General features: G+C 46.9%; 2 protein-coding genes and 1 pseudogene across 11 annotated transcripts; 2 read left to right on the top strand and 1 right to left on the bottom strand.

The window, feature by feature from the left end:
- The first annotated feature begins 14,618 nt into the window (after positions 1–14,618).
- On the top strand, positions 14,619–24,543 carry NTSR2 (neurotensin receptor 2). The gene is made up of 4 exons (XM_012438852.2): positions 14,619–15,307; positions 20,567–20,840; positions 22,638–22,728; positions 23,998–24,543. Exons 1-4 carry the CDS (start codon positions 14,684–14,686, stop codon positions 24,194–24,196), a joined length of 1,188 nt encoding a protein of 395 aa, XP_012294275.2. The 5' UTR covers positions 14,619–14,683; the 3' UTR covers positions 24,197–24,543.
- An 11,848-nt stretch (positions 24,544–36,391) lies between these two features.
- Positions 36,392–199,430, bottom strand: GREB1 (growth regulating estrogen receptor binding 1). Of its 10 annotated transcripts, XM_064363866.1 has the most exons (33): positions 137,183–137,588; positions 121,613–121,857; positions 116,354–116,473; positions 112,281–112,457; positions 101,337–101,519; positions 99,406–99,549; positions 97,037–97,165; positions 92,851–92,964; positions 92,219–92,362; positions 89,215–89,400; positions 85,156–85,506; positions 83,236–83,364; positions 82,391–82,519; positions 81,217–81,414; positions 80,315–80,495; positions 78,576–78,771; positions 76,818–76,954; positions 67,975–68,314; positions 66,463–66,578; positions 63,973–64,172; positions 62,579–62,668; positions 60,070–60,704; positions 57,985–58,087; positions 53,664–53,822; positions 51,763–51,905; positions 48,732–48,893; positions 46,707–46,911; positions 45,463–45,637; positions 44,498–44,716; positions 43,148–43,283; positions 40,737–40,937; positions 39,864–40,002; positions 36,392–38,363 (listed from the first exon to the last, which is right to left on the bottom strand). In XM_064363866.1, exons 2-33 carry the CDS (start codon positions 121,767–121,769, stop codon positions 38,200–38,202), a joined length of 5,862 nt encoding a protein of 1,953 aa, XP_064219936.1. In that variant the 5' UTR covers positions 121,770–121,857; positions 137,183–137,588; the 3' UTR covers positions 36,392–38,199. The 10 variants fall into 10 exon arrangements, with proteins under 10 accessions (XP_064219936.1, XP_064219932.1, XP_064219928.1 ...); XM_064363862.1 differs by lacking the exons at positions 36,392–38,363; positions 39,864–40,002; positions 40,737–40,937; ... (14 more) ...; positions 78,576–78,771; positions 137,183–137,588 and adding exons at positions 191,104–191,219; positions 196,142–196,172 and having other exon boundaries at positions 79,786–80,495; positions 121,613–121,789; XM_064363858.1 differs by lacking the exons at positions 36,392–38,363; positions 39,864–40,002; positions 40,737–40,937; ... (14 more) ...; positions 78,576–78,771; positions 137,183–137,588 and adding an exon at positions 199,272–199,430 and having other exon boundaries at positions 79,786–80,495; positions 121,613–121,789.
- On the top strand, positions 145,572–146,027 carry LOC135269713 (coiled-coil-helix-coiled-coil-helix domain-containing protein 2-like; annotated as a pseudogene).
- Positions 199,431–203,945: the final 4,515 nt, after the last annotated feature.

Here is a 203,945-nt window from a genome sequence, read left to right as displayed (position 1 = left end):
CGGGTCTTGAAGAGGACAAATCTGAAAACAAGGAGAGCAGGAGAAAAGCATCCCCAGAGGAGTCACAGCAGGAGCTAAGGGTTAGAAGTGAGAAAATGCTGAGTGCTCTTGGAGGTTTGTAGATGACTCCCAGAGGCAGTCTGGTTGCCAGGAGATGGGGGTGTCCTGTGGACTCTTGACAGCCCCAGGGATTCAGGGAGATGTTTCAGAGGACGTTCAGCTTGGTCCTGGCCATGGAGGGAGAGCCAGCAGGAGGACAGCTGGAGGCATAAGTCAGGCTTCCTGCGTGGACTTCTCCGGGTGCTGGTCCTCCTCCTGTCCCTGCAGACTGCGATGCCGCGACGGCCTCCTGAGCTCTCCAGTGAGTGCTGCTCCCTAATTCTCCCTCTTCTCCCCAGGCAGGCTGTCTCTGTTGTTTTCATCACAGCTCCTCTTCCTCATTCCCTCCAGAGGGTACCCCTGCCCGGACAAAATCCATCTGGGATTGTGGTGGGAATGAAATGGGAAAGTAAATGAAAGGTAGCTGGCTGCTTCTGTCTAATGCAACAGGCATCCCATAATGACTCACTTCACGGCTTGAAGGCCAGTGCTTCCCCAGCATGGTGGATCTAGCAGGGACATAGTATACTCGATCCAGGCCTCTGCCATCCCAGGTCACTGTGCCATGACGTGGCCGTGGGGACACTGATGCTCCCAGCCTTCCTCACTGCAGGCGAGCTCAGAGAACACTGGGGAAAGACCAGCGCAGAGCTGATGCCCCCCACGCCCACAACCCGAAAGAGCTCCCATTGTGAGTGCCCCAAAATGTCCTTAAGTGTAAGGCAGAAAATAACAGCCCTTAAGACACTTCTACCGAGCTGGGGCACCGGGACTCCTACTATTTTTAATTCATCCTGTCGAGATATTTTAAGAACCTCATGACCAACGAGAGATAAGATGGTGAGAAATTATAACTGGTCATGTTCAGCATTTGGCAGGATCTGGTAGAAGCAGAACACGTGGGCAAGAAGGAGTTGCTCTGAACATAGGCACGGCCGGAGTCATTGCATTGATTAGGAAGGTGCAGTCCCAGGGGAGCCTCCCCTATAAACCAAGCCAGGGAAGGGGCTGCAGCTGGCTGTGTCTTGGCCTCAGTCCTCAGAGCTCCAGTCCCATGGCACATTTCACGGTCATGGCACAGTGACCTGGGATGGCAGAGGCCTGGATTGAGTACACTATGCCCCTGGTAGATCCACCATGCTGGAGAAGCACTGGCCTCACACCCCGATGGAGGAGACAGGTGGTCAGAGTGACACATGTCCCAGGGAAGGGACATTAGAATACTGTCATGTGAGCATGTCGGACATTGCCACTGCCATGTCAGGCTGCTGAAAGCCCCACTGGTCTACATAGTAAGCCAAGAAATGGGGCCATGATCATTGGAGGGGATCCCAACCCACGCCAGAGCCCACCAGAAGCTCGGCATCCTGGTTGAATCCCACATTCCAGATCAGACAGGCCTGGGATCCCCATCTGACTCTGCCCCGTAGAAGCTGTTATGACTTAGAGCAATTCACTCAACCTCTGAGAACCTTCATTTCTTTACCTAGGATAAACAAGGATAAAAAGAGTGTCTCCCCCAGAAGGTAGTTGTGGGGATACTTGAGGCCATGCATGGAAGTCCTTGACAACATCTGGCACATGTTAAACCCTTAGTGAGTGACAGCAGCTATTCAACCCCACAGTCACTTTGGGGAGGCACAGACAGCCCCACTCTACAGACGGAGACATCGAGCCTCTGCTTTATCTGGGGCAGCCATCAGCTATAGACCCTCCAACTTCTCCTCCAATAGAGCTCCCGAATCCTCCATTGCTCCTCGAGTGACCTCTGCCAGGACCAAGCTGAGTGTCCCTGAAACATTTCTCTGGAACCCACAGCTGTCAAGAATCCACAGGTCGCCCCCGTCCCCTGGCGACCAGGCTGCCTCTGGGAGTCATCTATAAACCTCCAAGAGCACTGGGTATTTCCTCACTTCTAACCCTTAGCTCCTGCTGTGACTCCCGGGATGCTTTTCTCCTGCTCTCTTTTCAAGTTTTCAGACTTGTCCTCTTCAAGACCCAGGCCAAATCCCCCCTTCTCCATGAAGTCCTCTCGGACCTCTCCACCCATAATGATTTCTCCTTCCTTTGACCTTTGAGGGAAAGGGTGAGAGGCCAGGACTGATGTCTCTGAGCTCCTTCTCTGTGCCAAGTACTTTGTTCACACATAGCATCTCTAATCTCACAGTGTTCTTCATGGTTAGGTGGTATCACCTCTCAGAGGAGGAAGCTGAGACCTAGGAAGTGTCACTTGGCCAGGAAGGGGAACTGAGGCAGCGGTCTCATCATCCACTCCCCTTACTGGACACTTAGAATGTCCAGGGAGGGTTAGTGCCTGTGAGTTTCTTTCTCATCATCCTAACAACCACAGGGGCCCCCTGGGGACAGGGTCCAGGACTTAGTCATTTTTATCATTATTAAAAGATAAACTGAGGTACAGTGCAATTATGAAAGGTTTATTCGAATAAATAGCAGTTCAGGAATCAAGAAACACCAAACTGAAAGTGATTCCAGGCTCCACCAGGGGAGCCCAAGGGGAGGGCTTTTATACGGTGAATGCAGAAGTAAAGCAAAGAGAATATTTCACGTGTTACAGTTATAAAGTTGACTTATTTGGCCTATCTCACTGGAATGTCCCTAGTTGTATAAGTTAGTTGGCCACTTCTGATTGGTTGAGCTTAAGTTCTTTTTTTTTTTTAATATAAGTATTTACAAGAAATAACCCAAATTAAGTTTTGCTTATATTTTCAAACAAGGTCAAGGTCACCTCCGTGGCTTAGCTGGTTTTGTCTGCTCTGGGATTCTTCAGGCCTGGTCTCTATTTTAGTATTAATTAACTTGAGTAGCACCAATAGCACCTCATGCCATGGAATGTGCCCATCATGGGGAAAAAAAGGTCACATCCTGTCATGGTTTTTAAATTAACACACTTTTTAATTTTTAGAGCAATTTCAGGTCCATGAAAAATTGACCGGTGAGCACAGAGAGTTCCCATACACCTTCTGTTCCCACACATGCACATCCGCCCCGCCCCACCCCACTATCATCGTGCCCATCCAGAGCTGTACGTTTGTTCCAATCAGTGAGCCTACGCCGACATCGTTATCACCCAAACTCCACAGTTTACATTAGGGTCCATGCTTGGCATTGTACATTCTGTGGGCTTTGACAAATGTATAATGACATGTATCCACCATTATAGGGTCATACCGTAGTTTCACTGTCCTAAAATCCTCCACGTTCCACCTATCCATCCCTCCCTTCCCCTAAGCCTTGGCAACCATGGATCCTTCTACTATCACCATAGTTTTGCCTTTTCCAGAATATCATACAGTTGAAATCACACAGTATGTAACCTTTACAAATTGACCTATTTCACTTAATAATATGCATTCACAATTTCTTCATGTGTTTTTCTGGCTTGAGAGCTCATTTGGTTTTAGCACTGAATACTACTCCATTTTCTGGATACACCACAACTTATTTATCCATTCACCTACTGAAGGACATCTTGGTTGCTGTCAAGTTAGAGTTTTTAAGAATAAAACTGTTATAAACATTCATGTGCAGGTTTTTCTGTGCATATAAGTTTTCAATTCATTTAGTTAAGTACCAAGGGACATGATTGCTGGATCGTATGGTAAGAGTGTACACTGTTTTGTAACAAACCACCAAACTATCTCCCAACATGGCTGTATCATTTTGTATTCCCGTCAGCCATGAACGAGAATTCCTCTTGCTCTACAGCCTCACCAGCATTTGGTTATTGGTGTTCTGGATTTTGGCCGTTCTAAATGGTGTACAGCATGTCTCAGTGTTGTTTTAATTTGCATCTGCCTGGTGACATATGATGTGGAGCATCTTTTCACATGCTTATATGCCATCCATACATCTTCTTCAGTGAGGTGTCTGTTAAGATCTTTGATCTGTTTTCTAATTGGTTATTTTCTTACTGCTGAGTTTTAAGAGTTCTTTGTATGTTATGGGTAATAGTCCTTTATCAGATGTGACTTTGCAAATCTTTTCTCCTAGACTATGACTTGTCTTATTTTCCTGACAGTGCCTCACAGAGTCACTGCTTCTACAGAGCAGAAAATTTGTATTTTAATAAAGCCCAGTCCATCCTTTCTTTCTTTCTTTCATGGAGTGTGCCTTTGATGTTGCACCTGAAAAGTCATCACCAAACGAAAGGTCATCTAGATTTTCTCCTCTTTTCCAAGAGTTTAATATTTCTGCATTTACATTTAGGTCTGTGATCCTTTTGTGCTCGTTTTTGTTCACTGATTGGTTTTGTCTCTTCTCTGTCAATATCACACTGTCTTGATTGCCATACCTTCACAGTAAGTCTTGAAGTCAAGTAGTGTCAGTCCTCTAACTTTGTTCTCCTCCTTCAGTATTGCACTAGGTATTCAATATTGCATTGGACTTTTGGCCTCTCCATATATATTTTAGAATTAGTTTTTTAATATCCACAAAATAACCTGCTGGGCTTGGATTTTTATTGGTAATTGCATTAAATCTATAGACAAGTTGAGAAGAGCTGACATTTTGACAATATTGAATCTTCTTTTCCATGAACGTGGAATATCTCTTCATTTATTTATTTCTTCATTTACTTCTTTGGTCAGAGTTTTGTAGTTTTCCTCATATAGAATTTGGACATATGCTGTTAGGTTGATACCTAAGTATTTCACTTTGTGGGGGGAGGAATCCTAATTTAAATGATAATGTGTTTTTAATTTTTAATTCTACCTGTTTGTTGCTGGAATATAGGAAAACAATTAACTTTTATATATTAATGTTGTATCTTGAAACCTTGTTATAATCACTTATTTATTCCAGGAGGGGAGTTTTTTTTTTTTTTTTTTTGTCAATTCCTTTGAGTGTTCTACATAGATGAGCATGCCATCTATGGACATCTGTTCTTGTTTGCGTCTACTTCTTCTATATTAAATTCCTCAGCATATATATATATATATATATATATATATATATATATATTTTGAGATAGAGTCTCGCTCTGTCACTCAGGCTGGAGTACAGTGGTATGATCTTGGCTCACTGCAACCTCTGCCTCCAGGGTTCAAGTGATTCTCCTGCCTCAGTCTCTGGAGTAGCTGGGATTACAGGTACGTGTCACCATGCCCAGCTAATTTTTGTATTTTTAGTAGAGACAGGGTTTCACCTTCTTGGCCAGGCTGGTCTTGAACTCCTGACCTTGTGATCCACCAGCTTCAGGCTCCCAAAGTGCCAGGATTACAGGCATGAACCACTGCACCTGGCCAAATTCCTTAGCATATTAATGATGGGTTTTATAAATGTCTAGTCTGAGAATTCCAACATCCCTGCTGTATCTGAGTCTGGGTCTGATACTTGTTCATTCTCTTCAAACTGTGCTTTTTTGCTTTTTAGTGTGCCTTTTGATTTTTTTTGTTGTTGCAAGGTAGACATGGTATACTAGGTAAAAAGAATCGGGGGTAGACAGTTCTTTAGTAATGTAGTGATAAAGTGTGGGGGGAGAGAAAGCAATTTACAGTCCCATGATTAGATCTCAGGCTTTTAAGGATGATGAACATCATAGTGCTTCTCAGTTCTCTCTATCCCTCTTAAGGTGGAACAGGATGGCTACAGTGGTTTGGAGTTGGGTATTTCCCTTCCTCTGGTCAGTTAGACTCATAAAACCCCAGCAGGTCAGGCCTTGGTAAAATAACTTCTTAGAGGGCATGTCTTGTTAAGAACAGGGTGCTCTGGCATATTTCCAGATGGTTCCCTTCCCCTCCCCCTGCCAGAGCATGAGGGGCTTTTTCTCTGATACTCACTTTGAGAGTCCAGTTGAGATCCTGGAGGTAAAACTCACCGAAGCATGTGCCCACCCTCCATTGTGACTAGTTCCCCTGGAGATTTTAACTCTCAGACTCTTTCATACTGAGCCTCTAGCAATCAAAATTTAGGTTCTCCTACCTGCGCACTGGTTCCTGTGGAGGTTTCCACTTACGGGTTTTGGCTCCGGAAAGGTATGATTCTTATATGTGCCCATTGGTCTCTCCAGCTTTGGGGGCAGCAGTTTGCCCTGTGACCTTGCTTCTCTGCCAGATCTAAGAACTGTTGATTTTTCAGTTTGTTCAGCTTTTAAATTGTTGTTAGGAAAGAATGATTACTTCTAAGCTCCTATGTGCCTGATGGAAAACTGAAGTTTTCCAGGTTCAAAATTGCTAGTAGTTATAATTTATAAAGCAATAATAGGCTATGTTATGGGCACAGGGGCTAGACATTGTCCACTCCCATGGAATATATTGCTAGATCATTTTCCTTTGCAAGCAAAAGTATCAAAATGCCTGCTTGTCTCAGTATTTTCTTGTGGGAAATGGATAGGGAGAGGGACAGTGTTTCATTCAAATCCTGACTATTCCACAGTGTGCCCCAGGTCATGGGACTGTGCATCTAGAAAACAAGGGGCAAACCAGAGAGCCAGGCTGTAAAAGTAGACAATGAGGAAAACATTCAGGTGGCCTGAGTAATTTTGTGGGAATTAGAACATGCTCTTACTTTAGTGAGGGATATTTTGGGAAAAATAAGTGACTTTTTCACCAGTTTCATCTTACCTATTTCAATTGATCAGGATCATTCAAATATCTACACATTTATACTCATACATACATTCACATGCACACATGATCACACACAGCCATGATCACACACTCATACACACCATTGATCATACACATAGTCATACATACCTAAGATTACACACAGCCATGATCACATACATACACAACCACAAACACTCATGATCACACACACAAACACACTTATGATCACACATACCCATGATCACATATACATATACATCTATGATCATACATACCCATGATCATACACACACCCAGTATCACACAGACACCCACACACACACCTATGATCACACACATCCATGTTCATACAACAACCACACACATATATCTATAATCTCACACACACATTCATGATCACACACACACACACCCATGCACATACATTAGATTAGTCCAGGGTCCCAGCAGAAACAGATGGGATGCTTGAGCCAGGTGCTTGAGGTTTAATAATGAGACTGTTTACAAGGATGTGAACAGGGTTGAGAAAGACCAGCAGGGTGGAGGGTCGGGGGTGACATGACCTGGGCCTGCAAGAGGAGGGGCCATTGCCACCCTGGGGTAGAGAAAAAAGGAGGTGGAACAATGACCTGAGCCCAGGTCGGGGAGGCAAGAGAACACTCCTCAGGTTACACACATCCTGGCCTCCAGAACCTGTGACTACGTTACCTCACGTGGGTGGTGTTACATCTTCCACCACATGCCATGGCAAAGGAGAATTCATTTGGCAGATGGTGTTAAGGTTGCTGGTCAGCTGCTCTTAAAATAGGAAGATAGTTCTGGATTATCCTTAAACAGTAACCAAACAAATTACCCTAGCCTCTCTTCTCCTACCTGTCTTCACTACCACAGAGCTTGACGCACACCTGGCATCTCTCACTCGCATCCCAGCCTCTCTCCTTGCTGTGTTTACCTTGGTGGGCTCAATACAATCATGAGGGTTCTTAAAAGAGGAAGAGAGAGGCAGAAGAGAGCCCAGAGATGCTGCGTGAGAGGGACTCAACCTGATGCTGCTGGCTGTGAAGATGGAGGAGGTGCCTCGAGCCAAGGAATGCAGGTGGCCTCTAGGAGCAGAGAAGGCAAGAAATGGATTCTCCCCTAGAGCTTCCAGAAGGCAATGCATCCTTCCAGCATCTGAGCTTTAGCCCAGTGAAACCTGGGTTGCACTTCTACCCTACTCAACTATCAGGTGATAAGTGTGTATTGTTTTAAGCCACTAAGTTTGCAGCAATTTTGCTACAGCAGCCCTAGAAAACTAATGCACCAAGAGAGTGGCTGGAGGAGAGGATCACCCTGCAGCCTTTGGGCGTCAAGGGTGTTGGCTGACCCATGGCAATCAGCATGGAGGGACCCAGTCAGAGGAGCAAACACTGGAACTCTGTCTCTTCTCACTAACCTTCAACTACCAGCCAAGCTCAGTGGAGGCCAGAGCTTATCAAGAAAGGCAAAAATCAAGGGACAATCTCTCTCTCTCTCTCTCTCTCTCTCTCTCTGTCTCTCTCTCTTTCTCTCTCTCAGACACCCACATACACACACACACACACACACACACACACACTCACGTCTCTTGTTCCCATGAAGGTAAACGCTGCTTCTCTCAGTCAGAAAATCCTTCTGTGACTCAATCCTGGAGTGAGGAAAAGAGGGAGTGAACTCTGCGTTTTTCAATATTCTCTCCAGTCCACATGTTGGCATGAGGACCAAAAGCTGCACAGGGATTAGAAGTTGTCATAGGCAGTTCAGGCTGCCATAATAGAAATTTATTTTCTCACTGCTCTAGAGGCTGGAAGTTCAGGGGTAAGGTGCTAGCAGGTGGGGTGCTGGTGAGGGCCCTTTTCCTGGGGCTGACTCCTCAGTATGTCCTCACATGAAGAAGAGGGGAGGAGGGAGGGAGAGAATGCTCTCTGGTGTCTCCTTTTTAAGAAGAGTAATCCTGTGGGATCAGGGCCCCACCCTTACAACATCATTTAACCTTAATTACTCCCTTACTCCAAATACAGTCACATTGGGAGTCTGGGCTTTAATGTACGAATTTGGGGGACACAATCCATAGAACAGGTCCTTTTAATGAAAGCTGACATGTTAAAATACAATAAGGCCAGGACCCAGAGCACATAAAGCAAATAGGAAACCCAGGGTCATGGCCCCAACCCCTGGCCAGCCAGAAAGCCTTAATACTTGACGCTGTTGCCCAGACAGCCCCAAATAGAGCAGCTCTCCATCCCTTGACTCAGAACGGCTGCTCTCCATAACTTCCCACACCTGTTAGAGTTGTCCAGCACTGAGTAGCTCTAATCGCTCTCTGCTGAATTAGAAATAGAGGAAGGTAGCTGTCTGCTCAGCAGTTGGACAGGAAAGCCAAGATTTTGACTCTACATACAAAGTGGCAAATATCAAGAATCAGTCTTCCAATACAGGCTGAAATCAGTGCAACACAAATGATGTTTTATTCTTATTCAGAGGCAACGTTAGGCTCTGACAAGTATTGTGGAAGCAAGAGCCAGGCCACAGCATCTGTGCGTGGATATACTCTCTGTGAAGGGCTTCAAGTTCCTGTGACCATGAATGAGATTTACAAACAGGGAGCATGGCAGTCATTGTGCCCTGATCCCCTGGTGAAGACAGAAATTCTCAGCCTTCTGCACATGCTGCTTAGGGGACTCCCTGTGCTGAATTCCTTCACTTCCACATTCACTACGTTTCCCAGTCCTCCCCTGACCTGGCCGGAGAGGAGCACTTGCAGAAGATACAAAGAAAATTCTGCTCTTTCTACATGATAGAGAATGCTTACCTAGAGCTGCCCCAAGAAGGTGTCAATACCTGTCTTGTCTTTGATGCTCCCTTCTGGAAAACGGAGCCACCCCCAACAGTGCTGCACATAAGACCAGAGACTATCCCCTTTATCTTTGGGTTCTCCTCCTGTGTAGGCATTAAAGGTGTGACTCCCTGAAGTAACAGCCAAGGAGCTTCAGTCCCTGTGATTGTTTTTTTTTTTTTTTTTTTTGAGACAGAGTCTCGCTCTGTTACCCAGGCTGGAGTGCAGCGATGTGATCTTGGCTCACCAAAACCTCCACCTCCTGGATTCAAGTGATTCTTGTGCCTCAGTCTCCTGAGTAGCTGGGATAACAGGTGTGCGCCACCATGCCTGGCTAATTTTTGCAGTTTTCAGCAGAGGCAAAGTTTTGCCATATAGGCCAGCCTGGTCTTGAACTCCTGACCTCAGGTGATCCACCTGGCTCAGCCTGCCAATGTGCTGGGATTACAGCAGTCACTGTGATTCTTATCTGCTCAGTGCTCTAACTCAATGAGGCATGAAAAACAGGTAGTAGTCTTATCACCCCTCCTTTTCAGATGAGTAAACCGAGGCTGAGAAAAGCTGCATGACTTACACAAGCCTTAAGATGAAGGAACAGCAGAGCCAAGACTTGTCCGTGACTCTTCTGACTGCAAGCCCAGTATCATCCCCACTGAGAGCGTGGGAGGCTAAGCACTTGGGGAATTCTTCCAAAGAGAAGCAGAAACCTACGTTTTCCCTACAGGCCTTATTGAGCTACATGAAACCCATTGACATAGTCTGGCTGTGTCTTCACCCACATCTTATCTTGAATTATAGCTCCTATAATTCCCATGTGTTGTGGGAGAGACCTGGTGGGAGATAATTGAATCATGGGGGTGGTTTCTCCCATACTGTTCTCATGGTAGTGAGTAAGTCTCGAGAGCTCTGATAGTTTTATAAGGGGTTTCCCCTTTCGCTTGGCTCTCGTTCTCTCTTGTCTGCCACCATGTAAGCCTCTTCCACCACAATTGTGAGGTCTCCCCAGCCATGTGGAACTGTGAGTCCATTAAACCTCTTTTCTTTATAAATTACACAGTCTCAGGTATGTCTGTATTAGCAGCAAGAAAACAAACTAATACACCCATTAAAAAGTTAAGAATGTATTGGTTTGGGAGGCCGAGGCGGGTGGATCACGAGGTCAAGAGATCGAGACCATCTTGGTCAACATGGTGAAACCCCGTCTCTACTAAAGATACAAAAATTAGCTGGGCATGGTGGCGCGTGCCTGTAATCCCTGCTACTCAGGAGGCTGAGGCAGGAGAATTGCCTGAACCCAGGAGGCGGAGGTTGCGGTGAGCCGAGATCATGCCATTGCACTCCAACCTGGGTAACAAGAGTGAATCTCCGTCTCAAAAAAAAAAAAAAAAAATGTATTGGTACTGGTTATTTGGTTCAAAAAATTTGTTTAACATTCATCCATATGGAATCCTTAAACTTGATGTGAAAACAAGTTTAATCTCACAGTTTTCAAATTTTTTTAGTTTTAGTTTTTAGCTTTACTTTTAACACTGTAAATATTGGTAGATATAACCCCCATAAACAAAAGTTCTTTTGAGTCCTCAGTCATTTTTAAGAGTGTAAAAGGGTCCTGAGACAAAAATACTATACTTTTAAAAATTAAAACTGAGAAAAAATTTAAATATATAATTTTTAATTCATTAAAACATAATATACCCATTACATGCTAACGAACCCATTTTTATTAAAAATAACCACCTTTCCAAGTTAAAAAAAAATAGCATCGTATTGCTTCTTTTTTTTGGCGGGGGTGGGGGGTTGGTGTCTCGTTCTGTTGCCCAGGCTAGAATGCAACAGCACGGTCTTAGCTCACTACAACCTACACTTCCTGGGTTCAAGTGATTCTTCTGCCTCGGCCTCCCAAGTAGCTGGGATTACAGGCACCCGCCACCACACCCGGCTAATTTTTGTATTTTTTAGTAGAGACGGGGTTTCACCATGTTGGCCTAGCTGGTCTCAAACTCCTGACCTTGTGACCCGCCCATGTTGGCCTCCCAAAGTGCTAGGATTACAGGCGTGAGTCACCACATCCAGCCTTGCTTCATATTTTTGCAAATCTCATTAATGTCTGGCTAAACTAAAGACAACTGATCCCCTGCTTCTGCATTCAATCTGTTCTAATATTTTGCTTTGGTTGACATATATGAGGAAAAGTCAGCTTGTATGTGAAGAAAAGTCAATTTCACATAGACATATAATTGAAAAAGAGGGGGGATAATTGAATAATCTTTCAGATAATTGTGGATATTCTTCTTTGATATTACACCAAATTGTGGCTTCTTAAAGGTTGTTACAATATAGAAACTAAAACTATACTGATGAATTTTTCACTATCAGTTACATTAAAATCCATTGGTCTACTTTCCATTTTGAATGGATCTTTTACTTGTGCACAATTTTATACCCTTATGGATTGGTTATTTGTAAAATACTGGTTCATCTGGTAGCCATGCAGATCATCCAACTGCATTGGATACATTTCATTATTCAAAAATCACATTCTTTAATATCACCGTTGATACCATTAGTAAAGTCTTTGGAAGTTGGGAAATTGTCAAGTTCCTAATGGCAGATACAATGGTCCAAAATTCTAATTTTTTTGCAAGCTCAAATGTTATAAATTTATTTACCAAAATATGTTCTGTTTCCCTGAGTGCCAGGCTTACTTCATTTTAAAGAAAGTAGCTGCCAAATACCCAGGTCTAAGTAACCATAGTTTGGCAGCCATACTTTCAAGTAAAAATAGTATTCCAAGGAAAAAGCAGCAAGTTCATCTTGTGACTCAGACAAGTGCAAATGCTTTCCTTTGAAATGACCACTGTACTTCAATATGCAGCAGAAGTGATTTATGCATGTGAGGAAGAAAAAGCATAAATGTTAACCCTTAGGATACCAGAGTAAATATGACATTTAACTTTGAGTTTCTGGCACAAAAGCAAAAGGAGAGAAGCATGATATACTCCATTACTTAGAGTAACAGAAAGGAGGAAGCAGACAGGAAAGGCAAATATTGCTTGATATTAAAGAACTTATTCTGAAATAATTTCTCAACCCCAAACGTCGTATATTATACACGAACTTCTCTGCTGCCTGCTCACATGGGCTTCTCTCTCTCCTGTGAGGGGTCTTTGGGCGGAACACAATCAAAGCTGAAATGGGGACAGAGCTGGGCAGTGGTTGTGACAAACATTTTTAATTTTGTCCCAGATTTCACACCATATACTGAGACTTCTGTATAGAAAGAACAGTTAGATCTGTAGCAATTTATTAACTCATTAAAAGCTTTTAAAGCTGTGAAATGCTGTATAAAATTATTCTAAGAGATGATTTCAGAGAAACGAGCACTGTGTGTCACCACAGCTTCTCTGCTGCCTGGCAATTTCATCATCCCTCCTGTTGTTTTAGTGCCTTGATTCATCTCTTAATTTCCTTGAGATCACAAGAAATTAAGTGGGCCTTTCTTTTAAAATTAAAACTTCAGGGCTAGGCATAGTGGCTCACACCTGTAATCCCAGCACTTGGGAGGCTGAGGCAGGTGGATTGCTTGAGGCCAGGAGTTTGAGACCAGCCTGGCCAACATGGTGAAACCCTGTCTCTACCAAAAATACAAAAAAAAAAAAAATAGCCGGTCATAGTGGTACACACCTGTAATCCCAGCTACTCGAGTGGCTGAGACACAAGAATCACTTGAACCCTCAAGGCAGAGGTTGCAGTAAATGGAAATTGTGCCACTGCACTCCAGCCTGGGCAACAGAGTGAGACTCTGTCTCAAAATAAATAATAAATACAATTAAAACTTCAAAATACCATTTAGGAAGGAGTTGTAAACCATTTTAAAAAATCACACATCCTTACAAAGAAAGCCCTCTTCCTTTCTTTGTTCTTCAATTGCAAAACACATTAGATTAAATACATGTCTATCTGCTTCTGCTCAATTTACTTTCCTTGTGGGATGTTCTCATTTGTAGTTACAACTGGCTACATAATTTGCAAGACTCTATACAAAATGAAATCACAGAGTTCCTTGTTCAAAAATTACGAAGAATTCTCAGATGACATTTGACTCAGGACAAGGCCCTTTCAAGCATCGGACCCCGTGCAAAAACACAGTCACATGCCAACGAATCCAGCCCTGGTTGTCAGTGATTCTTGTCATTCAATAAATGCTTATAATTTCAATAAATTTATTGTGCAGAGGAAAAGTATATTTACATAATCTCAATTTCAATGTAGATATGATTATATACCCACATGGAAGAGTAAACTGATTGTCGCTGGGCCATAACAACTTTGCTGAAGACAAAAGTCAGGATCACTGGGTTCTAATTTCAATTCTGCCCCTCAGTAAATCCCAGGGGTTCTTGGATGCGATGAGAAGGCCTCTGGGATTTTCAGCTCTGAAGTTCTGGTGTTCTGCATGAATTTAGAAAAGTGAAAGGTTTTAAAACACGCTAAAAACACTTCTCACTTCATCCTCTAGTTCCATGAGGATGCCATTCTCAAAGGACTGGGAAAGTGTGGCACCATGAAGGTGTATTCTCAGTGACAAAGGCGCTTCCTGGGGCTCTTAGGGTGGCATTGGAACAGCCCTTTAGCAAGAACCGTAACATTCACAAAACGCTGAAGTGCTGGGAAAGTCTTTCCCAAGTCCTTTCCTGGGCTGCACACACACACAGCAACCCAAGAGCCAAGGCGCAAGACGAAAGCATCATGTCTATTTCCGTTGCAGGTAGAGACTTCCACACACATTCGCTCATTTCATCTTCCCAGAAATTCTGCAGTGTCACTAATAAGGTTGCAAAACCAGGTTCAAAGAGGTTAAAACACTTGCCCAAGATCACAAAGTTGGGAATTGGTGGAGTCCGGCCCAACTCGTGACTATCAGCCCCCAAAGGAGCCCCCTTTCCACCAGCACGCGCTTCCTTGAGTTGAACTGAAGGGAGACGTGTGACCGACGCTAACGGGCTGGCACTCGCGGTCCCACGTTGGCTCAGGGACACCCTTTCGGGGGGGTGTCCTCCCAGTTCTGGAGGTTCCCAGAGAAGAGGAGGTGCTCGCTAACCAGGCTGCTCGCCCAGACTCCGGGCAGTGAGAGGGAGGGAGCGCCGGCCGCGGGAGCAGGATGGAGACCAGCAGCCTGCGGCCCCCGCGGCCCAGCCCCAACCCGGGGCTGAGTCTGGACGCCCGGCTGGGCGTGGACACGCGCCTCTGGGCCAAGGTGCTGTTCACCGCGCTCTACGCGCTCATCTGGGCGCTGGGCGCGGCGGGCAATGCGCTGTCCGTGCACGTGGTGCTGAAGGCGCGGGCCGGCCGCGCGGGGCGCCTGCGCTACCACGTGCTCAGCCTGGCGCTCTCGGGCCTGCTGCTGCTGCTGGTCGGCGTGCCAGTCGAGCTCTACAGCTTCGTGTGGTTCCACTACCCCTGGGTCTTTGGCGACCTGGGCTGCCGCGGCTACTACTTCGTGCGCGAGCTGTGCGCCTACACCACGGTGCTGAGCGTGGCCGGCCTGAGCGCCGAGCGCTGCCTGGCCGTGTGCCAGCCCCTGCGCGCCCGCAGCCTGCTGACGCCGCGCCGGACCCGGCGGCTGGTGGCGCTCTTGTGGGCCGCCTCGCTAGGCCTCGCCCTGCCCATGGCCGTCATCATGGGGCAGAAGCACGAGCTGGAGACGGCGAGCGGGGAGCCGGAGCCCGCCTCGCGTGTGTGCACCGTGGTGGTGAGCCGCACCGCGCTCCAAGTCTTCATCCAGGTAAGAGTTGGGGGCGGGCGCTGGGAGGAGGGTACTTCCCCGGGAGCAGACATTTTCGACTCATGCTCGCCACCACCCAGAAAGTTGGGTCTCGTTTCTCCGTCCCATTTTACTAGACGGAGAGAGGCGTGGCCAGAGTGAAGCAATGAGAGAACTTCAGATTTGAATTTAAAATTAACTCCAAAGTCAGTGTTCCCACTCTTGCGAGAGTGGTGCTCAGACGTTACTGGGCGTAAAGTCGCCTGCGGAGGCTATGAAAATACCGAGTCCATGACCCACCCGGGTTTCTGCCTCAGTAGCCGAAGTTTGTGTTCAAACGAGCCCCCAGACGGCTCTGCAGAGGACCTCCCAGGAGGTAGGGTGGGGACGGGAAGGCACTCATGGCCTCTTCCAGAGGCCTGATCAGGCTTCTAACCTCATTTCCCGTTTCCTTCTCTGGGGCAGCCTGGCTTCCCCCAGGCCACTTGTCCCCCGACACCTCTTGCTCCCCCTTTCCCGGAACTCCCCACCATGCCCTTAGAAGCCCTCTGGCTTCTAAGTCAAAAGCTCATTCTGCTGCTTTTGATTCCAACCCTTCTTATTCCCTAAAGTGCAGCTCTGCTCTCACCTCCTCCCCAGTTCCAAGGCTCTCTCCCGTCTTCCGAGTTCTCTCAGCATGTGATGCCTTTGCAGCACTTCACAATGCATTTTCTGAAAGTGATGTTCACCTTTCTGAGTTCTGGCTCCATTTCCGCATTGTTCTACAAGTCAGTGTCCTCTGGTCGCTCGCTCTGGTGACATTAGACTGTGATCTCATGTGTCCAGCACACTGGGAAAGTGGGAAAGGCTGAGAAAGCACAGGGCCCCCCCGCCAACACACACACACCCCGGCACCCAGGCCCTGCTGGGCCTCCAGGAAACCTAAGGGAACAAATCAGGATGGAACCAGGACCCCTTCTCTGCACACTGGCACAGGAGGGTTTGTGGGAGAGTTTACTATGCGAATTCATCAGAGCACACAGAGGGTGTGGAGGCTGCTTAGGGGACTCAAGAGCGCAAGTGCCACATCCCCAGTGAGGCTCCTTCTCATGTAAAGCTGCCTCCTGCAGATGGAAGCCCAGTGTGCCCACACAATCAAAGAGCCCTCTCTACAGTCCCCTCTCTCCCTGTACTCTCTCCTCATTCCTGAAGGCCCCACCTTTGTTTGTGTCTGCTCATCCATCCCCTGGGCAGGGGTAGAGGACCAAAGGGCCTCAGGGAAGGTGTTTACTCAGCAACCTGCTTTTCATTCATGACCAGGAGGAACCTACAGAGCAGGCAATGCCTTAAGGTTTCATGGGTGTTCAGTGGAGCCGCTTTGTCCCCATTCATTCTCAACATTATGGAGTGGAGAGGGACTCTCCATGGCCAGAATCCTTCCAGATCTTGAGCATGCCCCCGAGTCCCACCCCTGGAATCCACAAAGGCCACTGAGTCATCTTCAGAAGTGTGCCTCTGGAGTGGCTGTCCTGGCATCAGGGCCTTCTCTCCACTGAACTTGTCACCTCTTATTTCTTTAAACAATATCTTCCTCTCCTACTTCCTTTCTGGCAGGCTCAGCCCAGAGACCCCTCGCCCATCACATGGAATCTGCCATAAGCAACTGTCTGTAGTGATTTTCCCATGGGTCTGGGGCTCCAGTGGGCACCTAGAAGCAAACACAGGTCTCCTGAGGGTGTGGGGTATGGTGGGTGGCATCTGGCTTGGAGAGAAGGATGAAGGGACCAAACGCCTGAGGAAGGTGTACTTATTTGTTTGCTTATTTTACATGGAAATTGGCATTTAAAAGTTTATAAGCCTCGGTGCAGTAGCTCAAACCTACAATCTCAGCACTTTGGGAGGCTAAGGCGGGAGGATCACTTCAGGCCAGGAGTTCGAGACCAGCCTGGGCAACATAGTGAGATTCTGTCTCTACTAAAAATAAAAAAAGTTAGCTGGGTGTGGTGGTGTGCCTGTAGTCCTAGCTGTTGAGGAGTCTGAGATGGGAAGATCCCTTGAGTCCAGGAGTTTAAGGTTGCATTGAGTCATGATTGCACCACTGCACTCCAGCTGGGGTGACAGCAAGACCCTGTCTCAAAAAATAAAAATTCAAAATTCAAAGTTCATAGTCAGTTTCTGAAATGAAAAAATCTAGCCATTGTGAAAGGGGAAAAAAGAGACTAGAGAAGGGTACAGTCAGAACTCTATGTTGCAAATGATGGAAACAGAACTGGAGGCAGCTTCAGCCAAAATAAAAAATTGAAGCAAGGATGTCGGGGCAGCCCTGAGACTTCAGGTCAGAATTAGAGGCTCAGGGCTCCCAGGAGCCCCTCTCTCTCCTGCTCTTCCCAGACTCAGAAAGAGGCCTCTGAGTGTCTGTGGGTTGGGTTCACATGCCTAGGTTTGTCCACAGGGCAAGAACGTGGCTGCTGGCATCCTCTGTGATAATTCTATGAGATCATGTGGAATTGCCCAGAATATTGCAGGTCCTCAACAAATGTTCACCTTCTTCCCTTTCCTGCCTTTTCTTCCCACCTAAGGATTTAACTCCAGCTCTCCCTTCCCAGCCTAGTACAGTGCCTGGCTCACAGGAAGTGGAATCGGGGCCTTCCCACCTATCCTCTCTTCTCTCCCTCACCGCCTGCTCTGCTCTCCTCCAGCCTCCTGAGTAGCTGGGACTACAGACGCGTGCCACCACGCCAGGCTAAGTTTTTGTATTTTTAGTAGAGACGGGGTTTTACCATGTAAGCCATGATGGTCTCGATCTCCTGACCTCATGATCCGCCCGCCTTGGCCTACTTTTTAGTCAGTTATATATGTTCATTTTTTAAAAATTTGAACTAGTTGCTGTTTAACCGTGAGTAAGCAAAGGGGTGTGAGAGCATGGTAGGCACGAGGAACCCCACAGCGGCTGTCCCTGTGGCCTCCGGGGCAGCAGCTGGGAGGAGCCCAGACTGGAGTGCAATAGCACAGTTACAACTTAACTGCAACCTCTGCCTCCTGGGCTCAAGTGATCCTCCCACCTCAGGGTGGGAGTACGAAAAACTGTAGCTTTCCCAGAAAGATTTTAAGACTCCCAAAGATTAATTACTAACGTATTAAATATAATTTTACTTTTGATCTTTGTCTTGACTGGCATTAAAGCCACAATTTGATAGCAATTAAGTATGTCATCACTGGTATAAACCTGTTTGGCTCCTCAGCAAACTAAATTCGTGGTCATAGTGTTTTATTTTTCCCTCAGTGTTGCTGTTTTGTGAGCAAGCATTAAGATAAAAAGGCATGAATGATAACTCCATAAAAAGGCACAGCACTCAATTCAGATAGCTCATATTGATTTAAGGTGGTATTAAATATCGTTCAGTTAGTCCAGGCACAGTGGCTCACACCTGTAATCCCAGCACTTTGGGAAGCCGAGGTGAGCAGATTGCTTGAGCTCAAGAGTTCAAGACCAGCCAGGGCAGCATAGTGAGACCCCCATCTCTACAAAAAAATAGCCAAGAGTGGTGGCACATGCGTGTAGTCCCAGCTATTCGGGAGGCTCAGGTGGGAGGATCACTTGAGCCCAGGAGGCAGAGGTTGCAGTAAGTTATGACTCCACTACCGCACTGCAATCTGGGTGACAGAGAGAGACCTTGCCACAAAAACAACAACAACAAAAAAAAACTCAGTTTAAAAAAAAAAATGTTTGCTAAGGAAAAGGTGGAAGAGAGCCTTAGAACTGATGAGGAGAAACCCTGGAACACATAGATTTTGAATTTTTAAAAGTAAACATTTAAAACACAGGGTATTCTATAAATTCATTTTTCTAAGTCAAATAATATCAAATGATGATAACCCAAGATGTGTGATGGAAAACAGCAATCCCCTGTCGTACTCCACACTCTGATTCATTTCTCTAGTTCTCTAGTTGAGAGGCAAATGCCATGCATTCTTGTCTCTTGCCGTCTTTGCCTCCATATTTCTAAAGAGCACACTAGCCTTGTTTCTTAGTTTTAAATTGTACCCACTGTCTTCTACCCATAGAAAATGAGCATTTCACTCTCCTACACTCTGATTCCTGCCCTCTGCCACCACCACCCCAAAACACATTACCCTCATCGTCCTTCCAATATAATTCTATCACTGTGTTGGGTTAAATTTATGTTCAGTATTTATGTAAACATTCTTCACAGATGACACGTGTTGCATTTTCTTTCCAATCCAAGGACTTTTGTTTTCTTTGAAGTTAATAATGTATGGTGTTTTTTTTTCATTTGCATAGTTTTCTATGTGCCTATTTGTAGTTCATTTTCAGCTTCTCTATCACAAGCATAAATGCCCTTTCAGTATGTTCAGATCCATCAGATAACCTACCAGTTTCATCTTTTTTTAGTTCTCCCTGGAGCTCTCTGCTCCAGTCCCACTGGTTGCTCTCTAGTGCACAGGGGGACCACCGGAAAGTCTCATCTGCACAGGGACCCCCTGGTAGCTCCCTTCCATCTGCACAGGGGCCCCCTGGGAGCTCCCTTCCATCACTCAGTGGGTCCTCTGTGGGATGCCCCATTTTGAATGACAGGTCTTCCTCTTTATTGGCTTATAACCTTATTTGTCTAGAACATATGTTCTTGTAATTTTCTGAGACCTGAGGAAAGGTTCATAGAGGGTAAAAAAATTTGAGAATTTGCATGTCAAAAATTGTTTTCTTTTATCTTCACATTTGTCATAATATGGCTGGGTGTAAAATTCTAAGATGGAAGTCATTTTTCTCACAAGTTATAAAGCACTACTCATGATTTTCCAGCTTCCACCATTGCTTTTAAGAAGTAAATCTCATTCTGGTTTTCCATCCTATCTATGTAACCTGTTTTATCTGTTTTTAAGCTTTCAAGGTCTTCTCTTTCCACCCATGGTACTAAATGTCATAAAAATGAGACTTGCTGTGAGTCTATTTCCATCCATTCTTCTGGGCACCCACGCAGCCTTTCAGTCTCAATGCTCAGATTCCTCAACTTTGGAAAAACTGTCTTGAGTGCATCTCTAAATAAAATTACTCCCCTCTGTTTTCTCCATTTTTTTTTCTTTCTGGAACTCCTATTATGAACATCCTAAACTAATTCCAAATTTTCTTTTCTCTCTCCTCACTTTTTGAGAATTTTCTCAACCTTCTAATCCTTCCGCCGCCTCTCCTGCTGGCACAGATTCTGGGCCCGGGGCACAGCCTGATGGCAAGGGTCGCAGGGCCTTGGCGCTGCCCCACAGCCCTTGGCATTACCTCCACAGGTGAATGTGCTGGTGTCCTTCGTGCTCCCCTTGGCACTAACTGCTTTCCTGAACGGGGTCACGGTGAACCACCTGCTGGCCCTCTGCTCCCAAGTGCCGTCCACCTCTGCCCTGGGTAGCTCCACCCCCAGCCGCCTGGAGCTGCTGAGTGAGGAGGGTCTCCTCAGCTTCATCGTATGGAAGAAGACCTTTTTCCAGGGGGGCCAGGTCAGCCTGGTGAGACACAAAGACGTGAGTCGGATCCGCAGCCTCCAGCGCAGCGTCCAGGTTCTCAGTTAAGTCCTCTGTAACATCATCCCAGGAGAAAGGGGCCCAAGTTCCAGGGCTGCCTCCACCAATCCCTGGCCAGGTGACCTCAGCCAATCACTACCTCTCTCAAGGCTTTCTTTATCTTATGCCTCAGGGGAACCAACAGATTTCCTGTAGGGTTCAGTGGGATAATTAAAGGAAAGAATAGGAATTCTGTACATGAAGTCTCTGATCTGCTCCAGGGAGTAGCACACACAGGCAAACAGAGACTGGACCACTTTCAGTAAGTCTGACTGTGTGGATGAACACAAGGAGCAGTCATAGTTAAAGACTGCGGCTGTGAATTGTGGACTCTCGGATGGGCTTGGTCCCTAAATCCAGTTACCTTCAAACTCCACTTTCCCTCCTCCAAAACTGATCCATTTGCTTTCTTGTTTTCGTAAGTATCTGGAAAAATTTGGCCTTATGAGAGACACTCCAAAAGGCACAGGAAAGCAGAGGTCTCTCCAAGCACCCACCATAACCCAGGCACTAGCTAGTGTATGGAAGGATCAAGTACAAGACAGGGTGTCTGCTGTCATCAATGTCACAGTCTTGTATATGGACAGAGATGCAAGAGCTAAGTGCAATGTGCTAAGTAACACAAAGTCAGAACATCAACGTGTCAGACTTCATTTGATGGACAATGGTCAGTCATTGAAAAAGCTGATGTCCTCGAATGAGTGGAGATTTGCTTTTGAGAACTATTGTACTCAGCTCTTTGGAAAATGGGCTGAACAGTTCCTCTCAAACTTCAGTATGCGTAAGAATGATCTGGAGAGTTGTAAAATGCAAGCTGTGGGGCCCAAGATTCTGCACTTCTACCAGGCTTCTCATTTATGTTGACAATGCTCAGTGGTCCAGGGGCTCCCCTGGCCTAGATGACAGCTTTGCCAGTCGAAGCAGACTAGAAGCAGGAGAGGGAAGGGGTGGGCAGTTGGGAGACTTGTCCTAGTTCAGTACAGAGGAAGTAAGAGCCTCTTAGGGAGGTAGCAGTGAGACAGGGAAAACACACACAGGAGAGATGCTGAGGAGGAACTCTTTAATAGACTGGATACAGAGAGGAACAGAAAAATAGGAGTCTCTGCTTATAGCTTGAGTGCCAGATAAATGGCAGTGCTGTAAATTAACCAAAGAAAGGACTAAACGAGCGAGAAGCTTTCAGACAAGAAAGACACAAAATGTTTTTTTTTCTAGATGGAGTTTTGCTCAATGGTGTGGTCTCAGCTCACTGCAACCTCTTGCTTCCAGGTTCAAGCGATTCTCCTGCCTCAGCCTCCCAAGTAGCTGGGATTACAGGCACCCGCCACCATGCCCAGCTAATTTTCGTCCTGTTAGCCAGGCTGGTCTCAAACTCCTGACCTTGAGTGATCCACCTGCCTCGGCTTCCCAAAGTGCTGGGATTCTAGGCATGAGCCACCATGCCTGGCCCAAGAAAGACACAAGTTCTGTTGTACACACAGATAGATAACCAGGTAGGGAAATCTCACCCTGAGTTGGGAATATATTCTGGTGGCCAAGAGGAGGTCCTAGAAGCATGCTGTGTCCAGGTCATGGTCAGAGTGGACATTCACCCAGAGGACAGGATAATGCGAGGTTTGAGAAGAGATTCAGGTAGGGATATATCAGATAACCTCAAAGCCTCCTTCCAACACTTGACTCCAGGACCAAGTTAGAGGGAAGTGCTGCTGTTCCTTAGGCATTATCTTCCCTTGGCAATGTCGTAACCGAGAATGTGTTTGCTTTCTCCTGGTGCTCTCTCTCCCTCCCCAATGCTCTGCAGGAGCCATCGTGGCTGTGTATGTCATCTGCTGGCTGCCGTACCACGCCCGCAGGCTCATGTTCTGCTATGTCCCTGATGACGGGTGGACTGAGTGAGTGTGGCAGAAGGGCCCTAGCACACAGGGAGGGGGCCCATTGGGCTGAACCTGGGGTCTCCATTGCTCTCCAGAGGGACCCTTCATTGCTGGGTCCTCTGGAACTCTGGACTACATGCCACCTGGTTCCAAGCAGGCTGTTCCTCAAAATCTCCCAGCTGGGATGGGGAACCGGGCACTGTCCCTGACCTGGTAAGGCCATGGGCTTAAGAGGCCTGGGGGATTCTGACGACAGGAGAAAGAGAAGCCTACAGGCTGGGAAGGGGGAGCACGGGCTATGCTTCTGAGGCTTCCTCTCTCTCTCCTTCCTCTCCTATTACAAGGAGAGTGTGAGGAATACACAAAGCTGCGACTCCATGAGCTAACAAAAGCCCCCTCAGCAGAGACCAAGACATGCACCCCCTTTTATGACACAGTTGGAGAAGACAAGAGAATTCCTAACCTGCCTTTTGGAAATCACTGTGCCCCAATCGTAAGTGGGAGTCAAACATCCAAAATAGTGGTCCCAGGAAGCCTCCGCAGAAAGAGCCATGTGACAGATGCCTCCTCCTCAGGTGCCACTGGTGCCCCTTACACTCTGCGGGCAACACGAACTCCTGCCAGGTGCTTCCTGCTACAGAGAACCTGCAGCAAGGAATGCGGCTCCTCAGAAGGACCTGCGGCTCTTAGCGCAGCCACATCTCCTGACCACATGCAGCAACCCTGGGCACCTGGGGACAGATGGCCCGTCAGTCAGCAATGTCACCTTACCATGAGGTGACGGGGAACCACAGCCAGGGATGGCAGATCATAGAGGCTGGGTGGAGGACATCAGCCGCTGGTGAGGAAACACTTGTGGAATTCACATTGTGCTTCCTGGCCGGGTGCGGTGGCTCACACCTGTGAGCCAGCAGTTTGGGAGGCCGAGGTGGGTGGATCAACTGAAGTCAGGAGTTCGAGACCAGCCTGGCCAGCATGGTGAAACGCCGTTTTATCTACTAAAAATATAAAAATTAGCTGGGCACGGTGGTGCGCACCTGTAGTCCCAGCTACTTGGGACTGTAGGCAGGAGAACTGCTTGAGCTCAGAAGGTAGAGGTTGCCGTGAGCCACGCCACTGCACTCCAGCCTGGGCAACATAGCAAGACTCCATCTCAAAACAAAACATAACAAAACAAAACATTGTGCTTCCTGATAGCAGAAAATAGGAGAGGCATTCTCCAGCAGGAAGCGGGGACGCTGCGAGGGGGTGACAGGTCCTCTAACAGCTTCCGGGTTTCTCTTGCAGCCGACTCTACAGTTTCTACCACTACTTCTACATGGTGACCAACACACTTTTCTACATCAGCTCAGCTGTGACTCCTCTCCTCTATAACGCTGTGTCCTCCTCCTTCAGAAAACTCTTCCTGGAAGCCCTCAGCTCCCTGTGTGGAGAGCACCACCCCAGGGAGTGGTTACCCCCCCGAAGCCCCAGAGTCCCACCCTAATGGATACAGCTTCAGGCTTTGGGGATCCCCCAAAAACCCCGACCTGGATGTAATACAAGAATGAAGAGAACAAGCAGAATGACCAGCTGCTCAGTCACCTAGCAGAGCAGGCAAGCAACCTTATCACTAACCATTCAAGCTTCGCAGCCAGAGCAACTTCTGTCAACCCCAGGTCTGCTGAGAACCGTCAACTGCAGGCAAGCCACGTGACCCCTCCTAGCCTCAGGCTCCCTCATCTGTGTAGTGGAGATAAAAGAACAGCATCCATCTCTTAGTGCTGTCTGAGACTAAAGTGCTTAGCACAGAGCCTGGTGCATAGCAGATGCTCAATAAATTTTTGCTGGCACAATTTCTGTTGTTATTGTTGTTGCATGGCTTACTGCTGCTTTCCTGCTGTCCTGAAAGCCCACGACACTTTCTGTAGTTTTATACTCAGGTGTCCTATGAATTTCCCCAAATGACAAATCCACAGAGCCTGAGCTGTAGTAAGATTCTCCATTCTCTCCCAGGCAGGGAGCAGCTGTTGACCCTGACCCACTGTGAGAGGTGAGACTGACCTCACCTGGTCCTGCTGCCGGTGATGGTGCAATCTCCGTTCAAGCCTCGGCTTCAGAGCCCCTGGGTCAAGGCTGTGGCTGTGGCATCCTTACACCCCAGCCAAAGCTCCAGAGAGATCTGGGAAGCAGGAAAGGCAAGAATCCCAGTCCAAACGCAGATGAGATGGCCTGGGAAGCATGCTTGGCGAGGTCCGGGGCGTGGGGCAGGAGAGTTGGTTCCACTGGCCTCATCACTGGGAACAGGCGACTCCTGGGCAGGTTCAACTCCCTGAGTCTGCATCACCTGTGAAACTGGTGGGGGCAAAAAACTCTTAAGCTATTTAAAAACAGTAATTCAAGTCAGCAAAAATGGATCTGAATTTGAAGCAATTTTTAATCTTCATTTATCTCTCTTGTGGTGTGTGTGTGTGTCTACAGAAATGGTAATGTGCTTGATATGGGATATTCTCTGAAGCCCCTGCTAAGGGTGTTACATAATACGTGGCATACATCCCATGTCACTTTTCTAAAATATGGAAAACCCAAATTGAAAAATACATCTGGCGCCAAGGGTTTCAGATAAGGGATTGCGGATCTGTAGCACATAATACTAAGCTCATAATAATTAAATAAGATAAAGAATGTTAAGCTCCTACCACAGTGCCTGGCATACAGTAAATGCTCAATAAATGCTAGTTGTCCTCATTGTCATCATCATCATCCTAGGCCCCAAACCGGGTAAAACCTGGTAGTGTTCCTTAGAGAAGATTATATGAATGCGGCACACTTCTTCTGCTACATGTTAGCAAAGTACAGTAAGACACAAGAGAAAATGTAAAGAAGAGATTGAGAAACATAGATGAGCCACTTTATAGATTATCCAAAATTTTCATGCAAATCATTAGGCAAAACACCAGGACCCCAAAGGCCAAGAGACACAAAAGGAAACATGTTCAGCCTCAATAGTTCCTGGAGAAATGTCAACCCAATCAAAAATACGCCACATTTTATGGGTAATATGTTAACAAAAAAAGTCAATGACCAGAACAAATACTGCTGCCAGTAACTGGGTGACATGAGTGTGCTCTTGTCTTAGACGGAAAGGAAATTGAATAACCTTCTTGGAAAGCAAATTGGCAATATATTTTGAAAGCCATAAAATGCTCAGAAACATAGACCCTGAAGTTCAATTTCTGGATATTTACTTTGAGATAATTTGCTAAAGAAGAAAAGGACTCTCTGTGTGCACACAGAGTCATTGCAACACTCTTCATTCGGGCGTTTGCAAGCACTGGTCCAACAACATAAATCTCTTATGCTGCCTAATCTTCACAGCAGCCCCCATGGTAAAAACTGTTCTTACCATCACCATTTCACCTCTGGGGCAATGGAAGCAAAGCCAAGCTGAGCAAGGTTCTTCTGCTACTTGGTAACTTGAAGAGTGGAGCTGAAGCTTGGGAATTGGGAGCTGGTGCTCAGCATCTTTATCATGCTGCTGCCCAGGACATGGATGGCAAAAGATGCCAACAGGCCCGGGGCCGTGGCTCATGCCTGAAGTCTCAGCACTTTGGGAGGATGAAGCAGGCAGATCACTTGAGGCCAGGAGTTTGAGACCAGCCTGGGCAGCATGGCAAGATCCTGCCTCTATAAAAAATACAAAAAATTAGCCAGGCGTGGTGATGCACACCTGTAGTCCCAGCTACTCAGTAGGCTGAGGTGGGAGAATCTCCTGAGCCTGGGAAGTTGAGACTGCAGCGAGCTGTGATTTCAGCACTGCACTCCAGCCTGGGTGACAGAGCGAGATCCTACCTCAAAAAAAAAATAGAAGACAAGAGATTCAAGGACCAACATTATGAAACTGAGCAAATCACAATGCCCTTGGTCAACCAAATCCTATTTATTAGGCCACCCTGAACAAATATAAATTATACGGCTTATTTAGCAACATAAGCATATTCTGATTATATGACTAAGAAAGACAAGACAAATTGTGTATTATGTACAAATCACACAGATAAAAGGTCAGAATGAAGCACTTAAAAATAAAAGTAGGGGCTTTGCTAAAGAGGTATGAGTGACCCCAGAACGGTGCTGGTGTCTGTCCTCCTCATCCCACCATGCCGGCACAATAATTTGGGGCACACAGCAGCTGCAGAAATGTATAGAGAAAAAAAGAACTGCAAAGCCAGTTTTCTTGCATGTGTTGACATAATATTGTTTGCATAATCTTGAGGTAACACATTGCAGATAGGAATTTAGTTCCCCTCAATGTTGCCCCGGGTGGTGGCACTAAGCCTTGATTAAAGAGCCAGCAGCCTGGGGTCAGCCCGGCCAGGGGATGAATCCAGCCTCTGTTGCTTATTAGCTGGGTACTTAAGCAAATCCCTTCACTTCCTTGGGCCTTGTTTCCACTTCTGTAAATAGACAGCATCACAACTACCTGCTGGGTTTTAAGAATCAAATGCCATCCTGAAGAAAATCCTTAGGGTATTACCTAACAACCAAAACAACTCAATAAATAGTAGCTGTCAAAATTATGGAAATGGGGAAGGTATTAGTGATTGCCAAGTGTCTATGATGTGGGGAGGGGGCCCTGGAGGGAGGCGGGTGTTGCTTTCAACATGTGATATGACGGATTTTTAGAGTGATGGAATCATACTGTATCTTAAACCTATCAATGTCAAATGCGAGTAAGGTGCACAGAATCTTGTATTCTTCCTTAAAACTGCATGGGAATCTATAATTAACTCAAAATTGTAAAAAGGGAGAAAGAAGAGGATCACTCATCGTCCCACCATGCTGATAACCACTATTAAATTTTTGGTTTACATATTCTGGGGCAAAAACACACACACACAAAAACAGTAGCTGTCATGAGTATAAAGGGACTCTCTGGGCTCCTGAATGCAGATTATGATTATAATTCTATATTCAAAATTTGTTAATTGTGTATTTCTTTGTGTGGTTGGTTTGGCTGCATGCCTGCTTGTTGCTTGCCTTGCCTTGCCTTGGTAAGATCAAGAGAGAGACCCCAAAAGTGCTGATTTTATCAGGCTTCTGTCTTTGAGCCATGACTTCATCAGTATCAGAATCCTAGGAGGCTTTCGCTAAACTTTGAAAGGTGAAGAACGCACTGCGCACCTGCGTTAGTTTCTTACAGCTGCCATAACAAAGTCACACGAACTGCGCGTCTTTAAACAACAGAAATGTATTCTCTCACAATCCCGGAGCCTTCTGAAATCCAGGTGGTGGCGGGCACACTCACTGTAAGACTCTAGGGGAGGAAACTTCCTTGCTTCTTCCAGCTTCCCATGGTTCTCAGCAAGCCTTGGCATTCCTTGGCTTATAAATTTATGGCTCTAATCTCTGTCTCTCTTGTCACATGATAGTGAGCCTCCATGTCTCTCTCTCCCGGTCTTAGAAGGACACTAGTCATACTGGATTATGACCATGTGGGACCTCTTCACTCCACTATGACTTCATCTTAGCTAGTTGCATCAGTAATTATAACAGTAATGACCCTATTTCCAAATAAAGTCCCATTCTGAGGTACTTGGGCTTAAGACTTCTACATATCCGTTTTCAGGACACGATTCAACCTGTAACACCACCCAAACTCCCCTCCTCAGCAGGCTGGACTCCCACCCCTGGGAAAGACCCTTTGATAGAGCAAGAACTAGAGTTAGAGTAGCCCATGGTCTCAAGTGAGAAAAACGAGTCCTTGCCAAAGTTTTAGAAAGAAAAGAGGAGGAAAACTGGGACAGTATATTTGGCAAACGACAAATGCAGTCATAGAAGAAGTCTTGTTTCTTCTCTAGACGTGAAGGCCTTTAACAATCTGCACTGGCCTTTCCAACTGTTTTGTTCATTAAAATGCTAATTCCCTCTGGGCTGGGAAATCTGCCCAAGCAAGGAGACTGAAAAAGAAATGAAAGTTGTCAACACTGGATGCACCCTTAGTTCCCAGTCTTCCCTTCAACAAAAGCTGTCTGCAGAATCTTAAGCCAGACCTAGGAGGTTTCACGCCATTTCTTAAATTAAAAGTGATTTCTAAACCTTAATACTGGGCTGTCGCAGACTCTGGATGGCACATCATGTGGTTTATTTCATGAATGCCCACAGTCAGGAGTACCTCCAGGCAACCCAAGAACTGGGTTTCCCAGTGAGAGGATATTGGAGCTGGACTTTGATTGTACACAGAGCCAAGAGTGCCTTCTAATATATGGCATTCAGTGGCAGTAAATTGCTCAGGACAGGAAGCAGCTGTGATGTTAGTAGAAATATTATTACACATGCAGGCATGAATCTAGGTTTGTTCTATCACTTAATAGCTGTGTCACCTTAGATGAGTCACTTTACCTCTTGGAGCCCCAGTGTCTTCTTCCATAAGATGGTCCCAATAACATCCACCCCAGAGTATTACGTTGATTAAACAAAATAATGAATATGTAGTCATCTAGTAAAATGCCTGGCACAGAGTGGGTGCTCACAAATGCTTGCTACTCACTATGCTCATTTTGTAGTGAACACACTCTCTGGGGAGCTGGGTGACTTGGCCAAGGAACAGAAGCATGAACCCAAGTCTCCTGATTTGAAATGCCAAGTGCTCTCCACTGCGACGTCCAGTCATGGGAACGCCAGCTCCTACATAATAAACGTTGCTTCTTGCAGCGTGATTTCTCCTCTGTTATTGTAGCAGCTCTTAATTTGCTGAAAGCATCCAGGTGATTTTTTTCTTTGGGAACTATCTCTGACCTTGACTACTAGGCAAATCAGAAAAGCATCTCTGAGCCCAGATGGCAAGGAACAGAGAAAACAGGTCTAAAGCCAGGCCTCGCAGGCACTATATTAGTGGTGCATAGTCACATATTCATGAAGACACATTAAACACTGACCTACAGCCCCAGCCCACTGTGAACCCTTGGAGTTAGGTTGGGTTTTGCTGATCGGTTTGGGTCACTACTTGAGTTTTGAGGGCTTTCTATTTGGTTGAACTTGAGACTATAAAGCAGAGTCCTGGGGTAAGTGAGGGTCTCAACTCTGAATATTCTTGAAAAGATTCTTGCAGGTCTTGGAGTGCCCCCTAAATGAAGAAATAGGAGGTTTCACAGTTGACTGTGTGTGGACTGTTAGCGGCACGTGAATGGGGTTTCCTGTTCAAAATGACATCTGGCTAAAAGTCCCTGGCACAGCCTTTCCATTAGAACAACCGTAAACATACAATGGAGAATGAGCCCATGACATTACGAAAAGCAAGGAATGGAAGTGAAAAATCCCATAACTTCTAGTAACTATCAAACTGCTGGAATTTTCAACCAGTGGTTAAAAAAAATGCTCTATTCCTCAAAACAGCAAACCTCTAGGCTCAAAACAAGTTGGAATTTGCTTAGCGTCCCACTGTCAGAAGTGTAGATGAAGGCTTTTAAGTGGTTGGAAACCTGCACCCTCGTTTTATACCTCCCCATCAGTTCCCTCTTCTACATCAGTTTAGAAAGAACCTGGTAATACTGACATCAATCCACCAGCTGACGTACATAACACTGACAGGATCCAAATGTCCGGATTTGGATCCTGTCTAGAGATAGGCTCAGGGGCGCTGCATCCTAACCAGCCCTGATCCCTGGCGCAGAGAAGGAAAATCCACCAACTCCAAAACAGTTAGGAAGCAAGGCCAAGGGCACACCTTCCCAACTGAAAAAATGGAATTTGGCTGGATTTGTCTTCATTCCATGAAGAAAGGTAAAGACACATACACACACAGAGAGGACCAATTAAGGGTGAGGAATTCTGCAGGGTAAGCTGTGCAATAGGTCAGGAGCGCACCTGGCAATGGATGTACTATCCCAGACAATGATTTCTTCCCTTCATGGCTTGCAAGAAAGTGTGGCTCCTTGGCATCGCATGCAAAAGGCCATGAGGGAGAGGACAAGTTGTGACAAAAGGGAGCATGGCAATGCTCTGCAGGCAGTAGAGAGGGGATGACAGCGTAGGAATTCAATCTGTGGTTCGGTGACACACTTGAGAAGCCCTTCTGGAAGAGAGTGGAAAAGCATGAGGAGATGAAGAAGGGACAAGCCCTGATGGCAGACAGGAGACACAGAGCGGCAGATCACTAGAGCTGACGGGAAGGGGTGGGAGTTCCAGGGGAAAAAAATGCCACCAAACAGGAGGGATTTACTGAAAAGTGTTAACCAGAGGAGTGACGCAATCAATCACTGAAACAGAGAAGGGACATATCAAACCTCTGTGTGTGTGACATTTGGGTAGTGGGGAATTTCCTGTTTAAGAAAAAGTATACAATTTACACATAAGTCCTCTTTGCTTACAAAGAAGTAAACCATCTGGAAGGGCAGAGAGGAAAAAGTGGAAGCCTCCTCAACACGCCCCACTCCCTGTCCCTTCCCCAGCATGGCCATTGTCAAGTTTGGTGTTTATTATTCCAGTTGTATGCAAAAATGCAAGTATAAGTTTTGCCTATGTATTTTTAAATGTAAACTAAACTTCCTGTTTCTTTCGCTGATCAACGTCTCCATGTCAGTATACATAAACCTGCCTTGTTATTTCTCACTTTTGTGCCTAGAACACTCTTCTAGAAAATCAAGTCTGCCCAGGAGGAGCTAGCACGATTTAGAAAGTGTGTGCCCACATCACCACTGGACTATAGAAGAGTAAGGACAGAAGCAGGGAAGAGGGGTTAGAGAGATGAGATTTCTCAAAGAACAAAACATAGGACTATGATTTGATCCAGCCATCCTATTACTGAGTATCTACCCAAAAGGAAAGAAATCATAATATCCAAAAGATAGCTGCACTCCTATGTTTACTGCAGCGCTATTCATCATAGCAAAGTTATGGCATCAACCTAAATGTCCATCAACAGAGGACTAAAGAAACTATGGTATGCATATACCATGGAATACTACTTACCCATGAAGAAGAACGAAATTGTGTCTTTTGCAGCAACACGGATGGACTGGAGGCCAGTATCCTGAGAAATAACTCAGAAACAGAAAGTCAAATAGCACATGTTCTTCCTTCTAAGTGGGAACTAAACAGTGGGCACAGGTGGGCATACAGAATGGGCTACAAGATGTGGGAAGGGGGGTAGGACTGAAAGATTACCTGTTGGATACAATGTTCACTCTTCAGGTGATGGGTTCACTACAAGCCCAGACTTCACCACTATACAAGGTATGCATATGAGAAACCTGCATTGTACCTCCTAAATCCTCAAAAATAAAATTTTAAAAATAAATTTAAAAATTTTTTAAAGTTTTTGGGAAGACCTAGAAAAATGAGAAGACAGAGATATTAAACTTAAAAAAAGAAATAAAGATAGCAAAGGGATTCTTAAAATTTTAACACGAATATGTAATGTTTAAATTTATGCCAGAAAACTTGAAGGTTTTTATTAAATATTTTCCCAGAATGTACATTTTAGAATGTTGGATAAAATCTAAATATACAAATAACTGTGAAATAAACTGTACAACACGCTCCATGTTTATTGCAGCACTATTCACAAGAGCCAAGATTTGGAAGCAACCTAAGTGTCTGTGAACAGACGAATGGAAAAAGAAAATAGGCTACATATACACAATATAGTACTCTTCAGCCATGAAAAAAGAATGAGGTCCTGTCATCTGCAGCAACATAGCTGGAGCTGGAGGTCATTATGTTACGTGAAATAAGCCAGGCACAGGACAAACTGAATGTTCTCACTTATTTGTGGGAGCGAAGAAAATTAAAACAATTGAACTCATAGAGCTAGAGAGTAGAATGATGGTTAGCAAAGGCTGGGAACAGTAGTTGGGGGAAGGGGCAGTAGGGATGTGTAATGGGTACAAAAATTAGAGAATAAGATCCAGCATTTAAACTGACACAAGAACACAAAATCAAACACCACATGTTCTCACTCATAGGCGGGTGTTGAACAAGGAGAACACATGGACACAGGGAGGGGAGCACTATACACGGGGGTCTGTTGGGGGGAGGGGGGATAGTGGGGGGGGTGGGGAGTTGGGGAGGGATAGCATGGGGAGAAATGCCAGATATAGGTGAAGGGGAGGGAGGCAGCAAATCATACTGCCACGTATGCACCTATGCAACAACCTTGCATGTTTTTCACATGTACCCCAAAACCTAAAATGCAATTAAAAAAAAAAAAAAAAAGATCCAGCATTTGATAGCACAAGATGACTACAGTCAATAATTAATTGAGCATTTAAAAATAAGTGTATACTTGTTTATAACATATAGAAACAGTAAATGCTTGAGGTGATGGATACCCCATTACCCTGATGTGATTATTATACATTTTGTGCCTATATCAAAAGATCTCATGTACTCCATAAATATATATACCTATGTGCCCACAAAAGTTAAAAATAAGTAAATTATACAAGTAGTTAAAAAAATTATTCCTTAAAGGAAAAAATAGAAACTAGAGCCATAATTGTTTTGAATGTATTTATTATTTTTAAAGTTTTATTATTTTTTATTGTGCTTTAGGTTCTGGGGTACATGTGCAGATCATGCGGGGTTGTTGCATAGGTACATGCATGGCAAGGTGCTTTGCTGCCTTCATCCCCCGTCACCTATATCTGGCATTTCTCCCCATGTTATCCCTCCCCAACCTCCCCACCCCCTGCTGTCCCTCCACTAGCCCCTCTTTATTATTCTTCACTGGTTTGGGATTAGTGACATTTCTGGCCCTGCAGAAGTACAGATGTCTATACTTTCCAATGCTCTGGAAGTTTTATTTTATGGTGGTGAACTATTCCGAAAATTTTACTATTATTGACATTTAGCATATTCACAATGTTGTGTAACAATCACTACTTAGTTAGTAGCGATAACTAGATAGTTCCAGAACATTTTCTGATTTTCTGAAATTATCTGTGTAACACAGAAGTCTCTCTCCTTTGAAGGTAACTTTATGTCAAACACGTTACCATGCCCATCAAATACCATTTCTATTGGTGTCCTTCCTCTGTTTCTGAGAGAGATGGCGTGGTCTCCATTTATGACTACAGAATTTACGCATTTTTCTTATATATATATTTTTTATGGAGATGGGGTCTTGCCATGCTGCCCAGACTGGTCTCTAACCCCTGAGCTCAGGCAGTCTTCCCACCTCGGCCTCCCAAAGTGCTGGGATTACAGGCATTGCGCCACCATGCCTGGCCCTCTTCTCATATTTCTAGCAGCTCCCACTTTATATATTTCATAGCATGTGCACATGTCTACAGCGGTTTGTGATCAAAATATTAAATTCTATTCTGATTAGCTTTCTTAACCCAATCTGAGCACCTCAATCTATTATTAGGTAAACTTAATCCACTTATATTTGACTGTTGATATGTTTGAGTGTTTCCCCCCTCCAAATCTCATGTTGAAATGTGATCCCCAGTGTTGGAGGTGGGGCCTGGTGGGAGGTGTTTATGTCATAAGGCAGATTCCATGGTGCTTGGATTGCTTGGTGCTGTGCTCAGGATGAGTGAGTTCTCCCTCTGAGTTCACGTGAGATCCGGTTGTTTAAAAGCGCAGCACCTCCCCACCTCTCTCTTGCTCCTGCTCTCACATGATGTGTCTGCTCCCCTTCACCTTCCACCATAATTGGAAGCCTCCTGAAGCCTTCCCAGGAGCAGATGCCAGCACCATGCTTCCTATACAGCCTGCAGAACTGTGAGCAAATTAAACCTCTTATGAATTACCCAGTCTCAGGTGCTCCTTTATGGTAACACGCAAATGGACACACACAACTGCCATCAATTTTGTTCCTTATTTACCAAGATTTCCTGTTGCTCTCCCCATCCCCAACTGTTCTTCTCTTACGTTGGACTTCATTGATTTGGTCACTGCTGTCTTCTCTTTAATGTTTTAGATGTTGGACATCTTTCCTTTTCTCCCAGTGGTCACCCTAAATGTTTCACATGCATATTTAAGTGTTCCTTTTCTAGTGGCATATTAGTCTTAATTACCCAGCAAATCAAGAATTTCAGTCCATTTCCCTATTTTCTCAGTTTCTCCATCACCAATCACTCCCACCCCTGCTCCCATGTTGAGATCATTGAGGGTATGAGAGATACACTCATTCACTGAGTGGGCATTTAATGAGCACATACCACGAGCTGGGCAAATTCAAAGCTCTGGGCGTGCACCACTGAATGTGTCTAACAGAATTCCTACCTTCATGGGAGGAGACAAAAATAACAAAAATGTATTCTATGTTAGTAGTTCCCTCATCTGGGATGGCCTCATTGGGAAGGTGACTTTGAGTAGCAAGGGAACATCAGAGTGTGGGAGGGATCCAAGGGACTAGAGGGATGAGCACTCCTGGCATGAGGGGCAGCAGGTCTGAGTGGGCACTGGCCTGGCAGGGGTCCAGGGAGCTGATGGGCAGTGAGCAAGGGGGCCACTGGCCTTGGCCATGGTCACATGCTTAGCCCAGGTCAGTGGAGTATGGGAAACGTGGTGGGGAGCGCTGCAGGGAATCAACCAGGCTCCTGGCTCCAAACCACACCCCGTTAATCATCTGAGCAAATGCCCCAGGTCCCCTTCTGCCTTCTGCAACCACTGTGAAGCTCAAAGTGTCCCCAAACCATCTTCCCTTTGTGGCAGGGGTTGCCAGGGCTTGGCACCGATCGCCATTCCTTTCTGCAGCCTCTTACAGACCTCCAGGCTGCAGCTTCCAGTTCTATTGTCTTGAGCTTGTCTATCTGGCTATTTCACTTGCCTACTGAGGTTTTTAGTTTTCATTTCCAAGATCTGTAATTGCTTTGTGTGTTTCTGGAAGCATTGGCATCTTACTTCTTTCTGATTTTAATTACACTTGCTTCATAGGATTGTTTGCTTTACTGACTCTGCACAGAGGTTACCACCTTTTCTTCGCGATATTGTTTCCTACATTTTTTCTGAGTCTTAGTTGTGTGTGTATTTCTGTGCTAAGGAGCTCCTATTTGCTTGTTTCTTCTGTTTACCATAAACAGCCTCAAACGTTTATGAGAATTAGGGCATGCCAAGGAGAGAGGAGTGTCAATGGCTGGTCTTCACAAAGGGCTGGCTCCCCCATGTCCTCCTCCTACTTAGGTTCCATACTTTCCTTGGCCATGGTCAGATGCTTAGCCCAGGTCAGTGGAGTATGGGCAGCGTGGTGGGGAGCGCTGCAGGGAATCAACCGCACTCACTGCTGCAAACCACTTCCCCTGTTAATCATCTGGACAGATGCCCCAGGTCCCCTTCCGCCCTTTGCAGCCACCATGAAGCTCAGAGTGTCCCCAAACCATCTTCCCTTGGTGGTAGGCCACTCTGCACATTCTGAGCTGGTTTCCTCCATATGTGTTCTCCTGTATGTCCAATGCAGTCTACATTTTTAATCATCAGGAATTCTGCAACATGTTAATATACTCCGCTTTTATGGCTTTATCCTTATTTCTTTTCCAAAACTATCCATTTGAAGCCGGTAGTCCCCAGAGGTGACCAGCCGCGCTACCTGCTCTCAAAACAATGGTAAGAATACCCACCAACAAAACAATATGTGCATTATAAGTTTTATTTATAAGACTGGAACAGACAAGAATATTAGTCTGAGGTTTTTTCCAATTTAAATTAATAAAACGGGAGAATGACACAGAAGCTGCTATTTACAAAAAACAAGTATGACTAAAGAAGGTCAGTTTTTATTCCGAAATAGGAATAATGACATATACAAAGTGATCATTTTATAAACATTGATCTAAATGTTTAATACTCGTGGACTTTTTTTTCTTAGGGAAAAAAAGATTGACATTAACTCTTTGGCATCATCTTTTAAAATCATTTCTTCTTGGATTGTTATCCATCAGAGTGCTTATATGTGTCTAGGATAGATGTCTTAAGAATGCATTCTGAGGCCAGGAGCAGTGGCTTATGCCTGTAATCACAGCACTTTGGGAGGCCGAGGTGGGCGGATCATTTGAGGCTAGGAGTTCAAGACCAGCCAGGCCAACATGACGAAACCCCATCTCTACTAAAAACAAAATTTAAAAAATTAGCCGGGCGTGGTGACAGACACCTGTAATCCCAGTTCCTCGGGAGACTGAAGTTGGAGAATCACTTGAACCCAGAAGGCAGAGGTTGCAGTGAGCTGGGATTGCACTCCAGCCTGGGCAGCAAGAGCAAAACTCCATCTCAAAAAAGAGAATACATTCTGATGGTTAAACTGAACTGTCTAAACTTTTCCTTCGTTATGTGCCACTTCAAACCGTAGAGTCCAGAAACCAGGAGTCTGAACTGTGCTTCTCGCTCTTTCCAGCTGTGAGAATTTGGACAGGCGCACTCTTTGCATCTCAACCTTCTCGTCTTTCAAAGGGGAAGAATAATTCCAATCACACAAGAAAGGATTAAACAAGATGAATAAGATGATCACTTTTCAGGCGCCTGGGCAATGGGTGGCCCTCTCCCCTGTGGCTTTAAAAACCATTCTGTCAGGCTGCGAAGGGTGAGCCCTAGGAAATATCTCTCCCTGCCTTCTTCTCTCTTCTGTTCCCACCTCCTCTCTAGTCAAAAGAGATTCTTCCCGGAGGAACCAAACATCAGTAAGAGAAAACGAGCTACTTCAGGAACTGAAAGCTAAACTCTAGTAAATTACAGTCGTACGTCTAGTTCTCATCAACTATTTTATCTATCACTTTGGTTGTTTTCATTCTTTGTTTCAAGTAAGCGACGTAGTCCTCTTCCCTTTGTAAGGCAATTTTAGGTCAACCTCTGTCAGCCTCATTTCCTCCCTTCAAAAAAAAAAAAACCCTTTTAGTTTTTAAAAAAAAGGTTCTTTACATTTTTGCCCTTTCTAAGAGGTAGGGTATTTACCCTATATTATTTTAATAGGATCATATTTGCTCTGAAGTAAATCCATTTGTTACCTTATTAAATGTGATGCCTTTGGGCTAGCTTCTGAAATGGCAAACTTATAGGCAATTAAATAATTCGTATTAATACGATCTACTTATTTTTTCTTGTCTCCAGCCTTTACAGTTAAAATGTTCCTTTGGAATACTGCTGTGTAGGAGGTTACAGGGAAACCTACATGGCTGAAATCCCATCTACTGAAATACTGGCACTGCTACAAAATAACCCAAGATTCCTTAAACTAAGAGAAAAATCAGGTTCTTCCGTGGAAGCAAACGAATGGCAGGACAGGGAGCAAGTCTTTGTTCTTCGTGAAATGGACTTCAGAACAGCCCAGGGCAAGGGGCTGGCCCAGACCTGGGGAGTCTCAGCTTTTCATCCCCACCCACTGCAGAGTCCTCCTCCTGGCTCCCAGGACCACAGCCTCAGGGGCCCATGTGCACTTTGAGGGGCTGCACCGTGGACAGTCCCTGGGGTCCGTTCCAGTCAAACACTCCACAGATCCAGGCCTCCGTTTAGCCTCAACAGCTTGAGGGCTCTGAGCACTCATCTCTTCCAGAAAACTCGCTGCTGTCTTCCTCAGATGTGTCGTCCGGTCAGAAAAAAGAGCGGCCGGTCTTCCCTGGCATTGGCCGTCTGGAACTCGTCGCGCAGCCGGAACTGCCACTCGTCCTCAAGCTCCAGGCGGACGACCGTCTGGCGCAGGGAGCTCCGGTCCTGACAGATGACACACAAGGTCGCACCTGCATGGACAACGCCAGAGGTGTGGGAAGGGAAAAGGTGAGTTGATCCAGATGAAAGCGGCTGCCGGGATTCTACTTGCAATGACAAGCCAGGGCGCTGCTGGGAAGGGCAGAGGCGGCGGCGGGTCAGCCTCTTGCTCTTTCAGGATGATGTACAATCTTAGCAAGACAGGAGTGTGGCTGGGAATGTGGCAGGTTTGCGGGGGAGAAACGCGGTGGCAGAAGGAAAGCTGGGCAGGGACTGAGCCGAGGTGCGGGTGGAAGGAGAGAGGCGGGTTGGGTCACAAACCAAGCATCCTCAGCCCCAGTCGGTAGCCCACGTACCCCACCCTACCTACCGCACTCCGCAGCTTCATCCCCCTCTTCTGCCACCCATGCAGGCCCAAGGTACCCCTCTAACCCCGTCCCCCTGCCCCACCCCATCCCACATGCCAGCTGCAGGAATTCTCCTTCCTCTCTACTCCCAGCACACAGGGACACCTCAGCCGGGTCTCCCTCACACTTTCCCTCTCTGCTCCCTCCCCAGCTTTAGATGAAAAGTTTCCCCCAGGCAGAGACTGCTGTAGAAACCTCTCAATCTTTCCCAAGGCATTAGATGCTGCTGGTGCTCATTCAGTGCCTGCTAGAGTGGAAGGTCAGAGCCAAGGACCACCAAGGAAAGGGAAGGTCAGCTAGGGATCTGAGCAGGACTGGAAATGCAGACTGGAAATTGTGTTTTCAAGTCAGGCAGAACAAGTGCTTGTCATTCTCGACCAGCTGGCGCAGAAAGGAGGAAGACTGGAGCAAAAGTCAAGGTGTTGCCGGACCTCCCAGGACGAGGAGGAAGCCTCCTCCACCAGGAGGAAGAGCGTCAGCAACGACTGAGACGCTGGTGTGAAGGATTCGGGTTGGAAAAGAACACAAATGGCTGGGCGCGGTGGCTCACGCCTGCATTCCCAACACTTTGGGAGGCTGAGGCGGGTGGATCACCTGAGGTTGGGAGTTTGAGACCAGCCTGGCCAACATGGTGAAACCCAGTCTCTACTAAAACTAAAAAAATTAGCTGGGCATGGTGGCAGGCATCTGTAATCCCAGCTACTCAGGAGGCTAAGGCATGAGAATCACTTGAACCCCGGAGGCAAAGGATGCAGTGAGCCAAGATGGCGCCACTGCACTCCAGCCTGGGCGACAAGAGTGAAACTCCAAAAAGAAAGAAGAAAAGAGAAAAGAAAAGAAAGAAAAGAAAAGAGAAAAGAGAAAGGAAAGGAAAGGGAATAGGAAAACACAAATATTAAAAAATGTCTGTAATTCATCTAAAGAAAGGGGGACTTGTCTCTACCCAAACACGTACAGGGAAAGAGAGCTTCTGGGGATCCAATCCCAGCTCTCTTGAACTTCCCTGGGTGGTTGAGGCAGTCACTTCCCTCTCTGATCCTCAGTTTACCCAGGGCAAATAAGGACTAGGACCAGAGTCCCCTCCTCAGGGTACCTGGTGATGACAGCCATTGAGTACGAAGTTACCTTTCAGAAAATGAAACTTTTTCAAAAAGCTAGCTCCCACGAAAGAGTCACAGAGGTACAGCAGCAGTCCGCTGAACAGCAAGTCGGAGCAGCTGATGTTTAAAGAGTGGGGCCTGGAGCTCACATAGCAAACAGAAATCTGAAAAAGAAATCCAAGAGAAAGCAGCGTTTTCTATGAAATGCTCAGTAACGTTATACCACAGTTTGCTTCTAGTAAATACAAACTGCTTGGTTCAGCTCAAAATTTTGGGGGACCAGAGACAATATTTTCATGTCATTTCCAAATCTATATCTGAAAAATCAATTATAGAAGTTTTATCCAGATTTATCTAGTCATGAGTTCATCTGAGAATCAGAATATTTGGGCCAGGCCTGGTGGCTCACACCTGTAATCCCAGTACTTTGAGAGGCCGAGGTGGGCGGATCACCTGAGGTCAGGAGGTTGAGACCAGCTTGGCCAACATGGTGAAACCCCATCTCTACTAAAAATACAAAAATTAGCCAGGTATAGTGACACGCGACTGTAATCCCAGTTACTCGGGAGGCTGAGGCAGAGAAACGCTTGAACCTGGGAGGTGGAGGCTGCAGTGAGCCAAGATCATGCCACTGCACTCCAGCCTGGGCGACAAGAGCAAAACTCCATCTCAAAAATAATAATAAATGTTTGGGCCTCAGAATTTGGTTGGCTTCCTATCTTCTTGTGTTTGGGCAAAGCATCTCAGCTCTCTCAGCTGAATGGCAAAAGCTATAAAGTGAGGTCAACTCTGAGACAAAGGAGTTGAGGACTTAGGATTCAGTCCCCAATTCCAGCCCATCGGTTCTAGAGATTTCTCTGACTTTTAGGGATTTGACAGCACCCCGTCTGAAAGTCACCTGAGATCCCAGGTTAAGGTAGCAGTCGACGGACAGCACGGGGTGGTCACGGTTCTTCAGGGAGAGCGGGAAGAAACGGTGGCTGTGGTGCTGCAGGAATTTCTCCAGCAGGAGCTGGGCGGGTGCCGCGAGGAATGTGTGCTTGCTGTCCGGGGCGCAGATGTACTGGGCCGGCACGACCGCCGCGGAGTTATCGGACACCTGTGCGGGAAGGAGGGTGTCAGGCCACTCCCAACCGCCCTGAGGGGAGAGGACCTTCTCTCGGCTTCTGGGCTGCATGGGGCAGCCCAGGCATGGCACCTCGTGTTGCTCAGGGGAATGAACTCAGAACACATCCTTCAGGAATAAATTTCTCTGTTGAGAAATATTAGGTTTTACTAAAGGGAAACATGAAAGAGACCTGTGAAAATGAATCAACCCGGTCAGTAAGAATTATAGACACTAATCATTCCATGCAGGAAACAAGATGTCTGGTCTAGAGAAAACAAGAGAACCCGTGGGCCTGGGGACTCAAGCCTCTGGGAGTGGCCAGCTCCCCACCAAAGATCCTGTCCACGTCCCACCCAGCCCTGGGCTCTTCCCACCCCCAGCGGCATCCTCCCACCTCTTGCTTCATCACCAAAACGTTTATATCTACGTAAAACAGACGCTCGCTGGCTTCCCTCCTGTGAGTCCCAGAGGAAAGTCTGGAACTTTTGCATGGCTGGGAAGGCCTGCCTAATCCGCCACCCCCTTCCCCTTCCTCCACACCAACCTCCTCGCTCCTACCCTCCTGCACCTTCACCTGCTGAAGGCATCCTGCCCATGCCCCTGCCCCTGCCGCTGCCCCTGTCCCTGCCCCCACCCATGCCCATGCCCCTGTCCGTGCCCCTGCCCCACCCATGCCCCTGCCCATGTCCCTGCACCTGCCCATGTCCCTGCCCCTGCCTCACCCCTGCCCCTGAGCCAGCCCCTGCCGCTGCCCCCACCCATGCCCATGCCCCTGCCCCTGCCATGCCCACCTCTTTCCCTGCCCCTGCCTATGACCTTGCCCCTGCCTCTGCCCCAGCCCTTCCCCTGCCCCTGCCTCTGCCCCTGCCCGTGCCCCAGCCTGGGCATGTGGCTCCATCTCTTCCTCTAGGTCTCTGCTTTAACATCACTTCCCCGGAGACTCCCACAGGCTCAGGTCTCCCCACCACACACACTTCACCTTTGTGGTGCTTCTCACGATGGTCCTTAACTAGCTATTTGTCTAAATCTGCCCCAGCTGCTGGGCTGTGGACTCCTGAGCATGGGGATTGGGTGCCCAGTAAATATTTAATGAATAAATGAAAACAATGCAGTGATTTCAATCACACGAAAGATTATACGATGTGACTAGCTTCCTAATGTGTGACCAACACGCAATCAAACCTAATAGAAAAATCAGACTATGTTCAAATAATAAAGATAAAATACTTAAGAGTTTAAAAATGGCACTGAGGGACGTAAAAGAAAAGGTAGTTTTAAAGGCACATCTAGCCCTTTGGTGGAGACATGGTAAAAGTGTCTGTTCTCCTCTGATTAAACAACAAACCTCACACAACTTTAAGATGTCAATGATGGTGGGGGTGGGGGCCTTTTATTTAAGGGTCTTGCTACTTTGCAAGAGAAATGAGGATAGGCCCTGCACTCCCAGAAAAGGCGCAATCCCTGCCTTTGGGGGTCAGGAGATAGACCTGGTGTCCCAATCCAGACCCAGCCCACCTCAGCATAGGTACTTCCACCAAAAGTTTACAGAAACGAGGACGGATAGAGGCTGGGAAAGGCAGCTGGTGGCATTAGGGCAGGATCAAGACAGACAGAAGTGACAGAGAAAGGGGTTCTGGCCCACGGGACTGGGGAGACCTTCAGGCAGAGACACCCCTGCTGCACTGTTTCCTGGAAGACACGGAGCTATCAAGACTGCTGTGATTTTCCATCTGAATTCCTCAGGCCCGCTCAGCTAGAACAGACATAATCATACCAGGTCTCTCCCCACGCCGAGGCTGCCCGTGGACAGACACTATGGCTATCGAGCCAGCCTGCAGAGCCATTCAAATAGCTGTGCAGCCAGGTACCATCCCAGGGCCCCAGGGAAGAGTGTGGCCTGAGACCTCACCCAGCTGGGGCGATGAGAACACACAGATAGGCGTGGTTGTAGTCTTGCAGCAAGCGGAATCTTGCAGAATACTGGTTAGTATCAGAGGTAGAAGAGAAACCCCACGGAGCCTGTCACTTCCCAGGGATCAATGCCAATTAGAAACCTTTACTGACCCTACCCAGTGAGTCAGGAAAGCCACTTCCACAGGCTTGAAAGAGACAGCCTCCCCCGATGGCTCCCACCCTCAGTTTGCACGCCAGGGCAGCCCAGGCGGTGGCTGCAGAGGCCTGCCCAGTAGCGAGGAGCTCACCTTGGACGTGATGTGGAAGGACCTGTGCCCGCCCACCGCGATCTGCTTCTTCATCACGCTGAAACGGTTGAACCGGCAGAGCAGGAGGCCGGCGCTGTGCACGCGCAGGTTGAAGTCTACGTCATCACACGTGAACCTACTCAGGGCCAGAGGAGGGGTGGTCTGAGGGGGTGCAGCTCACACCCTCTGCCACGACCCCCAGCACCTAGAGTGTGGGCCCCATCGTAGGGGGCTATGAAGGTGGAGTGGGCTTCATTCCTGCCTCCAGACCTTCCTCTGGGGGGAACAGAAGGCAAAACAAACAAGGAAACCCCCAGGACGAACAGGGACATCTCTGCACCAGGAAAGGCACTGTGTACCTAAGGCTTAAGCCGTACAAGGACTGCCTGTGATGACCAGAGGCCAGGGGCCAAGTGCACGTGAGAAACGTTACCAACACAACCTCATGCATCGGTTAAAAAGAAAGCAACAACAAAAAACCTCCCAGGGTAAAAACAGGAGCCGCTTTATTTTTTTTAGACAGTCTTACTCTGTAGCCCAGGTTAGGGTGCAGTGGTATGATCTCAGCTCACTGCAATCTCCACCTCCTGGGTCCCAGTTCAAGTGATTCTCTTGCCTCAGCCTCCTGAGTAGCTGGGATTACAGGCACGTGCCACCAAGCCCAGCTACTTTTTGTATTTTTAGTAGAGACAGGGTTTCACCATGTGGGCCAGGCTGGTATCGAACTCCTGACCTCGTGATCCACCTGCCTCAGCTTCTCAAAGTGCTGAGATTACAGACATGAGCCACTGCACCCAGCCCATGAGCCGCTTTTTAAAGCTAAGGAGAGTAGGGATCAGAGGCGGCCGGCCTGTCTGTGCCACAAAGATGAAACACAGCAGAATCCAGGTTCCCAGAGGGCCAGTCAGTCTGGCTCCAAAACGGACACCCTTCCAGGGGCTATTGCAGGCTGTGGCCCACTGCCCAGCGTAGAAAGGCACTCCATGAACACTGAGCAATTGAATCCTCTAGAGATGTGACTAGGTATGTACAGAAACCTTTGGAAATTATCATTTCCTTCAGTGCTAAAGCTCCTAAACAGCCATGTATTTGGAGAAGGAACCAAAAAGGCAAGAAAACACACAGTCCAATTTAACTCCCTAAATAAAGCATCGTGAGAATCGCTGAATGAAGCTGAATGATCTGCAAATACTCAAAATTATTCAGCACTAAAAAAACTGGGACAACTGAGAGCAGGGCCAGGCCAGTGCTCACAGCCCGGACACCTGGTGCGGCCTGAGGCTGCCGTCACTCATGGCTCTGCCCCTCCATTCAGGCCACCGCCTCCTCGCCCCGGGCACAGGAGCTCACCGGTTCTGGTTGTACTGCACGTTCTGGGTCAGGTCCACATTGAGGATAATGAAGTCGTGCACGTGGCAGCGGGCGAAGGGCTCCCGTACCTCGCTGGCCCGGGTCTTGCTGGACCACTTCCGCAGCCCCAGCAGGGCGTAGTGCGTGATGTTCGGGGATGCCTCGATGTGCTGCATGATGTGCTTCAAAGACACATTCCTTTCTGACCAAGAGAACTCCCTGCTCAAAAGAGGGAGAGTGCGTCCAGAGGCCGGCACGCGAGCAGCAGGAAGGCCCTTGGGACCAGGCGGCGTGGCACCGGCTCTCAGACTGCCAAGAACACCGGGACGAGCTGGGTGCCCCACACAGTCCCCCTGCCTGGGGGCCAGGCACCCTGCTGGGTGCTCCCCATGGGCTCTCATTTCGTCTATGTGTTGAACACAGGTGTAGACCATGATTTAGTCAATTCTAACAACAAACCCATCGCATAGGTATTAATCGCAGGCGAGGAAACCAGAACCCAAATGATTTAGCCATTTGCCTGAAGTCATACAGCAAATAAAAATAAAGCCAGGAGTCAGCAGGCAGGCTACTGAGGAGGCGTGGGGCTAGAGGCAGCAGGGAGTGCATTTCTGGGGGCAGTAACCCCCTTCTTGAGATCCCTTTCTTGATCTCAGAGTTGGTTAAATGAATGTGCTCAGTTTGGGAAAATTCCTGCATGTGTATTACACTTTCTTTTTTGTCTATATATTATACTGAATGGATAGTGTGTTTTTCTACATTATACTTCAATAACAATTTTTTAAAACTAAAAGCAAGCCAGGATTGGCACGTTTACCACGCGGTTCTGGCAACCACAACCACCCCTTCTAATATGAGAGGCCCTCCAGTCTTCCAGGGGTGGGGAGCGTTCCCCATACAAAGAGGGCACACCTGCTCGTCATCATTCACAGGGGAACAGGCAGTGGTGCTCTTGGCCACCTCACCTGCTTCTCTCCCCGGCACAGTCGACGTCCACCGCATTCCACATCACGCAGGAGTCATCAGAGATCACGATGAAAGGCCAGATGTCCTGCGGCTTGATCCCCAGCTCCTCCTGCCGGTTCCGCTCAAGCTCCAGGTTATGGTAGGACAGCTCCTTGATGAGGAAGTGGGCGGCTCCTGCAGAGGGCGAAGTGAAGAGACTTAGGGCTGTCCTGCACCCACACCCACATCGGACAGACCCCATGCACATCTGCCGTCAAGGCCGCTCCGACAAACCAGCTCCGACCTTCCTGATGTCATCACCTGTCACAAACCACGGGCCATGGACTAGCAAGAGAAAACTACAGGGAGGAAAACACTCTCTCCAGGTGAAACACACATTTGCTTTCTTATGCTTTCTTCTCTAACCATTGAAAATATCAATTTGGCTGGGCGCAGTGGCTCATGCCTGTAATCCCAGCACTTTGGGGGGCCGGAGGCAGCAGATCACCTGAGGTCAGGAGTTCAAGACCATCATGGCCAACATTGTATAAGATATAAAAAGTGCTTCTCATTTTTCTTCTTCTAAGCCCAGGAAAAGAACAACTTTCTTCTTCCTTCTCCTGCTTCCTGTAGCACAGAGTTCCCTGCTTCCCCAGCCCAGCTTCAGGCTAGCATACCTCCTATTAAACTTAATTCATTTTGGTTGTAACCGTGAGAAGCACCCATGGTCCGGCCCAGTACCCTCCATGCATCCCTGTATAAAAGAGCCACTCTGGCTGGGAGTGGTGGCTCACACCTTAATCCCAGCACTTGGGAGGATGAGGCAGGCAGATCACGAAGTCAGGCGACCAAGACCATCCTGGCTAACGTGGTGAAACCCTGTCTCTATAAAAATACAAAAATTAGCTGGGCGTGATGGCTGGTGCCTGTAATCCCAGCTACTTGGGAGGCTGAGGTGGGAGAATCACTTGAACCCGTGAGGCGGAGGTTGCAGTGAGCCGAGATCATGCCATTGCACTCCAGCCTGGGTGACAGAGTGCAACTCCATCTCAAAAAAAGAGAAAATATAAATTAAATGGATAACCAAACACTGAAGGTGGGGGTGGGAAAGACTGCATAAAAAAGTCAAACAAAATCAAAACAAATTTAAAAGTCCAAAAGTAAAAGGCTTGATGTCACATGTTTAACTTTCGTCTCTAGAATACCCTCTCAAGCGTTCATTCACAGGCGTCTGACTGAGCAGATGACGTTAAAGGACACCCACCAACTCCAGCGCTGTTGAAGACGCTGGGGAGCACCAGCATGATGTGGTTGGGCCAGTACTTCTTGTAAATTGCCATCTCGTACTCCTTGACGACCAGTACGTGCAAATGGCTGGCACCGTCCATTGCATGGTACAGATTAAAGAGCCCGTGTTCGTGACGGCCAGTGGTTGGAGTGAACGTCGGACTTTTTATATATTCATGGCTCTGCAAAATACAGGTATCATGAGGTAGACTGTTTGTAAACGTGATCGCAATTATTCCCTTGACATGTGACTTTCCAGCAACTTCCATCAAAGAATGATGACCCTTTTCATACTTACAATTTTCAGCCTTACAATTTGCTTTTAACAGTAAAAGGCAGAAAAAAATGACCTTGTGCCAATCCTGGGCATAGCCTCAAAGGACTTACACATCCCGCTCCCTCTCAGAACTTTCCCACGCACAAGCCCGGGCTAGCCTGCTGGACGATGAGACCACATGGAGCAGAGCTGAACAGCCCAGCTGAGGCCACTCTACACCAGCCAGCTCCCAGACAAGCTGCCAGCTCATTATCCACACGAGTGAGTCAGTACAACGGAGCCCAGAAAACCATCCATCTGAACCAAGCCCTAACTGCTAGCCCACAGATCCCAAAGCTAATGCTTATTTGGGAATGGTTTGTTAGGCAATGGCAACTAAATGGCATATAGCAATTCGCCAAATTCATTACCCTCTCATATTAGAATCGAATATTGTGCCCAGAGTACACATTATTCATGTACGTCTTTAATTTTCTATACACTATGAACACACAACAACCCCCAATCACTGCCCCGTAGATCTTAGCTACCCACTTGGGTTGTTATATCTTTTATGTAAATAACTGTTTTCTTCAACTCCTTCCTTAATAATAAGTTCATCTGGCAGAGCTAGGCCATCTGCTCCCTCTAAATTCCTCAAAGCACCTCCCACAGCACTGTGCATGCAGCTGGTGCTCATGGCCAGCTCCACCAGGAAGGCTGGAAGGTGAGCGGAGTGGTAGAGAAATCCCAGCTCTCCTATTTCATCCATAGAATTTCACAACAACTCCCAACCCCAGCCCATGGGGTAGGAGGTACCTTACAATGAAGGCCTCTTGGGTACATTACACATATCTTCATTGCTTAATAACAGGCTGCTGGGTCTGAAAGGCCAGGTGCAAGTCCACAGGTGCCTGGCACTCTGGAGAAGGAAAAGCGGCCTTTCCACATAGCCTGCATTGAGTGGGGCTGGCTAAAGGGCAGCCAGCTGACTCTGAGATGACCAGGTGAGCACTGTCGGTTAAACCAACAGCTCTACAAGGAGCATCTCGACAAGAATGGTCAGAGACAATGGAGTATTCCGAACAATCTCTTCGAAAGATAAAGGAAACGTGCCCTTTAGAGAGATACACTGAAATATCTACATCTAGAAATATCTCTAGATGTAGATATCGTATCTCTAGATAGATGACATGATTTGAGGTCTGGGATTTACTTCCAAACAAAACAGGAAGGGAGAAGAGGAGAGCAAGACAGACGAAACAAGGCTAGCCATGAGTTAGCAACTGCTAGAGTTGGCAATGGGCCCTAGGGATCGCTGTACTGTTCTATCTGCCTAAACCTACACCAAATGTTACCCAGAAGAGCACTCAAGAAAAGAGGGAGCGGGTGAAATCTACCCAGCTCCTGTTATCTTCCAGGCACGGAGCTAGTACCTTTCATCAGTCATTCCAAATAGTTCTCACCACAAGCTTTTGCAAGCTACTACTGTCCGGCATTACAATGAGGAAACCAAGGCTCAGAGATACTAAGTGACATGTTCAAATAACTCAACTAGTAAGTGTTGGAGCAAGGCTGAGGCTTGAACCGGGTGACTCCAGAGCCCGTGTGCGCCACCAGCCTCTCCACGTTCAGTCACTGTACCAGTGTCTGCGCTCCCTCGTCAGGCAGCTCTGTCTCCAGGCCCCAGCTTAGTCCCCATTTGAAGCCACTTGGATCTGCCCCACTGGGTCTCTGAGCCAGTACCTTGTCTGTCACGAGGGGCAGTCGCATGCTCTCCAGCTGGCCTCCAGGTTGGCTGAAGACAAAGTGGTGTTCCTTGGACTTGGGGATGATGAAGTGCAGCTGGATCTCCTCTCCTAGCATGGAGTAAGAGAAGGCAAAGGCGTGCAGGGTGGACTCATACAGCTGGGGTGCGGGGGGAAAGGACAGAGCTTGCCATCAGAGTCCGGCCTGCTTCCCAGAAGACCCCAGGCCCACCCTGCTGTGACGACATGCAGCTCACGATCACCTCTGCCCTACAGCACAAGAAACCCACAGGGTGGCTCCAGTGCCAGGTGCAGACACCCAGGGCTGGTGATGGGGCAAGCACGCCCGAGGGCACACACCCACAGCGAGAGCCTGCTCCTGTCCTCAGTCCGAATGGGGCCTCACCCAGCTGTGCCACGCAGGCACCAAGCTTTCTGGTCCCCCTGGCTTTGAGCCAGAGTCCTGTTCTGGGTCACAAACTATAGCATTCGTGCCACAGAGCTCATTTTTAATTCTAATAAATGTATTTTTTCATCATGGTTATGTGCCAGCACATATTAACACGAACTGCATACACTTGGACACTTCCAGAACACTGATCACCAGTACCATTCTGTCCTGTGTGCTGCCATGCACAATCCTACAAAGCAGTACTGTCATCATCCCCATTTTACAGATGTGGAAACTGACATTTCGAGATCTTGGGCTCACTCCTGTCCCCAAGTCTGGCTGTGACCTTAGTGTGTCCTCCAGCCTCCACTTCCCCGAGGCCCCACACGCTGCATCTGTGCACATGCTGCTCTCAGGTGTGACCTCCAGCCCAGCTTTGTCATTGGCATCTTCTTAGGCTCCCTCCTCCAGCCTGTGGCCCTCCCTACTGACATCCCCTCTTAGCATGTGCTATGTATCCCAGGGTCCGCAGGGGAGGAGGCGGACCAGCACACACTGCCTTAATCTCTGCCACAACTCTACTAGAGCCACAAAGCACTTTCTTCGGGAGCAGAGATGAGGGAGAAAGAGGTTTTGATGGGGTGGGGGAGGCGGTTAAGGAGGATACAACTGAGGCAGTTTCATTAACAAGGTCGAGGAGCCTTGGGAGGCAAAGGAAAAGAAAACAGAACAAGCAGATGCACAGCCACATGGAGACGGCACCCTGCCGGCTGGTCTCAGGCCCCCTCACCGTCCCAGGCACACTCTTCCTTCCACTGTGACCCGCAGACCTGCACACCCCTCAGAACACAGGCCAGGTGCAGCCCAGCCGGCCAGAGCACAGGCTGCCTCTCCTCCGTCTCTCGCTCTGGTGTCTGTTGATGCAGCCCAAGGGCCTGATGCCACCACTCACTCCTGACACTTATGGGGTGACTGGGGACTGACAGTCAACGTCTCCTCCAGCCTCCACTTCCCTGTTCCTTACATTTCAAAATCGAGAACATGTGTTTTCGCATGTTTTCGTTTGCCTTGAAAGTAAAACTACACGTCCAAGAAACAAAACGTTAGGAGAGTTTATCTGGAACAAATGGGATTACTGATTACTGATTATTTTGACCCTTAAAAAACTGTTCCTATGTTCTTTCTTTCATCTACAGTACAACTGCATACTCTGCACACTCAAACAGTTAGTGCTGCGGCCCTGGCAGCCAAGCTCAAGGTCAGGCAGACGGGCTGTTTCTTCATTCCATGTGGTTCAGGGAAAAAAAATAAAAAATAAAAAAAAAGACAGGGGCTGTTTCCCTCTGCAAAAGGGATGGAAAGAGAGGCCAGTGCTCTGGCCTCAGGCCTTTCTGGAAGCAGCCCAGGACATCAGCTACCCTACACACCTCTGCTCCACAGCCAGGCATGACTAGCTCCCACCAACTCTGGCTGTCTCCCTCCACCCCTCTCTCCCTTGCTTGGGTCTGAAATGAAAGGAAATATTCAATGTAAAATTCTCTCCCCTGTTTATAAATAACCAGCCTCACAGGCCTTCCGGACACCTCCATGGGGCTAAGAGACCAGTCTAAATGCAGCCCTGCTCACACTGGGCTCCACCTGGGGTTCCTGCTGAAAGAGTCCTTGTCCCTCCCCACAGTGCCCACCAGGCATTTTGTGGTCTGGCCTCTGCCTGCCCTTGCAGATTCCTGGCCAAGTGTACCTACCCCAAAGTCTAGGTTCCAGAAATACCCAACCCATGTCACTTCCCATCCCCTGGAAACCCCACCTCCCTCTTCCATGCACGCTGCCCCTCTCCCTTCATCTTATAAATTCTTGGCCCCTTGGCAAATTCTTATTCATTCTTCCAAATCTTCTCTCTTCCACTACCCACCCAAACAGGATCCTCATTTATAAAATAGGAACAATGAGATTTTAGTGTGAAGTAAATAGGACACTAGACAGGACCGTTCTTATCTGGCACACCTTGAGTGACTTGCAGGTGTGGCTTCAGGTGACCAGCCAGGGCCTGAGGCAGCCAGAGCCCTGGGTCAGGAGCCTTATCCATTTCTATGTGTCCAGGATAAATATTTTCTATTACATAAAAGGTTGGGAGAAACTGATATGTAACAAATGCCTAGGCACATTGCCGGTATGCAGTAGGTGCTCAATAAATGCAAATTCCTCCCCTTATCAATGGATTTCTGTGCCTCAACCATAGTACTCTTTTTTTGCCTGCTACACGTCATTATGTTTGCTTATGTACAAATCTCCCTCCTAGACCGAGTGTGGAGAATGGGGACAGAGTCGATTCAGCCCTGCACCCCCAGTGCCTGGTACAGAATAAGCACCCGGTGAGCATCTGCTGCATTGGACTAACTTCTGAAATCGCTGGAACCTAAAGATGACAACCACCTCCACAGTTGGGGAACTTGGCCACTGATAAACACACAACCCCAGGAGAACTGTAGTTCTCTAGTTCCAGCAATAATTTCACAGACAATTGAAGGGAAGTGAGGATGCAAGTAGATCAGGAGGCTAGGGCTTCCAGAACTCTCTATCTCCCACTCTGGAATGGGAGCCAAGGTGAAACGCCTGGTGGGGGGCTGCTGGGGCCTACCTGGTAGCGGGGGTGGAAGCCCATGTACTGGTGGCACTGCTCGCAGTGGTGGTATGTGTTGTAAGCTGCGTACTTGGACAGTCTCATCCGTGCCGTCTGACGCCGCACATAAAAGTCCTCTGGCTTCCGGGACATCCCTCTGTCTGCACCAAAATCCCCAGCATTAAAAACCAGCAGGGAGCAAAGCAAATACTATCCCCTGCCGGCTCAAACAGAAACCAAAATGCTCAAAATGAGCAGACGATAGGATTCTGTGTGGTTGGTGAGGACCGCCTCTCACCTCCCCAGGCCCTGACGTGACAGCTGGTCAAAGGAGATAACAAAGTGTCAGTGGGATGAACTAACAAAAGCAGTGTCCATATGTCTTACTGTGTACCCGAAAACATTTCGTCAGCACCTATGTAAGGATGTACTACACAACCATTTAAATTGATTGCCAACTTAACATGCCAGTACTGAATGCAGATGAACTGCCCCTTGTTTTTCTTTTTTCTGTTTCTTGGAGACAGAGTCTTGCTCTGTCACCCAGGCTGGAGTACAGTGGCAGGATCTCAGCTCACTGCAACCACCACCTCCCAGGTTCAAGTGATTCTCTTGCCTCCCAAGTAGCTGGGATTACAGGTGCCTGCCACTACACCCGGGTAATTTTTGCATTTTTTTAGTAGAGATAGGGTTTTGCCATGTTGGCCAGGCTGGTCTCGAACTCCTGACCTCATGTGGTCCGCCCACCTCAGTCTCCCAAAGTGCTGGGATTACAGGTGTGAGCCACCATGCCTGGCCCCCTTGTTTTTCAAATGACCTGGCAGATTTTAACACTCAGCCTTCATTAGAGACTGGCCTACAAGAAGGATGCTCTCAGAGGATAAATTGTTAAACTTAGCTTACTATAACTTTTTTTTTAATAACCTTTTAACTCTTTGACTCTTTTGTAATAACACTTAAACACATTGTACAACTGAACAAAAATGTTTTCTTTCTTGATATCCTTATTCTACGGGCTTAATATTTTAAATGCAAGAGATCTGTTCTGAGAGCGAGGAAGATAAAGTTGTTGGTTTAAAATGGAGACTGGTGGGTCGTTGATATCGTTTGTCTGCATCGTCACCCAAATCTGCCTTGAATTGTAGCTCCCCTAATTCCCACGTGTTGTGGGAGGGACCTGGTGGGAGATAACTGAATCGTGGGGGCAGTTTCCCCAGTACTGTTCTTGTGCTAGTGGTTTTATAAGGGGTTTCCCCTTGTGCTTGGTTCTCATTCTCTCCTGCCTGCCACCATGTAAGACATGCCTTTCACCTTCTGCGATGACTGTGAGGCCTCCCCAGCCACGTGGAACTGTGAGTCCCTTAACTGTCTTTTTCTTTATAAATTACCCAGTCTCGGGTATGTCTTTATCAGCAGCGCGAAAACGAACTAATATAGTCGTTTCCTTTCTCGTGGCATTTACCAAACTTTTCTAGTCTAAGTTTATAATCGCACTGGCCCCGGCACACTGCAGGTCACAACACCATGGATGTTGGGGACCCCTAAAGGGGAGGGAAAAATCAAGACACTGAGGGAGGAGAGCAAACACGTGTACTCGTTTCGACAATTCCAAATTAATAAGTAAACATACACCGTCTTTTATTGTCTATTAACCAGAGCCTTCAGAATGTTCCGATGGTGACAAATCAGCAAGGGTGTTGTCATCGTCACTTAGCACTTCCTGAGCAACACGCCTTCGATTCGCGGGTTTCACATTCCTCCCTTCCTTTCACAGGGAGGGGGGGACTTCAGTTCTGTACTAGGTATTGCTGGTTAATTCATCACCACCTGATTTCATGCCTAATAAAATCCAGCTCATCCCTTTAAGAGGCTGTGCCCATGTGCTTCGGAAGAAGGTGAAACGAGATTCGAAGTCTGACCTTCACTCTTTATACTCTGATGGTGCGAACAAATCAGGCTGGCATCGTCATACTTCGGGTCGTGAATGATGTAGTCAAAGGACAACTTCTTGAACAGCTCCAGGTCTGGCCAGGGGTCACTGAGCTGGAGATAATGCCAGTCAGATTCTTCTCTGAGGTCTACAAGGTTGGTAGAAACACAGATGTGACAAAATAGGAAGTGAAAATGATTTACAGTCACACATCACTCAACAACACAGAATACGTTCTGAGAAATGTGACATCAGGCGATTTTGTCATTGTGTGAACATCCTAGAACACGTCTACACGGCACGGCCTGTGACACACTAGGATATGTGGTGTAGCCTACTGGTCCGAGGCTACAAACCTGTGAGCATGGGTGTCCAATCTTCTGGCTTCCCTGGGCCACATTGGAAGAAGAATTGTCTTGGGCCACACATAAAATACACTAACAGTAACGATAGCTATCGAGCTTAAAAAAAAAAATCACACATAAAAAAATCTCGTAATGTTTTCAGAAAGTTTACGGATTTATGTTGGGCAGCATTCAAAGCTGTCCTGGGCCACATGCAGCCTGTGGGTTGGACAAGCTTGCCACATAGCACGTTACTGCACTGAATACTGCAGGTAATTGTAACACAATGTGAAGAATTTGTGTATTTCGGCCAGGCACCATGGCTCACGCCTGTAATTCCCAGCACTTTGGAAGGCCGAGGTGCATGAATCACCTAGGGTCAGGAGTTCAAGACCAGTCTGGCCAACATGGTGAAACGCTGTCTCTACTAAAAATACTAAAATTAGTCAGGCGTGGGGGCGGGTGTCTGTAATCCCAGCTACTTGGGAGGCTGAGGCAGGAGAATCACTTGAACACAAGAGGCAAAGGTTTCAGTGACCCGAGATCACACCATGGCACTCCAGCTTGGGCAACAAGAGCAAAACTCCATCTCAAAAAAAAAAAAAAAAAAAAAAAAAAGAATTTGTGCATCTAAACATAGAAAAGGCATGGGGAAAATATGGTATAAAAAACTGAAAACGGTGCACCGTTCAGGGCAGCCACCACGCATGGAGCTTGCGGGACTGGCAGTTGTTCTGGGTGAGTCCGTGAGTAAGCAATGAGCTAATGGGAAGGCCTAGGACGTGACCGTGCACTACTGCAGACCTTAAAACACTCTCCTCTTAGGCTACACTCAATTTATAAAAGATCGTTTTCTTTCTTCAATAATAAGTTAACTTTAGCTTACTGTAACTTTTTAATTTTATAACCTTAACTCTTTTGTAATAACACTTCACTTAAACACAATGTACAACTGAACAAAAATGTTTTTTCTTGATATCCTTACTCTATGAGCTTAATATTTTAATTTTTCTACTTTCATTTTTTAAACTTTATTTTATTTCTTGAGACAGAGTCTCACTCTGTCACCCAGGCTGGAGTGGAGTGGCACCATCTTGGCTCACTGCAACTTCCACCACCCGGGTTCAAGGGACTCTTTTGCCTCAGGCTCTGGAGTAGCTGAAATTACAGGTGCATGCCACCACATGTGGCTAATTTTTCTATTTTTAGTAGAGACAGGATTTCACCAGATGTGCCAGTATGGTCTCAAACTCCTGACCTCAAGTGATCCGCCTGCCTTGGCCACCCAAAGTGCTGGGATTACAAGCATGAGCCATCATGTCCAGCCCAACTTTTAAAACTTTTTGTTAAAAACTAAGACAGACAGACACACACAGACACAGACTCTCGCCCAGCCTTTACAGGGTCAGGATCACCAATATCACTGTCTTCCACTTCCGCATCTTGTCCCACTAGAAGGTCTTTAGGGGCAGTAAAACTCACGGAGCTGTCATCTCCTGTGATAACAATGCCTTCTTCTGAAATGTCTCCTGAAGGACCTGCCCGAGGATGCTCTATAGATAACTGTTTTTTAATAAGTAGAAGGAGTATACTATAATAAAAGTATGGTAAATACATAAACCAGTAACCGTTGTTTATAATTACTAAGTGCTATGTACTGTATATAACTATGTGCTAGACTTTTTATAGTACTGGCAATGCAGTAGGTTTACACCAGAATCGCAACGAACACTTGAGTAATGCCTGTTGCTACAGCATCACGATGACTACGATATCACTAGGTGATGGGAACTTTTCAGTTCCCCTAGAATCTCGTGGGCCCCTCGTCACAGATGCAGTCTGTTGACCAAAACCTTATTATGTGGCACATGACTACATTTTAAATGTGCACAAGAATGAGGCTTGGAGTGGAATTGTTATTGAGTCTGTGGGTTGCTGGGAAACCCCATTGTATCTGCAAGGCTCTTGACATATATTCTGTTTTCAGGATTGTTCTAACGAGGCGAGAATGGGCATTCAGAGCTATCTCCATCCACAGGAACAGCCTTGTACTCTGTTTGCTGTAAGAATGGGTTTGCTCTCCTGTCCCTAAGTCTGACTTCCACTCCGGCCAGTCCCGACCCAGCGGACCTCAGCTCTGTGCTTCACCCCAGCACCATCCCCCAAGGTGACCACACTGGTGGCCAATGCCAGCAGAACCTGCACAGCTTCCCTTCTTGCCTCTATCTAAATGCCCCCAGCCAACATGGCTCAGCTTCTGTCACTCCACCTATAGAAAGCCTCTTGAGTGCTCCAGCCCTGGGGCTTCTCCCTTCTGATGCCAACAACACTCATGGCCCAAACCACGTTTTTCCATTTGCCATGCCTCATCTCACATGGCGATTACTGTAGTCTATGGTGCTTACTAAATGCCTGTAAGCTAAAAGGTAGAAAAATCCAGTTGGCCCAACGCAAATGATAAAACATTGATTATATTAAATACATGTCCTACTATATTACACACATGGGCAGAGTGCCTGTCCATAGGAAGGCAGGAGAGAAATGCCTGATGAGTATTTAATAGGTCTTGGCCAGGTGTGGTGGCTCACACGTGTCATCTCAGAACTTTGGGAGGCCGAGGCAGGCAGATCACTTGAAGTCAGGAGTTCGAGACCAGCCTGGCCAACATGGTGAAACCCGTCTATACTAAAATATAAAAATTAGCCGGGCATGGTGGCACATGGCTATAACCCCAGCTACTTCAGAGGCTGAGGCAAGAGAATCACTTGAACCTAGGAGATGGAGGCGGCAGAGAGCTGAGATGGCACTACTGTACTCCAGCCTGGGTGACAGAGCTAGACTCTGTCTTAAAAAAAAAAGGGGGGGAGGGGTCTTTGTGCTCTGTGTGTATCACATTTAATCCCCATAAAACCCTATAAAACAGAAATTATCCCTATTCAACAAACGAGCACACTGAGGTGACAAGAGTATTTAAGAGAGTGGACTTTAATACTGAACAAATGGGTATCAAATCCTGTCTTTATCACTGATATGTCCAAGAAAGCAAGGAGACAAATTCAACAGGGCTGCAGATTTCATCTGAAATGTGGTTCCAAACTGTGGGGAACCCTTGGAAAACCCAGAGCCAGGCTGGAGAGCCTCTTTCCCAGGAGGGAAGGTCAAGGGCTGGACGGACCTCCTTGGCTCCAAATTTTCTCCAAGTCAAAACCAAAGCAGAGCCGAGAGCGTCTCACCAAGTGCCCTTCAGACACTGGCACAGCTGGCTGGCAACCTCTCCACAGCACAGACAGGACTTAGTCTGACAAGCTCTCTCTCCCAGCGCAGCAGATTCATTGACCAGACCAAGTTTATGAGCCACTGGGAGGAGGGACGAGGAGGAAACAGAGGAGGTATTTTATATGAGCACAAAAGGGGTGCTCAAAAAGAGGCTGACCTCAATCAAAATAAACTCTGTTCTGGAAATAAGAACAGGATTTCCCCCACATTTCACGTATTCCTATTTTGCCCCAAGACACTGCCCTCCCTGCTCGGCTGCCTGAGTGAGAAACGTCCCCCGAGAGGTAAGTCTGCTTTGCAGAGGCAGCAGTCAAATCTAGTTCATCCAGCCCTGCCACCACCCACCAGGTTCCCAAGCATGTGTTTTATCAGGAAAATGGAACATCTATCTCACACTGGGCCTAGGAAATTAACACGGTAATTCATGCAAAGTATCTAGCTCAGAGCTCCACATGTGGAAGGTAGTCAGTAAACACTTTAGTATTTGTAACTGTATCCCTACAGCAAAGGCCTGAAACTGAGAAAAATGATGACAAGAAAAAGATAAATAGCACCCCCTACAAGGCCCTTGGGATGAGTCTGATCATGAATCTGAGAATTCCATCTAGAAAGTGGAAGATAAAATTAAAGTCACTTGAGAAAGTGATGAAGGTGATTCCAAGCCCACGTAACCCCAATTGGATAACTCACTGGTATTGATCTCCTCCTCGTCATAGACATCCACTTCTGTGAGCCGAACAAGCATCCTGGACAGGACACTGAGGAACTGCAGGTAGGCACCTGTCTTCCCGATCTGTAAAGGTATAGATAGGAGTCAGAGCCCACAGTGAAGACACCGCATCCACGTGCCAGGCACCGGCTGAGCACCTTGGCATGCCTCCTGCCATCTGCCTCACTTAAAGATCCTGTCTTTAAAATGAGAGCCCCATGGATACAAAGACATTTGAAGGGAACAAGTGTGGCAGGTGGACAAATGGACTCCCTGGAGCATGAGGCTTTCCTGCTTAAATATCGTCGCAAATGCATCTCTAGATTGTAACTAGCCACATTTTTAAGCTGTTAGAAATAGGACTTTATCACAACCTGTTTTTGAAGAAAGCCTGCTTCAAAAACATAGGATACTATAAAACATAATGTCTTATGAGTCTTGCAAATTGCTTGTCTTAATATGTCTGTACAGGATAGCAACATTCATTGTATAAGACAAAAAAAAAGTGCTTCTCATTTTTCTCCTAAATCCAGGAAAAGAACAACTTTCTTCTTCCTTCTCCTGCTTCCTGTAGTACAGAGTTCCCTGCTTCCCCAGCCCAGCTTCAGGCTAGCATACTTCCTATTAATCTTAGTTCATTTTGGTTACAACTGATTAAGAAGCACCCATGGTCTGGCCCAGGACCCTCCCTGCACCCCTGTATAAAAGAGCCACTCCAGCCAGGAGCGGTGGCTCATGCCTATAATCCCAGCTCTTTGGGAGGCTAAGGCGGCGGATCATGAGGTCAAGAGATCAAGACCATCCCGGCCGACACGGTGAAACCCCATCTCTACTAAAAATACAAAAATTAGCCAAGCATGGTGGCACATGCCTGTAGTCCCAGCTACTCTGGAGGCTGAGGCAGGAGAATCACTTGAACCTGGGAGGTAGAGGTTGCAGTGAGCTGAGATCGCACCACTGCACTCCAGCTTGGGCAACAGAGCGAGACTCCATCTCAAAAATAATAATAAATGAAAATTAAAATAAATAAAAAAGCCACTCTAGGGATGCGCTTTCCAAGCACTGAACCCAACGCGTGGTTCATGCTAGAACTCAGCAAATACTGAAGAATGGAAATAACTTTACAAAGGAAAATATGACATCCAACCACAGAGAAAACACCTGCAATACAGATAACAGACAAAGGCTAAAAATATGTAATAGCTAAAGCACTTCTACAAATAAACAAGAAAAAGTCAAATGGCCTAAAGGAAAAACAAATCAGAAAAAACGGAAAAGCACTGAAATAGAAGTATCAATGACCAGCAAAAATATAAGAATATGTCGATCTTACTAATAAAATGTATTATTTTTCACCTATTAAACAGACAACGATTTTAAATTGATAATATCCAATAGTTTGAGGGCATGGAAGAAGGGAGATTCCTTGGTAAGAAACATTTTCTTTCATCCTTTTTAAATCAGAAAGAGTAATATTGTTCATTCTACAAGTTTAAGAAACAAATGGATATTGAACCGCATCCCAACCCCAAAGCCCAGCTCTGTTCCAAAGAGCGGCTCCCTGTCTCTAGCCCTCCTCCTCCCCACAGGCTCACGCCCAGGAGATTCTGCCATTGAGAGGTGAAATAGACTTTTGTTGTTAGGGAAACACCATGAGTTGGAGGAGGGCCTAGACGGGGAAACAGAATCGCCAGTTCTCCGTTAATCGTCCACCAAAACCTTCCGGCAGAGAACCGAGAGTTTTGTTTCTATTTGTTAGAGAACACGTGCAGCACACGGGAGGCTGAGTGAGATGGCGTGGGGATGAGGAACCGGCGTCTGATGCACCCGGAGAGGTCTCCCGTCCGCCCCCAACATCACACGGAGGAGGAACGGAAGCCACCAGCCCTGAGCGGCAGATGCGTCCTGCCCTCCTTCCCCGGTCCAGCCCAGGACATCAGAGATTCCACCAGGGGAAGGGTGAAAAGTGAAGATGTGGAGGTGGTCACCCCCGGGCCTGCCCTCCGGGTGGGAGTGTGAGGACACCCCGAGGCCGGGGCTGTGCCGGGGCAGCCAGCGACACCCACCTGAGGGGGGCCGCTGAGCAGCAGCCTGCGGGGGTGGAAGCCATCCACGCGGCCCTCGGCCCGGTTGCCGTAGTCCATGTGGCTGGGCCGGGGCACCGTCCACTGCCGGTAGTAGAGGGACTGCTCGGTGGATGTCATGGTCTTGCTGAGCAGCGGGCGGAAGGAGCTGGCCCACATGACCGAGGGGGAGGGCAGGAGGGAGGCGGCCTTGGGCAGGCCGCTGCTGTCGGTGGACACGACCATGTCATACACAAGCTTGGGCAAGAAGACGATGGGCGGCTGGCGGCAGGCCTTGGTCAGGGAGCACTGGGAGGCCTGCAGGACCAACGTGCCGGTGGCGGGCGCCACTGGTGAGGAGGACGAGCCGGAGGAGGAGGAGGACAGCTGGGAGCACGATGAGGTGACGGACACCTGGACGCTCCTCTGGCCGGTCCTGAGGCTGCAGTCAGGCTGGGGGGTCAGCCCGGGACTGTGCCTGCTGATGGCCGACGGTGGCCCCTGACTGGCCCGGGGCCTCTGTTTCTCACCAGGGGCTCTGCCCTCCTCCGAGGGGCTGCAGGGCTGGGGCGACCTGGCATGCTCTCCCTGGGGAAGCCCCGTGGGCTGGGCCAAGGACTCACCGCCCAGCGCTGAGCCTGAGGAGAGATGAACCTACTCAGGGATGTCCCAGGAGTGACCCGTCCCAGGAACAACCCATCCCCAGAATGACCCATCTCAGGAGTGATCCATCCCAGGAGCAACCTGTCTCAGGAGTGACCTGTCCCAGGAGTGACTTGTCCAAGGAGTGACCTGACCCAGGAGTGAACTAACTCAGGAGTGACCTGTCCGAGGAGTGGCTTGTCCAAGGAGTGACCCATCTCAGGAGTGACCTGTCCCAGGAGTGACTTGTCCCAGGGGCAACTCGTCCCAGGAGTGACCTGTCCTAGGAGTGACCCATCCCAGGAGTGACCTGTCTCAGGAGTGACCTGTCCAAGGAGTGACTTGTCTGAGGAGTGACCCATCCCAGGAGTGACCTATCCGAGGAGTGACTTGTCCGAGGAGTGACCCATCCCAGGAGTGACCTGTCTCAAGAGTGACTTGTCCCAGGAGTGACTCGTCCCAGAGGCAACTTGTCCCAGGAGTGACCTGTCCCAGGAGTGACCTGTCCTAGGAGTGATTTGTCCCAGGAACGACCCATCCCAGGAATGATTTATCCCAGGAGTGACCCATTCCAGGAGTGACCTGTCCCAGAACTTGCCGGGAGCTCCTGTTTCTGCCCCAGGCCCCCAGACCCAGTGGCTGCAGCTCTGGCTTTTCTGACTGAGCTCCAGCCTAAGAGGCAGGGCTTCTTTCAGTCCCAGAGCTCTGGGCTGAGGGTGAAGAGTGCTCAGGGCTGACTTCATCAGGGGCACCTGGGAGGGAGACGCCAACCCCCTTGTGCACAGGCACGTGAGGTGAGGGGAAAAGAAGGGTGGCCCCAAATGCCTCCTGGCCAGTCTCCTGGTGGGCTCTGACCTCTCCCCATCCCCAACTACACAGCAGCGACTCTCAGCCACTTCCCCAGCCGCAGCTAGGCACCCCCACCCAACTGGGGCCTGCGGCCACCACGCCCCTCCCTGCACCCAGGCCCTATGTGTCAGGCCCCTGAGCCTCTCGACCCTCAAGGCTTCCTCCATTCCAACACCTCCTGCAAGTCTGGCTGAGGGTCAGCTGTTTTCTCAAACCTGTGGTGGCCTCACCTGCTCTGAAATCTGCCCTCTGCCTTGGGACAAAATTACAGACTTCTTCACATGTGGAACCATAACACATAACACATGTGTGTGAAAAACGGCTACGAAATAACACGTCTTTTATGAGAATGATGAGTTAGCTTCCTGTGGCTGGTCTACATCTCATTTATCCTTCAGTGCCAATCCAGATATCAGCAGGCCCTCATAATGCTTTCACTGGGAAGACAGGGGATACTCTTTGATGTTTATGGTCCTGACTGCTCTGGAGGAGACGGGGGGGCCCTCAGGGCAGAGACCGTGTGGAGCCTGCACTGCCCACCCGCTGCGGCTCTGGCTACAGGGAGGGCTCGTGAGCTTGCGCTGCCTTTTGCTGCTCTTCCCCTGGTGAAGTCTCCGTGTCTACTTCTCTCCACCAGAACACCCTGGGCTCAGCTCCTCTCCCCACAAGGCACAGGGTTTTCCCAAAGCGACAGCGGCAGGGAGAGCACCCAGGGACCCGCCCCTAACACAGCCAGGACTCTGCCTGAGACCCCAGCCACAGTGAGGGGCAGAGTCCACGGTCTTCCCCTGAGGACAGGGGCAGCGGAACCCTACAGGCTTGCTCAGAGACTTCAAGTTCTCCAATCCCAAGTTCACCAGAACATTTACTCTAGAGAGTACAGTGCTTCAAAGATTTCCTTCTTCCCCATTCTGATGGGAAATAAAGGATCAGCAAATACCCCTACATACATTTCTTTTCGTTCTCTGAAACCTCAAAAACCAGTCCGCTGGTCTGGTCCTTCCTGCGTGGGAAGACTCACCGGATGCCTTGGAGGAGAGGGACGAGGATGCTGAGTCGTGGGAGTGGGACCTCTCCCTTTTCACAGGGCTTCTCTTCTCCGAGGTGGAGCCTGTTTCAAAACACACACGTCGAGAATGCCCCGAAATCACTATCCCCAACATTTGCCCAGCACTTCACAGTGTGTAAAGTGCGTTCCCATGCATCCTCTCTCCTCATTCATTCACTCATTCACTGCCGTCTTCCAGGCCCCCACCATGGACAGGGCTCTGAGGAGACAAGAGTGGGTGGCCGGGGTGCAGGGAGGCGTTCTGGGTGTCGCGAATGCTCCTGCCCACGAGGCACAGCTGCAAGCTGGTGGAGGACATGCAGAGAGGGGTCAGGGAGCCCAGGGGAAAAGCAGGGCCTCTCCTGGAAGAGGGGGCATCTGGGCCTCGTTGTGAAGGGCCACAGCACTTTCCAGGTGAAGCAGAGAAGGGAAAACTGCAAGCAGCGGGAAGGGTAGCCGTGCAGCGCAGAGGCCAGGAGGGCAGAGCACAGCCCGGGCACCGTGAGTTTAATGCAGGCTGGTGCCCAGTGCAGTGGGAGCTGTGGGTATAGAGGAGCAGATGGTGAAACTGAAGAAGGGGGTTCCTGAGACACCAGGGAGCGTGGAGACATGCAGCAGACACCCACAAGTGGAAGAATTAAATCAGGGTCTCTGCTGTGCTTGGAAAAGATGGCTACAGGCGGGCAGGCCTTTCCATCTGCATGTTACAGATGAGCGAGCTGAGGCTAGGAGAGGTCCCACAGTCCAGACAGAGGAGGGAGCCCACAGACCCAGGCTGGGGCCCACACCCACCTCCTTCCACTCCACCACACTCCACAAACGCTCTCTAGTTTTTGTATGATTGTCTGCGTCTTTCTCATCACATTGTTGACTATAGTCAATGCCTTGCAATGTTATCATTTATGTGTCCTATTAAAAAGATGGCGTCAGATTTGAAGAGTCTGCAAATGAGCCTGTTTTCATAAATCTCAATAATGGACAGCATGCTGCAGAGTTGATTCACACAGGTCGGAATTCCACCAGTGAGTGCAACGAGAACAATAAGAAAGCTTGAACTTCAACTCTAAGAAATCTTAATTTTTCTTCCTATTAAGAATTCTAGAACTAGGAAGAACCTCTGGGAATTTCCACCTTCTCACACCACCGAAAGAGATGGGGAGAAAATACGCAAAGTCTGAATTCAATGAGAGCTTTGCCATTCCAGCCCACACTGGAGACCTCTCATCCAGAGCTGCTGTCCAGCAGACAGGTCCCAGGACCCGCTGAACTGGAGACAGCTGTCTCCATGAGCACAGGCAGCCTCAAAGCTCAGAAGCCAAGAAAGATGTGCAGATGGGGACACCTAGGCTGAGGGAGCCACCCCTCACCTTCTGTCCCCAGCTCCTCATCCTCGTTGTCTGTGCTGCTCAGCTTCTCTGCATCACTCTCCAAGGCCTCGTTCCTAGCCCCCTTCTCCAAGGGAACCTCGTTGCTCACAAAGTAGGCAGCCAGGCCCAGCTCCTGCTCCAAGGCTGTTCTCACCAAGCAGGAGGAGTTTATCAATCGCAGGTCACAGTACCTCAAAGACCTAGCAAGACACAGAAAAAGGCGTCTGTTGAGGGCCTTCCACAAACGGGGTTCTGTTCCCACTGCTGTAGGCAGCACTGATCGGGACCACAACCCGCCTTCCCGGTGAGGACCCAAGGACTCGTACACGTGGAAGAGCCACAGTGTTACCGCAAGCTTGCAGCAACAAACTCAGTATAACCATGAATATTTTGGGGCACCCACTATGGATTTAGCCCTGTGCTGCACTAACTTTTGGGTCAGAAAAAAAAGGGGCTTGAACCTGAGCTCTGCTACTTCCTAGCGACAGAAGCTGTGACAAGCTGCACAATTTCTCTGAGGCTCTGATTTTTTCATCTGCAAGATGGGAATGAATATTAATAACCATCTAAGTGCACCGTGATAAAGATTAAATGTAATCAGTGGGCATTTAATTATTCAATCCAAGTGAACACATGCCAGGGTACTAGATGCCAGAAATATGATGGCAATCAAGTCAGACACCAACAAGCAATGCTACCCGTGAGCAGCCGAGACTCGGCGGCAGAAACACAACCAAAGCAAAGGGCTTAGGGAGGGGTTTGTGAGGGTTCCAGTGGGGCTCTGAAATGACCTGCTCATGCGACCTCAAGCAAATGATCATTCACTGACCCAATCATAAAACAGGATGGAAATACTACTGCTGTGAGGAGTAAGCTTTATATGAAAAGTCTATCACGGGCCGGGCATGGTGGCTCACACCTGTAATCCCAGCACTTTGGGAGGCTGAGGCGGGCAGATTACCTGATGTCAGGAGTTTGAGACCAGCCTGGCCAACACAGGGAAACCCTGTCTTACTAAAAATACAAAAATTAGCTAGGCGTGGAGGCACATGTCTGTAATCCCAGCTACTTGGGAGGCTGAGGCAGGAGAATTGCTTAAACCAGGGAGTTGGAGGTTGCAGTGAGCCAAGATCGCACCACTGCACTCCAGCCTGGCAGAGCAAGACTCTGTCTCAAGGGAAAAAAAACAACAAAAGTCTATCATGATGCCTAGTACAAAGAAGGTGCTCAGCAAACGCCTGCTAAAATTTCAAATAGATTAATACATTGTCTCAGTCCTTAAGGAGTTGAAGAAGAATTCATCCACATGAAATAGCAACAACCAAGTTCAGATGTTCTGGAGACCCCTTCCCCTGGCCCATGAGTATGCAGCACGCACAGGGCCATTTGCTAAAGTGTGGGGCGGTCCCAGGGGAAGAAGCCAGACCTTCTTCTGCTGCCTCAGCCTCCCAAATAGCTGGGATTACAGGCGTGTGCCACCACATCTGGCTAATCTTTGTATTTTTAGTAGAGATGAGGTTTCACCGTGTTGGCCAGGCTGATCTCGAACTCCTGGCTTCAAGTGTCGGCCAGACTGGCTTAATCTCGGCAAGCCTCAATTTCTTCATCCGTAAAATGGAACTACTGAAATAGTACCTTTCCCCCAGGATTAAGGTGAGAGTAAAATGAAATAAAACATAAAAGAAGAATCTAGGACAGTGCCCAGAACGTAACAGGAACTCCACTGATGTTGGCTTTTGTTATCTTGTTACACAAGGACAGGTGTGCAAAGGCCCTGTGGCAGGCCGTCTGCTCTTCTCCATGGTAGGAAGTCTCTAAAAGCCAACCCGTCACTACCAATCCAAGAAACTGCCTTACAGGACGCCCAGTGACCTGAGTCTCGAGTGTCTGCGTGTCTTTGTGATGGCCTAGAGACCCCCACCTCCAGGGGACACTGAGTGGACGTGTGACTGAGACTTTCCAGGCTGTAATGGCTTCAGAGGGACACGCCCCTTAAGACAGTCCACTCTGTGCTGGAAGAACCAGCTCTTCCCAAGCAGCGTCAGCTGCCCCCTTCCCAGAACGCCTCCTAAGCAGGGAGGGCCCAGGCATTGCAGCAGCCTAGGTACCAGCGGAAACTGCAGCTCCAAGCCCTGGAGAGGACGCGATACTGTCCCAAGCGGAACTGCCGTCCCCAACGCATGCAGGGCGCCTCATGGGGAGAAACTGAACTCAGGAGGCATTAAATCCTGGCTCCAGCTGCCTCCACCACAGAGCCCAGCAACAGCCCTCACCACAAGCCCAAACAGTGCCTTTCTGAGCATCAGGAAAAGCTGCATGGGCCTTAGACGCCTGCTGGGAAAGCCCCAGCGAAGGCCCCACCCACAGTACCTGTCAATGCCAGTGGGCTGCCTCCCAGCGGGGCCCAGCAGCCCAGCCTGACATGCTCCCTTGAGGGGGTCCAGGCAGCCAGCTCCTCAGAGACCCCGGGGGCATAACCCCTCTACTCACCTTGGCAAGGACTCCCCGTGCGGGTCCATCCCACTGAAGATCAGGATGCAAGGCAGACCCTCCAACTCCAAGTAAGTCTGGGGTCTCCACTCCACATCCTCGATGTTCTGCCACATCTGCAAACAATGAAAAAGAAATAAAGCCACAGACACCTCCCTTCCCAAGCAGCCCAGCTCAGGGGAACCCTGATGGCCTCCCACCAATTCAAAGTCCTGAACTACATCCTCTGACCAAAAGGAAACTGATTTAGACTGGAAATAAGCACACCATCGCTTGGCCACTGTGTTCTCAGTCATCTAGAACATGTAGACTAGCCACCCAGAACATGTTCAAGACACCTGTCAGCCGATAGGCTCCGTGAAAGAAAGTCTATGTTGTCAGCTGCTGTTTATATCTTTTTTTTATTTGAGACAGAGTCTCGCTTGGTTGTCCAGGCTGGAGTGCAGTGGTGCGATCTCAGCTCACTGCAATCTCTGCTTCCCAGGTTCAAGAAATTCTCCTGCCTCAGCCTCCTGAGTAGCTGGGATTACAGGCATGTGCCACTGCATCTAGCTAATTTTTGTATTTTCAATAGAGACAGGGGTTTCACTATGTTGGCCAGGCTGGTCTTGAACTCCTGACCTCGTGATTCGCCCACCTCGGCCTCCCAAAGTGCTGAGATTACAGGTGTGAGCCACCGCACCCGGCCAGCTGTCCCTTATGTCTTTCTGTGCTCTCTCCTGACAGTGTCCTCCCTTTCATTGCTGTTTTCCACTCATGTGTTCTTTCCCCAGCCCTCTCGCATTTGCTGTCACCTGCAGGTTGAGTGACAACCTACTGTGGGCCAGGTGCTGTGCTAGGCTTTGGAGGCTGAGTTCTGTGGGGATGGCCCTTGCCCCCCACCGTCTGGGGGAGGGGCCAGATGACAAGCAGGGGGCATGGCATTGCCCTGTGTGTGGTGGAGGGGTCCAGGTTCTCACACCTGGAACCCGGTACTTCATGGGCTGAGGCAGGAGGATTGTTTGAACTCAGGAGTTTGGATCAGCCTGGGCAACATATTGAGACCTTGTCTCTCCTAAAAATTAGCCAAGTGTGGTAGCACACGCCTGTAGTTCCAGCTACCCAGGAGCCTGAGGTGGGAGGATCCCTGGAGCCCAGGAGGTCTAGGCTGCAGTGAGCTGTGATCATGCCACCACACTCCAGCCTGGGCCACAGAGTGAAACCCTGTCTCAAAGGGGGAAAATAAAGAAGCATCAGCTAAACAAAGAAGAGGGGAAATGGTTGCTCAGGAAAAAGAAAGCAGGCTGCTGCCCAGAGGTCTGAAGTCATAAGGCAGTGCTGCAGGGGTGCCGGGGTGCTGCCGGGGAGGAAGGCAGGGAAGCACAGCGAGGAGGCTGGGGGTGGCTGGGTCTAGGGAAGCCATGCTGGCCACGCCGGAGGGTTTGTTGCCACTCCCTGCCTCTGATGAGCACTCCCACCCTGCTTTCCCAGGTACCCCCAACCCCTCTACCCATCCCTGTGCACAGCACCTACCCTGAGCTGCTTCACAAAGTGCTTCCCCACGGTGACGCCCGAGCTGGGGCTGCCCAGGATGATCTCAAAATGCTCCTCCAGCGCCAGTCGGGCCCGCACGTGGGCCAGCCGCTCATAGGCCACGGCCGCCAGGGGCGAACAGGGTACCCGCAGCAGGACCATGAGCCCGTGGCCGCAGGGGCACTGCTTCGGGGAGTTGAGGAGGTTCTGCGTGATCTCCAGCGTCTCCACTGACGTGTAGTTCTTCATCTGCGGGAGGCCGCTCACGGCCATCAGGGCGGCCGCGTAGTGCTGCACAAGAACAAAGGTCCTGATCACCGCGCTGTGCAGGCGGGGGAACCTGCAAGGAACACAGAGAGACCATGCCCGTGACGGCCGCACCTGCCGGCCTGCTGCTGCCAAGTCACCCACGACATCCATCACTCTGGCACAGGCAGCTCCCACGCTATACACAGTTGTGTGGCCTCTAGAAGCCTCAGATTGTGGGAACCTGAGTGAGAAGCCTTCCTTAAAAACCAAATGATACAATCCTTTGTTTTTTCCAGCAGGGAAACAAAAACATAGGTTTGTTGTTGTTATTGTTTTTATGTTTTTCAGCATTTGGCACTTAGTAGCTGCTCGATAAATATCTGTCCAATGAATGAGCAGATGAATGAATGATATAAATCCCTATTTTGTCTCTGTCAGCACAATGTGTAATTCTCTGAGGAGGTGGCTAATTTGCCCCAAGTTCCTACAAGAAACAGGAGAACCATCAGCAATCAATATGGAAATGCAGCTCCCAGAGGCCCCGGTTCTAAAGGTACATCTCTGTGTTCACATCAGTCACAGTGAATCATTAGAGATACAACTAAACGTATTTTAATTTGACAGACGAATTACAAATCAGAACTTATCCAGCCAAATCAAGAATCCCAGTTTTTGCTTCAGAAAGTGTGGTTACTGTATATGTCCCTACACAAAGGTGGTGGCTGCTCCCGCAACCACCTGCTCTCCCAGAGTGGCTCTGACCGGTTAGGGTCAAACAGACCCCAGGGCACCAGTGAAAAACTCAGGCCCCTGCAGATGACGGTGTTTCTCAACAGGAATCAATAAATTTGTATCCAGTTTACGCACAATGTTCTGAGTTTACTGAGCGGGAATGAGTCTCCCTGACTCTAGCTTTTTGAAGCAAAGGTAAGGTAGTTTCTCGACCCACAAAAGTGGGTTCCATACCACGGCCATGCCACCCTGTGAGTTCTATCAGGGCAGCCAGCTCGCCTTCCTGCAGCACCTCTGATAGCATTTCTGACATCGTGATGACATCCCTGCCCCTTCTTCCTGACCATCCTCCTCCTTTTCTTCATGCTTCCTTCGGCACTACATCCGCTTTGCAGGTCACATAAGCTGGAAGCTGGCCTGGCAAGCTTGCATTACCAATGCTGTCTCAGGAAGAATAACTGGTTCACAGACTCTGGCGTGAAGGGAACGCAGCAGCCAAGGGATTGCTCTACTTATCCCTGGTGCACCAGTCAAATAATGCCCAGGAAATGGATCACCTGAGGTCAGGAGTTCGAGGCCACGCTGGCCAACGTGACAAAACCCTGCCTCTACTAAAAATACAAAAATTAGCTGGGTGTGGTGGCACACACCTGTAATCCCAGCTACTTGGGAGGTGAGGCAGGAGAATCACTTGAACCCAGGAGGCAGAGGTTGCAGCAAGCTGAGATCACACCACTGTACTCCAGCCTGGGCAACAGAGCAAGACTGCACCTCAAAATAAATAATAAATAATGCCTAGGAAGAAAGAAAGAAAGTGCAGTATGGAAAATGGCCTCTGCTCAAAGGACAGAGACTTCTGCTTCTGGCAAGATGGAGCAGAAGGGATCAGATTTATCCTCCCATCTGAAACAACTGAAAAACTGAAAACATAAATGAAACAACTGCATTTCAATACATGGGCCATCAGGTAGTGAAAGACAGTGATTCTAATGATGTGAAATAAATTAAGTGAGCCCCCCAGCTTCTGCCTACAGTTTCTGGGATGCACTCAGGAAGAGGGAAGCCAGGCAAAGCTCAGTGTTCTCCTGAGTTGAGGGAAAGTATTGGATTCCAGGAAAACCAAGTCTAGAGATCATAGGGCAAAGTACCAAAGAGGAGAGATCTGCAGAGGTCCCCCTAAAGTCTTCAGCTGATATGATCAGTGCACAAATGTAAGGAAACAACCCACAGCCAAAACAAGAATCCTTTGGTTGCAAAAGAATTAAAAGGAACAATGTCTTGAGCTCATATAGGGCTGGGAATAGCTCCTGTTTCAACAACCAATATGGAACACCTTGGAGTCATGGAACATTGTAGAGTACTTACTCAAAGAATTTTGTCTCAGTAATGGGCAAAGTTAGTGCTACATTAAATCTGGTCCTCCCTAACAAAGTTTAAAAGCAAGACCTGGAAGGATTCAACTGTGTCCAAGTAACTTAGTTGTATCCCAGAAAAAAACTCAGTACTTACAGACATACAAATATATCTAGTGCCCAAGAAGGCAAAATTCACAATGCCTGGCATCCTCTCAAAAATTACCAGACATGTAAATAAGCAGGTAAGTATGATCCATAATAAAGAGGGGGGAAAGACAATCGATCAATAGAAACTGATCCAGGAATGACACAGATGACAGAATTCATAGGCGGCAAAATTAAAACAATTATTGTAACTATATTCTGTACATTTAAAAATCTAGAGGAAAGACTGAACTTGTTGAGTAGAGATATAAAAAAACACAAATCAAATTCTAGAGATGAAATCTTCAATGTCATAGACAGAAAATAAACTAGACCCTGAATTCTCATGGGAGCTATGATCTTTGTATGTGACCTTGCCCTGCCAGCCACAACAGTTCTGTTCAGGTATGGAAACCCACCTCAGACTGAGCCAGTCTTCTCTTGGGATTTTTCAAAGTATAGGAAAGAATAAGTCTGCCTCTGGAAGCTAGAGACTGTGAGGCTTAGCATCAAGCAGTGGTAATGTTTCAGTGCACGAGGAAGCCACTGTGCACTGAGATACAACAAAGCCATCATACAGATACCAAAGACAACATGGTCTTGACAGTGTCTGAATACTTAAATTGTTAGGTATCTCTGCTGTTCTTTGGGCATTTATTCAACCTTTCCTATTAATTTATGAGTCAATACATCCCTCTTTTTTTCTTAAAAGAGTTCGAGTTTCTGTTACTGGCAACAAAGAGTCCTGGTTAATAAACACAGTAACTGTGTATCATCAATGTGTATGTACATCAATGCATGTGACACCTGAAATTGTCTTCTCTTAATATCTTGTCATAAAACTGTGCTTTTGTAAAATACATATATAATGAAATTGGCAGCATATTAGATAATGTAGAAAATAAGATTAATAAACTTGAAAACACCACAATAGAAACTAAAATGTCCCAGCACTTCAGGATGCCAAGGCAGGAGAATCACTTGAGGCAAGGAATTCAAGACCAGCCTTGGCAATATCGCAAGAAAAACTTTTAAAAATTGGCCAGGCATGGTGGCATGCACCTGCAGTCCCAGCTATTTGGGAAGCTGAGATGGGGGGATGGCTTGAGCCCAGGAGTTTGCGGTTACAATGAGCTATGATCATGCCACTGCACTTTAGCCTGGGCAACAGCCCTAGAAAAATTCAGTCTCTAAAAATAATAACAGGCCAGGTGCAGTGGCTCAAGCCTATAACCCCAGCACTTTGGGAGGCTGAGACAGGCGGATCACAAGGTCAAGAGATCGAGGCCATCCTGGCCAACATGGTGAAACCCTATCTCTACTAAATACACAAAAATTAGCTGGGCATGTTGGCACATGCCTGTAATCCCAACTACTCGGGAGGCTGAGGCAGGAGAATCACTTGAACCTGGGAGGTGGAGGTTGCCATGAGCCGAGTTCGTGCCACTGCACTCCAGCCTGGTGACAGAGCAAGATTCCATCTCAAAATAATAATAATAATAATAATAAAGAAGCTAAAATCAAACAGAGGGAAAATAATAAATAGAGAATCAGGGAGCTAAGGAATAACTTCAAGACGCCTGAGATGTGTATAATTGGATTAATTTAAAGGGGGAGAGAGTGGAAAGCATTAAAAATATTGGAAGAACTATGGCTAAAATATTTTCATATCTGATGAAAATTCAATTAATTCCAGCGTAAGAAACATGATGAAAACTACAAGGTATATCTACACAAATTGCTTAAAATTCAATAAACTTTTAAAAATTTAAATGCAACCAGTAAGGTGGTCAAGGAGACATTATATAGAAAGATACAAAGGTGAGGACAGCAGATTTCTTGTTTGAAACAATGCAATTCAGAAGACAGTGAAGCAACATCTTTAATGTACTCAAAGGGGAAAAAATGTCAACCTATGATTTTATATCTAGGGAAATATCTTTTAAAATGAGGCAAAATAAAGACTTTTTTAGATACACAAAAGCTGAAAAATTTCATCATCAATAAGAAATGTGAAAGAAAGTCCTTCGCATATAAGAAAAATGATACCAGATGGAAATCTGGATTATGCAATGTAACGAAGAGTGCTGGAAATAGTAACTACATTTGTAAATATAAAAAGTGTTTTATCTTATTTAAATAGCTTTTATAAGATGATTGACTGTCTAAAGCAAAAATACTGTGGAGTTTATAACATATCGAAGTAAAACGTATGACAACAAAAATACAAAGTCTAGGCAGGGAAAAATGAAAGTATACTATTATGAAATTTTATACATAAAGTGGTATATCATTTGAAAGTAGACTGTGACAAGTTAAAAATATATACTATAAGGCAACCACTAAAAATCACAACAAAGAGTTATACCTGAGAGAAAGATGCACAAAAAGAAAGGGAAAGAAAGAGATCATTAAAAAAACAGATGAGACAAACTACAGGATGGCAGATTTAAACCCAGCTGCATCAATAACCACGTTAAGTGTAAATAGTCTAAATATTCAATTAAAAGGCAGAGATTGTCACATTTGATAAAAAAGCAAGTCTCAACTATAAGCTGCCTATAAGAAACCAAATTTAAACACAAAAAGAGAAACATGCTCAAGGTAAAAGGATAAAAAATTATAATCTCTAGTAACACTACTCAAAAGATAACTAGAATAACTATATTAATATCAGAAAAATAGATTATAGCACTACAAATAATATTCTTTGGGCCACTTGAAAATAATAAAGGAGTCAACTTATCAAGAGACCAAAGATGATACACAAATGGCAGATAAACATAGGAAAAGATAGATGTTCAACATCGTAAGTCATTGGAAAAATTAAAATCATGAGCTACCACTTCATACCTATTAAAATGAATAAAATTAGAAACACTGACCATCAGATGCTGACAAAGATGTAAAGCAACTGAAATTCTGATGGGAATGTAAAATGAACTACAGTTGACCCTTGAATATCACAAGTTTGAACTTCAAGGGTCCACTTATATGTGGATTTTTAACCAAATGCAAATCAAAAGTACAATATTTTCTAGATGTGAACCCCATGTACAAGGAAAGCTGACTTTCGCTTACATGTGGATTCCAGGGGACTAACCATGGGACTTGAGTATTCATGGATTTTTGTATGGCAGCGACAATTCTGGAATTAACCCCCCACGTATACCAAGAGACAGCTACACTTTGGAAAACAATTTGGCAGCTTGTTAACAAGTTAAACACACACCTATCGAATAACCCAGGCATTTCACAACTAGGTGTTTACCCATGAAGAGTTAAAGTATATGTCTATACGAAGCTTTGTACATGAATGTTCATAGCAGCTTTATCTGTAATAGCCAAAACTGAAAAACAACCTAAATTATGCCTCTTAACCAGTAAACGAACTAGTATGACCATAATATTCTGTTCTAGAATACCAGCAGCAAAAAAGAACAAACTATTGATACATAAAAGAACATGAATGAATTTCAACATAATTATACATAGTGAAAGAAGTCAGGCCAAAAACAGAGTGCATATTGTATAATTCCATTTATATAAAACTCTAGAGAATGCAAACTACTCTACAGTGAGAAAGGAACAGGAGGAAGGAATTACAAAGGGGCAGGAGGAAACTTTTTTTCATTATTTTGTGGTGACCATTTTACCAGTCTATATGTGTATCAAAATGTAAACTGAATACTTTAAATATGTACGGTCTACTGACTGTCAGTTAATTCCCCATTAAAGCTGCTGTGGAAAAAAAAAATAAGGACAAGCATTGTAAGCAGGAACTAGTGCCCAGCTCCAGACAGCACCCCTTAGGTCAGACACATCAATGTACCCCAGCTGTGGCTTCACAGAGAACTATGCTCACCCCTAAGCCTCTGTGGTGGGTCCTAAAGGAAATAAGTTCCATAGACAATATATTAGAATAAAAATCGGAGTTGTCAAAGGTCTAGATCTTCTGTTTTTAAGTCACAGTAGGTTTGTGTCCAATTGGCAGCCCTACAAGCAGTTTTCCCAGCTGTGTGCTGGCCTTTATGACACGTGAAGGACTAACAGTCTGGCCACACACATGGTGGCAAGCGGCAGTAACCCCATGTTCTAACCTTTATCTCCTGTGCAAATTGCAAGTTTCAAGAGAGTTTTCCAGACAAATGATCCTAGCAAAGGCAGTGTGGTATGGTGGAAAGACATCAAACCTGTCTACAGTCCATGTTGCCACCAATAGGCTGCATGAACTCAGGCAAAACTCTCACAATCTGGGCTTCAGTTCCCACAATTATCAAATGAGGTGGTTGGGCCAAATAATTCCTAGAAGTTCCTATGATTCTCCATACTTCAACATTCCAGGGTTTGATACTGTCTTCTCACCCAGTGAGACATGAGATTTAATCTCTATGTAATACCTCTAGTTTAACAGAGCAGGAAAGAGAAAGGAGGATGATGATGGTGAACAGTGGTGGAGGTGGTGGTGGTAACAGCCAACAGGAGCATGTAACATGTGCCAGGCTCTATTTCCAATGCTTTACTTGTATGAATCCATGTAATCCTTATAGTATCTCTATGATGTAGGTGTTACCTTCCCCAAAGAAAATCAAGAAACTTTCTCCAAGTCTCACAGCTGGTTAATGGCTGATTCAGGATTCAAACCCAGGAAGGATGATTTTGGAGCCTGGGCTCCCAGCATGCAAGTGTTACGGAATGTGCATATATACATTATCTCATGAAACTGTAAGAAGCCACTAGGAAGGCGGATTTGTTCTACGGGCGAGGGTACAGAAGTTGAGGCAGGTTAGATGATTTACCAAGGTTAAAACTAATAGAGGGTAAACCAAGATATACCGGCATGGTGGGCACAGCCTATCCTTTACCAGCTGTGAGACTTTGGTCAGTATGGCTTGGTGGCTGCATGGTTTTGGAGCCAAGCAAGCAGAGTTGGGGTTCAGTTTCACTATAAACCCCCCATGTGACCTTGGATAAGTGGCCTAATTTCTCTAAGTCTCTGTTTCTTCATCTGAAAAAGGGGGACAGTATTTCCTATCTCACTGTGTCACTGTGAGGATTATTTCAGAAAACAGAGTACGAAGCCCAGTGTCTACAACATACTAAACACACCACCTGTGTTCACTGCCTGAGGAGAGGCAGAGGAAGGGCAAAGCCTGGTTTTCTTGCCTCAACCTGAAATCTTGGAGGGCTTCTTCATGCAGCAAGTTGATGAGAGCTCAGCTGCCGATCCATGAGTTGGAGAACTAACCTGATCAATTTCTATCACTGTCACAGGACTGAACAGTATCTAAGAGATTCAGTTTCTCCAGGAGTGTCCTGGGAAAATCTAATCCCATGAGCTACTGGACACATCTCTAGCCTTCTGGAGAATTATAGCATGCATGGATGTGTTGAAGGCTCCAAGAACTCTCATGGAAAAGAAATCCTTTTCTTAAATGTTTCTCAGACACATCTGGCCATGGAACCCCTTTACACTTAGCAACTGTGAGCATCCAGCCAAAGCAGTACACCTTGGAACACATAGCTTGAGAAGGATATGTCTACTTTCATCCCTTTGTCTGCAAATGAGAAGAATGAGGTTCAATAAGGGGAGCAGGCAGAGGCCAGCTCATGCTGACAGTCAGTGGCATTTTGTTCAATGGCATTTTGCTTTGCATTAGATCATCTATAAAACATGGTCTTGTTTTACCATGAATAGACCATGTGGATCCTGGCAATCACTTAGCCTGTCTGAGCCCCAGTTTCATCTGTAAAATGAGGTCTGTTGCGACAGGGTTGAAAGGGCTGGCTGTGCAGTCAGATTGACTCTGGGTTCTCACCCAGTTCTGTCACTTGCTAGACATGTGGCCTGAGAAAGCTATGGGGCCTCTCCAAGCCTCAGTTTCTTCATTTGTAAAATATGGATAATAGTAACAAGTGGCTCAGAGTGGCAGTGAGGATCAAATCAGATACTGAAAGTAAAGTCCATGAAAGCGTGAATGGCACAAAATAAACATTCGATAAATGATATGCATCAGAAACAAAAAGAAAGCCAACTGTGATCATCGCTGCAGCTTCTCTTAAAGCTTTTGTTATCTTCCTCCCATTTGCCCACCCTCCATTGGCTCAAAAACGTGATTCCACATTCCAGCATATTTCTGCTTATTGTCATCTCTAAAATTTTCTAGAGCAACAGCATGACGAAGGTATCACTGACCCAAAGGGATTCAAATATTTCTTCCAAATACAGGGGAAGAAAAAAGACAGGGTACATTTAATGGAGAAACTGAGTTACCCTTCCTGGAATTCCCTGGCTGGCTAAACACACCTAACTTGCCTTTAAGCCACTGAGCACTTCTGGCAAATTAGAAGAGAGACAAATACCTTTTTCCTAATGCAGTGACCATGGCCTCAAAGGAGCTATCGTATCTGAGCAAGGGAAGGCTGTGTCCAGAAAGGGTGGATTCAATAAACTCGGACAGCCCGAAGTACTTCTTATTTTCATGATATAACTCCACTCCCTAAAAGAGAGAAAAGCATTGATCACTCAAACACTGCATTTGCAGGGATGGTCAGAGGTTCATGTGCGAGGCCTGTGGATGACCCGTGTTGGCAACTTCATCTAAATCATGCCTACTGTGCAGTCCCTTGGATGGCATTTCATAAACTTCTTCCATCTGCAGAAGCAGAGCAAAGAATGCCCCATACTTTAAAGATGGTGTATTCCCATCACTCAGGTGTTTTCCCTTCATTTGATCCCAATGTCTTTACCAAGAATAAAATCAGTCTTACCTTTTTAACGTACAAATTTCTTTGTTAAAACTGCTTCTTTCTATAATCTTAAACTGGTTTGAGGAATAGGAAAATCAACTATCTTGCATTCAGTTGCTACTAAAAATCAATAGACGAAGAAGACATTTATCTAGCCAATTTTACTCACACAGACATAAAATACAAAGTTGGTGGAGTTTGTTGAAAATATAAAGTCATGAAAACCCTACCCCTAAACGGCACAGTGGTTAAGGGCCGAGCCATGGAGCCAGTGGCCTGGGTCATATCCCACCTCCACGACTTTCTAGCTGCCTGGCCTGAGGCAAGTGGCCAACTCTCTGGGTCTCATGTTCCCCATCCGTAGATGAGAACTCATCCTAGCACCTGCCTCCAGCATGAGTTCACAGCAGGAAGCACTTTGGGCAGGGCCTCCCTGGCTCATGGTAAGAGCCTTACCAGCAATGGCTATCGCCACCACGAATTCTCAGTCCACAGGACGGAAGCCAGGTATTTTTTTAGTTCTTCAGAGGACTGAGAGGCACACCAAATAAGTCTCATCTTTTACATTTACTTATTCCTGTGTAACTAACTACAAACCACCTGGAATTCTCAAATTACGAGACTTTGGTCAGTATGGCTTGGTGGCTACGTGGTTTTGGCGCCAAGCAAGCATGGTTGGGGTCCAGTTTCACTATAAACTCCCCATGTGACCTTGGACAAGTGGCCTAACTTCTCTAAGTCTCAGTTTCTTCATCTGAAAAAGGGGGACAACGGTGTTTCCTATTTCACTGTGTCACTGTGAGGATTATTTTAGGTAACAAATAATTATTACTGAGCCCAGGATTGTTTCAGTCTTCTATTTTGATGAGAAAATGCCAGGTGATAAGCTAAAAACTCACTGAGTTTTGAGGGTATGTGTTTAGTTTGAGGAAGGAGAATCTGAATCTCACTACATAAGGATGCAGGGATGGGGAAAACAGGAACCTTCCTAGGGCTTCCAGAGACTTGAGTTTGGCTCTGTATGGAGCCCAAAGCCCCCAGTCCTTAAGGGCTCTACCTTCAATATCTCCAAACAAATGCCACAGAACAAACATTCCGAATCTTGCTCAGAAAGCTGCAGCCACCAGAGAAAATGTCAAACAAACTGCATTACATCTTCCAAGATGAGGAAGCCAACTGGCGCACTGCAGGAAGGTTTCCAAAAAGACCAAGAAGGGTCTACACATAACCCTGGGTTGAATCAAAGATAAGATCCAAGGAGCTGGAACCCATTATCCTCCAACACGCTGGTCAAAGCTTTTACTAAATGTAATTTCTGCCACCCAAGTGTCATTGCTATATACAAGGGCCTGGCAGCCCCGTGGCACTCACGTTGCTGCAGGAGGCCGGCCAGTGGATCTCATTGTAGGGGCTGATGAGCGTGTGCTGTGTCTGCAGTGCGTACGGGAAGGAGGTCACGTGAAGTGTCACAATGTTGGCGGCCTCCTTCACCTCCCTGCAGTTGAGCAATCGGTCCACCAATCCCACCGAAGGGTCACTTTGAGAATAGAGGTTATGAACAGCGCTACTGAGGGAGGAAAAGACACAATAAGTGGAATTACTATATTTTGTTCTAATTTTCCAAGGATGAAGCAGTTGAATAAATTTATAACTAACCCCCGGCTTTGCCAACAGTTGAAGATTATGGCTCCACCCATGACTAGGAATAGAGAAAAAATGGTTGGAGTTCAGGTAGCTGTCAGGGACTCTCCTGAGACTCATTACTTAGGAAAAATGTGCCTGCGGGGGACAGTAGTCAGAGGATTTCTTACAAGACACACACTCCTTCTACCCCATCAGACAGTGATGTGTCCCCGGGAACATTCCAGGGATCATCTGTTCCTCTTTGGCCCCATCTGATTGTGTACTTACCTCCTTACAGAGTCCTTCTGACCTTGAAATGATCCAGAAAAGATATAGAGTCAATTCTATAGTCAGTTTAAAAGGCAGCACAGAGGGACTGGGAAGCATTTTGGACAAGGGTCTAGGAGCCAGGCCCAGCTCTGCACTTCTTGGTGTGACAAACACCTCTGCGTTCTCTCCTGTAAGTCTAGGGGAGTTTTTAAAAAATCAGTGCTTAACCCTTTGGATGGCAGGAGGCCACTCTGAGGAACTTACCCCCAAAATGAATATTCACAATATAGCTCTTTCTACAATTTGGGAATATTCCAATTTCCCCAAACCCATACATGGATTCTAGATGCTAAATCCTTTACGAGGTGATCCTTCAGGTCCTGACAAGCCCTAACTAACTGTCTGTGGATCCGTGACCATCAAAGTCTTTCTCCACGACCTGGCCCAGGAGCCTCGTTCCTTCCTCATCTGTATCATTGGAAATGTCTGAACACACAACCCCTAGGTCAGTCTCACGGAAGTGACCAGTCCTGGTACCTAATACCTGATACCTAATTTAAACTTCAGTCTTTAATTGTGACAATCTCATTTAATTTTGAATTGCACATCCATCTGTGTTTCTGAGATGGTGGATTCCTCTGCTAATTTCCTGCCTCCAAGTCTGTTGCAATCCTGCCAGACTCTCGGCTTGGCCCATCTGAAATTCATCTGGGTTTATGTTCATTTTAGCTGAGTAAAATCACTCCTTAAGAAGGGCAGGCATCAATGGTGACCCATGGTACTGGAGCCCATGGAGCCTCTTTCAGGGAAGGACTAGGCTGAGCTACTCCTGCTAGGACCCTCCGCACCCCACACCTGCATGGCTCCTTGCGGTGAGTGAACTATGAAAGAAACACATCAGGCATCAGGCTGTGAGTCGGGGGCCTCGGCTCTGCCACTGACACCCTCCCACTCCACCCTGCCCTGTGACCCTGGGAGACACGCTTCCCTTCTCCAGCCCTTAGATTCCACCATGGTAAATTTCAGAGGCCGCACCAGATAATCCGCGAGACAACTTCCACCGCAGAATTGTGGAAAACATGCATGGCATCTGCTCACAAACCAAACCCAAACCTCATCCATCTTCTCAGGATCTGTACCCTCAGCCCCAGTGAACATCCACATAAACACTTCAAAGAAGGAAAACGTCAGCCCGTCACATGTCAAGTCTGTCTAACCTCACAAGATCCCAGTGCGCGTGGTCATGGATCAGGACAAAAAGTGTGTGCGGGTTCTGGAAGGAGTTTTGCAGAAAAGCCTTAAATTTTGTCTGTGCCTCCGCGTCTAGCTTCAGAACATACTGTTCCACCCTCTGCTTGGTCATGTGCTCTTTTTCCAGGCCAAGCTCCAGTAAAACTCCTGCAACACAATGAAATACATCAGTAACTCCCAACATGCTCACTGGTTTTCATTCACTCAACAGACACCTGCTAAGCAACTCCTATACAGCAGGTGCTGAGCTAGACCCAGGGATGCGTGAATAGGAAAAAGTAGGGAAAAACTCCCACGTGGGTTACAGCTGCGTAACTGTCCTGCACAGGGCTGGGGCACAGGCAAGCGGTACTGCAGCCTGGCTGTGTGTACAGCAGCCCTCTCTAGGAGCACCAGCTTCAGGAAGCAGCTGATCCCAACCCTGGTAAGATAGAGGGAACTGAACGGTCACACCAGCAGCAAAATCCCTCTCTTGGCCTGAATGCCACAGGGCTATATATTATGCCACTAAAGAGTAAGTCATTTCAGTGAAGACACTGGACATCTGTGTACTCTGTGGTTAAATACGATATCCTTGAAAGTACAAGGAAAATCCATTCAGTGAAGCCAGACAGCAACACATGGTGAGCTCACCAGCCTGAGTGGGACGTCGTGAAAGTTCAAGTTTTGGCTCTACCTTCAACAGATCCTAAAATCTGGGGCAAGTCACTGTCTCTGAACATCAGTTTCACAATCTATAAAACAAGAGCAACGATAATTGCCCCATCCACTCGATAGCAAAGAACGGTGTCAACATCCAAACACGGATTTAGGCAGATCAAAGCTTCTCCACACAGGTCACATGACTTGTCCCCAAAAGGCCCCATACCTGAGTGCCACACGTGGAACAGAGTCTGCTGGTAGGTCACTTCTGAGGGTGGAATGCAAATTAGAAAGTCCACCTTCTCAAAGGATCCCAAGTCCAGATTTTGGGTGCTGGAATCCGCAATGGAACACACGTGGGAGAGGAGCTTCTGTGCCACTGCCAACTGGAAGGGCCGGATGCTGTGTGGCTCCAAGTGGTAACCTGGAACCAGAGCCCCAGAATGCCAGGTGAGCCCCAGGGCACATGGCTACCGTCCAGGCCCTTGGCCAGAGAATCAGACAGTGAGACCGGTCCAGGGGAGACAGCCCCATGCACAGAGCGACAAGGGAAGGGGAAACAACTCACGTTTATCGTTTATCAAGTCCCTGCTCTCAGCTAAGCAGTGGCGGGTGGGTGGGTAGCAGTTATGTTATGAATCATTCTTCACTTAATAATAAAAACAAGAACCCACCACTTGGGGACCACAGAGGAGGCAGTGGCCTATCCTGCTTAGCAAGGACAACGAGCCCATCCCAGGGGAGGTGACGCTGACACTGGACTTTGGAAGAGGACTGCGAGCTCTCCAGAAAAGGAAACTAACACGACAGTCATTTAGGAACTCCACAGGAATAAAAAACATCAGCAACAGACTTGGAGGCAGGAAATTAGCAGAGGAATCCACCATCTCAGAAACACAGATGTGCAATTCAAGATTAAATGAGATTGTCACAATTAAAGACTGAAGTTTAAATTAGGTATCAGGTCTACTGTGACACTAAAGAGATGTCCTGTCTTGTGGGTGTGCCTCCGACATTGCTACCTCCAACCTGAGTCCCTGGATGCTGCCTCCCAGGTCAGACCCAGGCCCTCTCCAATGCTCTCTCATCGCTCACCGAGCACACATGAGCCCTCTGTCCCCTCAGCATCCACTGAGCACACCTGTGCACCTACCCCTCACTGTGCACACCTGTTCATCTGCCCCTCACTGTGCACACCTGCACCCCTGCCCCTCTCACTGTGCACACCTGTGACCCCGCCCCTCACAATATACACCTGTGCCCCGGCCCCTCTCACTGTACACACCTGCATCCCCACCCCCGCTCACTGTACACACTGGTGCCCACTGCCCCCCTCAATGTGCACATCTGCGCCCACTGCCCCTTCCCCCCACCCTGAGAGGCTCCTTTTCACCACTCACTTGTGCACACTGGTGTCCCGCTGACCTCCAGGGATGCTGCTTTAGTGACAGAAGAGGCAGTGAGTGAGGAAGAAATATGGCCTTGATTTTCCTGGTGAAATTTGTCCAGCAAAATGTCAATGTCACCCTCTGCCCAAGACAGAATAAACAAATGGGTTTTCCGTGTCAGTGAAATTTAGCAAAAGTCTACAGAGCAGTTAGTGTCGGGTACGGTCCTGAGGCCTGGAGTCATGGAGGTAAAGAGGACGTGGCCTGTCCTGTCAAGGGGCCTCAGTCTAGTGGGGATGAAGACACACTGTCAGAGTGAGTCCTCCCAACACAGCAGGTGCTAGGGCAGAAGGAGGAACAGCATGTTAATGGATGGAGGGGAAGGTCCCAAGCCCATCTGAAAAACGAAGGGTCTGAGAAGCTTTCTGGGGGTACGTGGGATGAGTCTTGAGGGGTAGGGAGCTAGGCAAACACTGGAGAAGGATGCTCACCGCCCAGAGCACGAGGGATGAGGAACTCTCCAGGAAGAAGGAGAGAGAGGGAAGAGAGGCCACCAAGGCTGGAGAGGTGCAGAGGAACGGGCACAAGGGCCTTGTGCACCCCACGGAGACAGAACCCACATGGTGCCCTCCCCACTCAGGAGAACTCTACAGCCTGAGCAGGAAGAGATGACCAGCCAGAACCCACAGCTGTCACTCAAGAAAAGAAAGGGACAGAAATGCCAGTGCACAGAATGAGGGGCACTGTAAGTGGAGATCAGTCTCAGGGGGTCACAGGCAGGGGGCAGAGGTGACCTCCCCCGGCACTGATTTGTCCCATTAATCTCTGCGTGTGCACCTGTCCCATGACAAGCCTACCTGGACAGAGGGTGCTGAAGAAGGCCCCCAGAGAGTCCACCTTCCCCGTAACCAGCTCATAATTGACTTCCTTCTGGTACTCTGCTGGGGTGAGAAGGCTCTCAGAAAGAATCCGGGCTTGGTATTTTCCTGGAAAACAAACAGCTTTCACTGTGCCTATTGTATCTTCCCCGCTGACTGGCCATGTGACCCTGGACTAGTCCCTTAACCCTTCTAGACTCACATTTCACATCTGGAATCTGTGGCTGACAGCAGGATCTACCTCCCAGGCCTGCTGTCAGGCGACACATGGCAATGGTGCCTGATGCATGGCAGAGGCTCAGGGTCTATAACTGAATGTACCACTCACATCAAGGTAAAAAATTTACATAAAAACACAGACTAGGTTTAAGATTAAAGAATGCTGGTCAGGTGTGGTGGCTCACACCTGTAATCTCAACACTGTGGGAGGCCAAGGTGGGCGGATAATCTGAGGTCAGGAGTTTGAGACCAGCCTGGGCAACATGGCAAAACCCTGTCTTATAAAGTACAAAAATGTGAGCTGGGTGTGGTGGTGTACACCTGTAATATCCCAGCTACTCCAGATGGAGGTTGAGGCCGCAGAATCACTTGAGCCCAGGAGCTCAAGACTGCAATGAGCAAGATCTTGCCACTGGACTGCAGCCCAGGAGACAGAGCAAGACCCTGTCTTAAGAAAAAGTGCATTAAATTGTGCATTTTTAGGTAAATTTTACAAGGTACAAAAAATTCCAGTTGAAGATGCACAGCACCTGGGAAGATTTAAGCAGGACAAGAAAGCCCCGCATTTGGCGTCTGTCTCCCCCACCTAAAGAACACTCCGGGCAGGCAGAGACTGCTGTGCTCCCTGTGGGCCCCAGCCCTGCACACGTGGGGCTTCAATGGGTGTTTTTAGAATTAAATCAATTGGCTAGGCACAGTGGCTCACACCTGTAATCCCAGCACTTTGGGAGGCCTAGGCAGGCGGATCACTTGAGTTCAGGAGTTCAAGACCAGCCTGGGCGACCTAGTGAAACCCCATCGATACCAAAAAATTAGCTGGGTGTGGGGCACGTGCCTGTAATCCCAGCTACTTGGGAGGCTGAGGTAGGAGAATCTCTTGAACCCAGGAGGCAGAGGTTGCAATGAGCCAAGATCACACCACTGCACTCCAGCCTGGGCAACACAGTGAGACCCTGTCTCAAAAAACAATTAATTGGCTCCTGAAGACAACACAAGGTCATTGTTTTTGGGGTTTTTTTGTTGTTGTTGTTGTTTTTTGAGACAGTCTTGCTCTGTCACCCAGGCTGGAGTGCAGTGGCGTGATCTCGGCTCATTGCAACCTCTGCCTCCTGGGTACAAGTGATTCTCCTGCCAGGGCCTCCCAAGTAGCTGGGACTACAGGCGCATGCCACCATGCCCAGCTATTTTTTTTGTATTTTTAGTAAAAACGGTTTTTCACTGTGTTAGCAGGATGGTCTGGATCTCCTGACCTCATGATCCGCCCGCCCCAGCCTCCCAAAGTTCTGGGATTACAGGTGTGAGCCACCACACCCGGCTGGTCATTGTTTTTTTTGTTTTGTTTTGTTTTGTTTTTTAATCTCCAATAGATGAGTAAAGAAACAGGGCCAGAGTTCTGGTGTGAGTGATCACCCACGGTGGTGGAGCCAGGTTTTCAACAGGATCTTTTCACACTCCCAAGCTGACCCCAGGGCTAACCTCACCAGCCACTCAGAGCAGGGATGAGCTTGTAACTAAGCCATTATTCAAGGCTGCCTTCCGAAGCCAGCTACTGAGAACAAGCCGCAGGTGTTAACTGCTGCTGCAAACCCAGGCCCGGGACAGAAAGAGAGAACCACCAAAGTGGGGACCGGGAACGCCGTTCAGGGGGCTTCTCGCAGCCGCGCGGCCCAGCGCGCTCACCAGTGACGGCGATGCAGGAGTCGATGGCCGCGCTGCGGCAGGCGCAGATGATGACCACGTAGTTGGTCTTGGCGAGCTTGCCCTCGACCAGCAGCCGGAACATCTCGGAGAGGCCCTCGGCCAGGGAGTAGGCACACTCGATGACGTGCACGCTGTCGTTGCAGGAGCTGGCGGCCAGGCTGGCCAGCCAGGGCAGCTGCGCGGAGGTCACGGGTGCCGCGGGGCTGGGCGCGGGCGGGAAGGGCTGCGGCGGCGCCTGCTGGTACTGCCGGATCTCGGTCAGGTGCGACTCGCGCCAGGAGCGCAGGAAGATCTGCTCCAGGTCCTCCATCAAGGGCACCTGGTCCGCGGCTGCAACACAACGCGGGCGGAGGGCCTGCCACAAATGCCAGCGGCATCGGGGACGCGCGGGTGCAGCGACGTGAACGTACCCACCTAAGTTATTGCTGTGAAATCCTATCACATTCGGCTGGAGCACGTGACGAGGGCATAAAATCCGCCATAATCTCACTGGCCTAACAGAGCCACACTATTTATGTGTATCTCTCAGTCTTTTTTTTTTTTTCCCATATGCAAGTTTTTTTTAAATTATAAGATGATTTGTAAATTTATTTTTAAGATTAAGCATCGTCTTTGAAAATCCAGAAACACAGTCCTTGCTCACCCTTCGGCCACATACGCCTAAAACGGTTAAAAGTCATTCCTCAATTTTCAAGACAAGGTAGGAAAAATGAATATGTTCTCAAGCTGCAGTTCAACTTGTCTGTCCTCTTTTCCAAAAAAAATCTTACTTTGCTACCAAGCCACTCACCAACTCTAAGGAAAGACAATTTTTCAAAAAGCCAACAAAACCCAGAAAAAGGTAATAGGTATCAACCTAAAATTATCACCCAAAACACTCCTGTTGAAAAAAAAAAAAAAAAGGTAGGAAGCCAAATTCCCATAGCTTGTTTGAGAAGGTCTTTAAAAAGAATCAGAAAGTTAGGACTGGAACTACAGGGGTACAGACAGGTTACACTGTCATTATGCACACACACAGCGGCAAATGTGTAGAACATTCAGCCTGGGAACATATTAGGCTTTCTCCTATTCCAGGAGAGGGAATCAAAACCTGTGTTGCTGGAATTAATATTAAAATTGTCCTTAAAAACAGCCATATGATTGTCGGTGTAAACTTTGGGTCTTGCATTCTTTCCTTAACCGTGACCCTGTCATCGGTTTCAGTGCCATTTCCAGCCATCATAGAGTGCGTTATTGTGTCCATACTGTCCCATCATATGTAAGCGCCACTGTTTACTCAGCAAGGTCTCCACTGTGCATTCTCTTATTTCTTCTAAATATTCACCTTTATAAATACCTCTGCAATGCACATCTTGATGTATGGAACATTACTTCCATTGCCTGAATTCTCAAAAGTAGATTTACAGAACCAGCTAATACATATCAGCTTGCTTCCAAATGGCCTGAACATATCAGTTTACCACATCAACGGTGCTTTGACAAGCGATGGTTTTATTGTACCTAAGCACCACTGGGTACCATCACTGGGGTTATTAATTCAGAAAAAGATTACTTGATTTGTGATTTGCATGTCTTTGATGATGAGTGGGACTGAATACTTTTCAGTATTTGTTTCCTTCTGGCGTTTTCTCTTTTACCAATTGTCTGGTTTATACATCCGGATTTCACATTTGATGAGCTGGAGGAAGGCGCGCCAGGCTTCTGTTTAGCAGGCAGGTTCCAGCTCAGCTCTGTCCACACCAGCTGTGCGGCCCTGACCTATCTCATACGGTTTCCTGATGTATAACATGGGGTTCGTGCCACCTGCTCTGTGGGTCATGCCAGAATTTGATTAAATTAGCTTATATCTCCGTCTTTGATTGGATGAATTTATCAGAATTCACTACTTGAATTAGCTAATCAAATTACAATTTAATTAGATTAGCCGTCACCTCTCTCTCATCTTTAAAAACTTTCCTTTGAGTACACATCTCCTTCCAGAACTACCTGGAAAGTTCCAGAACTTTCCCCACCTGGAGCCGTCTGCACGTGCCATACTGTCTCCTCACCTCCAATCTCTCTAACCCACTCCAATATAACTGTTATCCCAATCTTCTCGTACATCATCGCCAAGGCTGCCAACTGCTTCCCATGGCGAAACCCAGTGGTCAGGGTCCAGTCTTCCCTCCGCTAAACTCCCAGCCACACTGGCACGGTTGATCAGTCCCTCTCCTTGGGAATGCTTTTTTCACTGCTTCGTATCAACATGCACCTATTCCCTCAACATAGGTTTGCAGACTGTCAACTTGAGCTGCGGATGCTGGGGGACATCTGGAAAAGGACTCGCTGACCATGCCTGGCCTCATGGCGCTTACACCCTAACTGGGGGACACACACTTAAAGGGAACAATCACAGAGCGTAATTCCTGGTGCCCTAAAGATAAAGGGAACAGGATAGGGGCCTGGAGGGCGGAAGCTGTCTTACACACAGTAACAATAGCGCCTTGCTGGGAAGATGACGGGTGACCCTAAACCTGAAGGACATGAGGGAGCAAGCCATACATGTCTTCGGCAAGAGCACATCACAGGGAAGGAACAGCAAGTGTGGGATGCCCAGGTGGGACAAGATTGCTGAGGGGGACAGTGGGCTGGGACAGAGCCAGCAGGTGGGACCAGGAGGCAGGCAGGGAAAGGGGTGGAGTGAGCACCTGATGAGAAACCACAGCAGGGCTCTGGGCAGGGGAGAGATGCAACCGGATTCCCAGTTTTCAGGGATGTGGGGAACAGGGCAAGAATGCTGCCCCGGTGAGGGGACAGCCACAGAGAAGGTGGGCGAGGCTGGATTCCAGATGAAGCCGTGCTTACTGCCGGACTGGTGGTGACTATGAGAAAGAGGGACGATGGTGGGTTTCCCAGATTCTCCACCAGCCTTTCCTGCCTTCCCTCCGGTTCCATCTCAGTCGCCTCCTCTGGATCTCTGAAGGTAGGAAGTCCCCAGGCTCAAACCTTGGCACTTTCCTCTCCCTGTAGCCACCCACAGCTGGTCTTGTGGCTTTAATATACGTCATCTGTAAGCCAATGTGTCTTAAATGTATACCGATAGCTTCAACCTCCCCTGGGATCAAGGCCTGCCCATGCAAATGACACAGGCCACTTGCTGTCTCATGGGCATCTCAAACTCATGCCAAGATAGAACTCAGGTTCATTGCCACCATTCACCTGGCTGCTTGGGCTGAAACCCAGGCCACATCTGCTCCCACCCCCTTCAAAGGGATTTCCAGCCACCCTTATCTTCAGAATAGCCCCTCTAGTTCACTGCTGCCGCCCTCAACGACCCAAGCCACTGTGTGCCTTTAACAGGCAACTGACTGTTTCTCCGTTTCTGCCACTGCATCTGCACCATTTGACTCCACACAGCAGCCAAGGTGGCCTTTCTAAAGTGAAAATCAGATTGCCTCCATCCCCTGCCTAAAAAGATTCCAGTGGCTTCTCAGTATGTCTACCATAGAATCACACTCAGCTGGAGCCTGCCCCTCTCTGACCACACCTCTCACTCACACTCTGCTGCAGCTGCTCCTCCACATCTCACAGCCCTCACCTGGCCTCTCTCCCTCCTCCACCTGTCCTCATGCTTCAGATCATCATAACGCTGACTCCTGCTCAGGGGTCCGGGTCTCTACTCACAGAGGCCTTTCTTGATAACCCTAAACTGACCCCACACAGACACACTAATGCATGCGCCCACTTTTACCCGCCCATTTTCCACTGGTTTATTGTGTCTCTCTCCCACTAAACTAGAATCGCCTCAAGGGCAGGGTCTTTGCTCAATTCCCTGCTATATCCCTGTGCCTAGAACGGCAGATAGAGTTCTGGAAATGTCTCCATTAACTTCAACCTACTATCAGCCCCTCAGTGTGGGGATGCCCACAGTGACCTCATGACGTCCCCCCAGTGGACCCATAAGGACTTCCCCTGTACTTCATTTCCAGAAGCCCATGTCAGCCCCCACAAGGGCCTAGGCCAGGTCTGTGCTGGGGCCGGGAGGTGGAGGTGACTCACCCAGCTGGACCAGGTAGTAGACGGTCAGCAGGAGCTGCATCTCCTCGGAGATGGGCTGGATGCTGGAGGCGCCGTACTGCTCGTATGCTCGCGAGATGGACTGGGAATTCTGGTAGCACGTGTACAGGAGGGGGCTGACCACGACATCATTCAGGTTCCCACAGAGGTAAGGGAAGTTCCCATGGCCTGTGGAGGAACAGCAGCTACTTGGCAACCCGTCTTGTGCAGTTTATGGCCCCACACATGTGGGTCCTCTGGGGTGAAGATGCTGAAGGAGACAGGTGAGCTGTGCCGAGTGCCTGGAGTGACCCCGTCCTGGGAAGCCTTGCTCATCGCGTGCACCTGCTCACCCTCCTGGCACCCAGGATGAGGAGTCACCTTTTCTAACCAATGGGGCTGTGGCATTTGCTGGTTCATTTTGTCTAATCCTCTTATTTTTTCCAAGTGAGGGAGCTGAAGCCCAGGACTTGCCCAGAGCCAAGCAGCCGCCACCTGTCACTCCTCCAGCACTGCTGATGGAACTCATCATGGGCAGAGTACCTTCCGGAGCTTCGCTGGGTGCTGCCTGCCAGCCCTTGCCTTGCTGACTCCAAGCAAGGAGGGTCCTGCCCTGCATCCTCCCAGGCTCTCTGACAAAGTGAGCTGGGAAAATATATCATAGTAGAGACCAGGAGACTGAGTCATTCTCTTTTGTTTCTGTTTTGTTTGTTTGAGACAGCGTCTTGCTGTCCCTAGGCTGGAGTGCAGTGGCACAATCTTGGCTCGCTGAAACCTCCACCTCTCAAGTTCAAGTGATCCTCCCACCTCAACCTCCCAAGTAGCTGGGATTACAGGTGCATACCACCACACCCAGCTAATTTTTGTATTTTTAGTAGAGGCGGGGTTTCATCATGTTGCCCAGGCTGGTCTCTGACTCCTGACCTCAGGTGATCCACCTGCCTCAGCCTCTCAAAGTGCTGGGATTACAGGCATGAGCCACCGTGCCCGGCCTGTTAGAAGATTCATTCTGAGGTCAGCCCTTAGAGGTGGAATCGCCCAGGCCAGGGTCACATCTCTTTCCATCATTCTGTAGCTACATGATACTAAGCAAAATGCTTAACTGCCCCAAACCTCTGTCTCTGCATCTGTAAAACCAGGTGAAGCTGTCAAATCTTCTTGGGGCTGCTGAGCTCCCAAAGGTGGCACGTGTGTGTTTGGTGGGAGGAGCGTGTATCTTGCATGCTGGGTACTCCATTTAGTCACCAAAAACACATTTTCTGGCTTCGGCTGTGTGCTACGTGCAGGCATCCCGCTAGGCTCAGGGAGTAAAGCTGGTGCCTGGGACACAGGTCATGATTTCAAAGACATTGCTTCTCAAGGGCTTGTCAAGCACTGCTGGCCCCACCCAGAGCTTCTGATGCAGAACTCGGGCCTGATTCTGAATCTGGGATTGGCCCGTGAATTCATGCCTCTCATACGCTCCGGGGCAATGCAGGTGCTGCTGGACCAGGAACTACCATTTGGGTACCACCACTTACAAATATTACAGATGGCAAGAGGCTAGGTAAAGAGTTACTATAAAAGCAAGCACGTGACATTTGTCATAAAAGAGGAACATAGAAGTGACAAGGGGGGGTGGAGGAAAGGGACTCTTAAGACAGCTTCATGGAGAAGGCATAGGCGCAGTCTTAAAGCCTCGGCAGGGCTTGGACACATGGCTGTGGGGAACAGGAATCAGGGAGGCAAGCGCTTTACAACGAGGGGTGCAACGTAAACAGAGGCAGTGGAGGGAACGGAGCACACCTGAGAATTAAGAGGACCGTCTCTGTTCTGGATCGTTAGTGTGAGACCTAGACCGGCCAGGCTTTCATTTCTGAGGCTCCTGGCTCAAAGCTGCTGCATGTGAAGCCCTGCCTGCACCGCCACGCCTTGCGCCCTGTCCCAGCTCTGTTGCCTGAGCACCATGTTCTTGGGGCCTACCACAGACACATGATGGCCACATGAAAAATACACGCGACACGACTGAAAGAATGCTGCCCTTCATTTTAGGTAGACCGTGGAGCCCCGTGGAAGTGCCTCGGTCACTGCCCCTGTGTCATGTTAAAGTCAAAACTCAGAGTTGCACTCTGCTTCCTGAATACTCTGCCCATTCTTCGTGTTTTTTTTAGGAAAAAAGACATGTTCTTTATTATGTCTTAATTATCAGTAGGCTGCTTCTCCCACTTTCCTAAAATCCTCCCTCCTCTAACCAACAAGCATGATACCAAATACAATAATAACGTATTTAGGAGGGGCGTGCGTGCACCGTGTGTGCGTGGTGTGTGCGTGCCATGCCCACGTGGGTATGTATGAGTGTGTGTCACCATGTGCCAGCCGTTCTGGTACCTGCAATCACCAGTCAAGACCTGCTGAATCCCCCAGGGTTTCCCATTACAAGGTCTCCAGATTCGTCAAAGGGATTTCTTCAGCTGAGCCAAAAGTCTCCCCCTACGTAGCATACATTAGCCCACTGCACTGAACAGACGAAATCTAATTTTACCTGATGCTTCTACAGGGGTGACCATGGCTATCTTTGGCCAAAGTAGATTTCTTAGTCAAAAAATACTAGTGGCATGGGTGACAACAGGACAACCCACCAGAGCAGGGCTCCTACAGCAAGGGAGTGATTTGCTTTTTCCTAATCCTGGGCACTCAGCACAGGCCTGGGACCAGGGCAGAAGCTGAGTGAAGGACTTCACAGCAGGGAATCGTGTGTATGTATATAAGCGTGTGTTGCCATGTGCCAGCTGTTCTGGTTTCACCTGGACCACTGTGGAAAGCTGTGACGAGCACCATCATTCCTGGCATCTGATCGGGGGCTGAACTAGTGACTGGCTCTGCCCTGTTCTTTCCTTGCCCTGGAGAGCATTTTAGGTTTGTCTCAGGAGGGTGCCCCGGAGTCGGCCCCGGATGAGGTCTCGCACTTGCCCATTTCTCGTCCCTTCCTTTAGGCTCTCCCATCCCCACGACTCACAGCTGTACTTGCCTTTAAATATCACTGGCTTGGCCTTGCATATTTTCAGCAAGTTGTCAGGAACAGACACGGGTTCTCCAGAGGTCACCACTGGAAAGGTGACTGAAGCTGGTCCCACCAAGCCAACCTGGGGCACGCAAGACATGCCTGCGCTCTCTAGGAACACCCAAGAACGTTAGTAAAGACATCAGACAAGGCATCCGCCTCTCACACACCTGACATCAGGCCGGCCAGCAAACGTGCCACCCCCCAACCAACGTCCTCGATTACAGGAGCACCAAACTCTTAGAGTCACAGATGCCTAAGGTCAAGGGCACCTTTAAGTTCATTCAGTCCATCCTTCCCCCAGTGGTTCAGTCTCTTCTTCAATATCCCTGCCAAGTGATAGACAGCCTCTTTTAAAATTTCTCAACACTCAGAGAACTCACTACCATACAGGGATCCTACACCGTATAAAGCAATTCTAACATGTGAGAGAGAGATCTTTTGTTACACCAAATGCTGCCTCCTTAGAATTCCCTCGCCAGTATACACATTTACACACGTGCACATGCACACATGCACACATACATACACACACAACTGGCAGCAGCACCACCACCAGTACCCAAGTCTGGAATTCTGGGCGAGGCTGCATCACTTACCATAGTTAGCTCTGTTCCCACCACCGTGGGGGTAGCCACCATCTGGAGCTGATGGAGATTCTGGAGACCACCCTTTGTGGCGTTTTTTGGGGGGCCCGGAGTTTGACAAGATACCTAGACAATATTCAGAGTGTGGGTTAGGCTATCACCAGGAAAGAGCTCCAATAAATCTTTCCGTTGGTTTGGAGAACAATGATCTGTTTTATTTTGGTTTTTTTCTAATCACAGTTTCACATGGGTTTTAAGGACCTAGCAAAATATCTAGGCATAAGGAAATGTTGATTTTTGTAAATGTTTCATTCCAAAGTTGTGTGTGTGTCTCAACTTTCTCTGAGTCTGAGCACCTTCGTCTTTAAAATGGGACACTAAACCCTACTCCGAAAGGTGGTTCGATCAGAATTAAAGAGAATGTATGCAGAGCACTTTGTGCAATGACCCCATATGGTAGCCAGAATTCCCCACATCATCATCTTCACCACCATCATTGCTGTTACCGACATATTCCAGTCCACTTCTGAAGGGCTGGAAGAGAGAAATGCGTTTCCGCACAGGCGACAGCAGGATTCGATCCACCACCACAGCTCCACCGCTTGGGGGCAGTACTGATCTGCCTGTGCTCCCCTCCCTGACCCAGCCTGGAAAGCTAATTTCAGACTCAAAAAAATCAAGTACAGAGGCTGGCACCCACTGCAATGAGTTATCCCCATCCACTCTAGATAACAGCTCATGACTCAAGCTATCTTGGTGAATGGTCTGAAACACCAAGAATTGGTTTTCAGAGTTTCTTGATTAACCAGATACAAAATTTCCCCTACATGTAGAGATTCACGTCTCAACCTCCGCTGCACATTTAACTAACCCGGGAAACTTTTAAAACTCTGGATGCAGCCCCGCCCCAGGTAAACCAGAAGCCCATCATGGGAGCAGGACCCAGGCATCCCAATACCTCAGAGCTTCCCCGTGATTCTAATGCATGACCCGGGTGGAGAAGCACCAATCAGAGCAACGATTCTGCAGGTGTGACCCGAGGAGCTGCACAGAACCCACACGGGCCTGTTAAACCTGTGCGTCCCTGGGCCCCGCCTTGACCTCCAGAATCACATCTCTGGAAACGACAGTAAGAAAACACCATCCTTTATAAGCCAGCTTGGTGATTCCTTTTTTTTATGAGATGGAGTCTCGCTCTTGTTGCCCAGGCTGGAGTGCAATGGTGCAATCTCAGCTCACTGCAACCTCCGCCTCGCAAGTTCAAGCGATTCTGCCTCAGCATCCCGACTAGCTGGGATTAGCGGCATGCACCACCATGCCCAGCTAATTTTGTATTTTTAGTAGAGATGGGATTTTACCACGTTGGTCAGGCTGGTCTCGAACTTCTGACCTCAGGTGATCCGCCTGCCTCAGCCTCCCAAAGTGCTGGTATTATAGGTGTGAGCCACCACACCTGGCCAGCCTGGTAATTCTTAAGCACACTGCAGGGTGAGAATCATTGCTTTACAGTCTCTTAAGAGTAATCCAAAAAATATTTTCACCTCATCAGACTGACTCAAAGTAAATAAAAAGTTAAAAGCAGAAAGTACTTTGTTTACAAAGAGCTTTCAAACCCGTGGGCTCCTTTCACCCTCCCAACAACCACTGAGGCAGCTGATGTTTTCCTCATCCTGGCTGCAGAGATGAGGCCTTTGACTCTGCAAACATCTGTCCCCAGTTGCACTGGGAGGCCCCCCACAGGGGCTAAGCAGCCAGCTCCTCTAAAAACTCTGCTGATTGTCCAGAGCGAACAGGGCTTGAAACCAGGTCTCGGTAAGGATGGAAGAGACGCAGGTATTTTCTCACTTTGGGAAGCTAATTCTATAAATAGCTCTAAGTAGACCCTAAGCCCATGAGCTTCTCCCAGATGACGTCACCAGGAGCTGCTCCCATGGTACCAATGTGGATCAACTATTTCTGAAAATGTCTCTTGGGAAGGTACTAGTGGCATTTGTGGGAGACGATTCATTATGTAGCCTGCTTGGTGCAGGACGTTCTGCAGCCTGCCCACTCTGTCCCAGCACCAAATGCCAGTAAGACCCTGTGTCTGGGACAACAAATCCATCCTTTACCAGAGCGTTTCCCACCCCGCCCCCAGGGGGCAGCACTTCTCCATTGCAAACCAGTGACTGGCCTGAGCGACAGACCTCAAGGCTTCAGTAAACTCCAAGTGGTATGAGATACAGTTTCTTAAAAATTGATTTGGAGCTCTCTCCTCAGAACAGATGAGAAGGCCCAGGAACTCCAACACTTCAGCTGTGCTCCACACAACTCAACCCAGCTAGCGTCATGCCCACTAGCTGGGCTTCCCAGCAGCTGGTACTGGGGCTCTGAGATGCACATGACCACAGCGCTGGCCCCCCGACAGCCACACGTGACTGTGGGACAGAGCCTGGGATGGCTGAGAGCCCCATGCGCTCACAGGGAGCCCTCCTGCACGGAGGTGACACCTATCTGAGGTGTCCCCTGAGCTAACCTCAGATAGGCTGTTTAATAGGTGGGTGTAGAGAGCAGCCCAGAGCCGGGAAGCAGGCACAGGGCATGGAGACAGGAGACGGGCCATGGGGATGGGAGCTGAGCTGCCCAGAGCAGCCAAAACAGCAGGGAATGAGGTTCGGCAGGTGGGCCGGGCTCAGATTCTGGAAAGGCTTGCGTGCTTCCCTGGGCAATCTGGAGGAGCTCCATCTCCCACACCCCTCTGCGGAGCATGGCAAGGAAAATGCAGTCAGTCCACACAGGAGGCTTCCTAGGGCCACCTTCACAGGGTCCTGGGCTGAGGGAGGCCCTCGTCTCCCTGCTGTTCAGCGTGGAGGCTGGGGGTCCACAGACCTCAGCCCAGAAGGGAGGCAACAGCAGCCTAGTATCCCCAGCCCCGGGGGCCAGCTCTGCAGCCACAGGGCTGTCCTCAAGGCAGCACCCAGCAGAGAAGCATCAGTCCCTGGAAGAAAGCAGAAGGCTGCCTGCGGCTTGGCTGCTATGGAGGATGAGACTCGGCTACTGCCTGGGACTCGGCTGCTGCAGGTTCAGGCTCCAGGACGGAGGCGCTGGTTGGAAATATATTCGCTCCTTCAGTGAAGAATGAGACAATTCACGAGATTTTCACCAGGGAGGTTCTCCACCAGCACGTGGAGTGGGAGCATGGAGACTGGATTCTAGGCCTGGCCCTGCCTCTCTGGACCTCTGTCTCCTCCCCTGTAAAACAGCGCTGGCCTAGATGGTTTCTAAGGGCTCCTCCAGTTTGATGTCATGGATCCTCAAATCCAATTTGGTGGAGTGCATAACAGAGGAAGGAAAGGTGAGAATGGCTTATGAAGTGGCTCCAGTTGAGCATGGTGGGAAGAGCACTGGACTGCGAGTCCACGAGCAGGTCCCCAGGTTGCTCCACCCATTGACAGCTTCCTCAAACTCTCCTCCGGCAGGAGGTCTGCTCAGCCCCTCTCATCCGTATCCTCACCTCCTCATCCCTTTTTGCTCTCTTTCTCCCATTCCACCTCTACATGATGATTCCCCAACTTCTAAGTTGCAGCTCAGTTATCGCCTCCTCCAGGAAGCCTTACCTGAACAGACCAGCCTCAGTGATGATGCTGATTTGGATGAGAACAGGAACAGCTGGTATTAATTAGTGAGCTGCCAGATGTGCTCTGACATTTCATACAGCACCTCATCCCTCTCAACCCCTGGAGCAGAATTCTCATCTCCAGATGAAAAAACATTTATTGAGACTTGGCCAAGCTCCCCTGACTAACAAGAGACAGCGGTAGGTTTTGAATTCATATTTATCGGATTCGGAAGCCCATGTTCTTCTCCAGCAACACACCACCCAATATTGCTCCAAAATTCTACCGTCCTCCAGCTGCGCAGCCCAAAGGACAGGTCACCTGCCATCACCACAGGTGTCTCACTGCTCCTTGGCACACATGACATCTCCCAAGTGTCACTCATACAGCACCAGGGCCTGGGCCCAGACCCACAGACTCAGGAGGCACCAGGCCCAGACCCACGGACTCAGGAGGCACCTGTGGTCCCGGCCTGACTCTCATGGAAGCAACACCAGACTCGAGGAGGCTCAGCGGCCCTAGCCCAGCAGCTCCCATGCCCCCTCTGGTGTTGGCCCAGAGAAGAGCAGGATCCCCAGGATGGCCAGGACAGGCAGCGCTACCTAAAGCCGACGGACGCGGCAGGGTCAACAGGTTATTCTTTGCCAGCTGTTGGCGCTTCGGGGAATCTTTGCCGTTGAAAACAGCCGGACCCATTGCTGCACTTAGTGAGGAGTGATCAGAAGCTGGTCCTGAAAGCAGATAGAAGGCAAAGAGGAGAGTCAGTTCACAAGAATGCCCTGGGTGTCAGACAAGGAGGAAATCATTTTCCTTGCAGTTTCACAAACTCGCTTTTCCCCAGCAAGTCTCATCGGGAGGTCAGAATTCCCAACAGTGATTCTGCTGCACTGAGAAGACACATGCAGACACACACGCACACACACATGCACACACGCACTCCTGCACACACACTCCTGCATACACACAAGCACACACATGCACAAACATGTACACACACACCTATATACATGCACACATAGGAACATGCACCCTCCTGCTTACACCTCATTGGACACACAGCCTGAGTGAAAGAAGGACTGGGGGACTTTCTGAATTCCAGGACCACACCTGAAACTTCTGCTTCCTTCTACTTTCTCTCTCAGGACCTCGGTTGATATGGTTTGGCTGTGTCCCCACCCAAATCCCACTTGGAATTGTAGCTCCCATAATCCCCCTGTGTCGTGAGAGGGACCTCATGGGAGGTAACAGAATCATGGGGGTAGTTTCCCCCATACTGTTCTCATGATAGTGAATAAGTCTCACGAGATCTGATGGTTTTACAAAGGTCAGTTCCCCTGCACAGGCTCTCTCGCCTGCCGCCATGTAAGACGTGCCTTTGCTCCTCCTTTGCCTTTTGCCATGATTGTGAGGCCTCCACAGCCATGTAGAACTGTGAGTCCGTTAAACCACTTTCCTTTATAAATTGGCCAGTCTCGGGTATGTCTTCACAGCAGTATGAAAATGGACTAATATATCTGGAGTCTAGGAGAGCAGTCGGGTTTGCAGCTACCTGGGTGCAGACTGTTCATAGGGCCCAGGGCTTCCAGGTCTGAGGGTAATTCCGGGGGCAATCCTGGCTTCTAGTCTCCTGGGGCTGACCGAACTGCTTAGGTTGCCCATGTCAACCAGAATGGTCTGGAAAGAGCTCAGGTCAGGAGTAGCACTGAATATTTCCTGTGGGTTTAGGAGGGTGGCTCTGAAGCCAGATGACATGTGTCTGAGCCCAGTTCCACCACTTCCCAGCTGTGCAACTCTGGACACTTACTTAACCGCCTATGCCTCAGTGTTCTCAACTAGAAAACGGGGGTGGTCATTGTAACAACTGAGAGAATGACATGAGTTAGCAGAAAAAAGTGCTGAGAATGGTGCCTGGCGTGTAGCACGCTTTGAGTACTTGCTCATGCTACCATCTTATTTAATTCTTACAATTGCCCTGCAAATTAGACAAAAGAGACTTTCCAACTTTACAGATGAGGAAATGGACGTTCGGAGGGCTTGAGTTGCCCCAAATCACTCAGCTGAAAGGTGGCAGCACTGGAGCTTACACCCAGGCACCCGGACAGCAAAAAACAGCAGGCTCTTCAGTCCATGATGGCAGAGGCACAGGGGGCCTGGGCATGGGGAAGCAGTGAGGAGCTCTGGGCCTCTGGAGGAGAGTACGTCCCAGACCCGTGCCCAGGCGACAGACGGGCCAGGTAGGTACAAGGGCACTGGCTCCCTCTCAGGGCCAATGCACCTCTACAGACCCTCTGGGCAGGAGACATGAAAACAACCAGTGACCTTCCTGAGGCTCGGGAAGGCTGGTGTCTACTGTGATGACAATCACCATGCTTAGTAAGTCTGTGCACCACGGCAAGATGCCAAGCATGTGAATCAGAAACACCGAACGTCACCTCTTGCCTCCACCTTCTCCTGCCCACGAGGTCATAGGCAAGCACCCAGCCTCAATGAGCCTCACCTTCCCAATCAGTAAAATGCAGAAACTGATGCCTGCTCACAGCGTGGTTGTTGAGCTTCAAGGTGATCACAAAGCAGGGGCGAGCCAAGCATAGGATGAATGGCGGTGGCAATCTGGGCTTTTCCGCCCCTTCTAGCAATTCATTCAAACCCTGACTCAGCACCTTCACATAGAGAGCTCTATGCTGTGTGGGGGGCTGGGGGTTGCTGCAGAGGGATCCTGCATGTGTCCCCACCAGGTGATCCCACTTTGTATCAAACAGGAAGAAAGAAAAGCTCTGAAATGAAATGAAAAACCTAGCATTCTTTGTTGAAAAGTATTACAAATTCAAGATAAAATGTAAAGGCGTTATAGAAAAAGATAGCAGCCCCCTGACCGATTGTGAAGAATGCTTGACTACATAGTCACCTGGACACATCGGAGGCATGCCAGGTCTGTGGTTCTAGCAGCTCTGGCGTGTCTCCGCTGCCTCACCTGCCTGCTGCGCTCCCATCAGGATGCCAGGGTTCATCCCCGGAGTGGGCTCGCTGGGGAAGGAAGCCAGAGGCCCCGCGCTCTCCAGAGCTGGGAAGAGGGAACCGGAACAAGTACTGGCGGGGATCTGCCGGCTTCTGAACTCTAAGGGGGCAAGATGCACACGTGAAAACCAAATCGCTCTCTCCAACAGTTACGAAAGCAGGTTCTGGAGTAGAATGTGTGCTACAGAGAGTGAGCTATGTAGACAGCCACACAAGCTGCCACCACATCCTGGTCTTTGCTTCAGCGTGAAGTCAGGCGGGTGGAGGTAGGGCGGGGGGTGCAACCCTCTACCTGTGACTCCAGGTCAAGGCCAGCGGAGGGGGTCAGGGGTGCAACCCTCTACCTGTGACTCCAGGTCGAGGGGCAGCTCTGGTTGTCAAGAGTGGGAGCAATGCTGAGTATTTAAAAGAAAGGTACGGATTATACAAATAAGTCATCTTATGGCTACCCCTAAAGTCCAGGGAAAGAAGAGAGTGTCACTTGAAGATAAAGAAATGATACCATCTTCCACCCTAAGACCTCCTCATGGAAAGGCCAACCTCCGAAAACTGGGGGTTGTGGGGGAACCGGTGAGGTGCTTGGACCCAGCCAGTGATCAAAGACAGTGAACTGGTCCCACACGGGGCAGAACCACCACATCCTCAGGGCCTGAGAAATGACTGGTGAGTAGCAGGAGCTCAGGAAGCATTTACCGAACAAAGCAAGAAAAGCGGAGAGGAAGGAGGAGCGGGGTGTAAGGGGGCGTGGCCAGAGCAGCCCAGCCCAAGGCCTCCTCCTTCCACTCCCAGGACCTGGCCAGGAGAGTCCAGAGGATGAGATGGGAACAAACGCAGATAAAGGAGGGACACCTCACACCCCAGATGTGCCCTCCACCGGCAGCAGGCCACTGAGGATCCAGCCTCCTCCTCACCCCCAGAGCTGACTGTGGCTGTGAGAGCCGTGGCTGAGACAAAGAAGGGTTGGAGGGTTGCTGCCGACATTTCAGAAAGCTGCAGCCTTCTCCCTTCTTTGGAGACCAGCAACATGAAGCTGGGCTTTCTGGCCACAGTTCAGGGTCCAGGGGCTTGGTGGGGCATTGTTCAAGCTAAGCGGTCTGAAGTCAGGTTCTCAGCCTTGGAGTTCTTTGTGCTGGGGGCTGCCCTGTGCACTGCAGAATGTTCAGCTGCACACTGGTCCCTACCCCAGATGCTGGTGGCACCATCCAGTCATGACAATCAAACTTGTCACCAGTCACGGCCAGATGTTCCCCAGGAGAAAAAAGTCACCCATGGTTGGGAACTACTTGGATGAACCACTCAATTCGGGGAGATGCAAACCAGTGCCCCAAATACTTGCCATAGGAGGCCACGCACAGTCTGGCCCTCTGTCAACTTTTTTTTTTTTTTTTTTTTTGAGATGGAGTCGTGCTCTGCTGCCCAGGCTAGAGTGCACTGGTACTATCTCAGCTCACTGCAACCTCTACCTCCCAGGTTCAAGTAATTCTCCTGCCTCAGCCTCCTGAATAGCTGGGATTACAGACGTGCGCCATCACGCCTGGCTAATTTTTACATTTTTAGTAGAGATGGGTTTTCACCATGTTGTCCAGGCTGGTCTCAAACTCCTGACCTCAAGTGATCTGCTCACCTCCCAAAGTGCTGGGATTACAGGTGTTAGCCACCACGACTGGCCCTCTGTTGACTTTTAAACATCCTATTCAATTAGACTGTCACTGTCAACCAGCTTAACACTCGTAATACAAAGGAGCATTTTCCATTTCATGAGTCTGGCCTTTTGCCTGCAATCTGTGCTGCTGTGCAGGGGTCTCTCCCCAACATCCCGCCGACAGGCCCCACGGCCCTCTGGGGGGCGCAGCATTCCCACACCTCCTCCACAGCCAACATGCTCACCTGAGCCTTTCCAACAGATTAAAGATCCTTTGGTTAGAGTCCCTTGCGCATTACGGACCAGGTAATACTTCAAGTGTTTCTGCTTCTTGGGTTGAGTGGTCAGTTTCAGATTTATATGATTGGAGAATTCCGTGAAGTAACAGAAGCCCTTCTTTCCACAGCCAACACAATTCCCAGAGAAACCTGGAGAAGGAAGCAAACCGTAAACACCGCCAACTCATTTCCAAAGTCCTTTTCAAATAAGACATAGTTCATCGAAACTCTGAAGGTTCGCTTCCTGTGCCACCAGGCAGAAAACTCCACAAGGCAAGTGCCCCACCCTCTCAGCCTGGCCCAGAGGTTAAGACCGCTTTGACTCGAATAAAGGAGGACCAAGAAGATTTAGTGATAGAGATGGGCCCAGGCAAGCTTAGAAGATTTAACGTGCTTGAGGGTCTACTTAAACACCTACATAGAGAGCAACTTTGCAAGACGAGTTTGGGAGACGTCCCATTCCACTGTCTACACGCATCGGGCACCTGAAATGACGCCACAGGTTCTTATTTCTTCTGGGAGGGCCAGTCACAGACTCCCAAAGCAATTTGACTAGTGAGATGGGCTACGCTGGGTGACCTCTTAAGAGTCCAAAATTCCATCCTAGTATGGAGTTGATCCCATGAGTTGCTGAAAAGAAATCAGGAGAGGTCCGCAATGCCTGGCCGGCACGCTGGCAAGTACATTCGGTTGCTTAGCAGCCGGTGGATGGAGATGCTCTGCTAGAATGCGGCTATCGTGCTGCTGCTGGCCTCCACACCAGGCCTACAACTGCCCTTCTGGGAGGTGACGGAGGCTCCATCAGCTGTGAGGCTCTAAGCAGGCCTCCTATGCAGTAGCAATGACAAAACCACCTCCTGGGAGCTACTAAAATCCAGAGAATGTGCTTGAAAAGACCTTCACACACTGGAAAGCCTATTCAAACCACAGGCATTGGGAGTGATGGTTAAGATGAGAAATGTGAAGACTTGGCTTCTGCCCTGGCTGACTGCTCTTGTTTAAACCATCTTAAGATGGCCTTGCTTCACCCACTGGTATGTCTGGTTTCTATGGGTCCAAGGTCCTTCGGCCTGGGAGATCTGGAAGCTAAGACTCATGTATCATATTCTCTGGTTGATAAGTCTACAAAGGTCATCGTGCCTTAGGCCATGTGGGCCACCTGGCTCTGTGTTAACTCTGCTCTAAAACAGTCTCTCTAAGGCCTCTGGCTAGCGCTCAAAACAACTCCAGTTAGTGAAGGTTAAAAACATCTCCACAGATAAATAAAACATCTATATTACAGAAGCCCACTGGACTCTCGGATCTATTTTGAGTACATTTAGTCTTCCTCAAAAGACGTTAGAAATAAGGACAGACTGCTTGGCCTCACCATAGGACAGTTACAGGATAATGGACCCTCCGTACCAGCACAAACAGTAAGGTACCGAGAGACGTGAAACACTGTCCTCTAGACACGCTCGCTTTCCGTGGGACAGGCAGGGAACTAACGTGCACAGGGAACCAGAGCCACTCCTGCCATTCATCTCAATCCACAAGTGACACAGGAGCCAGTCACTCTGGAGGGCAAATTCTTCTTTGTGAAATCAGAGGACCAGAGAGGCCAACTATTCTAATCCATAGGTACAGAAAGTGTGGCATTCGACTCTAGCCTGAGAATGACGTTCTCACTCACAGGCCTGGCATCGGAGGCTGCCCCGATGCCCCCAGCCTTCATCTCCAGCTTTATTCCTGTCCCTCCTCTAATATGCTAATTCCCAGCTGGACTCCCCTGCCTCTCAACCCAGCCCGCTCCCACTGCCCTGCACCCAGAGGCTCATCCTCTCCTCTGCGGGTCCCACCTGTGCACCTCCAGCCCTCACTCAATATCCTGTTCTGATGCCCACCCCAAGGGCCTTCTGTGACCTAAAGGCTGGCTCACACTTTCTTCCAGACTCTAGGCTCTTCCTGTAGCTCAGGGGCCTCTGAACATCCTCCTTAGTGCTTGAAATTCGTGTCTTTTTTCCATCGTCATTCCTCTAGGTTCACAGCATGATCGCACCTGTGGGCTGTGTGTGTGCAAGTGTACGTGTACTGACTCATGCCCAGCATGTGGCGGGCAGCCAGTTAATACTGAGAGGGAAGAAAGGAGAGAGGAAATGGGGTAACTGTAAGCAGCATCCTGTTAGGGTTTCTGCAAGCGCTCTGAGGAATAACCTCGTGCTTTTGTTCATTCATTCGCTTCCAACTTAGGGACACCTGAGATAACCCCAGCTCAACTGCTGCCTAAGAACAAGGCCAGAAGAAACCTTCAGAGGCCCCTGGAAGGGCATCTAAGCCTGGATGTTAAGAAGATGGATGAACAGGAAACAGAACCACAAGACACTAAGAGCCACTTGCCAAGGCCGGGCTGTCATCCCTCTCCAGAGACAGCAAGGCAGGTTACAGGCCTCTGTCCCATGAGAAACACGGGCGGGGACCGTCGCTGTGCTGCAGAGGCTGTCTCCTCCGCTGGGATGGGAAGCACAGAAGACAGGGAGCCCTTTGTGGTTCAGAAATGAGGGTGGACACCCTGGGTCTCGCTGATACAGGAAACATTTAGGGACCCAGGAAGCAAACTGCTTTTCCGCTTTGGCAAAAATGTTCTGGTCAGGAGACCCAGCTGCTCTTCTGAGAGGTGTCTTGGAGAGACAGCCACAGAGGCCAACCAAGAAAACCACAGACAAGCTTCCGAACTGGCCCTGGGGAAATGCCAACTCTTTCAGAAAGTATTGGAAAGGCAACAAAGTTTTCATGAGAAAGAGGAAAATAATGTGCCGTTCTCTTCAGAAATCGACCTTAGAACCTGGAAGCCTAGAAAGTTTTCTTTATATGATAGGCTTAGAGAGCACCGGGATCCTTCCTGAAATCACAAATCCCTGCCGGCTGTGGATATCCAGAGTCGAAATTCTTGCTTCAGTGTCCTCGCCTCGGGAAACAGTCCATCGTAAACACAACTCCTGTCACCACGCGTGGCCACACCCTGTGATTTTCCCGTGGGTCTAGTTTAGCAGCTGCAGGTAGCATTTGTTTAATAAGCACGTCCTGGGCAGATATGTGTGCTGGCCACCAAGCAAGGCTCGCTCCTTCTGCTGAAAGGACAGCTACGACCACTACCCTCACCCCGGCAGGGGAGTGTACAGAAGCCTGGATATCCGAGGGGTCTGAGTTCAATCCTAACTACAGTTAGATGATGTGGGGCAGGTAACTAACACCTCTGAGCTTTGCTTTTCTCAACTGTCAACAAGCCAACAACAGCTAACGTTCACAGCACACCTACCACGGGCCAGCCACTGTGCCAGGCACATTATAAACGTTCTCATTTAAACCTCATGATGCCTGACACAACAATCAGTAGCAGTGTCCCAGTTTACAGGTGAAAGTATTGAGGCAGAGAGAGAAACAGAAACTCATCCATGGTACAGGGGGACCCAGCCATGGTTACAGGGTGGAAAGTGCTAGAGTTAGGACTGAACCCATCTCCTCCCCAAAACCCACCTTGTAGGAGCACTACGGGGGTTAAGTACCCACGAGATGTTTAACATGTCAAGGGTACTCTGCAAGCATCCCTCCTTCCCCTCCCCTGGACTAAATTGTATTAGGAAGGAGAGCACAGTGGGAGTGGGGGTCAGGACACTCACGTGTGGCCCTATGAGGGCAACTATATAATCCCCCACAACAATGTGAGATGTGAGGGAAGCAGCTCCATTTCTCTGCGTTTCCATCCTAGGAGGGCAACTATGTAGCCCCCCACAACAGTGTGAGACATGGGGGAAGCAGCTCCATCTCTCTGGGTTTCCATTGTCCAACCATCAAAGGGAAGGCTAGGACTAAATGGGTCCTATGCCTCCTTCTAGGACCAAAGTGACGTGATTCTTCTTGGAAGCAGCCATAGGTGGCTTCCTTCAGACTCAGTAGTGTCTGAGCACTTGGCTCATAGCAGGCTGGAGGTGACCCAGGTTTACTAATGGGGCCACTCCCTCTGGAGAGAGGGTCCTCTCACCCAACCTCAGGAATGCCTCTAGAAGCCCACCTGCACCTGACCTTCCTTCCTGAACCACAGGAGATCTGGATTACAGCCACTGCACCAGACCTGGGAGCCACAAACCAGCCCCCTGGGCCTGAGGCCTCCATCCCGTGCCTTCCCAGGAGAGTGGATGCTCAGAAGGGCCTCGATCTAGTCCACTATCCCCACACAGAGGACCACTTAGCCCAAGTCAACAACCCTCTATGAAAAAATCCAAATCCAAATCTGACAAATACTTTTATGCACAAATATGTTTAGAAAAAAAAATCTGATAGGAAATGAACCAGGTGCTCTGGGCAAAACATAGATTAAAAATACATGGTTCATTCATTGGGTATTGTTTTTGGTTTAAAAATAAAAAATTGGTCCCTGACTGTTAGGAAGAAGGAACAGACACAATTAAATAATCCCAGGATTGAGGCAGAAGTACCAATGGCAACCACAGCAGTTCCTCAAATTTGGGCAGAATTTTCGAGTTTATAAAGATCATCACATAAAGAGCTGAGTCATCCTCAAAACTGCAGTCAGGTACAGCATATATCATTATCCCCTGTATAGATGGCACACCTATAGCCCCCAAGGCAGGAAAAGCTTCTCTACCAAGATGGGACTGGCTGTTCCAGCACAATGTGCTACGGGGAAGAATGGAGAAACAGCAGGAGTAATTTAGGAAGGCAATTCCAGGAAGACATCCCGGCAAGTGGGATTTAAATTGGGCCTGAACAGCAACTCTGTGTTCCTTCCAAATAATGAGGCTTGGAAGACCATGAGCTCAGACAAGCACACACCATCCCCAGCGACTAATGACTGCCCTCCTCGTCCCTGAAAATAAACAGTGACTTGGGATGAAAATAAAATCACCTTTAGCTCATTGTATCATATTAATTGGGAAAAAAAAAAAAAAACAGAATCTAGCATGGATCTACTGTGAATACCAGCTGGTAAACATTATTTTATATCCCCACCTGGATGGAGACTGAAAAAGACCATGGGCAAAGAAAAACAGGGTATTATATATGCGTGTGTGTGCGTGCACACCCAGAGCCCCTGCCTTGGTATTACATATATATGTGTGCCCGGAGCCCCTGCCTTGGTATTACATGTATATATATGTGCCCAGAGCCCCTGCCTTGGTATTTTATTTATATTTTTATATATAGATATAGATATACAGATATGTGCCCAGAGCCCCTGCCTTGGTATTATACACACATATATATATGTGCCCAGAGCCCCTGCCTTAGTATTATACACATATATATATGCGCCCAGAGCCCCTGCCTTGGTATTTTATATATATATATATGTGCCCAGAGCCCCCGCCTTGGTATTTTATATATATATATATATGTGCCCAGAGCCCCCGCCTTGATATTTTATTTATATTTTTATATATAGATATAGATATACAGATATGTGCCCAGAGCCCCTGCCTTGGTATTATACACACATATATATATGTGCCCAGAGCCCCTGCCTTAGTATTATACACATATATATATGCGCCCAGAGCCCCTGCCTTGGTATTTTATATATATATATATATATATGTGCCCAGAGGCCCTGCCTTGGTATTATACACATATATATATATATGCGCCCAGAGCCCCTGCCTTGGTATTTTATATATACATATATGTGCCCAGAGCCCCTGCCTTGGTATTATACACACATATATATATGCGCCCAGAGCCCCTGCCTTGGTATTTTTTATATATATATATGTGCCCAGAGCCCCTGCCTTGGTATTTTATATATATATATATATATGCGCCCAGAGCCCCTGCCTTGGTATTTTATATATACATATATGTGCCCAGAGCCCCTGCCTTGGTATTTTACATATGTATGTGCCCAGAGCCCCTGCCTTGGTATTTTATATATACATATATGTGCCCAGAGCCCCTGCCTTGGTATTTTATATATACATATATGTGCCCAGAGCCCCTGCCTTGGTATTTTACATATGTATGTGCCCAGAGCCCCTGCCTTGGTATTTTATATATACATATATGTGCCCAGAGCCCCTGCCTTGGTATTTTATATATACATATATGTGCCCAGAGCCCCTGCCTTGGTATTTTATATATGTATGTGCCCAGAGCCCCTGCCTTGGTATTTTATACATATATGTGCCCAGAGCCCCTGCCTTGGTATTTTATACATATATGTGCCCAGAGCCCCTGCCTTGGTATTTTATATATGTATGTGCCCAGAGCCCCTGCCTTGGTATTTTATATATGTATGTGCCCAGAGCCCTGCCTTGGTATTTTATATATATATGCGCCCAGAGCCCCTGCCTTGGTATTTTATATATACATATATGTGCCCAGAGCCCCTGCCTTGGTATTTTATATATGTATGTGCCCAGAGCCCCTGCCTTGGTATTTTATATATACATATATGTGCCCAGAGCCCCTGCCTTGGTATTTTATATATACATATATGTGCCCAGAGCCCCGCCTTGGTATTTTATATATGTATGTGCCCAGAGCCCCTGCCTTGGTATTTTGGCCACATCCCAGCTCAAGTGTAGAAATGACCTCCTTGTGTCAGTGAAGCCTGAGGAGCTGTATCAGGATTCCAGATCAAACAGGAAGTGGGGTGGGGGTCCCAGGTGTCCCCAAGGAGAATGGAGTGTTCAGGGGTGGTAAATAGTATGATGTTGGGAGGTTTGAAACACGTAACTCTCAGGCCATCGTACTCCTCTAGAATCCTGCAGTAAGTTCATAACTAGTTCTTCTGCCTCAGTTTCTCCCTTTGCATAAAAATTGTGTGTCTGACTTCTAAGAAACCTCCCTAAAACACAATTTAAAATACAGTCATCTAAATTTAACATTTAACACTCTAAATTTCCTTAAAAATACATCAATTATGAGGGCAAAACTAGGAGGAAGGACCCACACATTGAGAAACATTTAAGAGACACAGCAACCAAATGCTTCAAGAAGAACCCTCTCTGGATCTTGATACAAACGCAACAATTGCTTTAAAAAAAAAAAGCATATAATTTGAACACACTGAATATTTGATCATATTACATAGCTGTTAGGTCTTATAGATATGATAATGGTATTCGATTTCTAATGAAAAGCCATTATCTTTCTTTTTTTAAATGGAGTTCCACTCTTGTTGTCCAGACTGGAGTACAATGGCTTGATCTCAGCTCACTGCAACTTCTACCTCCCGGGTTCAAGTGATTCTGCTGTCTCAGCCTCCTGAGTAGCTGGGATTATAGGTGCCCGCCACCACACCCAGCTACTTTTTGCATTTTTAGTAGAGATGGGATTTCACCATGTTGGCCAGGCTGGTCTCAAACTCCTGACCTCAGGCGATCCGCCCGCCTCAGCTTCCCAAAGTGCTAAGATTTCAGGCATGAGCCACTGTGCCTGGCCCCATTATCTTTTAGAGATATGTGCTGAAATATTTAGAGATACATGCTGAAATATTTACAGATGAAATGATACAATGTCTGGGATTTGTTTCAAAATAATCCCAGAAAGGGAGAAGAAGGGGACATTATCAGTGAAACAAGATTGGCCATGTGTTGGTAACGTTAAAGAAGGCTAGATCACCTCATTTCATGAGACTCTGTACTTCTGTAGTTTGAAAATAGCTCCTTGGGTAATGCATCCTTTTCCAAGCAGAACCCAACAGGGCAGCCCACCTTGCCACACTCTCTGCCAGCCTCTGCTCCAGCCACAGAGCACTCTAGCCACCTCTGCAGTGCGCCATGCTGTCATGCACAGGGAGTTCCCTCTGCTGAGATGCCCTTCATCCTCCAGGACCTGGGCACCAGGGCCAGACCATCAGGGTTCAAATGGCTGGGTGGTCCTGAGCAAGTCAGTTAGGCTCTCTGTGCCTTCATTTCTATATGTAACTCTAGATAATAATAGACCCACCACATTGGCTATTTTAACTCATTTCGTGCAGTTTCTGGCACATGACAAACGCTCAAAAAGTGCCGACTGCTATTAGTGCTTGGTTTCTGTTGTTGTTATGCTCCAATTTGCAAAATTCCACTCATTAAAGGGCCCAACTCAGATGCCACATCCTCCCATTCCCCTCCTCACTGGGAGTCAGTGTGCCCCTCCGCATCCCCAGAGCACCCTACCCTCTCTGCTAGACCAGGTTGCACAAGGATGCACTGTAAGATTTATTGACAGTCATTTGTTGTGGACTTCTAGGCTGAGTCTTGGTGTGCCTGCATCCCCCACCCTTCCCCCAGACATAACTGAAGGGCCAGGTTTCCATTTCATATTATATGTTCAATAAATGCATGCTGAATTATTTGCCTGCTGAATGAACAAAGGACTCGTTTACTCCCATCTAAGAAAGAACAATCTAGCGGGATATGTTTTCCTTTTTTATGTCTGAGTTGTCAACCAATTTAGATAAATCACCGGGCAATAAACTGAAACACACACCTAGATTTTAATCTTTCAACTTTTTCAGATAAAATCCCTGAGTTGATTAAAAGTCCCTAAAAAAGTCTCCTCACACTGCTGCTTCCTGAAAGGTATTCCCCAGCCTGTGTTTTATAGATCACTAAAAAGCACTGAACCTGCCATTGCAGGGCTGGAGGGGACCCCCTTGTCCTGTGCAGTCATCAGATTTAATTGCAGGAAACCTAAATGGTGTTAAGCATGCAAGCTGAGAGCATAAAGTTATTTTAAAAGAAGAAAGCCGATGGTATTACCAACCAGGCCTCGTTACCCATTTCAGATGGCTTTTGGCAAGCAATTAACAAAGCTCCTACTTCCTCTCCTCGATGAGCTGGTGCTGTTACTGGGCTGGTGATGAAGGAACTGAAAGATCCTCCTCTCTGAGGGCCAAGAGGCAGAGCCTCCTTGATTTACTACCCAGGCAATTCATTTACAGTCACAAAGTGGAATCCAGATGAATCCTCAGCCACCACCAGATCAAACACTAAGGCGGCCACCCAGCACCGCCTCCCCGGACTCACTTTCATCCTGGGCGACTGTCATAAGCATTCAGTCTGTCATTGAATCATTCCATCGGCTTCTTTGCCAGAGTGGATTTTCTGGATGATTCTGTTTTAGAGAACTAGTTATAACAAGTCCATGGGCCTGCCTTAAGAGAGTTGGCTAAAAGGTTTTCTCTCCTTCATCATTGTCTCGTGGTGCTGTCCCTCCAGTGGGCATTCACTGCCCTGTGTCGGGGTTCACACACCTGTGTGTCCCCAGCTCCCTTGTGGCAGGAGCCATTTCGTTTTCTTCTCCCCACGCTCTCCTCTCTCCATCCTTCATCCTTTGCACAGCGCCTCAGACACAGTGTGCTCAGTAACTACCCACTGGAGTGAATTTATCCACCCAGCTTTTGGGGCCATATCAAGCGCAAAACTGGAGGCTTCCATGTCTAAACCCATGGAAAATATGTAAGAGATTGTGGGGTTTTTCAGTCTAGAAGTTTTCCCCATAAATTCTCACAATCAAGCTTGCTTCTACATGAAGACTGTTCCTGAGGCTACAGCTGAAGTGCATCATTACCAATCCCGCCTCCTGCCCAGATTTCCTCCAAAGAAGATGCCAGGCCAGGTCAGGGAGCGGACCCACAGTCATGGGATGGGAACAGACCGCCAAAGGGCCAGCCACATGTGGTAGTGACCTCCCACTTCATGAATGAGGACACAGAAGCCCAGGGGGCCACACAGGGACCTGTGGCCAGATGCAGGACAGGAACCCAGGTCCCTGGGCTCTCGCTCCACACCTCGAGTGTCCCTAGATTTTGCTCCACAATGGGGGAGCCTGCTGCAGGAGGGCCTGGCACACAGTAAGAGCTCAATTACATCATATAAGCAAAGGCAGCCAGGCTTGGCAAGGCCTGGCCTCAGCTCTGCACTTAGGGCCTTAGTGGTCCAGTGGTTGTTAGAAAGATCAAAGGTTAGTGGTGCTGATGGTTGGAAGGAAAAGCAGCAGCTCCCCCATACTGACCTTGACCATAACATGGTCAAGACCACGTGGGACAGTACCGGGTAGAATCTGGAGCCAGGAAGACTTGAGTTTGAATCCTGGCTCTGTCCTCTTTACTCATGCACCCGTGGGCAAGTTAACAGATCCAAGCCCACCGGTGAAACTGGGGTAATAAAGACCACCTCTTGGCTGGGCACAGTGGCTCATGCTTATAATCCCAGCACTTTGGGAGGTCAAGGTGGGCAGATCACTTGAGGACAGGAGTTTGAGATCAGACTGGCCAATATGGTGAAACCCCACTCTACTAAAAATACAAAAATTAGCCAGGTGTGGTGGTGTGCACCTGTAATCCCAGCTATTTGGGAGGCTGAGGCATGAGAATCACTTGAACCCTGGAGGTGGAGGTCACAGTGAGCTGAGATAGTGCCACTGTACTCCAGCCTGAGTGATAGAGTAAGACTCCTTCTCAAAATAAATAAACAAACAGACCACGTCTTGAGAGATGAGTGGTAAACCAAAGGGGAGAACAGATCCAGGATGCCCGGCAGTCATTCAGGACAGCAAGGTTCTGGAGGCAGGAACACACTTGGCCTCGTTCTCCCCTGCCTCCATCGGCTGTTTCTGAGACTGTCTAGGACAAGGTTTGTCACCCATTCCTGACACAAGCAGGCACTTAGGGAGGTTTGAAGAATAAATGTATGAAAAATGAATACTAAATGCTGAGCTTTCTACAGGGAAGCAGTCACACTGTAAATGCATCTCTTTTGCATTCCATTCTACAAAGAGATTTTCTACCAAAAAACATAAACAGAGCTGCAGGCTATGCCTGGGGTCCCAAAGGTGGTCCCTCTGTTGCCACCACCCCCTGCCATGACCTCCCTTGACCCTGCTCTACCTCTGTGCAGGAGCCACAAAGGAGGACAAAGCAGAACTTACCAAGAAGAGCATTGTGGCCGTTGTCATCTGGCAAGAACCTCTTATCAACGGCGCACACCAGGAGATGGTCCGGCAGGCTGGGGGACTTGGCCCCCACGAGGAGAAAGCCCGCAGGGACGTCAATGGGCTCGTTGGAAATGGAGACGAGGCGCAGGTCCTTCCCGGCCTGGCAGAACCCTAAGGAGGAGTGGACAGGGCTCACATGCTGCCCAGGGCTTCCAGAAGCGGGGCCCAGGGGCAAAGGGAGCAAACATTCTGGGTGTGCTCAGGAGAAACCCTCACCTCTGGGTGTGCTTAACCTCAAAATTAAATCCTGAGAGATAAAACTGTAATCATACTTGGCTGGGCGTGGTGGCGCACACCTGTGATCCCAACACTTTGGGAAGCCGAGGAGGGTGGATCACTTGAGGTCAGGAGTTCAAGACCAGCCTGGTCAACGTGGTGAAACCCCGTTTCTACTAAAAATATAAAAATTAGCTAGGCGTGGTGGTGCAGTCCCAGCTACCTGTGAGGCTGAAGCACAAGAATCGCTTGAACCCGGGAGGCGGAGGTGGCAGTGAGCTGAGATTGTGCTGCTGCACTCCAGCCTGGGCAACAGAGTGAGACTCCATCTCAAAAAAAAAAAAAAACTATAATCATAGTTACCCACAACACACAGATCACACATTATTTGTCTATCAGTGTCATCACGTGATCCACATTAATGTGCAAATGAAGCTTAACAGGAATAAATTTTAAACACACGATGGCAAATTGAAACGTAAACAAGATAAATCCTTAAGAAACTGAGGGTCTCCTGATGTTTCTTACATGCTGCATTTTATGGGGATGAGAAAGAAGCCAACATGAAAAATGAAGAGTGAGAATGTGATGGCACTGGTTTCCTCTAGGGGGTTGTGGGGAGGACTGGCATCCAGGACACAGACACGGAGCAGCCTGGGAGCACGGAGACTCTCACATTCCATGCCCTTTGGAACCTTTTGCATTTTAGAGCTTGTAAATATATTTCCTATTCAAATATATGTTTCTACAAATATCTGGGGGAAAAGGAAAAAGAGAGAATCAGCTGAGATTAAAATGGATAAGGCCTTTCCAGGGTCTTGTCCCAGGTAAGGGCACACCCAGCCCCATCTCCTGGGCTTCCTGTAGCTTTAGCTCCCAACTGAGACCAGAGAGGGAGCCCTGATAAGCTCAGGCCTTCCAGCAGAGCTCTACAGTACGTCATTGAAGACTTTCCTCCTGCGTATGGGGCTTCCCTGTTCACCACACATTTGCTCCATGGTTTCCCATGTGCCCCTGGGTGGGGGCAGAAGGCAACACACATGGGGCCAAGACGCTGACAGGTGTGGGGCCAGCACCACCACACGCCAGGCACCAGTGAGGCAGGCTCTGCAAAGCTCTCATCTCACCACCTGCAGCAAAGTGTGGCTGTTCCCATTTTGAAGATATGGAAACCAAGCTCAGAGAGGTTGAGTGATTTGCTGCAAGCTACAGAGAGGTGGACCAGGAGGGAAGGCCAAGTTGACTCCCAGGTTTGGGGCATGACAGGCTTTGGCTGTGTCCCCACTCAAATCTCATCTTAAATTATAACTCCCACAATTCCCACAGATTGTGGGAGGGACCCAGTGGGAGGTAACTGAATCATGGGGGCGGGTCTTTACCATGCTATTTCTCGTGACAGTGACTACGTCTCATGAGATCTGATGGTTTTCAAAAGGGGAGTTTCCCCGCCCAAGCTCTCGTCTTGTCTGCTGCCATGTGAGATGTGCCCTTCACCTTCCACCATGATTGTGAGGCCTCCCCGCCCATGTGGAACTGTAAGAAACCACTTTCTTTGGTAAATTGCCCAGTCTTGGGTAAGTCTTTATCAGCAGTGTGAAAATGGACTAATACAGGGTAGTTCCCTGCACTGGCTTGGGGAAGGGAAGCCAATTCCCTGAGGTCGAGGTCAAGCCCCAGAGGTCCCCTAACTCTCTGGCCTGGGTCCCTCCCAGCCCGGTGTGGTCCATGCCTTCTGAAAAGCTGGAGGGATACAGGCCATGAGTAGTCACAGTGGTTACCATATTTATTTGGAAATTCTGTGAAAACTGCTATAATGACTATTGGAGAGTTTACCTCTTAACTTTTTTTTTAAAAGAAATAGGATCTTGCTATGTTGCCCAGGCTGGCCTCGAAGTCTGGGCTCAAGCAATCCTGCTGCCTCAGCCTCCTGGTAGCTGGGATTTGACTACTTGTGCCACCATGCCTGGCTGAAGAGTTCTCCTCTTACCATTTAATTCAGTGTCCTTTTAAACACTTGGACACTGAGAGTCCTGTCTCACTAGGAACCACCATGTTGACTTGCCCTTGCCTGGAAGAGCAGCCCAGTGAGGGCCGGGTCCCTCCCATGCCAGTCATCATGCTCAGGGCCAAGTCCAGGCCCCAAGGCAGGGCACGTGGGCCTTCACACCAAGTCTCCTCACTCCTCCAAGCCTGGCTCTGCCACACCTCAGGCACCTACCTAAATAATCTGTTAGCAATTCCCTCCAACGAGCTGTAATCTCACCCGACTAAGCCTTTGCACATGCTGCTCCCTCTGTCTGAAACTTCCCAGCTTCCTCCAACCCCTCCACAGTCTCCTGGCTAACTCGTACTAATCCAACAAAATCCAAAGGGCTACCTCCTCTAGGAAGCCTTCCCAAAACTCTCTACCTGCATATGGCCTCTCCTCTGCTCCATGCAGCCCTGCTTGTCCCCACCTGTGTGCAAAATATCCGCTTCCCTGTATAGCGCCCATCAAGCAGGGAGCTCTCATCCTGTTTAATCCAGATGTTCAGAGCAAAGACTTCAATAATTACTTCAATTACTGCTTAATGTAATAATAACCAGTTAGTTATCTTAAATAACTAAGGACTGAGGACAATGCTTGGACATAGTAGGCATTCCAAAAATATTTGCGTAGGGGGTACCACAGTGTCACATGTAGGCCATTTACAAATAAGGAAACTGAGGCTTAGAGAGATGCAATGATTGGCCCACAGCTATTCAGCTATCCACTAAGTAGCATGGTCTCCATGTGCCCAGACCTGTCTGATGCCCAAGCTGATGTTCTCACCACTAACTAGCCTCTCCCCTTGACTGGCATGGCATCAGGATAGATGAACTCACTAGCAAAGAGGTTGTGTGGCTCGTGGGTGGCAGAGCCAGGGGCGTGCACCAAACCCTAAGCGCACAGCACGAGCTCTCGGCACAGGACTAAGCTGCCACCCACCCAGCGTCTCCAGGCCTCAGTTCCTCAACAGTGAAACTGTACCATTACTGACTGCACAGGGACCCTGAGAGTATGTGTATCTGCCTGTTCAACAGGGACATACTGATAAGTAAGAAAGATTACTCCAGCCAGGCGAGGTGGCTCACACCTATAATCCCAGCACTTTGGGAGGCCGAGGCTGGTGGATCACCTGAGTTCAGGAATTTGAGACCGGCCTGGCCAACATGGTAAAACCCCATCTCTACTAAAAATACAAGAATCCGCCAGGCATGGTGGCAGGTGCCTATAATCCCAGCTACTCGGGAGGCTGAGACAGGAGAATCGCCTGAACTCGGGAGGCAGAGGTTGCAGTGGAGCCAAGATCACACCACTGCACTCCAACCTGGGTGACAGAGTGAGACTCTGTTAAAAAATAAATTAATTAATTAAAATAAAATAGGAAGAAAGATTCTCTCTCCTAATCATTTCTGAGTTCAATATGCTGTGCAAACAGGCCTGAGTAGGGAAAATGTATTCTCATTTCCAAGCAACCAACACAGAAAAATGAATGTCTGGCTCCCAAGCCACTGGTCAAGTTGAGGCTGTCCAAAGAGTGGCACAGAGGCCACCTTAGCATCCCAGCATGGGGTCTTCAGAGCTCCTGGTTCACCAGGGCAGGCTGGGCCAGCACCTGCTGGGGCCCATGGGCACAGCTCACACCTCAGGTCACAGGAAGGGCAAAGAGGACCCCTGCAGCACACAGTCACAGGCCCAGCCACTGGCCTGGCCACTGCCTCTGGGCAGCATAGCGGGCACTGCCCAGCCAGGGGCTGGCAGAGCTTACCGTCTGTTGTGCAGCATCCTTCAGGCGGAGGGTGCAGCTGGAAGGGGTTTGGGAGGCTGTTTGGTTCCAGCCCTCCTTCTCCCTCTTCTTCCTCTTCCTCGTTGTCCACTCGGTTACCACCTAGATGGGGAAGCAGAGAGATGAGCAAGGCAGCCGCCGTCTGGGCTCAGAGCTTCCTCTAGGCCTTTCCTCTGCCTGGATTCTCAGGATCAACAAGCCCAGGGCCTATGGGACTAATCCAGAATGGGTTCCACTCATTCTTAACAAGCACTCAGCAAGTCTAGCTAGTTCTGAATTAACTTATCCTTACAAACACTCTGGAAGTCGAGTTTTATCAACCTTCTTTACCAGAGGGAAAAGCTGAGACTTGTTCAGGTTGGATGACTCGGCCAAGGTCACACTGCACACAGGCCTTGGCCTCATGACTCCAAATTCAGGTTCGCTTCTCTACCACCTGCTACAGCTGCGCATATACTAAGAGGTTTAATACGTACAGAACTGGCTGACAAGGACTGAGCTCAATGCCTGGACACAATAGCATTCCAAAAACATCTGTGTAGGGGGTACCACAGTGTCACATGTAGACCATTTTACAAATAAGGAAACAGAGGTTCACAGAGATCCAGTGATTGGCCCACAGTTATTCAACTACGTGCTAAGTCACATGGCCTGTATGTGCCCAGACGTGTCTGATGCCCAAGCTGATGTTCTTGCCCCTAAACTGCCCTGCTTCGTTTGGGGTAGTATGAACTGCTTTGCACAATACAAGACCGCAGTCAAACTGCACATTAATTATCTCCAAGGGAAGAACACAGGTACACATTACTGGACACACACACACACACACACACACACACGTAGCCATTCTAGAACAGGGTCAGGTACGGTATGGATGTAGGAAACTTTTTTTAAGTGAGACAACATTTCAGAAGGAATGGTCACTGTGGAACGGCTCAGGAGAGCCCAGAAGTGGCCATGGATACCCCGTCGCCCCCTCGGCACACACTCTGTCCCTACAAGGAAATGAACGTCTCTCAGCTCCAGCAGGTAGGCTCTCCGCCCTCACTCATTCCTGTATTCCAGGTACCCCACAGGGAGGCTAAGTATGATGTGTGTCGGGCAGCCCAGTGGCTCTGGGTGCACAGAGTCGCACCTCAGTCACCAAGCACTGCTGGAGAAGGCGGGACCTCAGGCTGTTGAAGTTCAGTCCTGCCAACTTCTTGTAAGTTACACATTTGGGGTAAAAGTCTCTTTCAACTTCTCTTATCTTTAAATGTCATTTAATAAACAGCATATAGATTTCTTCAGGCAACAGGGTCATTAAGAACATCCTTAAACACACTGGGCTAGGATACAGGCACTCTTTGCTTTTTTTTTTTTTTTTTTTTGAGATGGAGTTTCACTCTTGTCACCCAGGCTGGAGTGCAATGGTGCGATCTTAGCTCACTGCAACCTCCCCCTCCTGGGTTCAGGCAATTATCCTGCCTTAGCCTCCCAAGTAACTGGGGTTATAGGCACCCACCACCACGTCCAATTAATTTTTGTATTTTTAGTAGAGATGGGTTTTCACCATGTTGGCCAGGCTGGTCTCAAACTCTTGACATCAGGTGATCCGGCTCAGCCTCCCAAAGTGCTGGGATTACAGGTGTGAGCCACCACACCCGGCCTGCTTCGTATTTGTCTTCTCCTCCAGTGTTGGTTTATTTGCTGTTGTGTCTCAAACTCTCACTTAATTTGGCTCTGACACCGTCCATCCATCCAGTGGGCTAAGTGGCCTAGGTTAACAATGAAATTATGTGTAGTAGAAAGAAACTGGACTGGAAACGAGGGAGCTCAGGCTTCAGTACCAGCGTGGGCCACTGCCTATATGGATGCAGGAACGTTACTTAACCTCTCTGTGTGTCTGATCCTGCACCTTTAAAATGAAGTGATTAATCCAGAGGAACCCTAAGGTCACCTGGAGTTGTGATGGTCTATGTGGAAAAACATGGCCCTCAGAGCTGCACGGAATGTTCCAGATGTGATTTAAATGGTAGAGCGTACTGGAAACATCGCCTCACAGTGGCTACCATTTCAAAGGGGCTTGTGGGACCAGAGGCAGAAGAAGTTGAACACTTCCAACAGGTGGGAACCGTGACTTTGGGAAGGTCACGGCCAGAAGTGACTCGAGAATTCCCTATCTCTCAGTTTTCCTGGGCTTAGAGGACACAGGTGGTAGGAAGGCTGTGAAGAGGTTACCCGGAGGTGGGGCGGCAGGGAGATACATTCCTAAGCCTGCTTTGAATGCTTTCTTCTTGCCCTTAAATACAGCAGGCGTGGTTTTAGCAGAAAGTGTAGAGAGTCATGCCCAGACCCCAGGCGCCGGCAATGCGTTACAGGTCCCCACGTCGGGGGCACAGAAGACTCTGTCGGCAAAATCGACTCTGGTCTCTAAGCCAGACGCCAACTATCAGTGAAAAAGGGAGACAAAATCCCAGGAAAATTAAAACCAGCAGCCCCCAAGGCCCGCACGTCTGGAGCTGAGGACACACCTGGGAATAGCTGCATGTGATTCTGCTAAGTTCTAAGAACAGGAATTCAGACTCTCCGAAGGCATGAAAGAAGAGGATCGTCAGCCTCAAAAGGTCAAAGAAGAGCTCAAAATCTATAAGTAAGAAAGCAGGATTAAAGGTTAAAGGTCTCCATCAGATATGCCAGGGGCTGTGACGGAATATCCCCCAGCAACAGGCTCGAGGGGACATTCCTGCCCAGGAGCAGACTAAACCAGACGTGTTTGGGAAACACGTCTAAACCAGCTGGATTGGGAGCTTAGAATCCTAATAACAAGACACAGAAACTCAGGAGCCCTTTCCTCCATTCCTACAAGGCTACTGCTTTTGATACTGACATGCAATTATGTTTTCTTTCCATGAGCAGAAACTCTATGGCATTCTAAGAGGGTGGGACTATAGGATTTTACCTGTGTCCCGTTTAATGAACAAATACTTATCCCAAAATGCTGGAGCAGTGTTTGTTTTGTTGATCTTTCTTCTTTAAAAAGAATCAAGAATGTATGAAGGGTTTTTCCCCTAGAAGGTGGTAGGTTAAGAGCCCTAATTCAAAGGACAAAGTAATAAGACCCCTGCTAAATCCCCCTCGCAAATACATAAAATGTCAACAGATCCAGGGGTGTTCCATATACCAGCACCCCAGTCATAAAAACCATCTTTAATGTCATTGTCTGAGGAAGGCCAGCAATGAGATAAGAAACCCCGACAAACAGATAAAACAAGATATGGCCTGGATAAGCCTGTCTGTGCCACGTTTGCCTGTGCAGAAAGCAGGGGCTCTAGCGGAGTGCTTGGTTTATGGTAACACTTAGCAAACCAAAAAGAGTCTGTCTCTTCCCACCAGCCCCCCTCAGCCCCCTTGTTTTCCTGTACTAGAAAACCAAACTCTCAGAGAACTTCTCTCTTCTGTTCGTCGGACAAATGGGAAAATCATAGGGCTTGTTCCAGTTTTCTTACCAACGTGAAGCTGGACAAGCCAATGAGAGCTGGCAGGGAACTTTTGACCCCAGCACCAGAGGAGTGAGGGTCTAAGCCCCAGAGCTGTCCCTGGACAGTACCACATGTCCATCAGCAGACAACGGCACCCTGAGCTGTCGGAATGTCAGGCATAGCCTCCCAGTTAGAGATGGGCAGAAAGCATCTGTCAAGATCTTTAAACAGGAGGGAAAGTTGATTTGGGATCCTCAAAGGGCTTTCTACTCCTCTCTCCCACTGTAGGCAGCCCCAAGTCTACTCAACCCCTTGTCTGTCCCCTTTTTATCTCAGAGCTTGGCCAAAGCAGAGTATGCAACCGCTGTTCAGCCACTCAAGCGTCCAGGAGCCAACCTTCCATCTTCCCAAATCACAGATTCAATTACTTCACCTCAGGAGGTGAAAGCACTTTGCGGATTTTAAGGTATCGATTAAATAAACGTTACCATCAATATCACGATTATTAATCCATCATTAGCCACAAAGCTTTTCAATACTATAGAAGCAGAGGATGACCAGGTAATTCATATTCCACCAAAGACTTTCAACTGGCCAAAAACAGTCCATCAAATACCCTCCAGCCATTCCTCAGCTCCCCATAAAGTCACAAGCACGTCTCCCATGGCAGAAAACAGCAGTGCTTTTGATGTGAACACCAGAGAATTCGTGGTTTTCCTAATGCATGGTTTTGACCACAGTCTGGTTTCTCTCAGAGCCAGGTCCGGTTCCTTCAGGGGTTTAGAAGGGCCATTTGCAAGGTTAATTTTGCGAGGATGTTTTAAATAAGGACACAGAAATGCTTCCCTGCTAGAATAAGGAACTCGATCTCGCACAAGCTCAGTGCGGGGCGGGGGGCGGGGGGTGGGGAGAACGGATGGCGGGACCTTGAAGACAAGCAGACAAGCACCTCCTTGTTTCTTTCCAGGTGCAATTCTCTCCAACCCAACCATCCCCTTCCACATACACACTCACGCACGGCAAGACCATCCTAGCACAAGGCCTGGCTGAGTGCTTTCTCCTTTAATTGTAGTTAATTAATTTTCATTTTAAAGCATAGCCCCTTTTTATTTCAACAGCTAATTGAAGTCTTCGGGTAACTTCAAGTCAAAGACATCAACTTAAAAAAAGAACTTCCATAACAGAGTTATCTCATACTACGGATCGCTGAAGGATTACTTCTGGCATGAAAACACATGGCTATTAAAAAAAAATCATTTCATTCTCTGCGTAATTAAGTAAACTCTAAAAAGTCATCCCCATACCCGAAGAGAATTTAATTGCTCATTCTTGGCATATATTAAATTTATAAGGGTCTGCTTTTGGGTTTTAAAAGTTTCCAAGAGCTCCCATACCATTACTTTGCAAAGATATAGCCACGAATCACAGGATGAAGAGAAGGAATATATTGCTGAGGGTCAAAAGCGTGTTAAAATTTGCTTTTCCAAGTGAAAATGTCAAACCTTCTAATAAGAGTATAAGTAACAACCGATTGAGAACACTTTGTCCTCTTCCTTTCTCCTACTGATTCAATGAATAATTTCATTTCTTGCAACTTTATGGCTGAAACTTATTTACATTTTAGCCAAAGTAAGAACTTGTGCACAATTTTTTTTCTAATAATTCTTTTCTGCTAGATTCAATGTTTTTTACATAAAGAAAAGAGTTTCAAGTTCTGGTGCGAACATTAACTGCGCACAATAAAAGAAATGTACAAATAAAAGCAATGTGCGTCTCCTACCTTCTAGCGCGGCAAGCTGCTGCTCAGCTTCCAGGTACAGCTGGGAGAAGATGGGCCTGGGCACCAGGGTGTTGGACCGCAGGGATGCCTCAATGGAATTGTGCAGGACCTCTTCAAAGCGTGTCGTCTTCAGCTGTCCAGCGTAAGAATTTCCCATCTTCAAGAGGATGGAGTCTTCTGTTTAAAATGGCATCTCAGATTCAGTGCAAAAGCCTGGCTCCACACAAGGTTAGAAGGTGAAACCGCTGCAACGAGGAAGAGCCGTGTGACCTCCGCTCAGCAGAGACAAGAGAGCGGCCGTCCTCAGCTGCAGCTACTGCCAGGCAATTACAGGAAGTTATATAAGTAACAGCTTTCTCTAATTTAGCACTCAGCAGAGCCCGACACCTTTTAGAGTGTTTCACTAGGAGCTGCCTCTTGCCATCCCCAGGTTTCACAGGACTCCCACTTTTCCCAGAGATGCGGTCCTGCCCCTGAGATTTCCCAGACGGATGACGTTTCATTTTCCATGACCTGCAGACAAACGGCCCTTCGACACTCTTGTAAGTGACAGCGACTGAGCAATCTACCACAACCAGTCCCCAGATTTGAGGATTAGAGGAGCCAGCCTCCCAGCAACCCACCCCCAACCCCCACCCCTGCCTTCCCAGAAGATAAGCTAGCAGGTCTCCCATCATTGCCTTTGCTGGTAAAAGGCTGATTAGTCTCATTCTTCCTTTAAAATGTTTTTTAATCTACTAAATGTTTCCATGATTCAAGTAATACAGAATTACATCTGGAAAACCTGGAAATCACAGTGGAGTGAGAAAATGAAGAAAATCACTGATACTTCTATCCCCCAAGAGATTTATTTTCTATCCCCCTAAAAATTAGAGAACCACTGTGATTTTTTTTTCTATAGCAGCTTGAGATATAATTCATATACCTTACCACTTAGACAACTCAATGGTTTTTTGTATATTCAGTGTTATGCAACTATCCTACGATCAATTTTAGAATGCTTTCATCACCGGGAAAGGAGACCCCAGATCCATCACTCTGCAACCCTCCAAGCCCTCCAGCTGGAAGCAACAATTAATTTATTTTCTGTTTCTATAGATCTGCTCATCCTGGGCACTTTGTATAAATGAAATCATTCGGTATGAGGTCTTTTGTGACTGGCTTCTATCTAACATTAGCACAATATTTCTAAGATTCCTCTGTGTTTTGCATGAATCAATACTTGGTTCCCACTGATGTATTTTGATGTATTGTTTTAGACTTCTTTTCAGAACTTGTGGGTGGGAAGGGATGGGAGAGTGTATTCACATGATTATAATCATTTTATAATACACATTTTTATTATTTTTTTTCCTTGACGTAGGCATTTTGCTCAACCCTCTTGCAAATGTTTTTTGAATAATTTTAATGGCCGTTTCCATCAAATGAAAATGCTGATATTTGTTCAGACATTTTTCTCTGATCATACATATGATTAAATTTCTATTTTCAGTCCTTCCCAAGAACAGGCATTTAAATGTGTGTATGTCTCTGATGTTTTTCATTTATTTTGTATTTCATTACATTTAGCTATTTTTGTTTTATTTCCTTTTGCTTTAATTTGTTGTGCTTTTTCTAAACTTTTCAAAATAGCTACTTTATTATCATCTTTATTTTTCACCTTCATTGACAACAAAGACATTCAAGGCTATACATTATCCTCTGGGCACCTCTTTTGCTATGGTACAAGGTTTAGTATGAAGTGTTCTCCTTTTCATTTCTTTCTAGACAGTTTATAATTTCCCTCTGATTCCCTCTTTGATCCATGAATTATACAGGAGTGTGTGTTTAATTAGTAAACAGTCAAGATGGTAGCTGGGGGGAGGGGAGTTCAGCTTCATATAATTTACCAGTTTTTAAAAGATTATAATCAAGACTGTGGTCTTTAGAGACTCTACTTTTGAAAACTTGTTAAGGGTTTCTTTCTGCCATAGTCCTGCTGGAGTTTTACAGATACGAGAAAAGACATTCGTTAACTCTTCAAGGGATGACAGGAAATCGATCAGATTATTCAACTGTTCTATATCCTTGTATGTCTCTTGTCTACCATCCTGTTCATCTTTAAAGAGCATTCAACTTACAAAATGGCACGACGCACTGGCACTGAAGTGACCACAGAATGGCAGTTTCCTGCCTTCATCTACAATGACTGCACACATGTCAGTTATGCGACTGGCTTCACCAGCCAGGCGAGATCTCCCACCAACTCCAACTCGGAACATATGTAATAAATTCCCCTGGTCCTTGTTCTGTTGGTGGGAGAGTAGCTTCAAGATGTCATCCTTGGTGCCCTGCAAGAGCTGTTTTCCCTCTGGAAGGTATAATAACTGGTATAGTCACGTTGATTTCCTGCCCCTATTGTAAGGAAGATTCAGCCTTTCCTCTTCCAACTAAAAGTAAATGGAAAGCATTAACCACTTCCTGCTTGTGGCAATAATTCCTGACCACAGGGCCCCTTGGTCAGCCTCTGCTTATAGCCTGGGGAAATGAGCTGGGGGAGGATTGCTTAGGGAATTAGCCCCAACAAAAAGAAAGTGCTCCTGAAAGGGAGGTCAGCTGCTGCGGGAGTAACCTAACAGGAGAGAGAAGGGAAGAGGCTGTGGGTCCTCTAGTCTGCTCTTTTGACTTCGGGGTTACCAGCCACATCTGGGGACACCTGCATTATTCTCAACTCAGGGTGTTGTGTTTAAAGCTGCCGCCAACTAACACCCCAAATACCGTCTATTTCCACAGCATCTTTGTCTACAGAGCTTAAGGCACACAGGAAGCAGCTTTAAGTCAGACTTATTTTATATGGAGCCCCTGCAGAATCACGTCCTCTGACAGAAAGAACACGTCGGGGCATCCAGACCATCCCTGCCCAAGGTCCTGTTCAGCTCACCTGACAGCTGATTGGCACCCGGAAGATGCCAGCAGCGAAGGGACGTCTAGGCCTGATGTGGACAGGGCAATAAAGGGGAAGGAGGAAAAGTAATATTCACTGTCCAGCCACTGCATGCAAGGCACTGGGCAGGTTCATGCTTCACACACATGGTGGCCATGGGAGAGGAATGATGAAGCCCATTTTATAAATGATACATTTGAATCTAGAGATGCATAGCCTGCAGAAACGCTTGCTGAAAAAAAAGTAGAATGGAGGAAAGATGGAGAAAGACAGAAGTAAAAACAACAACAACAACATGGCATAGCAAAGTGGGGTTTTTGGTTGTTTGTTTTTTTAAACAGGATCTCACTTTGTTGCCCAGGCTGGAGTGAGTGCAGTGGCATGATCTCGGCTCTGCAACCTCTGATCCTCCCACCTCAGCCTCCCAAGTAGCTGGCACCACAGATACATGTCATCACGTCCAGCTAATTTTCACAGTCTTTGTAGAGACAGGGTTTCATGATGTTGCCCAGGCTGTTCTCAAACTCCTGGGCTCAAGAGAACTCCCAAAGCGCTGGGACCACAGGCGTGAGTGAGCCATCATGCCCGGTCAGTAAAGTTTTCACGCTCACAAAATTAAAACTTTATAGCCCTAGCAAACATCAAAGTTTTAATGTCTGTAAGCAAAGAGTGAAAGAGAAAATACCACTCCCTATCTAATGATGAGTTTACATCACAACAATAAGTATATGCCACTAAAGAAGCATGCGGAGTCATTGCAACAGTATTAAAACCCACGGCTCTTTTTGTTATTCCATTGTGACCACAACCTAATAGTGTGGGGACTCCCTAGATAGCATGGCAGTGCTCTACCTTACAGACAGGCCCTGACTGCTGGGTGAGGAAGGTTTGGGCCAGACCAGGCCTGCCGTGGAGGTACATCTGGAGTTCTTTAACGCACTGGAATCCTGCATTTGACCAGTGAAGACCTAAAGACCCAGACAGAGAAGAGTCTAGTTCAGGGTCAAACACTAAAGCTTCAGTTCTTCCAAATGCCACATGGGGTGGAGACAACACCTACAAAAGGCCTCCTTGGGCTGGTCCTTCTTTCCCTGGCCTGGCCCTGACCACTCGCTCTCTGTCCATGGTCTCTTTGCTAGACCCCTGCTGCAGTTATACGAGTCTGCAAACTGCCTGTGGGATTTCTTCCATACCCGAACACATCACATCCACTGCCCGCATTCCAAGGCCTGGACCAGTTTCTCTCAAGGCTGGTGTGTGATGCTCTGAACACACCAGAATCTGAAGCAGTGCCCATCAGGGCAGTGATGATGGTCGAACCACAGCCTTTACCTTAATGCACCAAAGCCTGGCTGAACTAGTCTGTAAAGAGAATGCACAACCCCACACAAAAGTGATTTAATCACTAGGCCTTTGTGTCCTCATCTGTAAAATGGTCACTTAAAAAAACTGATTGCTCATTATGGAGAGTAAGAGAGGCAGAGTGTAGTCAGTACATGATCATTAATTTCTAATTAAATCTGAGTATTCACAGGAAAAGAATTTCAGGTAAATGACAAGTGACAAAAAATTACTATTGTCCATAAGTGCTACAACTTAAAAGTGGGGAGAAATCAGTGAGAATTTGGGTTGTCGATGGGGCTGGTCCTGGAAGCAGGGCAATAGGGATGAGTAGAATATTTTCGGAAAAAAAATAAGAACAGCATTTGAGGAATGGGCAGGAAAGTGCAAAGGCATGAAAACTCCAAGGAAGCAGACATACTCTACAAAAAGAAATAAGTGGCCAGGTGCGGTGGCTCACGCCTGTAATCCTGGCACTTTGAGAGGCCGCGGCAGGTAGATCACGAGGTCAGGAGTTTGAGACGAGCCTAACCAACATAGTGAAACCCTGTCTCTACTAAAAATACAAAAATTAGCTGGGCGTGGTGGTGCACACCTGTAATCCCAACTACTCAGGAGGATGAGGCAGGAGAATTGCTTGAACCCAGGAGGTGGAGGTTGCAGTGAGCCAAGATCACGCCACTGCACTCCAGCCTGGGTGACAATGTGACTCCATCTCAAAAAATAAAAAAAAGGAATCATCTGCCTAAGAGTAAATTGTTTACAAGATGACGCAGTGATAGAACGACAAAAACAAACTAAGGGCAAAAATTAGACATTGTATAGGAACAGACACTCCCTGGAGCCTCCCTGGAGTCACAGAACTAGGAATTGACGATAGTAAAGGTAATGTTTTAGGCAGGTCAATCAAACAGAAATGACTGGGATAAAACTGGAGGGAAGACCTCCAGGCAGAAGGCCAGGTGAACACTCTTTCAATAGGACCTTTGATATCTGTTTAAGAGTGAAGCACAAAAAGTTGCTTGGAAACTCTGTACATGGAGATGCAACTGGTTGCCTGGTGGGCTTCATGGGAGGTGATCAGATGTGGGTTTGTTTCACCAAATCAACCTCGAACATAGCTCCATCTCAGCTCAAATCCCAGAACCAGTACCTAACTTCCACTGGCCCTTCTGAATCCAGATGCACCCATGGGCTTGACCAGATGAAGCCAACTGACCCAGGTCAGTCTGAAGTGGCAATGGTGAGCTATCTCAGCATGCGATGGCTGGGCCATGGACCTGAGCTATTCTCTTCCCATGGCACTGCTAAATTTAACTGTGACCTTTAGAGGACTCGGGGAGAATGAGAATTTTTAGGATGAGTTAAAGTTCCATCAGAATATGTGCAGGGCAGAAGCTTCAAGGAAGATAAGGAACTATTAGAGGCAGGAACAAAGAGAGAAGAGGCTTCTGGTGAAATGAGACTAATGGAGAACAGGCATCTTCTCTAATCCCTTCAAACCTCACTAAAAGGACAGTGAAGGAATGTGCAGGTATAAACACACAAAGACAAAGAAACAGGAGAGAAAATCACAGCAGACAAGACATGCCAACAAAAGCAGATTCAAAGCAGAGAAGAAGAAGGGCTAGACTTGGAAAAAGTCAGAACTGAAGCTCAGTCCTGAATTGGGTGAGGCATCCTGAGAAGCAAACCAATTCAAATGCACAGAACCCAGAGAAGGCTTAGGACCAGAGAAGGCTTAGGAATTCCAGGTGAAAAGTAGGGCTGAAGAACAGGGGCGGCGGGGCAGGGTGGGTGGCCAGGAGGGACTCCCTCTCCCTCCCCAAGTAGCCCCTTCTCCTTCTCTGCAGAAGTCTGGAAGTGTACTCAGGACAAATTAAACCAAAGAGGATCTAGACCCTTGGACATAGCTGGCAACAAGTGTGAGAAGCAGGGGTGAAAACGGGAACTGACTCAAACGATGCAATGTCCCTTCTCTCATTCCTTTTCTCCCGTTTGGCTCCCCCAAAATGCAATCAGGCTTAAGGAGAGACAGATATTGAAAATTGAGGGTGCTCTCAATATAACAGATTCATATCTAATCACCTGTGAGGCCCAGCAGTCAACCAGCAACTTTTTTTTTTTTTTTTTTTTTTGAGACAGAGTTTTGCTCTTGTTTCCCAGGCTGGAGTGCAATGGCATGATCTCAGCTCACTGCAACTTTTGCCTGCCAGGTTTAAGTGATTCTCTTGCCTCATTCCCCGAATAGCTGGGATTACAGGTACCTGCCACCTTGCCCGGCTAATTTTTGTATTTTTAGCAGAGACGGGGTTTCACCACGTTGTTCAGGCTGGTCTCAAACTCCTGACCTCAGGTGATCCACTTGCCTCAGTTTCCAAAAGTGTTGGGATTACAGGCATGAGCCACCGCACCTGGCCAACCAGCAACTTTCTTTGCTTAACTTAAAAACAGGGAGACATCCAAAGATCATCAGCATCACAAGGCTTTTGAGAAAATCCTTAAACATAAAAGATAGACATTATCTTGCAGTAAAACAAACAAACAAAAAAAGGTAGACATTAAAAGAAACAGAGAGACAAAAGAGAGGCAAGAAAAACCACAAAGAAAACACATCTGCCACAGCTAATATCTTCAGAGGGATAACATATCCATAAAACAAGAACAGAATGCTACAAAAAGTAAACATGCAGAAAACAAGAAGGAATTCTTAAAAACTGTTTAAATGATAACAGAAATTTAAACTTCAGTAGAAGGGCTACAAGGCAAAGTTGAAGAATGGAAAGAATGGAAAAAAGTAGAAAATTGAAATGATTGTGTTATTGCATAACAGGACAATTATAGTACTAAGCTGAAATTTTTTTGGTACTTTCAAAGTCATTTTCCTACCATATTATTTCCAAAATGAGAGAAAAATAGCTATTCTTGGCCACACTGAAGGCTACTCTGAAACTTTTCATTAATGTGGCTCCTATTTATATATTTAATCATTCTCTTTTTTTCATCTTAAAGTAAGAAAATTAAGATGTTAGCTAGGAAAGGACTTTAACAGATACTGAATACCCACAAAGAGAAAACATTTTAATGTTTCCTCTTAATGTCTTTATTCTATTAGAAAATAAACTCTTTGGGGGTTCAGAGGGGGGAAAAGACAACTGGAAGATCAATCCATGAGGCCCAGAAGGAGTTCTAGAAGAATAAAAAAAAGAAAAAGGAGAAAATGATATTCCCAAATAATATTTTTCAGAGCTGAAAAACATATATTTCCAGATTTAAAGGACCCATCAAGAGCCGAGCACAACAGATGAAAAGGGTGTACGTGAAGGCATCTTCCATGAAATTTTAGAACCCTGGAGATAAACAGAGGTAAAGAAACAACAGGTCACATTCAGGGGCTTAAAATAATCAGGATGACTTTGGATCTCTCAGCAGCAATACTGGACACTAGGAAATAATGAAATAATGCCCTGAAATTTTTGAGGGAAAATTATTTCCTACCTAGAATTCTATACCCAACCAAAATGATAAAGTGAGAGTAGAGTAAAACCATTTTCAGAAATGCACAATCTCAAAACAATTTATCTCCCAAGTTCACTTTCTCAAGAAGCTACTCGGGAGTGGTGCAAATTAAGTTTTGTGAAGCCAGGGGGCCAGGATGGGGGATCCAACAGAGGAGAGAAGGAGAGGGGAACTCACAAGGTGATGATGAGAACAGCTAAACGAGCCACACTGGAACAGGGACAGATGGCTCCAGGAAGGAGGTCTCCAAGAAGAAAACAGGGTAACAGATTTGATTATCCAGTGTATTCAATTATATTGAAAGGAGTTTTCAAGTTCTATCAGAATATGGGGATGTATTATTGACAGGTTCATAAGAATTTAAACCAAAAAAGAGAATTAGTAGCTGCAGGAAAAATAAGATGTACAATGACTGAAATTTTAGTTACGTACACTGTAAGTCTATGGTGAGTGCTGATTCAATTAAAGTTTTGATGTAACTATTTTGGAAGAATGAGAAAGGGAAGGGCATATGTATGTGTACATATCTGGATATGTGCATGTGTGTGCACATGCGTTTAGGTATATGCATGTGTGTGCACATGTCTGGGTGTGTGCATGTGTGTGTACATGTGTTTAGGTATATGCACATGTGTGTACACGTCTGGCTGTGTGCATGTGAGAATGTGTGTTTTTTTTGTTTTTGGAGACAGGGTCTTGCTCTGTTGCCCAGCTGTAGTGCAGTGGTGCAGTCAGAGCTCACTATAGCCTCAAACTCCTGGGCTCAAGCAATCCTCCCACCTCAGCCTCCTGAGTAGCTGGGACTACAGGAACATGCCACCATATCCTGATAACTTTTTTTTTTTTGGTAAAGACAGGGGTCTTGCTAGGTTGCCCAGGCTGGTCTCAAACTCCTGGGCTCCAGCAATTCTACTGTCTCAGCCTCCCAAAGCACTTAGATTACAGGAGTGAGCCACTGCACCTGGCTAAGAGTATGTTCTTGAGATAGAGGGAAAGAGGTGTAAATAAGAAAGTTCAATTCTCATGTTCCACAGTAAGAATGAAAAGATGGCCTCGACACAAACAGTAAATTGCAACGCCAGTTGTTATTTGCAAATAAAGAGGTAATTTCAGCGGGAAAAAAAAAGTAAAGAATTTAGAAATGGTTGCCTCTAGGAAGCAGGAATTGGGCTAGAAATAGGTTTTTCATTTTCATTTTTCATTTTAACTTTTTAGACTCTGCACATATCTATATGTATTGAAAAAGGATGATTACATTTAAAAAATAAATGAAAGGCAGGCAAGAACAGAATACAGGCATTACAAGGAATCTCAGTAGAAGAGCAACTGAGGATCGTGGTAGTCTACAGACCAGTATCAAAGGGAGGACACCTGTGAAGAATTATCTCATTTAATCCTGGTAACAACCCGGTCTGAAAGTTACTTCTCTCCCCACTTTTATCCTATATGAAGAAACTAAGAAAGTAAGACTTGGAAAGCTTGGACCTGTCTGAAGACACGCAGCTAATACCTGGTCTGGAATTAAAAGCCGGTCTCCAAAGAATCTCTTCCATGAAAAGTAGTGTTAAGAAATTTAAACTAACACCTGTAATCCCAATGCTTTGGGAGGCCGAGGCAGGCAGATCACTTAAGGTGAGGAGTTCGACACCAGCCTGGCCAACGTGGTGAAACCCCATCTCTACTAAAAATACAAAAAAACAGCCAGGCGTGGTGGCATGCCTGTAATCCTAGCTACACCTGAGGCTGAGGTAGGAGACTCACTTGATCCTGGGAGGCAGAGGTTGCAGTGAGCCAAGATCGAGCCATTGCACTCCAGCCTGGGTGACAGAGCGAGCAGCTGTTTCAAAAAAAAGTTTAAACTAGCAGAATGTAAAATTCTCAGACATCCACATTTTCGGAGTTATAAATCTGTATTATCATTACCTTCTGGTGCCTTTTCTAGTAGTGGCAAGACACTTCCTGATTTTATAGAAAGTTAAGGTATTCCTCTAAAGTTCTAAAGGACAGCATTGGAGACCCAGCCTAAAAAGGCCAAGCCTGCCTTCACCTGACAAGTGAGACGTCCTCCTGGGCAGAGCAGGGCCTTCATCATCCTGGGAGCCAAGAAAGTCCTGCAATAATTTCCGGAACAGACTCTACCTGTTCCTCCAGAAGCACAAGAGAAAGCTTGTAAGGCTTCTACGTTACAGCACTGTATCCCAAGCAAGCGCATAAAAAATATCAGAACTTCAGTGTATATACAATTTATCTATTCACTTCAATTAGTTATGTATTTTATAATGCAAATAATATATACTGTGGTCCATGCATGTATAAACCACATATAATCATATAAAAACATGTGGTCCATGTTCTTATAAATCTGTAAGGACATATGTTAAATACATATATATTATGTAGGTGTGAATTAATTTATTGAAAGAGGGAGTATGAATGGAAGAATAAGAAAACCAATATTTCTTTCCTATGTACTAGGTGCCAGGAAATTTTCTTCCAACAGCCCAATGAAATAAGTATTACCGTCTTGGTTTTGCGGAGGAAGGGATGGGGCAGGGGATATGAAAGCATTCTTCGTCTTCACATCTTTATTATTTTCTTTAGGAACGCAAACCCCAAACATTTCAAGTAATAGCCGCCATCTGTCAGGACCACTTTGTGCAGAGATTTTTCTTGTTTTCCATTTGTAATTTTACCTCCTCTTCAGCACAGTCCTAAAACTCAGGTAACGTGGTTCTCATTTTATACATTAGGAAACTGAGGCTGGGTGACATTCAAGTAACGTCACACATTTGGAACAATTTTAGAATGTCCACTGATGGCCCTCAGTATGCTTCATTGAAAGCAAAGATTCATTGAAAAGATTAATCCCTTTTCCTTCAGAAAAGGATGCATTTTTTAAAAATTGCTTGTTTAAAGTGGTGTTCACTTGTCCAGCCTTGCTCAAAACGTCGGGTTAGAAAAAGGATTGCCTTGGGTTGTTCCGTAATGGTGCTCTGCCAAAAGGGACACTGCCTTGACAAGAGAATAAACACTCAGCCTCATCTAAAAAGACATATTTCTAGCCAGACAAAACCGAGAGCATTCTAAGAATGTGGCCTCCTCCTGTCCCCTGCGTGGAGGTGAGCGGGCAGGCGGAGGGGCGGGCAGGTGGAGGGAAGGACAGACGGGCGGTCAGCGTTTGTTCCTCCACCTGCACCCTCAGCACCCGTGGGCCCTTCCCTGGGGATGAGAGCAGGAGCCTCTGGCTCCTGCCCATTCCAAGAAAAGCATTCTTGCCCTGGCCTCTCCTTAGAGTGACCCCTCCCCTCCTCTTCCCTCCTTAGAACAGAACATCCAAAGGTTGGACCACAGGTAAAAAACGTATTTCTCTTAAAAGACTCTCAGACTAGAAGGGTTAGGCCTCCAACCAAAACCAGGGTCCACATGATCTCCCTGCTCCTCTCTGAGGTCCCTTCACTCCACCTTTCACCAGTCAAGCAATGAGGCACCTCTGTCTAAATGCAGCCTCCATCTGTCAACAGCAGCGCTGTTCCGGGACTCACCTCCTAAGATAGTGCTCGGGTCTGGGTGCTCCTAGGTGCTGCACACTCATCATTTTGCTCAGAAAAATAAAGCCATGTACGTTGGCTTGTACATTAGACATTCTAAAACTGTTCCAAATGTGTGACCTTGGACAAGTCACTTGAATGTCACCCAGCCTCAGTTTCCTAATGTGTAAAATGAGAACCATGTCACCCGAGTTTCGCAGCCTCCCTGTGCTACGCACTCCTCAGACCCAGCTCCTCCCCACTCCCCAGCCCATTCACAGACAGGCATCAACACCCATCTCTTCACACCGCCCAGCAGCACACATCAGGGGTTCAAACCCTGCGTACGTACATGGCCACTGAGGCCCACGAGGTGCTGAGAACACAGTGCTCTTCGGGTCCCAGTTGCAACATCCAGTTAGATCAAAACCAGCAGGACTCAGAGAAAGTCTAGCAGGTCCCTTCAAGTTATAAGATAACAAACCTCTCATTATCATTGGACTTCATCAACATCAAAAAATTCTCAAAGTTGGGCTTTGCAAAGTGTTCATAATCTGTCTGCTATAGTGGTAAAAGCATGCACTTTTCAATAACACCACCAGGGGCTTGATTCATAGTTATGCTGCTCTCAAGCTGTGTGACCTTGGGCAAGTTACCTAACCTCTCTGAATCTCCATTTCCTCTTCTACAAAATGGAGCTACTAAGAACCACCTACAGGGCTGTGGTGAGGACTAAATTAACATGTAGGGCAGTTGGCACAAAACAGATGTTAATAAGTTCCAGTTTTGTCTCTAAAATTGGAATTAACTGCCCACTGAAGAAATAGGCTGAGGTCCTGTCTGAAAGCATTCGGATCAGAATTTAAAGCCCCACGTGCACCAAATGAACAGGGGCCAGAGGAGAGCTTTCCCTATGGGTATCGAAGTACAAGATGAGCACGTTTGTTCTTTCTTCATGGACGTACTGCTGCTCCGTCGCCCGTGTCTGTTCCCTCTTTGGTTGACGTTTAAGCCAAAACCAACTGCTCCCTTTTCTGCCCTCCCCCGGCCCCAGCACTTTGTTCATACTGTACCTTCACTGGGCTCTAATTCTAATTTTTTTAATTCTAATTTCTAAATGTTAACCAGAGACTCAAGTCTTAATCTTGGCTAATTTTATTCACTGTCACAGAACAGTTTCCCGAATGGAATTACTTAAACTTCTGGCTTCCTTAGGAGTACGCCTATTGAAATTGACTCTCTGAGTAGATATTACATCATTTAGACTCTTATCCCCACTTCTGCTAGCTTCCCAACTAAACTCTGACAGCAGGGACTATTCCAGTCACCTCTTTACTTCCCACGGTGCCCGGGACACTGCAGGTCCCCAGAAAACAACCCCTAAAAAGGGAGCGTAGAAGAGGAAGACCATGTGTTTAAGGTTACAGCTAGGACTGTAAAGAAACAGGCTTGAGGTCCTGTCTGAAAGCATTCAGATTAGAATTTAAAGCCCCAGGTGCACCAAATAAACGCATCTGAGGCTTTAATTTAGGCCCCGGGATGCCCCCTGTTAGAATTCCAGAAAACTAATCAGCCCACTCCCGCTGCCCCAGGTATTACCTGAACTCACTTCGTTGTTTTCTGCTCCAAACAAAGCCAGAAGGGCCAGAGGAGAGCTTTTCCTATGAGCATCAAAGGACAAGATGTGCGCGTCTGTTCTTCTTGGTGAGCACACTGCCTCTCCGACGCTCTGCCGCCCGTGTCTGTTCCCTCTTCAGTTTACATTTAAGCCAAAATTAAGGGCTCCTCCTTCTGCCCTCCCCCCGCTCCAGCCCTTTGCTCATACTGTACCTTCATTGGGCTCTGGGTTTGTTCTCCCTGAGGCCACAGACAGTGTGTCAGTGTCTAGTCTCCTCCAGGGACTGAGTTGCTAAATGCAGTGAGGAAGCTCACCCATCTCCCCTCTTCCCCTTATTCCTCCCAGAGCCCAGAACAGCTTCTTACAGGAGAGCGGATCTGTAAGGGAGTGGCCGTTGACTCTGCCAGTGATCCTAGGCTGCTGGAGATCCCGCTCCACCACCACCCAGGCCACTCCCGGATCCAAGAGCACATGCAGCTGGGGCCTTCAGGGTCTCGGGACTCAAGGACAGAGAGCCAGGTCTGCCCCAAGCCACACATTGACAGCTTCTAGCCTGTTCTATGCCTGTCCTATGAGAAGCAAAGAACTTTCCTCTTCTAGAATCCTGATTTTGCCTTAAACAAAGGTAAATGCTTACATAATCTAAATTGGATCCTTGGCAGAAATATTTAATTCCCACTTGGAGCTAAGGGTGAAACTGAAATAGACACAGCTCCTGCCCTGAAGAACCTCACAGAGATACAGGAAGTGCAGGTCAGTGGGTAACAATGCGAAGTAGAAGAGATGCAGGCAAGAAGGCCTGGAGGGAAACACAGAAGGGAATGGAAAATTCTACCAGGAGTGTCAGCGGGCCTTATGGAAGGCTCAATCGTCAAAGATGATTACAGGTTTGCTGGCTGAAAAGAAGGGGCATTCCAGGCAGAAGGTATACAAGGCACCGGCCTGACCCAGGGCTTCGACACCTATTGTGTGCCTGGGTAACACAGGTCCTTGCAGAATGACGTGTACGCGGGGACAGCGGGTAGGAGGGCAACGAGGGGCCCGTTCAGCCTAAACCCTGCTAAGGTGTTTGAAATTAACCCTGTCAACCCACCAAAGGAGTTAAGCAGGGCTGATGAGGCTGTGTTTGGGAGATCCCTGCGGCTTCCTAAGGAAGACTTCTAGGAGGATACTGCAATAGACTAGGACTCAAAGAGGACTGAAGCCTGCATCTGTGCAGGGTGGGCAGCAGGAGGAGCCTGGCTGACCTCAGGCTTTGGAAAGAGGCGGAGGCGTGGTGGTCTCGCTGTAATAGAGAAGAGTAGTACATGGGGGTCTGAAGAGAGAGCTGCAAGGTCATGGCCTCCCCTCGCCTGCCATCCACTCACTCGAGGATGCCCACAGAGCCCGCCTGTGCACAAAGCCTCACACAGTGTGACACACTCTCCTCCAGAAGGAACCATGGCAGTGAAGGGAGAGCCATGCTCTGGAGTCAAGTCTACAAGAGCGAAACCCCAACCCTGGCTTCCTGCCCGGCCTCCCTTTCCCTTCCCTTTTTGCCTCACTGCCTCCATTCTGAATCACATCCAAAACACATCATAAGCCCTCCAACGTGGGGTTCCATCTCCTTCGGGGAGATGGCCTTCTCCTAGAATCCTGCCAACCTGGCCCTTCAGGGCCACTACCCTGGCCAGCCACAGGGACATGACCCCACCCCCATCTCACCAGAACACCCCAAATTCCAGACACCACTGACCCATGCTCCTTCCCCTTCCAACTTCCCTACAACCAAATTCTAACTGGAAGAACTCCCCCGTCAACACACAAGTATGGCGACTTACTTCCGGTGAGTCCAAAGTTTGAGAAAACAAGACTAGAAAAAAGCCATACCCTCAGGACTGCGTTCTCAAGCTGTCTCATTTCCAAAGCCCTGGAAGAATGGGAATGGTGGGCAATAGTCAGCCCCCAATATATGACATGGCAATAAACACATTGAGTCTGCAGGAAGGATCCTATAAACTCTTTGACGGTCCTCCTGGCAGGAAACAAACATCATTCTCATGTAGATTTCTCCGATTTTCCCAAGAGGAACTCATAAACTCCGCAGGTGTCACTCACTGAAGGGAGAAAAGTCGGGCCGACTGGTGTCTAATCTGCTTGTCTCTCCAACTCAGCCACAGCCCAGCCTCGAGCTGCTCTGACATCTGTGCACAGAATGTCAGAGAATGTTTCTTTGGAAAACATCTTGAAGTGCTCTCAAATACAACTACAAAGCCATCAGCTATGTCCCCTCCAATTGCAGTAAGAACTGAATGGAAGAGAAGGACCTTCCGAATAAAGCCAGGGAAGCAGAAACCTGAAAAACTTCCCTCCGGAACCAACCAGGCCAGGCCCAAGAAGGGTTTTGAATCACCTTAGCCTATCATTCTTAAGAACACAAACTAATTATCTGCAACTCCTTTTGATACCATTTCAAACAATGAAAATAAGGACACCCATTGGTTAAGTGGACTTGCCTGGGTTTACCGCTCCCTGCACCTTATCAAAGGCCAGTGCTTTGCTATTATTCTGCTAAACACAGGCTCCAGCTGTCTTCATAAGTCAACACAAACCAGTCCAACCCCCAAAGCAGGTGCTCGCTTGCAAAGTCAAATAAACGGTACCTTACAAAAAGCTGGTCAATCAGGCACTCCACAGACCAACCAGCCAAGAGCAGCCTAAGCCCAGCAGAGGTGGAAAGCGCGCAGGAACTCCGGCCTCCTGGGCTTTGCCTTTGATCTGAGCCTGGGGACGGAGAAGGATGCGTGGGGCGCGTAACGCCCTGCTGTGCAGAGCCTGGCTCGGGTCGGCCTGACACCCGGCAGGGAGAGGCAGCCAAGCCAGCCAGGGGAATGGTTTCAGAGCTAGTATCTGCTCCCAGAGCTACAACAACAACCAAAAAAAAATGAGCAGTAGCCCTTCCAACTGGAGCTTCATCTGCCTGGTGCCTGCTGGGTCAGATGGCAAATGCCACCGTTTCATGTCTTCTTAGCCATGAAGTGTTCTCTTGGGTCACAGTGCTCTCCACACAGGTACATACCAATCTGTCTAACCACCAGCAGTTAAACTGATTCTTTTTAAACTACATGGAAGCTTGTGTCCTTGGAGTGGAGCCACAGTACGCTGTGCAGAGAACAAAGGGTCAGGAGAAGAACGTGGGCTTGCAGTGGAAGACAGTCAGCTGGCAGCCTGGCTTGCCTCCGAAGGACTACAGGTAGCGCTGACCCAAGCCACGTAAGTAAAAGCACGTGCCCCTTAAAATAACTCTGCTGTGAATACCACGGAACATACCCCAACAACAAAGACTCCCTTGAGAGTCCCAGGATGACCTATTCTTATACTTCTTTCATTTTAACCATTGCTACTGCTATAGAAATCTTCAAGAAAACATCAGCTGGCTGGGCACAATGGTTCACACCTGTAATCCCAGCACCGTGGGAGGCTGAGGTGAGAGGATTGCTTGAGCCCAGGAAACCAGCCTGGGCAACATAATGAGACCACATCTTTACAAAAAATAAAAATTAGCTGGGTGTGGTGGTGCATGCCTGAAGTCCCAGCTGCTTAAAAGGTTGAGGTGGGAAGATTGTTTGAGCCCAGGAAGCAGAGGTTGCAGTGAGCTGTGATGGTGCCACTGCACTCCAGCCTGGAAGACAGAGAGAGACCCTGTCATAAAAGAAAAGAAAAAAGGGAAGAGAAAGAGAAAAAGAAAGAGAGAGAGAGGAACAGGAGGGAGGGAAGGAGGAAGGAGGGAGGGAGGGGGGAGGGAAGGAAGGAAGGAAGAGGAGGAGGGAGGGAAGAAGGAAATAAAGAGGGAGGGAGGGGGAAGGAAGGAAAGAAAGGAAGGAAGGAGGAGGAGCAGGAGAAGGAAGGAAGGAAGGGAGGGAGGGAGGGAAGAAACATGAGCTCCTGTCCGAAGCTCTCTTTACATCCCTGTTGCAATTGACTATTACAAATCCAGGACTCCTGATCAAATTCCAATTCAAAGAGGAAAGAAAATAAATCATGAGAGCCCTCTCCAATTGCGCTAATACCTTTAACTCTGCTTTTTCTCTTCTTGCTAGGATCACTGACTTCCTGCAAGAGTGACTTCAATATGACCCAGGGGGTTCAAGGTCATTTATCTTTTGTGACAAAGGCCAAAGAGGTGGATTACTCCTGTTGGTGCCCCAGTCAACGAGGAGAGTTCCCAGCTATTCCTGGGCTCAGTCCCCAAAAGTATCAGGAGCTAAAGCATAGAACCTGTGTGATGGGCTTGTTCGTTCCCAGGCTGGGCAGGGCCTCCCTAGAAAGGGCCGTGGAGACCCCACCCATCCCTGCACCTTCATCGCCAGGCAGGGGTGGCACCCCAGGAGGTTCTGCCAGAGCAAGAATCTGCAGCTCTGAAATGCTCATCAGGGAGGCACACTGGGCTGTGTATATGGAGTGCCCCGTGCCTTCTGCTGCTCAGGGCATCCTGTGTAACGGTGGGAAACTAGAAACTAAGGAAATACCCAACAAGAAATGCATGCTTAACACAGCACGCAATATCCACAGGCATAAAAGCTATGTGCATGAAGAGTTTGTAAATGACGCAGACATGCTTAGGATCTAACACTCAGCAAGATACATTTACTGTACAGAAAGATAGGTAGATCCCGCAGATAATTTTAAGTTCTTAAATACGATATATATATTAAAATACATATGTGTTAAAATAGAATATATTATTTATTATATTTTTAGAGAAGCAGAGAAAGAGTTTAAGCAGTCGAGTTTTTTAAGATGGTGAGCTCTGGACCCAGGTTTGGGTTTGAATCTTCACTTACTGGATATTAGACCTTGAGCAAGCTATTTAACCTTTATATGCCTCCGTTTCCCCAACCTGAAAAATGAGAAAAGGACTTGCTTCTTAGAGTTGTGTGGATTTAATAATTACTCTGTATAGGGTGCTTAGACTGGTGCCTGGCACATATATAATAGTACACACACCAGGATAACAGTAACAATTATTACCACTACTAACCTTGAAACCTGTAAATAAATTAATTAAATGTGTAAAAGGGACTGAAAGAAAATATCGGCTGGGCATGGTGGCTCACGCCTGTTATCCCAGCACTTTAGGAGGCCAAGGCAGGCAAATCGCCTGAGGTTAGGAGTTCGGGACCAGCCTGACCAACATGGTGAACCCCCATCTCTACTAAAAAAAATATGAAAATTAGCCAGGCATGGTGGCAGGCACCTGTAATCTCAGTTACTTGGGAGGATGAGGCAGGAGAATCTCTTGAACCCCGGAGGAGGAGGTTGCAGCGAGCCATGATACCACCACTGCACTCCAGCCTGGGAGACAGGACGGCAATTCCATCTCAAAAACAAAGAAAAGAAAATATCTATGGTACTTGCCTCTAAGTAAAAGAATTCAAGGTTTTTTTAAAATAAATGCTTCTTTTATCTGTGTCGTAAATTGCTAACTTTTAAAACTGATATAACTTATTATTATAAGGAGAAAATTAGCAAAGTTTGCCTTCATGAACCAACTATGCTTTCCCATTACCGTCAAAAATAGGCTTTTCACGTGAAAATAGCACTGAGGCACCTAAACAGGAGAGATCTCACCTCCAGCGTTAACTCCGTCTGCTGTGCGGCTCTCTTCTCAGTTTAAATCTGCAATTCTTTGCTCAATGCCAGTATATCTGCTTGCCACAAATCTCTTTGTTCTGTTCCATACAGAATGTTCCTCTACCCCTGGCCAAATCCTCTTCACATTAAACACGACAATCCTAGCCACAGTTTGGCATTTTTTGGCGTTTTCTCTTTTTAGCCACAAAGGCTAGAAGTGATTACTTTCAAAAAGCAGAAAAGTCTCTACCTATCCAACAAAATGCTCTGGAAACCATGATAACCACCATTAATAAATAAATATGGCTTGGCTTTTACGAAACGTTTCCCTGAGAGGTTTCCAGATGACTAGAGAAGACAAAGCTTTACTGGGACAAACTGTGTGGGGTTGGTGCTGCCTGGCTGCTGACTGCCTGAGGCACAAGCAGCATCTCTGGGTCCTGTCACACCTCTGACTCTTTGCATGTGCTGGGTTCCTCCTGCCTGGAAAGCCCTTCCTCCTCATTCATCACATGAACTCCTACTCATCCCCCAAGACCCAGTGCAAGCATCCCGTTTATTGTGTGGTGGTCCTGGCCTCCCGAAACTGAGCTGGACATTCTCTTGGTGTCCCTACCACTCCTGCGTAGGCTCCAGGCTTGTGGGGGTCTCCCAGGACCATGGTTATCTGTGTGCTTCCCTCTCTCCCCCGCTGCCTGGAGTCCCCAATCACAGTGCCTGGGAAACAGAAGGTATCTGATAAGTCTATTTGCAGGGTGGTGTTTGCATTTTACAGGAAAAAAAAAGAGTTCAGAGTAGCAAGAAGAAAGAAGATGAACGCTTCCGACATCCACATCCAGGCAAAATGTAGACAGCCTAGAGTCTACATTTAGTGGACACAGCCAGGAAGTGGGGAAGATAAAACAAACAATGTAGGTGGGGCTAATGCAACCTTTTTATATACTGTTGAAAACCCAAGGACCCCAAGCCCTCCCATCTAGTTAAAGATTTTCCTCAGCTTCTCCCCTTGAATCACCGAATCCTATACTCTCAGACATAGAAGTAATCAAAGAACTCAATCAATGTATTTCAATCAACAAACACCTTGTTTCTCTTTTATTTATTTATGAGACAGAGTCTCATTCTGTCACCAGGCTGGAGTGCAGTGGTGGAATCTTGGCTCACTGCCTCTCGGGTTCAAGTGATTCTTCTGCCTCAGCCTCCCAAGTAGCTGGGACTACAGGCACGCACCACTATGCGCAGCTAATTTTTGTATTTTTAGTAGAGACGGAGTTTCATTATGTTGGCCAGGATGGTCTTGATCTCTTGATCTCGTGATCTGCCCGCCTCAGCCTCCAAGAGTGCTGGGATTACAGGCGCGAGCAACCACGCCCAGCCTATCTTTTAAGTGTCATTCTGTGTGCTAGGCACTGGAAACTCAAAGAATAGAGGAAAAGTCCTTTCCTTGTAAAAATGCCATTTAATGGAAACAGAAATTTAGATTATGGTGTGAGAATTAACTTCCTTTTTTTTTTTTTTTGAGACGGAGTTTCGCTCTTGTTACCCAGGCTAGAATGCAATAGCGTGATCTCGGCTCACCGAAACCTCTGCCTCCTGGGTTCAGGCAATTCTCCTGCCTCAGCCTCCCGAGTAGCTGGGATTACAGGCACGTGCCACCATGCCCAGCTAATTTTTTGTATTTTTAGTAGAGACGGGGTTTCACCAATATGGTAACTGACCCTTCCTGAGATGATCTTCAAAAGATACTGAGTTTAAAAAGTAAATAAATAAATAAATAAGTGGGGTGAGGTATTTTAAGCCACAGTGATGAAAAAATGGAAAGGAGGCCATTAGCTAACGAGAGGTTCAGGTTTCATAAACTTCCAGAAGCCAGACTAGAGAGGGAATGTGAGCTGACACGGGAGAAGGGCGCGTACCTGGGGGAACCAACTGGCCCTGAGAAAATCCAGACACAGACATGCCAGACAAGTGCTAGGAGGAGCGACACTGGGACCAGGTGACTTCTGTGAAATGCCGTCTACAGAGCAGCTGGCCCCTCCACCTCCCAAGGGACAGATGCAGATCCCCCAGGAGCCAGGCGTTCACCCCCAGGCAAAAAATACAGAAAGCTCTTCTGATAGAAAATGAAACCAACAAGAACTAGAGCCACTCACACACAGTCTGGCACTTAGAGGCCTCCAGAATGCCAGCCAATTCAGTCCTGAGCACCCCAAAAGCAACACCTGCCAGACACCAGTGCCACCTGTGGACACGACACTCCCCGTCGACCTTCTCTGCCTTATTCTTAAACACGCAGGAAAATCCAAGGGTCACGTGGCACTTAAGAAAACATGAAAACAACATCTGGGAGAAGAAACAGAAGAAAAGACACCAAAGCAATCAGAGAAAAACCAGGGATATGTGAAGAAGAAACACTCCCCACCGCCCCAATTACTATCCTCAGGAAGATCGAGGACCACACTCTGTTTCCCAACCGACTCAAAAACCACACAAGAGGAGCCTTCACAGGTGAGCCTGTTGATCTGGCCTTACTGTTGAGGGACCCCTGGGTAAACTGAAGAGTTTTGCAGAAAGGCTGGAGGTAGGAAAACCACACACTTCTCACTTCAGCACACAGGGTCAGCAAGAGTTGCAGTTATGTTCCCATAGACAGTGAGTTCAGCTATAACGCTTGCTTTCAAACTGCAAATCTGTACAGACAGATTGATTACAGAACAGTTTGAATACCTTGCGAGTTTTGTGTGTGCTTGGTGATCTCCTCTGCAAGAAACACAAAAGTAAATTCAGAAAAATGGTACCCAACTGAACCCAGCTGCTTGGAAATACACAAAAGGCACACACACCAGTCAAGCACCTACCAGCTACCTCCAGTCACCACGCGTGTTAAAAGCCATGTCCTTCCACACATGATGTCAGAACTTTCCATAGGACTCCAGGTCTCTGTCCTTCCTCCACTTCACAGGCTCTCACGAGCCACAACCCTGCCACTGAAAAAACTTTATTTCATTTGCCTTTGCACTTGGAGGGAAAATTCCATCTCTCCTGCAGTATTCATGTATCTCCTAGCCATTCAGCATTTATAAAATGCTGCTGCCCTTTTTGTTAGTTTCATCTTTTTAAAAAATGTGTCATTGATGAAGTTTTTGAGAGCTGTTCTCCTAACCCTGTATTTGTCATAAACCCTGTGGTTTTTATTGCCCAACCTTGAATGGTGCAATAATTTTTAGGAACACATATATCATGTTATAGTAGAAATGTTTATACATTTACATTTCTGCCTGCAAGCTACAAATTTTCAGGAGTTCTCCTAGGAGAGAACATGGCAGGAGTGCATGGTGTACTGATTCTGGTTTAGAAAATATGGTCCCCACAACTGAATTTCACACCAGTCACCCCTACTTCATTATTTCTGGCTACCCCAAAACATTCATCACCTGCTTGGCTTTCTCCCTGCACTGACTAAGCTAGAGTCAATTGTTGAGTTTTGTGGCAAGAAATCTGTGTATCATCCATTTTGTCCTCCATTAAGTATAAAACTAAATTCAAGCATAAATAATGAAACTTTGTTCCTGGCTTCCATGTACAGAGTCTCAGGGACGCTGTGGAGTTGGGTGTGCCTGGTCCGGTCCCCGCCCCCTCACCCCGGGAGCTGTGTGACCTTGGACAGCCTCCCTCACTCTCTGGGCTCCAGTCTCCTCAGCCATAAGCAGAGATAAGAGTGCTGACTTCAAAGCTGGATTTGTGAGGATTAAATGAGATAACGGAGTAAAGTACTTAGCACAGTGGCCGACACTTCAGTGTTTTCCCATTTATCTTTTTTTTTCAAGATGAGTAATCTCTTTTCTGATCATAAACATAATCCTCCATCTGTCTTGTCTTATTTACCTACATTGAAATTGCATCCCAATCCCCGTCTCTATTTGAATGTGGAGCTTACAAATTGCAAATATGAATAATTGGGATGTGCAAAATCCCTTCACTTGTGGCACCAAGTCTTTTGTCTCATGTTGAGCAGTCTCTCTTCTTGCATTTCTCTCCCATTAGTTTGGAGTTGTCATTCATTCCTTCATTTATTCATTCACTCAACAAACATTTATAGGTGCCTGGTATCTACTAGCTATGTGAATGACTTAACTTCCCAGAGCCTCAGTTTTCTTGGCAAAATGAGGATAATAATACCTCTATCACAAGGTTGTTGGAAGGCTTTCCATGACACCAGGGGCATAAAGCACCTTTGACACCATCTGCCTTATGGCAGGTGCTCAACAAAGGATACCTTTGACCGGTATCGCAACGATGATAATGAATATCCCTAATGGGGCTTAAACCTGGATAACATAAACACTCTTTCGACTGCGCTAGTATGGACAAGCACACACATCGCTGGGAAGATCTGCAAGCCTCCCTCCTCCCACAGACCCAAATATGCTGGAGCAAATGTTTCACTGGCTACAGAACAGTGATTCTGATTACAACCCGCAGATCTGAAAAGGCACCAAGCTTGTTTATGTATGATTCATCATTGTCTGCTGTGGCAATCAGAAGTATTTTGGTTGTTTCTAGGTCAGAATGACCCAGTTGCCACACTTTTTTTCACTGCTAAAGTTCGTAATGAACCTTTAAACAAAAACCAAAGGCGTAAGGAAAGATAACTACTTCGTGGCTTTTGCTCAAAGTGAGGGCGTTATCAGCTCTGCCCTTCAGAAGCAAGCCCTGATCAAGGAAACCATTCACACGTGATATTTTTTATTTTATTGGACACAATTGAACTCAGGTATAACAGGTATAATTGTCATGAACCCCTGCTCCCCGCCGCCCCTCGCTGCTGCAAGACCGGAGCTCCTAGCAAGTTATCTTTCCATCTGTTTCCCCAGCACCTACCAGAAATAAGGACCATGACAGTGTTTATTGATGAAATGCTCCTATATGTGGGTTGATTTTCAAGCAGTAAGAAGAGAGAATTAATGACCCCAAATATCTGATCTTTGCTAAACTCTTCAAGAATAAATAAACATTTCCCACTGTATTCTTGCCAATGTTGACTCCTTAGCAAAGATAATTTCAACATATTTAATATGGCATATTCAAATCACAGAAAGTATGAAATAAATAGAAAGCAGAGAAAAGCATATATAAAGAGAGAAAGTGGTATCATTCACATTCTTAACACCTAATGTAATCGTAATTTTATTAAATTTGTAGAAAAAAGACCGGGAGGAGATACATAAAAATGTTAACAGCAGGCATTTTAAAAACAAGAATTTGGCCGGGCACGGTGGCTCACGCCTGTAATCACAGCACTTGTGGGGGCCGAGGCGGGTGGGTTACTTCAGGTGAGAAGATCAAGACCAGCCTGGCCAACATGGCAAAACCCCATCTTTTAAAAATACAAAAATTTGGAGCAGCCCTATAGCCAGGATGCCACGTGGAAGCTGAAGCCACACCTCCCGCATGGCCCCTCCGGCCAGCCGGGCCCCTCAGATGAGAGCTGTGCCCAGGCCAGCACCAGCCACTCAGCCACCAGCAGCAGCACCCCTCTCTGCAGTTGGCTCTCCTGCTGCTGCGCCCCGGCAGCCAGGTCTGCTGTCCCAGATGGCAACCACTGCAGCTGGTGTGGCTGTGGGCTCTGCTGTGGGGCACACACTGGGCCACGCCGTTACTGGGGGCTTCAGTGGAGGAAATGATCCTGAGCCTGTGATGCCTGACATCACTTACCAGGAGCCTCAGGGAACCCAGCCGGCACAGCAGCAGCAGCCTTGCTTCTATGAGATCAAACAGCTCTTGGAGTGTGCCCAGAACCAGGGTGACATCAAGCTCTGTGAGGGTTTCAGTGAGGTGCTAAAACAGTGCCGACATGCAAACGGACTGGCCTAATCGAGAAGTTCAAACTGCAGAAATGGAAAACCAGCTCTCATAACCAAGTTAACTTAATATAAAAATTTAATTAATAGTGAAGGTATAAAGTGTAGCCATCAGTTAAACCTCTCCTGTCATTCCTAGCTTCCTTGCTTCAGAATTGAAATGGAAGGGGGTGTTCCTACTCTGTAGAATTTGGAGCTGGTCAAATGTTTGTGAGGCCTCCTTAAAGTAGCTGTTATGATTTTATTCTTTGTGAGTTAATTAGAATAAAGTGATTTTCTTCCAAAAAAAAAAAAAAATACAAAAATTTGCTGGGCATGGTGGCAGGCGTCTGTAATCCCAGCTACTTGGGAGGCTGAGGCAGGAGAATTGCTTGAACCCAGGAGGCAGAAGTTACAGTGAGCCAAGATGGCACCACTGCACTCCACCCTGGGTGACAGAGCAAGACTCTATCTCAAATAATAATAATAATAATAGTAATAAATTTAATTAAATTTAAAAATAAAAAGAATTATAGGCAAAATTTTTTCTTTCTAATCTTCTGTATTTTCTAATTTTTTTACAAATGATCACATGTAATTTTTATAAACAGCTTTTTGTGGATAAATTATAATCATGAAATTCCATCAAGCTTGAGTCTCTGTGTAGGCTGCACAACATGGAACAGATGAAAGGACCCGTATCCTGGAGTTGCACCAACCTATCTGCCAATCACCAGCAGGCAAGTCACTTCACCTCCATACAATTAGTGGTCTGAACTAAACCAGCCCTTCGGCGGCCTAGGCTCTAGCTCAACATCTGCTTGTACGCTTCAAGCAACTACATTCCCACAGTAAACTGGGAACCTACTGGGAGCTGAATGGAAGCAAATGTCCCCAGGCCTGGGTGGCAGTGTCTGAGCTGACCTCCAGTGCAGGGACTGAGGCCACTCAGGAAGCAGCCAGGGCATCTGCCCACACCCTCCCCATGGGCCCACCTATCTAGGGAACTCCTTCTCCCTGGAGCAAGGCTAGTTTTGGGGGGCCAATGGAGTTATGGACTGGGATGGGCGGCCCTGTGCAAAGGGCTTCTCTGGCCCGAGAGAGCCGGGATGGCTTCTGCTCCACAAACACCAACCTTCCCCACCCTTCTGGGCCAGTCTCAGATTCCGTTTCCACCAGGCAGCTTTCCCACATTGGCCCAACCCTCACTCTAATCCCTTTTTAAAAATTGTGTTATTAAATTTAAGTAGATACAAAAGAATATTGGTATTTATGTTGCAAAGACGGATGAACACCACGCACCACTTGTAGGTTCTGAACAAGCGCATCATGGTCGTCGTCTTTGAAGTCCCCTTCTCGTCCTCCATCCCTGCCCCGCTATAACTCACATTCTGAATTTTATGTTTATTTTGCCCTGGCTCTTCATGATTTTAACAAAATGATCGATTTAATTGTAACTTAACTTTTTTTTTTTTTTTTTTTTATGGAGTCTCGCTTTGTCACCAGGCTGGAGTGCAGTGGCGCAATCTCAGCTCATTGCAACCTCTGCCTCCCGGGTTCAAGTGATTCCCCTGCCTCAGCCTCCTGGTAACTTACTTTTAACCTAAATTTTAACAGAAATTTTGCTCTTTTTTTTTTTTTTTTTTTTTTCCTATTTGGCAAAGACCAACTTTAGTGTGCATAAGAATCACCTAGGGCCAGGTGCAGTGGCTCGAACCTGTAATCCCAACACTTTGGGAGGGCAAGGTGCATGGATCACTTGAGCCCAGGAGTTTGAGAGCAGCCTGGGCAACATGGTAAAACCCCATCTCTACAATAAAATACAAAAATTAGCCGGGTGTGGTGGCTTGCACCTGTGGTCCCAGCTACTAGGGAGACTGAGGCAGGAGGATGGTTTAAGCCCAGGAGGTCAAGATTGCAATGAGCCAAGATGGTGCCCCTGCCCTCCATCCAGCCTAGACAACAGAGCAAGATTCTGTCTCAAAAAAAAGAAAATCACCTAAGGGTCTTATTAAAATGCAGATTCTGTTTCAGTAGGTCTGACCTAGAGCCCAGAAATTTAGCATTTCTGACAAGCCAATTTAACTTAATTTTCATTCAACTTTTAACCTAAGAAACATACTGTTTCATTTTACATTTAGTTTAGTTTAGTTTTACATTTTCCCAGCTGTCTATGAATGGGCTCATGCTGTCTGAATTTTCTAAGACTTGCTTTTCTGCCCCATACAATGTTTCTGAAGTTCATCTACAATGTTGCCTGTACCTGTGAGTCATTCACATTCAGTGCTGTGTAGCATCTTATGAGACAAACATACCACTTTCTCTTTCCAATCTACATGTCTATTTGAGTTATTTCTAGTGTTCAGTAGGGTACACATATAACTTGTTATCAATCAACATTACCATTTGTCTCCTGTTACACACACAGGTCACAAAGCTGCCAGGTAACTCCAGGGATTCACACTGTGGACGACATAAATCGCTCCCCTAGAGCAAGCAGGTGGTACCCACTTACGCTCCCATTACCAGGTAAGTAAGTAAGTGTTCTGGCTGCTCCGCAACCTCATCCACCCTTGTCATTGTCAGACCTGTGAAATTTTGACAGTCTGGTTCATGTAAAAAGGTATCTCACTGTGGTTTTATTTTTCACTTCCCTGTTACTAGTGAAGTTGAGCGTCTTGTCATATGGGTATTTACTATCTGTTTCTTGTTTCTTTTCAGTTCCTAAGCTAGCACCTCAGTTTATCTTACCAAACCTAAAGAAACTTCTGTGAATGTTCATACCTTGTTCTTAATTTGTTTTAGTCCCTGCCTTACAATATATACCAATGTGTCTTTTTACTGCTTTATAGGTTATTTTCTCTCATGGGGATTGCGGGTATTCTTCCATCTTTACAGACTTAATACAGATTTGTCAATTTCACTACTTTAAATATTCTTTATTCTTCCCATTATTTTCAAATGAGGCAGATTCTCTGAATCCTGGTAGATGGGAACTTTCAAAGTCACTGTGGGCAAAAAAAAAAAAAAAAAAAAAAAAATGTATATAAACTAGGATAAAATAAAGTCTTCTATTTTTTGAAGATAGTAACTGCTGCAATGCAAATCTGCACTTTGAGTAATAAAAGTCACATTTTAATAATGTAGAGAACTGCCAAAGCCTGTCGAAAAAATTGCCATGGGCTCATTCTTTATTCAACATAATTGATGAATGACTTCTAAAAAATGTTGTCTGGTTATTCTTTTAGAACAAGCATCTATACACAGCAAAAAAAAAAAAAAAAAAAAAAAAAAAGGTAAAATTTGACAAATATACATTATTTCACAAGAGTATTGGTATTAAGGAGTTTGCCCAGGGAATACAGACTTGGTACCAGGTAATGCTTATAGACAAAGCATAACTTGGTAAAGGACTTTATAGAATATTATACCTGGGAGGCTGAGGCAGGAGGATTGCTTGAGCCTGGGAGTTCAAGGCTGCAGAACTATAATCATGACTGTGAATAGCCACTGCACTCCAGCCAGGGCAACATAGTGAGATTCTATCTCAAAAAAAAAAAAAAAAATTGTATAACCATAGATTTTACAACTGAAAGGGGACTCAAAACTCTCACCTAGTCCAACCCTCTGACTTATAATAAGAAATTGTTATATCATTTTAAAGACAAGGAATAGAAGAACATTTGTTCTAAGTAAATAATTCTGCTACTTTCAACTAGGGTATTTGCACTGCATAAATTCTTGCCTTGTACGGATATATTTGAAGATCTTGCCTTGTACGGATATATTTGAAGCCACGAACGAGCTTTCACATAAATGTGGATTTAGAGTAGATATGCAGTGATAGAAAAGTCATCATTCTTCTGTTTCACCAGTGACCCTTAGATTTTTGTGATCTGTTCCTCAGACAGTCACAAACCTATGAATTCAGAGCCCTTTCCTAGTGTGAACAGCTGGAACGAGGAAGGTCTGACATAATCCCTGGTGTACTGTTCTCAGGATGTTTTGTGTTTGGTGGAATTCAGTTTTACAGCCTGAAAAAGGCTGATTCTGAGATCTTGTGTGTTTATTCTGTAGTTATTTGATTGTCAGTGCAGAAAGAAGATAAGCCTTCAAAAAAGTTAAAGGGAAAGGAAATTAAGGACTTAGGGATATTGAGAAGCCTTAAAGCAGTTTGAGGATCTGTATCAGCAGAATGACAAATGTGGCTGACTTTGTTAGACTGTTTTTGGGATTACGGTCAGGTGTTGCACCCTCCCAGACCTCCTGCACTCTTCCTTTGGAGCACCTGTCACACCAGCTCTTCATGCTTCAGTGTCTGTCTTCCCACAGGACCTTGAACTCCATGAGGGCTAAGACCACATCTGTTTTACTACAGAATCTCTGGAGCCTAGGCAGTGCCTGGCTGTCTCATTGAATAGCTCCTGGTTAAATGAATGAGTGCAGTCTTGCTACTTGGAGAGGCTGGCCTTCAGAAAAGGCTGTCTAGGGGACAGGTTGTCCAGTCAATCCACCAGATGCCCAGGTCCCACTCTGGGATCAAGCTTCCCCACAAAGCATTTTTAGACTGAACAGCTTGGTCCCTCGTGGGGTCATCTTTCCACAGTGGCACTGAAATACTATAACCTTGGCTATTTTCTAAAACCATTACAGTAAACAGCCACCATATGGAAGTGGCTTTGGCATTTCCTAAAAAGTCCACTGTACCATTTATATAAGGTCCCACAACAAAAGTTACTTTGAGAATTTAATGCTGTGATAAAACATACTTTCCCTCGAAGAACTGATGTGCTTCTTTCCTTCTAATAATATGACTAGTAGCACTTATCACTTCCCCATTTTGTTTTGACCACAGGATAGCAATAGGTGCATTCAAAAAATAAGCAATGACCACTTCAGGGAAAGCCAAAAACTATTCAGGACAAAAAACGAATAGTAGTACACTACATGGCTCCGCTGTCAAAGTGTTTACATGACTATAGTGATGTACACATTGAACTGGGCTATCAAAATCATAAATAACTGTAGTGGAAGCATGGAGGGCAGGATGTGGGTGTCTGTGTGTGGAGGATGAGGCAGGTGTGAAAGACAGCAACATCTTATCTTCCATACTAGGAAGTTTAAGAATATTACCTAAAAATCAAGAAGTAGCAAGACATGTTATTTAGAAATATCAAGATAATTACCAAAAGAATCAGTTAAAAGGATTGGAACTGAGAGCAGTGGCTCATGCCTGTAACCCCAGCACTTTGGGAGGCTGAGGTGGGTGGATCGCTTGAGGTCAGGAGTTTGAAACCAGCCTGGCCAACATGAGGAAATCATGTCTCTACTAAAAAAATAGAAAAAAAATGGCCAGACATGGTGGTGGGTGCCTATAATCCGTGCTACTCGGGAGGCTGATGCAGGAGAATCACTTGAACCTGAGAGGCGAGGGTTACAGTGAGCTTAGATGGCACCACTGCATTCCAGCCTGGGTGAGGGTGAGACTCTCTCTCAAAAAACAAACAAACAAAAAAAGATTGAAAGTTGCTGCTCCCAGAGAATAAGATAAGGGAAGCAGGCATGAGTAGCTGTAGAGAATAAGACCACAATTAGTATTGAATACATAATGCTATTTAAGCTTCACTAAAATTCTCGTGTTTTGCTAATGAGAAAACTGAGGTTTATAGATATTAAGTAACCAAGATCACATTGCTAGTAAGTAGTTAAGCTGAGATTTTAATCCAGCTTTACTGAAATCCAAAGCTCATAATCTTTCTACTACGTTCTGCTCCCTCTCTTATTCTCCTCTAAGAGGACTAGTGATATAAAGAAAGCTTAGAGCCATATAGTCTCATAAAGTGCCGTATGGTGTAAAAAAGAAAGAAATGTGGCAAAGATGAATGCAGAAGAGTGAAGGACAATGTTTAAGACCATTCATAAAACCAGGGCTCTATCCGTCATTAACCTGCGTGAACCCAAGCCCTCTATGGATTTTTCTTGCACTAGAACAAGCTAAGTTGGCATTGATAAATGAGAGTCTTCAATAAAAAACCCTGCCAAATGTCTGATGCTTCTTTGCCAAGCTGAAATACACTTTAGAAGCACCACCCACAGATGACAGCAGTCACTCTCTGGGCAAAGTGAAACTCAGAAGGCATTTGACTCTATGCACCCCGAAGCTTTACAACAAAGGATCCATCAGGGCACCACAGAACATGGGGAAAGCAATGAGGCTGAGAGTCCAGGCAGGAGGCGAGTTTGTGGCAGGATGGAGCCAGGGCCAGGAGACTCTAGGTGCGTCATTCAGAACCAGGCATATGAAGTTCTGAACCCCCACCTCACACTACATCCTGCCATGCTGGTCTGTCTCTGGGTAGGGCAGTCCTGGTCTGCAGAGTGTCATTTTACACCCCGCAGTTGGTGCTTCCCTGCCACCAGGAGTGGCAGAATTTCTGTGTGAGTATAGCCTCCCATGTCTTGGCCAAGTGAGGCCCAAGTCAATCTACTGAGTAGGTCATTCCAAAAGGAAACAGGCAAAAGGAAAGTGGAAAGAGAATGTGCCCTGGATGCCTTTTTTTTTTTTCTTGAGACAGAGTCTCGCTCTGTCACCCAGGCTGGAGTGCAGTGGTGCAGTTTCAGCTCACAGCAAACCTCCACCTCCTGGGTTCAAGCGATCCTCCTGCCTCAGCCTCCCAGTAGCTGGGACTACAGGCACAAGTCACCACGCCTGGTTAATTTTTATATTTTTAGTAGAGATGGAGTTTCACCATGTTGGCCAGGCTGGTCTCAAACTCCTGACCTCAAGTGATCCACCCACCTTGGCCTCCCAAAGTGCTGGGATTACAGGCGTGAGCCACTGCGGCTGGCCCAGATGCCTTTATAAAGAACCCATTAAACATGTTTAAATCGATTGGCTCCTGCCAGTATGAGTTCAGGGAGGTACCTCACATATCAATAATCATATTTGGCTGCACATAATAGAAACCCAACCATAGCGGCTTAACCCAGGAGGGGTCTGTCCTTCCCATGTAACAGGAAGTCTGCAATGACCTCAAGATCAAAGCTCCTTCTGCCATTTGGAAGGCAGCAACTGTAGCTCACGTTCCAGACCAGAAGGGAGAAACACGAGGGATGAAAAGAACATGGCTGCTCTACCAGGAAGACAACAGCTTTCTAGGAGACCCACCCAATAGGAGTCTGCTTACAAAACATTGGTCAGAACTTAGTTTTTTGGCTACCTTAGCTCCAAAGGACCCTAGGAAGTCAAGCTTTTGACCGGGTACTCTGCTATCCCTCACAAAATCAGGGTTCTGCTAGTTAGGAAGGCGGGGCGATGAACAGGGCTGTCGGCCACAAAGGCTCCAGCATCCATGCAACCAGTGATGAGAAGATGACTGATGTGTTTTGGAAAGCACAGTATGAAAAGTAACGAAAGAACAAAACAGAGCAAGGCCAACTATGTCCCAGACAATAAGGTCATGCTGACCTTTTGAGAAGAAGAGGATGTTCAGACAGGACGTGGTACTGCAAGGCAAACACAAAAATACCAAAGTGCTATTTTACAATCCTGCAGAGGTGGCTGTTCCCACCTAAGTATGGCACACAGATTGCCCTTAAAGGATACTCTTGCCAGGATTTCACATGCCACTTCACTTCATCCTCAAACAGTCCTTGACTCTTGGCTCTGTCCTCAAGAGTCATGGACACTTCCCCTCCATCGGTAATGCCACCCAACCTCATGGCTGTCAATTAGCAAACGCACTGCAACCTGTTTAGCATTACAACCTGTCTCCTGGGCCTGGCCATGAGGAGTCCCAGCTCACCTCCTTCAGACCCTGGAACAAGCTCTTTCCTCTTCACCAAGCCTTATCAATAATGTCCAACTTGTCTTCTGCAACTAATACCTTCTACTGAGAAGAGGGAGGAAAAAGATGAATTTTATATTGAAGTGTTTAATCATTTCATTATGAGGAAAACAAATTTGCACTGACAAATTTAAATGCGATGTGTACTGGCTGTGCATGTGTGTATGTGTGTGTGTGTGTGTGTGTGCATTTCTTCAGACATGATAAACTGTGATCCCTTTCTTGTGAATAAAGAGTCCTTGGGCTGAGCCTGAATGAGCCTGAGAGAAGGCCTGTCCCAGTATGGATTCACAGGTACCATCCTGTCAGAAAGCAGTTCCATTCTGTGCCAGACACTTTGAACCAATCTACAGAGGAGAGACGTTGGTAACCGATGGAGACCTCCATATCATGAGCTGCATAGGCTGCGAACACAGAAAGCCAGGAGCAAAGAAGCTAAAGCCTCCCATGGCCTGTCTGTGGTCACCTGGAAAAGGAAACAGGAAGGAGACTGATCAGAAAGACTGAAAACCAGGGTTGTTTGCAGGTCCTCCTGTCTTTCTGGTTTTCATTTGAATGACCACATTAAGACTTCCGCTCGGAATACCAGACATCTATTCAAAATATATCTTAGAACTCAAGGACACTTAAGAGCTCTGCAAATCTCTGTGTCAAGGACAGGATGCCCATTTACTGCATCCAAGGAAAGACACACGTTACAGAAGCTGTACCAATCAACAGATTGTTGTGGACCATCTACTGTGGTATCCCAAGACCAATAGCAATCAGATTCCAAAACAAAAGTGACATTAAAACAAAGAATCCAATGAACATGACATTTTTCTCTTTTTTTAACTTTTATTTTAGCTTTAGGGTACATGTGCAGGTTTGTTATTTGTGTAAGCTCACGTCATGGAGTTTTGCACAGATCATTTCATTACCCAGGTACGAAGCCTAGTACCCAACAGTTACTTTTTTCTGCTCCTTTCCCTCCTCCCACCCTCCACCCTCAAGCAGGCCCCAGTGTCTACTGTTCCCCTCTCTGTGTCCATTGGTTCTTATCATTCAGCCCCACTTATAAGTGAGAACATGCAGTATTTGGTTTTCTGTTCCTGTGTTAGTAAGCTAAGGATGATGGCCTCCAGCTCCATCCATGTTCCCGCTAAAGACATGATCTCATTCTTTTTTATGGCTGCAGAGTATTCCATGGTGTATCTGTACCACACTGTCTTCATCCAGTCTACCATTGATGGGCATCTAGGTCGATTTCACATCTTTGCTATTGTGAATAGTGCTGCAAGAAGATGATACTTTTCTAACTGGAAGATGTCAAACAAGATACATAGGATGGATGACAGGCACTTTGGGAATCCTGGTGTAATATGCTGAAAACAACAGAATCTTCATTTCATGCCTGCACAGGCAAAGGGGATCTATGTATTAGACATCACATGGCACTGCTGTCTCCGAGTCTGCACAGCTAAGCTGCTCCCCAGCGGGAGCCTCCCCAGGTCACTCTGCTTGCATCATTCTGTGCCCCATCAGAGGTGCTGTTTTATCAGACAAAGGGGATGTGTCTATGGACTTCAACTCCCTAAAGTGGGAATCAAACTGCACCTGTCGGGGTGTAAGAACCACATGTTCAGTGGCTGTCCCCTTCAAAGCCAAAAACTCCAGGAGGACAGGGACCATGATTTCTTGGTTCCTGCTGTAAGTCCTGCACCAGTGTTCAGGGTCCAGTACAAAAACCAGTACTCAGGTGACAGTTGTGACAGACCCAGCTGAGTTCAACTTCCTAAGCCTCTTTCAAATATAGAGGCTTAAAAACCATTAGCTGCAAAAAGACCCTACTTTAACCCATTTATGCTGGAGGTTGCAATTTTTTGAATTGCAGACGTGTGAAAAATCAGACCTTGGCAATGACCTTGAGCAGGATGTAAATAATTCTCACATACTTAGTGTTTAGTGTTCCTATAACAGAACACGAGGTATAAATGGGTTTAATTGTTCTCCTGGGACTCATTCATATTTAGAATTAAAGTTAACACCTAAAAAATATCTAGTTAAAAACATTGTAATGCAGATAACATGTGCAAATGTGCAGAACCCTGGGACTTGGGAGTTGTGCAGAGAGCCAGACGAAGCCAGCCAGACAGATGCCCCTGCGGGGTGATCTGTGCTCCTCTCTCTCTTCCAGGCAGAAAGCAGAGACTTACTGCAGACCACTCCGTATTTTGAGTTTAAAGAGCCGAGATTAACCACACCCAGAGGGAGAAAAGCAGAGATTATAACGCGTAGACCACAGATCGCTGCAGGGCATATGTGGGAACAGGGCCAGGTGCAATGGGGTGCATTGGACAAAGATGAAGAGCATCAGTGCCGCCCACTAAAGTCTTCTGTGGCAATAACTCCCGGTGTGGTGAAAACTGGCTCAGAATATCTCCAAATACAGCACAAAGTAGCAAACAGGAAATGATACGTATTATTGGCATTTTGCAAGATTTTCAAGTAGATTTATTTACATGTTGAAATTCACTTTGAATCAGAATGAGTTCTTTGATGACAAAGCAAAGGCTCCATAGCTGATGTTTTGAACCTCATATATGACAGAGAACTGTCACTGGGGTTAAGGAACACAAGATGAGTGGAAGTGAAAGAGCTGAGTTTATAGCAAGGCAGCTTTCCAAATCAAAGGAAGTTGCAAAGTTGAAAAACAATTCATCTACGTGGGACACAAATTGTTTTATCCTTTAAAATTTTTAGAAATTTTTAGAAATTCACATATGCCAATTTTTTGAATATCCTTGAATATCAATCACTTCTATTATGTTCTGTTCTGTTCTGTTCTGTTCTGTTTTTGAACTCCTTGAATATCAATCACTTCTGTTCTAAGAGACAAGACTAGGCCAGGCATAATGGCTCATGCCTGTACTCTCAGCACTTTGGGAGACCAAGGTAGGCCAATTGCTTGAGCCCAGGAGTCAAGACCAGCCTGGGCAACATGGTGACACCCCATCTCTACTAAAAATAAAAAAATTAGCTGGGTGTGGTAGCACATGCCTGTGGTCCCAGCTATTCAGGAGGCTGAGGCGGGAGGCATCACCTGAGCCCAGGGAGGTCGGGGCCAAAGTGAGCTGTGGTCATGCCACACCACTCCAGCCTGGGCAACAGAGTAAGACCCTGACTCAAAAAAAAAGAACAAGAACAAGAACAAAAAGGAACAGAGAAAAGACCAGCATAAATGCACCCCTCGCTGGGTGAGTGCTGAGTCACCTACACATGCCTGGCTCAGGTTCTGATAGACCATGGAGCTCCCAGAGCAGAGGGCATAATAATTCAAGCACTACCCACAGTGGGATCCCAGATGCCCCCTGCTAACTGTGTGACCTTGAAAACATTACTTAATCCCTCTGCACCTCAGCTGCCTCATCTGTAAGATGAAGAGAATGGTAGTACCTACCCACGGCAAGCAGGATAATGGCTCCCCAAATACGGCCACACCCTAAGGCCGGGAACCTGTGAATAGGTGACCTTACACGGGAAATGGCACTTTGCAGATGTGATTCAGGTTCCACACTTTGAGATGTGGAGATAAATGCTGGATTATCTGGGGGGCACAATCTGATCACATGAGTCTAAAAAGAAAGAGACTTTGCCATTTGTAATCAGAGATAATATGAGAAGGAGGAAAAGGAAAGTGGAGGGTGCAGAAAGAATTCAAAGCATGAGACAGACTTGTCCAACCCTGTTGGCTTTGAAGATAGAAGAAAGGAAGCTCCAGCCAAGAAATGTGAGCGGCCTCTAGAAGCTAGGAATGACCAACAACTGATAACCATTCCCTACAGGGAACTGAATTATGCCAACAACCCAAATAAGCAACGAAACAGATTCCTCCTGGAGCCACAGGAAAGGAATGCCGCCTTGCCGACACCTTGAATTTAGCCCAGTGAGACCAAAATCAATCTTCTGGCCTCAGAACTGGAAGACAGATAAGAAATGTGTGCAGTTGTAAGCCAATAGATCTATGATAATTTGTTACAGCTGCAACAGGAAGCTAATACTCCATCTCACAGGGTTGTTGTAATGACGAAATGAGTTTAATCTATAAAAAGAGCTTAAAACAGGGCTGGGTATTACGGTAAGCTCTTAATCATTTAACTTTTTTGGTGGCGGGGGACAGGGTCTTGCTCTGTTGCCCAGGTTGGGGTGCCATGGTACAATCACGGCTCACTGCAGCCTCGACCTCCTGGGCTCAAGCAATCCTCCCATCTCAGCCTCTTGAGTAATCGAGACCACAAACCCGAGGCACCATGCCTGGCTAATTTTTGTATTTTCTGTAGAGATGGAGTTTCGCCATGTTGCCCAGGCTGATCTTAAACTCCTGAGCTCAAGCAATCCACCCCCTCGGCCTCCCAAAGTGCTGGGATTATAGGCGTGAGCCAACACACCTGGCCTCATTTAATTTTTTAATGGTGAACAAGAGAAGTACACTTCATGTTCTCACAGAACTGCAGTCTTGAGGGTGAGAGGCTAAATAGTTAAACAAGTAATCAGGCCAGGTGCAGTGGCTCACGCCTGTAATCCTAGCACGCTGGAAGGCCAAGGTGGGTGGATCACCTGAGGTCAGGAGTTCGAGACCAGCCTGGCAAGATGGTGAAAACCCCCCCTCTCTACTAAAAAATATAAAAATTAGCCAGATGTGATGGCCGGTGCTTGTAATCCCAGCTACTCGGGAGGCTGAGGCAGGAGAATCACTTGAACCCAGGAAGAGGAGGTTACAGTGAGCTGCAATCGCACCATTGCACTCCTGCCTGAGACAGAGCAAAACTCTGTCTCAAGAGAAAAAACAAATAATCATAAGATGTGAAAAGGCTAAGATCAGGAAAATACAGGACAATCAGAGAATACCTGGAGGGCTTACTAACTTTTAGAGACCTAATAAAGACCCTCAAAGATGGCCATTTCCTATGTTCAAAATTCCAGCCTTTAATAATCCATCAAGCAGTAATGTCCAGATAGCCCTCGCTGCCATCAATGGAGGTAACTATGTCTATGTAAATTTTATTAAACTACTAGTCTGATTAAAAGAGAAAGTAAATAATTGGTACCTTTCTGCCAAAACAATTTTTAGAAGATATCTGTCAAGAAGAAAGATAAGACTTTTGAGGAGATTTTTTCATTAAAAAGGTCATATGCTTTTTTTTTTTTTTTTTTGCATTTCACTTTTACTGCCCTATCTACTGCTCTATAGACCTGGAGAACCTGCCCAAGTTCTATTCAAACTGACAACAAAATATCATCAGAATCTAATGTAAATTGTCTTAGCAGGTTTGAGGCTTGATTAAAGGACACGCTGCAAACGCATCCAGAGACCAGGACTGGATGGAGATCGGTCTGCGTTAGCCAGGCTCATGCCACACCCCACCCCCTGCCCTCTGCCAACTACAGCAGCAGCAGCCCTGTACACAGATAAAGCCTCATCTTGTTCGGCACCCTGACCCTCAGTTTCTGGAACTCAACACTCAGTGTCTGAGATATGACAAGCTCCGGAGAGAAGAATAGCAACTTTTTCCTACTGAAAAGAAAGGAAAACATAGTCACCTTATCCAAACAGCCCAAATGTACCTTTAAATGAGCAAGACTACTTTCTCCTTTACACTAATTTTTTAAATGTGTTCATCTTCAACTTTCAATGATTGCAAAGTCATAAATTTCACCCAAACAGATCTCCATGTTCCTCCTGACCTTGACATCAGACAACTGGAATGAGGCCTCAGTTTCCTCAGCAGGTTGTCCACTCTGTTGCAGGCCATAAAATAAAACCATTGTCTATAATTTAACATGCACATTCCATTTTGTTAGTTATTGGATCCTTTATTCCTCTGCTCCTGAAGAAAAAGCACTAAATTACCCTTTCTAGCAAAATGCCCACAGTCAAGGGGAAACAAAAAATAAACCCGCTCCTTGAAACACACCCTGTATTGTGAAGTTACCAGCATCTTTAAATTTCTGCTAAAGATGCTTCACTACTAGTTGTTAAATGTAATAAACAAGAATTACATTAGCACATTTAAAACAAAAGATCCTAAGTCTGGGCTGGAGTAAGGCTAACATATAAAACAAGACAGGTATGTGGGAAGACTCCTTGAACAGCTGCAGGAAGCCAGCCCATAGTGGGCAGCTATAAAACACCAAGCACTTGACTTCACCCTTCAATAACTGAGCTGGTCCAGTGGCTATCATTGCTGCCTCTTTGACAGATAACGAAACAGGCTGGCCACACAGACAGGAAGTGACGGTAGAATCAAAGGTTTCATTGACTCCAAATTTTGGCATACCAGCTACACCATCAATATATGACAACAAGTCACAACACGGGAATATTAAGGAACAGTCATGTAAAACAGCCTATTTTCCAAATGCCCAAAAGGTTCTCATAAAATGCTATGACAGATATCTTATAAGAGTTTTAGGGAGCCAGGATCCTTTGAGAGTTTCCAAAATGAGAAACAAGTGGGAAGATATTTGCAAATATAATAAAGAAGTTTCGAGAAAAGTGATTCACCCACTTGAACAAAATTAGTTACAATTTATCCCAGAAAAAAAAATTGTTAATACATAGATTTCTGTTAACAGGAATATATCTTGGGCAAAGAACATACTTTTAAAAATGGACCAGCCAACTGGCTGCCATCTTTACCAAGGCATAGCTAAGGTTCCTTGCTGTGCAACAGGCACTTGCTGCTGTGGTTTGACAAGAGATTTGTGTGACCGTAGCCACAGAGCCCTCTGGAGGACAGAGGGACCCATCCCACCCAGCATGTTTATTGAGCATTTGCAGGACTCACCAGGAACTGATACTCTGCTCTCCCTCGCCACCCTGAGGAGAGTGCCATGATGGGGACTGCTCCACAGCTAAGGCTCAGAAACCCAGCCAGGCCACCCCCATGAGAATCAACACTAGAATCCAGGTTTGTCTGAGCCTTGAGCTCAAACCCACTACACAGGGAAAACCGCCCAGAGGAACAAGTGACCAGTCCTAAAAGCTACATATCAGGGCAAAGTGGCTGGGGTGTGACAGATCCCAGGTACTGGGAGAAGACAGGAAGCCATGGCCACAGGAGCCATGGAGGCTGGGGAAGAGGGTAAGACAGGCTCTAGAAGGTGGTCCCCAGAGCCTCACGCTGTCCACTCTGAAGGCACAGGGGCGGGATAGAGACCACTATGTCCACACTACATGGACTGTGTGTCTGTATGACAACCCACAACGGGTGGAGAATGCCATGAAGCCCCTTACTCCATTCAAACTCTCCCAACTATCCCCCCTTTCTCCTCAAAAATTCTGCTCCGAGAAAAATGCACGTTTGATCATTATCCTCTCGGAGAATGAATCAGCAGAGACAGTCGAATCATAACCATGAAGCCAACAGAATCCAAGATGAATCATGCTTCTCTTGTCATGAAATGAATCATCCAGTCACCATGTTTCCAGCCTCCTTTGTGTTACCCAGATGCAAGGAAGTCATTTGGGGAGATGCTTAGGTCCAGCTGGGGAGGTGAGGTCAAGGCCATGGATCGGAAAATGTCAAGTGTCAGGGTTGTCCCAGGAACTAAGATTCTAACCAGGGTGAAATGAACCACAGATCAAACACAAGAGGATGTGGCTACCACCTCAGGGGAAAAAGAATAAGCCCATAGAATAAGCTTCCCTGGAGAGACCTTTCCACATCGAAGCAAAAGCCCCTGGTCTTCCCCACCCCTGAAGACCTTCTTCTATGTCACTGCCTGTCAGTCTTAAGCATCTTCAAATCAAGAAGGTAGGACCAGGCACAGTGGCTCATGCCTGTAATACGAGCACTTTGGGAGGCCAAGGTGGGCGGGTCACCTGAGATCAAGAGTTCGAGACCAGTCTGGCCAACATGTTGAAACCTCGTCTCTATTAGAAACACAAAAAAAATTAGCCAGACATAGCAGCAGTGCCTGTAATCTCAGCTACTCGGGAGGCTGAGGCAGGAGAATTGCTTGAACCCAGGAAGCAGAGGTTGCAGTGAGCCGAGATCACACCCCTACACTCCAGCCTGGGCAACAGAGCAAGACTCCATCTCACAAAAAGAGAAAAAAAAAAAGTAACTGTCATAAATCGAACTGTGTCCCCCACAGTTCCTATGTGGAATTTCTAACCCCCAGTGCCTCTGACTGTGACCTTATTTGGAAACAGGGTCCTTGCATAAGGAATTAGTTAAAATGAGGTCACAATGGAGTTGGATGGGCCCCTCATCCAATATGACTGGTGTCCTTATAAAGGGGGAAATTTGGACACAGACACACTCACGCCATGTGAATACCGGAGTTCTGCTGCCACAAGCCAAGAAAGTCCCAGAAGGCAGGAGAGATGCCTGGCTCACCTCCTTCCCTACGGCCTGCAGAGGAGAGCAGGGCCCTGCTGAAGCCCTGATCTCTGACTTCTGGCCTCCAGGGAACTGTGAGACAATAAATGTCTGCTGTTTAAGCCACCCAGTCTGTGGGACTTTGTCACAGCAGCCCTAGCAAGCTCATACACTGAGTTAACCCTGTCTTCACCAAGAGGACTTTCCAGATCCAACCAACACGGGTACTTCCCTGCCCAGGCGCCTGTTCAGATGAGAGAATCTTCATCCCTATAGGGTAGGAAGGAGGAAGTTTGATGGGATGACTCAAAAGGAATAATCATGCCACATCCCTCTGTTGTCAGTTTTGAACCCAGAGATCCAGAGCAGAACAGGAAGTACTGGACACACAGGACCAAGTCCTACAATCTCCTGTGCCAAGGATCCAGAGACACCTTCCACCCTGGCATACTCCCAGCCTCAGTCTGCACCCGGGCACCACTCAGCCCACAACCGCCGCTGTTCTGAGTGATGAGGAATGTCCCACACCCCTCTCAGCAAAATCCTGCACGTGAGGTGACGTCAGGAGCTCTCTGTTCCTTGGCACAGAATGCAGTCAAATGAAAACACATGGGCTCCCACTCACTCGCAAGCATCTCCATTGAGCACTTAACAGTTGTCTCTCTGGCCAACTGGCAAGCCCTGGAGAATCGGGTCAGGGCCTAATTCATCAGTCAGTTTCCATGACGTCTGACACCATGGGCACCAAACAATTCGCAAGCCCTGCTCGACATGAATCTGACCTCAATCATGCAGAGTGGGCACCCACCAAGCTGCCATCTGATGGCTCTGTGAAGGTGTGGTGCTCCCAGGGCCTGGGGCAGCCCAGGTTTCGAGTCACAGGGACTCGCACAAACACCTCTTGAGACATACCTGGGCCACACCCTGCAGCCTGGGAAAGGTACCCAGACCCTGCACTTGGACCATCACTCTATACTCACAACACTGCAAGGAGACAAGATCAGCACATCTGGGGGAAAGGCCAGACAGTAAGTAGCTGAATGGGAGGAACAGCCCAGGTGCTGTTGGAATGTACGGGAAGGGACAGAGACAAGACTTGGAGAGGTTGGGAAGCTGAGCCCCAGTGTCCTAACGCTTCTCTTTGCAGGGCCCCTAAGCTCCAATCAGGAGGCATGTCCTTGTGAGGCCTTCCTCCAAAATCACTCCGGCTCCAATGTCTCATAGCCAAGACCTTGTTTCCACAGCTAACATCAATCTACCTTCAGATCAAGCCCCTTCCTCTTTTTTTTTTTTTTTAAGCCGATAGCACCTGGTCTCCTGGGCAGTCTCCCAACTGAGAACTGACCAGGCCAACCCTGCTAAGCTTCTGAGATCAGGCACATTCAGGGTGGTCCAGCCATAGACCCCTTTCTCTTTGTAAGGAAAGGCACTTGAGCCAGCTGGGAGGGAGGTGGTCACAAAAGGCAGCCCAAAGACAGGTGCCTGGGCTGGGGCGGAAGGAGCCGGACAGGAGCAGCACCTTCAAGCAGCAACTGTGCAGCACCGCCTCGGACGAGGCACACAGGCTGGTACTGCTGGAGGGCAAAAAGCAGGGAGGCTGGGGACAACGAGGAAGAGGGCCAACCTGGCCTTAGAGGGGCCACAGGATACAACCCCAGCCTACACCCAAAACCTCATTCATACAAGTGACCCTAGGGCCACTGCTCACACCAGGGAACCTTCCTGACACACCGGCAGAGAGAGCCACTGGAATAATAAGCAGTGGTCACATCACCCATGTCCCAGATTAAGGAGCTTGGACTGGATCCTAACCTCTGCTCTGTTCCGGCAAGGGCTACCCCAAGGCAATGCTCCCCGCCTCACAGCCCTCACCACCCACTGCCCATGGAGGAGAAAGGTCTGTCTCAGTAGAGACGGAAGCTGCTCCTCTTTCCTCCACTAGGTAGAATAAATCAAGTGAGAGCCCGTTAGCACAGAGACTTTGTCCCTCTTCCTTGTGTGTGGCAGCTTCCTAGGTAACTTCAGTGCAGATCTTTCCCTTAGATGGACGGCCCCAAGGTCCATCCTGCGGGGAGGAGTCAGGAGTTGGGGCGGGGAGCTTGGGCAAGGCCGTTTGGCCCTCATGCCTCAACTGCATGGGTCCACAGCCTTAGTAAGGTGAGATTCTGGCCTCCATCTGCCTGACTCCTATGTCGACTACAGCTGGGATTTGGGGTGGGGAAAGGGAGAGTCACTTATTAGCTCCCAAGGCCAAAGGGAAACACTGCAGGGTTTGAAGCCCCTGATGTGAGCAAACATGTTCTAGAAGACATTCGAGGATGTGCTGGTGGGAATCTGGTTGGCGCAGAGACCTAGCAGAAGCCAGTTATGACAGTCCAGCCGGGACGGCACCAGAGCAATCAGGGCAAGACAGAAGAGAATAGATTGTCCTCAAACACACACACACACAGACACACACAGACACACCCACACACATACACATACACAGACAAAGACACACACACCAGGAAAATCTACAGCACTTGCTCATTACCTGGTTGTGGAGGCAATGAAAGATTCCCAAGTCTCAGTAGATGGCATCAAAGACTTCTGGAGAAGCTGGACTAAGGAGGAAAAGCTGGGTTCATTTTGGAGGTGATGCTCTGGTGGGGACCCCCCGCAAGCAGTGGGATGTCCAAGTCTAAAGATCGGGTACGAGACACAGCCAGCACTTGTTCCTGTGGTTCACGTGACATCCACCGGGTCCCGCCACAGAGGCCATCTACACATTTTCACTTTCAATGGCCAGATTCTGGATTTGCCAAGCCAGTTTGAAAATAAACCACGGAGCTCTAATGAGCTTTTCTCTGGTTGTGTTCTTTGCCATGCCCGAAGTGCTGTCTGGCCTGGCTAAATGCGCCACACGGGCCTCTAAGCACAAAGCCTGGAATAGGTGAAAGAATTTACTCTGCCCCTAGGAGTCTGAAGTGTTTCACAAAACCCTACTAGGCTGAATTAAGAAGAATGTCGGAGGATTTAGCCTTTGCTCTCAGAGAAATATGCTGTCACCTCCTGTTCCCAGAGGAGGGGCTGATGAAGGATCACTCTGGCCTGAGAACATCTGCTCTGCCCTTTTAGGCAGCATTCCTCCTGGGAGACACAGGAGGGGATGGGGATGTGGCCACCTTGAAGCCACCAGGTCAGTGCCCCTGCCCTCCCCCAACACTCAGGCTCCCATGGAGAGCCTCACATCTCACAGGGCTTCCAGCAGAGGAAGCAGCCAGATGGTGCCAGAGAAAACCTTGGAGGGGCAGAAACACAATGGAAAAAGAGGGGGAGGTTGCCTCACTCACATTTACGTTATTTAAGACTTTTAAAAAACACAACATCCACCACCTAATTTCTTCTTGGAGAGTCTCAGGTTTGCAGATAATGACATCTTCGTTCATTCATTCTTTCCTACTTAGCTCATTTTCCTCTCACTACCCCTAGACTCTGTTCTTTGAGTGCATCATCTGTATCCAATTCAAGCTCTGTCCCCTCTGCACTGGCTACAATTCCTGGTATGTTGTACTGTTCAGAGAACACCTAATGAAAGACTGAATTACTGAGTGGGTGCACGGACGGATGGATAGTGGAGGAAGAGATGGGAAGATGGATACATGTGTGGGTGGATGGGTGGGTGGGTGGGTGGATGGATGGATGGATATATCGGTAGAGGAGGAAGAGATGGGAAAATGGATACAGGCATGGATGGATGGATTCAACTAATAGCTCTTAAGTGTCCACTCTGTGCTAGGTACTGGGGATACAGAGATGGCTGATGCCTGCTCTCAACTTCAGAGGGACTCATGACCTAGTAGGGGTAAATGCCTAAGCCAATACATGATAAATCCTAAAACAAAGAGGAGAGAGCAATGGACTGAACACAGAGGGGTTATACAGATTGAGCCCCAGAAGATGCAAAGGGTTTCTTGGCACTAGGTTCAGCATGTACCTTCCCAAACCTGCAGTAGCATTCCTTTGGCCCAGCTGAAACCTCAAAAGTTCATTCCAGTTCCTTCCCTCTGAAGAGCCTTCTGTAATCAACACCCCTCCCCTCTGGCTTAACAAACATTGCTGAGGGTCATCCCCCTCCCCATAGTACATGCATCTCAGGACACCAATCTGGCATCTGATCGTGGAAACATGGTGGGGCATGGCAGTGGATGTTGGCAAAGGAGTGTAGTGGGAAGGGTGTGGGACCTGGAGTCAGAGTCTCCAACTGGTGAATCCCAAGTTCTATAATGTAAAAGCAAACTTGGGAACGTAACTGATCTTCTCTGACTCTCACTTTTTCTATATTTACCTGGGTAACATGGTAATACGTACAGAGCAGTGTTGTTTAAAAGACTGAATGAGAACTGTAGGTAAGTAAGCCCAGTACCATATCTGGCACACACATTTGCCCTCAATGTTAATCGCCTATTTCCTGCTTCCTGGGATTTGGAGACACCATTTCTTTTCCGTTGCCTTCTGTCATGTAGATTCGACTCTATCCCATCTGCTCCAGTCTCCCAATCAAAAATATTTCTTCCTCCACCCATCCCCACTCTCTCTGCACTGATCTAGCTTCTACTCTGTTGGAGTGAGTAGGAGATTAATCTTCATCCTCCCCTCTTACGATGTGAGCTCCTAAGGGCAGAGGTCAGGACTTATTCAGCTCTACAACCCCTAAGCCTAGCTAGTACCTGTCACAGATTATTATTCAGGAAATTGTTGGCTAAAAGAACCACAGGTTATGTTGGTGATACCAGTATTCCTACAGCCCATGTGAGTGCATCCTACCAAGCCAGGATGTCCAGCCAATATGTCAGTATCGGTACCAAGAAGGACCAGGCATGGAGGAACACATCCTACATACTGGGGGCTAAAGAAATGTGAATTATTACAAGGAAGTCACTGTTCTCTTTTTTTAAAAGCAAGACTGAAAACCATCAATTAACTAGAATGATCAGGAAATTCGGTGTTGCTGCTAATTTAAGTTTCTGGCAAGTCAAAATAATTCTCCAAGCCAGGACTATAGAATTTCAGAAAAGGGAGAAAATTCTACCAGCTAAGGAGACCGAGGAAGGCTTCCTGAAAGAAGTAGCCCTTGTAGGATGACTAAGAGGTTCCCTATGAACCCCGTACTGGGCAACACTAAAAGAATCTAATTTGTGGCAAAGATCTTGAGTGTTGCTCCTGGACAAATTAAGTACCATGACCCTGAGCTGCTTAAAACTCCCTTCCCTGAGATGCCCATCCTTTGACTCTGGGATTGAAATTCCATGAGGGTGACAGACAGGCCCTTACTGTTCCCACACAAGGACAAGGAAGAGACGCCCACGCGCCTCTGTCAGAGATAAGAGCTGCAAGTCCCTAACAGACTTCCAGGACAGCTGAAAACCGTCCTCATGTGGGAAAATAAAGAGGACAGACAGATTCGATTCATCCTCAGGGCGTTCTGGAACCATAGCCAGCCTGTTACGCAGTCTTCTTTATGAATACAAATAGGAAAACAACCAGACCCAATTAAGTCCATTTTTTTTAAGCTTTGCACTTCAGCTCCAGAACAGAGAATTTCCATCTTTATCAAAATCTCCATTCCCGGGAGGACGGTGTGTTGAAAGAATCCATAACTCTTTCTCTCCAGCCCACAGGTTCCTTCCCCTCACTGCCCCAGCAACTTAAGGAAGGTCATCTTGACCTGATTATCTTTGTCTATAAGTCTTAAGCCATATTCGCCTAAGTAAAACATAAAATTAGGTAAGCTGCATAAGATGTCTCCTAAGTCTCATTCTTTCCATAGGATTTGTCAGATCTCACGAGGGTCACTGACCAGATGTCATGTACCGGGCACAGTGAGCCTTCCAGCAGCTGTGTGAGATAAAAGGTCTCATGCCCTTTGTCACACTGGGAAAGTGAGGCTTAGTGGTTGATTTGAGCAACCGGCTCCTGTACTAGCCGGCAAGCTGTGGGGCACACAGCCCAACTCAGGGAATTGCTCCCGGACTAAAAACCATCAATTAACTAGAATGATCAGGAAATTGGGTGTTGCTGCTAATTTAAGTTTCTGGCAAGTCAAAATAATTCTCCAAGCCAGGACTATAGCATTTCAAAAAAGGGAGAAAATTCTACCAGCTAAGGAGATCAGGTCACCAAGCCTTCTTTTTTTTCTCTCTTTGAGACAGAGTCTTTCTCTGTTGCCCAGGCTGGAGTGCCATGGCGCAATCTTGGCTCACTGCAACCTCCGCCTCCCTGGTTCAGGCGATTCTCCTGCCTCAGCCTCCCAAGTAGCTGGGATTACAGGCGCGCACCACCATGCCTGGCTAACCGAAACTTCCACCAAAACAGAGTAATCTTCAGCAATCCTTGTCTAAAAACACACAAGTCATTGTTTTCTAAAGCTTTAGGAAACACACACGTTTCCCTTTGCTTTAATGTTGCTGGGGAAATCCTTGCAGGAATCGCACTTGTTGCATTCATCACTAAATACCCAGGGCATAGCACACAGTAAGCACTAAGTAAATGTTTGTTAAGAGAATTTTTACTTAATAGAAAGTACTTAGCTTTTTTTAAAAAAAAATTTCTACTTCAGCCCCATAAGAATTATAATTTCTTTTTTCAGGTTTTACTAAATTAAAGGATGATTCCCAAGACACAACTTGCTCCCCAGGTCAACTTTTTAAAATGAAAATAAAAGAATTTGAAGACAGCTTAGCTAGAGGTGATAGTGGCACAACATTGTGAATGTACTAAACACCACTAAATTGTTCACTTTACAAGGGTTAATTTTATGTTGTGTGAATTCCATGTCGATTACTCTAATGTGTTTCCAGCACTGTTTCTGAATATAACTCCATTGCCGGTGCCATGGGAATTCCACCCGTTGCAGGATAGAAATTGCCAAGTAACAGAAAGCAATGAGACTGGACCAAGATTTTTTTAGCAACACAGAGAGCAAAGTAACAGTCAGGGAGAAAGGGGTGGTGGGTGGTAATAACAGTCACACCCACCAAGGTCTCCTCCACAGACCAGCACTGGGCCAGGCATCTGAGGTGTATCATCTCACTGAATCCCCACATCAATTCTAGAGGCAGGACCCCGTTCTCTCTGGTTCACGGTTGAGATTAGGTGTCTAAAATACAGGGCACACATGCTGAGTGTCTGCTTTGAGCCATATGAATGCCCACTGTGAGCCAGTCGTGGTGGCTCACACCTGTAATTCCAGCACTTTGGGAGGCTGAGGTGGGTGGATCACCTGAGGTCAGGAGTTCAAGACCAGCCTGGCCAACATGGCAAAACCTCATCTCTACTAAAAATACAAAAATTAGCCAGACATGGTGGTACGTGCCTGTAATCCCGGCTACTTGGGAGGCTGAGGCAGGAGAATTGCTTGAACCAGGGAGGTAGAGGTTGCAGTGAGCCAAGATTGCGCCATGGCACTCCAGCCTGGGCAACAAAGAAAGACTCTGTCTCAAAAAGGAAAAAAAAAGTCCACTGTGTAGTATAGAGGAGCCCCATTCCCCTAAGCTCAGGGTCTCAGCAGCAGGCAAATTCATGGATGAGGATGAGAAGCAGTGAGACGTGACTGCTTCTCTCCTGTGCAGACGCCCCTCCTCCCACCAGGTCACCTTCAGAGGGCATGCTGCTTCCTCATCGGGAGACATCCAGGTTCTCCAAAATGGAGTTCCTGTGACATTCTCCACCCACCCCTAACATCCTCGGTTCCACCAGCCTTTCCCTGACCTCACTGTCCCATGTTGTCTTCATTGGCCCAAAGTTACCCTACCTAGAATGCCATCCCCTGCTCTGTTCTTACTCCCCCATTCACTCTCAGGGATGTGGAACCAAAATTGTCTTTCTTCCTAGTTCTGCCTTTACGGCTATGCAGTCTGAGGAAAAATGTAACCTCTCTTGAGTCCCAGCTCTCCAGCCATAAAATAAGGATGATTGTGTAGCACCTGAAAAGCTAAGACCCCTAGAAAAATGCTTTACTGGATGACAGATAGAGTGATCTTTTCCTCCAAGTCTAGCTCCCCATGGCCATTCGCCAGGAAAAAGCTTCACTCTCTAAAGACTGCTGGGAGGAAGTGAGCGTGACACCCCATGCCTGACCTCGCACTGGCCCTGCAGAAGCCAACGTGAAGGGTTTGTGCTGGCCAAAGCTGGGCAATTTGAGCACCAAAACAAATAATTACTTCACCAAATTAAGTATGTTGACTGTTTTTAAAAATCAATATATTCATAATCAGCCAGGCATGGTGGCTCAAGCCTGTAATCCCAGCACTTCGGGAGGCAGAGAGGGATGGATCACCTGAGGTCAGGAGTTCGAGACCAGCCGGGCCAACCTGGCAACACCCCGTCTCTACCAAAATTATAAAAAATAGCTGGGCGTAGTGAAGAGCCCCTGTAATCCCAGCTAACTGGGAGGCTGAGGCAGGAGAATTGCTTGAACCCAGGAGGCAGAGGTAGCAGTGAGCCGAGATTGCACCACTACACTCCAGCCTGGGTGACAGAGCAAGACTCATCTCAAAGAAAAAAATCCATATGTTCAGAATAATATTGAAAAAAGGAAAAGAAACTAACACTGGGTCAGCTTTGGAGGATGCTAGAAAACCAACTTTATAAAAGAATTCTAGCGAATATATGAAGACGGAATTGTAAATTAGGGTATCATCATTTTACAGCTCCTAATGAAATCAGGTATCTTAGCAGTGACTGTCAATGGTGACTAAATCCAATGATGAAAGATTGAAGGGAAAATTTTAAGATGGATAGATCAGGCTGACAATTATTGGAACTACTAATAGGGAGACACGCGAATTGCATCCTGCTGTGATGCAACATAAAGTACACACCATCACTCTGGCATCTTCTCGCCCGATATTGAACCTGAATCTGATCCAGTCCCTACATCAAACTACCAAGTTACTGGATATACAGGGACAAAGATACACATTAAAAACAGCACAGTGATGCAATCAGCAAAGTCAAATAAGCAAGGAAGTCCAAGAGACCAGTGACCGGTGTTTCCAACAAATAAATGGCAAGAAAAAACGTTATAGACCAAAAGAAACCTAACAGACATATCAATATAAAGCAATGCATGGGCTTTTTTTTGGATCCTGATTCTAGCAAACAGACCAACTGCAAAAACATGTTAATGAAATCAGGGGAAACTGAATAGTCTTAGCCCACTGGAGCTACTCTCACAAAATATCTTAGACCAGCTAATTTATAAACAACAGAAATTCATTTCCCATGTTCTGGAGGCTGGGAAGTCCAAGAGCATGGCACCAGCAGACTCAGTGTCTGCTGAGGGCTCCGTCTCTGCTTCAAAGATAGTGCCTTCTCACAGCATCTCACATGGTGGAAGGGGCAAACAGCCTCCCTCACAACCTCTTTTCCAAGGTGCCAATCCCATTCATGCGGGCAGAGCCTTCATGGTCTAACCCCCTCCTAAAGGCACACCTCTTAATACTATCACACTGGGGATTAGGTTATAAATTTTAGGAAGACACCAAAATTCTAACCATAGCAAACATTAACTGAATAATTGGTATAATAAGGAATTACTGCTAATGTTTTTAAGGTGTGGTAATGGTATTGTGGTAACATTTTTTTTAAGAGAATATCTTTAGAGATACACACAAAAGCATTTTGGACAAAAGGATGTACCTGGAATTTGCTTCAAATAATCTAACAAAGAAAAAAAATGTGTGCAGTGTGTAACAAAACAAAATCGCCCACATGTTGCTAATTTATTTTAACTTTGGAAATGCATATATCAGGGCTCATTAAAATATTCTCTTTTCTTTTGTGTATGTTTAAAATTTTCCATGATAAATGCCTTAAAAAGGAGAAAAAAGTGAATTTGGTCCTGCAACTTTTGGACTTAGGGGGAATTCTGATAGAAAGAAAAACTTGGATTCACCTTTAGGGCAGAGATGTCTTCGTGTTTTGGAAGATGACCTCAGTGGACACTTTGGGTAGGCAGTGGCAATGGTGGGGATTCTGGCAAACAGTGATTTGAAATGCTATGGATCTAGAAAGAAAAATCTTCAACACGGTGCAAGCCAAATCTCTAAAGTTTATGTTGGCTTTAAAAGGATGTTTTTTCTATTTCGTTTCATTCTAAATATGAGCATAGACCATGCTGTCCTGGAAAATGACTGTTCTTGGGAGGATTATGTACGTTCTTGTTCAAGCAGTAAGCCATGTAAAAGGGGAGTGGCCAGGCAAAGATATCAAGGAGGCAAAACAAACCTTCACCACGCTGGGGGAAGGCCAGAAAGGAGCCCTGCCTGAGGCTGCCAAAGCCTGTGCAAAGCCCATTCTGCTGAAGACCCACGCAGGGTGCTGTTCTTTGCTGGAAAATGAAAGTTCTGGGAAATATTCCAGCGCCAGTCTCGTGTGTCCCAGACGCATGGGATGGTGAGGGTGGCTGCAGGGCAAGGCCAACCCCCCTGGATGTGAAATGTGGAGGTTTTTCCTGAAGGAAACAGAAATTCCAGCTGCCATAACCCCTGGAGAAGGAAGATCTAGGGATAGAAATTGGACCAGGAAGCAGGCCTGTGGCATGGGACTGGGGCCACTGTGGGGAGAGGCTGAAGGTCTGGAAGAGCTCAGTGTCTGTCTGTCTGTCTGTCTGTCTGTGTTTCTCCTTCTCTCTCTCAGAAGAAGAAAAAGAAAGCAGACCTCTACCACAGGAGAAATGGACTAGAAGCTGTCTAGAAGTGTCTGAAAATAATATATCTAGTACATGGCTTTATGTTTCTTTGCACTATAATTCCCTCCTGGGATAATGTCCTCAATATATTACTGTAAAGCAATGCAGCCTATGTTTAGATGAGTTAATGGAGAGAATTAAAGAAAGGCCCCGAATCCTCAGTTAAAATAATTCAGGAAAGGAAAAGGCCACCTTCTTCTCACTCACCCCAAAACCTGTGTGGTGACAGCAGCAACAGCCCCCCGTGAGTCCTGTGGTCTCGGGACTCCAGGGCAGAGCAGGGACCAGAGAGGGACAGATTCAGTGTGAACACAGCTGATGGGGGCACCAGGCAGCCAGCTCCACCCAGAGCCTCTAAGGGCCGGAAGGACTCTGAGAAGCAGGAGGCTCGTGCCTGGACAGGCAGCCACTGCATGCAGGAGACTCCCTTTTTGGTCAGAATAAACCCATCTGATAGAACTGCATGGGCTGGGCAAGGTCTCTGAACTAATTGAACACAGTGTGCAGTATGCATGTTCACTCTTGGTTTCTTGATACCAAATATAAAGCCCTGATCTAGTGCCCGCGCCAGAGTAGGCAGTCACTACAGGGCCAGTTTTGATGCTACTATTATTATGTTGCCGTTGTTTTTTTGTTGTTGTTTTGGGATGGTTTTTTGTTTGTTTGTTTGTTTGTTTTGGAGTCTCGCTCTGTCGCTCAGGCTGGAGTGCAGTGGTGCAATCTCGGCTCACTGTAACCTCTGCCTCCTGGGTTCAAGCGATTCTCCCGTCTCAGCCTCCCGAGTAGCTGCAATTACAGGCACCCACCACCACGCCTGGCTTGTTTTTGTATTTTTAGTAGAGATGGGGTTTCGCCATGTTGGCCAAGCTGGTCTCAAACTCCTGACCTCAGGTGATCTGCCCGCCTCGGCCTCCCACAGTGCTGGGATTATGGGCGTGCAACACCTGTTGTTGTTACGATGATTAATCACGAGAAAATATCAACGCTTGTGATATCACCTACCAAGAAAACAAGTATATACAGAAGGATTATTTCTTTTTAAATTTCTTTGTATCATAAGTTATTGCTTATTGTGTAATTTTGTATCAAAATCAGCAATATTCTTTCATTGCTTCCCGCAAAATATAAAGGGATGTAAGGCATGTTGTATTTAAGACAATGGCTACCATGGGCGGATCCCTGATCCTGAAAGTTCTGAAAACAAAGTGCAAATCCACAGTACCGTGCACTCTACCACTGCACACCGCAGGGTGTGTGGAGTGTTAGGGGCTGGGGGTTGGCTCCTCCCCGGGATGGAGGGTCCAGAGCTTGGGGTGCCACGCTGCTCCGCTGCTCCGGGTCTGGTTGTTCTGCCAGCTCCCGAGCTTCCCTGAGCTTCCATGATCTCATCCCCAGCACACATCACATTTCAGCACAATGAACTCTCAAGACATGAATGAAGGGGAGACAAGACTAGATGATCATTTCTAACTACGCTGGGGAAATTCACCTCCGATTCCTAACCAATTCCAAAGGCAGATGATCTCGTAGAAAACAATAAATACGCCAGCTAAACTCCACTGCTTTCCCCTGGCCACCAAGGTTTCTCATTACCTAACGAACAAAACTCCCACTGGTCTGGATGTGCTAAGGTCTGCCAAGGAGATCATGGGAAGAGAACCTCTGATTCCTGGGCCTCAGGCGCTCTCACCATTAGCTTCCCTGAGGAAAAGGTGTCACTGGTTCCTTTCAGGCTATGACCACAAGCCCAGTCCCCAGATAAACCATCCAGCCTGGCTCAGCTGCAAAGTAACTACCTGTTGACACATAACCAAACCATGCTTCTCAAGGACAGGAAATAATCCCAGCATCTGTACTCAACCAAGAACACACGAGATGATTTGCTGTGGCTGGAAACATTACTCCCAGGCCACAGAGAATGTGAGGCCCCGTAGGCACAGGGACCATGTGCCTTTGGCTCACAGGTCTGTTTTTGGTGCCTGACATACTGCAGGTGCTCAATAAATATTTGTTGTAGCAATAAACAAACACAGCAGGCTCTGATACCCAGCCCTGTCACTTCTTCACTGTAGAACCATTCATAAATTGCTCTGCCTCTCTGCAGCCTATATCACCACTGAGAGTTTGCTGATGTTAAACATTATCCTTTTTCCTGATTTAACATTTATTTACAGAATGCCTTACTACTGCTTTGCTTCCAATGTCTGTTAACAAGTTAGTTCAAACTCTCTTTCTTGCGTTTTATTTGAGACAGGGTCTCTCTCTCTTGCCCAGGCTGGAGTTCAGTGATGTGATCACAGCTCACTGCACCCTCGATCTAGGCTCAAGCAATCCTTCCACCTCAGCCTCCCCAGTAGCTGGGACTACAAGTGTGCATCACCACACCTGGCTAATTTTTTATTTTTTATTTCTATTTTTTGTAAAGATCAGGTATCCCTATGTGGCCCAGGCTGGTCTCAAACTCCTGACCTCAGGTGATCCTCCTGCCTTGACTTCCCAAAGCATGGGATTACAGGCATGAGCCACTGAACACTTTCATTGTTTTTTATGATTTACTGATTTGTTATTATTGAATTCCTCACATCACTGAGGATGTGAGACAAACTCTCAGGAAGGGATAGAAGAGCTGAAGAGAACTGCTTGTGTGAAAGACTTTAATCCTGTCCAGGGTGGCCAGGGACAGAGTAAGGACAAGTGGCTGGAGAGACAGGAAGGAGCTGCCAGGCACCATGACAGAATGTGCTCTCCACCCCAACAGCATGCCAAGTATTAGGAGAGATTTTTAGCAAAGGAGAAGCATGATCAAATACGGGCTGGGTGACTGACTCACACTTCCTTCGCTGCAGTCTCCATCTCTGTAGAATGTGATCACACCGGTCGGGTGTGATGACTCATGCCTGTAATCCCAGCACTTTGGGAGGCCAAGGCAGGCAGATCACTTGGGGTCAGGAGTTCAAGACCAGCCTGGCCAACACAGTGAAACCCCATCTCTACTAAAAATACAAAAATTAGCCAGGCATGGTTGCGTGCTCCTGTAGTCCCAGCTACTCAGGAGGCTGAGGCAGGAGAATCACTTGAACTCAGGAGGCAAAGGCTGCAGTGAGCTGAGATGGTATCTGCACTCCAGCCTGGGTGACAGAGTGAGACTCCATTTCAAAAAAAATAAAAATAAAAATAATGTGATCACACCTATTTTGCAAGGCAGTTGTTGCTCAGAGCCAATAGGTTAGCCCAAAGTGTTGTGTCTGGCACAAGGAAGGCCTTCATGAATAGTGTAGAAACGAAAACCAAAAAGTAATGTCAAATTATTCATAATGACCAACAAGTGGAAATGACCCAAACATCTATCAATCAATGTTTGGATAAACAAAACGTGAGCTATCCATACCATGGAAGGTTATTCAGCCATTAAAAGGAATAAAGAGCTATTACATGCTATAACATGGATGAAACTTGGAAACATTATACTTGGTGAAAGAAGCCACACACGAATGTGCAAAATGTCCAAAACAAGCAAAATCTATAGAGACAGAAAGTAGATTTGTGGTTTGCAAACAAGGAAGGAATGGAGACTACCCGCTCATAGACACAGGGTTTCTTTCTGAGTAATGGAAATACTTTGGAATTCACGGAGGTGGTGACATAACTTTGTAAATCTACTAAAAATCACTTTAATATAGTAAGTTTTATGTTATGTGAATTATATCTCTATTAAAAACTGCTTTAAAATTTTGCTTTAAAAATCTCCATCCAGTTTCACTTTTCATGGTTTCAGTTTTCCAAGATCTGAAAATATTAAATAAAAAATTCCAAAAATAAACAAGTCATAAATTTCAAATTGCATGCCATTCTTAGTAGCACGATGAAATCCCCCACCTTCCCCCTCCATCCCACCCAGGACGTAAATCTTTGTCCAGAGTGTCCACACTGTGGACACCACCCACCCATTACCGCTAGTCACTTATGACCCATCTCGGTACTTACATCAACAGATCACAAGAAGCAGGGTGAGTACAGTGCAGTGAGAGAGAGGAGAGAAACCACATTCACTTAACGTTTATTACAGTATAGTGCTGTAATTGTTCTATTTTATATTTAGTAATTATTGTTCATTTTTTACTGAGCCTAATTTATAACTTAAACTTTATCACAGTGTGCGCGTATAGGAAGAAACACAATATATATATAGTTCAGTCCTATCCATGGTTTCAGGCATCCATAGGAATCTTAGAACATATATCCCATGGATAAGGGGGAACTACTGTAATGTTGAATACTGTGAAAAACTTGTTAAAGTCAGAATAGGTAATATGCAATAAACAGAAAGGTTATCTTGCTCTGCTAATCTTAAGATAACCAGACATGAGCAATCTCAACAGCAATCAAAGCTCAAATCATCATGCCACACTGACAAAGTGGCCAAAATTAAGAAACCCAACAATATTTAGTGTTGGCAAAAATGTGAGGGAAGAAGCACTCATCCACCACTACTGGGCATGTAAATGAGTCTGGCCACGCTAGTGAGCAATTTGGCAATGCCTACTCAAAGTGAAAGTGCACACACTATGTAACCCAGCAATTCCGCTCCTAGAAACTCCCCTACTGGACATGAAGAGATACAAAAGGTTGATTAGAGAGCAACATTCATCATAATATTATAAAAAAGGAAACAATGAAAATGTCTACCGTTAGAGGGAGAAAGAAAAAATAGGGATATATTCACACTACCAAATACCAATGATCAGCTACAATGAACTACATCTATCAATAATGTGAATGCGAACAATGCCATTTACAACCCTGAAAATGTAAGCACGCAAAGTGACAGATACAGATGTATGTAATAAACGTGTGAAAATCTGGGCAGAAACAAGACACACCACACTCGTGATAATTGTCCCTCTTGGATGACGGAGGAGAAAAGGGGATTTCCTTTCATCAGGAATGTTTCTTTCTTTTACTGTCTGGGGCCATGTATAACAGCCAAGCAAGGTGGGGCAATCACATGAGAGTGGCTTCTGCTAGCCCCACACGACTAGGACATTGGTCTTCTCATTCTCTGAAAGTCACTCTTACCAGGCATCTCTGCAGTAGCCTCCCTTTCTCCTTTCTAATACGAGCCACAAAGCTGCACAGCTGCACAGCAACAACACAGCCTGAAGGCCGGAGGGGCTTCGTATGAATTTCAATTCCACCCCTTCCTGTCTGTGTGGTCTGGTCACTGAGGCTTTCTAAGCCCCCACTCCTCAACTATGAGACAGTAACAAAACTCACCTCCTGGACTTGTTAACACAATTAAATTATGTAATCCTTCAACCTGTGATGTCACTATATGAAGTGCTCCAGCTAAAATAACACATAAAATAGATGTAGACACATATAAAGTACTTAGGACAACATTTAAGGTCAATAAATATTTTCATAATATTTGTATATAAAATAGATAATAAAGATAAAATAGTTTATCTTGTTCCTTGCAAGTTAAACTGTCTTGTAAATAGTTATTTGCTCCTTTAATAGTTTATCCCCAAATAAAGATAAACTATTAAAGGAGCAAATAGATGACTGAGGAAAGCCCGAAAGTGCACTGGTTCTGTAAACTTAAAAGGAAATCCAGCCAGACACAGTGGCTCACGCCTGTAATCCCAGCACTTTGGGAGACCAAGGCAGACGGATCACTTGAGCCCAGAAGTTCGAGACCAATCTGGGCAACATGGCGAGACCCTGTTTCCACAAAAAAAAATACAAAAATTAGCCAGGTGTGGTGGTGCATGCTACTGAGGAGGCAGAGGTGGGAGGATTGCTTGAGCCAGGGAGGTCAAGGCTGCAGTGAGCTGTGACCACACCACTGCACTCCAGTTAGGCAACAAAGTGAGACTCTGTCTCAAAAAAAAAGGTGCGAGCCAGCGCAGTGACTCATATCTGCAATCCCAGCACTTTGGGAGGCCGAGGCAGGCAGATCACCTGAGGTCAAGAGTGTGAGAACAGCCTGGCCAACATGGTGAAACCCCGTTCCTACTAATAATACAAAAATTAGCCAGGTGTGGTGGCACATGCCTATAATCCCAGCTACTTGGGAGGCCGAGGAAGGAGAATTGCTTGAACCCAGGAGGCAGAGGTTGCAGTAAGCCAAGATTAAGCCACTGCACTCTGGCCTGGGCAACAAGATCGAAACTCCATCTCAAAAAAAAAAGAGGAAATCCCAGCTCTAATAAGTAAAAAATCAGTTCAGCACAAACATAAATAAAAAGAGAACTCTAAGTATGATGCTTGAATATTAACAAAATATAGCAAGGACCTCACAGGAAGTAGGTACTTCACGTGTGTTTGAGGTTGGACACATCTTGAATGGTCTTCCTAAAAGATACAACACAAAATAGCATACAAAAGCAGCACCTTGGCTGGGTGGTGCAGTGGCTCACCCCTGTAATCCCAGCACTTTGGGAGGCCAAGGCAGGCGGATCACCTAAGGTCAGGAGTTCGAGACCAGCCAGTCCAACAAAGTAAAACCCCGTCTCTACTAAAAATACAAAAATTAGCCAGGCATGGTGGCACGCGCCTGTAGTTCCAGCTACTTGGGAGGCTGAGGCAAGAGAATCACTTGAACCTGGGAGGTGGAAGTTACAGTGAGCCGAGATGGTACCACTACACTCCAGCCTGGGTAGCAGAGTGAGACTCTGTCTCAAAATAATAAAAATAAAAAGCAGCACCTTCTGTTTTAATGAGCTGGGTCATGGTAATTTGGAGAGCGACAGCAAACATGTCTAAAACATTTCAGGATCAAGAATGCAAGATCAAGAGGGCCCTGCCCTCCTCTCAGGCACATCCTTCTGCCTCAGCTCCCCACCACCACTGCTTCAATTTACTCAAAGTCCTTAGGACGTAACTGGACAAATGCAAAGTCAGGAGAGAACACGGCCGATTCAGCAGTGTCCCTTCAGGAAAAAAACTGAACATGTTCATTGGCTGAAGCTGCAGTACTCAGTTCAGGTCCCATGGGTGCCCAGACGATGGATCCCTGATTCCTACCGTCAAGAGACTGGGCAGTGGAGGAAAGACAGAGCTTGCCACTACCTCATGTAAGATCCTGAGATGGGACCCTGGCTCTGTACCACATCCAAGTCACATCACAGCTTGAACTGGGGAGTGAAATGGTATCTCCTGAACTGCTAACTTTTCTTATATCTCATGCTAGCATTTCAGTCCAACTGCAGTTTGCCAGTCACTCACTCACTCTGTTTCGTTTCTTCTGCCATTCCTCTTACTGACTTGCTCCCACAGAAGAGCCGCATTTGGTTGAGAATCTTACCATTCCCTGGTATCAATACGTAAAGTACCCATTATTTGCTCATGAAAACTGAGTAAAGCTCTGTGATTCCACTTTCCCAACTGCTGAAACCATCTTCCCTAATAAGTAACAGTCCATTACTTGAAAGATACATTTGAGTCTTTTCTGTAAATCAAGCAGGTAACTTTATTTGCAACATTTTTGTTGTTACAATGAGAATATTTTACTAACCAGGCCAGCGCAGTGGCTCATGCCTGTAATCCCACCATCTTGGGAGGCCGAGGCAGGTAGCTCACTGGAGGTCAGGAGTTCGAGACCAGCCTGGCCAACATGGTGAAACCCTGGTCTCCATTAAAAATAAAAAATAAATGGCTGGGCATGGTGGCTCATGCCTGTAATCCCAGCACTTTGGGAGGCTGAAGCGGGCAAAGCACCTGAGGTCAGGTGTTTGATATCTGCCTGGCCAACATGGTGAAACCCCATCTCTACTAAAAATACAAAAATTAGCAAGACGTGGTGGTGCATCCCTGTAATCCCAGCTACTCAGGAGCCTGAGGCAGAAGAATTGCTTGAACCCGGAACATGGAAGTTGCACTGAGCCAAGATCATGCCACTGCACTCCAGCCTGGGCAACAGAGTGAGACTCTATCTCAAAAAATAAATAAATAAAAATTTCAAAAAATTAGCTGGGCATGATAGAGCATGCCTGTAATCCCAGCTACTCAGGGGGCTGAAGCAGGAGAATCACTTGAACCCAGGAGGCAGAGGTTGCAGTGAGCTGAGATCGCACCACCGCACTCCAGCCTGGGTGACAGAGTGAGACTCCACCTCAAAAAAAAAGAATACTAATCAGAAGGGGCAACAATATCATTTCAATTTTTTTTAAAGCAACAATTCTATAAGGTAAAGAAATTATTTAAGAGGATATCTGGTATCTGCAGATATCAAAATTTGAGTAGTAGAATGCTTACAGTAATGACATGGATACAGGTTCCTAGCAGACCCACAGGAAAGTTGTGTGTGCACCATGATAGCCTTTTTTGTAAAATGTGTATGTGTACATTAAAAGGATATGAAGAATCTCCCAAAATGCTAACAATAGTCATGTCCAGGTAAAGGAATTAGCTTTTTGTTTTGTATTTTTCCACGTTTCGTAAGTTTTCTGCAATAAACACATTTAGTTTTTGAGATTTGAAAAAAGCAATTTTTAATTATTTTAATCAGATAAGTAAATCAACAAATTTTCCTCAGAAAAAAAGAGACCGATGTAAGTAACTAATGCAAATATTATTGATCTGCTTTTGCCTGAAATTAACAGCAAAGTAGAAGCAGCTAAGCTCAGGACTCTATTCCCCATGGAGAGACCCCTTACACAGTCAGGGCAAAGGACATGGCCAGATAACAGTGTTTAGACATGTCTTTGATGTCCTCAGCCTTCATCCTGGACGGCTGACCAGCGGAAACAAAAGATCATTCTCGTAGCGCCGGCTGCAGCCGGCCTGTGTGCGCCCACCCCTCGCTGCCGCTGTTTCCCAGGCTGACCTCTGCACCCACACACAAAGGCCTCATTTGCAGCATGGTCAGCCGTGTCAAACATTCTCTCCAGATTCAACCATTGAAAGGACATTTCCTTTTTTCCAAACCCGCTCTGTGTCTTCATGACCCAACTGGAGTGAGAACGGAGTTTTGGAATGAAACAAACAAAAAAAGACAATCTGCCTTCCACAATTAATAATAATCCTGTGTTTATGGAGATTGCAGATACATTTTGCTGAACTGTGCTTTTTATGCTCCCCCTACCATGAACATGTTTGTATAATGAAGCATTTTAAAATAATAGCCATTTTTTAAAATTAAAACCCACGCTTCCAAAATTGCACTTGAGTTCCATATGTTCTCTATACAGGTTTTTAAGCAGCCAGTGGCCGCACGCCACATTTGGGGCTGGGGAAGACATCACAGGAGCTAACAACTGAAATTAGTCAGCAGTTCCAGTGGGTCTGCAGCTGACAGAGGAGACAAAGTGGGCGCCCAGCCCAGTCATGCCCGTGCCTACCACAAGGTCAGTTCCACCCGTGGGTCAATGTGCCCCAGAACAGTTCAGGATGCCAAGTGTCACCACTCCCTCCCTGGGCAGGCAGGCTGCCCAGCAGCAAAACTGCATAGGAACTCAGACTCCCATCACCCGTCCAGCTTTGCTGTCCCCTGACCCACGTCCCCACCTCACTGCCCCCCAGTTCTGACTCACAGTGTCCCGAAGCTGAGCCGTCTTCACAGTCCTCTTGAAGCCTAGAATTAGCTATGTGAACATCGGTGAACATCATAATTTATTATGCAAACTTTAGGCACTGCTGTGTCCCAATATATTTAACTTGATAATGAAAAGCAGGAACTCTTAAAATCTTAAACACATGCAAAGGCAATCCATCGTGGGATAGATAGCTTTTTCGATAAATGGTGCTGGAACAACTGGGTATCTACAAGCAAAGAAATGAACCTTGACATAAACCTTTTACAAAAATTAACTCATAATGGATCACAGACTTACATATAAAACATAAAACATTTCTGGAAAAAACAAAATTTTCATGATCTAGGCCTAGTTAAAGAGTTTTAAAATTTGACATCAAAAATACAATCCATAAAATAAAAAGTGGATACATTGGACTTCATAAAAATTAAAATGTTTTGCTCTGCCAGGAGGTGAAGGTTACAGTTAGCTGTATTCATGGCACTGCATTCTAGCCTGGGTGACAGAGTGAGACCCTTTCTTAAAAAAAAAAAAAAGTTTTGCTCTGCAAAAGACTCTGTTAAGAGGATGAAAAGACAAACTACAGGATGGAAGAAAACGTTTGCAAACCACATATACAACAAAGGACTAGTACTTAGAATACATATTTTAAAAATTTTTCATCACTCAATAGTATAACAAAGCAAAAGAAGCCAATTAGAAAATGGGCAAAAGACATGAAGAGATGTTTTACTGAAGAGGATATACAGATGGCAATTAAGTTATGAAATTACGTTCAGTGTCATTAGCCCATAGGAAAATACAAATTAAAACCACAATATGACATCACTACACATCTATCATAACAGCTAAAGTAAAAAACAGTAACACCATCAAACATGGCAAGGACACAGAGAAGCAGGATCCTCACACATTGCTGGTAGGAGTGTGAAATGGTCCAGTCACGTTGGAAAACTCTCATAGTTTCTTACAAAATTAAATATACAACTAGCATAAGACCCAGCAATTGCACTCTTGGATATTTACCTCACAGAAACTACAACATATATTTACACAGAAACCTATGTTACACAAATGTTCATACTAGCTTTATTCATTATAGCCAAAAACTGGAAACAACTCAGATACCCTTCAACAAGTTCATGGTTCAATAAACTGTGGTGCATCAATATCATGAAAGACAATTCAGCAATAAAAAGGAATGAACCATTGATACTTAAAAAACCTTGATGAATTTCCAAAGAATTATATTGAGTAGGAAAAAAGAAAAGCCAACCTCCGAAGGTCACGTAACATATAATTCCATCAATATAATATTTTTGAATTGACAAAATTATAGAGATAGAGAAGAGATCACCATTTGCCAGGGGTGGGAAAGAAAAATAACCACAGCTATAAAAGAGCAGCACAGGCCTGGGGCGGTGGCTCATGCCTATAAGCCCAGTGCTTTGGGAGGCCAAGGCAGGAGGGTCACTTGAGACCAGGAGTTCAAGACGAGCCCAGGCAATGAAGTGAGACCCCATCTCTACTAAAATAATGTTTTTCATTAGCCAGGCATGGGAGTTCGAGGCTGCAGCAAACTATGATCATGCCACTGAATTTCAGCCTGGGCAACACAGTGAGACCCAACTCAAAAAAATAAAAAATAAAAAAAAGAGCAACATGAGGGGTCTTTATCAGGATGGAACTATTCTGCATCTTGACTGTATCAATGTTGCCATAGTGTATGATAGTTTTGCAAGATGTTCTCCTTGGGAGCAACTGAGTATAGGGTGCACGAGACCTCTGTATTATTTCTTACAAGTGCATATAAATAATAAAAATTTGAGTTAAAAATTAGTAAATACTATAGATCAGCATTTTAACGATATTCTTCTTGCTAGCAGCTTGCCATAAGCCTGTGTGACCGGAGCAGCAGAGTATCCTTTCATCCAGACCTCCCCCTTGTTCACAGACGTGTGAGCGGGTGGTGGGGTGAGGAAGGTAAGTCGCTGCTGCTGCCATTGTCTCCTGTGTGAGAAATCTCTCTGGGTATTTGCAACCTTTATACAATATTAATGGGGATTAGAAGGGAGCATCCAAGGGCCAGGTCAGAGCCAGTCCTTTTCACTCATGTAAATGACCTGAGACAAATCTAAACCGAGAGGGTTCACATCCTAACAAGGCATTTTTGTTCCCGTCCATGGTGATCGAATCACTGAAAGAAGACCCTGTTGGTGACCCCAGCCCAAATCTGAAAGGTATTTGCATCCCTGTGAACTGGGATCAGCGCACAGTGGCCAGTCCCTGATCTCCACCGAGCGTGCACAGGAGGTCGGGAGTTTCTGGGAGGAAATAACAGGCTGACGCATCTGCTAGACTCAAGGACAGTCACAGGAGCACCTCCACCACGTGCGGAGAGGGAGGGAGCACCACGGATACGGAGAGGCAGTTTCACAGTCAGGCAGAGCCTGGAACCCCAGCCGTGCCACTTTTTGAAGCTATAACTGCCTGAACCTCTCTGAGTCTGGTTATCCTCATCTGAAAATGGGGTTGCCATTATGTCCATCCCAAGGTTGCTGCAAAGATACAGAAGAGGAGCACCACGCACAGACTCACGGAGGCACTCAGGGACACTTGGCCCTTCCTTCCCCCACTCATCCGAATTCGGAAACACCGAAAATCCCATTTATTCAAAGAAAAGCGGCTTATCCTAACAAAGATTAGAGGGACTGGTACACACAGAGACGAGGCGCTCAGACCCTGGGCCCAAACTGTGTGCGTCCAAACTCTGTTTCCGCCCCCTCCCAGGTGCGTGGCCTCAGACAAGCTACTTAACGTCTGTGTGCCTCAGTTTCCCACTCTGCAAAACAAGGATGATAAAAATACCATCTACCTCCTAAGGTTGTCATGGGACTCAGTGAGTTACATGTGAAGTACTTGGCACAGTGCATGACCCTAACTTATTTTTTTAATGCATCCTTTTAGGTAACAGTTTGATTAGAAGAAATAAGAAAATTTCCTTGAGACCACTTCTGTTCTAAATTTTGTGGAAAAACAACTATGTTGCATGATAAAGGTACTAGGCTAAACTGAATGAAATTGCCACTATGCTGCAATTTTGACCTACAAAAATGGCAGGTGTGTATGGTTCCACCCGGTTAGTAAATTTCTGAGCCTCCGTTTACACAGCTGTAGAAGGTATATCCTAGTCCTTACATTCATAGGCTATGGCGAAGCTTAGTACTAATGTAAAATGTTGGCACAAAGTAGGGACCTAGTAAATGACAGCAGCTGGTTGTGTAAAGCCACCAATCTTCTTCCCAGTGAGATGCTCAACATGGCTTATGAGCAGTATGTCTATAGAAAGAGGCATGGCGACAAGCAGATGATGTAATAGGCCTGATTCCCCAGAAGACCAGTCAATGTCGTGGGGGGAAGGGGCAAGCGGGGGAGACTCACCTCCCAAAGATCACAGAATGACACAGAGCAACCACCACAGGAAAAGAGCAGGAGGTGTAGACAGCCAATGAAAACTGACCACCACCAGCAGTGAATATCTCTAAGGCCAGGCCTCAAAGACAGGTCATGGGTGATGATGACACTAATAAAAACAGTAATAAGAAGTTGGGGGCTCTTTGCACGTATGAGGCAATGGTCTAAGCACCTGACATGTAACCCAAAGGATTTTGGCAGCCACCCCATAAGGTGCTGATTATTATTGACCCCACTTTACAGATAAAGAAACAGATCTGGAGAACATTAAGTCGCCTGCCCAAGTGTCACTGAGTTCGGATTTGACCCTGAGGCTGTAGGACTCCAGGTGACCAGCTGTTAACTACACACCCATTGGTTTAACCACTCTATTAAAAAAGATGTACAATTATCGTCATTGAAAGACAAGGACAAATAAGGAAGCCAGAAGTCTGCAGCTGCATCAGGAAGGGACCCCGGATTTCCAGACCAAGGTTCCCCTCTATGAGTCTCTTATCAGAGCAACTCTAGAGCAGCATCCATAGCAATGCTTCTCAACTGTCGGCATCTGTAAGATGCACCTGGGTGGCACCAGGCTCCACCATCAGGTACACTCATTCAGAGGGTCTGGGGGCCCAAGGATGTACATTTCCATTGATTTTCCAGGTGATACTGCCACAGCCAGTCTACAAACCACACAGAGGATCCAGAAGGTATCTGATAACCCCAACATTTCATGAGTCTCTGTGCTGACAAATCTGGGAAGACGGCTTCAGTGTTGGGGGCACCCCCAGGTCACACTGCCCCTGCAGCCCATCTTCTCAGCCTGGCTCTGTCCAGCGTCTCTCCCACTTTGGAGTAAGACAAAAATGGGTTCCCTACCATCTGCTGGCCATACCACTCAGGGCAAGTCCGTGGGCTTTTCTGCACCTCAGTTTCCCCATCTTTACAATGGGTACCACCCTCCAGCTTACCACGTAAGGAGCAAGTGAAGGAGCCTGTGTAGAGTGCCTGGGCTACAGTAACTGTTCATTTCTTCTCTCACCTTTTCTCCATCAGGTTCATCCCTCCTAAGCCCCCAAACACACCAGCTCAAATTCTACTCTCTCTAAACTTGTCTCATGTCTGTAGCCATTCACAAGAATAACAGCTATAGCTTCCATCTATGTAGTTTACAAATTGCCCCCAGAGGTCAGAGTCTGCAGCTTACACCTCCCGTGCCCCCTCCCATGCCCAATGCACACCTGATGCAGAGCAAACATTCAATAAGGACTTACTGGTCAAAAGAACTCACTAAATCTGCTCTCCACAATTTTGGGGAAAAAATGCAACCTTGAAAAACATAAGCTTGCATTAATACTGGCTCAGTATAACATACTGTATAAGGAAACCAATTTTACATAGGCTAATTCAGGGGTCCCCAATCCCCAGGCCACAGATAAGTACCCGTCCATGGCCTGTTAGGAACCAGGCCACAGAGCAGGAGGTGGGCAGTGAGTGAACAAAGTTTCGTTTGTATTTACAGTCGCTCCCCATCACTCTCATTACCACCTGAGCTCCGCCTCCTAGCACATCAGTGGCAGCATGAGATTCTCATAGGAGCTCGAACCCTATTGTGAACTGCGCCTACCAGGGATCTAGGTTGCGTGCTCCTTATGAGAATCTAATGCCTGATGATTTGAGGTGGAACAGTTTCATCCTCCCACACACCCTGTCCATGGAAATACTGTCTTCCATGAAACTGGACTCTGGGCTAATTGAGAGAAACAAGCTCCTACAGCATCCAGTACCCACCTCATTTCCCTTCATGTGGCCGTTTCCACGGCCTATGGACAACATTAAGTGGGGACTTGCTGTATAACTAAGTTGAAAAGCAGACAGTTGGGGTGCCTACTCACAGTGTCTTTATTGAGGGGTTTGTATGATCAATCATCTTGGGACAACTCCTCAAGGCCAGCAGCTGGCATCAGCCCTTCCTGGAATTTGGGCTCTGCTTCCTGACAGGGTATCTCCAGCTGTTGAGCCTCAGCTCCCATTGTTTAAGCCTAGTCTTGCTGATTTGTGTCACTCTTGTCTGTTCTCTGCTCCAGCTGTGGCCTACCCCCCAGCATATAAGGAGCCATTTTCCTAGGGCACACCCTCAGTGGGGTGGGCACTGCCTGGCATGACTGCCTTGGAGACTCTTGCTGACCCCGCAGGCACTTGGGGTCGCCTTCTCATTGCAGTTTCCTCCCCAGGAGGCCCGCAGTGTGAGTCTCAAGGGGGCTGCCCTGGGGCACAGTCCAGATGAAAGACTGTTTTCCTCAAAACAAACCTTTACCCTTTTCTCTTCCCTTACATTGATTCTGGCAAACTTGATTCCCACTGTCCCCAACCCCATTCATGCACTCACAGGCCCAGTGAGTGGGAACTCAGCTCAGGGGGGACCCAGGTCAGTGTCGCATAGAAACCCACCCCTTATCTCAAACTTCTCATGGCGGGGAATGAGCCTCTGCTGTGTGAAGCTGGCTCCAGATCTCAGACTGTGATAACACAGCTGAGCTCCCAATTTATCACGTTCCTTTTGGGGAAGCTGCGTACATATGGCCAGGAGTACAGCAGACTGGGTTTTCAATGGCCGACCAAGAAATGAACGAACCAACAAACATTTCTCGACAGAGCGTACTGAGGGTCTGGAGAAGAAAGGATGAGGGATGTTTTCGTTCTAACTTAAGACTAAGCCAAATGTGACACAGTTGCTTCTAGCAAGTGGGGTGGGCATGAGAGGGGAGCCCACTCAGGCCTGGCATGTCCAAGATGATGCTGTAGTGCTAGGTGAACAATCCCAGAGTAAAGTGCCACATTCAATGACCATGGAAACAATGCATGGTGGCCAGGCAGAGAGTCAGCCAGCCAGCCGGAAGGGCGATAGGGAACCCAAGGAAGAGGACCGTGAAATCGACAGCACCCAAGGGCTCTGCCCAAAGAAGTGGGAACCAGCCACCAAGTCAGGGCACAGTCACCGGAAGTCACTGACGGAGGCTGGAACAGAGGTGCCCAGGCCTCACATACACAGTGGATTGGAGCACTAAACCCGTCGGTAGAAGGGTAGTTAGCAGAACTGGGCACAGAGAGCCAACCACTGGAACAAGGCAGAAACAGAGCATCCAAATATGTCAATGAGCTCTTGGTGAAGAGGAAAACCAGAAGAAAACTGGCTGCTGAGCCTGGAACTAGAGGGTCAAGCCGCTTGTGGCCTCCAGCCTCACTCCTAGGAACCAGAAGGAGAGGGTGCTAATGTTTACTTGAGACCTACTACATGCCAAGAACATCTTCCATGAACAAAATATTCAACCTTATGAAAATTCTGGAAAAGTATTATTGGCATTATCAGATGAGTAAGTGGAGGTATAAGAAGGTGGAATAACTCTTCCAAGTCTCAGCTAGAGACAAAACATGCTTCTAATCCTCTGATTTCAGTCAAATCATATTCCATTCCGAGCTCAAAGGTTAGGATTAGGCCATTGACCCTACTCTCAGACTTCTAAAAACCTTTAGTAAGCTTTTTAGTGATTTAGCCCATTTCTTTAGCTTTTACTCAGGCTTCTATTAAGTCATTCTTCGGATAACATTGACAGGATTTGGACATTTTACCGAAGAAGCTGTATTAAAAGTAAGAAAACAAAAATTAAGCACACTAATATGCAGACATTATTTTAAGATTCTAAATCATGAAAAAAGTAGATACAGAAATTTATATCATGCCAAGGAAATGATTAAAACAGTGCTATGCTGATCCGTTTCTTCTTAATGCTTGGAATATGATGTAAGCAGGGAAAATGCAAACCTGTACATCTAAACCACAGAAAATACATACCAGAGCAAATCAGAGCCACAGTGAGACATCTCTTCACCCCCTAGAATGGCTATCACCAAAAGACAACAGTAGCTGCTGTACACAAGGATATGGAGAAATTAGAACCCTCATACTGTGCTGGTAGACATGTAAAATGGTACAGCTAATTTGAAAATCAGCTTGGCGGTTCCTCCAAAAGTTAGGGTTCCCCTAGGACCCAGAAATTCTAGAGTTCCCCTAGGACCCAGCAATTCTACTCCTAAAGTAAATACCCAAGAGAATTAAAAACACATTTCCAAGGCTGGGTGCAATGGCTCATGCCTGTAATCCCAACACTTTGGGAGGCCAAGGCAGACAGATCACCTGAGGTCAGGAGTTAAAGACCAGCCTGGCCAACAAGGCAAAACCCCGTCTCTACTAAAAATACAAAAATTAGCCGGGCATGGTGGCATGCGTCTGTAATCACAGCTACTCGGCAGGCTGAGACAGGAGAATCGCTTGAACCTGGGAGGCAGAGGTTGCGGTGAGCCAAGATCACGCCACCGCACTCCAGCCTGGGCAACAGAGTGAGACTCTGTCTCAAAAAAGAAAAAGACAAACACATGTCCATACCAAAAATTTGCATATGAATATACCTAAAAGCATTATTCATAATAGCCAAAAATTGGAAATAACCCAAACATCCATCAGACTAATGAATGAATAAATAAAATGTGGTCTATCCATATAATGGAATATTATTCAGCCATATAAAGAAAGGAAATTCTGATACATGCTACAACATGGTAAAACCTTGAAAACACGTGCTGAGTGAAAGAAGATTGACATAAAAGACCACATATTATATGGTTCCATTTACATGAAATATCCAGAATAGGCAAATCGGCCATTGAGGCAAAAGGCAAAGTCATGGTGGTCAGGGACTGGGAGAAGGGGGTGCACGCAATGACTGCTAATAGGTCTGGGGCTTCTTTCTGAGGTAACAAAAATGTTCTTAAATTAGATCATGGTGATAGTAGCACAACTCTGTGAATATATTTAAAAGCATTGAATTGTATACTCTAAAAAGGCAAATTTTGTAGCATGCAAATTGTAAATCTGTATTACAATTATATGTACTATATATAATATGTAATGTTATATATTATGTACATAATATATAATTATATCATATAATATACATTTATATATTATAATTACAATATTATATATTATATATCTAGTAATATAATGTTATTGTACTACAATTATAATATATAGATATATAATATGCTACATATATATTATAATATACAATATATATTTTTTAATGTACAGGGAAAAAAAAAGGATACACACTTGGGAAGGTGTTAATCCTGGTATTCTTTATGCAGTGGGTATTTCTTTTCTCTTGGTGGTTCTGACATTCAGATACTACTTAGCCTTAGCAAGCCACGTCTGAGCCTGTTCCTCATCTATAAAATGGAAATAATAATACCAACTTTGCTGAGTCGTAAAGAGAGTGGCAATTCATCTAACATACTTTTACATGGTAGATTCTCAAGAAGTGGTGGCTCTAATAGCAATAATTTTTCAGCTACCTCTTGAGTCTGAAAGGCAAAGGAATAAAAGGAATTTAAGTTGATGAACTAATCTTATACGCATGAGTCCTGTATTTTATTCTCCTCTTTTATTGCCTCCATAGTTCTCTGCAGAGTCTAAGACATTGCTAAGCACATAATAGAATACTGTTCTTTGAGAAATATGAAATGAAATGATCCTTTGTCTCAAGTTCTCCTACATTTGGGAGCAAGACTTAAGAATAGAATTCCTTTGTCCCCCACCCTGAGATGGAGTCTCGCTCTCTCTCCCAGGCTGGAGTGCACTGGCACGATCTTGGCTCACCGCAACCTCTGCTCCCTGGGTTTAAGCAATTCTCCTGCCTCAGCCTCCCAAGTAGCTGGGATTACAGGTGTGTGCCACCATACCCGGCTAATTTTTGTATTTTTAGTACAGACGGGGTTCTACCAGGTTGGCCAGGCTGGTCTGCAAACCTCTGACCTCATGATCTGCCCGCCTCAGCCTCCCAAATTGCTGGGATTACACTGTGCCTGGCCCAAAGTAGAATTCCTAATTGTTCTCTAATTGTTCCTACCAATACTAAGCTTGGCATTCTCCATCCAGAGTTCTGTAAATTCCCCAAAGAACAAAAGCTCATTTATTCATCAGGTATTTACTGAGTACCTACTATGGACCAGCCATTGTACTGAGTGCTGGGGTACACTCAGCATTGTACCAAAAGTGATCTGATAGCACATGTCATATACCGGCAGGAAACCAGATGTCAAACAAATAAATACGTCACTGCAAATGTGGTGTGTCATATGAAGTGCTTCTCAATTTTTTTTTAATGAAAACTGCCTACATATACCCCAGTTCAAATAGATTTTATCCAGTAATTTCTTTCCCAATTTTTGTGGGGTTTTTGTTTGTTTTGTTGTTGTTTGTTTGTTTTTGAGACGGAGTTTCACTCTTGTTGCTGAGGCTGGAGTGCAATGGTGCGGGCTTGGCTCACTGCAATCTCTGCCTCCTGGATTCAAGTGATTCTCCTGCCTTAGCCTCCCAAGAAACTGAGATTACATGCGCCCACCACCACACCTGGCTAATTTTGTATTTTCAGTAGAGATAGGGCTTCATGTTGGCCAGGCTGATCTCAAACTCCTGGCCTCAGCCTCTTTCTCAAATCTTTATGAATCAAGAACACATAACTATCAATCAGAGTTCCTGATCAACAAAATACCTCACCGTCATTCCACAGCCAATATCATTCTGCACAGAAGGAAGAAGTGTGACATTCAGTTGACTTACAGAGCTGCAAGCAGGTAAATGCACTTTCCAGGAGCTTTCATTTCTGTTGTTTTTATTTTAAGAGCTTACAGACTCCTCGGACACCTTCACAGATTTGTGGGTCTCAGGGCTGAGTGCCCATCAGAGACCACTGGTGGGACTCATTAAACCACAGACTGCGGGTGACCACCCCGAGAGTTTCCAAGTTGGTCTAGGGAGGGGCCAGAGAATCTGCATTTTGTACAAGTTCGCTGATGCTGGTTCAGGTAGCTGTAGAATTTGAGAACCACCACAGTAGACAGGCAGAGCATATGCTTCAGTAAAGTCAATGTCAGAAGGAAGCTTTTAAGTTACCTAGGCCAACCTCCTCAAGTGGCAGATGAGAACCTGAGTCCCAAAAGGAGAACCCTTCTGTCAAGGTCAAAACTGAACAAGGATGGCAGGTCCCTAACTCCCACGTCACCAGTTTTCTGGTACACAACCTCCCAGCCAGCCCGCCTCCTTTTGTTGAGCCCTGGAAGACATCCCTTCCCACTGGACTCCGATGTAAATTTGTGGTCAAGAACGCCAGGGGCAGAAAATTATATCATGTCTTGGATTTGACATTGTAGTACTTTTTAAAAAATTTAGTTTTAATTTTTATTTTTGTAGAGATGAGATGTCACTATGTTTCCCAGGCTGGTCTTAAACTCCTGGCCTCAAGTAATCCTGTCTCTGTCTCCCAGAGTGCTGGATTATAGGCCATCTAATTGTAGTACTTTAAAGCTAATTGCACTAAAAAGGTAGGGGGGGGTGCTCATAGAAGTAATATATATTTGTGAAATAAAATTTAAGAAAATACAGAAGAGTTTAAAAAAAAAAAAAACGCCTGTAGTCCCAGCACTTTGGGAGGCTGAGGTGGGTGTATCACCTGAGGTCAGGAGTTCGAGACCAGCCTGGCCAATGTGGTGAAACCCTGTCTCTACTAAAAACACAAAAATTAGCCAGGCGTGGTGGCATATTCCTGTAATCCCAGCTACTTGGGAGGCTGAGGTAGGAGAATCGCTTGGACCAGGAGGTGGAGGTTGCAGCGAGCTGAAAGGGTTGTGGTGTGGAGAGAGGAAAGGCAAGAAACAAAATTGACAAAATCTCGACAATTGCTGAAGCTGAATGATGAACACAGAGGTTCAAGATACTCATCTTTCTACTTTTGGACATGTTTGAAATTTTCCATAATCAAAAAAAGTCATGGGACTCAGTTAGATCAAGATTTGTCATTGCACATTTCTGAAGGGCTTGGTCTCTCACACTACCCCTAAAATACACCTCTCCCTCAGAAAAACAGTATGTTTTGAACATCTGTGGCTTGCCAAGCCTTGGCTGGGCACTCGGGGGATACAGACAGAACTAAGACATAAATGTCTCTTCCCGAGAAGCCCATAATTTGATGGCATCAATAAAATACAACCATTTTGCTACAGGTGGAACGGTGGCATGAGAGGCGCTTAAGAGCCAGCTAGCTGATTCGCACTGAGATCAAGAGGAGTGAGGCAGGGCTTCATCTCTTTTCATCTCATATCCCTGAAGTTCAGCATTTTTGTCACTTGCTAAGAGTAGTCGAATTTGAGAAATGTGTACTACCATCAATCAATGACGTTTTATCAAAATAGAACATTAAAAGCACAAATGATAGGCAAAGCTCAAGCATTCACTAGAGAAATAGTTGAATTACAGTTTATCAACACAATAGACTATAAAATTGTGATTTAAAATGACAATGTCAAGAAATACTGATACCGAAACAGGCAATGTCCACAATAAATTACATTAAAATGAGATATAAAATTATATAATATAATTTTAGCTAACTTCTAGAAGCATATAGAATTTCATTTTTATAACAGGAAAAAATACACAACAGTGTTCAGAGTAATTATATCTAAATCATAGATTTCTGTGGGGTTTTTTTGTTTTGTTTTGTTTTTGAGATGGAGTTTTGCTCTTGTAGCCCAGGATAGAGTGCAATGGCGCCATCTCAGCTCGCTGCAACCTCCACCTCCTGGTCCAAGCGATTCTCCTACCTCAGCCTCCCAAGTAGCTGGGATTACAGGAATATGCCACCACGCCTGGCTAATTTTTGTGTTTTTAGTAGAGACAGGGTTTCACCACATTGGCCAGGCTGGTCTCGAACTCCTGACCTCAGGTGATACACCCACCTCAGCCTCCCAAAGTGCTGGGACTACAGGCGTTTTTTTTTTTTTTTAAACTCTTCTGTATTTTCTTAAATTTTATTTCACAAATATATATTACTTCTATGAGCACCTCCCCCTACCTTTTTAGTGCAATTAGCTTTAAAGTACTACAATTAGATGGCCTATAATCCAGCACTCTGGGAGACAGAGACAGGATTACTTGAGGCCAGGAGTTTAAGACCAGTCTGGGAAACATAGTGACATCTCATCTCTATAAAAATAAAAATTAAAACTAAATTTTTTAAAAAGTACTACAATTTATGTGGATGTCCAGAAACTAAACCAATAGCTAAGACTCCCCATTAAGCAGTGTAAGAGCTGAGAGGGTTAACTGCCTGGAGTCACTATGAAGGAATTAGAGGTCCCCCTGGACGCTCTGGAATAGCTAGCCCAGAGTTCTATGAACTGCCCAAAGTCAGCCCTAACAGTCCATTGTCCCCTCAAAAGCCTTAACTGCTTCCTTTCCAAGTCTAGAACAGAGAATGCTAGAAGGGGAAAGGTGAGATTACTGAAAGTGAGTTCCCTTCACCAGTTACTGTAAGACAAGCCCATTCCACAGCCGTTCCTTTAAATGTCCCAGTCATTCTCATTCCTGATCATGGTGCCTGGGCATGGGCAGCATTCTGGGGGCTTGTCCTCTCCCTTCATGTTACACTTATCTTTTTCCCATCCTGATTTTCTAGCCATTCATTAGCTCTACTTTGAAATTGCCTTAGAACACTCTGGAATCTCTAATTCAAATTTTGAATCCCCAAAGTGGACACAGTTTTCTTTAAGAGAGGGTTTCTAATGTCAAGTAAAACGGTATGGTATAGAATGAACAGCTGTAGTGCCACAGGCATTCAATAAATTGCTTACTAAATGAAAGAAACAGTGATCAACTTCATACCAAGCATAGAATCCTTTCAGACAGGCTGTTTGAGATCAAAACCTCTCCTACTGAAAGTGACAACGGGTCAATGGGTAAATACAGATGATTCAAATGTAGCTTCTGGCTGGGTGTGGTGGCTCACACCTGTAATCCCAGCACTTTGAGAGGCTGAGCCAGGTGGATAATGAGACCAGCCCGGCCAAATGGTGAAACCTCGTCTCTACTGAAAATACAAAAATTAGCTGGGCATGGTGGTACATACCTGGGACCCCAGCTACTCAGGAGGCTGAGGCACAAGAATCACTTGAACCCAGGAGGTGGAGGTTGGCAGTGAGCTGAGATTGTGCCACTATACTCCAACTTGGGTAAAAGAGCAAGACTCTGTCTCAAAAACTATATATAAATAAAAATCATATAAATAAAATAAATGTTGCTTCTAATTACCTACCCAGCAAAAGATTTCAGGTGTTCATCTAATTGGCTATCTTCATGAATCAGAATCATTTTAAACCACCAATAAACCATTTAAACCATCTGCAATCAATAACAAGAAAGGCCAAGATGGAATTCAGTTTCAGCCTGAGCTTTTTTTACCCACTGCTCTGTGCAGTGGAGTGTAGTGGCACGATTGTAACTCACTGCAGCCTCGAACCCCTGGGCTCAAGTGACCCTCTGGCTTAGGTTCCAAGTAGCTAGGACTACAGGCATGTGCCATCGTGCCCCGCTAATTTTTTTCTTTTTCTTTTTTTTTTTAAAGAGATGGGAGTCTCACTATGTTGTCCAGGCTAGTCTTGAGCTCTTGGCCTCAAGCAGTCTTCTGGCCTCAGCCTCCCAAGTAGCTGGGATTCCAGGTGTGAGCTGTGCCTGGCTCCCGAGTTTACTTCTTATGCAAAAAAGAATGCTTGTCCTGGAAAGAACAGCAGAACACCTCGTGCACTGCAGTTGGGAACTGAAATGCCACAGATCACATTGCAAACTTTAAATGAACCAGATTTTGGCATGAAAAAAGACCTGTAGAAAAATCTTCTCACCTGTGTTGTTCCGTTTAATTGTTTCACATTTAAATTTGGTTTTTGTTTGCTAGAAACAAACTTTTCTGAGAAAGCACTCAGAAACAGTGGTCTGGAAACAATGGATTGCTTATGAGCAATTCTGCAAAGCTGCCCAGAGATTTAAGAAATCCTAAAAGGATAGAGACGTGGAATTCTAATTGGCCTTTATAACTCCCAATAACATTTTCCTACAAAGTGCTACAAACCAGGCAGCATGACCACAGCATTTATAGATGACGAAGCTCAGAATCCCCTTGTCTAACTCCCAGGTTAAATCAGAAATTAAAGTGCTCTCACTGGGAATAAAGGAGTGTTTACTTAAGCTAAATTTACACATTTATTGTTTTAAAGGGATAATAAAAAGTCTTTCAAGTCCTGAAGTAACACTTAACTCTCTAATAAAAGTTTATTAAAGAAAAGTTTCAGTATACAAAGTAAGTAGTAGTTGTTTTTTGCAGGTCCTCAAAACCAGGGATCAAAAGAGAGTTGACAGCAAAATGGCCGGGCGTCCCTCTGCACGAATGGTGGCTCTCCCGGTCTCCAGCCGCCGGCGCCCCGGTGGCCGGGCCACACACACACACACACACACACACCCCTTCTTGTACTTCTGGGAAGCAGCCTTTGTTCCCAGGACCTAAACTGGGATCCAGTTAGGAAGCCCCCACCTCCTCTGAACCCTCGTCCTCAAGTGCAGGAGCCCCTAAACCAACGTCCCAGGACCACTCAGGAAAGATGCTCCAAAATTTTCTCCTGGGTCCCAAGTGCTGGGGACATGTGGCTGCCACTCTAGGCTCCAGACAGTCTCCGTAAACACACAGACAGAGGCAGATAAACACACACCCTTGCAATACGATTATTACCGTCGCAGTTCACAGCTCCCGCCTACCCAGCGCTCACCATGTGCCAAACGTGCCAAACACCAGGCGCCTCGCGTGCTCTCACACACACACGCCCGCGCACACACACGCCCGCGCGCGCACACGCACCCATACACGCGCACACTCACGTGCACACACGCACACCCATACACGAGCACACTGCACGCACACACAAGCACGCACACCCATACACGCACACACATGCACACGCAAACGCGCACACGCACGCACTCACGCACGGCAGCGGCGTGTCCCCAAACGCTCCCAGGGCCGACCACGGACACCTCCCACCTCCTTCCCGGGACCAGGGCCAGGAAGTGCCCCAGTCTGGCGGGGCGCCTCTTCCCTGCCGGGCGTCAAGCACCCCCCGCTCCCCAAGCAGCGCGCCTCACAACCCCGCGCCCGCGGCCGCCCAGCGGGACCGCTCCTACCTCAGGCCCTTTGTCCTCCTGTCGCCGCTGCCCCGCTCCCGACCGCCCGCCGCCGACGGAGGCCAGCCCAGCCTCCAGGCTGCGCTGGCGGCCGCAGAGCCCGGCCCCGCACCCGACCCCGGCCCTGGCCCCGGACGAGGCGCGGGGCGCTCGGCAAAGCCCGGATCTCCGGAGCCGCGACTGGCGCGGAGGACTCGACCCCTGACACCGGCCGCCCCCTGTGGTCCACTTCTCCGGGTCTTCGGGGCGGCCGAGCCCACCGCCCGGCCCTCCTCCGCGGCCGCCCCTGAACCTCCGCCGGGGAAGGGTCAGGGGAGCGCGCGGGCCTGGCACCCCCAGCGGCGCCCGGCGGGGGGCGCAGGTGACAGGGACAGAGGGGAGCCCCCGCGCACTCCCACCCGGGTTCTCGCCCCGGGCCTGGAACCCCAGTTTTACCCTGACCCACCCGCCCTCGTTCCCAACAAAGACAGCGCTCCCCGCTCCCGCTCCCCAGGGAAGGTCGCCGTGCGGGGCCGCCCTGCCCGCTGGTCCTGCCCTGGCGGCTGCCGGGCCCCATCCCGCACCCACCTGCGTGAGTTCAGAAAGGTGGAAGGAACCTCGCACCTGAGCGCCAGCCCCGGGCTCCGTGCGCCGTCTGCGCTCGGCGGTGCCGCGTCCTCCCTCCTCTTCCCGAGGCCGCCGTCCCTGCAGCGGCCCCCTCCCACCCCCGGGCCCACGCACCCCGACATTCCTGCGGGGCCACACTGGACGCCCCCTCCGGGGACAGTGCACTTAGCGGGGAAGAAGATCTGGACAGAGGTTGGGAGACCCCTCGGAGGACCGAGGTCATTTTGTCGCTTGGGAACGCAGGCGCCCAGACGGGACGCGGCATGGCTGTGAGGCTGCGGGAGTGGAGCCCAGGCCTCCCGAAAACTGCACCGCAAGGGCGCCCGGACCCGCACGCTCGGCCACCGGGACTGAGCCCGACCGAGCGCGGTGACCGCGGCGCCCACGGTCCTCTCCCCACCGCCGCCGAGAGCTCAAGCAGCGAGAGATGGGGGGACCCGGTCCCCAACAGCCGAGGTCGGCGAGCGGCCCACGAGGGGACCGGCCTGAGATCAACAGAGGAAGAGGAAGATTCTGGAACTATGGGCCCCTGCGGGTGGAACCCGGCCAGCTTTTCCTGGTGACAGACAGGTCGGAAAAAAATTAGTGAAGGAAGGAAAAAATAAACGAACCTCAGATGAGTCCGGGCAAACCTCACTGGCGGCTGCTGCTGAGGTGGCCCCCAGGGACGAGCACGGGGCAGAAGTAAAACTGGAGGAAGCTGAGACAAGAAACAAAGAAAACTCGAAATCTTTTCTTTTCTTTCTCTTTTTTTCTTTCTTTCTTTTTCTCTTTCTTTCTTTTTCTTTCTTTTGCTTTTTTCTTTCTTCCTTTTTCTTTCTTTCTCTTTCTTTCCTTCTTTTTTTTTTTTTTTTTTTTGTGTGTGCGAAACACAGGCCCCTGTGTTTTCAGGAGGCAGTCAGAAGCAGAACTGGACTCAGGAAACCGGCCCTGGGCCCCCTGCCACTCACCGCTAGGATCCCTAGTGAGGCCTTGGGCCTAACAACTACTGTCTTTGAAAACGCCCTGAGAACTCACAGTTCACAAATCTGGACTGGGTGGTTAAACAATAAAAGCAGGGAGTGAGGTTTAGGCACCAGCACCTGCCAGCACACTGCAGGTTCTCAGTGCAAGTGCAGCCTGGGTGAATCCCTGCAGCTCGCCGTACTCTGATTGGCAGTACCATCATTTTCCTTTTCTCATTATGAAATAGCTCAAACATCCACATTTGACTTTTCTCATTGTGAAATTTTCAAACACACGCTAAACTAAGAGAGTAACGTAAAGAGCCCATGTGCTCAAGAATCAGCCAATCCTAACATCGTGCCACACTTGCTTCAACTGTTCATATAAGACATGAATATTGCAAACAGTGGAAGCCCTCCTCAGGTCACCCCTAGTACTCTTCCAAAGCATCCCATTCCTGTTTTTATACTATTACTGCATATGCATGTGTTCATAAATCATATAGAGAATTTTTATCAGCTTTACAACTTCCTGTGTGTCACCATCCTATTTCATTCTGAAACCCGGTCAGTTTGTCTTGTTTTGCTCAAGATTATAAGATCCATCTGATCATATATATAGCTCTAGTTTATTCATTTTAACTATTAAATAGTATTCCGTTGTGTGAGGAGGGCACAAGTCATACATACATTCTTCTGTTGATAGACATTTGAGTTGAGATTATAAACCAGACTGCAGTGAACATTCTGGAACTGCATTTATCTTTCTAGGTATAGCTCATCTCATTTCAGCCACTCTAGTAAAAACGTGCAGAATAAGATGTTGAATTAACTAACATTAGCCCAAATGTCCACTCTATGGTTTGGGTTAGTTACTATAACTGCTAAACCAATAATCACTGTGAAAAATGCCCTTACATTTTTTTCTCTTTACGTTTTGACAGCTTATGTCTTACCAGGCAGATAAAATCCCATAGAATAGAGGTTAGCAAATTTTTCTTAAATGGCAAGAGGTTGATATTTTAGTCAATGCCTTCTAGGAGGCAGAATTGAGGTTTCTATAACCATTTAAAATGTAACTTCATTGTTTTCTTTCTTTCTTTCTTTCTCTCTCTCTCTCTTTCTTTCTTTCTGATGAGGGTCTCACTCTGTCACCAGGCTGGTCTGGAACTCCTGGCCTCAAGTAATTATCCTGCCCCGGCCTGGGTTACAGATAAGAGCCACTGCTCCCCACCTAAAGGTAACCTTTTAAGAATGTAAAAAGTATACTTATTGGCTCATGGACTATAAAACAAAATTAAAAAGCAAAAAATAGTCAACTGAGTGGATTTGGCCCCTGGGCTATAGTTCGTTTTCCACTCCTGCTATAGAAGAATTCATTCCAAAAATGAATTCCTTTCTTTAAATAGGCGATCACTTTCAACTATGACAAAAGTGTAATTTGGCTCAACAGAAGAATCAAAGTGACTATGATGTTACTCTGAGGGAAAAAATCTCTGGGAAATGTCCCATGCCTTAACTAGTTAATACAATGACTTTGACAGAAACCATTTAATCTTATTTTTGAAGATCTATAATGAATTTTAGAAATGCGTAAAGTCCTACCAACTAAGAATTCAGTAGTTGGTAAAACTAATTAAGTTAGTTCCTTTCTCAACTAAGAAAAGCAATGAAATTCGATGAAAAAGTTGTTTATTATTTTCTTGTTTAATGAATAATCTCCCTGCTTCTAGTTCATTGATTTAAATGCCAGCACACAAGTACGATTAGATTTGTTTTTCCTGGAACCTGACCCTTATTTTATGTCTTGATTGAACTTGAACGAAAACTTGGAAAAGTAATTTCAAAATATTTTCTCAAATGAGCTGAATTTGCCTGGTTTAAAATGTTGACAAGAATGGGGCCAAGCTAAAACACTTTGATGGCCAACCTGTAACGTGCAAAGGAGTCATCTCTCTCCAAGCCGGTTCAATAAGCAGAGGCCTTCCCCAAAAACGGCAGTGCGGGCAAGGCAGTTAGATGGGGCTTTCTTCTGCCCTTTGTGTCTTTGCCAGTATTATCCTAAAGAATATCTCTCTCTGCAGGGCATGGTGACTCACCCCTGTAATTACGGCACTTTCGGAGGCAAAGGCAGGTGGATCACCTGAGGTTGGGAGTTTGAGACCAGCCTGACCAATATGGAAAACCCGGTCTCTACTAAAAGTACAAAATTAGCCAGGCATGATGGTGCATGCCTGTAATCCCAGATACTCGGGAGGCTGAGGCAGGAGAATCACTTGAACTCAGGAGGTGGAGGCTGCGGTGAGCCGAGATTGCGCCATTGCACTCCAGCCTGGGTAACGAGAGCAAAACTTGGTCTCAAAAAAAAAAAAAGAGTCTCTCTCTCTCTCTCTCTCTCACACACACACACACACATTTTTCTCTCCCTCACACATATACATCCTCACACACTTCCCCTTATGTGTCTGCACATGTGCTATGCATGTTGATTTCTTACACATATGTCCTTCCTTAAGTGTGTGCAGTACTCACACTTTGAGCAAACACACAGCTCTTTTTCACATATAATCTACACTCACCCAAACACAGTCCTTGTCACACAAACAGTTCTCTGCTGGATACGTGTGTTCTCTTTGCACCTACATTTCTGTTTTGTGCAGATCCAACTCTTCTCATACCTTTTTCTTTCGGCCATACACACATTTTCACACCCCTCCACCCAGCTTGCTTAAATTATCCCAAAGTGTGGATAGGAAGGTGTATTCATGTGCTAGGGCTGCCATAACAAACGGAGGGGCTTAAACAATAGGAATCTGTTGTCTCACATCCAGAGGCTAGAAGCCCAGCATCAAGAGGACAGCAGGTTGGCTCCTTCTTATGGCTGGGGGAGAGGATCTGTCCCAGGCTTCTCTTCTTGGCTTGTAAATGGCCTTCTCCCTGTATCTCTTCATTGTCTTCACGCTATGCAAATCTTTTTTTTTTTTTTTGAAAGTGAGTCTCACTCTGTCGCCCCAGGCTGGAGTGCGGTGACATGATCTCAGTTCACTGCAACCTCCACCTCCCAGGTTCAAGTGATTCTCCTGCCTCAGCCTCCTGATTAGCTGGGATTACAGGCATGCACCACCATGCCCAGCTAATTGGGGTTTCGCCATGCTGGCCAGGTTGGTCTCGAACTCCTGACCTCAGCTGATCCACCTGCCTCAGCCTCCCAAAGTGCTGGGATTATAGGCGTGAGCCACCGCACCCAGCCCCTCTATGCAAATCTGTGTCCAAATTTCCTCTTGTTTTAAAGACACACCAGTCATTTTGGACAGGACACACCCTAATGACATAATTTAGTTTGATTATCTCTGAAAAGATCCTATCTCCAAATAAGGTTACATCCTGAGGTACCAGTTAGGACTGCAACATATAAATTTTTGGAATGGTCATCGCACCAGCAGGACACAGTTTGACACATAGCAGTAAAGTTCGGGTCTGGCTTGTTTCTGCGTGAGATTTAGATCAGAAATACTAAACTCCATCTTGATCAGTAGTAAATCTGAAGCCTAGACGTGGTAATTCCTCACTGGAAACCTTGAACTCAAATTCGACTGCTCCCCTCTCCCCTCCACCTTACCCGGAGCTTATCAGGGATATTGGCCACCCAAAATTCAAGGGCTCTATTCAATGGGCTCCCTAAGGTGAAAGCACTCCACCTGGTGGACAGCACTTTGAATTCACTACACATCCGCAAATGATAGACCAGCTGGTAACAGCACTACCCGATGCATCTTGGTTGACATTAAATGTTAGATAAATAAGATGGGAAGGAATCGGGGGCAAAATGAATTTGATGCAACCAATATAGCTCATAGGGGTAGTGCATGGGATGTGAACATTTAAGAAGAACATTTCATAATCAAGAAGACATTATCAAACAAACTAGATAGTATTTGCATAGAATTCAAGAATAGAAGGTAGTAATTCACCTCTGATGGAGCTTTCTTTAAAAGTCTGGGTGTAGTGTGGGTGCACATGAGACCAGGGCCCCCAATAACCAAAGAATATGAAATTACATACACGTTTGAATGAGAAGATACTCTGTTGTTCTAATAACGTGCAGAAATACATCTTTGTGTCAGGTGTGCAGCAGTATTTAAGGACCACTTTCCTAATTTCTAATGGCAGTTACAGAACAAATTACATAGGACAAGAAAACACAAAGGGTAGAAACAGTATCCCAGTGGATGTTGGTACCCACCACACAACCTCCTCATCCGATTTCTCTTTCTCCAAAGAACACCCCTCGGGAGTTCATTCCTTAGGCATGTGATTGTATGTAATATACGCCAGGTACGT

This window comes from Aotus nancymaae, unplaced genomic scaffold (assembly GCF_030222135.1).
Source record: "Aotus nancymaae isolate 86718 unplaced genomic scaffold, 86718_ANA_hifiasm-v0.15.2.pri h1tg000057l, whole genome shotgun sequence".
NCBI classification, from domain to species: Eukaryota; Metazoa; Chordata; class Mammalia; order Primates; family Aotidae; genus Aotus; species Aotus nancymaae.
This window is presented reverse-complemented; position numbering and strand designations above follow the sequence as displayed.

Excerpts from the sequence above, each read along its gene's own strand:
- NTSR2 (XM_012438852.2), top strand. The coding sequence starts at position 14,684 with ATGGAGACCAGCAGCCTGCGGCCCCCGCGGCCCAGCCCCAACCCGGGG. Across the intron at positions 15,308-20,566 it reads CGCTCCAAGTCTTCATCCAG|GTGAATGTGCTGGTGTCCTT; the intron begins GTAAGAGTTGGG and ends TTACCTCCACAG. Across the intron at positions 20,841-22,637 it reads GCGCAGCGTCCAGGTTCTCA|GAGCCATCGTGGCTGTGTAT; the intron begins GTTAAGTCCTCT and ends AATGCTCTGCAG.
- GREB1 (XM_064363866.1), bottom strand. The coding sequence starts at position 121,769 with ATGGGAAATTCTTACGCTGGACAGCTGAAGACGACACGCTTTGAAGAG. Across the intron at positions 76,955-78,575 it reads GGCCGGCCTCCTGCAGCAAC|GGAGTGGAGTTATATCATGA; the intron begins GTGAGTGCCACG and ends TCTCTCTTTTAG. Across the intron at positions 66,579-67,974 it reads ACTTTGTGAAGCAGCTCAGG|ATGTGGCAGAACATCGAGGA; the intron begins GTAGGTGCTGTG and ends CATTGTTTGCAG.